We start from the raw sequence: 288,358 nt of genomic DNA on the forward strand, positions 1-288,358 counted from the left end.
CTCTGTGAGTTCGAGGCTGGGCTGGACTGACAGCCTCGAAAACAATACAGAGAAACCCTGTCTCGTAAAAACCAAAATAAATAACCCTATTTTAAACCAAGCTGTGGTGGCAAATGCCTTTAATCCCAGCATTTGAGAGGCATAGGCAGGTGGATCTCGGGTTTCAGAACAGTCAGTGCTACACAGTGAAACCCTGTCTTGGAAAAAAAAACATACAAAAAAATCCTATTTTTACTCTACCAGGGAACTCCTACAGCAGATAAATACGTTCAGCAAAGTGGCAGGATACAAGATCAACTCAAGAAAATCAGTAGACCTACTATATACAGACCACAAAAGGGCTGAGAAAGAAATCAGAGAAACATCACCCTTTACAATTGCCACAAACAACATAAAATACCTGAGGGCAATGCTAACCAAACAAGAGAAACACCGGTATTGCAAGAACTTTGAATCTTTAAAGAAAGAAATTAAAGAAGCCATCAGAAAACTGAAAGATCTCCCATACTCTTGGATAGGTAGGATCAATGTAGTAAAAATGGCAATCCTGCCAAAAGCAATCTACAGATTCAATGCAATCCCCATTAAAATACCAGCACAATTCTTCACAGATCTTGAAAGAATAATAATCAACTTTGTATGGAAAAACAAAAGACTCAGGATAGCCAAAACAACTTTATTCAACAAAGCAACATCTGGAGGCATCACCATCCCTGACTTCAAGCTCTATTATACAGGTGTAGTCCTGAAAACAGCTTGGTATTGGCACAAAAATAGACAGGTAGAACAATGGAGTCTAATTGAACACCCTGATATTAACCCATACACATATGAACATCTGATTTTCGACAAAGAAGCTAAAAATATATAATGGAAAATAGAAAGCATCTTTAACAAATGGTGCTGACATAACTGGATGCTAGCATGTAGAAGAATGCGCATACATCCATGTCTATCACCATGCACAAAACTTAAGTCCAAATGGATCAAAGGCCTCAACATAAATCCAGCCACACTGAACCTCTTAGAAGAGAAAGTGGGTGGTACCCTTGAACGAATTGGTACAGGAGACAGCTTCCTGAACATAACACCAGTAGTACAGACACTGAGGTCAACAAACCTCCTGAAACTGGGAAGCTTCTGTAAGGCAAAGGACACAGTTAACAAGACAAAAAGGCACCCTACAGAATGGGAAAAATATTCACTAACCCCATATCTGACAGAGGGCTTATCTCCAAAATTTACTCAAGAAGCAAGTCTCCAAAACATCAAAGGATCCAATTAAAAAGTGGGTTACAGAACTAAATAGAGAATTCTCAACAGAGAAGTCTAAAATGTCTGAAAGACACTTAAGAAAGTGCTCAATATCCCTAGCCATCAGGGAAATGCAAATCTAAACAAGTCTGAGATACCATCTTACTCCTGTCAGAATGGTTAAAATAAAAAACACCAATGACAGTTTATGCTGGACAGGATGTGGAGAAATGGGAACACTCTTCCACTGCTGGTGCCAACTCATACAGCTACTTTGGAAATCAGTATGGAGATTCCTCAGAAAAATGGGAATCAGCCTACCACAAGACCCAGAAATTCCACTCTTACGCATATACCCAAAAGATGTCCATTCATACAACAAGGCTATCTGTTCCACTATGTTCATAGCAGCATTATTTGTAATACCCAGAACTTGGAAGCAACCTAGATGTCCCTCAACGGAAGAGTGGATAGAGAAAACGTGGTGCATTTACATAATGAAATACTATTCAGCAGAAAAAAAACAATGGAATACTGAAATTTGCAGGCAAATGGATGGCACTAGAAGAAACCATCCTGAGTGAGGTAACCCAGTCACAAAAAGACAAACATGGTATATACTCTCTCATACATGGATTTTAGACATAGATATGGGTATTGCCAGCCAACACAATCCCACACCCAGAGAGTCTGGGAAATAGAACCTTTATCCAATGACTGATGGAAGCAGAGGCAGACACCCACAGCTAAACACTGAGCTGAACTCAAGGAACCCAGTGACAGAGAGGGAGGACTGATGAGGAAAGGGTTAAGACTGGGCTGGTTTAACCCCCAGAAACAGCTGACCTGAACAAGGGGTAGCTCTTGAATCCCAGACTGATGGATGGAAATCCAGCATGGGACTGATCAAGACCCCCTGAATGTGGGTGTCAGTGAGGAGGTCTAGGTAATCTAGGGGACTTGGGTAGTAGATCAGTATTTATCCCTGGCACACAAATGGACTTTGGACTCCCATCCAAAAATGAGAGATGCTCTCTCAGCCTGGACTCTTGGGGGAGGGCCTAGACCCTGCCCTGGATGAAATGACAGACTATGGACACCCCCATGGAGGGCCTCACCCTCCCTGGGAAAACGAGTGGGAATGATGGGGTTGGGGAGGGAAAGCAAGAGGGAGCTTGGATTGACATGTGAAGCAACCTTGTTTCTAATTTAAATTTAAATTTAAAAATTAAAATTAAAAAAAATATATTTTAAGTGAAAGAAGTCAGGAGAGGGACCGCAGACACCCAGACTTGGGTAGTAACGAAATTTCTGTGCTTCACAACCACACATTAAAAGGGGACTGGTATTTCATTGAACCTGTACAATCAAAAGAGTGACCTCTCGGGGTCACGTGTTCCCCAGTACTGTGAACCTCCAGAGAGGTTTCCAGGATTGTCAGATGGCATGACTCTGGATCAGTTCTTCTGATGGCGCGAAACAGAGAAGATGGATGAGAGATACTGCCCTTTCTCCTTCTGTCTTGCTGGCCACGTCCGTTCTTTGCTGGCCTCTGAGTTCTTTGCTGAGTTAGGTTGGGGAGCTGGTTCCTGATACACAAGGCTGAGGCGGGGATGATAAACAGTAGGGAAGGAGTTGGATATAGCTGTCTCCAGGAGCACGGGGTAAGTCATGGGGGGTGATTTGTCATGAGGGTGGAACACAGACCTCCACAGTGTCCTACAGTGGCTGAGTTAGCCTGAGGAGATGGGCCTCACAGAAGGCACTTCAGTGCAGGCTGGCATCCTCGGGTGTCATGGCAACGGTATGCTTCTCTAAGCATCATCCCCCATTACCGCCCAGGCCAGAGCCCTCTGTAATACACAGAGAACACATAGCTTCTGTGATCTCTTCATTTCTCAAATCCAATGAGGCTTCATACGCTACTATATTTCCCTTATAAATCAACTCCTACAATTATTTGCAGATTTGAATAAATCACATCCAGAATTTTTGCCATTGAACCAGAAGAACTGTGCACACCCTCCTCCACAGCTCTTGTGCTAATTTGGTGGATTTCTCCCTGGAATGCCACAACCATGTGAATACCAGACTTCCTTTGCACTTAGGCCACCTCCTTCCACAGCCCTCAGGAAACATCTTGGCTGAAGCAAAGGAATGTGAAACCCAAGACAGTCTTGCTCCACCCTGAAAGAAAAAGAATTCATTACCTGTGGTAGAAGTGCAATTTGACCAGACAATTTGTCTGACAAGCTATGGGTGAGCTGTGAGACACAGAACGGTCAAGTCAGAAGCCCTGAACTGTACTGGAAACTGTATGAGCTCCTAGCCACACAGTCTGATTACAGAGTAATATGCAATTCACCAAGTGTTTCTACAACATCTCAATGGGGAATGGAGACTAATACAATGAACCGACCCCTTCCACACAGACCTTAAGATGGACACATCCTCCTAATGCTTTAATTCATCTCATCTTTTAAAGGCTGTACATTGGCGTTAACTCTATCTTCAAATGAAAACAAACAAACAAACAAAAGATACAGCTGTGTTAAGTAATATAGCTCAAAAGAGGGAGCAAAGATAGAACCCTGGATTTTACAGGAGGACTATTTGGTCTTCCTCTGTTATGCTGTCCCATTTAAACTTAACTCCAGCAATCACCAGGGGTGACTATTAGAGATCCCACTAAAACAATAATTTACAGGCCAGGCATGTAATTGTACTACTCAACAAACTGGGACTAGAGAGTTATAAGTTCAATGCCAGCCTGGGCTACAAAGAAAATTCAAGGATAGCATGGATTAAGAAGTGAGACTGTCTGAAAAACAAAAACAAGCAAAATAATAGTGGTTTTCAGATAGTGTGTGCTGCCATGTGGAGGGGATACCTCGACCAGAATCTTAGAGTTTGCAAGCAAGGTCCCCATCCTTGATCATGTAGGGAAAACTACTATGTCAGCCAGAATTGTCTAGAAGGTCTTTTATCTGCAGGCAGGGGTGTCAGAGAGGGCCCAGTCAAGGCATGCTACACTGGGTTAGTGTGGGTCAAATATATAACTATCCGTCTATAGATAACTAGAAGAGCAATACAAATTATCCATCAGAGTCATTTTCATTCAAACTGCCAAATATTATCAAGCACACCTTCTGAGAAAGCCAGTTTGACCAACACCTTACCATCTAGCCAGACCCAAGGCTAGACCCTTCATCTCTGGCTGGAGCCCATACCTGGAAATGCAAAAGTGACATACATCTGCAGATGACTGGCCACCTGTGTCTGTTAATATATCTGACTTGAGTGGCTGCCTTGGCATCCTTATTTGGTAAAAACCACAGTTTGGGCTTAAAGGGTTTTTGTTTTGTTTTGTTTTGTTTTTGCAAATGCAGAGGAAATGGGAGGGTGTCTTATGAAATGGTATGGAAAAATTGCTTAGACTTGGCCTTGGCATTCAGATGACCTAGGAGTACAGCGTAAAAGACTTTGAACAGTTTTCTGCTTTGATCATACTGTGATGTTTAACTTTGGCTGATTTTTCCATTTTTAACATTCCTCTTTATCCTGCACTTTTTCAACTACAATTTTTTTTCTTAACTTTAAAAGCACTGACTCTTTTCAGAAAAAAAAAAGCCTGAACTCAAGTCTTTCTGAGAATTACTTAAGAAGCAACAATTGTGCTCTGGGAACTTGCCAGATCCAGTGCTGCAGACTTTGGAGAGTAATCCTAATTCCCTGTATAGACTTCTCTTTGGTTATTTGAAGTCTACACTTGCATTCTGCTCTAATGGCTTGAAATCTGAGACTTTAGGAACTGCAAAGCTGTTGTTCCCACACTCAAAGATTTCAAATTCAGAACATCTGGACCCAAATTGCCTCCTCACAGTCTTACTGTTGCATTATCTTCATTTCTTTCTGTAACCAACTGACTAGATGCTTTTCTTTTCTACAACTGAATACAAGTCAACAAAAACTAATAATAATTAGTGGTGCCAATAGGGACTAAAATTTAACAGGACACTTCTATCTAATTGTGGCTCATTGCATTTCACAAAAGGAAAGCCAAGCATTCAAAGCCGGATGCATTGATTTTTTGGTCTACTTTTCCTGAGTTATTTCAGAGACCCTGTAACATCCTAGGAAGCATGTGAATAAAAAAATATATACACAATTAGCTAATAGAATTAGCTTTCCATGATGTTATGTGGCCTGACCAAGAAAAGACAAGACCCAATTACCCATATTGGGACTTCACTTAGAGATCTGATGTGTCCTGTTGAGTGGCTCAGTGAACACTAGGACTGTTTCAGTCTCCAGTTCCTCTTAAGCCACATTCAGTTTGTAAGCTCAGAAGAGTTATCTTCTTGTGGTCACCATATCTCAGGCTCCAGTACTGAGTGTGGCCTTTCACCAGTGTGTCAAAATGAGATGAACTTGAGATGTGGCTGTAGTAACTGTAAGGACCCTGGTATTTGATCAAAGTCCTGCCAAGTGGATGAAGCCTTAGGGATTGCAGCTGCAACATGTAACAGTTCTTTCACAATGTTTCTGAGTTTCCCAGTGTTACTTTTGACAACATCTGCATACACTACACCCCTGGGTTCCTTGGCCTGTACTGGGCCCTTCACCATCTCATCTGCATGAGACAGGACACCTCTTTGGTTGTAGCCTCAAGCTTCCTTCAGCTGTATCTAATCATCTCAGAGGATTTAGTGCCCGCCTTGTCTCCCTGGAAACTCCTAAAGCAACTTACACCATTTGACATCTGGTGGCATTTTCATCTCTAACGGCAGCTGTGCCAGCTGTCCCGGCTTTTATTATCCCCTTTGAAAAGCAGCCTGCTTCAGTTTCCCCAACCTGAAAGGCTCATGTTTCCTTCTCTCATTAAGCTCAATCCCCATGATGCCCCTGGTGATTCTGAATCATATCTGGAGTCTCGGTTTGCAGGATGCTTCTTCTCATGATGCCTCTACAATTACATACACCACCCAAAGAACTTGATCCAATGAAAGTAACCCAATTCAAGGTCTTTTTGAACATCAACCCCTGTCCTATGACAGTGAGAAAATGATGTGTCCCTTGTCGTATCTCACCAGAACCCGGCAACCACTTCCTCAACAGAAAAGAGTAGAACATAGGACACTGTCTCAGTTAGGGTTTCTATTGCTGTGAAGAGATGCCATGACCCTGGCAACTCTCATAAACGAAAGACACTAAATTGGGGTGGCTTGCATTTTCAGAGGTTTAGTCCGTTATCATCATGGTGGGATATGGTGGCATGCAGAGAGACATGGTGTTGGAGAAGAAGCTGAGAGTCCTACATCTTGACCCATAGGCAGCAGGAAGTGATCTGTGACACTGGATGTAGACTGAGCATAGGACGCCTCAAAGACCCCTCCCCACAATGACACACTTCCTCCAATAAGGTCATGGCCACTCCAGCAAAGCCACAACTCCTAATAGAGTACCGTGTCCTGTGAGCTTATGGGGGTCAATTACATTTGAACTACCACAGATACACAACAAAAATAGTGTATGTGGTTGTGGGGGGAAGAGAGGGGCTGATACAGAAGAGAGCCTGCCATACCGAAAGTTTCATCTGTATGTGGAGTTAAGACACAGTTCCAACTAAGGTGTCTGAACCTGAGTCTCAAGTTCCCAATTTGTACCAGAAAAAAATGCTTTGACAAAAGCATATTTTGAAATGGATATTGCTTTCCAGAATCAGGAACAATGAAGAAAGGAGGCCAAAGATCCTACACCAGCTTGTCAGAAATCCTTGATGGATTGGATGTTCCAGCCATTCAATAGGAACACAAGAAAGTAATATTTATGTCACAAAAGAATAGTGAAAATATTTAGCATTAAAAGGTCACAAACTACTGTTGAAAAGGGCATTCTTTAGACTTAAAAACTCCTCCAGCATCAGCAGGGTTAAAGAATACAAAATAAGAGGTCAGACAGATGCGCTTCACACTTCAGAAAGGTACATGAAATGAAATCATGATACATAGCTAGATAAATATCTTTCAGACAAATATGGGCATTTTTTAAAGTCATGGAGGATGAAGCCAAAGTATTTCTTTGAGGAAAATTGTTAGCATCCAAAATATATTAGAAAAACCTGAACATCTCATAGACACTTCATGAAAGTAGCAGCAGACCAACATCCAAGGCAAGCAGCAGAAAGAACATGATGAATATTAGACCAGAAGTCATTGAAGATAAAAACACAAAAGGAAGATATTTAATTGAATCAAAAGTTTATTTTCAAGCCAAAGTTGATTGTCAAGAAAAATATGTACCTTTCCTGAGATCCCAAACTGACCTTGAAACTAGTAAGGACTTCTCTTTTCACACCAGTGGGCTACCTAAGACCCCACCAGCCTCTATCATGACCCCACACTGACAATGTTGCTAGATAGGGTTCTATCCTTCCCTCACTCTATGCTGCTCAAAGCCCTGACCACATACTTCAGGACAGTGCCCAGAACCCTTCAAACAATGCCCAGCTCACGCAGCCAGTCCTTGGTGAGAGAACTGACCCACCTTCACCTTGATCTCTGTACCTTCTGACCAAGGATCCTCTCCAGGCATGCAGACCACCTGCCTGACTTCACAATAATAACAATAATGATAATAATAATATATTAACCGATTATTATTAATATTTTAAAATCCTGCTCATGCCACCCAACATACTGTGCACTTAGAGACTCCCTCTAGCTGCCACACCATACTCCCAGATAAGAGACCTACTGTCCTAGGCTCCATAATCAATCCCAGAACTCTATCAAGCTTCCTTGCCAACTCTCCTGCCTTGAGACTCAAATCTTAGGAACCAAATGCTTTTATCAAAAGATACAACTGAAAACTCTAACTCCAGATGCCCAGGTCTCATAGCAAAGACACAACTAACATGGAAAGCCAATAAACTTCCCAAGACAATACGCCCTCCCCAGTGATCACTAGTCTCTTGTGATGATTGTCCCAAAGTTAGGAGATCTTAAGAACTGTTGGTCAGAGAAACTCCAGACACCCCAAATACAATAATATCCCTTCCATTGCTCTTGGTTGCACACTAGAACTAGGTGATAAGACCAAATTCCTGAAGATGCTCACACACATGGGTTGTACAACAGAGAGAAGTCAAGTGGAACTGAACTAAAACCTTCTAACCCAAGAGTTATTTTTCATCATTCCAGAAGGTGGTGCACAGAATGCTGGGTTAGGACAAGGCAGCAATAATCACACCCGGCTGTGAGCTTTATGTGCTAGTAGATCAACCTCCAGAAGAAGGTGCACTCTCTTAAGCAGTGATGGCATTGTTGTTACAGGGGTAGTCAACCGTTCTCTGATTGGATTTGAGGCCTGATCCATAGAAGAAAATCCATACGTGATACCACAAGGCTGGTAAAAAAATCCATGGAAGGGGAAGCCATGTACCTTGGGAGAGCTGAATACTGATTTTCATCTCAATTGACATAGTATAGACCTTCTAAATATTTATGTTTATATCTGTAGCCTTAATCAAAGAAGCCTCCCTTTCCAGCGAAAAACGCTAAGGGTAGAGACTTGGCTACACGAGATGCTGAGTATAAGTGGTGAGTGCTTAGCCCTAAGCAAGACATTTATAGCGTCTTGTCTGAGTATCAGGTAACATCAAGGAAGAGGAAAAAATGTAAGAGAAGAGATGCAAAATGTCATCCTCTGGGCAAGAGACAAACTCACAGCAGCTGCAGGTGCCTGATGTGCTCACACAGGAATGGGCCTGCCAATAGTCAGGCAAGAGTGAAGGCCTTATCCATTGCTGCTGAGACATTTGCTACTGAAATATTTAGAGAATAGAGAGAACCATTGCCTTCAGCTGTATATTCAATGGTGACACCACCAGCTCCAATCCAAGGGTCACACAGATGGTCCTTGTTAAAGGAAATGGATCAAAAATGTTATGAATTTAGAATGGGGATAGTGAAGAGAAGAAGGAATTGTACTGGCCAACATATAAGTTTTCTCCAAGGATCATTTCCCAACTCTTTTGAGAGACAAAACACATTCCAAGAGAACTATGGAGAAATAGGAAAGAAAGGACCTTCAGTAAACACACAGATGTGGCATTATATAGAAATAATCTTACTAGGATGCAACAAATCACTGAATAGAACAAGCAGAGAGTGAGCCAGGTTTCTCATTGTCAGAGAAAGGAGAAGGCTAGACGAAATGCTGTGGTTTGGATTGTATCAAAAGAAACTGGTATGAACTTCTGCTTGCTTTAATATAAAACAGACAAAATCCAAAGTGAATATAGCTGTATGTGAGTATGGGTGAGTGTGTATACAGATATTTTCTAGCCCTGTGTACTGAGAGGGCCTGCAATTAGAAACTCTCTGTGTCAATAAAGACCTAGACTCCTGATGTAAAACTGTTCTCTAACCAGAGGAACCAGAGACCCCGTGTTAGATGGGAAAGAGGCTTTCACTACAATGAAGGGTAAAGAACAGGAGAGGAATTTGGAAAGCTTGCTGTGACCATGATTAAATAACTACAGGGCAGGCAGGAGTATGGTGGGGAGAATGAGTCAAAGGAGTATCGAAGCCAATCTGAAAGTCCTTTCAATAGCTGCCCTTTAGCAATTTGAGTGGCGAACTCAGCACAGTTGCCTTATATAAGGCCCCACATCAAAACTCCCTAACTATTTCTTCACATAAAGAAGCAGGAGTGGAAGGACTCATCTCGCAGTAGAGGGACCATGGTTAAGAAAGAAATGCAGAAGGGCTGAAGACAGGCATGACCATCCTTAGAACCTCATGGTAATGATCCTTACAGCAAGGGCCTATTGACCCTGGTCACCGTCAGTAGGGAACCTTTAAGCAAAAGCAGACTGTATTTCCGACTTCAAGTTTCTACCTTCAAAGACGTGCCAGGCACGGAGTAGCTTTAATTGTGCCCACAAATTCTTTGAAGTACCCTCTCCTGAAAGCAAATAAGATTGATTCCCTTTCCCTGGCATCCAGACATGGAAGCTGAGCACAGTGGCTCCAATGAATGGAGAACAGAAGGAAACAGAAGTCACGTGGTAACACAGAAATCAGCCCTGTGGTCCAGCTTAACCAGCCTCATGAGTGGTGATGGATGCTGCTGTGAGGGGATGAGAAAGCCCTCCGGGAAGATCCAGCCATAGCCTAATCATGAAGAGGCACCACTAGAGCAATATGACAACAAAAGGAGATCAAGGGGATACAAATTGGAAAGGAAGAGGTCAAACTTTAACTATTTGCAGATGATATGATAGTTTACATAATTGACCCAGAAAACTCTACCAGGGAACTCCTACAGCTGATAAATACTTTCAGCAAAGTGGCAGGATACAAGATCAACTCAAGAAAATCAATAGCCCTCCTATACACAGAGGATAAAAGGGCTGAGAAAGAAATCAGAGAAACATCAGCCTTTACAATTGCCACAGACAACATAAAATACCTTGGGGTAATGCTAACCTGACAAGTGAAAGACATGCACAGTAAGAATTTTGAGTCTTTAAAGAAAGAAATTAAAGAAGACACCAGAAAATGGAAAGATCTCCCATGCTCTTGGATAGGTAGAATCAACGTAGTAAAAATGGCAACCTTGCGAAAAACAATCTACAGATTCAATGCAATCCCCATTACAATCCCAGCACAATTCTTCACAGACCTTGAAAGAACAATAACAAGATTTATATGGAAAAACAAAAGGCCCAGAATAGCCAAAGCAACCCTGTTCCACAAAGCAATGTCTGGAGGCATCACCATCCCGGATTTCAAACTCTATTATAGAACTATAGTCCTGAAAACAACTTGGTATTGGCACAAAAATTGACATGTAGACCAATGGAATAGAATTGAACACCTCAACATTAACCCATACACATATGAACATCTGATCTTTGGCAAAGAAGCTGAAAGTATACAATGGAAAAAAGAAAGCATCTTCAACAAATGGTGCTGGCATAACTGGATGCTGGCATGTAGAAGACTGCAGATAAATCCATGTCTATCGCAATGCACAAAACTTAAGTCCAAATGGATCAAAGACCTCAACATAAATCCAGCCACAGTGAACCTCTTGGAAGAGAAAGTGGGAGGTACCCTTGAACGAATTGGTACAGGAGACTACTTCCTGAACATAACACCAGTAGCACAGACACTGAGGTCAACAATTAATTCATGGGACCTCCTGAAACTGGGAAGCCTCTCTAAGGCAAAGGACACAGTCAACAAGACAAAAAGGCACCCCACAGAATGGGAAAAGATATTCACTAACCTCATATCTGACAGAGAGCTGATCTTCAAAATTTACAAAGAACTCAAGAAGTAAGTCTCCAAAACACCAAAGGATCCAATTAAAAAGTGGGCTACAGAAATAAATAGATAATTCTCAACAGAGAAGTCTAAAATGTCTGAAAGACACAAGAAAGTGCTCAATATCCCTAGCTACCAGGGAAATGCAAATCTAAACAACTCTGAGATACTATCTTACTCCTGTCAGAATGGCTAAAATCAAAAACACCAATGATAGTTTATGCTGGAGAGGTTGTGGAGAGAGGGGAACACTCCTCCACTGCTGGTGGGAGTGCCAACTCACACAGCCACTTTAGAAATCAGTATGGAGAATTATATTAGAATCAGTGACTAGCCAGGACTAATGGAGTTGAAAATAAAGCTCAACTTTTACGTTATGCATGGGTGTTTTGTCTGCATGTATGTCTGGGCACCAGGTATATGCCTGGAGTCTTTGGGGCCAGAAAAGGTTGTCAGATCCCCTGGAACTGGAGTTACTGTTGATGATGAGTCACCCTGTGAGTTCTGGGACCCTGCTCTAGTTCTTCTGCTAGAGCATCAATGCTATGAACCGCTCAGCCCTCCATCACAGGACATTCATTTTAAAAAACGAAGTAACAAGGATGAGCTCGCCACTCTGCTAAAGAGGCTTGACAGCAAAATACACTGTGGAATCATGGGTGGAATTCCTTGGAGTCACAGGTTGTATGGAGGACGCCTGTGATGTCTCTAATACTGTTGAACCATTCTTAACTTCTGTCTTTTCTCTTAAGAAAGGAAAAATGTGACAGGCCCTGCTATGTGGTCCAGCCATATGGTCTCAAACTTAGGAGCTTTTTGCCTCTGTCTTTCAGGTGTTAAAATGTCTGTGAGGCAGGTAAGATACAAATGGGAAGAGGTGTGATAATAGGGATCCGTATCTATGTTTACCTCTGTCTGTCTGTCTTCCTGTCTCCCAGTCTGTCTGAAATTGTGTAATAAAGTCTGGGAAACATCAAATTGTTGTATCAGTGAATATTAAATGAGTGGCAGGAAATGAGTGTCTTTTTTTCCTTTTGTTAATTATTAATCTTACATGTCTTGAAACACATTAATTTTAAAGAACCAAACATATGTATCTATTTTATTCAACTATGATGTTAAAAATTACATATAGCAATAAAACATAAATATGTGGCTTGGAAAATAATTACAAACAAATAAATGAGAAACTGCCAAGCAGCTAAAATAATAGAAAAGAATTTCCAGGACCAAGAAATCCCCATGGGCCCTCTTACTTTTTGAGAGAAACAAAGACTGAATGTGATCAAGCACCACCACACACTCACAGTATCTATGATTTCATTTGTATTTTTTATTTAAATTAGAAACAAGCATGCTTCACATGTCAATCCCAGCTAACTCTCCCTTCCCTCCTCCCCTGCCCCTGACCAACTCCCACAACATCTAACCCAATCCTCACTCCACTCCCCAGGGAGAGTGAGACCCTTCATGGAGAATCTCCAAAGTCTGTCATATCATTCAGGGAAGGGTCTAGGGCTTCTCCCCATGTACCCAGGCTGAGAGAGCACCCCTCCATGTGGAATGGCTCCCAAAGTCCGTTCCTATGCCAGGGATAAATACTGATCTACTACCCAAGGTCCCATAGATTGCCAAGGCCACCTTACTGACACCAAATTTAGGGGGTCTGGATCAATCCCATGCTGACCTCTCAGGCATCAGTCTGGGGTCCATGTGCTCTGCCTTGTTCAGGTCAGCTGTTTCTCTCGGTTTCTCCAGCCTGGTCTTGACCCATTGCTTATCACTCCTCCCTCTCTGCAATTGGGTTCCAGAAGTTCAGTTCAGTGTTTAGTTGTGTGTGTCTGCGTCTGCTACTATTAGCTACTGGATGAAGGCTTTAGGATGGCATATAAAGTAGACATCAATCGCATTATAGGGAAGGGCATTTAAGGTAGCCTGTCCACTATTGCTTAGTTTGCCAGTTGGTGTCATCCTTGTAGATCTCTGGAATTCTCACTAGTGCCACATCTCTCCTTAAACCCATAATGACTCCCTCTATTATGGTATCTCTCATTCTGCTGTCCACTGTTCTTCACCAAAAGAAAAAAAACTTCCTACTCCCCCATGTCCTGCTCTCCCCTCCACTTCTCCCCTTCTCTTTCTCCCAGCTCCCTCTCCTCTATCCCATGCTCTCAATCCACTCAGGAGATCCTGTCCCATCCCACATCTCCAGGGTAACATGCATATATCTTTGAGGACCTTCCCTGTTTGCCAGATTCTCTGACGGTGGGATTGTAGGTTGGAATTCCCCTGATCCATGTCTAAAATTCATATATATGTTTGTCTTTTTGTGACTGGGTTACCTCACTCAGGATGATTTCTTCTAGTGCCTGCAAATTTCAAGATTCCATTGTTTTTTTTCCGCTGAATAAGTACTTCATTGTGTAAATGAACCACATTTTCTCTACTCACTCTTCAGTTGAGGGGCATCTAGGTTGCTTCCAGGTTCTGGCTATTACAAATAACGCTGCTATGAACATAGACATCCTTATTGTATGAATATGCATCTTTTGGGTATATGCCTAAGAGTGGAATTGCTCGGTCTTGTGGTAGACTTATTCCCATTTTCCTAAGGAATCTCTATACTGATTTTCAAAGTGGCTGTATGAGTTAGCACTCCCACCAGCAATGGAGGAGTGTTCCCCTTTCTCCACATCCTCTCCAGCATAAATTGTCATTTTTGATTTGGTTTTGATTTTAGCCATTCTGACAGGAGTAAGATGGTATCTCAGAGTTGTTTAGATTTGCATTTCCCTGATGGCTAGGGATATTGAGCATTTTCTTAAGTGTCTTTCAGACATTTTAGACTCCTCTGTTGAGAATTCTCCATTTAGTTCTGGAGCCCACTTTTTAATTGGATCCTTTGGTGATTTGGAGACTTGCTTCTTGAGCTCTTTGTAAATTTTGAAGATCAGCCCTCTGTCAGATGTGGAGTTAGTGAGTATCTTTTCCCATTCTGTAGGCTGCCTTTTTGTCTTGTTGACTGTGTTCTTTGCCTTACAGAAGCTTCCCAGTTTCATGAGGTCCCATTTATTAATTGTCGATCTCAGTGACTGTGCTATTGGTGCTATGTTCAGGAAGCTATCTCCTGTACCAACTCGTTCAGGGTACCTCCCACTTTCTCTTCTATGACGTTCATTGTGGCTGGATTTACATTGAAGTCTTTGATACACTTGAACTTAAGTTTTGTGCATGGTGATAGACATGGATCTATCTGCAGTCTTCTGCATGCCAGTATCCAGTTAATGCCAGCACTGTTTGTTGAAGATGTTTTCTTTTTTCCATTGTATAATTTTAGCTTCTTTGTCAAAAATCAAGTATTCATAAGTGTGTGGGTTAATATCAGGGTTTTCAATTGGATTCCATTGGTCTACATGTCTACTTTTGTGTCAATACAAAGCTGTTTTCACAACTATAGCGCTATAAAAGAGATTGAAGTCAGGGACAGTGATGCCTCCTGAAGATCCTTTATTGGACAGGGTTGCTTTGGCTATCCTGGGTCTTTTGTTTTTCCATATAAAGTTTATTATTGTTCTTTCAAGGTCTGTGAAGAATTGTGCCAGTATGTTCATGAGGATTGAATTGAATCTGTAGATTGCTTTTGGCAAATTGCCATTTTTACTATGTTGATCCTACCTATCCAAGAGCATGGGAGATCTTTCCATTTTCTGGTATCTTCTTTAACTTCTTTCTTTAAAGACTCTAAGTTCTTGCTATACAGGTCTTTCACTTATTTGGTTAGTGTTACCCCAAGATATTTTATGCTGTTTGTGGCTACTGTAAAGGGTGATGTTTCTCTAATTTTTTTTTCTCAGCCCATGTATTGTCTTTATATATTAGAGCTACTGATTTTTTTAGCTAATCTTGTATCCTGCCACTGTGTTGAAGGTGTTTGTCGGCTGTAGGAGTTTTCTGGTAGTGTTCTTCAGGTCACTTATGTAAACTATCATATCATCTGCAAATTGTGAAGATTTGACTTCTTCCTTTCCAATTTGTATCCCCTTGATATCTTTTTTTTGTCTTATTGCTCTAGCTAGAATTTCAAGTACAATATTGAAGAGGTATGGAGAGAGTGGACAGCCTTTTTTTGTTCCTGATTTTAGAGGAATTGCATTGAGTTTCTGTCCATTTAGTTTGATGTTGGCTGTTGGTTTACTGTATATTGCTTTTATTATGTTCAGGTATGTTCCTATTATTCCTGATCTCTCCAAGAGATCTCATGAAGGTGTGTTGGATTTTGTCAAAGGCTTTTTCAGCATCAAGTGAGATGATCATGTGGATTTCTTTTTCAGTTTTATGATGGATTACATTGATATATTTTCATATGTTGAACCATCCCTGCATCCCTAGGATGAAGCTTACTAGATCATAGTGGATGATTTTTCTGATGTATTCTTGGATTCGATTTGCCAGTGCTTTATTGAGCATTTTTGTATCAATGTTCATGAGCAATACTGGTCTGTATTTCTCTATCGTAGTTGTGCCTTTGTGTGGCTTGGGTACCAAGGTAATTGTAGCCTTGTAAAAAGAGTTTGGCAATGAACCTTTTGTTTCGATTGTGTGGAACACTTTGAGGAGTATTGGAAGTAGCTGTTCTTTGAATTTCTGGTAGAATTCTGCACTGAAGCCATCTGGGCCTGGGCTTTTATTGGTTGGGAGACTTTAGGGGTTATAGGACTGTTTAAATTGCTTATCTGTTCTTGATTTAATTTTGGTAAGTGATATCTATCCAGAAATTTGTCCATTTCCTTTAAATTTTCAAATTTTGTGGAGTACAGGTTTTCAAAGTTTGACCTAAGATTTTCTGAATTTCCTCATTGTCCATTGGTATGTACCCCTTTGATTTTGTTAATTTGCATGTTCTCTCTCTGCCTTGTGGTTAGTTTGGATAAAGGTTTATCTACTTTGTTGATTTTCTGGAAGAACCAAGTCTCTCTTACATTGATTCTTTGTATTGTTTTATTTGGGTCGACTTTTTCGACTTTATTGACTTCAGCCCTCAATTTGATTATTTTCTGGCATCTACTCCACCAGAGTGAATTTCCTTCTTTTTGCTCTAGCACTTTCAGTTGTATTGTTAATTCTCTAGTGTGACTATTCTCCAGTTTCTTCATGTGTGCAGTTAGTGCTATGAACTTCCCTCATAGCACTACTTTCAAAGTGTCCCATAAGTTTGGGAATGTTGTGTCTTCATTTTCATTCAATTCTAGGAAGTCTTTAATTTCTTTCTTTATTTCTTCCTTGACCCAGGAGTGGTGCAATTGCGTGTAGTTCAGTTTCCATGAGTTTGTAGGCTTTCTGCAATTTTTGTTGTTGTTGAATTCTAACTTTAAAACATGGTTGTATAATAAGATAAAGGGGGCTATTCCAATATTTCTTTTGTATGTGTGGAGATTTGCTATGCTTCCACCTATGTGGTTGATTTTAGAGAAAGCTATATGTGGTGGTGAGAAGAAGAATGGAATGTTTTATAGATGTCTGTTAAACCCAACTGGTTCATAACCTCTTTTAGTTCCTTTGTTTCTTTGCTAATTTTCTGTCTAGTGATCCTGTCGAGTGGTGAGAGTAGGGAGTTGAAGTCTCCCACTATAACTGTGTGAGGTCTTATGTGTTATTTGAGTTTTAGTAATGTTTCTTTTATGAACGTGGGTACCTTTGTATTTGAGGCATACATGTTCAGGATTGAGACTTCTTCCTGATAGACTTTTCCTGTGATTAATATGAAATGACCTTCATCATCTCTTTAGATTGATTTTAGTTTGAAGTCTAATTTGCTCAATACTGGAGCATCAATACCAGCTCGTTTCTTGAGTCCATTTGATTGGAAAATCTTATCCCAACCCTTTATCCTGAGATAATGTCTGTCTTTGAAGTGGAGGTGTGTTTCTTGTATGCAGCAGAAGGATGGATTATGTCTTCATATCCATTCTGTTAGCCTGTGTCATTTTATAGGCAAATTAAGACCATTTATATTGATGGAAATTAAGGACCATTGAGTGTTAATTCTTGTTTGTTTTTGATTTCTTGTTGGTGGTGTTATTGTTTGTGAATTTACCCTAATTTTTCTTTTGGCTTTTGGTAAAATGGGATTATCTATTGCCTGTTTTTGTAGTTAACTTCCTTAAGTTGAAGTTTTCCTTTCAGTACTTTCTGTAGGAATGGATTAGTGGATATGTATTGTTTAAATCTGGTTTTGTCATTGAATATCTTGTTTTCTCCATTTACAGTGATTGAAAACTTTGTTGGGTATAGTAGAATAATATCTATCCAGGACCTTCTGGCTTTCAGAGTTTCCATTGAGAAATCAGGTTAGGTTCTGATAGGTTTGCCTTTGTATGTTATTTGGCCCTTTTCCTTTGCTGCTCTTAATATTTTTTCTTTATTCTGTAAGTCTGGTGTTGCAATTTTTATGTGCTGAGGGGACTTTTTGTGATCCACTCTATTTGGTGTTCTGTAGGCTTCTTATACTTTCATTGGCATGTCTTTCTTTAGCTTTGGAAAGTTTTCTTCTATGATCTTGTTAAATTTGTTTTCTGCACCTTTGAGTTGGGTTTCTTTACCTTCTTCTATACCTATTATTCTTAGGTTTGGCCTTTTCACAGTGTCCCATATTTCCTGGATATTTTGTGTTAGGGATTTGTTGGACTTAAGATTTTCTTTGGTAGATGAATCTATTTCTCCTAGTGTATCTTCAATGCCTGAGATTCTGTCTTCCAACTCTTGTATTCTGTTGGTTATGTTTACATCTGTAGTTCCTGATTGTTTACCCTTTCTAATTCCAGCATTCCCTCAGGCTGTGTTTTTCTTTATTGTCTCTATTTCAGTTTTCAAACCTTGCATTGTTTGAATTGTTTCTTGCAATTTTTGGTTTATCTTTTCTTCCATTCCTTTAAAGGGTTTTCTCACTTCCTCTTTTAGGGTCTCTATCATCTTCATGAAGTTGTTCTTAAAGTCATTCTCTTCTGCTTCATCTGTGTTCAAGTCTTGCTGGTGTAGAGTCCCTAGATTCGGGTGGCATCATATTGGTTTTTCTGCTGTTGAATTTGTTCTTATATTGTCGTCTTCCCATCCCTTCTTCCAGTGGGTACAGATGGGGTCTCTTCTTTTCCTGGTGGGTACAGGTCCAAGATTCTCTTCAGGTGGGTGTAATCAGGTCCAATACTCTGGTGGATCTTATGGTGGGTGCAGGTGGGTCTGAGGCACTCCCTCTCCTGGTGGGTGGGAGCTGGATTAGCTCAGTCCCCTTAGCAGACTCACAGTTGCTTGGTGAGTAAGAGGGTGAGCCGATCTACCTGCAGTCCCCAAGACAGGAGATCCCCTTCATTTGCATTTTCAATAATGAACATTGGACCATACTTATAAAACTGTCCCTACCAACTACCAATAGGATGAAAGGGTACCCATGCTGTCTGAGAAAGTACACAAAAATGAAACTGGGGAACCTTTAGCACTCTTCAGACACAGACCCAGTTTGGCTCCAACAAAGCATTTAAGTGAACATGGCATTATCACACAGAGCATCTCCACAGCAGTGATGCTCAAGGCCGCAGATTTGCCACTGGGAACATCAGACCACTGATCTCTGCCCTTCCATCTGGCTGATATAGAATAAATACCCTTTACAGACTACTCAGTCAGGGGTAATAAGACATAGGAAGGAAATGGGTTGCTAGTCACTATAGGAGCTGAAGAGATGGCTCAGGTGTTAAGAGCACTGGCTGCTCTTCCAGAAGACCCAGCTTTGATTCCCAGAACACCCATGGCAGCTGACAACCATCTGTAACTCCAGTCCCAGATGACCCAAAACAACACTCTCTTCTGGCCTCTGTGGCAGTTTACACACGTGTTGCATAGACGTACTTGCAGGTAAAGCACCATACACATTTTTAAAAATAATAGTAACACATACACCTTAAGAAAGTGCAATGTTCTGTGTTACTTGTTCCTGGAAACCTGACTGGGGTGATGCAGAAATAAAGAAATGACAAACACAGAAGAAATCACAGGCACACATACAGAAAAGTGGGATCAGGTGAGTTACGCTCGCTCTGATAGAGGGCACCTACTTTGAAACACAGAAATTGGGCATGTTTATTATGTACAGTATGGGGAGGAATTAGCCTGTCACCATATGGACTAGGGAAGTGGTCCCTGGTTGCAGTCATCAAGAAGAAGGATGCTGTGGTTGATAGTTTTGCACACACTGGTCAATCATTCACAAACTGGGACTGAAGGGAGGTTTACCATGTCTCTGAGCCTCACCCAGGGAAGGCTTTGCCATGTCCATGGGTCTGTGACATTGGGGTTCTTGACATGGCTGTGCCTGATATCAACAAAACACATTCAATCGGGACTTCATCTACTCCCCACAAGAAAGAAAACTCCAGAGCATTCCAAAAAGTGGATATTTGTTTTATCAAGACTAGCTCTAGTTACTGAAGAGAGCACATTTTAAAGATGGAAGAGGGATATTAAGGTCTCTAGAGGGAAACGCATACACACACACAAACAAAAAACCAAAGCAAAATTTTAGACAGCAGATCTGCACACTGCATGAAGGAGTAATTTGCTGGGGTTCTGCCCTCTACCAATTATGCTAAGGTGAGAGAGGGAGCTGATCTTGAAAAAAATCTCCATATACTTCTATTAGAGAGAGTAGAAAATTTACATCTTCAAGCCCAAAAGTCCTCCCCCTCCACTGACGAAGGAAGAAAATACCCCACAAACCATGAGAATACCCCATGAGAGCTGACTGGACACAAATACAAATAGATACTTGCAAAGACTGCAGGAAGCTGGCAGGAAAGCAGCCCGAGTCCTACAAGATAAGGACACTCAGCTGGAGACATGACTCAGTGAATGAGAGCATTGGCTGCTCTTCCAGAGGACCTGGCTACAATTCCCAGCACCCACATGGCAGCTCACCACTGTCTGTAACTACAGTTCCAGGGGATCCAACACCCTCATGCTGTCATGGATGCAGACAAAACACCAAAGCACATAAAAACATTAATTAAATCTCCAAATAAAATAAAAAAGAGCACTCAGCCATAAAGGTAAATACAGGCATGGGGCAGCCTCTCAGAGTCTCAGACAATGAAATTCCATGTGAAACACCCCCCAGTGTGCAGCATGCAAGAAAGACAGAGGGAGGCAAACTCCTAAGGATGAGCTGATTCGGACACAGAAACTCAGCAGCCAAGAAAACAGACAGAAAGTGCCCACATGCAGACCACCCTAGTCTGACTTGCTTGACAACCAGAGAGACACTTCATAGAGCTCATTCTGGTCTAAGTGGTTGGAACTCCAGGGACAGAAGAAGCTGATCTCCCACTAGCAGAAATAGTTCCAAAAGACAATTTAGATAGTGAAATGACACATGCCTACCCCAGTGAGGAAGAAATATGGACTACTGTTAAGGGTTTCTATTTTGATTGCACTTTTTAATTTTTATTTTTCATATATATATGTATATATATAGTCTTTCCTGATTATATTTCATGATTGTGCTATCTTTTTCTATTCAGTTATTTATCTCTTTCAACCTATATACTTTCCCAATCATTGCCACTTTATTTCCTATCTCCTCCATTTCATCCTGGAGGGTGAAATGCCTGCATGAATGTCTGTGCACTACTGTGCACCACCCACCACATGGGATGTCAGATCCCCCCGAACTGGAGTTACAAACAGTTGTGAGCATCCTTGTGTGTGCTTGGAATTGAACTGGATCCTCTGGAAGAGCAGCCAGTGTTCTCAATGACTGAGCCTCAGCCCACCCATCCTCCTTTAACTTATGAATTACAATTCACTTACGCTTTAATGAGAATTCCTAAACTTGAAAGGAAAAAAGACAGCAGCACAGAGCAGCATGTGTAGTGGAGAGAAATGGAACTATAGACAAGACAGTGACAGTCATGGGGAGAAGCATGTCATTGCTGAACAGAGCTGCTCCTCAGGTCTCCAGGAGGCTCAGGCCACCACTGACCTGGAGCACAGAATGGGGCTGCCCATGCTGCTGCTCCCATTGGTGGTCCCAGGGAGGGGAGGACTGCAACCAAGTTGGTAGTGCCCAGGTACTGGCTGGCACCAAGGACAGGTTGGTGTAGTAGCCTTGACTTGTCCCAGGTCCTGTCCCCAGCCATGCTGCCCAACCACACAATCACCCTGACTCTGAGCAATAAGATATCGGAGATGAAGAATGGATCATTTTCTGGATTAAGTCTCCTCCAAATACTTCCATAATCCATGCTGCTGCTGGAAGCCATGTCAGTGTTCATGATCTGTGCTACCACTGGCTGCTATGGGCAGGGAGGCATCCATTGTAGTGGTATGGATGACTACTGACTCATAGCTGAGAATGAGAGACAGAAGGATTCTGTGGCAATCACCTGCTACAAAAGAAAGTAAGGGAGGGAGGGAGGGAGGGAGGGAGGGGAGGGAGGGAGGGAGGGGAGGAAGGGAAGGGAGGGAAGGGAGGGAAGGGAGGGAGGGGAGGGAAGGGAGGGAAGGGAGGGAAGGGAGGGAAGGGAGGGAGGGGAGGGAGGGGAGGGAAGGGAGGGGAGGGAGGGAAGGGAGGGAGGGAAGGGAGGGAGGGAAGGGAGGGGAGGGAGGGAAGGGAGGGAGGGAGGGAGGGAGGGAAGGGAGGGAGGGGAGGGAGGGAGGGAAGGGAGGGGAGGGAGGGAAGGGAGGGAGGGAGGGAAGGGAGGGAGGGAGGGAGGGAGGGAAGGGAGGGAGGGGAGGGAGGGAAGGGAGGGGAGGGAGGGAAGGGAGGGGAGGGAGGGAAGGGAGGGAAGGGAGGGAAGGGAGGGAAGGGAGGGAAGGGAGGGGAGGGAGGGAAGGGAGGGGAGGGAGGGAGGGAGGGAGGCAGGGAGTCCAGACATGAAGCTATTGAAAAGAGTACTTAAACACTGTGATAAAGATGCTGAAGTGTATAGCTCTTCACAGTTGATGGCCTCTGGCAGGGTGTGGGTGCGCAGTTTTCTTTAAGGGCTGGCCACTGGGAAATTGGCCAAGCTCCAGTGAGTATATGGACAAATTAACTGGACTTGGTGTTGTTTGTTTGTTTGTTTTTTATGGGTGGAGGGTGCAAGGGTTGGAGGGTGAATCTGGAAGGAACTGGAAGCAAGTGTGATCATGGGCATTGTATGAAATTTCCTAATAATTAACATTTTGTTGCGGGGGAAGAATTTCTAAACTCCATTTACCCTATTCTCTGTTGTTTTTAACCTTATTAAGGATACAATAGACCTCGTGTATTTTTACTACATTTTAGTACTGTGTTACCCTTGTAGCTGCTGCCTGTTTCTCCCCTCTAAACCCTATAGTCACTTTTTGAGTGAATATTCCCTAGGCTACAGTATTTTGTGAGCCCCACTAAACTTTATTCTTTTGACAATAATTTTAGCTATCCAAATGATAGACAGTGAATATTGTTAGTCATGTGTTTAAAATAACAATAATTTTGAAATTTCTGATAATTCCTGGGAATTATCATACTGTCCCTGTATCTCAAAGACAAACACAACAGGAACCTGAGAACACCCAGAGACTTGCTTGTTTCCACATTGTGTTATAACTCTCAAATGTACCATTGTTGCTGAATAAATATGCTTTTAAAAATTAAAAAAAATTAGGGCTGGAAAGATGGCTCAGTGATTAAGAGCACAGGCTGCTCTTCCAGAGGATCCAGGTTCAATTCCCAGCATCCACATGGCAACTCACAACTGTCTATAACTCCTGTTATAGGGGATCCAATGCCCTCACACATACAGACATGCAGACAAAACACCAATGTACATAAAATGCAAATAAACTATTTTTAAAAATTAAAGAAACCAGTAAATATTGCTCACTAATAACTACATTTTAGTGATCTCCAATCTCCAAAATGAAAAGCTGCAGACTAATTGGATCAAAATACAAGATCCAATCATTTGTCTTTGCAAGAGCCATGGCCTCCTGGAAAAGATTCACACAGATGGAAAGCCAAATGAGGAAGTATAGTACACCAAGCAAATGGGAGCAGCGTAACCAGTCTTGTTTTCAGCACACCAAAGTTCAAGACAAAAGCATCAAAGATCTGAAGACAGTCACTATATTAATAAAAGGAACACTTCACCAAGAATATATAAAAATATAACTACATGTATGAAATAGTTGTTCACCAAATGTCAACTAAAAAACACTACTGGATATAAAGGAAGGCCCAGATAAAATACCCCACTCTTAATATTGTTTAGACACCCCCATAGAAAACAGCACAAAAGAAACACCGACTTAAACTAAATCATGGGACAAACAAACTGACTTGACAGATGTCGGGAGAATATTCTACCCCACCTCTCCAGAACATTCACTCTCCTTGGCAACCCACAGAACCTTCTCTAAAGTGGGCTCAGTTCTGCACCACAAGTCAGTTCCTCGCAACACAAAAGAATTGGAATAATTTCTTGTATCTTATCAGGTCATAATGGAATAAAACTGATGCCAAAACAAGAGTAATTATAGAAACTATACAAATGTATGTAGTTTGAACAATACTCTTGAAAGAGGAAGAGTACATCATTAGAGAAATCAGGAAATTAATTTAAAAACTCTTAGAAGCAGATGAAAATTAAAACACAACTTACTGCAACCTTTGAGTTACTGAACAGACAGATCTAGGACAAAGTTTCATAGCCAGAATGCCCACACCAAAAAAAATCAGAGAAACCCCAAATAAGCAGCTCAAGATCTTAGAAACACAAGAAAATTGAAAGTCAAAAATAACAGATGAAAAGAAATAATAAAATCAATGAAGACATTAATAAAAATGAGACTAAAGAAATAATACAATTAACTAATATGATAAAGAGTTGATTCTTTGAAAGGGTAAATAAAATTGATAGCCCCTTTGCTGAATCAGTTAAAAGGACAGAAAAACCTCAAATTAGAAAATCAGATGAGAAAGGAGAAAGACTACAAAAAGATATCATAATGGATATGTTGAAAAAAAACTATATTTTAATGTTGTGGAAAATTCAGAATACATGTATAAATTTCTAGACACATATGAACTTAAAAATCAAATCAAGAAGATAGAAACAGACTTATCACATGAAATGACATGGGAGAAGTTATGAAGAGTCCTTCCGATTAGAAATGTCTAAGGGCCAGATGTGCCCACTGTTGAACCGGATCCCAAATAAAATAATTGTGAAAATAATTCAGCAGCGTATTCAAGAAGTAAAACAATACGGCCAAATTGTGTTGGCCCAAGGATGCCTTAGCAACTTCCCATCAGCAAATGCAGCATGATGCCAATGGAGTATAAGAGAGGAATCAAAAGTAAATGCTCACAGCTAATTTTAGCAAATGTTAAAAAACAAGACACTGAAGAAAATGCAACCTCTTCCAAAACTGACACAGAAAAACTATACCCACATGTAGAAGGATGAAGCTAGATCTAAAGCTCTCACTCTATACAAAAATTACATCAAAAGGAATCAAAGACATTAACGTAAGTCATGAAACTTTGAAATTCTGAAAAACATGGACAAAACACTTCACCATAGGAACACAGACAAGGACTATCTGAAAATGATTCTACTAGCACAGGAAGTAATATCAAGAAGTAACAAATGAGATTACATAAGCAATCAACTGAATGAAGAAATAAACTACAAGTAGGAGAAAACGTTTTATAATTATACATCTGGCAAAGGATTTACATTCAGACTACTTAATTCAAAAATACTGAGCATCAACCTCACCAAATAATCTAGCCATTAAATGTACAAACAAAATGATTTAGCACCTCTCAAAAGTGAAGTAAAATAGCCAATACACATATAAAAACTGTTGAATATACTTAGCCATCAGGGTCTTGAAAACCAAAACTACATTAGGTTTCCACATTAGTCCTATTAGAACAGCCATTATTAAGAAGCAAAATAACCTACAATCCTATGGCCAGAGAGCCTGGGAAACAGAAACTTCATTTAGTGGCTGATGGAAGAAGAGGCAGACTCCCTTGGTTAAGTACTGAGCTGAACTCAAGAAAGCCAGTAACAAAGAGGGAGGACTGATGATCAAAGGGATTAAGACTGGGCTGGTTTAACCCCCAGAAACAGCTGACCAGACAAAGGTTAACTCTTGAATCCCAGGCATCAGCCTGGGAATCCAGCATGGGACTGATCAAGACCCCCTGAATCTGGGTGTCAGTGAGGAGGCCTAGGTAATCTATTGAGCCTTGGGCAGCAGATCAGTACCCATCCCAAGTATACACACGGACTTTGGACTCCCATAGAACAATGTGAGGTGCACTCTCATCCTGAACTCTTGGGGAAGGGTCTAGGCCCTGCCCTATATGAAATGACAGACTATGGACACCCCCATGGAGGGCCTCACCCTCCCTGGGGGAATGAGGGGATAACGGGGGGGGGGGTTTGGGGGAGGGCACGGAAGGAGGGGAGGGAAAGGGAGAGGGACCTGGAACTGACTTGTGAAGCAACCTTGTTTCTTATCTAAATTTAAACTGGAAAATAAAATTAAAAAAGCTATTAGATGGAGCTTGTTAAACAAATTTCATGGAAACCCGAAAAAAAAAAGAAGCAAAATAACAAACAAAATAAACGATGGCAAGGGTGTGGGGAAAGACCCTTTTTCTACTGTTGGTAGAAATATAAACTGTACAAACACAGTTCACGAGTCATTACTGAGGTTTCTCAAAAAACTACAACCAGAACTATCCTATGATTTAGCTGAACAATTACAAATATATCAAAGGAATTTGTCGCCACACTTCCAAGGCACCTGCTCATCCATATTTATCATGGTACTATACACAGCATGTGTTCACCAGTATAGAATATAGACAATGGAGTTTTACGCAGCCATAAAAAGTAAAATTGTGTCATTTATAGAAAAATACAGAATTTGTAGTTTTCTTATACTAATTGAAATAAACCAGACCCGAAATGTTTTTATTTTCTCTCAGAGAGATAATGTAGAATGTGGGGGTTAGTATGTCCCCCATAGGCTCATATGTTTGAATGTTTGGCTACCAGTTAGCAGAACTGTTTGGGAAGGATTAGAAGGTCTTGCTGCAGAAACTGTATCAGATCATATGTAAGGTCTCATCTACTGCTCCAGCACCATGCCTGACTGCGTGATGACGTGCTTCCCACCATGATGATCTTGGACTAACCCTCTGAAACTGTAAACAAGCCCCCAATGAAACACTTTCTTTTATACAATAGATAGGTAGATGATAGATAGATAGATAGATAGATAGATAGATATCTTATAGATATATAGCCTTATATATAGCTTATATATACATAAAACATTGTGTATATACAGTCTCATTCACTTGGACAGGATAAAAGCCTGTGGAAGATCACCATCTCACTCCTGAGAGTAAAGAAGAACCATGCAGAGGCACGTGTAGGTGGATCTATAGTCAGAACACTGTTATACCCAGCCCTGAATTTCCAGGAGTGTAACAGAAAGGGTCTACTTCTCACCAAAGAGGATTCAGAAGCGGGGCAGGCAATCTTCCAGCATGGCCATCCTTCGCATGGCTGCTAGGTGGTGCAGACAGTTTTGTCCTGTGTCACCTTCCCACATGCATTTGCAGCTCTTCTTGGAAAGGGAAGCAAGGCATGAGGTCACGCCCCAGTTCTGAAGTGTTTTGGAGCTGAAAAGAAATATACTGCTTCTGCTACAGCCCACTGTCCACAGTGATGTGAGAATCCTGCTTAACTCCAAGGGGACTGAGACTCACAGAAGGGAACTAGTGATCCAGTCAGCAAGAAATGTCTTGACCGGGGGACTGATGGGAAGATTTTCTCACACAAACTACAGTAGCCAGCTTAATCATGGCTGAATCAAAAGGAGAGAAAAGCAAGCTTCCAGGATGGAAAGGAGGACAAGGACATGGGCCACATGTAGAGAATTAGACTTCATTTCATAGACAGTTGGTGCAGGAGGCAGGTCTGCACAGGGGTTCGAACTGAAAATGCAAACCAGACTTGGTATGATTCTGGACCAAAGATCTCCTTACATGTTGGATACTCAGTGGGTGTTTCAAGACAGGAAATGGGCAGATGGCTAGAGGAATTTCCTCTTCTGTTCCCATCCCTTCCTTTCTAGGATAAACCCACATGCCTATGATGCATTCTGAATATTCCTGGCTTCAGTTTGCTAATGCTTATTTGGGTGGGACTCTCACATCTAGATTCACAAATGCTTCTGTAGTCAAAGTCAGTGACTCCACATCACCAATCCCAAGATCAAGTTTCTTTCTTCGTCACAACTATGAGATCAAACTGGCAAGCAAAATGCATTTATAGACATAGCAATGGCATGATTGTTATAGGTGTACACCAAATACTCTCCTTTGGATCTGAAGCCTACTGTATAAGAAGAAAGTCATGTCTGGTGATGCAAACATGAGATCAGAGAGACTTCTCTTTGCAGGGAAGGGTGGTGTATGTGGAGACTTGATCAGTGCTCAAGTGCTTAGAATTAATGATGATTGAATGTTCATACCTAAAGAGCACATTTATACCACTCCCTTCTAAGGCTCCAGGCACATAACCGAAGAGAGGAATGCAAAGCATGTAAGGGTCAAAAGATGAAGAGAAGGGTTGAAATGCTATCTTCAGGGTGTACACACAACAATTATAAACACATCTTACAGCAACTGTGATTGCCTGCACTGGTGTGAACATGACCAGGCCTGTCAATAGCGAACCATGCATACAAGGAAAGGGTGAGGCAAAACCAAATGCAAGGGTCTGGAGAAGCTGGAGGGCAGTGGCTGTGGTGTAAAATGCACAGGATGAGAAAGTACTCACTACTACCCAGGAAATGGCAGTGACTCACCCCACACCATCCTAGATTGCCTTGTAACCAGATCCGCAGCCACCATCGCCACAGAAGGATGGGGTGTGACCTGCATTCGTCTCTCCAGAACGAAATGTGTGACTAGAAACAAGGATGCTATTCCCAGGGTGTAAAAGACCAGATGAGCCCCATTTGTCTGAGCTTGTTTAAGGACCCTCCTAATGAAACAAGAAGCAGGAGACAAGGAGAACATGACAAGCCTGTGACATACAGCTAGCAAGAAGCTGATCTGAAGAGTCTAGGCATTAGCAAAGGGCAGCTGCAGGCTCACCTACAGCCTTCGCCATGTTTGTAGGGTCTGTGTGTAACCACACACCGGCTACAGCTGCCCTTCTCGCTAACATGGCAGAACTCAGAAAGAGGACCCAGCTGGATCTTGTCAGGAGTTTGCTGACCCTTAGCCCAGGACATTTTTTTCACTGCTCGTAGTTTTAAAGCCCAAAAATAATAATTCCACTTGCCTTATACTTATTGGTATTTTATACCAGAATTGTCGGGGATAAATTTCTTTGCCTTAATTAAAAGACAGTAGAATAATAAAGTAAAGGGATTAAAAAATAAAATTTATCCACTCAACCTGTGAATCCATTTCCACACAAAAAAAAATTCCAGAAAAACAGATGCAGAATGTCCACAAGCACTGAGCATATGGTGACTCTAAAAATCAAAAATGTAAAATGAGAATGCTTTTCAGGCAGCCTTGTTTTAAAGTCTATTTAGAAAATATCTTGTGTATATATATATGTATATATATATGTATATATATATCATATATAATAACAGTTGCCATAGAGTGAGTGCACATGATGAGCCAAGAGCAGCAATTTTGCACATACTTTGGCATTTCGCAGAGGAAGAAACTGAGTCTGATGAAGGTGTAATGCTATAGTTCTACACACCCAGCTGGAGCTTGATCCCTGTTGTGAAGCATTAAACAGTGGAAACACCCTGTGCTGTGAAGAGGTGGGCCTTTGGCGAGTTGGTTAAGATTTAACACGGTTTTTCGAGTTTAACTCCTATGATTGAATCCTTGTGGCTTTATGAAAACTGGAAGAAAGAGAGAGATGTGATGGCTTAAATGAGAGTAGCCCGCAGAGGCTCCTGCATTTGAACGCTGGGACCTCAGTTAGTGGAACTGTTTGGTAAGTATTAAGTGATGGGAAACTGTTAGAGGAAATGGATCAGTGGTCATGGACTTTGAGGTTTCTAAAGCCTACAGGATCCCCAGTCTCCCCTTTCCCCACCCCTACCCTTCTTTATTCTTGTGGATCAAATATAAGCTCTCAGCTATAGCTCCAATGCCACGGCTGCCATGATCCCCACCATCATAATCATGGAACCTAACCCTCTGGAACTGTAAGTTCCCAAGAAACTTTCTTCTTCTACAAGTTGTCCTGGTAAGAGTGTCTTATCACAGCAATAGAAAAGCAACAGGCCAGAACAGAATGCATGTGCATGCACACACACACACACACACACACACACACACATACACATGCACACACACACACACACACACACACACACACACACACACACATACACTCCCTGCCTCTGGCTACCTGGTGCCAAGCACTACCTGGGACTCCGTCAACAAGAAGGTAGTTACCAGATGAAGTCCCTTAACTGTGACCTGCAGAATTCAGTAACTGGCTTGTAACATGTCCTCTTTCTCACTAGCTGACTGAGACCCCAAATAACACATAAGACACTATATTAATTATAAAGCTGCGGGTCATTTGCTATGGCTTCTTATTGGCTAGCTCTGATTTAATTATTTACCCATAACTGCTAATCTGAGTATTTCCAAGTGGTCTTCTCTTACCGGAGAAAGGGACCAGGCCTCTTACTCCTCTCAAGTTCTACATGGTGACTGACTGTGCCTCCGTTTCGTAGAATCCTCCACCTCTCCTAGTCCCACCTATCTTGCTTCCCTATTTGCCAGCAGTGCATTATTCATCAGCCAATAAGAAAAACATATACACAGAAGACCATCCTCCATCACTTGCTCTTCTTAACAATCTGCCTAGTCTGTGGAGCTATGTGATTAGTAAAAGAAAACAGACTAATACAGATTATTTTTGCACAGATAGTTAGGACAAGGAAGGATTCCCCCCTTTAACTTTAGGGCTGTGTGGTACTTGACAGTGGATACACCTCCCCCACCACAGTGTGGAATGAGGACTTGATACTGGAAGATGGAGAATCATGAAGGGTGAGAGAAGCTGATCCTTGATTGAGCATCAGTCCTCTGTAGGCACCAGAGATGAAGCCTCATGCAAGCCACCCCAGGAAATAGACCTTTCCCCCAAGACTCCTCTCATTCGTGGAAATTTTCTCCTTGTCCCAGTGTTTTTGATCCAGATAGTCCAGGTTAACATCACACAATTGTTGACTCACAAGGGTCCTAGATAATGAGGTGAAGTGTAAGATTGGAAACCTATCCTTACATCTTCTACAATAACACTGACAATCCTTGAGTTGCTTTGTTTGGAACATGTCTAACAATATCATTAATATCAGAGATGAACTGTGTCCACTTGAATAAGGACAGGATTAAAACTGATATACAGGGAGAGAGTGTTATGCCCTGAGGTCATCTGATAATGCAGCCAAGATGCTGAACAGGACCCCTTTGACCTCTATTTCCAAGCTTTGACCTTGAGGTGCCATGGTCAAATATGTTGGAATGTACAGAGCATGTCAAGAACTTTTTCACCCCATTTACTTGTCAGTATCCTGGGAAACAGACAGTAAACATGAAGTCAACAGACAAGAAAATAAACCCTAAGCAATTAATTATTATAAGAAGCTCTGTGTATGTCCAAAGAATGAGAAATAACAAGGGCAGGGCAGGGTGGATAAACATGGCTTTATGTGGATTATATTTTTCCAAATTTCCTCTCCATGCAATGTCCAAGTGCAAACTAATGCTTAAAAAGCAGAGCTGTTTCACAAAGTCAAAATGCTGAAGGTATATCACAGGGCTGCCAGGGAATTCTGCTGACCAAGCTGGTACCTGGAAAACTTCCTTCTTGATCCAGAGTGGGTGTGGGTGTGATGTGAGTTAGGGCAAAGGCTGCACCCATGAAGCATGGGTGACATTGGAAACGCCATTTCACAGTCTTCCTTTGGCACATGAAGCATGGGTGACATTGGAAACACCATTTCAGTCTTCCTTTGGCACATGAAGCATGGGTGACATTGGAAACACCATTTCAGTCTTCCTTTGGCACATGAAGCATGGGTGACATTGGAAACACCATTTCAGTCTTCCTTTGGCATTGCAGCGCCTCACGCCTGCATTCTTGCTCTGCTGTCTTCCTCGGTAATGACATGCAAACAAGGAAACTTTTTCCCCTCCCCCAATCTATAGTCTGCAGAGAAAGCTGTGTTCCTAGTAGGGAAATTTATCCCAAAGGTCAATGGAAATTGTGAATAAGTTCTGGCAGAAAGCTGTGTTACCCTTACTTTCTGAAAAGGAAAAGTCATTGTGGTACTTTGACGGGCATTAGAAGCGTGGGAACACGTATCTCCTTGCCTCAGTTCACAGAAGGCTTCCCTGGGGGATCTGTTTGTCTTTGAGTAACATTATAGTCCTATCAAGCATGTGAAGTGAAGTAGACCATCAAAGGGTTTATAAGTTGTATCAAACCGAAAGGCTAGAATACTACCAGTCTATGCCTGTATTTTGTAAAAACAGACCTTTACACTTTGGTAATAATTTGCCATTCAGATTCTCTCTTTGGTTTACCACTGAAATGCGTTGGGTTCTTTCTCTTGAACATGTTTGTTGAACATATCACAGATCCTGAATATTGCTCTGGATACTGAGAAGAAGAGAGGCAGATCTGCAGGAGTCTTTGAACCAAGTGTGTGGTGGGATGGGTTCTGCAGGTACAGTTCACCTCCTGGCTAGCCACACTCTTTGGGGAAAGCCCATCCTGGACACAGAGAGGACTTCTCAGGATTTCCCACAGTCCCAAAGTGAAATCCTGAATAGGATTGGGGTGCCCATGGGGCACCATGGGGAATGAAGGTGAAGGCTCAAGTGGAAGACAGACTGTGCCAATCATCCTGGCAGGGATGCCATGGCCACTAATCCAGAGGCTCGACAGCACACATGTATTGTTCACGGCTGTGAATGGGGAAGTTCAAATTCAAAGTGTAGGCTGACTGAGGCCCCAATGAGGGTTCATGTTCTCTTTCCCATTGCCACCTCTCTATGGCCAAAACTCTGACACCTGCATCTCTTCTTTCAGAGACACTGATCCCACCCTCAGGACCTTTATCCTCACAACCCCCCCCCCCGCATTTGGGTCCGAGAGTCAGTGCAGAGCTTTCGGGGCAGGGTATAATCGAGTGTGAAAGGCCAGGGAGGCCAGCTGACACCGAGAAGACTGAAACTCCTGCTGCCCAGAGATGAAGGGAGCAGATCCTGATTCTTACACAACAGCCACATCTGACTCCAACACCACCAGGCAACACTGAGTTCCTACCTCCTCTCCCAGCCCATCCTTGGAACCCTGGGACCAAGTAAGGCAGTCTTCCTGCACACCGCACAATGTAAGTCTGACTCTCCAAGGTTTCAGTTCTTCGGGCTGTGATTCACTTGGGATGGATGTACACCTGGATCCCCATATCTGCCTCTGATACTAAAGTCTTACCATAGTCATGCTAAATTCTGTGCTATGGATTCAGCATGGGAGAGGAGGAAGGAAGACAAAATGTGCTCTCGGGAACAGCTGGCTCCTCTCATTTCTTCCCTGCCCTTCTTGAAGATCAGAACAGCTGGACACATTTGCTCATGCAACTCCTGAGAAAGTGCTTTGAAATTTGGCATGTCATGGTCTTGGAGGGGAAGAAGGTATCTGAAATGAAAGTATTTGAAGTTGAGACAAAGTGAATAAATGGTCTTATTTTATAAAATCAGGAACAACTGGTCTTCTCAGTCCCAATCTTAAAGAACACTGCTCAAACAGGTCCTAGAATTGTCTTTCCGTCCTTATATAGTCCAGCCCTAGCCTTTATCCCCCCTACAACTAAACCAATTAATCTGAACTTTGTGTTGAAAGACCATGTATGAGTATGCACAACTGGTTTCGCTCTTTCAGACACAGAAAATAAAGGAAACACTGTGTGTGCACCTTGTGTGGATGCTACAGCTGTCTCCAGAAGAGCCAGAACATAGACTTGGGGGCTCAAAGGCATTGTCTATGCACCATGCAATGCAGAGGGTACTCCAAATCCAGTTCCAGATGGCAAGCCAAACAAGTAGCTGTGCTCAGTGTTCTACTTATTTTCCAGATAGGAGGGAAACATTCTTCTGTGCCTTTCTAATAAGACTGCAGGCTCTGAAGGACATCACACACCTGCCAAGATCCTCATCTGACTAAAAGGAAACCACAGATTGAGAGTAAAGTCAAAGGCAGCATATCTGTGGTTATCCAGAGAGATAGAGCAGTTCTGATTCTAGTCAAGTCTCCAGGTAAGTTCAGTAGAAGTACTCAAGCCATTGTTATGATCCATTCACTAACCCATGTGTTCATCCATGCACTTAGAGTGCTTTAGTCAGTTGACAACTTCTCTGTGTGACCAGAACTGGTCCTTGCCCATGCAGCCTCTGATGCCAGCTTTCATTCATTCCAACCCTTTGCAGCTTCTCAGAAAACACTGGCCTCTTCCTTTAGCCTCAAGTTGCTTTGGGGCTCCACACAGAGAACACATTTCCCTTCCCTGAGAGATTATCTCTCAGGCATCTGCTCCCACCACAACCATCACTGCTCTCAATTCACTGATCCTATAGGTGACCCATTACTGACATTTCTAGATCATCCTCCACCCTGACACCGTCTACCACAAGGTGTCTGTCGCCAAGATGACATTCTGTCACTTTCATTTTCATCAGTTGAGATGAACATGGTTCCTTCCATCTACATTTATTAGAATGATGCCTTCTAATAAATTCCTACACTGGAATTCACCATCCTGGAATTCATTGGATAAATCCTACTTGGCTGTGATCTATTATCCTTTTAATAGCCAGTTCCTTCATTCTGCTAATATTTCCTGGAGGTATATTTGGGGATATTCTTGCAGTGTCTTTGGCTTGTTTATCTGTATAATGCTGAGCTCATGAGTTATGAAATGGTCAATCCTCTTCAACTTTTGAAAGAGTTCAGAGGGATAACTCACAGGTATCATCAGATAATCTATATGGCTCTATTTTCTATTTTATGGTCCTAGTTGAGGTATTCATCTCATTTATAATTTTATTTGGTTGTTTCGTTTTCTTAATATATCCTGCTCTATTTAGCTCTACTTATCATTTTCTCAGCTTCTTGCTTTAGCTTTAGACTTCTGCTCATGGTTAGTTACCTAGGATATATAGTTAGACTGTTGGCTTGATCTCTCACTTGTGTATTAATCTAGATATTCTGTGTATTAATTTCCCTGAACTCATGACTCATGGCTGTTGTGATGTATTTTCATTCATCTAAAGCATTTCTAATTTCTCCTTTGATATAGAGCTTACTTACTGTTTGTTTAGTTTCTACATATGTGTGGATTTTTCAATTATCCTTTTGCTATTGATTTCTAGTGCCTGTCCTTTACAGACAGATGATATTTTGTATGATTTCAACTTAGTGGTTTATATGGGCTAATGTAGACAAGCTCTTCCTGTAAGGTGCCGTGTGTGCACTTCAGATGAATAAGTACTCTGTTTTTCATGCTTACTAGAGTGCTGTCCATAGCTGATAATTCTGGTTTTCTATAGTGTTGTCCATGCCTTCTGTTACTGCCCTAACATTGGGTCTATCTGTTCCATCCATTGCTGAAACTGGAATGCTAAAGCCTCCAACTGTTAGAGAACTCTGATTTCTCACTCAGTTATGTCACTTTGTGCCTTATATTTTATGGTTCAGTTCTGGGTTCCTATATGTTTACTAATATTGCATCTCCTTGATGAATTTATTCTTTTATGACTTTCATTCTCATGTTTTATGGACAATTTTGTTTTAAAGTCCACCAACTGATGCTAGTAGAATTTATATAGCATGGAATACATTAACCTTATGCTTCAACATTTTTTGTGTTATATTTAAAATGGGTCTTTTGCAAACATGGTATGTGCTCACTTATATATGGATTTTAGACATGGAGCAAAGGATTACTAGCCTACAATCCCCACCTCCAGAGAAGCTACGAAACAAGGAGGACCCTAAGAGAGATATGCAGGGTCCCTGGAGAAGGGGAAAGGAACAAAATCTCCTGAGCAAATTGGGAGTGTGGTGGGAGAGGAGAGGGAGTTAGGAGATAGAGAAGGGGAGAAGAGGAGGGAGGAGGAGAACATGAGGGAACAGGAAGATAGAGTTGGGGGAAGAATAGAGGAGAACAAGAAAAGAGATACTTTAATAGAGAGAGCCATTATAGGTTTAAAGAGAAATCAAGTACTAGGGAAATGTCCAGAGATCTACAAGGATGACCCCAACTAAGAATCTAAGCAATAGTGAAGAGACTACCCTAGACGACTTTCCCTTATAATGAGATTGATGACTACCTTATATGCCATCCTAGAGCCTTCATCCAGTAGCTGATGGAAACAGAAGCAGATACCTACAGGTAAACACTGAGCTGAACTCCTGGAATCCAGTTGTAGAGAGGGAGGAGTGATGAGCAAAGGGGTCAAGACCAGGCTGAGGAAACCCACAGAAACAGCTGACCTGAACAAGGGGGAACTCATGGACCTCAGTCTGATAGTTGGGAAACTAGCATAGGACTGAACCAGAGCCCCTGAATATGGGTGTCAGTTAGGAGGCCTGGGATGTCTGTGGGGCCTCTGGTAGTAGAACAGTATTTATCCCTGTGTACGAATAGACTTTGGAAGCCCATTCCCCATAGAGGGATACTCTCTCAGCCTAGACACACCGAGGAGGGCCTAGGCCCTTCCCCAAATGATGTGACAGACTTTGATGATCCCCCATGGAAGGCCTCACCCCCCCTAGAGAGCAGAAATGGGATGGGATGGAGGTTGGTGGGGGCATGGGAGGATGGGAGGGAGTGGGAACTGGAATTGATATGTAAAATAAGATTGTTTCTAATTTTTAAAAAATTAAAAATAAAATGGGTCTTTTGTACTTAGCATATAGTTATTAGTTTTAATACACACTGTGCATCTCTGCTTTTTAAATGAATAGCTTAGTTTGTCTAAATTTAAATTAATTACTGTCAGAAGGTATACTCAATACACCCTTTTGGTTGCTGTGTAAAACACCATGACCAAAATCAACTTGGAGAGAAGGGGGTTTACTTCATCTTATACTTTACAGTCCATCATGGAGGGAATCTCTCTGCAGGAACTGAAGCAGACGTCACAGAGGAACACTGCTGCCTGGCCACCTGTCCAGAGGTGGTGCCTCCTACACGGGGCTGGACCCTCTCACATCAATCACTAACCAAGACAGTGAACCCACAGATACACCCACAGGGCCAATCTGATGCAGACAATCTCTTAAGTGAGTTTCCTTCTTCTAAGAAGTTTCTAGTCTGTATCAAGCAGATAAAAAAATTGGTGAGCCAGCACAGAGGGCTCTCCCATTCATTGTCTAGTTTTTTGTACTTGTGTTTCTTTGCTGCTCCAATATCACCTTAGATTTTATTTCTAATTCAGCTTACTTAATCATTCTCAGTTGTTTTGTTCATTGATTCATGCTCTAGACTTCTAGAAGCTGTAATTACTCCTCAAAGTTACAACAATGTAGCTTGAATTGGAAGGAAGATTTAATTTCATCTGAAAGATTGCTTGCTTTAAACAGCCTGGCCCATCACTTTATGTGGTTTCTATCCCAAATCATATCTTTATACATTAATTTTTGTTTATGCATTGACATCAACCAGCATGCTGCTATACTTATTTAAATGTTAAAAGGCATAGAAAAAGAAAAACTCGATGTCAAAATCTACAAAATTATAATATTAGCTTCTATAATTACCTTGGTAGTTACCCTGAGTGATGTTTTTTATTGTTTCAAATGCCTTTTATTTCCATCTGAAGGAATCTCTCTGAAGCATTTTCTGGAGTATTTATCTGGAAGCCTAGTTCTCCTCTGCTGCTTTATATTAAGAGATGCCTTAGTTAGCAGTATCTTTTTCTGCCAGCAATTTGAGTATTTCACTTTAGTTGCTGATGAGAGTGTGACTATGAGGGTGACTAAGAATTTACGTAGACTGTGGGAGTCTGGGATGGGCAGTTTCTGGTGATCTATGTTGGGAAGCCACTTTCTGTAGTTTTGTGTGTTTCCCCCTTTTATTGAAAATAGATTTTTTTATATAATATACCCTTATTACAGTTTCCCCTCCTTCCAATTCCTCCCCACATCCCCTCCAATCAGGATCCTCTCCCTTTCTGGTTTTCATTAGAAAAGAACAGGCTTCTAAGAGATAAAAACCAAACATGACAAAATAAAATACGATATGATAAAACAAAAACCATTACATCAAAGTTGGACAAGACAAACCAACAGAAGGAAAATGGGCTAGGAGAAGGCATTAGAATCAGAAGCCCGCTCTTTCTCACACTCAGGAATCTCCGGAAAACTCTAGACACAGATGAGCTGGATGCAGGTACTGTCTTGCTGCTGCTACTCCTGCGCATACACCCAAGGCTTTAATCCTACCCCACGGACACTGGCTCAGCTCAGCCCGCTCATCGCTGCTCTAGTCATAGTAGCCAGAAATTGGAAACCACCTAGATGTCCCTCGACCAAAGAACAGGTCAGATGAAGAAAATCTGGCACATTTACACAATGGAGTAATTTATGTTACTTCACTGTTTTAAAAAGTGACATCCTGAAATTTGCAGGCAAATACGTGGAACTAGAAAAAAAATCATCCTGATTGAGGTAACCCAGGCCCAGAAAGATAAATATGGAATGTAGTCACTTATAAATGGATGTTAGATGCTAAATAAATGGTAACCAAGCTATGAAGTATAGACTCAGTGAGGTAAGCTATAGAGAAAGGGACTGGGGTAAAGGGGTGCAGCCATGCACCCCTTGAAGGAGGAAATAAAATAGACTTAATAGGTGGGCTGGGGACAGAGGAGACTGGAACGAACGAGAGGATCAGGTCAGGGTGGGGTGTAGATGGGGTTGAGGTAGGAAATGAGAACTAACTAGAATCGAGGGGCATTTGAGGGGTGGCATGGAAACCTTGTGAGTGGGAAATTCCTGAAGTATATGAAAGTGACCCTAATAAAGTCTATCTTAAAGTCTGGTTGTAATATCGTGGATTTTTTTACTTATTGGCATGTAGTCATTACACACAGTGATGATAAAGACATTTTCACTCAAATATGTCATACTAGACCATGGTGACTCAGTTTCCTGCCCCACCCCTGTAGCTCTCCTACTTTGCCCAAAGAGTAGTACTTTTATTGTCATGTCAGAAAATAAGATAGACAGACAAACATGAAGGAAATCTGGAAATATGGGATCTACATACAAGAGGAAACAATCAATGTTTGTCTTTTAGAGTCTGGCTTATTTCACTTAAATGGACAGTTTCCAGCTGCATCCATTTACCTGTAAACAACAGAATTTCTTTCCTCTTGATGTCTGAGTGAAACTCATTGTCCTGCACTCTTTATGGATATGCTTTTGACTTTTACCAAGATACAGCGATTTGCACTGCACCAAGTTTGGGGGAGTCTGGGGTGCCATCCCTTAAGCTTTTGCTGTGCCCCTTCCTCCTCCTTCCTAAGATCACGACAGAACCCACAGATCTCTGTGTTGTTTTGTTCCCTTCCCTTTCTGCTTCAAGGACTTGATTATGTAATGGAGCTCCTGCTGGGCACCTTCCGTTCCCCAGCTCAGGTCTGCTGCTGAGCCTTGACTGACCTTTCCACCTCAGCTGAGGTACTGTTTGAGAATCTCAGGCTCGTTCTTCCACGTCCTGCATGTCCATTAATGCTCTGACCACTGCTGCACGTCCATTAATGCTCTGACCACCGCTTCCGTGGCTGCCTTCTGTTCTCTGTCAATGGTCTTCAGCTGGCTCTTGGAGTATGTTTACGATGGTTAATTATGTAACCAGTGTCTGTGCCACCTTAGCTGAAAAATAAAGTTCCATGTTCAGGAGGAAACGTTGCTTCAAGGTGATAAGGGAAAGAATGATAGACGAGGATGCCCAACACCCTTCTCTGGCCTCCAAAGGCATGCACACACGGGCACATGCTCCAGCACACACATGTGAGTACATACCATAAACAACAAATTATCCTCAAGTCTCTTCACCCCTCTCTCTCCATCCTTCTCTCTCTCCTTCCTTCTCTCTGCCCCCTACTTCTGTCTGTCTCTCTCCAAACACACACACACACACACACACACACACACACACACACGTAGGCACGCACGCACGCACGCACACACTGGCATGAGATTATATGACCCTACTGCACCAGTGCTCTCACTCCAAATCCTCACAACAGCTCTAGATGATAAATAAATCTGCAACCTTCCTGCCCACATCTCCTAACTCACAGCTCAGTATCTCACAGTGTGGCCCCTGCCTTGGGGCTTTGGCACTCGTACGCCACAGTGTGCACACATCCCCCTTGCTTCCTCATCTGCTCAGCACACCACTGTATCAGGAACATGTTCCCTACCATCCTGTGGAAACAGTCCCATTCACCTACCCCAGCTGCTAGGGCAGTCTCTATTTTCTCCCTCTGCTGCATTTTCCCATGCGACGTGCCTACTGTGGTTTCTCTGTTGTCCCTTTGTTCAACCTGACCTACGGAACATTCACTCTGTGGTCATGAAACAATTGCTTTTCCCACATGTGTACCATGAGCACCTTAAACAAGACCTCGCACGACAGAAGCCGGTTAGCGTTTCCTGAACTCACAATATTAAGACGTGTGGTTTTGTGCACAACAAGATGAGACTGGTCAACACAGCCAGAGAGTGGGTAGAAACACGCAAGCGAGGGTTACATTCAGAGACTTGAGTGCTGTGCAACATGAAAACACAGACAGACATGTGGCCTAAAGAGCCTCAGGAATCACCAACCACAGCATCAGGGAAGCAGGTCCACTGTTCATCAAACCATTATTGTTCCATATGAGGCATCACTAAACCCAGAGTCAAGCCTTCTGTTAACAATGGAAGAACCCTATTCAGTGTCTGAAGGCTTAATCAACACTTCCTCCTTGTTTGAACTAACACAGTATGCTGCCTGTTGTTGGCTGCCTCCCCCACTGCCCACTGGAAGGTCGCTAAGTCCTGGACTCTCAAACAAAGGTGTTGGAAAGGGTCTACCCTGTGCCAGGCACAGCCTCCACCAGTGTGTAGTGTGAATCCAGAAACACAACGTAAAATGAGATAACATGCATGGTACGATGGTTAAACCAAGAATTCATCAATAGTCCTGCTTCCCCCAGGGACTCTCTGACTTCCCTGTGGGCTGATCGTTGCTCATTGGAATTAAGTTTAATGAGCAGATGTGAGTTGTGTTGTGAGTTTATAATAGTCTGACCTTTGATACTACATTTTTCATCATTGGCTTCCTTGCGGTTGACATATCTGCACTGGATGGGAAAGACGCTTTTCTGTTTTGTTTACAACAGATGCTAGAGAAATTCAGCCAAGAAACAGAAAGTAATGATCATCTATCTCCATAGACTCCTGCTGGTTTTTTCAAGTAGGTCTGAAAAATAACTAAAGACAGCTACGCAGAGGAATGTAAAGAGGTCATTCTGTCTTAAAGATACACAATCCTCTATCGGCATTTGTAAGCACTTTGATTTCAAACTACTGTTTGTTTATTTACTTAAGAGCTATTTTGATAAATATTATAAGCTAGTATTATAAAAACAAATAGCATGGGGTCTCTAGCTTTAAGAGCCTTGTAGACAATCTTAAAATAGGAGTAACTGATATTTTAAATAACCATTCTGGCAAACGGGGGTGTTTCCTAGTAAGTATACAGCATCTTTCAGTGAGTGACAAAAATGTTCAAAACTGAGCTAAGGAATAGCTGCACAACTCTGTGGACACACTGAAGCCCATGGAACCATCTAGCTCCCATGAATAAACTCTATGGTATATGAATGGCACTTCTCCAAAATCATTTAAAGTGGCGGTGCCAGGGCACAGCCTCTGGTAAGAACCCTGAAGATGCAGCAGAAAGCACTCGGCAGAAGGCAGGTGGGGGCAGGGTGATGAAGGCACCACACAGAGGTGAGATACAAGTTGCAAACCACAGTTCCCGATGCATGTGTCTAATGACATCTCAGACTCAAAGTCCCCAGGCCCAGGCACGAGCCTCTCCCTAACACAGGCTTCCCAAGCAGCTAAGGAAGACTCCCTCATTTCAGATGCTCAGTGGCATTAGCACCACTGCCTAATTCTGACCTTCTTCTGGGGGCCTTCAGCCTGCTATCAGAAGCCTTTGGCTCCCCAGCATGCATGCTGTGTCCACCCTCAGCCGACACTTGTACTCCTGCCACATCCTTCTCATAGGACTCACAACACCCGACGTGTACTCACACCGCAGAAGTACAAATGATAGCTTCCAAATGGCTCAGCATCCCTATTGCTGCTCTCGAGGGTCTAAAGCGTAAACACTGCGCAGATGAGTACTAAGGCTGGTCCCAGCTCCAAGCACTGCCCCTGTCCTTCCCATCCTACCCTCTACAGTGGGCAGAAATGGGAGAGGGCACAAACATCCTCTCTTCCTAAGAAGTCCCCTGACACCAGACAACTCTGGGGCCTAGTTACCCTACAGAGTCCTCCAAGACTGAAATAAACACTGTTATGAGTGTGTTAGTTTGCATTTCTGTTACAGAACAGCATGACTAAAAAAATGCTTTATTTCATCTTACAGGTTGTAGCCCATCGTCCAGAGACTTCAGAGCAGGAATCTGGAGGCAGGCACTGATCCAGAGGCCACAAAGGAGTGTTACTTACTGGCTTGCTCAGCCTGACTTACTCAGCCTACTTTCTTACAGTACCCAGGACCATCTGCCCAGGAATGTCACTACCCTCAGAGCTGAGCCCTCTTCCTTAACCACTCTGCATCTCAAGCTAAGACTGAGCTTCCTCGCACAGGCCCATCTCAGCAGCATTCCTGGTCCCCTTTTAACTCTTTTTTTCTTTTGTTTTTCATTAATTTATTTAATTTAGAACAATCTTATTTCACATATCAATCCCAGTACCCTCTTCCTCCCATGCCCCTCAATGATCCCTCTATCCATCCCACCCCCCACCCACTCCCAAGGGAGGGTGAGGCCTTCCATGGGGGATCATGTCACATCATTTGGGGAGGGCCTAGGCCCTCCTATGTGTATCTGGGCTGAAAGAATATTCCTCCATTGTTGGGGAAGTCCTGTTATTTGCCAATAAAGTACTGTTGAGCCAATAGGAATCTAGATGGGAGGGACTAGGAGTCCAGGAGGATTCTGGGAAGGAGAAACACAAGAGAGTCAAGATGTAACGCCATTGAGATAGGAAGCCCGGAAACCTCTCCGGTAAGAAACATACTTAGATTAACAATTATGGGGTAATTGCTTAAAGCAGAGCTAGCCAGGAAGAAACAAGCAAGGCCAACAGCTTCATAATTAATATAGCCTCCTGTGTGTTTATTTGGGAACTACAATGCGGCAGAGCCCAGGCGACTGGCGGGTGATAAACCAAAGCGGCTAGCAAAAGGAAAAGCTTCTCTTAACACTCCATAAGTAATGGGCTCCCCAAATCTATTTGTACACTAGGGATAAATACTGGTTCCACTGTCAGAGGCCCCATAGACTGCCCAGGCCTCCTAGCTGGCACCTACATTCAGAGGGCTGGGTTTGGTTCAATGCTGGTTCCCCAGCTTTATGACTAGGGTCTGTGTGCTCTCACTTGGCTAGGTCACCTGTTTCTGTGGGTTTCCCCAGCACAGTCTTGACCCCTTTGCTCATCACTTCTTCCTCCCTATAACTGGATTCCAGGCATGCAGCTCAGTGCTTAGCTGTGGTGTCTGCTTCTACTTCCATCAGCTACTGGATGAAGGCTCCAAGATGGCATTTAAGGTAGTCATCAATAGGGAAGGGCATTTAAGGTAGCCTCTCCACTATTGCTTAGATTCTTAATTGGGGGTCATCCTTGTGGATCTCTAGATGTTTCCCTAGTGCCAGATTTCTCTTTAAACCTGTAATGGGTCCCTCTATTAAGGTATCTCTCTTCTTGCTCTCCTCTGTTCTTCCCTGACTCAGTCTTCCTGAACCCTCATGTTCTCCTCCCCCTCCTCTTCTCCCTTTCTCTGTTTCCTACCTCCCTCCCTCCTCAAACCCCAGGCTCCTAATTTACTCAGGAGATCTTGTCCCTTTCCCTTTCTCCAGGGGACCCTGTATGTCTCTCTTAGGGTCCTCCTTGTTTCCTAGCTTCTCTGGAGGTGTGGATGTAGGCTGATAATCCTTTGCTCTATGTATAATATCCATATATGAGGAACTCTCAACCCTTTTAACAAGGCTGGTAATCCTGAGAGTCTCATGTCCTGGCCTAGCCTGAATGAGTAGTCCCAACCCAGGTCTCCTATGACTATACTGCTATTCCTGTCTGGAATATGTTTTCAAGACCAGCTAGCAGGACTAGTCAGAAACACCACTGACTTGTTCTCTGTGTGATAATCTTGTCTACCTGTTGGGCTAAGGGAAAATGCAAGGAGGTGATAGAGGGAAAACTACAAAAGTGTATGCAAGTACTGACAGTGACAGCATCATGGCTCATACCAACCACTGTAGGAATCCCTGAGCGATGCTGTTGACATGTCATGGGCCCTGCTCTCAGATCAATGGGAAAATGGCTAGGACTCCCCTGCCCAGGGTAAGACACAGGGTGGCGTCAAAGTCTTCCTCTGATCTGTGCATGATGTTGATGGGTGTGTACAGAAAATGTCCCCCATATCTTTCTCTCCCAGGATATTTACAGCCTGAAGACTGCTCCCCTACAAAGACTGCTCCTAGCAAGGTTAGCTAAACCTCCCTGCTTGCCAGCTATCTGCAACAACCCTGCCTCCTTGTTTATCTGTGTGTAATAACTCCGCACCTCTGTTCAACCATCTCATAAACACACGTAGCTTCTGGAGTGTTGTGGTTTCTCCACCAGAGAACCTGGTCCATCTGATCCCAGCTTTTCTGTATGTCTCTGTGTTTATCTTTTCCTCATTCCCTCACCACCCAGTCAGGTCTGTCCCTGGATCCGGAGTTGGCCTGGCAAACCACAACACAGTAAAGGATCTGGAAACCAGAGACACAGAGCCACATTCCTAGGAACCTTCATCAATAACCTTCCTCATAATCGCAAAGTCTTGCTGCATTAATCATCACCACTCTCTTAGTGAGACAGACCAAACCCAGGTTTTCAAACTCGGCTGGTTGAGCATGAAGTTAGACTGAGACCCAGAATCCTGATACACCATATGGTATTCCTGCTGTGAATGGAGTGGCCAAGCGTCCTAGATCATTTCTGAGGACTCCATCAGGTAGAAGAGAAATGCCATGGCCGGTGTTTTGCAGTTGAGGTGACTGTAGTAGGTTGTGGTGGAGTGTCTCATAGAAAAGCAGCATTATCTGCATCTTCGACACCCAAATCAAAGGAGGCTCCTCTCTACACGTGCCCTGCCTTTGTCCCCTGCTCTCAATCTCCTTGGAAAGATCTCAGCAGACAAGACAGCTTATTCTGTCTACCTCAGCTTGTGCTTCTGGCGCTACTGGAGTTGGGGTGGGCACCCCACTTTCACGGGTGACTCACTCTACTGATTCATCATGTGAAATGCATCTCTGGGACTCCAGGCAATTGAGCAAAGCAGGGACACTACAGAAAGGTGAGACTGAAGAATTACACATTGTAATGGTGCTGATAACATCTGAAGAAGGTACCTTGGACCAAGGAAAGATGTGAATCTTGGAGTGGGGGCCAGGGAGTTGTGATGTACAACAAGGCAGAGCTTGATGGATGGATTCAGCAGCTGTAGAATCTTTCCTCCTCCTGATGAGTTAGTTCACCCATACTCAGCAGAACCAAGATTGGTCCCAAAGGGACCAATTCCCAGATCCTTGTGCAGTGACAGAGGAGGAGGGTAGCCTTCCACACAGCATCCCCAGATGGGCCCTAAGAAAGAAGGTGGAAAGTCATACCCCATCAGAAATCAGGACAGAACTCAGCATCCCCACTACCAGAGAGACAACTGAGAAACTGCACCTGCCACAAGCAGCAATGACCAAGCCCATGATCTGGGAAGACCACAAGATATTCTGCAAAAAATTCAGTCTGGTCCCTGCCACACAACCTATACAGATTTTCACAAGGTTGCCAACATCCCATGGAGGAATCAGTCCCTTACCTACCTTAGGAATGGAAACACAATGGGTGGAGGTAAGTAGGTGGCGATAAATACCAAGACTGAAAGGTGAGAAGCCTGCTTCAAAAGCTAGGATTCCACAAAAGAGGAACTGGAGCCCTCCATTGACTCTGTAGAGATTTATTTGTTTACTTGTGGACAATGAATCATAAAGACTTGAATTTAAAATAATTACTTAGTATGCACGTACTTTATTATATTAAAAATTAAAACAAATTTGCATACAAATGAGTTTGATATTTGTTTACCGAAGGGCATAGAGTATCTTCAATGAATTTTATTTTTTATGTGTATGAGGATTTTTGCCTGCACATATGTCGATCATGGATAGTGCCCTCAGAGTCCAGAAGAGGACATCAGATACCCTGAAGAGAGCAACAGTTACAGATGGTTGTGAGCCACCATGTGAGTGCTGGGAACCAAGTCCGGATTCTCTGCCTCTGCAAAAACATAATGTGCTCTTAATTTTTGAGCAATCTCTCCAGTTCCACAGCCCCCCATGGCTATTAAGAAAAATAATCACCTAATATAGCTCATGCTGGCTAGATTTGACTTAGTTTTCTGAAAAACAGCAAGATTGCTAAGGAAAATGAATATTTGAGCCACCTCTTAAAACGGAGAGCTAATTTTTTTTGGTTGTTGTTAACTAAGACTAAACAAGAACAGATTTCATATTTGGCTCTGTCTAACATCCTGAATAATTTCCATTATTCAAGAAGCTAATAAAAACATTTTTGAAGATTTTTCTTACTGAGTTATGATTCTTCTCAGACACCACTGGACTTCCTGGTTCTTGAGAGTTTAATGTAGTTCATTTATGATATATGAGTTTTCAACAAGTATTCTGAAAAGAGAGAGCACTTCTTAGAGAAGAAAGGATTGGGAAGCTATTAGACTTTGGAAAGAGAGGCTACAATCTTTGGCAAGAGGGAAATGGTCAGTGTCGTTCAGTATTTGTTTGCTGTTGTGAAGAAGTTGTTTCAGAGGATGATGTGAGTCTTGGAAAGATCACTCCCCTCTTTTAGGGACTCCTATGAGATCTCTGCTCTTCAGCTAAGAGCATGAGCCCTGATGTAGCGAGCCTGTCAGGGGCATATGGCCACAGTGAGTGTGCTCAGCCCATCAGAGGCCTGGCCAACTGAGTCCACAGAACCAGCCAAGCACCCACTGTGAGGATCCCCAAGGGTGGGGGTAGCCAAGGTTGCTTCTAAATGAGATTCCACAAATCTGCCAAAGCATCAGGCTGGAGTGGCTGACATTCGTTTAGATGCAGCTCTCCTTTCCAGAGAAGGAAACTGAGGTTTAAAGCAGCAGATTACCCCAGCAGGTCCCAAAGGCTGGGGGTGGGGTGAATCTCTGCTGAGCATATGGCATTTAAACCATGGCTCCTGTGAGTCGGGGCTCTGCCTGGTCCTTGCCATTTTAGCCTCCCACACCTGGCTTCACTGTGCCCAGGAGTATGACAGAAAGCCACAGGCATGCAAAAGCTCCACAACCATGTCCTCTTTTCTGTTGTTTTGTTTTTTAAGAGATAACATGAAATTGCTTTGGGCTGCTCTTATCTAGACTGCTAGTGTCTCATTTGGGTTTGTTTGCAAATATCTTCTGATCCACTGGTGGACAGCTCAGCAAAATCCAATTCCTATCATGGCTATGAGGTCTGAAGGACTCAGGTAGGATTGACTGCACGTCCTTCACCCATGGACCTTCTAATTCAAGATCTTTTAACTAGTCAATAAGTACCAATGTAGGCCACACAAACATCTTGGGAAATAGTAGCAGAGATAGGGACAGACACCCAGGAAGAGACTACATCTGGGAAGTTTGGAACCAACATCTTCCTCATCAGCCACCTGTCATACAAATCACTATTAGTGATTTTCAATAAAATAATTTCACAAAATCATATACTGATACAGTGATTATGTGATTAGCAAGGAGATACTAAGTTTTTTTTAACTGCTAATGGCCCACCATGACATTTCAACCAACATACCTTCATTTTCCAGAAAATTCTGTTTGATGAAACCACAATCAAAGGGTCATAGATCATAGTCAGGGTGATACACTTTAAAACTATAAACTCTTTCATAGAAAAATGAACCCCGGGGTTTCCTGTGGGTTCTCTCATGATCCACTACAATAAATCACCCCCTATCTACAGTTTGGGTTTTATTTGCAGTCAATCATGCTGTAAGAACATGACACAGGACATTCCAGAAATAATCAGTTTGTAACTTTGAACTATGTAGTGTTCTGAGTAGCATTTATGTCATCTCAGACCTTCCCACTTCGAACCACCCATGATGGCAATCATCCCACTGTTAAACACATCCATGCTGTTTACACTGCAGCCTGTTAGACACACTTAGCCACAATGTTAGTTATCAGACTGGTGGTTGAGGTGTCACACAGCTTGTGTTCAAAGGACCCTTATTTAGTTCATTTAGTAACCATATAGAGTGGGAGATCATCAGTGCTAGCCATCTAGACAGAGAAGCCCAAGAATGGAAACAGAATATATTAGGATTCTTTAAAGAGACAGAACATATAAAATGAGTGTGTGTGTGTGTGTATGGATGTATGTACACATATACATAAACATATACATATAAATGTAAAGGGGATTTATTAGAATGGTTTGCAGGTTGTGGTCCAGCTAATCCAACAATGGCTGTCTACCAATGGATTTCAAGGATCCAGTAATTTTTCAGGTCATGAGGCTGAATGTCTCAGCTGATCTTCAGTATACACCGGAATCCCAAAGAAGAAGGCTCTAACACCAGGGAAGGAATGCACTTACTACCAAGGACAAAAGCAAGAAGGCAAAGGGCAATATTCCCTCTCCCATGTCCTTTATGTAAGCTTCCAACTGAAGGTGTGCCCTAGATTAAAGGTGGATCTTCTCACCTCAGAAGACCTGGACTAAAATTAGGTCTTCACACTTCAAATGACTTAAGAAAAAAAAACCCTCACAGGTGTACCCAGCCACTTGGATTTTAGTTAATTCCAGATGGTTAATTCCAGATGTAATCAAGTTAACAACAAAGAATAACATCACATGTCATGACATATTTTGACAGAAAGAGACCAAATTCACATAATTTCATCATAGCTTGTTGTCACTGATATTTTTTTGTGAATTTTTACTCTACCTGATTTATGAATTAAACTTTATGTAGGTATGTGTGTGGGGGGTGTCATCCTGATTTTTAGTCATCCATTGAGACTCTGGAACATACTTCCTGTGGACCAGACAGGAGAGGGATACAGCTACACATAAATCCATTGCATGACTTTGTGAGTTCCATCCCTCTATTGTGTGTGTGCCCTTGCTTCTTGCAGTATTAACTGTAGAGCCTAACCACCACCATTAGTGGAACCTAGCCTAGAGATGCTAACTAACTGATTCTAGAAGGCACCTCGGGTCCAGCAGCCCTCCGAGGCCTACCCCTCTTCCCTGGATAAACTCCCTCTCAAGCACATGGGTCTCATTTCTGTAGAATCACGAAGTTCGCCACCTGCCTCAGGGTCTTTGCATCTGCCCCCTTCTCTTCCATCGTCTCCCGCTTTGCCTTTTTTTTTTTGTGGTTAACGCTACATTATTCAAGTCTTAACTCTATCTGCTTCCCTGATGTTTTCTGCATTTACCTATTTACTTCTCCCACAGCAGAGGCCATGGCCCAGAATCATCAGCTTGTTTCCATTTCATTCAAATACCTTTGCAACTACATCAAGACTTTGAGAGGCAAGGCATAGTTAGGGCAGTTCTTTGGGATGGTGAAATGCTCCAGAATTAACCAACAATGGCTTCTCTAACATCCACCCAGCTATACTTTCCATGGTGGCCCAAATGATTACTTTGATTCTGTGTGAATTTTAACTCAATTACAAATACTTCTCCCAATTCCCCTACCCAAGTATGTTTCAAATTCTTTTGGACAAACCTTTTAGAGTTTTTTGTTATTTGCTGCTTTGTTTTGTTTTGTTTGCCTTTATTAAATTCAATACTGAATTTATTCCTCAAGAAAAATCTTTAATGTTATTGTATTGCTACCTTATGAATTAGACTGCAAGACTCCCTGAGAGAAAAAAAATAGACAGCTTATCCTAAAAGCTTCTGTTGCCTGGTTTTCTTATTCACAAACAAAAACACCACAGTTAAAATTAGGATGGAGTGTTAATAAAATACTTGTTTGCACAAAATTTTATACACTGGATTAACAGATAAAGCTCTGCTTGAAAAAGAATATTTCTCTACTGAGAATGTTTAAAAGGCTTCAGAGAGATTACCTTTGAAGTCATCCTGTCTGCAAACCTGGCACATACCCGTCCAATCTGGTCCTCCCACATGGCAGCCCCTGGGGACTCTGGGGAGAAGCACAGAGTTGGATGGCATAGTATCAGGCACCTGGTTTTGTTCACACCTGAGGAGTGATTTGCGTCGACTCAACCACTGAGTCAGAGTTCATACCTTTAGCTGGCTAAGATAGCATAGGCAGGCTATAGCTTACAATATAGCCGCAGTAGATGCAATAGAAACGCTAGTGCACTGCCAGGCTGGCCGAGGTGCGTGCTGCAGACCACGCATGTTTGCCGGAGGCGGGTGAAATTATGGGGGAGTGTGTTCAGACATGGGTGTAGATAGGAAGAGATGCCTACCAGTGGGAAGACCCAAGCACAGGAAAAGGCTCACACACACACACACACACACACACACACACACACACACACACACACACCATGAAGGGGACAAAAAGCAACCACCAGGGTTACCTGCAGACTTCCTCAGTGTTAGGCCAGAAAGGGACTTTAGAGACCACATCACCAACCTCCGGCTTACAAATGGACAGAGTAGGCTCAGGAAAGGGAAGTGTTCACTCTGAGTATCACAGTCCCCTCAGTGTAGGGTCATGTGTGAAAATGCAGACTCTCTCAGCTTCCAGGATGGGACGAACAAAGGGCCACAGGAGCCAGGGACTCTGAAACACACAGGGGAGGGCCCCTGACCCAGGACACCTTTCGGCAGGAGGGGGGGGGGGAGCTGCTAGTCCACTTCAGGGACCCAGCAGGGAGGCATGCATCTGTGTGACCTGTTTATTCACTCACTTCCCGTGTGGCTTGTCACAGTGCAGGCACTTGCACTGAAATGCAATTTCCCAGAAGTATTGCCCCCTTCTGGGGCCCCATTCCTGTTGCCAAGACTAAAATCATCACAAAAGTCCTCACCTGAACTGTTGGAAGAGTGTTGAGGGCAAATCAGGGGCACCACAGAACTGCTCACTTACTGCCTTGCAGACAACAGCAGGAAGAGGACTTGGATGCTCTGGGTCTTAAGGAACTTTGATGCCAGGCTGGGGATGGGCTAGTCTCCGACCCCACTGAGCCTGAGATTGCTCTGAACTTCCCCACAAGGGAGTGGCTTCAGGAGGCTGACCACGCCCACATGTGCTCTCCCCCTTGCACTCCTGTTGACCTGCTCACATTCCCAGTCAAAGCCTCCCCATTTGGGTGAGTATCATTTTACCTTCCAGATGTTTATGTGGGTGGCCACTGCTATTGCCAAGACAACCACACTGTCACAGGCCATTCAGACATAGACGAGGCAGACGTGTTCTGCTGCATGGTGAATCAACATTCCCTGTCTCTGAAACGAAGTGAGGAAACAATATCAGAAACTGCTGAAGAGCAGGAGGACTGAGGAGAGATGCCTGAGAGGTGACTCATGCTGCCTCTGTTCACTGTGGCACAGACCTACATTAACCCCGTGAAGCCAAGCCAGGACTAAGCACTTCAGCTGCAGGTCCTGATAGGGATTTGGGAGCCAGAAGGCAGCATTACCAAGAAGCGAGAGTTGCAAACTAACAGCGACTCCAAAGACACTCCAGTTCTTGTCTACAGTGATCCCAGCAGGCCCGATTAAGGTGGGCCCTGCAATGTCTGATGAAATCATTCTTGTAGACAAGTCTTCCATCACCACTGTGACGACCTCTACAGATCTTAAAGATTTCTTTCCAATGGTATTAAACAGGGATCCCCCACGGACCACATTTCATGGAGAGAAAGAAAGAAGCGCCTTTTCCCAAGGTCAGAGACAGATCTAAACGTCCTAAACATTAGTTTACATTGGATTAAAACTCAGGATTCTCTGCACAATAAAGGCACCTCTCCAATGAAAGGAGCGAGGGTATCTGTGCACTTCTCCCGTGCGCGATTGTTGGGGGTGGATCCACAGCCTCTATCGCCATTCCAACATGGAGTCTCGCAAATTCTTTACATGTGCTTTGGCCGCTGGCAGGTGCATGCTGGGCAGTCAAGCATGGCAGCTCTCAGAGTCCGACAGCAAAGGAGAGAGGAGCTGAGCCCCCTCACCGTTGCCAGACAATATTCAAAGACCAAGACACTACTGTGCAGCTGCCTGGTCCCCATCTCCCGCTGCTCAGAGAAGCCACCATGACTGGAGGTGGAAGGTAAGTGGCCCGGGGAACTGGCAAATCTGAAGTGCCTGTTCTTCTAGAGGCAAGGAAGGGCACCAAGGATTTCATTTGGGACTGGTTGTCTCCTCACACAGCATATCCAGGGGCAGCAGAGGTGAGCCCTGCGGGCCCAATAAAAGTTCTGATCCACACTGGCAGTCAAGTCTCACTCCACGAATCCCGGAGGGCACCACTTCTATGGTCCCCATTACCTCCAAGAGTTCCCTCCTCCCTGCTCTAACCCAAACCCCAGCCCTGAAAGAGTACTGGAGAGGAGTGCTCCAACAATGAGAGAGGAAGACTCACAGAACCTGGGAAGGCTGCAGGTCACAGGCTCCCCAACCACACACATGGCCCCAGTGAACTCTTTTTGAGTTGTCCTCAGAGTCTCAGGGCCCATACAGGAAGCAGAAATGACAGTGGCACCCGTCAACCTCACTACAAGCCAGAAACTGGGGTTTGTGCATCCAACTGGTCCTAGGAAGCTAACCACCAGGAGCTCCATCCCTCAGAACAAAGGCTATTTCTCTATTTTTCTTCACAGCTGTTTCCTTGGGTCTGGGCTCTCCGCACCTCCCAGTAAGCCACTGAGAATGAAGCTGCCTTCAAGCACAGGTGAACCATTCATGGGAGTCCCTACCAGCTCTGAAGTCCAGTGAATAGGGAGCTTTTGACACAATGCCCGGCCAGGTGAGGGTCCAGCAAAGAGCACTGCTGCCTTTCTTCAAGGAGGGACTGCAGCCCAGCAACTTTCCGTGCCACGGGCTTCTGCCAACTCACAGCTCACGTTCTGGGGGTCACCTGACCAGTTTGGGGCCTTTTCCACCTTCCCCCACTGTTTCTAAGACCAGACCTTGATAAATTCAGTGGTGGTGAGCACCAGTGGAAATCTCCCCATCTCACCGGGATAGATGGCAGGATGGACCCAGAGGCTCTAAGCTCTGAATATCAGCTCCCAGCTATTTGTTTGGGAAGCTTTGCAGATACTTCCCGGGACCAGAAGGGATGCTGGTGAGCATGCTTCAGCTGAGGCGGCACTAAGGCAGAGAAGGCAGACTGCCGTTGCTACAGTGTCATCTGTAACAGAAATCAGGAAACCTAGTGAGTTTGGAACAACTGAAGGCTCTGCTGACACCCTTATCTCAACAGGCACAGCGACCTTCAGTGGTCACCTCTGAACCTTACACAACAGGATGGTTGTGTATGCCTTTCCACCCCAGCTGGGGCAGCAGGATGGGAGCAGGAAGGGACCAAGCCAGGGCTGCCCTGTTGATGCTGCGATTCTAAGACACTATCTAAACAAATAAGCAATTCTTCAGAAGGAATGGGGCTGTATATATTGTTCCTTGACTTTGGGAAAGGAAACTGTAATTAGCAAATAATTAGCAAATGGCCAGAGAGAGGACATGAGGGACAAGGGAGTCAAGACCTAAGGTCCAGCTTAATGACAGAAAAGTGACCGATCTTGAAAACCCAGCTAAGAAGAGACAGCTACAGTATGTCTGTCTCCAAGGCAAGAGTCCAGAAGGATCCCTTAATCTGCCCTCTGTAGCTCTGTAGAGCTCAGGACAGCCAAGGTCCTTGCCAGACATCATTAAAAACAACTCAGGATCACAGCCATGCTCAACTGCTAGAAGGTTAAGCCCTCATTACCTCGGCTCTGTGTTATTCTTACCTGGAGTTTTCTTTGAAAACAGAAAGTCCAAGTCTGATTGTCTCTGTTCATTTTAATTGTCAGACACACAGGTCCCATGGTAGTGCTAATGACAGATGCTACTCTAAGGTGCTGTGGTGTGCCTTAAGTGACATAACAGAGCATTAAATTTGATTAGCAGCATATAATCTAAGACTTGCATGCATATTGTATAAAGAAACATCTGATTGGATATAAATCAGAGTATGCATTCATTCTTACAGGAATTCTGAGAACTCTGGCCATGTCTACTTCCCAACTCCCAGGGGGCAGGGGCTTTCCAGAAGACAGTATACACAGCAAGCAACTTTGCATGGCTGGGTAGCTGCTCAGTGACAAGGTCCTGGAAGTCACGTTGTGTGTTTCTTAAAGACCCTTGGGACTCTCCGCAGCAATCTTTCCTGGATGGGGGAAAGGGCCGGCGGCATGAAGGAGCAAGAAACCAGGCAGCCATTTTAGAGCATAAGCCACACTGCTTCCTTGGCTCAGGGTGTGTGTTCATGCTGAGCTTCTCACACGGCAAATGGCTCTCCATCACCACAGGCTCATGTGGAGACTAGCAGTGGCTTGCCCTGCCCAGGCCCTCTCAAGGCCCCCACTTAAATGTGATAACTTCACCTGCAATAAGATGATCCCCTTACCTACTCCTGTGTTCCTCTGCCACATAAGCCAGTCACAAACCAGCTCAGTAGTTCTTGACACCACCATACCCAGTCACACAGTCTGTCCAAATGACCTCCTCAGTATGCAGGTCACTCCATCTCACCCCATCTCTGAGCTGTCACTATCAGCCCTGGCAGCATCTCTGCCTGGCCGAAGGTGACAATCTTGCACCCAGTGTCATGGAGTCCAGCCACATAGGAGAGACAGACAATAATTACAAAACTAACAAACAGGCCAAGCACATAGATTGAAGGGGCTTCGGGGATAACATGAATGGGGTTCGAGAAGGGCCTCTCCTCAAACCTGCATTGGGTGGAAACATAGCTCTTAGGTCACAGAACCTACACAACTCTGGCCATCTGCATGCAAGCTCCATTGCCCTCCAGAATCTATCCCCAAGACATCATTATTATCACTGTTCTCACCCATGGCAGCAGTGAAATTGACGAGGAAGGAGCAAAGAAAAACTGACCAGATGCCACTGGAATATCCAAGAGCAATACCGAATGAGTTGGTGACAGGAGCCGTTAACTGGGTAGCATTTCCTCCAACTTGACAGATGCCTTCCTGGGGTGAGCAGATATGCAGCTGACAAGGCTCAGGAAAGACAGAAAGTTAAAATACTCATGAGCATTAAGAATCTGCCCAGCTGCCTCCAGAGGCACAGCGTTGCTGAGTGTCACTCAAGCTGGGGCGGGCTCCACAGTGAGGCTGCTGCCCCTGAGTCACCTCTGCTCCTAGGAGTAACCCTCTACCCATGCTTGCGGAAGCAACTCGCTTGTCCTCCAGGCCAAAGTCAGATGGGCCGTTTCCTTGATCTGTCATCAATGCCCTATCTGAAGTAAATAGACATTATTTCCATCACCCCCAGAGTCATGCAATAGGTCCTCTGCATAATGGCCTCCTTGCAGGGCAGACAAGCTTTTTGTTACTGTGAAAAACACCATGACCAAAAGCAACTTTGAGGAGAAGGGGTTTAATTCCTCTTACAGGTTACAGTCACTGAAGGAAGTGGAGACAGTAACTCAGGGGAGGAGCTTAAAACGGAAACCAAAGTGGAGATCAGGGAGGAATGCTGCTTGCTGGCTTGCTCAGCTACCTTTATTATACCCTAGAAATGGCTCTGCCTACAGTAGGATGGGCCCTCCTGCCATCAATTGGAAACTAAGAAAATGCTGCAAACATGGTCACAAGCCAATCTGACCTGGAAATTCTTCAGGTGAGGCCCCCTCTTTCCTGGTGATGGCTGAAGCTAACTATGACACCCACTAAAGAGAACATGGCAGAGGACCAACACTTCCGAAAGAATGCTGAGGGGAGCTTCAGAGGCAGGGATGACAGTGGGATGATGAAGGCAGGAGCCTGGGCTGTCAAAGGGATGAGCTCTGCCTCTTGTATCTGCTTCTCCTTGTTGGGGCTAGGAGGCATTCTCAGGCAGACAGTTCTGCATGCCCATTGCCAGAAACCTCGAGTTGACAACTTTGGGTCCTTAAGGCCCTGCCAATTCCTCCTCCAGGTTTTCCTTGGAGCCTGTTGACCAGGAACCAGGATTGTTCATCCTCCAGGACGTGCGTGCTTCCAGCAAGGAGAGAAGCAGTGACTCAAAACACAGAAGTCATCTTTCCGTATCACAGTGTGAAGTCACCCACATGCTGGGGAAACTGAGCCCTAGGGAGAATGAGAAGGGCGATTGCCAAGGAGCAGAGAGTCCACTGAAACAGGGAGGCTATTAGCCAATAGCCTCTGCAGGGTTCACATGAGGTGAGACACAGTGGATCCTCCCGGAAACAGAGAAGCCCACAGGGTAGAGAAGTGAAATGCAGACAGAACTGGGGTGAGGGGGAGCTGGGGGGAGGTGAGCAGAGGTTGTCCGGTGCTCCCATCTTAAGTCAGATTTATAATCAGCACCGAGATCTCAATGGCTCTCTCACAGAGCTGAGGTCATGGGGTCAGAACGGGACGCAAAAGCCACACTTCCGCCCGAATCCCAACTGCTATGGCACGGTTACCGATACCAAGCTTGGACTTGGAGCAGGAAATTTTATGCCAGCAGAGAAACAGAGGAATATTAACTGGGCCAGGGGTGGTTAGCTCTCTATAAATTGTTGCACAGGGATGCTCCTTAGGCCCCCAAACAATACAGGATATTACCACCACCAGATGGAGAGTAAGGTTCTATTGCTGAGGAGACGCTCGGTTTCAGGACGCAGAGAAATCAATCTGGACGCTTGCCCTCAGCTAGCTAATATCCACAGCGCTGGGAAGTGCTGTCCAGGCTGCTGGGAGAGAAACAGCATCAACAGTCTCAACTAGCTGTGGAGGTTGCGTGCCATGCTACCAACCTTCCAAGCAACCCACGCCCACTGGTACAATAGTGGCATGACTGTTAAAAGGGAAGCCAGCCACATTCTGACGAGACCTGGGGCCCAATCCATAGGCAAGAACCAATGTCTGTTACTATAAACATGATTAGAAGCCTACCACTAAGGAAGGCATGGTGCCTAATGGAGAAACTACATTTTTTTGGCTTAGTAGACATGCTGTGCTACCAAACTGACTAAGTATTTGTTTGTATCCATAAATTAGTGTTCTCAGCTTTGCAGTAAGCTGTGGTTATTACAGAGACCAGTAACTGGTCAAAATGCTAAAAAATTAGTGGCTGTTGGGTGCTCAGCCCTAAAGGCAACATCTACATCATTCCTTATAAGACTTGGAGGGCATGGCAGAAGGGAAGGTAGAAAGAATGTAAATGCTGGGAGCAGAGGAGGAGTGCTGTAGAATGTTGTTTTGTGGGCATCATATGGCCATGGGTAGCCTCTGGGAGTCACATTCCTAAAGTGATTCCCCTTCCGCTGCAGCCATCAGTTGCCAATCGTTCCTCAGCTAGGGGCGGGACTTCATGAGGGCTTCCCCACCTATGCTGGGGTTTTGGTTGGCTGATATGGTCTTGTACATCCAGTCCCAGCTGCTGTGAGTTCACGTGTGCCATGGTTCTGTCACGCCCACGAACACTACTTCCGACAGTCACATTCTCCCCTGTGCTCTTACAGTCTCTCTGCCATCTCTTCCAAAATGTTCCTTGAGCTTTAGGGGGAGGGGTGTAATACAGACATCCTTTGTAGTGGCACCTTGTTCTGCCAGTGGACTTAGGGCGGTGTCCACACCTTAGGGTATGGCTTCAGGTGTGCAGAAGTGACCCCTTACAAGGAAGAGGAGAGGCTGGTTCCCTCTCTTGGGTCGTGGTCAGAGCATCCTGAAGAGCGAGACAGCATCTCCAGGAGCAGGAAGACTGAGGTGACTATTTACCATCATTGTATGAGTGCTCCCCTAATAAATACCTGTTATTTCTTTATCTGGGTATTTGTGGACTTCCTTAAACCCACCTTCACTTGGCACCACTGGCAGAACAAGATGCCAGTACAGTCCCTTTAAGAACTGAGAAGTTCATAGTTTTATTCACTGCATATTGACCAGTTGTAGGTTCCTGTATTAATTTCCATCTGCCTCAGAAAGAGGTGTCTCTGATGGGGAAAGATACACTAATCAAGAGGAAATACTATGAAGGCAGAAAGGGAATAATGGAATATGGAGGGTTAAGGGGAGGGATAGGAACCCAGCATAAAGAGAATACGGGAAGGGACAATTACCACCAAATGCCTTTGAAAGGTCTGTATGAAAACCTTCTACAGTAAAACCTTCCTATGACATAATGATACACATACTTAAAAGGAGTTTTAATTGAGTCGCCCTATAAAGAATGAAACAATGCCCCTCCCAGCCATCATAGGCTATCGAATTAAAAAAAAAAAAAGACCCTGTGTCAACTGTAGATGACTTCTTTTTAAGTTGTTAGTACATGGGGCCCCACACCCCACCAACATCACAGGCTACTGCCATCGCTCTTGGCCGTCCTTTCTAGCTTCATGGGGAGACGCTGCTGATAAAGACACCATACGCTTGAATCACAGGACGTGGAGAAATCGACCTGGAAGCTGCATCCTTACTGGCCAGCTTTCCTAGTGCTGGGAGGTCCCATGCCTACCACTGGGGGGGAAAAGCAGTCATCAGTCTTAGCGGTGAGCCCTGTTGACTACAACGATACGCCCACCAGTACAACGGTGGCTAGTGGCAGGAATATTATGGCAATAACCAACCACTTTATGTTTGCATACAAATCTCTCTCCACAAGACAGAACTCAAACCTGCTTCCATTAACTGGACAAAATGACAGTGAGTGACTAAGCCATAGCCCCCAGGGGAGAATCTAATGCTATTATCCCGTTAAATGGGCATGGCATTAAAGGGCCCTCTAAGCTCTTATGTTTATTTTTAATTCTGTGAGAATTTCATATTTTCACAAAATAAAACATGGCTATATTTACTCCTGCCTCCCAACTCTTACCAAATATCCCCTGGCATGTCAAACTCTCAACTTTATGTTGTTCTCATGTTCTCTCTCTCTCTCTCTCTCTCTCTCTCTCTCTCTCTCTCTCTCTCTCTCTCCTCCACAAAGCCCATTAAGTATGTCCTTAATTGCATGAATGTGGGGCTACCCATGAGAGCATGGACAACCTACCAGTGTCCACATGCCAAGATACTGATTCTCCCTCCCCCAGCAGCTGTCAACTCCTAAGAGCTCCTAAGTTAGGAATGGGAACTCTCAAATGCCACTTCAATCTGTGCTATAATTTTGGCTGGCTTACCTTGTGGAGGTCTTATACAGGTAACCATGGCTGTTGAGATCTATGAGCATAATGATATCTATGGCATGCCCAAAAGACAGTATTTCACAACACTCCTCTGTGTCCTCCAGCACTTCCGTTCTTTCTGCCTCCTCATCCACAATGTCCCCTGAGCCTGGGCAGCGAGATTAGTAAGTTGTAACGTTTAGAATTGAGCACTCATTTGAAGTCACTTATTCTCAGCGTTTTGATCAGTTATAAGTCTCTGTAGTTATAACTGCTGCCCACTGCAAAAAAAAATCTGACAAAGGTTGAGAACAGCCCAGGTCTATTGGCATAAACATAAATATTTATATTTAGAAGGTAGCTTGACAACATGACTATTTAACAAAATGATAATAGTAGATTTCACCTCAGGGCCTATGACTTCCCCAGCCACAGACTTTTGGCCAGGGTTCCAGCACATTGCCTCTTGTGGAGCATGCTCAAGTCCAATCAGAAAGTAGTTGGTTAGCCTGCAACACCTGTTGCACCAGTGAGTCCATCTGGCTGAGAAGTTCAGTGTGTAGCATGTGGGGTCGGCAGCTGGGAAGACCACTGACGTCTTTTCTCCCCCACAGCCTGCGCAGCACTTTCCAGAACATGAGAGCTAGCCCCTCCCTGGCTAACCCATCCAACACCCAGTGATAAGTTACTTTGCTGTTTTAATTTTGGTTTTCTTTTTAATTCACTACTTAATTATAAATCACTTGCAATTAAAAGAACATCGTGGAGCAAAGTTAACCAGACCAAAAGTCTATGCATCTCGGTGAACTTCTCTACAGTTAGAATAGCTGTTCTGAAGCTGTGGAGCTTCATGTTGGATTTCACACATTCAATACCAGAATTATTTGCATGCATTTGCCCACCACCAACAATAAATGAAAATCTGTGATAGAGATGAATCTAGAAAAACAAGTAGCTGTAGATCCTCTTTCATGACTCATGTGTCCATTACCTGCACTCAATCCTTCCTCATTCCCTAATATTTATCCTTTCTCGGTCTCCTCCCTACATGTCATGCTGGGCCCACAGGCACATTTGTCTACATATGTACACATACACATTATGGGCTAGGATTTGCATACAAGGGAGAGCATGTTTTTTTTTCAGAAGTTATGTGGTCTCACATAAGATTATACATACTAAATTCATTCATCATTTTTCCTGAAAATTCTGTGATTTCATTTGTTAGAGCTGAATAGTATTCCATTTTATATATGTACCAGATTTTCATTATCTATCCATCTATCGATGGACATCTAGGTTGGTTCTATGTCTCTGACATCATGAATAAATCAGCAATAAATACAGGAGTACAAATATCTCTGTGGCAGGGTATGGAGTTCTCTGGGTATATTCCCAGGAATGAAATAAGTTAGGTGATATGGTAGCTCCATTTTTATTTGGGGCAGGGATTTCCAAAATGATTTCCATAATGGCTATGCTAATTTGAACCCCATGGATAGAAAATAAACCCCATTTTTCTCTTCATATCCTCCGCAACATTTGCTGTCACATTTCCTGAGGACAGTCACTCTGACTGAAGTGAGGTGGTATCCCTAAGTAGTTTTAATTTTCATTTCCCTGGTAGAGAAGACCAGGTTCATTCAGCCACAAGAGGAAGCCTAGTCTCTGGGGGAAGGCAGTCACTGGGAGGCTGCTGTAGAGAAAGGTGAAACCAGTCAGAGAATAACCCCAGGTGTGTGCAGACAAAAGCACACTTTCCTGCCCGCTGCATGAAGGGTCATGCTGCACTCTGAAGGAGGTACCTGACTCAACTGAGTGCCCAGGGCTCACCCAGGAGGTTTAGGGAGCATCCCACTGACATCTGAGCCATTTCATCCCAGACAACCAACCCTACCTGAACACACACAACAGCCCCTGTCTCTACATGCAAGGCTTTCCCGTCTCCCCGCCATGGGAAGCCCTTTAGCATTATGTAGGCCTGGCAAACACAACTGATCAACTAACGTGTTTAAAATCGTGCACATAGAGTTATGGCACTCCGAGCAGCACAGGCATGAAGTGGAGGAGAGGTTGACTGGCCCCCGCAGCATCTCCAGGCTGAGCTCTGTTGAGGGCGGCATGTGCACCCCGGCTCTTTTACTGGTTCGGTTTTTGTAGTGGTGGAGATTAAGCCCAGGGCTTCACCAGTGCTAGGTAAGCACTCTGCCCTCGGGACACCCTCGGCCCTCACATTTTGCTGTTTGTTCTGAGGCCCTCGCGTATCTGTTGTTTATTCCAGGATCCCTAAGCTAGCCTGCAACTTCCAGTTCTCCCTGGGGGGTTAGGGCAACTAGGATCACAGGCCTGCATCGCCAGGCAAGACTCCCTGTTTTCTCATACTCTGTAATTTGGGCTTTGGAGTCTGAGCTCAGCAAGTCTGGAGTATAACAATCTCTGGGTGGTAGAGTTGCACACACATCTGACAGAAAAATGATTTCAACATACTTCCACCAATGTCTAAAGAACAAAAGCCACACTGCTGGTCCTGCGCTGGGACAGGAGGTCTGTCACCAGGCTCTGACCACGCAACCTGGAGCATCTGCTCTTGTGCCCAACTCTCACAGGTCAGAAAAGGATGTCCTAACCCATGCTACATACTTGGAAACCGGAGTGGAAACAGCCCAAATGCTGCGGCAATGCAGGCCTAGACAGCGCCTCGGAATCCAAGCAATGGGTGCAAACCCTTCTGTAAGCAGACTGAGTCACTGGACAAACCCTTTCTCTTAGCGCAAGTTTAACGGCTCTCATACAATAAAAAGCTCTATGCCAGCTAGTTTGTGGTTTGGTTTTGGTTTTCACTAGAAACCAGCAGAAGGCTAAAGGGAGGCCCACAGTTGGGGCTGCTTTGCTCATAGGTGCTGCATCTCCAGTAAGCTGAGACTTATCTTCTATTAGACATTGCAGCTCTAACCAGACATCAGGTAGGGTAGACACCTATTGAAGGTCTCCCCACTCACCTTTGCCATAACTAAGACCCACCAACATGTCCCAATATTCTTGGTGAGGTGTCTTGGCAAGGGATTGGCTATTTATGAAGGCAAATTATCTCTGCTTTATTCTCTTTGTCTCCGGATGATTTCCACAGCAAGTCTCCACTGGAAGGGAGTGTGCACTCTGTGCCCCCTGTTTAGGTCCCAAAACTATATGTTGTTAACTCATTCTGGGCTGGATAATAGCATCAGCCCAACACTCAGCAGTGGGGCAGACCCAGGAGCTTGGCTCTGAGAATAGGTGGGGTCCACACTTCATTTCCCTACTCTTGCCAGAGCCCAGTGAGGGGAGGGCATTGGAATCTGCCTAATATCTTTCCTCCCTCATCAAACTAAGTAGCGTCTGAAAATATCACCAAATTAGGCAAGACTGGGAGGGCTTTCAACCCTGTGAGTTTCTTCTGGCAGATCAACACATTATAAATCTCACCCAGCAGGGACGACAGGAGAGGGGGTCTCCTGCATTTGGCTGCCCCAGGGAGACTGGGAATCATGCTGCTTGTTTGCAGCTTGTTAGAAAAGTCACTTGTTCTTACTATTAAGTAATTTTACGTATTATAGTGTGTTTCTTTGCCTCCTCAGAAGCCTCTGGAGTGATGCAGCTAACAACAACCACACCATAAACAGCTCTTATTCGTCCAGTGCCTTTCAAAACGGGGAATTAACTAGAGGTTTTTGCCAAAGCTTTTTTCTGCATTTCAGCAAAATACAATCTCTCTTTGACCATTGAGTTTTTTTCAAGTTGAACTGGCATCTATGCCAGTCTTGACAATTATCATTTGCTTAATTATTGGCAATTATCACTTCAGCTAATACTTTGCTCAAAATTTTAAAAAAAGATGAAAATGATAAAATTGTGGATTTTCATCTCCTTCATACCCATTCATACAAATTCATACTGAGGTAAAGGACAAACTCATGCTCCTACTGTGTGTCTGCGGGTATACATGGTTTCTATCTGTCTGTCTGTCCCCCTGAAAGAGGTTGTTTAAATGTCAAAGGAATTAAGTCTCAGATCAGAATTCTTTCCCTTTGTCTCACAAGGAAATGGAGTTTCATTCAATAATAAAATTCCACCCAGCTCTTCAGAAGGAGCGGGTGGTGTGCCCACACAATGCCAGAAGCCTCACTTCTTTTAACCCTCTGGGTTAGCATATTTGCCTGGGTCACCCCCTCCCCTCCCCCTATCTTCCCAGGTTTTCTGTCAGTCCCTGACCTTGAATACAGGACTAGGCTCTAACAGCCTCCCTTTTTTCTTATCCAAGGTCACAAATCCAGAAAGCAAGAGCACAATGTATATATCTACATAGTTAGAAACAATTAATTCTTGACCTAAAAAGGAAATACCTGGATGGTACCCAATGAGGACATGGTCATGACAGAGAAGGACCTGTACTTCAGGGGCAGGGAATCACAGGCTTATACCTGGATGGTACCCAGTGAGGACATGGTCATGACAGAGAAGGACTTGTACTCCAGGGCAGGGAATCACAGGCTTATACCTGGATGGTACCCAGTGAGGACATGGTCATGACAGAGAAGGACCTGTACTCCAGGGCAGGGAATCACAGGCTTGGTGGTGCTGGTGCTGCCCATTCTTGTCAACTGGAATCAAGCTGGAGTTATCTGAGAAGAAGACTCAGTTGAAGAATTGTCTCCATCAGATTGGCCTATGGGCAAGTCTATGGGGCATTTTATTGGTTAGTGAGGGATGTGAAAGGGATCAGCCAGCTGGGCAGTGCCACCCTCATGCAGGTGATTCTGGGGTGTATAAGAAAGCAAACTGAGAAAGCCATAGGAAGCAAGCCAGTAAACAGCGTTCCTCCCTTGGCTTTGGCTCCTGCCTCTGGATTCCTGACTTGAGTTCCTGCCCTTACCTACCCACATTGGTTGACCTTAAGCTTTATGATGAAATAAACCCTTTCCTCCCCAGATTGATTTGGCCCTAGTGTTTAATTCACAGCAACAGAAAGAAAATGAGGACAGAAATTGATGTAAGGAATTTGGGGTATTATTGGCATATACCTGCTGTTTGGCAAAAAAAAAAATGTAGCAGCATTTGGAATTTGAGGCTGGGAAAGCCAGAGTACTATAGATTAATGGGATGTTTTGTGGGGTCTTGGAATATAAGCATGCTGAGAAAACTGTAGAAGTCCTGGCCTGTGACATTTCAGAGGAAAGGCTGAGAGCCTCTTCAAGACTGTACTTGGAAAGTTCATGGAATTTATCTCAATTAGGAATCTGTGGTTCTAGGAGAGGGGGACAAGAACCACTGAGCAAATTAGAAGCATGAGGGGTATAGAGAGGAGGGAGATGGAAAGGGGAGAAGGGGAGAGGGGGGAGGAAAACAGGAGAACAGAGACAGGGGAGGAATAGAGGAGGGCAAGAAAGGAGAAGCCTTGATAAAGGGAGCCAGTACAGGTGTGGAGAGAGGTCTGGCACAGAGGAGATGGTAGGGGATTCACAGGGATAACCCCAACTAAGAATCTAGGCAGTGCTGGAGAGGCTGCCTTTGATGCCCTTCCCCTATAATGAGACTGATGACTATCTTGGTTACCATTCCTAGAGTCTTGACCTAGTAGCTGATCAAAGCAGAAACAGACACCCACAGCTGAGCACTGAGCCATTCTCCCAGAATCCAGTTGCAGAGAGGGAGGAGAGATGATCAAATGAACCAAGATGGAACTGGAGATACCTGCAGAAACAGTTAACATAATGAGAGCACACAGACCCTAGTCTTCAAGCAGAGAAACCAGCAATGGATCAAACCAAGCCCTCTGAACGTGGATGCTAGCTAGGAGGCCAAGGCAGTCTGTGGAACCTCTAACAGTGGAGCCAGGGTTTATTCCTAGGTCACAGATGGACTTTGGGATCCCATTCCCTATGGAGGATACTATTGCAACCCAGATATGGAAAGGAGGGCCTGGGCCCTCCCCCAAATGATGTGATGGACTTTAATGATCCCCCATGGAGGGTCTCACTATCCCTGGGGAGTGGGTGGTAGGTGGGTTGGGGGGTCAGTGGGAAGCATGGGAGGGTAGGAGGGCAAGAGAATGGAGGGATGGATATGTAAATAAGAGTGTTTCTACCCCCCCCAAAAAGAATCTGTGGTTCTGATCAGCTGAAGAATTGGCAGTTATTGACAAGAGATCAGCACCACTACAGTAAAACCTTTGGTTCCTGGTTGGCCAGGGATGAAAACTAAAGTGTGATTCAGACAACACCAGCACCATTGAGATGAAATCTTGTAGACCGTATTTCCTCTTTCCTCCAGGCTATGATCCAAAGTGGGACAAGGCTGCAGTGCATGCTGGCCAATGAACTTGGCAATGAGGAAGTCTCGTGTGGTTCTGTCTGAAAGCATGGAGGGGTAACAGGGAGAAGCTAAAACCTACATTGTCAGAGGCCAAGGGCAGCAATTGGTTAAGGACTAGCTTCAATTGTAGTAGAGGCCCTAGGATTTGAAGTTGTCATGGAAGGAAACTGAAGGTTGGCACCGTAAGTCCCTGCAGAAATCCCAGGAGTGGCTCCTGGTTGAAGACACAGCCTGAATTGCAGTAGGAGCCCAGAATATTGGAGATGACAAGACCAGGGGACAGACACCAAGGATAGTGGCAGATGGAGAGTGAAGCCCGTGAGAGCACACCAGACGACAAGCTGTGCACATTGCAGGTGGCAGAGTCAAAGGAGTGACTGTCCAAGCCCTTTGCCACTCGGGAGCTCATGAGTGAGTCCAGCACGACAGACCCTGGGATCTTTACACTGCTAGATTTGGGTTTCAGTTTGATTTTATTGTAACTGTGCCTTTTTTTCCCTCTTGGAATACAATGTATGTAGCTTATTTTTCATTTTATAGGAGCCCATAGCTGAGAGACACTGGAGTTTTAAAGAGACTTTGAACTTTCAAAACAATGGGTTTTTTATGTACCCCCAACCAAGTATTGAAACTTGTAAAGATTGTGGAACCTTTCAAGTTATAAAATGTTTTATGTGTTGATAGTAAGGGGGATCTAAGGATAAAGAAAGTAAAAATGTGGTTTAACAGTATTGTGTTTATGTGTCAAGATGTTACAGCATCCACTATACTAGTTTTTTGCTTATTTATTTGTTTTGGTTTTTTTCAACTTGACATAAGCCATATGTATCTGGAAAGAGGGAGATTCAGTTGAGAAATTTCCTCTAGGAGACTGGCCTGTAGGCAAGCCTGCGGGACATTTTCTTAACTGGTGATTGATGAGGGAGGGCACAGCCCACTCGGGGCAATGCCACCCCTAAGTTGATGATTCTGTGTATAAGAAAGAGGGATGAGCAAGCAATTAGAGCAAGCCATTAAGCCTAGTTCTTCCACGGTCACGGCTACAATTTCTGCCTCTGGGTTCTTGCCTTGAGTTCCTGCCCTGACTTCCCTCCACGATAGACTGTTAGCTATAAGATGAAATAAATCCTTTCCTCACTAAGTTGCTGACATTTATCACAGCAACAGGAAGTAAACTGTGACACTATCTGAACAACACCTTCCTAGTCCTCATCTATAAGTGTCTATAATGTACTGTTAGTAGATATTAAATATTTTATACCACAGGCATACCTTTGAGATACTGCAGGCCCAGCTCCAGACCACTGCAGTAAAGTATTACAATAAAGAGGGCCATATGAATCTTTGCTTCCCCAAAGCATATGAAAGTTACATTGAACTTACAGTGTTATCTATTACAAAGTTGCATTATATCTAAAAACAATGTACACAGCTTAAGTTAAAATACTTCAATATCTAAAAGCAATGCAGACAGTCATCTGAGCCTTCTGTGAATGATAAACTCTCTGTAGAGTGTGTCCCCTTCCTGCTGAGGTGGCTGCTAAAGATTGGGCAGGCTTGGCGATCTCTTAGAATAAGACAACAGGCTACTGAGGAAAGTTGGGAGTTGGAGAGGTGTTCTTCCCCGGGGGAGGGAACATCAATTGTCCCAAGCGGTCACCCTGAAAACATAGATACAAGTAACATTGTATGGACTGAAGAGGTTAGATTTAGGATTATAAGTGTATAAACATAGATGCAGCAGTAACAATTAGTGAAAAAAGAGGCCATGACTTAGGAGAAGAGGAGGAAGGATATATTGGAGGGTTTGGAGGAAGGAAGGGGAAGAGAAAAACATTGTGGTTGTATTATAATCTCAATTATAAAAGTAAAACACAAGACAACAGTGAATTTTGCCGCATTGAGTCCCTATCATGGAAGGTTTCTCAGTGGCAGCTGGTCCATCTGAGAGTGCCTTACCCACAGTGGAACTGTCTCGGAGGTGGAGTCCATCCTCTCCAGCCCACCCATCACATTCTCAAGTAAGCTGGTGGGACATGCTGAGCCTGGGGTGTCATCCCAGCCGTGTCCACGGCGCCTCCACCAGGAGCATGTCTGTCACAAGCATCCTTTCATAGGCCTTTGATCTTTTCCACCTCTGCTGCGGCTACCTCTTCCGATGACGCCTTGAATCCCTTATTCATCCATAAGACTTGGAACCGCCCTCTAAATCCCTGCGCACGGTGAAACTCTCACCTCCTCCGGGAATCCCAAGTTTTCTTAGTGGCATCTAGAATGGTGAATCCTTCTCAGAGACACTCGCATGACTTCCCCAGAGCCATCAGAAGAAGCCGTGTCTAGAGAAGCTATAACTCCACGAGCCGTGCTTCTCTACAGTGAGACCTGGAATCTCCCTTTGCTCCCGGGGCTGCAGAATGGGTGGGTGTGCCAGTAGCTAAGCAACCATTCATCTCATTGCACATCTCCATCAGAGCTTTGGGTGGTAGGCACATGAATGAGGAGTGATGCTCGGGAGGGTTCCTTTATTATTATTATTTTTCTGAGCTTTGGGTCTCAACAGTAAGATTACCATGTTCGACAGAACACATCCTCTACACATGTGCTCCCAGCGGGCTTCCTTGTTGTGTCTTCTAAGCAGAGACTGGGTGGGTTTAATTTAATCCTTGAAGGCCCCTGGCTTTCTAAGGGATGAATGAGCAATGGCTTCTCCTGAGCTACCAACTGCACTAACCCCTGGAAGAGAGCCCGCACCGTGAAGCCCTGAATCTGTGCATCGGCTCTTTCTCCATAGCTGTGAAGTCCTAGATAGCATTTAGTAGTAGAGGCCTTTCTGAAGAGCCTTTTGAAGATGTCTACAGTGCGTCCCCCTTCACCAGTCTGCTCAGCCAGATCCTCCAGATACCGCAATGCAGCTTCCACCTCAGCACTAGGATGCTATAGAAACGGTGGCCCTCCTTCATCCTCACGGGCCAGACTCTGCTATGTATAATATTTCCTTCTGTGGTCTTCACCTCTCTCCACTGGCGTAAGTAAAGAGTGTTGGGGTCCTGCTCTGTGTTAAACTTAACCTAAGGAAATGCTATGGCTGGTTTGTTCTTCTGTCTACTGCTATAATTTTAAAAAGTGGTGTGAGAGAGAAAGACACCATGTGACAGAGCTCACATGGAAGGGTTTTCATTAGGAGAAAGGGAATGGGGAAAGGGGGAAGAGGGGAGAGACCGGCCTCTGGAGACAGGAGCAACAGAAGAGAGACAGAGACAGAGAGACAGGCAGAGAAGACGAGGGCGGGTAGGAACAGACAGACAGAGGGAGAGAAAAAAGAGAGTGATGGGAGGTGGGGGCATAGTGAATGCCCACGGTGGTGCCTGCAGCTGAGGGTGGGCGCATCCTGTCAGATCTCCAAGGGCAGGCTAGTACAAACGCCTGAATACTGACTTCTACACCACTGAAACTCTCCAAGGAGATCACTTCCTATCATCCCATATTCATATTCATAGGCGTTCTAGAACTTTCTACTCCCTATAAGAACTTCGCCTTTCCATGCCAATCTAACTGGCCTGTGCTGCCCTGGGGGCTGTAATTACATCCCAGCCCAGGCTGCTACTGGGGACTATGTTGGGTCTGTAGTCCTATCACAGTTGGGGTCTGTGATGTCTGTGGCCCATGGCAGCACCACAGGCCACACAGATGCCCTGGGGTTTAGGCCACACCTATGCCCATGTTGGTGTCTGAGGGCTGTGCTGCCACTGAGGCCATGGTAGCCTCTGGGCCAAGGCTGCTGCTGAGGGCCATATCTGGGTCTGAAGCCCTACTGCAGTCAAGGTTTATGTTGATGTCTGTGGCTCCTGATACCATTGAAGACAATGCTGATGTCAGGGGCTCTGGGCCACCACCTGGGGCCATTTTGGTGCGCCAGGGCCTTGCTGCCACTTGAGCAAATCTAAGTGGCCTGTGTAGCCACACAAAACCAGACCCAAGCTGCTACCATGGGCTATGTCTGGGTCCGTGGCCCAACCGCAGACAGTGTCTAGGCTAATAATCTATGGCTCATATTAGCACTGGGGACCATAGGATCCATGCATGTTGAAATCTGAGGGCAGTGCTGAGCTAGTCCTATCTCACTGGCCTCGGGATAGCCTGTTCCTCACTGGATACTGCAGGAGTAGAGCTGGCACCACGTCCCCCAATGGAGAACTGACATACTGCACTCAGGAGAGATACCCCACCACGACATGTATCAGAGAGCTGACCTCAATGGCATTGGCCTAGAAGAGCTGCCTCGGCCCCTCACCTGATGGGTGGTACCAGTGGCCCAGACCAAACAACTCAGCTACCACCTAGACCCACATCCTGGGCCTTGGGTTGACCCACCCCAACATCTGCCCCATCTATGACCTGATGGAGTTCTGGAAGGGACTGGTTACATGGAATGATAACCACAGGATCTCCGTGACTCGGGGCAACAGCAAGAGAAGTTTCATGAGGGTCCTGTGATGATGGTGTTCCAGAGGCCTTGAACCAGACCAGCGACTTACGGCCGTGATTGCGGGTGGGAGTGATTGGACAAGAGGGGTATACCACGTGACACACCGCAGCTCCTGATGCCACTAGGATGAATGAAGAGGTTCTAGAAAGATGGAGGAGAGGGGTGGGGGTTTGCTTGTTTGTTTTGTTCTTACTTAATATTCTTCTTGGGGGGCATACTACAGGGGTGAGGGGTAAATATGGAAGAACTGGGAGATGAGTGGGATTGGGGTGCATGATGCGAAAGTTCCAAAGAACGAATAAAGAATTACATTTTGCCTTTGCTTTCATGGCATGACTGTTTAGCTTAAGACCAGATGTGTCTTCCTGACTAAGCTTGGTCATTTGTAGTATTTAAAATGAGATGCTCCTCCTTCATTTGAATGCTTAGAAAGCATCAGGAGGTTCTCACCAGAACTTATTTCAGTGTTTCTGTACATAGCGGAGGGGGAGGACCAAGAGGGGCCGCCCTGCTCAAGCTCATAATCGTAAACAGTACAGCACTGAACTCCAGAACAATTACAATCCCCCACATTGCAGACCACCATCACAAATAGAATAACAGTAATAAAACTTGTAAACACTTGAAAATCACCAAAATGTAACAGACAGGAAGTGAACACGTAGAGTTGGAAATGGTGACAACTTTCTCCAAGCATGGTTTACTAACCCTCTACAGAAATTGCACATCAAAATGTGAAATGCAGTTTGCCTTCACTTCCATTACAGGAGAAGTTTCAAGCAACCAAAACAATGGCAACAAAATCGTATAGGAAGGACGATCTCAACTGCAAAGAGGGAAAGTCCATAAAGACCAGGATAAAGTGTCTCAAAAGAGACAGGGTCTGAGGGGTGACAGTCCCCAATGCAGTTCCGACCCTGCACAGCTGGAGTTCAGTCCGACTTCATAAGACTGCTTTCAAGTTCAGGTGTCAGCAGCAAGCTCAAACTCCCCCAAAGTATTTACTTCTGACTGAATAAAAAATTCAGAGTTCTCACAGCACTCTGACATTTAAAATATATTATAATCATTCAGAGTCCAAGTCTGCCTCCCATAAACCAAAACCATAAATGAGGCAGAATCTATGTTACACAACACATTCTAAGACAGTTCCCTACTTATTCTTTCTCTGACTTTCTTCAGTGTTTCACATAAGCATGAATTATCTGTAATAAGAAAAACTAAATGAAGTTTTTAAAAGTCAAATACATCTACAGACTTCAGAGGGAACATGGCTGTAAATGACAAGGAACTTACACTAAGGTAAAAGGACCTGGGGAGATGGTTCAGCAGGAGACACACTTCCTGCACAAGCACCAGAGGCTGTGTTCGGTTTCCAGCACTCCCTAAACAAGAATAACTAAGAAGCCGGGCTCAGAAGCACACACCTTTAATCCTAGCAGCTCTGGGGACAGCAGGAACAAGAGGTCACTAGGCCTGCTGGTGAGAGGGTCCAGCCAAACCGGTGAACTTCAGTTCCAGCGAGAGACACTGCCTCAAAATAAAAAGTGGATCACAACTTAGGAAGACATCTGATGTCAAGCTCACGGCTGCCAAAGGAGCTGAGAGTAAGTGACAGTTGAGTGCTTAGCCCTTAATAGGACAATTGCACGTCTCTACAACCCAAGGAACATAGCAGAAGAGGGGATGGAAAAATCCAAGGAGTGGCCAGGCAGTGGTGACACACGCCTTTGATCCCAGCACTCGGGAGGCAGAGGCAGGTGGATCTCTATGAGAGGGCCAGCCTGATCTACAGAGTGAGTTCCAGGACAGCCAGGGCTACACAGAGAGACAACAACAAAAGCCTAAGAGCTGGAAGGTAGGGAAAAGGTTGTTAAATACCATCTTTTGTAATGGCACAGCCACGGCATCACACAGGAAATCACAGTAGCCATGGCTACTCGGACAAGGCTGCATGGAGACTGGGTCTATTAACAGCCCATCACAGATGGAGGAGGGGCTCACAGTGCCCAACTCCTCCAGATAAATTGTTGACTACAGATGGATTCTTGAGAGGGACAATCATTGTCTCAGGTCACACATCCACTGGTGAGCCCACTAGGATTCAACGGATGCTTCCAAATCTCTGGTCAGACAAAGGGCCCTGATTTAACTCTGTGAGTCACAAAACAAAAAGTCACTAATGTGGTAAAGGTGCTTGTAGTGAGGAGGAGATGATAGGGGGAGGAATGAAGGAGGTGTGGACGGCAGTAAGCAGAACGTGATACATACATGTATGTCAAAGAACGAATTCAATCAGTAAAAAAGAAGCAGGGAAGCATTAAGGGGAATTAAATAGAATAAAGCCAAATAAAACCCAAGTTTTCTTAATAAAGCTGTAGAAAACAAAGGAAAAATAAACTAAAGAGCCGGGTGGGTGGGTGCATGGGAATAACACATTACATAAAATGGAGCACAGCTGTGAATGGCTGAGAATTTCTGGAGACACAGGGAGACAGAAGCAGACTAGAAAGACAACCACAGATGAGAAATGCTTCAAAGTGGTCAGATACCTGTCCCAGTGTCTGCAATCATCAGTTGAGACCTTTTGACCCTTAGCTTGTCACTAATGGAGAAATTGGAACTTCCAGGTTATTCTGCCTTAAGTACTAGAAAATAGACTTCCAGGTGCTCCCTCGGGAATTGGAAGCCCAGGGCTCCAAACACTCAGACTATGTGAATATCTAGGCACAACAGAGGTAGGAGGTGAAGACTTGTATCAGGACCATTTCCAGGCTAACACCAAGTGTACTTCAGCAGGCTCTGGTCTCAGACAAGGTGTCCACACAATCAAGTCCCACAACACTGTTGCTCTGAGACTTTGAAGCATCAGTAGTCTTTCTACTGGATGTCAGGAAAATCGCTGTTGAGTCCCAGTGGAGCCTATAGCCAATATCAAATTAAATGAATAAAAACTCAAAGCAATTCCACTAAAATCAGGAACAAGACAAGGTTGCCTACTCTCTCCATATCTGTTCAATGTAGTACTTGAGGTTCGACTTAGAGAAGTAAGACAGTTGAAGGAAATCAAGGGGACACAAATTGGAAAGGGAGAAGTCAAAGTACCATTATTTGTAAATGGTAGGATAGTATACATAAGTGATCCCAAAAATTCTACCAAGGAACTCCTACAGTTGAAAAATACCATCATCAAAGTGACTGGATATAAGATTAACTAAAAAAAATCTTGAAAACAAATGACAAACAGGCTGAGAAAGAAATCAGAGAAACAACATCCTTCACAGTAGCCTTAAATAATTCCAACCAAGCAAGTAAAAGACTTGTATGACAAAAACTTCAAGTCTTTGAAAAAAGAAATTGGAGAATATATCAGAAGATGGAAAGATGTCCCATGACATTGAATTGGTAGGATTAACATAGAAAAAATGGTCAACTTACTGAAAGCAATCTACAGATTCAAAGCAATTCCCATCAAAATTGTCTACAGACAATGAAAGAACAATACTCAACTTCACATGGAAAAACAACAAACCCAGGATAGCTAAGAAAAATCCTGAGCAATAAAAGAACTTCTGGAGGAAAAAATAATGGGATCTTGAAATTTGCAGGCGAATGGATGGCACTAGAAGAAACCATCCTGAGTGAGGTAACCTAGTCACAAAAAGATAAACATGGTATGTACTCACTCATATAAGGATTTTAGACATGGATCAGGGAATTGCCAGTCTACAATCCCACTGCCAGAGAGTCTGGGAAACAGAACCTTCATCCAGTGTCTAATGGAAACAGAGGCAGACCGCCACAGCTAAATACTGAACTGTACTCCTGGAATCCAGTGACAGAGAGGGAGGACTGATGAGCAAATGGGTCAAGACTGGGTTGGTTTAACCTACAGAAACAGCTGACCTGAACAAGGAGGAGCTGTGGACCCCATACTGATGGCTAGGAGGCCAACATGGGACTGATCCAGACCCTCTGAATATGGGTATCAGTAAGGGGACCTAGGCAATATATTCTTTGAAGTAGATCAGTATTTATCCCTGGCATATAAATGGACTTTGGGTGCCCATCCCACAATGAGGGATACTCTCTCAGCCTGAACTCTTGGGGGAGGGCCAAGGCCCTGTCCTGAACGAAATGACAGACTCTGGAGATCCCCTATGGAGGGCCTCACCCTCCCTCGGGAATGGAGTGGGGATTGAGTGGAGGGCTGGGTGGCCTGGTGGGGGATGGGGGAGGAAGGGAGGGAGAGGGAGCTGGGATTGACATGTGAAGCAAGCTTGTTTCTAATTTAAATTTTAAAAAAGTAAAAAGTAAAAAAAAAAGAAGTGCTGGAAATATCACTATTCTCCATTTCAAGTTGTATTACAAAGCTATACTAATAAAAAAACTTTAAAATAACTAAATCCAAAGCTTAATATTAACATAAAAACAGATCTGCTGAACAATGGAATTGAATTGAAGAACAAGACATTAGTCCACATACCAAAGGACACCTGATTTTTTTATAAAGACGCCAGAAATACACCCTGGGGGAAAAAAAAGAAACCATCTTCGACACATGATGCTGGTCTTACTGAATATCTGCAAGTAGAAGAAAGGAAATGGATCCATCTCTACCACCCTTCACAAAACTCAAGTCCAAGTAGACCAGAGACCTCAACATGAAACCAGACACACTGAACCGGATAGAAGAGAAAGTGGGGAATAGCCTTGGATGCATTGGCACAGGAGACAACTTCCTGAATAGAACACCAATAGCACAGACGTGAGGATAAGCAATTAACAAATGGGACCTCATGAAACTGAGAAGCTTCTGTAAGTCAATGTATACAGTCAATAGGACAAAACAGCAGCCTACACCAACTCCACATCTGACAAAGGGCTAATTTCCAAAATATACAAAGAACTCAAGAAGCTAGACATCAACAAACCAAATAATCCAAATTAAAAAATGGGGTACCTATCTAAACCTAATTCTCAACAGAAGTTCAAATAGTTGAGAAACACTTAAAGAAATGCTCAACAACCTTAACCTCAGGAAAATGTCTTACATCTGCCAGAATGGCTAAGATCAAAGACACAAGTGACAGTTCATGCTGGCAAGAATGTGGAGCACGGGGAACACGCCTCCATTGCTGGTGGGAGTGCAAACTTGTATAGCCACTATGAAAATTAACGTGATGTTCCTCAGAAAACTGGAAGTCAATCTACCTCAAGACTCAGCTGTTTCACTCTTTGGCATACACCCAAAGGGTGTTCCATCCTAGTACAAAGACACTTGCTCAACCACGTTCATCACAGCTTTATTCGTAACAGTCAGAAACTGGAATCAACCTAGATGTCCCTCAACCAAAGAACAGACAAGTGTGTGGTACATTTACACAATGAAGTATTGCTCAGCTGTTTTAAAAAAAAATGACATCATGGAATTTGTAGGCAAATGGATGGAACTAGGAAAAAAAAATCATCCTGAGTGAGGTAATACAGAGCATAGGGTAAAGGGCTAGCAGGGAAGGGGTGACTCTCCCTGGGAGGGAAATAAAATAGTTATGGGTATATCAGGGAGGACTGAAACAGGGAAGGCAGAAGGAGCTGAAGGGGTAATGTGTGAAGCGAAAGCTAAAACTACGGACCATTTGAAGAGATGTATGAAAGCCTAATTCAATAGAAGCTACCTGAATTATATACATACATACATGAAAGCAATCTAAATGAGAACACCAATTAATGAGGGAGACAGAGCCCCAACTGGACACCTCTAGTCACCAAATAAAGCTTCTAGTACCAGTTGCATCTAATAGAGTTCTTGGCCAAGAGGATCCTGTAATAACTTCCAAACAAGCCAGGCTAGTGCCAAGCTTATTGGTCACTCTTCACAAACTGACAATAGGGCCATATTGCCGAACACAACACTTAAACACATAGAAGTTGATCTGGTGCCTAGATAGAGCCTTCACTGCCCCCACCCCCTGCTAGTGTTCATGTTACTGGAAGGTACTCTGCCCCCTACTGAATGAGAGAAGTAAACATCAACCCAGCTACAAACACGGCACTCTACAATGGTGATTCACTTGTAAGGCACACCAGTTCAATTGCAGTACCAAGCAGTGGGAGTAACCAGCCGATATCTGATTTGACTTCAGGCCCACTCCATGAAATGAAACACATGCCGCTTTGGTCGTCAAGAACCTAAGACTAAACAGGTCAAGGACCTACAGGCATTACTGTTCTGCTAAAGGAACATAACAATAAGATGACTCCTAATGACATTCTGCTGTACTTGTAGATCTGTGTCTTTCTCATCCATCAGCAGAAAAGCTTCCTCCTGCAGAAGATGGGAACAAACACAGAGACCCACAGCCAAACAATATACAGAGAGTGAGAGACCTCAGACACGCAGCCCAAAAGGGATATTTCCATCAAATCCTACCCCTCAGGGCTAAGAGAACTCTGAGGACGAGGAGGCAAGTAAGAGTGTGAGAACCAGGAAGGCCTTAGCTGGGCAGTGGAGGTACATGCCTTTAATAGCAGCACTCAGGAGGGAGAGGCAGGCAGATCTCTATAACATAAGTTCCAGGACAGCAAGGGCTGTTATAGATAGAAAAAAGGCACTCTAGATACAACAGGGCTAGCATCCATATGAACTCACGGGGCCTACCTGGATCTTCACCAGATGGGGCTCTAGAGCTGAAAGAAGACACACACCACCTATAAACCAGAAGATATAGCCAATTAGTACCCACATGAAAATGAAAAAATAGGTTTTCTTCAAGGGAATCTCACCAAAAAACAAAAACAAAAAAAACACTCCAGGGTTGGCCCCATACCCAGCAATAGATGGACACAGTGTTGACAGAACATTTTTGCTTTGTTTTGTTTTTCCTACCTTAAAGGTCCTTGGTGTGTGTGTGTGTGTGTGTGTGTGTGTGTGTGTGTGTGTGTGTGTGTGTTTGTATAAATAGAAAGAAAGAAAGAATGAATTCTGGCTTCTTGAGTATACAAACCTGTTTTTTGTTTGTTTGCTTGCTTGCTTGTTTTGTTTGGTTTTTCGAGACAGGGTTTCTTTGTGGCTTTGGAGGCTGTCCTGGAACTAGCTCTTGTAGACCCAGAGTATACAAACTTGTGTGTCTCTACATCTATATGCATTTCTTGAGGTTTTCCTTTGTCTCTTTTTGTTTTATTGTTTGCAACTATTTTAATTTGTTATTTAATTTATCTTATTTTATCTACTATTCCTTAGATGTCTGTTTGTTTTCTAAGGAGAGACAGAAAGGGTGTTAATCTGGATGGGAAAGGATATGGGAAGGTACTAGAAGGGGTAGAGGGTGACGGAAAACCATACATAATATATAGGACATATTACGATTATATATTTATATCGTATACATATATGTATGTATTATATTATATAATATATGATATTGTATAAAATCTATTTTATTTTCAATAAAAGAAAAATGACAAAAAGAAAACTACTACTACTGAAACTTCCTAAAATGTGTGAATGTTTGTGTTGATAGGTAGGCAGGCAGGTAGATGATAGATAGATAATGGAGTTACCGTTCAAAAAGGAGACAATACTCTAACTAAATAGACACTGCTTAATAACAAATAAAACACTCATTGCACAAAAATGTTGTAGGTCATTGAGATCTCACAGGCTCCCAAGAATTACAAGATATCTCCATTATACCTTGTTGTCTTCCAGAGCTTGACAATAAGTCCTATTGCTAAAGACAACACATATTTGAGTCACAGAACATGAAAAAATTCAAGATGGTGCTTACCTAGAATCTGCCCACCTATTGGTTAGCTTTCATGGTGCTGGTAAGTATTATGCACACTATAGGAAGTAAAAAGTAATCATTATTCTCACCTATCTGTGAACCATGAAGTCTACAATGACTGGTCTAACAATATATGCCCACTGGTATAGCAGGGGCATGAATGTTATAGAAGCAACCAACTACTTTCTGTTTGGATCTAAAGCCCACTCCATGAGATAGAACACATACCAGATACTGTTAAAGGAACTAAGAACATATGACTATAATAGTCACAGACTATACAGGAGAACCTAATACTACTATTCTCTTAAGTGGGCATAGTACTAAAATAACACCTGATGATTTAGTTACACCTATAGATCAGAGCACCTCTCAACCCTCATCAGAGAACTTCTCCTTGCAGTAAATAGCAATTGACACAGAGACCCTCAAATGGTCAAGTGCAGAGAATAAGAGACTGTGTTCTCAGCCCTAAATGGAACATAAATGCCACGCCCACCTCAGATCTTCAAGGACCTTCACGGAGGATGGAGCAGGAAGAAAGTAAAAGCCAGAGGTGGTAGACAACACCAAAGAAATCATTTTCAGGACATAACACTAGCACATGTGAATTCACAGCAATTGTAACAACATGCACAAGACCTGCACAAGCTTATGCCAGACAAGATCCCAACATAGAGTGGGGAAGAGGAGCAAGAAATCCCACCTTTAGATGAGGGTCTATCAGAAATTAAAAGCTGCTGGGAGAGGGAGAGTCTGCTTTCTTCAATGATATGACCCCTGCAGATCAAGTTGTTCCCAAGACTAGCTGGGCAACACAAACAGGATTCACTGTGGTGAAGGAGAATAAATCTCAAAGTTGTGTGGGAAGGGAGAAGAAGGAAGAAAGGGAGGGTATGTGAGGATTTGGGGATTGGATATGTCCAAAATACAGTCTATGAAATACTGCAAGAATTAACAAAGATATTGTTGTAGTGGTTTGAATAAGAATGCCCCTATAGGCTTATCAGAAAATGCTTAGTCATCAGAGTGCCACTATTTGAAGGGATTAGAAGGATCATGTCATATGATCCTTGTTGGAGGAAGTGTGTAACTGGGGGTGAGCTTTGAGATGTCAAAAGCCAATACCAGACCCAGAGTTGTTTGCTCTCTCGCTCTCTCTCTCACCCCTGTCTCTCTCTGTGCTCTTTCTCTGTCTGTCTCTTTCTCTCCCTCACCCTCTCTCTCTCTTTCCTTCTCTCCCTTCCTTCCCCCTCCCTCCCTCCCTCTCTGTGAAAATCAGGATGTAACTCTCAATTACTTCTCCAGCACCATGCCTGCAATACCACACCTTCAATGCCTGCTATTATGCTCCCTGCCATGGTGATAATGAGCTAAATCTCTGAAAATACAAGCAAGCCCCAAGTTAAATTACTTCTTTTATAAGAGTTTCCTTGATCATGATGTCTCTTCACGGTGACTAAAATGATTATTTAAGAGAATTTCACAATGTTCTACACAAAAGAAACATTAAGTGTGTGAGTGTACACACTGAAATAATGAACTATGCATATATAACATACAACTAACCAAAAGAAGTCAACGTAGTTTGATTTCCTGTCATAGAGAATAGATATTACAGCCAAAGAAGAAAGAGAGACAAATATTGCTGCTTTAGAAAGCCCAACAATTTGATGAGACAGGAAGACACTAAATCATTATGTATTGAATCAATTACAGGACCTGACTATAATCAAACAAAGACCCATCAGAGGCATGAGAAGAAATATGACAACTCCAAATCAAAAGTAGCCTACTTTTTGATGTTTGTTTGCATGGAGCTGAAAACCAAGGTGATGTTCTACCACTGAGCTACCAGTTCAGTCAAGCATTTTTAACACTAAGATACAAAAACCATAGCCATATCATTGTGTATTGCAATTTTTTAAAAAAGTAAAACAAACACTACACTCCTGAAAATAAAAATTCCAGCTGATATCTAATCACTGGGACTATCAACTGAGGCACAGTAGGACCATCCTGAGCACATCTTCTGATCACAATATGCTTATGCTAGAAATAAAAATGATACTTAGACATGCTTCATAGGCATGAGATTTTTAAATATGATCCTAAATACATTATGGGCCAAAGAAGAAAACCTAAGGGAAAATGTTTTAAACTATATTACAAAGAAAGTGCTATATATCAAAAGTTGACTACAACTAAAACAACTCTTAGAAGGAAATATGTCTCATTTTAAATATGATTATCAGAAAGAACAATTAAAATTAACATTTAGTTTCCCTTTATTCTTCTGTTTAAGTCTATAACAGATGATTTCATTATAGAATTATTTAATGTGTAAACTATACTGCTATATGAAAAAAATGAAGTATGTTTTCTTAAAATAAAAATAAAGATAAATAAAAATTAACATTCCAGTCATCTGTCTCCAAAGGCTTTAAAGAACAATGAAATACGTCTTCTAAAAGAAAAAGGAAATAATAAAAACGAGAGCAAAGACTAATGAAATAGCAAACAAGCTGCAGAACAATAGCCAATTCCACCCCCAAAAAGAAAATAGTTGGTCTTGGAAAAACTAATGACAGAACTTACAAACCACAAGCAAAACCATTCACAAGAGAAGAGGCAAGCAAAATAATGTCACAAAAGAAAATGAGGCCCCACTTACAAACCCTGTCTAAGGGAGATGATAAGAAAAATGCCATAGGCAAGTTGTATGTCAATGAACACAAAACTGGGTCCTAAGGCTTTTCAAAAGATCATCTGGTAACTTAAACTCTTGTAACAAATGATCATCTGAATCTCAAAGTTTTCCAGTGATTTAGGAAATGCTCACATGACTCTAGCCTTACACTAACCCTTGCAGAGCAAATAAGAAACAGAAACACGGGGCATTCTCTGGCACATTTGATGGAGCTGGGACAGCTGCAATACAGCCCAGCCAGTCAACCCTGCCCAGTGACATGGTAGTCAGCTACGTTGACATTGTGACATGATTTGTGATGAGATATCAATACTCAAATAAGATGCAACAAAAGGGACCCTTTACCTCACTCTAACATAAGAAACATCACACACACACACACACACACACACACACACACACACACACAGAGACAGAGAGACAGAAAGAGGGAGGCAGACAGGCAGACAGACAGACAGACACACACAGACAGAGAGCAATGCTCTTCAAAACACTCAACCACTAAACAAACAAGCCAGGTTGGTGACAAACACCTTTAGTCCCAGAACTTGGGAGGCAGAGACAGACAGATCTCTGTGAGTTCAAGGCTAGCCTTGTCTAAAGAGTGAGTTTCAGGCAAGCAAAAAGGAGAACAAAAAAAAAAGGCAAAAACAAACAAACAAAAAGAGTCTTAAGGAAAAAAAAAAAAAACTATGGCCCAATAGGGTCTTGGTGCTCTGGAAAATCTGGTCAAATCTGAATGAAGTCATTTCAACATTGAAAGTCTTCTTCACAAAATGGTAAGCCAGGTAGGTGTGATTGCACTTGTGAAGCAGAGGCAGGTGGATCTCTATGAATTCAAATTTGTATACATAGTTAGTTCCAGATTAGATGGGCACACTGAAACCTTGACTCAAAATGAAAATGAGTCAACCAAAAGGTAGTCCATGGTCATAAAATCTTAAATGCTAGCAAACTTAACTGAGCTGTACTCAAAGACAGAGGAGAAGGAAGGAGCATGAGCAGAAGGGGGTGGATGGAAGGAATTAGAAATGTGAGTGAGAAAGACAGACTGTGGGGCTAGGGAGACCGCTCAGCAGTTAAGAGAACTGACTGCTCTTCCAGAGGCCCTGGAATTTCCACAACCATGATGGCAGTTCACAGCCATCTCTAACTCTAGTTCCAGGAGTCAGACACCCTCTTTTGGCCTCTGTTGGCACCAGGCACACACATGGCCCACATACATTCATGCAAGCAAAACACTCTACATACAAAATTTTAAAATAATTGTGTGTTGGGGGGTATTTTGCCTGCATTTGTATCTGCACACCATATGTCTTCATGGTGCTGACAGAAGCCAGAAGAGGGTGTTGGAGCTCTTGGAACTGGATTTCATACGGTTATGAACCATTATGTGAATCCTGAGACTCAAACTCAGGTCTTCTGGAAGAGCAGCCAGTGCTCCTAACCACTGAACCATCCCTCCTGCACTTAATGTTTTAAAGGAGAACGTAATGAGGCCTGAATTGAATTACTCCCTGGAGGACAGGACATAGTCACATCACTAACAATCTGAAGTGAACTTAATAATGAAGAAGAAAGACGGGATTGGTGTCAACACTCGCAAAGCAGTAATCTGTAGGAATTTTCTTAACCTGATGAAGGGTGCGTATAGCTATACACACCAGAAAACTCTTGGTAATGAATATAACAAAAGATTGGTAAAGCCTCTGTAAAGGGAAGCCTTCCCGCCAGCCTGGTTCCAGAGCCGCATCAGTCACAAATAAACACACAGGAGGCTATATTAATTATGAAGCTGTTGGCCTTGCTTGTTTCTTACTGGCTAGCTCTAACTTAAGTAGTTATCCATAATTGTTAATCTAAGTATTTCTCTTACCGGAGAAATTTCCGGGCCTCCTACCCCATGGCGGTTACATCTCGACTTCCTGTGTTTCTCCTACCCAGAGTCCTCCTCGACTCCTAGTCCCACCTATCTTGCCACTATTGGCCAACAGTGCTTTATTGACATATACACAGAACTTCCCCAACAAGCCTCTAAAACTAAGGTTCTCTAATTTTACTAAGAAAATGAAAAGAGTTGCTTATGTAGGCAGATACTCCACCCCACGGTTGAGGGTTCAAGTGTTTGAGCTGTGTAAAGACTCCTGTTCAAACTGAACTTATTTATTGTTGAGGTCAACACAGTTTTCATCAAGGTAAGTGACTCTGAAATCAGGTAGAAATCCCAAGAATACATGTGAAGGAGCCGTTTGCCCTCTGAGTCCTGGGGAAATGCCCAGATTAGGGCAGGAGCCTGAGCTGATCAACAGAAGGACAGCACAGAAGCCGGCCAGCCCACAGGGACACCCACCTGCCTGGGCTCCCCCCCCCCCATCTTTTTCACAAAGATGACACAAGCACACTGCCGTCTTCCCCTTTGACTCTCCGAGCTGGACGCAATGCTCATTCGTCTGGTGTTGTTCTCTGTTCTCAGCTGGGTCCACTGTCATACTGAGAGTCCTCCTCATTTCCACACAGCCTTCCACGTGTAAGCAGAGTGGTCTACTCTGCACGGCATGCTGAACTGCACACCACGCTGGACTGCACACTCACAAGTGTCTCTCCACACGTGTGCACCGGAGCTTCTCCTGGAATATGCAATGTTCAGACCACCCAATGAAAAGAGCTTGTGAAGCTGAGGGTGACTGGCTTTGCACAGCTTGCTTTCTGGGGTGCTCTAGTCAGTCCACACTGCCACAGAGAGCATGAGTTTGCAAATCGCTCTTTTATGTCGTCATAGGCACCCTGGAACAGGGTAAACAGCAGAAAAGAAATCCACCGGGAAGCAGGAAATGCAGGCCTGTGATTCTACTGAGATGAGAAGAAGCTGTAAGGCATTGTTGCGCTGCCTAGTTTTGTATCGACTTGACACAGGTTAAAGTCAACTGAGAGAAGGAAACCTGAACTGAGGAAATGTCTCCATGTGACCAGGCTGTAGGCAAGCCTGCAGGGCATTTTTAACATTACTAATTGGTGGTGGGTGGGGCCATCTCTGGGCTGGTGGCCCTGGGTTCTATAAGAGAGCAGGTTAAGGAAGTCATGAGAAGCAAGCCCCTGCATCATCAGCTCCTGCCTCCGGGGTCCTGCTCTGCTTCTCCCACTGATGGACCACTATCTGAAAGTGTAAGAATAAACCCTTTCCTCCACAGGGTGCTTTTGGTCTGAGTGTTTTCATCAATAGATGCCTTCATTAGCACAACTTGCACCCCATATGTTTTACACTCCACACCATGTACAGGATATACCGATGTCTACAAGGAAATACAGACGAGGATTTTTGCAGCTATAAGCAACTGGCTCCATATACCTGTCTCTAATAGACCCATAGAAAATAAAACTCAAACCTACTGAATTATACACTATGGAATGGTGGACTTCATAGTATGTGAATGTCTTAGTTAATTTTCCATTTCTGTGATAAGACACCATGACCAAAGCAGCTTATCAAAGAGATTATCGGGGGCTTGCAGTTTGAGAGGACTAGAATCCATGAGCATGATAGCAGCGAATATGGCAGCAGGCAAACCGTCATGGCGCTGAAGTAGTGCCTGGAAGCTCGCCTCTTTATCCACCAGCACAAGGCAGAGAGAGCTAACTGGGAATGGCGGGGCTTTTGAAACCTCAAACCCTGACCCCAGCTGCCACAGCCCGTAATCTTTCCCAAACAGTTCCACCAACTAGACACCAAGTATTGAAAGTCTATGAGCCAATGGGGGCCATTCTCATTCAATCCAACACAGTTTTAAAGTGGCTAACATAAATTAACAGACAAGTAGACTTGTATGTGTGCCTTTGAATTTGTGGGTAAAAATTTCCCTACTGGTGTCCGGGGCATAAATGGTCCCTTTGTGCCAAAATGGTAACAAAAAAGAGACAGAAAGCTCTGTGTTTGTCTTAGAGAGGGCTCTGAAGAACCAGAACTGACAGAGTGAATGAATATATATTAAAAGGGATTTACCAGACTGGCTTACACGATGTAGTCCCAGTAGTCCAACAATGGCTGCCTCATGCTTGAAAGACAGACAGGGCTGCCACTGGGTCCATTCATGAGCCTGGATGTCCCGGAGTCCCAGTCTGGTGCTAGATTCTAGAGGACTCCTGGAAAGCTCCTTATCAACAGTCTACACTGGAATTTCAAAGAAGTAAGAAAACAGATGGGCTTGCCAGTGAGGAAAACAGGCACAAGGAAGGTTTCCTCTTCCCATGTCCTTTGATCGGGGCTCTCCCCAGAAGTCAAAAGCACAGATTAGATGGCATCTTCCTGCTTCAAATAAGCTCGCAAAAGTACCCAGCAACACGTGGTCAGGTTGAGAACCGGAATCAGCCAACACAATGGCTTCATAAACATCAGTGACCCACCTGGGTTTCCACATGGGTACCACTGCATTTCCACATGGGTACCACTGCATTTCTACATGGGTATCACTGTATTTCCACATGGGTACCACTGCATTTCCACACATACAAGGGGGTCTGTGGGTACAAGAGGAAGGAACAGCTCCAGGTAAAATGGAACAAACACACCACGCCTGCCTTTGGCACAGCCGACCTCTCTCTGTCTCTGTCTGTCTGTCTGTCTGTCTGTCTGTCTGTCTGTCTGTCTGTCTGTCTCTCTCTCTCTCTCTCTCTGTGTGTGTGTGTGTGTGTGTGTGTGTGTGTGTGTGACTGAGATCAAGTATTAGGAGATGAAAAAAGGGAAAGTGGGGATAATTCCCCAAGGTCTTAAAGATAATTTATCGGTACCTAAGTCTCTATCCCCCTAATCTTACTCTCTCTAGGACTTGTATCATGAAGGTGTGTTGGATTTACCAATGGCTTTCTATCCATCTACTGTAATGATCACATTTTTATCTTTAAGTCCCTTTCTATGATTTGTCACATTTATTGACTTAAGTGTGTTGAACCATCCCTGCATCTGCAGGACAAGGCCAATTTCATCTTTTTGATGCATGCTTGAGTTTGGCTTGCATAGGATTTTTAGACCTATGATCAACAGAGTAGTTTTGTTTTTTGCGCTGTGTTTTATAAACAGAGTTAGAGAGCTGAAGACCTGGTTTATTCCTTTGATTTGGGATTCTTCTTCTATGCCTATAATTGGAAGATTTGTCATTTTCCAATGGTTCCTGCATGCTCCTTTCAAGAGCTCCTGAGCAAACTGGGAGCACCAGAGGAGAGGGGAGGGAGATAGGGAAAAAGAGAAGGGGAGGAGGGAGGAGGAGAACAAAAGAGGGACCAGGAAGACTGAGTTGGGGGAAGAGTAGAGGGGAATAAGAAAAGAGATACCTATGTTTTTCATTTTAGAAACAGTCTTTGCTTGGGTTGTCTAATTCCTCTATTTTATCTTCAAGTTCTGATGTTCTATCTTTTATTTGATCCATCATATCTGCAAAGTTTTCCCCTGCGTTTTCTAAATGAGTTTTTTAGTTTTTCAATTCCATCTTTACATTAGCCTGGGCTCTCATCAATGTTTTTATCTCTTTACTAGATTTTGTTTTCAAACCCTGAATGGTTTTTTTAAGTCATTTCATTTAGCCTTATATTTGTCTTCTCTTGGACATCATCCAGGCACTTATGGCTATCCCCAGTAAGTTTGTTTGTGTCTTCTTTGGATTCTATTAATTCTTTAATGAAGTTTATGACTGTATAAATTTTGGGTTCATCTAGGTAATTCTCATCAGAAAACATTTACATGGATCCAATGGTTTTATGGGTGCATGCTGTTTGGTCTTGAATATTGCTTGTGTTTTTACAATGTGACTTGAGCATATAGACTTTGTTCTTTGTTTGTGTCTCTGATGTAAGATTCTATCCTGCCTCTTGCTTGGCTGATGCCAAAGATGCATACCAAAAGGTAGGCCTGGGAGCATTGAGATGCATAGACAGGATTTGTTATTGGGGCACTCACCAGGAAAAGCCAGTGTGTATGAACTTTGCATCAGGAACTAGGCCTAGGAGCATGAAGATGGCATGGGCAGGCTTGGTTCCAGGCAGGATCACTAGGGATGGGGGAGAAGGGCCTTCCTAGTAAGTTCTTTCTATTAATAACCTTAAATGTAACTAGGCTCATCTGATCACTAAAACGACCCAAACTAATCAGCAGAATTACAAAATAAGAAGTGTGCCGGGTAGATATCTCAGCAGGCAAAGATGCCTACCACCAAGACTTACAGCCTGAGCTCAAGCCCCACACTCCACACGGTGGCAGGAAAAGAGCAGACTTGTACAACCTGTCCTCTGATCTCCACACCTATATCACAACCTATATATCAAACCTCCAACCTATATATCACACCTATATCACAACGTCCATGCACAAACTAGATAAATAAATAGGAAACAGATTCTGATCTCCACACCTATATCACAACCTATATATCAAGCCTCCAACCTATATATCACACCTATATCACAACGTCCATGCACAAACTAGATAAATAAATAGGAAACAGATTCTGATCTCCACACCTATATCACAACGTCCATGCACAAACTAGATAAATAAATAGGAAACATATTTTTTAAAGAAACAGGATCCAACTCCCTGTTGTCTCCAAAAAACACACTTAGCCAGCAAAGTTACCCAAAAACTGAATGTCTAAAAGTAGAAATCAAATTGGCAAGTAAATGGAAGCCGGGAGCAAGCAGGCACAGCTCTTCTTGTGTCTGACGAAAGAGACTTCAAACTAAAGCTAATCGGAAGAGATAGAGAAGACCACTACATATTAATAAATGGAGCAATGGGATTAAAAAATACAATTGCAAATATTTACTCAAAGCATCAAAGCTCCCGATTTCATAAAATAAGCACTACAAGGCATAAAAGATCACATGGTTCCTGACACTATTAAAGGGGAAAATGTCAATGTCCTGCTGATATTTAGATACTTCTTCTAAATCTAAATTCAGCAGAGAAACTTCAGAGCTAATTTACAGCACAAATCAACTGGATTTAACAAGGTCTACAGGATATTTTATCTGACAAGTAGGGAATATGCATCCTTCTTAGCAGGGAATGAAACCTTCTCTAAAACTGAGCCCACCATAGGCCACAAGAGAAGCCTTAACAGTACAGAGTCAGACAGACAGACAGACACAGAGAGACAGAGACAGTGAGAGAGAGAGACAGAGAGAGAGAGAGAGAGGGAGGAAGGGAGGGAGGGAGATTGAGACAGAGAGACAGACAGAGAGACACAGAGAGACAGAGACAGAGAGGGGGGAGGGAAAGAAAAAGAGACAGAGGGAGCACAGACCCCTGAAGTTCTTGGGGAGGAACTGTTCTAGGAGCAAGCCACCTGGATGAAGGTGCTCTCCAGTCGTCTTTGCTTCTAGAGCCATTGCCAGGGAAAGAACCCGTGACAGTCACGTCAGTGTGAAGACCGCGTGCGTCGTGCAGCAAGCTGGGAGCATCAAACATGAGCAGGTTGCCATCTGGAGCAAGGAGACAAGGCATCTGAGCTGTGAGCTGGCACCCACTGGAGGACAAAACTTCACACTCAAGATTTGTTCAGGTGACTAGGCAAACACACAAATAAATCCTGACTTCCCATCCTCCAGGAAGCACATATCTAAGAGTCGTTCTTTCTACCCGCACGATGAATCTACTTAATCCTATGCACAAGGTTTTCAACCCAATTTATATCAGAATTCTAGGAAAGAACTGAGGCAGCAGTACCTTCATGTACTTCTGAGCCCGGCCTTCCTTACTGCTCCAGACACTGTGACCTTTGGTTAGCAGTGAGACGTGAAGCAGGTAGGAACTGTCTTTGATGGAGGGAAACAGGCAGCTGTCCCCTGAATAGGTTACATGGGCACTGTGTGGATGTCTGAGTAGAAAGCTTCTGAGAGAGAAAGCCTCACGTCCAGGACATTACTACACTAAGCAGAAGCACCTTCCAGAGAGGGAGTTCTCCAGGAGCACTGTCTTTTCTACAGAACACATCTTGGCCTTCTCTGCAGAAGCCTGCCATTCACCTCTGTTGTCAAACCACAAAGCAGTGCCTCTGAGCATTCCCAAACTTGGGGGTCTGGATTTCCAATGCTATCTTCTCCATTCCACTCTACCCAGCCACCTCTCGTCCACACTTCAGAATTCCACCAAACCAAAGTACGCTTGCCAAGGCCAACACTGTCCCTTCTCGGCTCACCCCATCTGGACAAAGCAACTCTCTAAGGCAATGGTTCTCAACCTTCCTAATGCTACGACCCTTTGATACACTCCTTCATGTTGTGGTCATCCCCCAACCATAAAGTGATTTTTTTCTCAATATATGTTTTTATTTAAATTAGAAACATGAATGCTTCACGTGTCAATCCCAGCTCCCTCTCCCACTCCTCCTCCCTTGTCACTCCACCAGCCCCCAGCCCCCCCCACCCAATCCCCACATCATTCCCCAGGGAGGGTGAGGCCCTCCTTGGGGGGATCTCCAAAGTCTGTCATTTCATCCAGGGCAGGACCTAGGCCCTTCCCTATGTGTTCAGGCTGAGAGAGCATCCCTATATTTAGAATGGGCTCCCAAAGTTCATTCATACACCATGGTAAACACTGATCTACTACTCAAGGCCCCAGTGATTTCTGTGGCCTCCTCCCTGGCACTACATTCATGGAGTCTGTTTCAGTCCCCTGTTGGCCTCTCAGCCATCGGTCTTGGATTCAAGAGCTCCCCCTTGTCTGGTCATCTGTCTTTGTGGGTTTCACCATCAATGTCTTGACCCCTTTGCTCATCACTCCTCCATCTCTGTCACTAGGTTCCAGGAGTTCAGTTCAATGTTTAGCTGTGGGTATCTGTCTCTGCTTCTATCGGTCACTGGATGAAGGTTCTAGGATGACATATAGGATAGTCATCAACCTTATCATCAAGGAGGGGCTATTAATGTAGTCTCTCCACTATTGCTTAGTTTGCCAGGTGGTGTTATCCTTGGAGATCTCTGGAGATCTCACTAGAGTCAGCTCTCTCCTCAAGCCTATAATGACTCGATCTATAATGGTATCTCTCATCCTGCTCTCCTCTATTCTTACCTCAACCCAACCTTCCTGCTCCCACATGCCTTCTTCTCCCCTCCTCTTCTTCCCCTCTCTTTTTCCTGGTTCCTTCTCCCCTCCCCCGATGTTCCCAATCTGCTCAGGAGATCTTGCCTCATTCTACTTCTCTGGGGTACCATGCATCTCTCTTGGGAACCTCCCTGTTTCCCAGACTCACTGGCACTGGGATTGTAGGCTGAGACTCCCCTGATTCATATCTAAAATCCATATATGAGTGAGTACATACCATGTTTGTCTTTTTGTGTCTGGGTTACCTCACTCAGGATGGTTTCTTCTAGTGCTATCCATTTACCTGCAAATTTCAAGATTCCATTGTTTTTCCCCCCGCTGAGTAGTACTCCATTGTGTAAATGTACCACATTTTCTCTATCCACTCTTCGGTTGAGGGGCATCTAGGTTGCTTCCAGGTTTTGGCTATTACAAATAATGCTGCTATGAACATAGTGGAACAGACATCCTTATTGTGTGAATGGGCATCTTTTGGGTATATGCCTAAGAGTGGAATTGCTGGGTCTTATGGTAGACTGAGTCCCATTTTCCTGAGGAATCTCCATACTGATTTCCACAGTGGCTGTCCGAGTTGGCTCTCCCACCAGCACAAACTGTCATTGGTGTTTTTGATTTTAGCCATTCTGACAGGAGTAAGATGGTATCTCAGACTTGCTTTGATTTGCATTTCCCTAATGGCTAATGATGTTGAGCACTTTCTCAAGTGTCTCTCAGCCATTTTATACTCCTCTATTGAGAATTCTCTATTTAGTTCAGTCCCCCACTATTTAATTGGATCCTTTGGGTGTTTTGGAGACTTGCTTATTGAGTTCTTTATAAATTTTGAAGATCAGCTCTCTGTCAGATATGAGGTTAGTGGATATCTTTTCCCAATCTGTGGGTTGCCTTTTTGTCTTGCTGACAGTGTCCTTTGCCTTACAGAAGCTTCTCAGTTTCAGGAGGTCCCATTTATTAATTGTTAATCTCAGTGTTACTGGTGTTATGTTCATGAAGCTGTCTCCTGTACCAATTCATTCAAGGGTACCTCCCACTTTCTCTTCTAGCAGGTTCAGTGTGTCTGGATTTATATTGAGGTCTTTGATCCATTTAGACTTAAGTTTTGTGCATCGTGATAGACATGGATCTATCTGCAGTCTTCTACATGCCAGCATCCAGTTATGCCAGCACCATTTGTTGAAGATGCTATCTTTTTTCCATTGTATAATTCTAGCTTGATAATTAAGCCACACAAAGACACAACTAAGAAAGAGAACTTCAGACCAATATCCCTCATGAAGATTGATGAAAAAATACTCAATAGAATACTGGCAAATCGGATCCAAGAACACATCAGAAAACTCACCCGCCATGATCAAGTAGGCTTCATTCCAGGAATACAGGGATGGTTCAACATGTGAAAATCCATCAATGTAATCCACCATATAAACAAGCTGAGAAACAAAAGTCACATGATCATCTCACTAGATGCTGAAAAAGCCTTTGATAAAATCCAACACTCCTTCATGATAAAGGTCTTGGAGAGATCCGTGATAACAGGAACATACCTAAACATCATAAAAGCTATATACAGCAAACCAACAGCCAACATCAAACTGAACGGAGAGAAACTCAAGGCAATTTATCTAAGATCAGGAACAAGGCAAGGCTGTCCCCTCTCCCCATACCTCTTCAATATTGTACTGGAACTTCTAACCAAAGCAATAAGAAAACAAAAAGAGATCAAGGGGATACAAATTGGAAAGGAAGAGGTCAAACTTTCACTATTTGCAGATGATATGATAGTTTACATAAGTGAACCAAAAAACTGTACCAGGGAACTCTTTCAGCTGATAAACACCTTCAGCAAAGTGGAAGGATACAAGATCAACTCAAGAAAATCAGTAGCCCTACTATATACAGACGATAAAAGGGCCGAGAAAGAAATCAGAGAAACATCACCTTTACAATTGCCACAAACAACATAAAATACCCAGGTGTAATGCTAACCAAACAAGTAAAAGACCTGTATCAAAAGAATTTTCAGTCTTTAAAGAAAGAAATTAAAGAAGACACCAGGAAATTGAAAGATCTCCCATGGTCTTGGATAAGTAGTATCAATGTAGTAAAAATGGCAATCCTGACAAAAGCAATCTACAGACTCCATGCAATCCCCATCAAAATCCCAGCACAATTCTTCACAGACCTTGAAAGAACAATTCTCAACTTTATATGGAAAAACAAAAAACCCAGGACAGCCAAGACAACCCTGCTCAACAAAGCAACATCTGGAGGTATCACCATCCCTGACTTCAAGCTCTATTATATAGCTATAGTCCTGAAAACAGCTTGGTATTGGCCCAAAAATAGACAGGGAGACCAATGGAATCAAATTGAAAACCCTGAGATTAATCCACAAACCTATGAACACCTGGTTTTCGACAAAGAAGATAAAATGCTTTTTGTTGCAACTTCATAACTGTAATTTTGCTACTGTCACGAGCTGTAATGTAAACATCTGTATTTTGCAGTGGTCTTAAGAGACCCTGTGAAAGGGATGGAGACCCACAGGTTGCGAGCCACTCTCTAAGAAAACACATGTACAAAGTGTTCCTATTCTCCCTCTGCCCGCCTCTCTGTTCTGTGAGACTTAAATGCCACCATCCCTCTGAAGCCTGTCCTGACCACCTGAACACTTGGGATACCAACACTCTTGTGAGGCCCCTCTGCTTTCTCTGTGGCCATGCTACCCATGAGTCTCTGGTCTCTGATGATTTCCTCTGGAATGCCTGTGAATCTTCGTGGCTGGTATATGTTTCTTTGGGTATTGATAGCAATAACAGCAATTAATAGCATAGCAACCTGCAATGCTATTAATGGCAATGACTTCTGGTAGTTAATGGTCCCTAAAATGTCTGGAATTTGTAACTTTGGGAGGCTCACCCAGAAGGTGACCTGATGGAGGGAAAATTAGGCTTCCCATCCCTGCTCACTTACCCTGGGAAGGAATTCTCAAGCTGTAGACATTGAGTCCTAGAAACTAGATCTAAAACATCACCTGCCCTTAGGAGTCTGGCCCTTCCATCCAGACTACTAGTGATCAGTAAGAATAACAGCCACATTCCTAGAGACATCTGGAGCCAATGCCTGCTGTCTACAGTGCAAGCACTTGAGTGTCTCTGCTTGCTTGGTGTGGCAGCTTGAATATAATTGGCCCCACAATCTCATAAGGAGTGGCATTATAAGGAGGTGTGGCTTTGTTGGGGTGGGTGTGGCCTTGTTGGAGGAAGTGTGTCACTGTGGGGGTGGGCTTTGATGTTGTCTATGCTCATGATATGGCCCAGTGTCTCAGCTCTCTTCCAGTTGACTGCACAATGTAGGACTCTCACCTACCCCTCCCCCACCACATCCGCCTGCATGCTGCCATGCTCCCTACCGCGATGATAATGAACCAAACCTCTGAACTGTAAGCCACCCCCTCAATTAATTGTTTTCCTTTTAAGAGTTGCCATGGTCATGGTGTCTCTTCACAGCAATATAAACCCTAAGACACTCGGCCAGCCCTGAGCAGAAGAAGAAATACCTACATCACCCACAAAGTTGTCCAACTAAAGACAATGTGCTCCAAACAGTGAGGAGCTTGTGTCTATCAGTAAATTACGCAGCTGGCAGCAGGGATCTCTAATTATAACCAAGTCAGCGGACGGGGCTCTGTTGGGAGATGGTGAGACCCCTGGCCATTGTCATTATTCACAGCTGAATGTCAGGTACCTTCACAAGGAAAGAACACATCTTCCCCACTGCACACGTTACATTCACAGCCACAAACAGCAGTTTTAAAGTTTGACATAATTAACTAGCATGTCATAAAATCACATTTACTCCCATCTATATCCTTCCTGCAATAATTATTTTCAGGGGAGGGGTGCCCTGAAGTTTGGTCAAAAGAACACAGCTAAATATTAAAGCAAAATTCTCATCGTGTCAGTGCCACTAATGTGCTTGGCTGGTGCAAGTTTTCATGACAATGCTGATGACAGTCGACATAAAACACTTATAGGGACCCATCCTGTGAGAACGCTGCTCTGCCTGTAAATCCAAGTGGAGTCCTGGAGCTTTGGCGCCCCCTCGGAGTCACACTTGGAACAAGAGTCCATTTCTCAAACTGCAGAAGAATGGCAGGGCTCCTTCCCTGTGAAGAGAACCAAGCTAAACACTTTTTATCTTTTCCAAGAAGTCATTCCTTCTAGGCGCCCCCTGCCTCCTAGCCTGATGATAAAGCTGGTAAAGGTTCTACGCTGATCACGGACCAGACTGCTGCTGTGTGTAACATTGTACCGAACAGAGGGGAGGGAGGCCGGCCGCGTCTAGAATCAGTTTTGATAGGGAACCTTGTTCTAATTTTGGAGTCAAGGTCTCAACGGTTATTTAAAGAACAAATGTAACCCTGGGGGATTTATTATTTTTTCTTTCAATCTTCCAATGAAATCAGAGTCCCTGTTCTTGGGTGTGAATAGGAGGGAGGAAAGGAGGGACACAACAACCCGAGCACTATGAGGGAGATACAGTGTGAAAATTGGGGTGCTGTGCCTTGGCCGGCTACCACGGGGCCCAGGCCTTCACGTTTCTATCTTTGATTTTTTTTCCTTTGTAAAAGCTCAAATTTTTAGCATTAGCTTTAATAATAAAGGAGAACTAAAATTAAAACGAATCGTGTTGAAAAGAATATAAATAGATAAAAGAGATACAGGAGAGACATGAAGACACATGGTGGATGAATGTCGCATGTGGGGAAGCCGTCTTAGTTCGTTTCCTGCCTAAAACTGCGTAGGTCTCCCCGGCGAGAACCTCTCCAGCCGCCATTGTAAACACTCATTTCAAGGGCATCCAGGAAAGCGTCTTTCCAAGTCGATCTCACACGTTCCCACCGCTCATCCACAAACTATTAAAAAAGAAAAGGGGGAGAAAAGAGTCGTGGTTTGTCAATTCAATCCTGGACCGCCAGCGTCCTCTGTTGGTCGCCTACGGAAGGAGCGTGTATACTTGGGAGAGACCCTTGCGAGAGAAAGTAGATAAGCTGAGAACTCAGAGCACTGCTGCTCCGGGATTTCAGCTCTCAGCGGTGTTCAGAGACCGCAGGTTAGCGAGAACTCTAGTCTGCACTGGGGTATACCAGAAAGAATTTAATACAGGCGTGCAACGATGGCTTCCAAAAAATGATTGTGAAAATTATTCGTTTTAGGAGCTGCTTGGCTATCAATCGTGTTTCAGTGGCACCCGCTTCTGTGTCCCCGTAGATGTAACCGCTAACTAAAAAGAATCCCCAAATAAGAACTGATGGAGCTTCATTTAAAAAAAAAAAAAATATATATATATATATATATATATATATATATGCCTTCCCGTAAGGACGCACTGCCCATTCGGCTCACTGGAGAAGGCAGCTAAGTAAGAGTGCTTGAGTCACGACGGCTTTGAAAAGCAAATCTTTAGAACTCACGACTGTCACGTTCGATTGTTCACTGCGAGACTCTGGAGGCTCAAGTAGCCAACGGTGCAGATTTAAATATGATCCGCGTGTCGGTGGGAAGTGCAACAGGCTCTCCAGGAGGCATTCAATTGCAGAAACTTTGCAAAGTACACAGGAATTGAATGGGCCCGCGCCAGCTTCCCAGCCATAAATCAGCTCAGGAGGGCCACCTAACCCGGCATCCAGGGGGGAGGGGCTGCAGGGTCCGGAGCGCCAAGTTGGCTGGCCGTCATTCCATCGGGGGTAATCAAGGGTACTGAAGTGACAGGGACTCAAGAGACAGCAAGGTGGCCGGGAGAGCCCACGGTTCCCGGGGACGAAGGGGTGGCCCGCGTACAGGGCGTGCGCACATGGAGCAGGTGCCCGGTGAAGACGCGCGCAGCGCGCCCCCGTCCTTGGTCCCGCTTCCCGGGGAGGCGCGGGGCAGCCGAGCCTGCGCCGGCCCACCCCACCCCCACCCGCGCCGTTCCGGGGCGTGTCCTCCGCCACCCCGGCTTCTATATATTGGCCTGCTCGCCCAGGCTGCCCAGACGCGAGCTAGCGTGGCTACGGGACGCTGAGGACCTGCTGCTCGCTGCCCACATCCCGCAGCCTCGTCCCGCGCGCTCCACTCCGCTCCCCTCCGCCGAGCCGCAGGCCCTCCGCCCGTCGGGCGCCATGCATCCCGCGCGCCCTGCGCTCTGGGCGGCTGCGCTCACCGCACTCACTCTGCTCCGCGGGCCTCCGGGGGCGCGGGCCGGCGCGGGCGCGGTGGGCGCGGGCCCCGTGGTGCGCTGCGAACCATGCGACGCGCGTGCGCTGGCCCAGTGCGCGCCTCCGCCCCCCCGCGCCCGCGTGCACCGAGCTGGTGCGAGAACCGGGCTGCGGCTGCTGCTTGACTTGCGCGCTGAGCGAAGGCGATGCGTGCGGCGTCTACACGGAGCGCTGCGGCACCGGTCTCCGCTGCCAGCCGCGGCCCGCAGAGCAGTACCCGCTGAAGGCGCTGCTCAATGGCCGCGGGTTCTGCGCCAACGCCAGCGCCGCCGGCAGCCTGAGCGCCTACCTGCCCTCCCAACACGCTCCAGGTAAGCCGCTCGCACCACGTGCACGAGCGCACTCCCTTGGGACTCCTGACTGGTGGCGGGGAGGCAGGACCTGTGGCTTCAGAGGCTTGATGTGACTCATCCAGAAGGTGTTAGTGGCGAGACGGGCCCTGGGAGGCGGAAGGGACCCCCTCAACCATCGCTCCGCTTGCTTGGTTCTCAAAGTGCAACTTTCTTGTAAGATGCAAAATGCTTTCCGTGAAAATGGGTAGATTTCCGTGGCAGGACGGTGGATACCAAGGGAGACTGCCAATGGACAGATCCCGGTCTTTGGAGTCTCGATGAGCGTGGATGCCTGGGTTTGGGCTGTGTAGCCCAGCTGTAGACCTGAGTTTCCATTCCCCGCAATTAGGAAGGTGCCTGTCTACCCCAGGGAAGCTTGAGCGTGGGAATACGGGATCGGATCAGGGCCAGGAAGGTTCGCTGGCAGGCACCTGTCTTGAAAATTCCTAACATTAGCATAGGCTGATTGACAAAGCTGTGTTGTGTCCCCATTTATCCAAAAACTATGGAGATGGAATTACAATACTGGTGTATTTCAGGTGTGTAACCTAAAGTTCAAAACGCAAGAACTGCTCAAAGTCACCAGGGCTGCAATAGGGTGTGAGCCCCATTTACTCCTTAGGCACTAGTCCACGCCCTGTGGCGCCTGCGGGCCTCGGTGATCACGCCCCAGGTGCGTGGGGTACAGGTAGTGCAGATCCAGGTGGTTTCCCCTGCCGAAGCATGAACTATAGAAATGCTACCCAGGAATGTTCTCCCTTCCTAATACAATGCGGAAGGAGTGGGGTGCCACGAGGAAAATCACAAACGCTTGGCAGTTACCCCTCCTGGAGCTGGTCCTATCAAGCAGGCGGCCATTCTAAGGGCATCGAGTCGTTCCCTTGGAAAGAAAGAAAAAAAAATATGTAAATGGATTTGGCAGCTGTTGCTCACAATGTCCGGCATTCCTAGCCAGTTTCGGCTCTGTTGTGTGAGTCAATGTCTTGCGCTGCACAGAGGAAGGCTAGAATTCTCCGGCTTCCCCACAGCCGGAGCAGATGTTGCAGAGCAAGCCCCTGAGACCAGCCAGGTCTAGCTGAACCGACCGTCCCTTTGTGATTTCTGTGGCTGCCGGGCCTGGTTTCTTCATCCCTGAGAAGCACCGGGTTCCTGGCAAAGCAAGACTCCAGTTGTTTCGCTGACTCAGTCAAAAGCAAAATTAGGCTGCTTGCCTTGTGTGTCTTTGGCTTCTAATGCATTCTGTGGTATCTCTGAAGTGATCCTAAGAAATACCGACGCACCATTTTGAGTTAGACTCTAATGACCGTTATTAGTAGCCACCATTGAAGCTCTATAGTATAAACTGATGTGAGCTTCTACTGTCCACTGAGGGGAGGGAGGGAATGACAGTTCTATGACACAATTCACAATTACCTTTTCAAGTTGAACCATATCCCCCCCCCCATCAGTGGTCTAAGGATAACAAACACACTAAAACAAGCAAACAAAGGAAGTTTAAGAAATTAGTTCCGCCTCTTGGAGGGCAAATGCAAATATTTTCATTTACCTATTAGCATTTCCTCTGACCCTGTACTTCCAAAAAGAAAATCCACTAAGATTAAAGCAAATTGAAGCGAAGCCCATGAATTTCCTTATGAACCTCCTCTGTCGGGGGTGCTGGTCTAGAATGAGAATTTGTACTTGAAAAGGCACAGAATTCATAGAGGACTTTGCAGCTGGACTCGGGGAGCTAGTTGGTAGGTGGGAAACTGAGGCCAGAAGGCCTCCCTGGGGCCCTGAAGGTCAATTGCTCTAAAAGACCTCCGATTCTGCGGCCTGCAGGCAGCTGCCCACGCGTGGAGCACCTGCTTCTCTTGGCCTAGCACCAGGGACCCAAGCCTTCCCCATGGGCAGGGTGCCCCAGCCTGGCATTTCCTGGGGCAGGGGGCAGCTGGAGCCTTGCACCCAGACAGATGGATTGCCAACTGGACCTTCCTGTTAGGAGGGTTGTTCGTGTCCCTGTCGTGGGAGGGAAGGAGTTCTGTGGCGGCCGTGACCTGAAGGTTGATCCAGAAGCTTTGGAGTTCAGAACTGGGCACCGGGGCCTTTGGCTTCCTGTCTAGCCACAAGCATAAGGTCCCAATTAAGCTATAACCCTGCCAGCACCTTGGATTCTGAAAGAGGCCCCTGCCAAAAGGAGGCGTACTTCTCCCTCCCCTGGCCCTCCAAGGCAGTGGACACACTACAGGTCTAAGCTGTGGGCAGTCCCATCTCCACTCTGTCTGCTCACCGCTGAGGTGCCCCTCCCTCCCAATACACAAAGTCTGTGCGCACCCGCACCTCAGAAATAAGCCTCCCTAACATGTCTCCATGGTTCTGTGGGTCCCTGAAGTGAGATATTTCACGTAAAACACAGCAAACCTGAGGGAATCCTCAGGCCAGTGTGCTATGGCCACTGGGTGGGGAATTACTTTTTTCAAGTCGTCCCGCACCCAACAGCTGTGCCCAGGGCTGAGAGGACCACTTTTGGAATCTTGTGAGTTTTCTGGTCAGCTCCACGGCAGCATTCCCTGGTGCACGACCGCCCCCTGCTGGTGGCAGGTGGAACTGGCTGCTTTTTCATCTGTGGAAAGGCTCGGTTAGTGTCTGCTTGCCTTCACTTGCAGCTGTACTAAAAACACCTGACAGAGTGATTTTCAAACAGACGACTTCCTGAAGCAAAGCCGTAGGCGTGCAACAGGTAGTGTTCTAGAATGCTTTGGCTAATACCTTTTACTTAACATATTAAGAGCAGTTGAATGACGTTGCCTTTTAGGTCTGAGGTGGTTCTGCAAAGATTATTATTCCATTCCCTTATCCCCATGTTCTTTTCCAGGAAACATCAGTGAGTCTGAGGAGGACCACAGTGCTGGCAGTGTGGAAAGCCAGGCTGTCTCCAGCACACACCGTGTGACCGATTCCAAGTTCCATCCACTCCATGCAAAGATGGATGTCATCAAGAAAGGCCATGCCAGGGACAGCCAGCGTTACAAAGTTGACTACGAGTCACAGAGCACAGACACCCAAAACTTCTCCTCTGAGTCTAAGCGGGAGACAGAATACGTGAGAACTTTTCCTCCTGTTGGGGGTGGGGAAAAGGGAACTCCCCAGGACAGCCTTCATGCAGCAAATCCCAGGGGTCCTAGCTGTTGAATGGGTAGCTCCTCCCTTTTTATGTCAAGCCCCACCTCCTATGTCAGAGTCTCATGCGAGGTTCCAGCTGAATTGTACTAGGTGTGTGGTGGGCCCCGCAGATAAAGAAACGGACTTCTCACAGATGGCTTTATTTTATTCTTTCTGAAGCCTACTGGCCTATTCTTAGATCACGTGTTTTACCTTGAGAAAGCAGAAGAGACAGGAAGTGATGGTTAGCGTCCTCCTGGGACCCTCTCACTGACCCAAACAGAATGTCCTAGAGAGGCATGCCACAGGTTCCTTCTGGGATGGTCCTGTGGCCATTGGGAGATTCTCAAACAATAACTGTGTCCTCAGGGTCCCTGCCGCAGAGAAATGGAAGACACACTAAATCATCTGAAGTTCCTCAACGTTTTGAGTCCCAGAGGTGTCCACATCCCAAACTGTGACAAGAAGGGGTTCTATAAGAAGAAGCAGGTAAGAGGGGTCCCCAGGGTATTTTCTCCCTCCATTGGCTCAGCGGGGAATCAGCCTCACAGTTATCTCCAGGAACCTTAACCTCTGTGGCACTCCACCACCTTTGTTCCCCTCTTCTGATGCCCGTATGCATCCCCTAATGGCAGTGTTTTAGGTGCTTTCTAAGTGGGTAGCTCACGGCGTGAACCTAGGGACAGACGTAAACAGTGCTCGGCACAGCTTCCCACACCCCAGTGTCTGTAAGTCTTCATTAGGGAGCCTGAGTGCTGCACCATCCATTGACTAGCTCAGCCCACTTTCACTAAGGAGAGACCAGAGGTGAGGCTAGACCCGAGGTCTGAGAGATCCAGCCTGACAGCCACAAGGCAAAGAAAGCTCAGCAGCCCCTCCAACATCCCCAGAGCGGTGACAGGGCACACACACACACACACACACACACACACACACGCACGCACGCACACACGCACGCACGCACGCACGGGTGTGCATGGACATACACCACCCCCTACACACGGGTGGCTCTTCAGGAGTCGTGACCCTCATATTTTACCTTGGCCCAGATGAACAACGATGGGGAACCACTCTGGACCCTGGTTACCCATTCACACACGGTGTCTCGGTTAGGGTTTCTATGGTTATGAAAAGGATCTTGACTAAAAGCAGCTTATGGAGGCAAGGGTTTATGTCGCTTACATTTTCATATCACGGTCCATCCCTGGAGAAAGTCGCGGCAGGACTGCAGCAGAGGCCACAGAGGGGGCTGCTCACTGACTTGCTCCCCATGGCTTGCTCAGCCGGCTGTCTTACAGCACCCAGGACCACCTGCCAAGGGGTGGCCCTGTCCAGAGCTGCTGGGCTCTCCCACATCCATCATTAATCAAGAAAATGCAGGACACATCCACTGGACAGTCTGGTGGCGACATATTCTCAGCTGAGGTTTCCTCTTCCCAGATGACGTCAGCATGTGTCAAATCGACATAAAACTAGCCAATGCGCATGATACTCACGTCTTGGTCTTGTCTCTCCCTCCCTCAGTGCCGCCCATCCAAAGGCAGAAAGCGGGGCTTCTGCTGGTGTGTGGACAAGTATGGACAGCCCTTGCCTGGCTATGACACCAAGGGGAAAGATGACGTACACTGCCTCAGTGTGCAGAGCCAGTAGATGCCACTGCGCCACGTAAGCCAAGGGTTAGGCCCGGGGGGACAGTGCCTTCTGAAAATGGCCCAGGGTCAGGGAGATTGCTAGGAGCCACGCGGCCCCAGGTGTCCACCCCTCTCTCTGAGCCCCTTGGCCCAAGAGCTGCAGCCAGGCCCAAAGAGAGGAAGACAAAGGGGACACTTGAAGAAGGAGGAGGTCCCCAACCCAACCACAGGCTCAAGGCCAATGGCTTAGGATATGCATATTCTTTTTGTTTGTTTTTGGGGGTTTTTGTATTGTTTTGGGGGGTTGGTTTTTTTGGGTTTTTTTGTTTGTTTGTTTGTTGCTTTTTGGGTTTTTTGTTTTAGTTTTTGGTTTTTTGAGACAGTATTTCTCTGTAACCTTGGCTGCACTGGAACTCCCTCTGTGGATCAGGCTGTCCTCAGACTCACAGAGATCCGTCTTCCCTGCCTCCCCAGTGCTGGGATTAAAGGCGTGTGTCACCACTGCAGGCCCACTCTTTCATATGCAAGCACTGTGAGGACTTTTGTTTTAGTAAAACTCTGTCTGCAGAAGTTCTGTGGTTTGCCTTCAAGGGGGGCGTGAAGCAATTAATGGAAGGAATAAATATGTTATGTTTTCTCAAGACAGTATTAATAGGCAGAAAAAATTTTCATTTTTAGTTAAATGTTTTCTTATAAGTTGGAAAAATAAGGTGCTAACACCTTTCAGCAGTGAAAGTGTCTTCAGTGTCATTTGGTTGAGAAGAATAGGCAGGGCTGGCCCCTTGGTGGAATGCCACGCTAAGTGCTTGGGGCTGAGTAAGAAGCTGAGCCCTTTGGGTTTTAGAGGTAGTTATTTCAGTGTATGTCTTACTCTTTTTATTTTTCCTTTTAGTTGACGTGGAGCTCAAATACGCCTTATTTTGCACAAAAGACTGCCAACATCAGCAGCAGCTGGCTACAGCCTTGACTTATATTTCCTTTTTTTGTGGTGAACTGATTAAAAACAAAAGCAAAAAAAAGCCAAAGTTTAGACAGATTTTCAAAATGCTTCTGGTTGTTTAAGTAGTTAACTTGATCATCTTTCTACTCTCCAGTAGTCAACAAAAAGCAGTTTGAATTTCCCTGTTGCTTCCTATGAAAACACTCATGTACTCCAGGCCACGGATGCCCTCTCCCCCAACCCACCCACCCGAAGCGGTGCGGGACTCCAATGCTGCTGGTCCTCTGCCTTCTTGACTTCAGGTTCTGTTGCTGATATGGAAAAATCCTCTTTCCATTCCCTGTAAATGTGTGCAGGCACTGTGGAGAATGGGGAAGCCCTAACCAAGTCTGGGCATACTCCTGAGACTCATGGCCCTTACGGTGTCATCCCTGAATCAAGGGCCTGGCCCTGCAAGTGACCTGGTCTACTTGGGAGTCGTGGGGATAGGTCAAGTCTCTCTTATTTAACATGACCAAGAATGTTCTAAGGCACTCTGGGAGCCCATAAAAACAAGGACAAGGACCTTCCTTTGTCAGGAAGCTTCCTGATGGCTTGGCCCCCCAGATGGCCCCAGGTCAAGGGAGCAGTGAACATCAGCCTCCAGGTTCAGAGATGTCACAGATAATGGTACAGTTAGTTCTGCGGATGATTTAAAAAAAAAAAAACAGTGTTTTCTTGTCCAACAAGTTTATTGTGGGGTGGGGGCAAGCTTTTTTTTTTTAAGGAAAAAAAACCAAAGGGTATATTTTCATCTTCCCCTCCTTCCTGTCTAAGCAGGAAAGAGGAAGGACTTGTTGGGTAGCCTGGAAAGACCACCTAGAGATCACCCATTTGTTGATCTTGGGGTGCTTCTCGACTTTCTTTATAATTCACGCATATATGCAGACAAAATACATCCATAGTTGTTAACAGTGTAGATGACATAGCCCAAGTATAGTAGAATCTGTACTAGATAATCCTAGGTGAAATGTTAGAGACGTTAGGTGTTGTGACCACGGGCATGCCCGAGGGTAGGAGCCGTGTCTGGAGGCTGGGCTGCTCCCCCAAGGCCAAGGCCAAGGAGGTCTGGCAACAGAGGGTGCGAGGAGACTTCACTGCATCCCACGGGGTGGACATGCGCTGTACAGAGCTTGTCTCGAGAGCACAAAGGAGTCTCGAGACATTCTGCCTGCCTATCAGCTTTTCTTTATTTTTTTAATTAAGTTTTTGGGGGAAAGTGTATTTTTGAAAAGTTTGTCTTGCAATGTATTTATAAATAGTAAATAAAGTTTTTTATCATTTAAAAAATGCCCTTCTCCTTTTGTTTGCTTCTGGGTCTTGGGTCGCTGGAGAGATCACTCTGAGAGGGTAGAATCTTCCAGACAGAGTAGAAAATGTCATGGCCATGACAAGACGTCATGGCTGAGTCCGTCTCCAACAGAAGAATCTCGGTGGGACATGCCTTCTTTGGCATCCATGCAGCGTCAGGCCGAGTGCAGAGGGATATCTAGGTCCAGGAGGGTGTGTTGTGGTTATTATGGTCTAGACAGGTAAAGTAGGTTGTCTCCACAACAGTCTGGCCCATGCCTCGGTCTTCAGAGCAGCTTCCCCGGGCAGCTGATGTGAGTGGTAAGATGGGCACATCCCACGAGTCAGCAGCCTTTCTGCAGCTGGGTGCTTGGAGAAGGGAAGTGAACCGAATCCAGAAAAGGAGGAGAACCAACCTCAAAGGATGCTGGGAGGGCTTCTTGTACCTCAGTGCCTCTCTGTGACTTTGGCACAACTGCCCTTGCCAAAATAATTTCAATACATCCTGGGACCATCAAACCACATACAGTGATTGCCTGTTTAGGGTCGCGTTTAAAGCCAGTCAACAGACATCTGAAGTGATCGCAGAATCACAGAGTTGGCCACAGCCAACAGTGGATTGGTTCTATGGGTATTCCCAGATGGGGCGGGGGGGGGCATGCAGTATGACAACAGGGTGGGACCAAGGAAATCAGAGGGCAGCACCCTTGGAGCGCTTGGAAAGGGTACCGTGAACTCACTTGGGGTGGGGTGACAGCGTACACTGGCCCTGGAGCCAGACCCGGGGTGCAGCCATCATCCTCACGTCCTAGGAATCCAGGACAGAGACAGGGCAGGCCCTTTGGTGCCGTTGCAGAGGTGTGAGCCGCACGATGATGCTTATAAACCCACTGGGCTAACCTCCCTGGAGCTACCAATTCACCCACCTTTCCTTGGCCTCACCCTTTCACCTCTGACCTTTCGCCTGTCCTTGCTTGTGACGGTGGTCAGTTCCTCAAATCAGCTCAGCCAGGCCGGGATGCGCACAAAGTTAGCATCATTTCAGGCGTGTCTGTGAGCGCCCCCAGATGAGATGCGCCCACTGACTCCCCAACACCTCCCACCACCACCCCACACGTTCGCTGTATGTTGTGCAATCTGCTCAGAGTCTGAATAACACAAGTGGGGGGGGCGTTCAAACCGTCCTTCCTACCAGGGACATTTTATCTTCTCTGGCCCTTAAAGTGAATATTACATCATCAAGTCCCCTGTGTTCAGGTCCTCAGCCCCAGACTGCTCACACTTCCTGCTTTCCTGTGGTAGGTGTTGGGACTTCTCAGCCTCCCTTGCCCACGAACCAACTCTTCACAATGAGTCTCCACGGACAGGGAGGCGAGTGGGTTGATTGACAGACAGAATTCAAAGTCAGACAGAACAGGTCACTGATGAGCAAGTGTATACTTGGTGCTATACAGGGCCACGACTGGTAAGTGAAAACTTGGTAGAGCTGCGGAGACGGCTTGGCGGCAGAGCGCTTGCCTTATGAGCGTGCGGCCCTGAGCTTGCTGGCCGTGTAAAAGACACAAAGTTAGAGAAACAGGCGACAGACAGTGGGAGACAGGTCATAGACAGACGTGTAACCCACTGTCTCTGGCTCTGTGGGGAGTTAATAACACCTGTGAGCAGTCCTCTTTCAATGCTCCCCTGAGCCCTGTAAGGACTCGTGCCCGCCGGCTTTTCCTCTGGCCCTCTCTTCATCTGCCTCCTCCCAGCCTCCCGGCCAGCGCAAAGCTCCTGTGACTCTCTGCCTTCTCCTTGGCCACCCTCCACCCTCTCAGGGGTTAGCATCACCCGTCCTCAAGGTCACTGTCCCCTGGGGTGGAGGCAGTGGAGGGAGCTCAGCTTCCCTCAGCAGGCGTGGCTGGAGGCGGCCAGAGAAGAACAGTCTGGATGGGATGGGGAGTCAGGGGCCAGGAACGCTCAGCGGGTGGAGGGACAGTGTCTGACCAGCCTCCCAGGTCAGCTTTGAGAAGCGGGCAATGGAGGAGGCAGAGAAGACTGGCTACGGCTGGGGCTGGGCCTGGAAGCCAGAAGGAGAGGAGCCTGTTATGCTGACAGAGGCGAATGGAAACTCCGAGAGAGAGCTGGATGTGGTGGCCCTGGGCTTTTGGAAGTCTGAGGCAGGACAATTGCTGTGACTTCTAGACCAGCCTGGGTTACAGAGTAAAACCCTGTCTCAAAAGCACTGGAAGTCAGTGACTACTTGTCAGTGATGTATTTCAGCCAGAGGAAAGCGGGGCCTCGCTATAGTTGAAGAGTGTTGAGGAGGGGAGAGGCTCCGGGGAGGAGGGAGGTGCCCCAAGAGGGTAGGGGATCCCTAATGTGGCCCAGACAGAGGCCTGAGGCTGCCTGGAAAAGGGTCACAAGATCACAGCACCACCTATCACATTATCCAGCCCCAAAGCGCAGACTCGGAGTCGGGAGGATGAAAGATAAAGACATCACAGGAACGAAGACAAAGAGAGCACCTCACAGGGACAACAGCATTTCCAGGTAGAGTATTTATTCCAGATGCGCATTTAAAAATGCACCGGATGCAGGTTTCCACATTTAGCTTTGTTTACATAATCAACATCTTAACTTTCCCCGGCAAACGGGTATCAGACACAAATCTGTGGCTGCAAAGAGAAGATCATGGGCTAACGTCCCTCCTTAAACTGCAGGCTGGCGTGGGCACGCTCTGGCGATATCACGCTGCCCTTTCAGAACAGAAGAATGGAGTCTGGGACAGCCGAGACCTAGTCTTTACGTATATGGTGATGAGAAGTGCTTCATGATATATAAGTTAATATAGCACAAGTAACTGTGTAGAAAAACATAAACTTACAGTGAATAAATAAGAACCAACTTCATATATCAAGCAGTATAAAAAGTAGTTCCTGGATATATACATATACACACACACACATATATATATAAAAGGGTGTGCTCCAGAGTATAAATATACTATATACTTAAATATTCTGTGTGAGAGAGCAAGTGTGGAAGTCTTCAGTTGTGTACATTGAAATACTGGTGGCAGTTGGGGTCCCCTCTGATCTCCAAAGACCCAGGAATCTTCTTCCCACTCCATGGGTAGACGCACCAGCAGAGGCCCGCTTCTCCATCCAGGGATGTCTCGCACTGTGAAGACAGAGCCAAAGGTAAGAGCAGCAGGCCCTGGAGGCTCCGGGCACCCCGTCCCTGAGTGAGGCCGTGGGGGCTCCGGCCACCCCATCCCTGAGTGAGGCCCTGGAGGCTCCGGGCACCCCGTTCCTGAGTGAGGCCGTGGGGGCTCCGGCCACCCCATCCCTGAGTGAGGCCCTGGAGGCTCCGGGCACCCCGTCCCTGAGTGAGGCCGTGGGGGCTCCGGCCACCCCATCCCTGAGTGAGGCCCTGGGGGCTCTGGACACCCCGCCCCTGAGTGAGGCCGTGGGGGGCTCCGGCCACCCCGTCCCGTCCCTGAGTGAGGCCCTGGGGGCTCTGGCCACCCCGTCCGGTCCCTGAGTGAGGCTGAGTTCTGCACAGCCACCTACTAGCTAACACTCAGCAGTGTCAATGCCTTTCTGGTTGCCATGACAAAACGGATACACTGGCTAAGTGGCACACGTGATAACGACCAGGTACATTCACTCAATGGTACAGTGTTTTGGCAATTATCTCCTCGTGGCCCTGCTGACAAAGGAGCCCAGCAATGGGGCTCATTGATTAATCACCTCGGTCGCTCAGCTGGGCCTAGGCCTCAGGTTTTCTCAATGAAATCCCAGAAGTTTCACTTCTCTGAGTCCTAACTAAAATCTCCTCAGAATTGAGCCTTGACTTGCTGGATCTCAGGTATTATTGGGCGTAGCACAAAGCTCTACTGTACTTTACTACAGAGTTTTAATTTATGGGAAGAGAGAAGGCGGGACATTTGTCTCCTGAGTTGACTGTGTTCCTTTCCCCAAGTTGCAAGGAACTGAAACCTGAGTGTCAGCATTTAGAGCACCAATCGCTGTTGATCGGAGTGAAGGTAGCCCCTCATGAGTTTCCCTCATCCCTCACACGAACACTCAGTCCTCACTACTGGCTGAAGTGCTCCCTGCTCATCATACAATGCCCAGTCCTCCCAACGAGGTGAAGCGCCCCTCATCCCTCACACTAACACTCAGTCCTCCCTACGATTGAAGCTCCCCTCATCCCTCACACGAACACTCAGTCCTCACTACTGGCTGAAGTGCTCCCTGCTCATCATACAATGCCCAGTCCTCCCAACGAGGTGAAGCGCCCCTCATCCCTCACACTAACACTCAGTCCTCCCTACGATTGAAGCTCCCCTCATCCCTCACACGAACACTCAGTCCTCACTACTGGCTGAAGTGCTCCCTGCTCATCATACAATGCTCAGTCCTCCCAACGAGGTGAAGCGCCCCTCATCCCTCACACTAACACTCAGTCCTCACTACGAGGTGAAGCGCCCCTCATCCCTCACACGAACACTCAGTCCTCCCTACGAGGTGAAGCGCCCCTCATCCCTCACACGAACACTCAGTCCTCCCTACGAGGTGAAGCGCCCCTCATCCCTCACACTACCTCTTTCTCGGGACTAGGTTCTCCCAGCTGTGCAGGGATGGCTCTCACGTAAGAGAGTCATCCATGTTATGCATGGGTGCCTATAAATCACTGGACGTAAACTCCATGAGGCCTTACAGGGATGAGGAGGAGGAGAGCCTGGCGGGCGAGAGCACGCAGTAGCAGAGCCGCCTACCTGTTTGCTGTGGTAAAATCCATTCTTGTTGCAGTTTGGCAGATAAAATTTGTAGATTTCATCTCCTGCTTTCTGTTGGGCTGCAGCTAACCTCTCTAGCACTTTATAGAGTTCTCGCTGGCAGGGCTCCTAAAAGAGTAATTTTATATTAGCAAGAACACAAGAAAGAAGATTTACTTTAGACAATGGCTGAGACAGAGGAGTGGCCCCACCAGCCAGTCATGGTATTCTAGGGCTGGTCCCAGGCCTTGTTTCCCATCTGTGAGTGGGACAGCTTGGTCTCAGGGCTTGAGATGTGTGTGTAAGGGATGGGAATGACATCTGCATCCTCACTGGGTGGCATTTTCTAAAGACCCGCTTAGTGACATCCCGGCAAGGGTCTGGCCAATGGTATAACATGCTTCCTGACCCCTGCCCCATGCTGAGTAATTTAGACACCTGCACTCTAGTAGGAATGACAGTGGATTCGATCTCTGTGTGTGGGATTTAGCATCAGAAATACCTAGATTGTGGAACTGTCCTTGCAATTGACATATGTCACATTCATTGTGGAGCAATGCACTCATCTGGATAGCTTAGGACCAGAATGAGATTTCTTATACTTGCTATAATTTCTAAATGAAATTCTAAAGTGTCTCTAAAAAAAAATGTGCATGCTTTCTTTTAAAGCCTCTGGGACAATCTATCTCAAACTTTGGCCCTCTGTCGCCCCCAAGTGGTCACATTAAAACCAGCCACTGAACTAGAGTAGCTCTACCTGGGTTGAGAATTGGAGGGGGAAGAACAGAGCTGGAGGGTGGGGACAATTGCTGAATGCAGTGACAAAGGAACCCAGACTAGGGATGGCCTATTTTATGCTCTGTGCATTTTGCCATATTTTTAAGGAGGCAAAAACACAGGAGTGATGGAGGAGCAGAGCCTCTATGCTCAGTTTCAGTATGCTCAGGGCCTTCCAGACGTTGTCCAGACTAACATTTTCACTTGGGACAAACCCGAGGGTCCACTGCAGGGTCTCACCTTCCATTTCTTGAGGTCAGTGATCTGTCGGGCCCGGATGCTGTTGTAGGTGCTGATGGCATTCCACAGGATGGGCCTGTCCTCACTGGAGGGGGCCATCAAATGGAAGCTTTCCAGCAGCTGCTCCTCTGTCATCTCGGGGCTCTCGGGGAGCTCATCCTCGGGTGCTGCAGCAGCTTTTGCCTCTGCAAAGCAGGCATCACAGACCCATGAGCTCCTGGAAGCATCGCTCCTGTGCCCGGGGCACCTTCCCCTTAGAACCAACCAACCTAGAATGGCCCAGTGAAATTGGATTTTTCACCAGTGGCTTTTGGGAGCAATTAGGACTAAAGAGCAATTCCAATTCTTTTCTGAGAAACCAGTACATGTCAGGGTGAGGCAGGAGAGCCCCGGGGCAGAGTAAGCATATGGACAACTGGGGGGGGAGGCAGGACTATAACCCTGAAGACGCCGAGGACTAGGGTCAATGCCTAAACCCATTAGAAGTGAGACTCGATCCCTTGGCTGTCCTCTGCTCTACAAAAATGGTCTAGTAAGACCCCAGGCATAGATGTAGTTCAGTTAGAAGCAAGGTCTAGGAGGCAGCCTTCCTCACCCAGACCACCACCCTCCTCTCTACTGGAACCCTGTTTTCCCACACATCATCAGCTCTGCACCCCTCAGAGAAGGGCATCTTTAGACCCCTTCAGCAGCCTATAAAGGCTCATGGGGAGAAACAATTGAGGAGCCCCGCCCCGTTGAGGGGAAGTCCATTTCAGAGGACCCACCATTGGGATAGCCCTCATTTCATTTACATACAGCACCGCTTCCCATCAGAGCACGAGAGCACGAGAGCCCTCCACACCCACACAGGACGTGCATGCAGCCCAGATGGGGAGATAGGCGCTGGAGCGGAGGAAGAGGCATTTCCCAAGCTTCCTACTACAAACAAACCAGTGCTTAAATTCAGGAAAGCGCCCGATTGTCAGACTCTAGCAGGCAACATACACATCAAACACTGTTTGTCTATAGCAATGAGTGGAAGTGAAGGTTTGGGCCTAAATGTTCACATTATGTTCTGTAAACATCTGGTAAGCACATACTGTAGCAGGATATATGCTACAAAGGACATTGCGAGCCTCCTGGGGGCAGCGGGAGGGCTCCCATCCTAAACCTTCCAGGATCCTCCAGCCGCTGGAACTGCCAGGGGCAGAAGCCACGGGAGGAGGGGTTAGGTGTGTGGACCGTTCCCTCCACCCCACCGAGAGACCAAGTACTACTAGTCTGTGAACTTTCTTCCCAGCTCTCCACTAAGCACTGGGCACTCGGACACCTCCCCGCCCCCCCCCCCCCCCGGCCAAGACCAATCAACGATGGGCCTCAATGGGTGACAGCTGAAAGCTTTTAGTAAGCCGGGAATGTCTTTGTCCCACCCACTATAGGCTTGGGACAGACTTCTGCTGGCCTAGGCAGTGAGTGTGTCCCAGCCAAGAGATCTAGAGGTAGAGAGGGCCGTACCTTCACGCTCGGAGCTAGACAAGGTTCTTGTGGCAGGGGCAGCAGGCTCTGGTACACAGGCTCCCTGGCCGCGGGTGAGGGCATGCAGGGGACGAGGCTCTCCTGGCAGGGCACGGCAACTGAGTCCCTGGGCACAGCGGGCAGTGGCCACCCCGCAGGCGGCGCCCAGTGGCAAGGCACATGTCGGGCAGCAGCCACAGCCAGCAGGCCGGGAAATCTCAGGGCACGAAGCGGGCACGGGTGGGCAGAGTCCCAGTCTCTCGGCAGTGCAGGGAGCGCAGCGCCATGGCTGGGAGGCGCCAGTGGTCACGCCAACCTGAAAGGCTAGGAGGATCAGGAACCGCCAAGAAACCACAGCTAGGAACTCCGGCATCGCAACCCAGGGCAGCAGGCAGCAGATCAGACTCTCTGGGCAGGCAACAGTGGCGCGGTGCTCACAACTCTCTGGGCAGGCGGTAGTGACAACAACCGTGGTCACAGCTCTCTGGGCAGATGGCCGTGTGCGGTGTTCAATGCTCGCTGGATGTGTGGTTGCGGGCAGTGGACGATGCTGGCTGGTTGTACCCAGAGCCTTATAAAGGGCTGGCTCCAAGGCACAGGTTAATGATTGTAGGACAGCGTGCTAGGATCCCAGTGTTCAAAATAAGTTTGTTTTGCTTGTGAGCTCTGCGCAAACCGTGGGTGGAGGGGAAGGGGGAGGGGGCAAAAGCATCAGGTTTCCTACTATGTTTGCCCTGTTGTGATGATCTGGGACAGGAGCAAAAGTCCAATTCTAACAGCAGGCTGGTAACCATATGGGGGAGGGCACTTGTTTTTGTTCAAGGGGCATCAAAGACCTAGCCGACCAGGCTTTTCAAGTGAACTCAAGGAAAGCCCAAGAGACGAAGGAAGGACACGTTAGGCCAGGAAGGCTTCAGAAAAATGACCCTTCCTCTATAGAGGAGAAGGGCCCAGGGCCTCAGGAACCTGTTTCTGTGACTATGGAGTCAGTCTAGTTCTAGCTTAGGTGAGATGCTCATCTGTGATCACCTATGAGAGCTTTCTCTTTCTTTTATATTACAAGGCAAACTTAGGAACCTTGGAGGGCAACCAGGAATGGGACACACCCTGGAGGTTCCCCCAAGCTCCCCAGAGTAAACTGATGAGCTCCCGAATTGCCCAAGTGTCTTGTGTCTTCTGTGTCCCAGGTCCAGATTTCACCTCCCACCCAGCCTCACCTCTACCTCCTGACCCAACATCCTCAGAACATCCTAACTCAGAACATCCAGCCTCTAGCAAAGGTTTGGACCCTCCTGTTTGCCCTTCATGGTATTGCTTTGGAGTGGGGTGGAATCCTGCAAACTGCCCAAGTGTTCTACCCCGGTTCTTATACCAGCCTAGCCCCTGGAGATCTTTTAAGAGTGATATTTCAGACCTGAGGCCGTGGAGACCTCAACTTTAGCCCCTGTCTCAAGAGGGGACACTGAAGACAAAGGTTGCGGGAGATTTCAGGCCAGTGTCACAGAGACCGCCCTGGACATCCTGAACAAAAACGCACATCCCTGTTACCCAGCAGTTTATTACTGGTCCCTGCATTTGAGCCTCGGGAGATGGGTTTCTGAGTAACTTGACTAAAGCACTCTAAACTCATGCACACTGACCTACCGACGGTCATTCTTACACTCAAAGGAACCAGTGTAGCTGCCCCGCTACAGAGCAGGCATGAGGGGAGATATCATGGTGACTGGCGGGTTCCTGACTTCGAGCTACAGATAAGAAATACAATGCCAATGGCCAGGGAGATGGGCCAGCGGGCCCCCGGCGAGCAGCAGAGCACCTGTCAGGAGAGAGAACTCTCAGGTGGGAGATGGGAATGCACAAGATTACTCCAGGTAAAGGGCTGGGGAGCCTCAGGAGGTGTAGAGGACTTAGGCAAGTGAGTCCACCACACGGCAACAGGCAACGGGTGCAGCCTGACCGTTCCCATCCAACCACACCAGCACCCTTCTTGAGTCACCAGAGAGGGACGGGCATTTGCCAGCTTGCTTCCAATGCCGCTGTGGACCTCACCGAAGGAGCTGGCTGGGAAGAGAAAGGGGCTCTGAAGCCCAGACAGCAGGGGTCTGTGTACACCCCTGGCTGCAGATGATGAGACCCTAAAGCTGTCCCAGACACAGCCTCGATGTCCAGTCAGACAGCTGATTCTGTGTTTCCTACAAGAGAACCTTTACCATAGGCTTCTTCAGCTAAAGAAAACCTCCATACTAAGAAACATTGGGAGGTTCAGTGCACAGGAGCAGCTGTGATTCTGAATGTTATTGAATGCCTTGAGAAGAACGCAGAACAATGGGCAGGATGACTACCCGGGCAGGGCATGATTTAAGAGCCTGAGGACACACTGGTTTTTCCTATGCCCTTTCTTAGCCTTCTAGATCTCCACGATGTGCTTATGATATATAAAAATAATCACAGTGGGCTGCAGATCCAGGTGAGGGATGGAAGGCTTCCCTGGCATGCGCAAGGCCCCCGGTTCAAATCCCCAGGCCTGAAAAAAGAATATGGGATTACCCTGATACCCATCCCCCACCTCCCTGGCCTCATAAAAGTGACTGAACTTGGCAAAGCTGGCTTTTTTTCAACTTGGACAGTCTCAAAGAAATGCAGCTGGGTCAACATCTGCCATAGCAACTGGAGTAAGGTCAGGGGACAAGCCTGCTCCCAGACACTCACAGCCTCATTAGTGTATCTCTTGCCATTTTTGTCTGTTTGCTAATGCATTTATTTGAAGCAGGGTCTCACTATACAGTGTGGACTGGGCTGGAACACAAAGCAATCCTCCTGCCTTAGCTTCCTGGATACTAGGATCAAATAGCGTGCTACCACATCCGGCTATACCTTTTTTTTTTCCTCTGACAAAGGTGCCCCAAGTTCAATGACTTGTTAAGGAATTGATCAAATGGTTCCCATTTTGAGGCATTTTTATTTTAAACAAACACTCTCTTTTTAAAGACTTTATTTCTGATTGTGTATGTGCACGGCAGAAGAGTTTGTGTGCATGTGAGTGCAGGTGCTCTTGGAGACCAGAAGGGGGCGTCAGAGCCACATGGACTTCCAGGTCATTGTGAGCCACCAACACGGGGGCTAGGAACTGAATTCGGGTCCTCAACAAGAACAGTACACCATATTGTTCCAGCCCCTAGCATTTAATTATAAGTTATTTTAAATGAACACCTTGAATATAAGTCCCTAAATAAGTTTATTTCTGTAAGTGGAACTTATGCTCCTAAGTTTCCCTTTGACTTCCTCAACTTGCAATCACTGTCCACGCTTGAAATGTTTCCTTAATGAAACACAGGGAAGGCGTAACCCTGACAAATATTGGGACTCTGTGGCAGGAAGGCCCCGAGTAGTGAGTTTTCCTCTGCTGTGCTCTTGGCCAGCACACACAGTTGCCCCTCCCCTGCCCCTGCACACAGTACCTCTTCTTCCTCTCCGGTGATCGATCTCCCCAATGTTTCCACTGCTTACCTCACAGGCACACAAACCAAACAGCCACCAAACTCCATATTGATTCCCAACTCTGTCAACACAAATGAAATCAGCCCCCCATGCCACCCCCAGCCCTATGTAGACTGCAGTTTCATTGGCCGGGGCTGCGTGGGGTGGGGTGACTGGCCCATCTCCTGAGTCACAGCTTGACTCGGCCACTTCTCTTGCCTCCCTCTAACCCTGGACCTAGGAAACCCGCTCTTTTTCCAGTGAGGCGCCCCCCCCGTGCTTATTCCCTGAAAGCAACACAGTTTTGCTGCCGCACTGGGACCCTGCATTTTCCTACTGGGATTCCCAGTGTCCCTCTAACTTTATATCTTTGTCCATGGTGTCTGTCTCCCCCAGGAGCTGTCCTTCAAGACTGCTGTGACATCAAGTGACAGATGACACTCCCTCCCAGCTTCTTAGATGTTTGCCCCCTGAGCCTCTTTTCTGCACGCCCTTCCTCACCACGCCGTGGGGCAGAGAGAACAGACTTCAGTGTGAGACAGAGAGTCAGACACAGGGAAGAGGGGTGACCGATGTCCCAAACACAAGCTATCATGCTCACAGCCCAGCAAGATGACGGTCTATGGGGGAGCCCTAAGTTCACCCTGTGCTGCCCAAGGAGGAAGAGAGCATCCGGAAAGTCTGGGCACCTCAAGACAAGGACATGGCACAGCTGCTCTTGGAGGGAAAGTGAGGTCCTCCAAGCAGCAGAGGTAAGACACATGACAGACAGAGAGAACAGAAGGCAAAAGAAGCCACAGAGCTCAGTAGGTCCTGAGAATAGCCAGCAATTCTCTCTGCCTGGAAGCACAGAATACTCAGGGGTCTGAGCATGCTGACCTGGAAAAGCCTTTAGAAGAACTTGAATTTGGAGTAACCATCAGGGATGTGATGGGTGTCCTACAAGGCTTGTGCCTTTCAAGAGCTAAGATTCATGACTGCCAGGCTAGCAGCCACCAGGGCTATCAGAGCATTAGACCATTGTTTTTGTTTTGTTTTGATTTTTGGTATTGTTGCTGCTTTGTTTTATTGGGCCAAGGTCTCGCATTGTTTGGGCTGTCCTTGAACTTATTACGTACCTAATGCTGGTCTGAAACTCCTGATCCTCCTGCCACCACCTCCCAAGTACTGCCATTCTGGGCACGTACCACCCTGCCTGTCCAGTGTCTTGTGGGTGCTTATGACACACAGCTGGGGTGCCTAGCAACTCTCAGTATGAATAGCTAGGGGAAACTCCTGCTTTATCCAGATCAGAGCCTGTGCATTTCCTGCACACACAGGCATTCCCTCCTCCTCTGTTTTTGTAAATCCAGCGTACCGCAGAGGAAAGGTATTAGCAAGGGTCCACAGAGATATTTGCACGACAATCCCAGTCCATACTCCAGATGGAGCTGTGTGGACACTCAGGCATCTCCCTCATGATTCTTCACACCTCTGCCTTTTTGTTCTGACAGCCTCTACAACGCTGTTGAATAGCACCTGTGAAAACCTCAGCTCCCACAGTTGTATTAGCACCAGAAGAGGGGAGTCTTACGGGAGCAGAAGCTGGCGTTTTCACCTTGAATTTCCTCACCCTGGGGTATCACACAACCGCGGCTGTAAGGAGGAGCTGAAGGGGCCCTTGGCTGCTACAAAACTGTGAGCTGAGAGCTCCTTGAGTTGCCTGTGGATGGGCTCTTCGGCTGCGGCCACCGGAAGCTGTGATGATGACAGCATGGAAGGTCTTCCATCACACACTGTTCCCAGTCCTGCCTCCATGCAGGGCGTTGCTTACACACAGGCAGCTACGAAGTTAGGCAATCTGGGCTCTGGAAAAAATGATCCAAGAGTCAAGGGCAAAGGGGGACTTTCAAAGGGGAGAGTGCTGCAATCCAGGGGAAATCAAAAAAGGGCGATTGTTTTGAACCAGGGAGAAACACAAAAGGATGTTCTGCCACCATCCATGATCAACATGGGATGATGTAAACCCATGCAAGGGCCTGGCCTGCTGCCCTATCTCCTGGACAGATGAAAGGCACCACTGCGCAGTCTGGAAGAAAGGTTGGGGGTGGGGAATAGCTCACCTCTACACACCCTAGCTTGGGAAGAGCCCAGGTGCTAACACAGAGTGAGAGCGACGGGCCTAGGACCAGTGTTTAGGGACCCTCGACAAAAAACCTCAGCTCCATTCTGGGCATTGACACCCCCTTCCCAGTGTATTTGAGGGGTGTGTTGAAATTAGTCTGAGCGAGCAGATACTAAGTGCCCCCCAGGCACAAGGAAAGCATACAAACATAGTATTTCATTGTCCTTCTCTTCCTGGGGCCAGGCACTCTTGATTACTCACATCTGTAATGGATGGAGGTCTAGGCAGATGACATCCTGGATAGCAAAGCCAGACCGCCAAAGCCTGCTTTCCTGTCACTCTGTTTTAACCAGTGTCCAGGGTTCTGATACACGCTTATGTTCAGAGCCAGCAGCACTCCTCTGACCCCTGCCTCCCTTAAAGCCACCCCTTTAGGGCAGGGAGGAATGGAGTTTTCAGGGATAATGGTTGCATTTGGGTGTCAGAAGGGGATGGAAACAAATTACACGTGAATCCTAGCCTATAGTGTATTCATATCTATGTGTAAACCATGAAGAGTGGAAGAAAATTCTAAAGAGTATAACGGAGACACAGTGAGAAGGTCTGTAGTAACACCACTCATGGAAAAAGCATACAAAGCTACTTTTTTCTAGTTTCAAATCCATCATAGCCTTTTCTCTCTTTAAGGTAGATATGTGAATTCAACTTCCTGGCTATTGAAACAGCAAGAACCATTTGTGTTCTCCAAGAGAATTCAGTGCATGTTATCCCCTCCAGGCAGCTAGCGTGAAGGCCAGGCTTGCTTTGTAATCCCATTAGCCATTAGTGTGATATGAATTACAGGTAACTAGCCACCGAGTACATATTGACCACTTTTAAAAAGCGGTCTTTTATTTTTCAGTTCTCTGAAACCATATCAAACCATTCTATTATAATGTTATTTAATACATTAATTGCATTTTCAGAAAAGAAACCATAGAGCCAGAAGGTTGAGAGACTGTAGAAGTCCTTATGTGGCCTGGTGTGTTAAGTCTTGTGCTTGACTGAGGACTCTGAGGTGGGTTAGGCTAGGTCATGACATCCTTATGACCTTGAACAGATTATTTGACATGCCTTTTCTTCGATTTCTCCTTTGGCAAATTAACCAATGCCTGCTACATAAGAATATATATATATACATATGCATATTGTATATGTATAAGTGTGTATTCACACACACACACACACATACACACACACACTAAAAGGTCATGTCCACCTTGAAGAAAACATAGGTAACTATGGTAGGTAGCTGGGTCACTATTTTCTCCTCTCAGACTGGACTCTGCTTTGAATGGGTCTCAGGGAAGTCATTCATGCTTTCTCCTCCCCTGTGAGAGTAAAGACCCCACCCTGGAGACCTGTGCAGGTGCGACACCTGCCCCTTCTGCCTCCATCCTCTGTGTTCCACAGGCACCCAGGCTCTACCATGCCAAGACTTACTAATACGTCTCCATGAAAAGTCCCTCCGCATGCAGATTTTAGCTGGAAGGACCAAAACACAGCTATCTCTGAAGGCCAGTTCTGGGGCCACGAGTCATACTTGTGACAAACACTTGTCATATGGTCTGACCAGTCCTTGCCTTGGACTGCTAAGCCTGTGGTGACACAGTGACTTTGTCGGAAACTCGTGCGCTGTCAGGAGCTCAAGGACGTGTCCAGAAACACATCGCTCGTTCAGTCACATTACGCAGCAGAGCCTGGGGGACAGGGAAGCCCATAGCAGCTTCACTAGACAGAGAGCTTTACTATTTAAAATTAGCATGTGCTCATTACACTACCTTTTCGGGGAAATGTGACGTAGAACCAAGTGGTGTAGCTGTCACCCCTTCTTCCCTCCCTCTTTTCCTTCCTTCCTTTCTTCCTTCCATCCCTCCCTTCCTCCCTCTTTACCTCCCTCCCTCCCTCCCTTCTTCCTTTCTTCCTCTCAGAAGAATGGTTTTACTATGTTTCTCCTACTTACTGTTCCTAAAAATAGCAGCCAAAAAGTTAAAACCCCTGGATAGAAACAGCCCAGAACATCTTTAGGCAACTTCAAAACATTATTTACATAAAGACCAAATGTGACTGTGAAGACATAAGCTATTGACCATCCAGAGGACTTACCTGTGACAGGTTGTTCTTAGACATACTCTGTCTCCCAAAGCTCTCCAGTGCAAAGCAGCTCATCTGCCCCATAATGAAGGAGAGAGGGCCAGAGAATGGGGCACACTGCTGGAGACAGATTGGGGCACTTAGCACCAAGTGAACACCCTGGAGAGGTCTGAGGCTAGCATGTGCTTTTCATCCTTTCTACGAAGTCTGTGGGGTAGTCACGGCTTCTCTGAGCTTTGTCACTAAGATGTAGAGGGTTTCTGTTGATATCTCCTCTCTCAGGAAAACAAGGTGGCTTTTCCAGCCTTGAAACCCCTATAAATGCAGACAGCCATGGGACATCGAATGGACTCAGCACCCGGCAGGGACAGAGCTGAGACTGTAGTGTACACACCCACCCTCCAGGTTTCACTTTGGGGACTGCATCTATGACAGAGAGACCAAGATCCCTCAAGACAGGCCAGGGAGCAAGATGGGAGCAGATAGGAGACTCGGTGGGGCTCATTTGCCCTGGACACAGCAAGCACAGCTGGCTAATTCTCCACAGGTGTCAGCGCTGCAGGCTGCTGGCAAGCACTGTGTTGCTTTGCTGGTGGGGCTCTGGAGGTATAGCCCTCTGGGGGTGCAAGTTTGCCATTAATGTGCTGTAAGTTTCAAAATATGTACCTGATTTTGAACCAGCAATCCTACTCTCTTGAACATGCCACAGGGAAATCAGATTAAGTTGCCTCTTAATTGTATGGAATGTTATTTTTAAGTGCCCAGCAAGATGACATGCACAGCCAGAAAAGACACAGATGGAGAAAATTGGAATACATCTAAAGAAAGGGGTACTCTGAAGTAGTATGTGTGTGAGCATGTGCATGAGCACACGGTGTTTTCGTATGTGTACACATGCAGATAAATGTGTGCACTTTCGAGAGGATCCTTATTTGTCAAATGAGAAAGCCTATAGAATAGAAGGTATAACATGCTACCACTTAAAATTAGAAATATAGTCACATATTCAAAAAGAGATTCAAGCCCAATGTGGTGTCACACGTCTTTAATATCAACATCAGGGGTTTCCAGGCCAGTCAAGGCTGCATAGTGAGACCCGTTTCAAAAAACAAACAAAACCTAAAATTAAAAGATAGCTTAAATCAAAGTAGTAATATCTAGGGTACCTGGGAGGCAGGAGGTAAATTTAAAACAGTTGGTGGGACCCAGTGGTCCACACCTATAGTCTTAGCACCTCTGGAGACCAGAGGGCAAGGCAACCCCTTGAGTTTAAGAGTTCAAGGCGAGCCTGGGAAACATACTAAAACTACCGTCTGTCTTCCGTTCTCACAGGCACTTCAGGCTCCCCCATGCCAAGATTTACTAGCGTGCTTGCCCGCTCTGAAGACCCGCTTCTTCTGTGTAAAATCCCTCTCAAGGATGTCATAAACCCTTTGGGAGCTCAGTGCTGGTGCAGGCTGGGATTGACTCGGTTGCTATCCTGGCTCCACCTGGTGTCATCATCTGGGAATCCTTAGGAACCTGATTATAAGACCCATGCTAATTAGCTTAATCAGGAATTTGGCTGGCCCAGTCTTCTGGGCTCTAGCAACTCAAATCTGAGAGCCACGAAGGGGAGGGCGAGGAGTCCTCTGCCACAGACCTGCTTGAGAGTCCAGCACTCCCAGCTTGTCTGATGCATCTTTGTTCTCTGTTGGATTAGGTGGCCTAACAGTCCTCTGTGTGGCGAGAACACTGGGGCCTTCTAAGGTAATCCTCAGCACGTGCAGGAGAAACCAGCCAGGTGAACACGCTCAGGCTGATGAGCCCACCCCCAGCTGTGCACCGCCAACCACGTGCTTGCATGCACCTGTCCAGGCCTTGGCGGGAACAGTTGCCCCGCGTTATGTCTGAGCACTCTGGTTCCAAGAGCCCAGTGCTGTAACTGAGCAAGGATACCCATTTCAGAGGGAAAACGGCATGGAGTCCGACACACAGGTAGGCTACAGAGGGGTGTCCTTAGTCCTGCAGATTCATCTTAGGCTGCCTGCCTATTATGCCCAAAGGAGTCACTATCCTATGAGAAACTGCTGTAGACCCTGGATGTGCTCCGTTAGATGGGTCATGGCACCATGGCCTGGCCTGGAGCCCCCACACCACACAGCTTAGTCAGCCTTGGACTTCTGCTTGCTAGTTATTCCTAGCTAGGGCCAGACCAGCCTTCCCAGCCTGATGCTGAAGACTCAGGAACATCCTGGCCTCTACATAATAGAAGCCCCTCTGAGTTCCTACTGATGGCTGGCTTTGTCTACAACCCAGATTTGTGTTTTTATCTCTAGGTTCCTGAGTTGAGCTCCTATCTAGCGACAAGGAGGCCAGACTGGAAGAATCCTGCCATGCACAGCACTTCTCAGGAGATGGCTACGGGCTGGAGCCCAAGGGCCCCAGGAAGGAACTTCCAGCACTACGGGTCCTTGGTACCTGAAGACTCCTCCCAGGATCCCCAGCTGTTGGGGACCTTCAGGAAAAAGAGACTTTCAACTGTTGAGGACTTAGAGAGTTCCAGGGAGCAGGTGGAGCCCCATTCAGACCATTTAGCTGCAGAGGAAGAATCATGCACGTCAGCCTCATTGAATAAGAAACAGCGTCAGAAGATAGAGACCCTGCAGGAAATGACCTGGCCAAGGAACACAGGGATGCCTGGAATTTCAGACACCACCTGGCAGAGGAGACGAGACCCAAAGAAGCGGGCAGCTGCAGTAGGTGTCCTGCCTCCCAGCCCTGTCTGTAGGGAGCCCTAAGTCCCTCTGCGCTTCCCAGCAGTGGTTGTGGGGGTGAGGGGCATTTACCTTCCATCACTCAGGTGGCCCCAAGCATGAGGTGTCCACATCTGCATATGAGGCCGCAAGGCCTTCCAGCTTCCCTGACACCCGATGCTTAGCCCTCTCGAGACAGCTTTCTGCTCAGAAAGGGATGCTGTGGATGCTGTTGCCTGTGGATACCATGACTTCCCAGCCCTGGGCTCTGCAAGCCCAGTCCAGTGCAGGCTCTGGCTGTTCCTTGTCCCAGGTCTGTAGCTCACGGGCATCCAGGCATTAGAAGCGTCTTCAGTACTGAGGGTTCGGTAGAGAAGTCGCTGACCGGATTTTCCCATTGTCACCTCACCACATAGGTTCTTCTAGAGGGCCGTCGAGGCTCTTTACTGCACGTTGACCTGTGCCTACACACAGCAGGATGCTGTCACCATCTGAGAGGGTCCCGAGTTCTCAGGGCCTGGCTGGGCTGCCCCAGGCCCTTCCCTCGCCACAGCACTGGGACAGAGATGGCCCACTCTCACAGACTCACAGAGCAAGAGCACAAGCCACACTTAACCCCTGCCTGACCCTGGGGTGCTTCTGCCTCTCCTGATGCCAGGGCCACTCTGTACCGGAGCCCTGAAGATTGGGTGAGCACCAGAAGCATCCTGGCAGGAGCAGTGACCAAAGCAGAGCAGGTGTCAGGGACAGCTGGAAGGCAGAGGCCAGCCTAGGCGGCACGACCGAGACCATCTCAGACAACAAACTCATGCTGTCTGCCTGCTTCCACTTCCTGTGCACAGACCCCAGTTCCAAACCCCCACATCTATTAACTGACCGCTGGAAGCCTGCATAGGGAAGCTCAGGGGGATTTTTCTTCCTGCCCGTTTCTCCCCTGAATCCTTCCTGAGAGTGCTAACCTCTAGGGTAGCAGAGATCAGTACAGCCAGCCGCTTCCGTGGCAGGACCTCTGCCTTCTGCCTCACCCTCTGCAGGTTTTAGACCCTTACTCTGGTAAGCTTCAGGGGCTGACCTCTCCTGAGACTGTGAAAGCCTAGGTCTGGGATCCACCCATTCTCCACACTTAGGGTAACACAATGAAGACAGGGAGGGGGAACCCTGTGGGTTTGACTGGTGTCTCTGACCTGGACGAGTGTTCAGGCCGGCTGGGCACTCCCAGCCTCCCCCCGCCCCTGCATTGTGTACGTTGGTTACCAATAGCAACGGCAGTTCTGCAGATTGCTGTCTTTCTCTACACAGATGCAGCGCCTACAGCAATGGGAGGCCCAGATGCTTCAGGAGATCGAGGAGGCCGTCCATCATGAGCTTACCATCCAAGAGGGGGTCCTTAGCACTGAGCTCCCCAACCAAACCCAGGGCACAGTCAGTGTAGATGCCCAGGACCCTGCTGCCTTGGCATGACTTGATCTACACCAGGTACTCCAGTTGACCCAGGTGTGTAACGTGGGAGCAGACCTTGTTACCCACACTTTAAGGTGGGGGGAAGGATTGCCTAGGCCTGTAGGGAGGTTGGGGGCAAGGCATCAAGGGACAGAGTTGACAGTTTGAAAGAAAATGAGATTCTTCGTGTTCCTGAAGAGGTCACTGGGCTTGATTGAACCCTGTGCCCTCTGCTCCCTGGCTTTGACCTCAGGAGCAATTGCTCTGCTCCTCTGACCCTAGTTTTCCTTATCTGAAAACGGACAAAAACTTAAAAGGTACAATACAAAGTGTATGGACCCAGCAGGTGCTGGCCCGGCTCCCTCTGCCCTGGGAAAGCCACATGTACTGGGAACCTCCTGGTTCTCTGGGCTGAATTCACTCAGGCCTTCAGTGAGAGGGGACCAGAAGGGAAATGAGCCATGGAGTTCTGAAATACTAGCCAAGAGCAAGTTGTGGTTTGACTGAAGCTCTGAGCTTGCGCATGGTGGAGAGGACAGACAGACAGAGAACAAGGTCTTCTGGGTGGGGTTAGGGCTGGTACAGAAGGAGAGAAGGGGGTTGGTGTGTGTGCCCCAAGGGTGGGAGAAACTGGGAAAGAGTACAGTTTCGGGTTTGTGTTTTAGTCGCCTCAGCAATGGATTGGATTGATTTCCCCCACTCATCTCCAGGGCAGCATGGTTAGAAAACTCTGGTTTCTAGATACCTACACAATTAACTGCAGGTGCCGCTCAAGGCTGTGCTGTGGGGGTGGGCAAGGGAAGAGACCCCCTGTGGTAGCCTGGGTAGCTGCTAAGCTTGCCCATTTTCTCCCCATGCTCTGTCTCTGCTAAGTAACCCAGCCCTAGGTGGTGGTTGTACCTCCAGGTAATGTAAGGGAGGAGACACTAGATGCTCACCTATGGAGCCTTAGCTAACACAGGACTGACCTCTAGCACTCCCAGGCTGGCCTCCTTGTGCAAACATGAGGCCACTGAAATGCAGAGGTCAGTTTTATTCTTGGGTGTGTTTGCTGTTTTCTTGCTAAAAGCAGATGTATGTTTATGTTTCCAGTGCACTTTTCTCCACGCCCTGCCTGTCCTGTCCTCAGTGTGCAGGTGAAAGGTTAGCGCTATAGATAGCGAAGTCAAAAGAAGGAAGCCCTGATAAAAGAATAGAGTCTAGGAGTATGTGGGGTCCAAGGCTACCTGTTTGGAGCCACAGGTAACAGGTTTCATTGTCCGCTTTCAGGAGCAGGCCAGCAGCTGCAGCGGTGACAGGAACTTTTCAAATTCCACGTGATGCTCTCTATAAGTTACCATTTACTTTATATTTAAACATCTGCATGTTTTACAAGCCACTCCCTATTAAAGTAATTCCCTATTTTCATTTGTATAATTATCTGGTTATAAAGGCAGTCTTGAGATTGTCAGAGTTTTATTAACTTTTCAAATAAGACAGAATACTATTTTTAAAACCTGATTAGAACTGTGTAGCATGGAGATGAATGCATCAGAGAAAAGTCCTTCCAATCTTCATTATTAAAAATAAACTCTTTCCATGAGAACTATTTCTGAAGTTTGTACTTGAATGCAAATCAATTCAAATGGGTAGCCAAGAGAATTCTATATCAACCTTGCTTTTTAAAGAGGGAGAAATTCAAACACAGAATGAGTTCAGGGAAGCAGTTTGGGGCAATGTGTTGTTGAAAGAAAGAATTGCAGGCCTCAGAAGACCGGGTGACAGACACTTTCCTCGACATTTATTTATTGTATTTTCTGGATTACTGTTTATTTGCGCAATTAGAGTATTCTTTACTCATAGACACTCAGCTGAAGTGATTAAAATGTCATTCTTGGGGCTGGCAAGATGGCTCAGTGAGGTAAGGGTGCTTGCTGCTGACAACCTGAATTTGATCCCTGGAGTCCATTCGGTAGGAGAGAACTGACTTCTACACGTTGTCCTCTGACCTAAAATACCTGCTCATGTTCTCACATACAAACAAAACAAATGTTAGGAAGTTATTTAAAACATGCCATTTGGGAGGGTACTTCACCAATCAGTCAGTGTAGCTAGTTCACACTCTGTTTGAAGCAAGATACTCATGGGCAATCCAGGCAATGCAAGGTCCCCTTTGGGTTCTGACACTTTCTGGGTGGTAAGGAGGTCTTGGCTTGTGAGAAATGGAGACCAGGAGACAGAGGCACCACTCCAAGGCTGAGTCCTGTGAAGGTGTAGCTGGTAGGCTGTTCAAATAGCAGGATGCCTAAATTAGCAATTCTCTGATAATTGATGAGTAATGATCCTTGGTGATGATGCCAACAATGATTACTTAGAGACAAGCATGGATCATTTGAGTATGCAAGACCCGTGTTTTGCAAAACAGCAGTCCTGAAACCTACAAGAAATATAGAACATTATTCTGCTTCCTGGCAGTTCCAACTTGCAATGTCCTCAGTCTCTGAGAGGGTTTTGCCCCTGTCTGATCTTTTACTGTCACACCCATTTCTCATACACTATGGTCAGGGAACTAATTTCTAGTCCTGTGACATGCCTGCCTTGGGTTTGAGCTCTTTAACAGAGAAAAACTGTATATCATATATGGTGATAACTAATTCTGAGCCATTTTGACTAGGCCATGCTCCAGTCATCTGTCTGGACTCCATAGAGATGTTGCTATGAAGGGACTTTTTACATGGGACTGTTATTTATTAAAAAAACAAAACAAAAGGGCTTAGAGTAAAGCAGTGACCTGCCACAGCTAGGTGGGTGGCCTCATGCACTCAGATGCAAGCTGCAGACTATGTCCCTCCCCAGTCTCCCTGAGGCTCCAGACACGCCAGCCCAGTCATGTGAGGCAGTTCCTTAAGCTAAGTTTTGTTTTTGCACTCCTCCTTGATACCAGAGTACACACACACACACACACACACACACACACCTCCCTCCCTCTTGCCCTAGAGAACTTTAAAACAACATACAAAGGAAAAGAACTTGAAAGAAATTCCTCAGTGACAGCGTGACTGTGGACGTGATCCCTCACCATTCTGCTGACCCATGACGGGTTAATTTTTCACTTTTGAAAGAAACCTAACCTGTGCTCAGGTGATTTTTCTTTTTGTCTTTTATCTTTTGAGAGCAGGGATACAACACAGGGCAGAGTGCTAGCCTGGCGCATACAAAGGTGACACAGACCTCACAGAGAGTAAAATGGAAAAAAAAAATCCTTAGCTAGAGGAATGTCTGAAAGACCCAAGAAGTGATATTACTGACAGGCTACCCCAGACATCAAGAAGCCTGGAGAGCCCATGTTAATCTTTAAATGTTATCACAGAAATATCTGAATTGAGAGTCACAGAAGTCTATAACTAAAATCCAGGCAGGAAGAGCGAAGGATTGGCGGTGTAAAAATGAACACGCCTTTATGTAACATTTTGAATAATAATATCCCCATCCCCATGAATGTGCATGAAGAGAGTAAGGAACGGCTTCAAAACATTTGTCTTTCAATGAGAGTGGCCAGAGTTTAGTCAAGCAATTTTTCTCTTTTATTTTTGTTAAATAAGACTCCGGAGAGTATAGTGCAAACACTCAGTAGAAAAGTTGCAGTTAAGAAATGTACATTCACATTAACATCTCAGTCCATTCACTTTTTAAATAAAAATAGGACAAATTATTTAATTACTTGTCTCAGTTTAACAATCTTGAAAAAGACTGGAAGGTGCTCTACAGAGTTGACATAAAAATAGACCCGTATTGGTTATACAAATCTATTGTGAGAGGTTGCTCAGTGATATTGAGTTATTGTGAATATAATCATTGCGTTCTCCCAGCTACGGACACATCTGGTGAGTTTATTGTGTGGGAGAAAATGCCCCCTTGTTCATGCACCCTCCATCCCACTAAGGGACTCAAAGCTTTCTTGATAAACACAGGACACAGGTGCTTACATGCCTTTTTTTTTGTCTTTTTTTTTTTAAACAAGGAAATCCAGAAGTGGGCTTTGGGCTTATACTTTAAATCAAGATGGAATTACTGCTAGGACATGGTCATAATGACATTCCCATTTGTGCAAATTGGTGAGCAATCAGTTTAAGTGAGAGGATGGTGGGAAAGGGAGCATGGGCTGATGGGAGACGGTGGATGGGAGATGCTGGAGCCACACTGGTTCCACAAAACCTGGGATCGGCTGGCAGAGGGGAGCACCATGCTCCCAACAAGCAGTAGAGGTGACTTGAGGACAAGCCCAAGCCCACCCATTCTTTTGGGCATGCTACATAATGTCAAATCCAAACTACGGTGCACACAACTAGGAACTTCATGGCATGCAATCCCATAGTGCAAATGGCTTGCATATACTGGGTTTTAACAGGGATGAAGGCAACAGAGCAGGCCCCTCCTCCCCAGGCATGTGTGCTCCTGGTGGTCAGTTGTACCCACACTGCCAGTGGTGTATGCAAGAGATGCTGGGGGCTTCCTTGGGGTCCCCCCCCAGGATGGGCGTGGTCCCCTGAGACTTGTGCTTCAGGTGCCTGGGGTCGAGTGCAGGCTGCTGGTGGGAGGTGAGACACAAATTCTGGCTGCTATCAGGCCCACTTCCCATTGTGGTGCCGTGGGGGGTGGGGCGCCACCCACAGGCAGATGGAGTGCCTGCAACTCTTCCTGCAGGCAGTCCTACAAGTTTATTAAGCCTATGAGATTGCTGGAATTGATCAGTCTCAGATAGCATCTCCATTCCATTGAAATGCTAATTCTCGGTAAGTGGCCGGAAATGTTTGGAAAGCATGTATTTGAAGTGGATGTTGCCTGGTGTCAGCAGGTCATGCTTAGAAGGCATGTGGGACTCAGTACTTGAGGGGCTGACTACTTTTTGCCATCTATCTTAGTCCCTTCCTTGCTTTCTTTCCATGCAATCCTGGGGAACTCTTCCCTAGACTTCCCTTTAATTCCTGGGAAGGCATCTTCACCACTCTGCCTGCTGGAAGCATATGATAGAAATGGTTGTAGAGCATTGTAGGTGAGGGCTGTAACTGGAGCCAGGCTGGCTGTGTGGAGGGGAAGCAAAGCGTGTGTGGTTTGGGCTCTACGGGAATGCTTCAGCGCTGTCCCTGTCTGATAGCTGGCCTTTCAGGAAAGAGTGTTCTAGGAAGATCCCACCAAACACAATGGCAGTTGGTGTCCTGAAAGTTCTAGACTATCAAGGGCACTACAAAACAGGGCTTGCTGAAGCCAGGTGTCTAATTTCTTGCTTGGTGTCTGTAACTTTAGAGGAATGTGACTGATCTGAAAGGGATCAGATGGCTTTAAGTTAACAAGAAGCCAAGGACTATACAACCAAACAGCACTTGGTCACATACTCCAAATGCAGGCGTAAGCAAGCCCTGCCCACAAGGGACTAGCCTCCACGAGGTGCCCTGCACCAAGGTAAGCATTATTGTACAGTCAATAGCATCAACAGCAGCCCAGTTCTTAGAGACTGCAGTTTGCAATCCTAACTGGAAGAGAAAACTCAGGTTTGGATAGAATAGATGAGGGAGTGAGGCGTGCTCCCTCCCTCTCTGGGTTTCAGTCTCAGGACAACATGCGTTGAGTATTATCCTGCCACTTCCTCCATAGGCTGCTCATGGATGAGGAACCCACAGAAGGCACCCAGGAATTGCAAAGCTAGATGGGAACGCTAGCAACGAACGTTTGATCTATTTACCCTCATACCAAAGGCCCTCCAGAGATGCTAACTGATGGGTTACAATGACTGACCTCCCTGTGGTTGACTGTGGACTTAGCAGGTCTAGTAACATGCTGAAGAAAACTCAGTACATTCATTAGATTTTAAACAACTTAGCATTGGCCAGGACGGGGGATGTGGCATGACTGTGCTCAATTTTCTGAATTTTAAGACATTTTTTTCCAGCCACTTATGAACCACAACCCAGGAGAGTCTCCTGAGTCTTGTTCTTCCCATTATACAGCACAGGCAATCAACACCTGACACATTAGGTAGAAGGCGTGGCCTCCTTATCGGCTCCTGTAACTTGGGGGAGAGGGAAGAGCTCATGTACCTGAGGTTGGTACCACTTTGTCGTTCCTCAAAGTTCTGATGGACACTCATCCCAGCATCTCTGCAGAGTATTCCACACGTACTCAAACCCTCACACCAACAAGACAAAAGAAATAGGAACAACAGATTGCCTCAGTGTATCTGGGCCTGAATGCTGCTATTACAGCAGTCCCTTTGTAAAAGAGCCTTAGCTCAGGGACATGTGCCCATCCTCCACTCCCCCAAAGAGGGGCATTGGCAGGCTCATGGGATGCTAAGGATCCCAAAGGATGATTGTACTCAAAGATGATTGGACTCAAAGATGATTGGACTCAAAGTTAATGTCGGTCCTTAAGTCAATCATCTTCATCCTAGGAAGAATAATTTTATGTTGTATAAGACACACACACATGTTTACACATGTGCACAGGAACACACATTGAACTAAGTGTGGCCCCGAGAGTAATACTTTATTGTTGTTTTTCAAGCTACTGAATAGATTTGGTATGTGTGGAACAAAATGGATTAAAATAGTAAGAAAACTTAAAAATCCAAATGTCTTAGTCATTACATAATGACCTGTTGATTAGATAATCTGTTTAGTGACAGAGTGTAGCACTTGAAGTTGGATCTGAAGTATTTATGAAATGGACCAGAATGACAAATCTCACACCCTATTATTGGACCTGCCTTTACTAGGAGTGAACACACAAGGAAAACTGGAGACCAGACATATTCCAGAGTGCCCTCTGAGGGTGTGCTCACCTATCTATTTTGCCTGACCCAGTGTGAGGTTGTGCTCACTGTGTGCCTGACCCTGCAGGAAGAAACAGTTGCTAGAGCCTACTGAATCCTCCTTGCCTCCAGTCCACAGAGCATCGCAGATGGGCTCCGGGCAGGACGAGAACCCTGTGCAGCTGTCAGCAGCCAGCAGCAGGACTAGACTACCCCAGATCATCTAGATGGGGCCATCAAACTCTGCAGAATTCTCCTTCCAGTCCTGTCCCCTCTCTACCTCCAGGTGGAGACCCTCCGACCAGGCCTCACACCCTCTGCCAGCCCCTAGCAAGGCTCCCGGGCTCTAGGCCTCTGAGTCCACACTGGTCCCATGTGGAGTTGCTGAGGGCCAAAGAGCCTCTATTTCTACCATATTCGTCCTGTCAGCTGTGAACATCCCAACACATTTCCTCTCTGGTGCCCAAAAGCTCAGAATGACTTGTGTGCAAGATAGTTGTCTAGGTGTCTTAGTTCCTGGATGGAGGCCTCTTTCTGACCAAAACAGAGGTTAGCTTCCCATCCCCAGGCCAGCTGAGGGAGGCTCCAATTTTTGCTGTTGAATGCTGGGTCCCATCGCATCAGCAAGCAGATCCCTGAATCTAAGCCCTCCCTATGCAACTCCTCTAACCCTCAGCCTATGGCGCCAGGAATGCAAACCAACTCCAGCATTCCCTATGAAAACCACACGCATGCGCTCACGCACACACGCACACGCACACTTTTAACCATCAACCTACCTCCAACCAATGAGGAGCTATGGAAACACTCAAAGCCAATCATAGCTTGGCAAGGCAAAGGCCTTGAAGGAGAAGGGTTTGGTTTTGTTTGGTTTGTATGTGCATGTGTGTGCACATGCACCCATTTGCATATGAGAGACACTGTAAAAACTGAAGCCACTGAAGAGCATGAGCAAGTTAGTTTCTGGGGATTCCATATAGACAGTCATTTAAGAAAGTAATACGTGAGCATGATTTCTGCAGCCTGTCATGGTGCCGGGGCATGAGCAATATATGTAGGAATGTTCTTTCCCTGCCAGTTATGATCGCTGTGAAGGGTACACACTTGCTCTGTAACGCCCCCCCACACACACAAGCTGAAGCTCTGTCAGGCTGTGAACAAGACCCCTGGGACTCCAAGAGTCCTAGAACTTACCTTGTTAAGAGTGGTGATGGCTGGGGGAATCAAATGACACCTCCCTTGATTCCACAATCCAAACTGCTCCCCTCTTACCCAGGCATTAAAGCAAGTCATTAGCACAGCCTCTGCAGGTCGCTCTTAGGACGCGTGGTGTCACAGAGCCCTTTGGATTGCACCAACATAAATGTGGACACTCTGAATGCTAGCCACATCTAGCAGCTAGCCCACAGCCTGAATCCTGTTAGTCACAGCTCCATTCGTAGCTCTTTCCTGTTATACCCTCAGGGGTTGCCCTCTCCAACACAGAGCTCTGCTCCACCAGGATGGCACTGACAAAGAGATGGCGTCTTTTTCTTTAAATGGCATTCCACAAGTGCCTTGAAATGTTACCTTTTGATGCTCACGCCACTGAAACAAACCATTACTACCCGATGCTCGCATCACTGAAGCAAGCCATTACTATCCTTGGTCACATAAAGCATCATTATTCAAGGATAGCACGGATACAGGATTGCATGGCTGCCCTAAGCTTTATTCCTTGGTGAGCAATAGCGTGGGGCCCAGGACTGGTGGCTGGCTCAGTCTGCTTAGCTATCTGGGGGTATCAATCCTGGCTCTAGGAACCAAGAAGCTAGAGCTGAACCTTCTGGGAGAGGCGGGGACCTGGAATGTCAGTCCTTTGTAGCCAACTCACATGTGTGGGTAGTTTCCGAAGTATCGACCCGCTCAGCCCAGACTTGTCTCTACAGCATAGAGTTATGGTTATTGCTTCTATGACAGAAGGGTTCCGGAAGCCCTGGTGGCTTTGGAGTCTGAGAAACAATTGGGTTGCTGGGTGTGTGGGGACATATACCCATACACCTGCAGGTATAGACGCTCTAGGAGTGGCCCATCCCAGGTTGGCACAGCCCGTGGAAGCATTCTGGGGCTGTGTTCTACAACGTCAGGCACGGGAGGCATGCTAGGGTTGAGAAGGGAACACAAAGGGGTCATTTCCCAAGGGCCACAGCATCACAAGCAGGGGCTGACATGGGTGCCAGGCTTTGCCTCATTTTTGGTACAAGTGAACAGGAAGCACCTGTAACTGGTGCACTATTTACAGAGCATCTTAAAATAAATAATTTGGAGAGAATCCTACCCAAATGGCTCTAACATTTGTACATGAATATTGTACAAGATTAAAAATAAATAAGGCAATATAATACATTTTTATCACAAATAAAAAGAAAGTCGTTTATCACCAAACCCGGTGGAACATTATGGCTGCACGTGTGGTTCCTGACCTCACAAGAAGTAGGCAGGTTTGGAATTGCTGATGATGGAGATGTCGCCCCTGAAGAAGAGACCCAGCCACGGCTCCTCTGTGGTCTGCTTCAGAACAGTTCTGCACCCAGAGAAGGCAGCGCGATTCCGTCTGGTTGCTGACCACACGGTGGGTGGCCCTGCCCGTGTGCTCTCCATTTTGCACACTCCGGGCGAGTGCAGGGCTACAGGCCTCATCTGGCTCTGCTCAGAGTCTGATCCAGGTGTCACTGGGCTCCTCCCTGATGGTTCTCGGCTCAGAGTCTGATCCAGGTGTCGCTGGGCTCCTCCCTGATGGTTCTGGTGGACTGCCTGCTGCTTACTCAGGCTAGGGCCAATTTCAGTTCCCGTGGTTGTGGGAGTGGCATCCTGGCTTGCTTCTTTGTTGGCTGGAGCTGTGCTGTCCTCGTAGGTCTCTTCAGTGGGTGACTTCACACCCAGCCACCCTTCTGTGGACTCCTGAGAGTCCATGTGTCGGCACCAACCCCACCGGCACAGTCTAGGATCCTTTCTCACCCTTCAATGGCTACCCTAAGTCCCCTTGTGAAGCTCCTTAGCTGACAGAAAAGGACACACACACACACACACACACACACACACACACACACACACACAACACACACAGGGTCCAAGGCTATCCTGTGGACATCTTTGAGAACCCCTCCTGTGTCCCTAACCTGGATAACTCAGGGAGGCAGTAGCTCTGGAGGCCCAGAAGCCACTCTGAGGAAACCCAGGCTGTACTAGAGGTTTTCTGCCATCCTTAATGACCTAGAAGGCCAGGGACAGCACTACAGAGCCAGGGCCACAATATACTCACTTGTTCTGAGTGCTCCTGTCTGAGCTGACTGCTTCAAATCTGGTTAAGACAGACAGACAGACAGGTGAGGACATCCTAGTGAAAAAGGTCCATGAGGAAAAGCCATTTGCCCCAAGGATGGGAAAACATGGGAATAGGCAGGAGGCAGGAGCCACAAAGAGTGAGAATCTGCATGTCCTAGCCTGGTTCTGGCTCATGATTTTGCCTGTCCTTGGAGGCTCCCCTCCCCCAACAGCCTGAAGCTTTCCTATAAGTGCAATCTCTGATGGAATTCTGGACCATGGGAGAAACCCGAAAGCTCTCCCTGCCCTCAGATCTACCGGAATCGGCATTGCCCAGCACTGCTACCAAAATACCAAGCCACAGGAAGAAGACCCCTGAATAGGGTGAAGCTACCTCTCTCCAGCCCCGAAGGCTGCAGTGGAATGCTGAGGTCAGTCTGGCCCTGGCTCTGGGCTCAAGCCAGAGTAGGGTAACAGAAAGACAGCAGGGGGCCATACCACGCTGCCTGAAGGCCTCAGGAAGGCAGCAGAGCAGGGTGTACAGGTCAGAGGCTGCACGTTACCATGAGCCTCAGGCGCCAGCCCACACAGAACATGCAGTCTTCACAGCTGCCCTTCCGCCACCCTAGGGCGCCTGGGATGCAGTCTACAGTCTCAGGTACTTGGAGACTCTGCATGCGGCCTCCAGCTCTCCCTCACTTGATGCTTCCTTCCTACCAACATGCGACCTGAGTCTAGACTCGGCTGACTCTCCCAGGACAGGTGCTGGCCGAACTGTAAAACTACCCAGGCCCTGGCGTGGCCCCACACTTGAACCAGAGTTGAGCTGGAGACTAGGGACCCCACATATGTGCCCTGCCAGGGAAGGCTGGGCTTTGCTCTGCCCTAGTCTAAGACAGGACCTCAGGAGGGGGGAACGCCCTTGGGGAGAAGTGAGAAGATGGGACTCAGTCATGAGCAGGCGGGCTTATGCACACCTGCCCTGGTGCAAGCTGCCTGCCTCCTTCCTGTGAGTGCTGAGTATCTCCAGAAGCCGCTATTTCCAGCCTGCTGCTTCCTAGTAGCTCTTCCAGATGCTGTCCCCACACGTGTGGGTTTCATCTCAGCGGCAGTCAAGGGGAAACGCAGGTGGGAGACCCCCTGACGTCAACACGATCACTCTTTGCCTTCACTCTGGAGCAGGGACACCATACCTAAGACTCAGGAACACACACTGCCAATCTGAAACCCCCACGCGGAGGAAAGGCTACTCAAGAGAAAGATGTCTTCCAGCAAGGAAAGTGCTCATGGGTGTAGAAGGTAATCACTCTTAGCATAAAGGAAGGCTCGATTCTCGTTACAGTGTCCCAGACACCACCGAGAAGGCAAGTCAGCACACACCTCTTCTCAGAGGGCACAGGAAGAGGAGGGCCCACTGTCACGGGAGTCAGAAACCAACAGGCAGGTGGCGTTGGAAGAGAATGCACAGGTCAAAAGGCTACAAGTGGAGTTGTAGGGCCACCCGAGGGTCCCAGAAGACCCGCCTCTGGCTGTTAGCAGAAGCCTGTTCTTGGGGAAAGTTAGCAACGCCACTCTTCATGCAGCAAGAGGTGGCCTTTCAATTCTTTCTGTACTGTCCTGTCCAAGACCTGACCAGCTCTAAGCTGTGCCCATGGTATGAACAGCTCAACTGTCGTGGCCCTGCCCAGCGGGGCCAACTTCCCAGTCTGGCACGTGAAGCTGCTACCCCGGGCTGGAGTCACCCATAAGCCAGGGCCTACCAGGGCTGGAGTCACCCATAAGCCAGGGCCTACCAGGGCTGGAGTCACCCATAAGCCAGGTTGACTTGGGGCTCACTCATGGTGGGCTCCTCTGCCATCTGAACCTCCATAGCCTTTGCTATGACCGTGGAAGATATTCCCAAGGTCCAATGCCAACGTTAGTCAGGTATGACCGGGTCACTAGGAAGAGACAGGGCTCCGCATGCCCCAAGTGGGTGGCTTGGGCACATCTCCCATTGGCCTCAGGCCACGCCTAGACGATGCTTCTTTTCCAGCCCAGCCACTTGGCAACTGCTCCTCTGGCTGATCTTGGCCCGGAGCTGTGGTGGCCTGTGTCACCCAGGAGCGCTCGTCTTTGCATGCATCTCCAGTGGCCCATGGGGTCCACTAGGCCTCCTTCCCTGCTGCTGTGGATGGCAGGCACTGGCTAGTGGGGGCTGGGGGGAGCCCGGGTCTGATCGGGGGTCCAGCTGCAGGACATAGTGGGAACCGTCGGGCCTGGCCTCCACCTCTCCCATAAGGACACATTCTCCGCTCCAGGCGAAAGGACCTGCCATGGGAACTGTTTCCATCAGTCCTGCCTTCTAGAAAGTATGTTAGCATCTCTCCCTTGCCCTTGACGCTGACTTTGCCTCTGCACACAAACTGGTATGAGCACCTCTTCAGCAACCGATGCACCTCCTCCGTCACCTGCCGGTGGAAAGAAGTCTTAGTCATGCACAACGAGGGGTTCCCCTGGAGGGCAGGGGCTCCACAGGTATCCTCGACCCTCGAGCCCACTCCCCATCCCAGCTGCCCAGCTATGGAAATACTTGGACAAAGCTACTCTGTATCTGGGTGAGTGGGGGCAGCGGAGGCTGGGGACCCAGCAGGGCTTGGGTGAGCCACTGTGGTCACTTAGCTGCCAGCCAGGGGCTATGTGGGAGTAGGCCCAGTGCTAAGGATGGAGGGGCAGAGGCAGGCTGTCTGGCTAGGGGCTCCACATAACTCAGCAAAACAGAATCTAGACTTTTACCCCACGCCTTAGTTTTTGGGGTTGGGGTACAGCTACCAAGTGGGGCTTTTAGTAGGGGTCATAAGCACACAGAGGGCAAAGATATCTGGGAGAAAATAGTCATCTTTTAGTTCCTCTTTTTATCGGGCTTCAGACCAGTGTCCTGGCTCCAAGAATCCCTGCTTCCTAAGCCAGAGAAAAGATACAGGATGAAATGTACCTGATCCCTGGCATTGCCCTAAGCCAGCAGTGGAGGCCTCTCTACCTCCTTGTCTCCTGGCTTTACCTCGCCTCCTATTTTATATTCAAACAATGAAACTGTCTCAAACTACCTTTCCACACTCATCCCCACCAAATTGAGCACTAGTATAAGAGATATCAAATATGAGCCTTTTCTATCAAATACTAGAAAACATGTGTTTAGGACAAAGAATTCAGTTTTTTGTCTCCTCCTTGTTGTCAGAGTTTTATTCAAATGTTTTAATCTTTAAATCCTATAAAACATCTGTCTACACAAAGACTGACTTGCTGTATCCAGGAATTTGATGGCCTAGAGTAGTGAACACTCTCTCCTCTACCTTTATGTCCCATGAACCAATTTTTCTTTTTTTTTTTTTTTTTTTTTTGATTTTTCGAGACAGGGTTTCTCTGTATTGTTTTGGAGGCTGTCCTGGAACTCGCTCTTGTAGACCAGGCTGGCCTCGAACTCACAGAGATCTACCTGCCTCTGCCTCCCAAGTGCTGGGATTAAAGGCGTGCGCCACCAACGCCCTCCAATCAGACTGCAAACGGGGAAAAGCCACCATCACTACCTGAGAAGACTAAAACCCAAATGCACTTCCTGTCTCTGTGTGTTTGCTCTTCTGAGTGCATAGTGCATTCTTTTGATCAGGAGTAAAGCTGCCTTGTCCAGACACTTCAGTTGGAGTGGTGGTCTCTTTCTTTGCAACCCTGACCTTACTTCTGAGGATGTCTAGAAAATGGAAGGAAGACAGAGGCCCTGGGTGTAGCGGGGAGATCTGCGGAGAAGGCCATGTGGGAAGCCATGCCTGGGGCAGAGCATCTGGGCCTCAGTCCAGCTCAGAGCGGATTCTAGTAACAGATGCAATGCTGGCCTCAAGCAACAGCCCGGCCGGATACAGGGCGGGCTCCGCAATGGTTGGTATTGTGGTCAACTGGGACCAAGCAAGGATTTCGTTTCCTTGACCAAGTTATGAGGTGGGAAGACCCGCCGTCAATGTGGGTGGCATTGTCCCATGGCAGACAGACAGAAGATGGTCCGAGGGGAAGAGCTTTGCTTTTGCTGATTACTTTTGTGTTGCCCACGTCACCAAAAGTACCCTGACTGCATCTTGCTGTGAGTCCATCTGCCCCATTGCTGCTGCTGCTGCTAATCTTTGCTGACATTAGGATGCAGCTTCTTTGACCTTCCAATGTGGAATGAAGGGTAGTAGCTCTCCAGGAACCTTCCAGATCATCAGCAGCAGACTGGGACTACTGAGAAATCCAGCCTCGTGGACTGAGCAGCTACCAGGCTCTAAGCTTCTCCAGAGTGAAGGCAGACATTATTGGACTACCAAGACCCATGCAGTATTTAAAAAATTTAATAAAACCCAAATATATATATATTCATACTATTAGTTCTGTTCCTCTAGAGAACCCTGACTAATAAATTGCTTTTATCCGGATATTTTACCACAGCAACAGGAAAAGAAACTAAGACAGAAGTCTGCATTAAAAAGTAGGCTGCTGCTGTGATAACCTGACCTTGTGGGTCTTTAGCTGTTGGAATCTTACACACAGCTGGAGTGCGGGAGAGTTTGAAACTCTGGGCTAGAAAAGTCATTTTCTGTTCCTGCTTCTGTTGGAAGCAGAGCTTAATGGGCCATTTCATTGGAACTTGGAAAACATGAATGCTGAGAGAAATGTGGACCATGGAGGCCCAGTTCATGGGGTTTCAGGGGGTATCAGGCAGTGGGGCTAACAGCCATCTGGGTGGTATTTTGGCCAACAATCTGCCTGCATTCTGCTGTGTCCTGGGAACTTGAGTGAAAAGAATGTAAAGATAATGGACCGATTCCTTGGGCAGGGGAAATTTAAGGAGATGAAGGCAATCGGCCTGGTGTTGAGAAAGCAGCGTGGTTATTAAAGAGTAGTGAACCCTTCCCCTCACCTTTATGTCCCATGAAGCAATTTCAAGGACTGAAGAGAAACAGTGAACAAGGCACTGGAATGAGAGGGGTGGTCTGAAGGCAAAACCCAACCCATTGTCTTGTAAAAACCCCAACTTACTTAAAGGGAACAGAAGCTAATAGCATTCTCGGTTCCTTGAACACAACTGCCTAAAAGAATGCTTCTTTACGGTCAGGAGAAAACATGTAGCTGTGGTCCAAGGAGTCTGGGCTGCATCTTGAGAGAGTGGCAAAGAGGGCTTGGCAGTGTCATTGTGTGTGGCTTTGAAGGCATAGCGAACCCAAGACTGGCAGGGTTAGGAGGACAGCCAAAGTCAGTCGGTATGAGGCGGGGGGGGGTCCCTGCTTAGAGGTCCCAAGAAGCCACTGTGAACCCCGAGGAGCTGTTAAGGTACACCTCAATTGCAATGAGGACCCACTTATTACATACTAGACATTAGAGAAGCCAGGATGGGACATCCAGCAAGGAGGGCTGAGGGCAAGGAGGGCTTTGCCTAACCCTGTGAAGCTAGAGGGGGAGTCCTACCCAAGTATTTAGGGGTCCAGCTGATTACATTATGAGCCCTAAATTCTCAATACAGGATTTAGTGCTTGCCCTGCTGGATTTCAGATTTGCTTGGTACAACCATTTCTTGCTATGCCCTGGTTCTTCCATTTTAGAAGAGGCATGTTTACTCTGTGTTGTGTAAACTCATTTTACTTTGTATGCTGGAAGAATGTAAAAACTGTTTCAATTTTATATCTGGGCTGTACAGTGATGCTGCTACTAATGGCTAGGTAGGATTTTTATTTTGCCTGGAATAACTTTAAGATGGTCTTGAGCCTATGGGACTAAAGAGCAGAAGGTTGTGGCTTAAAAGGGATTTGTGTGTGAGCCTCAAGCTGACAAAGGATATAGGTAGTGTTGTCAACTGGACAGAGTCCAGAATCCCTTGGGTGGAGGGTCTCTGGGAATTGCCTTGTGGGGGATTGTTTGGATGATGTCAGCGGACACGGCAAGACCCATCTTAATTGCGGGTGGAGCCTGGGCCGTGTAGATGGAGAAGTCGAGCCTAGCACTAGAACAGAGACATCATTGTTCCTTCAACTGCAGCACATAATGCTATCGAGCTCCTGCTGGCTTGACTTCGGTCGCGATGGGCTGTACCAAGAACGACCGTTGAACAGAAACAAATCCTTCCTCCACTGAGCTGCTTTTGCCAGGACATTTTACTACAGCGGCAAAAGGGGGAAAGCCTCCCTTGGGAATGACTGGTCCAGGGAAGGCGGGAGGGGAGTGTACGCCTGCTCTCCAGGGTGACGACAGACAACTTGTCGCAGATAGGACAGCAGTGATAGCTGCACCACTATGAGGATGCTTGGCACACAAAGCTACGCAGTCAGTGGTGAAGACGGTGCGCTTTGTATGCATTTTGCCATAAGAAAAGAAATCTGAAAACATGAAATCCCGTCAGTGCAAAAACAGAGAGCTGCTAAGGGACACTGGAACTTGGCGCTGGGACTGGAAACTGGGAGCCATGCTTACACCTCTCAGTGCTGTGGGATGATGGAGACTTCCTGGTGAGTGGAGGGATCAATGCCCAGTAGACACAACTCCATAACAACTATAGAGTCAGAAAAGCCCACGGTAACAGCGGCCTAACCACAGCAGGGGACCTGCACTACCTCTCATGTGTCCGGTGTTCACTGCCCCCTTCCTACTGTCCTGAAAGCAGAGAAAATGCACCAGAATAATAAGGATGTCCCTCCAAAGCCCTGGGAGGCTGCAGTTCTCTAGTGAGTGGCAGAAGGCCAGTGCAGCCTTTATAGGTCCCGTGCAACCCACAGGGCTACATCTAAAGGGCAGGTCTTGTGTTATTCTGGGGGGAAATGCTAAAGCTGGACTATTCCCCAGCACTGATGAGGACCAGAAGCCCACTGTTCAGTGGTTCCTAGAAGACATCCTCGCCACTGAGTCTCATCCTGTCTGAGTGAAGCTCCTCAGAAGCAGTGGGTGTGTCCACCATCCTGCTCTTCAGACACATGAGAAGCAGTGGGTGTGTCCACCATCCTGCTCTTCAAACACATGAGAAACATCCCCCCCCATGCTGCTATGACAGCTGAATGGCAACCATGGTTTATTGTTTGTTTGTTTGCTTTTAAGACAGACAGCATCTCATTATATAGCTCTTGCTGTCCAGAAACACCCTCTGTAGACCAGGCTGGCCCCAAACACACAGAGATCCACCTGCCTCTGCCTCCCAAGTGCTGGGATTAAAGGTGTGAGCCACCAAGCCCAGCTGTGACCATGGTTTGGGAACAAGGGAGGGCAATGAGAAGCCAGGCTGTCAGGCTACTTAGTGATGCCTGATTCACTGTGATCCTCAGGTTTACATCTGCCCACTCAGGAGTGGCCCCAAGGATGCATGGAAAAACCAGACAGCTAAAGCCATCTGCCAGAGTTAACAGCGCTGTCCGGGTCTCCAGCAGACACCGGGACACTCGGCTCATCTGCCCTGCCACTTATCGGCCCAGACCCAAGGATCCTGCTTTAATTTCCTCCCCAACTGAATGGGCGCCTGTGTCTTTGGGATTTCTGGGTGATTTACCTGGATTCTGCCCTGGACCCCAGTGCTGTCCATTCGACTGGCCACATTGACTGTGTTTCCCCAGATGTCATACTGGGGCCTGCGAGCTCCGATCACTCCAGCCACCACAGGGCCCACGTTGATGCCTGGAAAACAGCCACAGAATGACCTGTGGGCAGCTGGGAAAACGTGATTGGGAAGCCTGTGTTCCGACACTGCACCTAGTGGAAAGGCATCCCCTTCAGTCTCCATTTGAGAGCCACACAGAGCCTAACACAGGTGGCAGCAATCCAAACCGGTCCAGGCCTCCCCAGGGGGGCCGACAGGCAGCCCACTCAGCATGCGACCACACCTGCAGCAGCACTGGCCTGCAGAGCAGCTCCTAACCCCAGGGAAAAGCCCCAGGTGCTGCTGATGCAGGAGAAACCTAGAGAGGTCAAATTACTCTACAGAGGCTCTACTGACAAACTTGCTTAGAGGATGAGTAGTGTGCAAACCGGCTTGTTAGAAACTTAGGAAGGAAATGTTTGTGCCCCAGTAGATGCTTAGGGTTGCTCACGTTCACCAAGGCTGACCTCTAATTAGGCTCCATCCCCGTAACAAAAGGAGACAAAGCCAATTAGGCTCATCCCATATCATAGAGCAAGCTTCTGAGGGCAGCTCAAGGATGCAGAACCTGGACTCACGGCCACCATTGAGCCCTGGTCTGCCACTAAATCCTCTGTGCTCTTATCAGGAAAAGCCTATTCTGCCCCAAGTGGACAAGGTAAACCAGGGTGACTATTTGAAAGACTAGAAGAAAGAATTCCAGCAGTCTCTTTGCTGTGTAAATCTCCGATCTGCCCAAGTGACCAGACTTGCTATCTCCTGTTTCAATTGTTCAGTGTAACCTGGGATCTGGAAGAGATTGAGGGATGACAGCACATACAGACTGCATAAGCCTAACGGCTATGTAAGTTAGGAAGAAAGCGTCCAGTCATCACTGGCTCCTCGATGGGCATTAGCCAGAGTTGGACACGTGTAATCATTAAAGGGCTTTCTCCTTATTTTCCCTGAGTGTGTGGGGTCGATTTCCACTAGAAGGGCATCTTTCTGCATCACTGTCACTTTGTCTCTTTGTAGAACCATGCTCTGGAGCTACCAAGAAATCCGTCTCTATAGCCTTTGTGACCACAGTGTACCTTACCTCCAGGTATACCTCCTCCGCCCCCCAAAGTAGCAGTAGCTTCCTAGGATACTGCTCAGAGTAGGGGTCCTAGCACCAAGTACAAATTCAGATTTCCAGGGAGGAGGGCATGAACCCCCTCTCCTCAAGGACCTGCAAAGCTCCACAGCATTCCCCCCTGGTCCAGGTACACTCAAGTCTGAGTTACCATTTGTGAGAACTTGGGCAAAGTGCTCACCTTCTCTGGGTGGGTTTCTTTCCCTGTAAATGCCCTGTGCCATCCTGTCCTAGCCTGGCCTTAATGGGATGTCTTCGGCACTCTCATGACAACCTACAGGTAGCTACCCCTGCAAATGGGGCTGCCTGGTCTACAAGATGCCACTTCCTGCCCGTTGATGCATCTGGGCATGGGAAGCAATGTTTCTGAACTTCCTCTGAAGTCACAGGCTTTAGAAACTATTCTGGAGGCTCATGGGTGGCCCAGGGGGACACTTGAGGGCCGCTTCTCAAATGGCTGATAGGATTCTAGGAGCTACCTTTGTGAACCCCTGCACCTGTATCCAGGCAGGGGAACCTGGGCAGGGGCTGGTCAGCTGGGAAGTGGAGCCATAAGGACTATCATGCAATCTCACTGCGGGACCAACATAGGGGCCAGGTGCAGGGGAAGAGGGATTTCCAACATACCCAGTCTACACCTTATCACATTAGCACCGATCAGAGCCTGCAGCCCAGGAGGACACTGGTCACAAGGAAAGAGGTCAGGGCTGCTTTGTCTGTCCTCAGGGAACACCATGTTGAAACAGCTTGCTTCTAAGGACACTGACACACCACCTGCTGTGATGCCATTCACCTCCAGTCACCCTTGCACCCAAGCACAAACAAGGGCCATTTTAAGGCTACTGAACACTTGCATTGCAAGGTGGCCACAGACCTCCAGTTATCTGTATTCCAAATAAGACAGGAAGATGGGAGGCATAGGGTAGGAAGAGATAGAGAGGGAAGAAGGGAAATTACCCAGCTCTAACTCAACTAGACCCTAGATGAGTAAGAATTTCTGGGACAGTCTACACCTCAGGTGAAAGTTAAATTTCTTTCTTTTTAAAAAGATTTATTTATGTTATGTATATGAGTGCTCTGTTTGTATGTATGACTTTATGCCAGAAGAGGGCATCAGATCTCATTATGATGGTTGTGAATTGCCATGTGGGTTCGGGAAGTGAACTCAGGACCTCCGGAAGAGCAGCCAGTGCTCTTAACCGCTGAGTCATATCTCCAACCCCAAAAGCTTATTTTATAATAGGGTTTTGTAAACACGAAAAAGGGTCCTGGGCATCAAGCAGCTTCTCCTCTCAAGTCACAGCCAAGGAAGGAGCTGCCTGGACCCTGCTGCTGGCCTCCTTCCAAAACTTCTTTTCAAAGGGACCAGCATGGCTTAGCTAGCAATCAGGGTGGTGATGGAAAAGACTGGCCCCAAGTGACCAAGGATGCAGAGTGAAGGGACCGTCCAGACCTTCACCCAGCCCCCTGTTTTGGCGGCCATGACAGACTGCAGAAAAGATCCAGCAAGGCATAGGCCACTGACTCAGCCACTCGTGCTGAGCCCCAGAGCTTGCCCTAATCACTAGGAAGCAACCTCCAGATACCCTCCATGTGGTAAGGAACCAATCAGAAGTTAGCTGGTGGGCTCTGGATGTGCTTTACTGATAATAGTGGAATGCAGAGCTAGCAACTGCCCTAGGATGGCCTCTAGGCATAGCAACCTTCCTGCAGCTGCAGCTGATCAATCAATTCAGGACAGGTTCCCCAGCCCAGAGGTGCACCAATTCCTTGCTCTACCCCAATATATGCCCTGTCCCATTGCTGTCTTGGACAGATGGAGGACACAAGTTAAGTCAAGTTAACTCATAAATTAAAAAGACTTTACTCGCCGGGCGTTGGTGGCGCACGCCTTTAATCCCAGCACTCGGGAGGCAGAGGCAGGCGGATCTCTGTGAGTTCGAGGCCAGGCTGGACCGACAGCCTCCAAAACAGAGAAGCCCTGTCTCGTAAAACCAAAAAAAAAAAAAAAAAAAGACTTTACTTTTGCATCAGATCTGGTCTCTTGGTGGTTGGGGGGTTCAGAGTCTGGGCACAACACAGTGGGGCCTCTGAATGACTGCGGCAGTGAGTGAAGAGGCTCACTGTGTCCCTTGAGCTGCATGACAAATCCTTACTCCTAAGCTCCTGTCTGCAGCAGTGCACGGCCACAAGCCACCTTCAGAGGCAATGCTGTCCCCATGTGCTGCTGACCAGCGAGACCCATCTGTTGTGACACAAGCCTACACTGACTCTGCTCCCAGCATCTTCTATCAGTGACAGGGGTGAGTCCAGAGTCACCTACCAACTCGGAGAACAAAGTCGTTGTAGGACTGGTAGTTGATTTCATCCAGGACTTCAAACATATCGATGGCAAAGTCTGCCAGTGTGCAAAGGTGGGAAGAGATTGACTTCTTAGCCTAGATGTGAAAAGAGAAAAGTAACGTATGGAGCGCCAGAACAGGAGGGGTCAGGGGCCACATCAGTCCTCTTATTCTACAGTTGGAAAACTTGGGATATTTCCCAAACTATGGCTTCTGAGGGACACAGGCAGAAGCCACCCAAAGTCATGCTAGTCCAGACCACGCCCCTGTGGAAATATAGGAAACAGCTCCTGGGACTGGGGTGTCAGGTACCCAGATGCCTACGTGGACAGAGCTATCAATACATGCTGCAGATAGGCCAAATAAAGGTCAGAGACATATGTCCCTTGTTAGAGACTGAAGCTGTGTCAGTGTGGATGTGACTGGGGACAAAGTCATTTCATTTCTAAAACAGTGATGGGCAGAAGGTTTCTAACTTGTATTTATCCAGACTTCCTCAACATCAGGGGACTAATGTTCTTAAAACAACACTGAACGGGCTTTATTTATTTTTTTTTGAAGAACTTTAGTTTGTGTGCAATACAGGAGAAGACAGACTCTCCGTGTAGTGACCTCCTCTGCGCACACTCACTGCTGCTACGTTCTTGCACCCCAGCAGCACGTTTGTTAGAGTCAGTGAGCCAACACTGGCCTATTATCAGCAGCCTACAGCTGCACTTAACGCTAGAGCTCACCCTTGATATTGTGTATTCTGCAGGTTTGATGAAAGAATAATGCCTCCCCCAGTGTCACACAATGGCTTTCCCGACCTAAACATCCTGTGTGCTCTGCTGAGCCAATCCTCCTTCCAACCCACACCCAGAAGCCACTAACTCTGTCTCTGTAGCTTTGTCTCTTTCAGGTAGTGCCACAAGCATCTTTGTCACCTGCACACTTCTATTTTATGACAGTGGTATTTAATTTTAGGGACATGTCAGAATTTCTTTTTCTATTATCCTAATGAAGGGAATTTTGTTTGCTTCCAGTTTTTTTTTAGAGGTTATAGGTAAAGCTGTCATGACTTTGTATGGGTGTCTGTGCAGATGTGAGCTTGCATATCATTTTATAAGCGCCAAGGACCATAAATGTGGGGGTGTATGGGCAACGGTAATGGTCTAATTGGTTTTGTAAGAAGCTGCCAGACTGCCTCAACAGTGGCTAGAACATTTTGCTGCATTTCCCTGGTAAGGAACAAGAGCTCCTGTTGCCCCTCATCCTTCCCAGCACTTGGCGGTGTCAGTGTTCTGGGTTTTGGCTGTTCTAATAGGCCAGTGCAGTTCCACGCCAATGCTTTGACCTCCTCCCTGGGACTTGGGACATGGGCCATCTTTTCATGTGCTTCCCTGCCTCTGTGGGTCTTCACTTATGAGACCCCTCTCCACTTTGCTGCTTTTTGTTTCTTATTTCTTAATCTTAGGGTTTTTTTTTTCATTTTAAATGTAAGTCCTTTATATTTAAATCTCCAAGCCTGCAAAGTGACTTCATTCTCAACAATACTGTTTACAGAGTAGGAGCTTTTCATTTAATGAAATCCAAATAACTGATCTTCTCTTCCAGGGGCCATGCTTTGGCTGTTATATCCAAAATGAACCATGCCAAATTCAAGCCCATCTAGATTTTCTCCCATGCTGTTGTGTCCAGACATCGTATAGATTTTAAAAGTTTTTATATTAGGTTGACGCACATTAACCTTATGAAAAGTAGACCATCTTTATCTTAGTTGTATTTTTACATGTGAATATGCAGTTATTACATTAAAAGTAGAGGTCAGCTGACCACAGTTGTATGTGTCTCCTTCTGGGCTCTCTATCCTGTTCCACAGTTTGAAATACCCTCAGGACACCACACTGTCATGGCTGCTGTAGCTTCCTCGTCAGTTCTCCAACACTAGCTTGGCTCTTCTGGGTCCTTTGTTTCTCAGTATGACGTTCAGTTTTTCAGTTTTATAAGCTATCCTGATACAATTTTGGTTGAGACTGGATTAATTTCATTAATCAAATTTATAAGCATTGATATCTTGGCAGCAGTCATCCTTCCTATGCAGGGAGGCAGAACAGTTTTCCTCATAAAGAACTTGTATATACCATCATCTATTTGTACCCAGTACTATATTTTAGTGCTCATATAAATGGTGTCACGTTTGTAATTTCAAATACCAAATGTCCACAGGACTGCATTTTACATATGATCTCCGTATCCCGCAACCTTCCTATGCCCATTTATCGGTTCCTTAGTTACAAAGTGTCATTCATCCATCCCCTAGCCCACCCATGATTGGTTCTTTCAGGTTATATATATATAAAGTCATGTCATTTGCAAACAAAGATAGTTTTCTTCCTTCAAAATCCATACGTGCTTTATCTCCCTTTCTTGTCTTATGATCTCAGCTAGAACTTCCAGAATGCTGTTAAATATTAGCGGTGGGAGAGTGGAGTATTGTGTACACTACAATCCCAGAAGTCGGGAGCTGAAGCAAGGAGGCCTGGGATTCTTTGCCAACTGGAGCTACATAGTGGTTCAAGTCATGACCAGACTAGTCAGCAAAATCCCAAATTTAACAGTTAATGATAGCACTAACATCAATGCTGGGAGAAGGGTTATCCCTTGCAATGCTCCTAATCTTGGGCTGGGGAGTTTTTCCCCATTCCATATAATGTTAAGCTTAGGGTTTTATGTATTTTCTTTGTCCAGTTAGAAGTTTCCTTTTTTTCTGAGTTTAATAATTATTCAGGAATGGGTGTTGAGGCAAATGAATTTTTTTTTGCATCAATTTCTAGGATCATAGGTTGATAGGGCAAATTTAAGACATTCATTTTGGAATGTAAAACCAGTCTTATATCCCTGTAATAAATCCATGGCCCTCATGTAGAATTCATTTTACTTACTATTTGATTCACCTTGCTAAAGTTTGATAAGGAATTTATGCATTTACATTTTTTTGTTTTTTGTTTTTGTTTTTTTCGAGACAGGGTTTCTCTGTGGCTTTGGAGGCTGTCCTGGAACTCACTTTGTACACCAGGCTGGCCTCGAACTCACAGAGATCCGCCTGCCTCTGCCTCCCGAGTGCTGGGATTAAAGGCGTGCGCCACCAACGCCCGGCATGCATTTACATTTATGAGGAATAAATACCGATCTGTGGTTTTCCTTTCTGGTGATGTCTTTGTGTAGCTTTGGCATGAGGATATGACCCGGGATGAGTCTTGGAAAGCCTTCCCTCTGCTTCTGTCTTCTGGAAGAGGCTAGAGGTGACTGGCATCCTTCATTTCTTAAATGCTGGGCCAAGTAACCTGCTGACTCCTTATCTGGGAGACTGTTTATTACTGGACCAACCTCCTTGGTAGCTGCAGACCCACTCCATTTTCACAATTCCACTTTGGGGGGAAAGTTTTCAGCATTCCAAGGCCGGGAGCAAAAGGGGGTAGCTGGAGAGGAGGGGGTAGCAAAAGGGGGTGGCTGGAGAGGAGGGGGTAGCAAAAGGGGGTGGCTGGAGAGGAGGGGGTAGCCAAAGGGGGTGGCTGGAGAGGAGGGGGTAGCCAAAGGGGGTGGCTGGAGAGGAGGGGGTAGCCAAAGGGGGTGGCTGGAGAGGAGGGGGTAGCCAAAGGGGGTGGCTGGAGAGGAGGGGGTAGCCAAAGGGGGTGGCTGGAGAGGAGGGGGTAGCCAAAGGGGGTGGCTGGAGAGGAGGGGGTAGCCAAAGGGGGTGGCTGGAGAGGAGGGGGTAGCCAAAGGGAGTGGCTGGAGAGGAGGGGGTAGCCAAAGGGGGTGGCTGGAGAGGAGGGGGTAGCCAAAGGGGGTGGCTGGAGAGGAGGGGGTAGCCAAAGGGGGTGGCTGGAGAGGAGGGCTAATGACTGAGGACTTTCCTAAGGCTGGGAATCTAAAGGGAACGAGCCAATAGCAAGACAGCCAAGGGTCTTCTCCCCTAATCCAACACAGAGAAACTAACCTAGTATGGGGACCTGCCCAGGGTCCCAGAAGCATCTGCACGAGAGCCAGGCCCAGGTCTGAGAAAGTGGCCCGCGAACTGCTTACCCTGGTTCCTGCTGTGGGCGCCAGTCCCACGGCGGCCATGTAGGTACTCCCAATGGTCTTAATCTTCTCCAGGTCTTTGTAAAAGTCCTTGTCCATGAGCTTTGTTTAAAAAAACAAACCGGTTAACCTCACAGAGCACTGGAGAGACATCATATAGCCACCATCCACTAGAGGGCAACAGAGCAGGAGGCCATTAAATTGTGCTCAGCAGCTCCTCTGGTCTGTTTTCTGTGCCTGGCCGTATGTATGAAAGAGGTACCAAGTAGGTACAGCACAGGACACATCCATGTCCCTGAAGCCAAGTTCACAGTCACTGTGGAGAAGAGCGTCCCCAGCGCTGGGGCAGCCACAGTGCCTGGTCAGGGAAGGGCCTAGAGGTTCCGACCCGCAACCCTGCACGGCCTCACCTCATCGAAGTCAGCAATGATCTCATTGAGGAGCCGCAGACACTCAACCCCCATGTTGTTGCCATCCAGCTCGATGTAGAAGTCATTGAAGTTGGGGATGGAGGCAAACATGACGCCCACTTGGGAGTAGGACTGGTAATAGAGGTCCTGCAGAGACAGAAGGCTCAGCCCCTCCATGCCATGCCAGGAGGGAACTGACGGGAACGGTGTTCCGGAGGGGGACGGGGCAGGCCGTGGGTTCTAGAGACAGGCCAGAAACGCTGGGGCTCCAGGCTGTGTGCTGTACTCACGGGCAAATCCTGAGTGCTCAGTTTCACCCTTGAGCCTAACGAGGCGAGGGAGTCGCAGGGAAGGGGGATCCCCTGGCTCTAAACCTCAGCCGAGTGCACAGTCACACCCGCAGCTGCTATAGGCCAGGCAGAATAAGGCTGAACCTCCAGGTTGCTCCTGCCCCTAGAGCCTTAAAAGCCTGCCTGGGTTTCTTTACTTTCGAGCTTGGCCCTTTGTAAGCATTTCCCTTGTGCTTTGCTGCAGCAGGCAAGGCTGTGGGGAGCTCTGACCAAACAAATCTCCACGTGTTTCAAGCAGGCGGAGCAGACAGCTACACACAGCGTGCTCTGCTTTTTCTGTCCTCGTTGTCCCCAAACGAGGGACGCTACTGGAGACGATCCAAACTTGAAAAAGAAGGCTTCCTCTCTAAATTTAGCCCGTTAAAGCCCACACTCCTCTTCTTCTGTGTTATGAACACTACACCCAGGCCACGATCAAAGGAAGTGAAAGAAAGGAACACTGGCAGCCTAGACTCCCCAGAGTGTCCTGGCAGCCCGGCAGGAAGACCAGGCAGGGGGCGGAGCGACTAAATCAGGGATTTCTGAAGGTGGCAGACAGGGAGAGGGACACAGAGTGGGCCCCGCTGAGCTGGCACACCCCCCCCCGCTGCAGACCAGGAAGTCCTGTCACCCAGGAGCCCCGTATGCTCGAGCGCTCGCTCACCATGTTCCGGGGATTGGACATGAGGAAGTGCTGTGCCACATGGGCTGGCAGGAGGTTGAAGAGGATCCTCTTGTTGTCCAGCTTCACTCTCTCCATGTCGTCCCGCTCCTCTTCCGCCTGGGGGTCACGCGTCACGCGTCACGCGTCATGCGTCATGCGTGCTGCCCTCACCCTCCCACCGTGACACCTGGATACAACTTTAGCTGAAGGAGCACCACCTCTAATTTACACAGGAGATAAGCTGCACGCTAAACAGGCTTGATAGGGACCCCAGGAGAGGTTGTGTACCTCTAACATAACTGAACTTGAGGCTTGTTGAGAATATGCTCTGCTAAGATCTGTTCACCATGATCGCCACCAATTAGGCCCTATTTCCATATCAAAGAACATGCCTCTACCTTGGTTCTCCCCAAGAAGGCATAGTTCTCTCAGGTAGGATGGTCCAGGTAACAACTACTGGAAGAGAACAATGTTGATCTACATTAAAAGTAACTGTGGCATTGTGTGAAAATCTCCAACTTTCCCTAACAGGCCAGACTTGAAGTTTTCTGTCTCGGTTTAGTTGCTCCAAGTGTAACTTTCTATGTGGAATGTTGAAGCCTATGGCCTATATAAGCCTTATGTCAAGTTTCTGTTCATGGCTGGTTTCTCTTTGTGTGTTAGTCAGAACAGGATACATGCTAATAAAAGGTTTTTCCCTTGTTTCCCGAGTGTCTAGAGTAAATTCTCTTGGTAGAGGGTAGACGCCAACCTCACTAATCACCCACGCAGGGTTCCAGATGCACGGATGGTCCACATGGGTACTCTTCATCTTCCATACCAGAAACAGGGCCACGCCCTTAATGCAGGGCTTGAAGGATTCTCCACCCCCATTGGAACTTTCAGCGGTTGATAGTGGCGCTCCCACTTTCAGGGTCTGTTCCCCAGATCCCGTTCCTGTCCCTGAAACACCTCTTCGGAGCCTAGGAGCCCACTGTAGCCTGCACCAGCCCAGGCAGGCCTCTGGTTTCCTCACCCAGGAGACGCAGGACCAGGAGGCTGGCACCTCCCCAGGACACCATGTCACCCCCAGAACTTCTGCTGCCTCCACAAGAGCCCTCTTACTCAGGCCCTGCGACAAGAAGGCTCTGAGAGCCAGGCTGGGGTTCTCATCCCAGTGAATGCACATTCTTTCAACCAGAAGCAGGGAAGGAAGCACTAAGGACTAGATAGCGGGCTGGCAGGAACAGTCTCTTGGTTAGGGTCTATTACTGCTGTGAAGAGACACCATGACCACCGCAACTCTTACGAAAGAAAACATCTAATGGAGAGTGGCTCCCTTAGAGTTTCAGAGGTTCCGTCCATTATGATCATGAAGGGGAGCGTGGCAGCGTGCAGGCAGACACCATATTGGATCTGAGGATGCTACATTTTGACTCACAGGCAAGAAGAAGTCACCTGACTGTCACACTGAGCGAAGCTTAAGAAAAAGGGACCTCAAAGCCCGCCCCCACATTGACACACTTCCTCTAACGCCTCCTAAGGCCACACCTCCTAATGGTGCCACTCCATGTGGGGGCCATTTCCTTTCAAACCACTGCAAGCAGCCAGTCATGGCCAACTTACCACCAACTGTGGCTCCACAGAGCTAAGAAGGAATGCCACCACAGTGCCTTTGATGCGGGAGGCCCACTATAGCCATCCACGGGCCGTGGTGGTGGTCACCGGTGCACAGGCAGGGCAAACGCGTCTCTGTGCTACAGCATGTTTCCATGCACTTTGAGAGCCACTGCTCCAACCCGGAGCTGCATTTGCTTTGGGGAAGGCTACTCTACTCTCCCTAGAGCTGACATCACCAGTTACACGCTGCTCGATTTTCTTGCATGATACCACGGTCAAAGCAAGAAGTAGTGATTCCAAGGAGCAACGTGGGGAAGGTTCGAGTCAAAGAGTCGTGGTGAGGACACGTGACCACGGTGTGAAAGTCCAAGGCAAGAGCAGCGGGCCCTAAGTGACGATTTTCTTTTCAGTTTTGTGTTTTGTTCTTAAATAAGATCAACGAATCAGCATGACTCGGTAGAGAGGGGCAGACGGCAGTGCACGGAAACACTAGAGAGATACCCGTGGGCCCCAGACTCCTGGTCGAACCAGAGCTGACCCTGACCACCACCAGCCAGCCAGGTTGCACTCTGCAGACAGAAGGACGTGGCCACTGGCAACCTGCGGGGGGGGGGGGGCTCAGAGTCCATGACCTCTGCTGGAAAGAGACACAGTAGGAGGGGGGTCGGGGGACGGGGCATGCTTTTGCCCCGAGCCACTGTCGTGGTGGCCCTCTGGCAGTGAGTGTCCCATGAGTGAGTCTGTGACTTGCTCTGGGTCTCTCTCAAAGGTCAGTGGCCTCTGACTTCCGGCCTCCGCCTTTTCATCCCCCGTTCCTGTCAACAGAACTCTGCAAACACCCTCTTCTCCATAGGAACTCTATTACTAATCATATTTAGCATGCTGCACACTAGTGAATCCCAAAGGAAAGCCTTTGCAGGGTAGAACTAAGATGGAAAAATATATTTTAAAAATAATAGCTTGCTTGTATGAATGGCACAACACTATCTATCCTCTCTAAAGTAATCAGTTACTATCAGTAATACTTTAATAAAAAATGATGTAACTGAATATTTTTGCTTAAAAATAAAATGCTTGAATAATCCCTGACTTCTGGAGTGGATGCCTTAAGGGAGGGAGGGGGTGGTAAAATACAGTAAAATGAAACAGAGGGACACTGGAGGTGAGAAGAGTCAGGCATGAGGTGAGAAGACTCAGGAATGGAGGTGAGAAGAGTCAGGAATGGAGGTAGGAAGAGTCAGGAATGGAGGTGGGAAGAGTCAGGAATGGAGGTGAGAAGAGTCAGGCATGAGGTGAGAAGAGTCAGGCATGAGGTGGGAAGAGTCAGGCATGAGGTGAGAAGAGTCAGGCATGATGTGGGAAGAGTCAGGCATGAGGTGAGAAGAGTCAGGCATGAGGTGGGAAGAGGTGAGAAGAGTCAAGCATGAGGTGGGAAGAGTCAGTCATGAGGTGAGAAGAGTCAGGCATGAGGTGAGAAGAGTCAGGCATGAGGTGAGAAGAGTCATTCATGAGGTGAGAAGAGTCAGGCATGAGGTGGGAAGAGTCAGGCATGAGGTGAGGAGAGTCAGGCATGAGGTGAGGAGAGTCAGGCATGAGGTGGGAATAGTCAGGCATGAGGTGGGAAGAGTCAGACATGAGGTGGGAAGAGTCAGGCATGAGGTGAGAAGAGTCAGGCATGAGGTGAGGAGAGTCAGACATGAGGTGGGAAGAGTCAGGCATGAGGTGGGAAGAGTAAAGCATGAGGTGAGGAGGGCCAGGCATGAGGTGAGGAGAGTCAGGCATGAGGTGGGAAGGGTCAGGCATGAGGTGGGAAGAGATGGGGGATGAAGTGTTGGCAGAAGGGTTAGCCAAAACAAATGGTGAGAGAATGAGCTATACAGAAACCTACGATCCTACAGCCCAAGGGAGAAGTTCAATTACAGATGATGGTAGAACATGAAAGGAGATGTGGAGACACCAAGGACAGGGATGGGAGAGAAGAGACATACTGGTTGTTTTGTCTTTGAGACAGTCTCTCTATGTAGTTCCGGCTGACCTAGAGCTCACAGTGTAGACCAGGCTGGCCTTGAACTAAGAGAGATTCTCCTGCGGCTGCCTCCCAAGAACTGGGATTAAATGTATACACCACTATACCCAGACCTACATGAAAGAGTAATATATAATCTTAAAAGGCAGACTAAACTTCCTTTTATAATTATGATTAAAACATTTTATGCATGTATATGAAACTTCCAAAGACTAAAAAAAGGATTTAAAAAATAACACTAAAATGAAAATTAGCCCTGATTAAGCATACAGCAGTGAAGAGTTTTATTCTGGGTTCTGCTTATAGCAGTATTTGGGTTTAGGTGCTGCTAGGGTCTCTGTCCTTCCTACATTCACATGTGTCTTATTCCACACACTGATAAAAAGGTTGCTGTTTCTGGGATTTGATGACAAACATCCAACCTGCCCTGAAGCAGTTATTTTTATAAAGCAAGCAGAATTGTTATATTTTTAATGAAATGAAAATCCACTGAAATTCTGCAAGATTTTCTAAACAATCAGAAAACTGAGATTTAAAAAAAAATAGCTTACTGAATGACACACATTATTCTTGTTGAAAGGTCACATGAGATACACACTGAACTGTTCCCAAAGTGTGCTCTCGGCATGCCATCAAAAGGTGTTCCCTTTCCCGTGTGTGTTACATTGTAGAATTTATTGACCAGGAGCATCTATCAACCATGATGAAGCATTTCCAAGGAGGTCAGAGCCAGCGTGCTTGTAATTTGGATAAAGAACAAAGCAAAACATCTGATATCCTAACCTGGCACCTCCCTGGGATGCTGATGTGTATAGGGTTGACTCTCGCCCATCACCCTGACAAAACATTCTCAGTCAGAGAACACCAGCAACCCCCAACACAGTGCCTGAAATAAACAGTGTGTTCCTCACAACGGACAGCCTACACAGTTGCCCCATCCTCCACTGTGATTCCTGCAAGGGTCACGGGGCACCTGCCAAGAGTATGGCCACCACTACACTCTTTAATATCAGAACAACACATTACTTGATTTTCACACAGTCACGGGAAAGGCACTTTTGGATGTCGTCTGCCTCTGAATTATCTAGTATGTTTCTTTGGAGACACCCCTAGCTCTAGGAGCCACCTCTTCTCGAGTCAGCCCAGAGAGGGAAAGGAGCTGTTCATGTACAGTGTCAATGTGATACAAGTTATAGTCATCTGGAAGGAGGCAACCTCAATTAGAAAATGCCTCCATAAGATCCAGCTGTAGGGCATTTTCTTAACTAGTGAGTGATGGGGGAGGGCCCAGCCTATGGTGGGTGGTGCCACCCCTAGGCTGGTGGTCCTGGCTTCTGTAGGAAAGCAGGCTGAGCAAGCAATGGAGAGCAAGGCAGTAGGCAGCACCCTCCGCGGCCTCTGCATCAGCTCCTGCCTTCAGCCCTGCTTGAGTTCCTGCATTGACTTTCTCCATTGATGGACTACAACATGGAAGTGTAAGCCACATAAACCCTTTCTTCCCCAAGTCGTTTTTGGTCATGGTGTTTCTAGGAAACAAAGGGAGCTAAGGTCAAGTATCATCAACTCCCAGGAGAGAGGGCACAAAAAGAGCTGAGGAGATAAGAGGAGTTACTGGGGAGAAGAGCAGGCAAAGGGTGGGCTAGCAAACTGGAAACACTGAAGCATTATGGAAAGTCACTCATTTGTAAGCTAATTAAAAAATTAAAAAGTACATAAACGCGCGCGCACGCGCACACGCACACACGCACACATGCGCACCGCAGCCTAGTTTCTGGCTCACATATGGAATAAGATCCCATGAAGCCTGGAGGTCTCCCCAAGTGGGCAGAGAATGGTGAGGCCAGGACAGGTTGCATTCACAACAGGTCTGGGGGGACCAGCACAAAGTCCCCTTCAAGGATGTCTTCAGGTGAGTCCTGGCCAGTATAGGGCATCTCAAAGATCGTAAGAACAACCCTAACCTTCCTTTTTTTTGATAACTGTCACATAAGCTAGGGCACACTGTAAGACACACACCTTCTGTCCATGTAAAGACCACAGTGTAAGAACAGAGATCAGATAGGGCCTCCAACTCTCCATGGTGTCACCAGCTCTTAGATCAGGGTGGCTCAGGCCAAGCAGACTGGGCTGGAAAAGCTGACCACATAAACCTCCCTTTTATGTAACGCCAGAGGGGCCTGGGAGCAATGTGAGTCCTCCAGCCCACAACAGACCCCAATATTCCCCATCCTCTCTGACCACTGACTTCCAGTCACCAGTGGAGGGCGGAAGTTCCTCCCTTAAAGACGAGGGGGGTTGTGGTGCACTCTCTGCTGGTGTGCCCAGGCTGCTGTCTGAGGACTGTGATGCTGTGGCCCATGGCTGACCTGCACAGACATGTAGTAGGAAGAAGAATGGATCTTAGCTAGCCAATGCTGCTGACATGCTATGCTAGGCATGTTAGTCACTGCAGTACAATCCAGCCTGACTATCCAAATACTGGGTCCAAAGAACTTGGCCAGTAATGGCGATTTGCTTTCTAGCTATTCTGTAAAATTGTTTTTTGTTGTTGTTGTTTTTGTTTTTCTTGTGGGAGTAGGGCTCTGAAATGTAGGATCAGAATCATGTTCTGATGCCCTTTCATTTCTTTTCTGGAGCTGTTTCCATGAAAAGCCTGACTCAGTCAAGATTTATAAAACACCATTGGACAGCTACAGGAAACACATGCTGTTTGGGAGCACACAGAACACAGACAGTGCAGTGAGTCTCGAGAAAGCTAGCAGGATCCAAGCCATATGTACGAAAATATATATGAATATATACTATATATATATATATATTCTCTGGCTACAGCAAAATTAATTTTGAAGGTACTAACTACGAGATCTCTGTAGAATCCTCCAGAGCAGAGAACACACTCCTCTTTGGGTGAAAAGGAAGATCAGAGGATACTTTGGAGCAAATGAACATGAGTTATACCACAAGCCAGCATTCCCAGAACCACTGCGGCCACTCTTGGGACACTTCTCTAACACCGAGCAGAGCCCCTATTTTAGTAAGGACGAGTCACTCTCAAGTCACCTTTAAAAGGAATTAAAACAACAATAAATGCAGCTGCAACAATCACAAGGAATTAAAGGATACAATCAGGTTCCATAAGTATTAAAGGAACGGCCAGGAACGCTATGGCCAATTTTAAGTCAACAAGGAGCAGCTGTCAGGGAAGGCTCAAACTCCCCAAGCCACTGCAGAAAGCAGTGGAAGGCCCAGAGGGCCTCGGGTTTATAGGAAACCTGAATTTTACTTCCGCCATCTCCTTATTACACAACAAAGAAAGCAACCAGTTCAGGGACTTCATTTCACTCCACCTAACATTTATGGAAGAAACAACTCTAACTCTACCAAAGTCTCCCAGAAAGCTATCACAAATGGAAGGCTTGCCTGCTTTCGGGTGATGTGTTTCCAGGGTTTGTATGTGGATGTGTGTGTGTGTGGGGGGGGGGTGGGTGTGTGTGTGTGGGTGTGGAGGGGGTGTTGCCCACGACTCAATCCTTGGTGTGGCGGTGGTGAGAGGTGCTTGCCACATGTGCCTGACTGACAGAGGAACCAACGCAAAGACGGATGAGAGAATCAGCTCCAGAGTTGTCCTCTCACATCCGTGTGTGCTGTGGCATGCTCACTAGCCCCACACATATATATCATCCACTGCACAGTAGTAAGAGTGATTAAGTCTTAAGAGGTGGGGCCTAGTGCAAGCTAATGGGACATCATCTGGTCCCGTGAGCCCACTTCATGGCCAAGACGTAAGTGTGTGCCAACCAGAAGGAAAGGGAGACACATGCTATAGCATTTCGGAGTCCCAGGGAAAGACCCTCAAGTTGCATGATGTGAAGTCCCTGCTAAGGCCATTCCTGTGCAGAAAAAGAAAGTGTGGTCATGAGCCTGTGGAGTGCAATAGGGTCTGATCTAATTCTACTGGTGGGAAGTCAGTCCACAGGCAACCCTCCTCATAGTTAGTGATGGCTTCAGCAAGACAGGGATTCACCTGAGATTTAGCATTTATTGGTAAACAAACAAATTAAAACCATCCATACAAATGAACATAGAATTAGAATTGTATTTGTCACAAGGGTTCTATCTACTAATTAAATGAAAATAATGTTGGTTGCTGGGTGTGATGGAGCACGCCTTTATTCCCAGCACTTGGGAGGTAGAAACAGGTCGGTCTCTGAGTTCAAGGTCAGCCTGATCTACAGAGTGAGTTCCAGAACAGCTAGGGCTACACACACACACACACACACACACACACACACACACACACACACACACACACACACACACAAACCCTGCCTCAAAAAAACTAAAAAAGGAAAATAATGTTGAGACAGAATGATGCCAATAGTTGAAGATGAAGAGACAGAGAATTTCACCAAGGGCAAAGTAGTAAAGCCTGTTTGTTTATGTAGGGTTATATGGCCAACGTGGTATCCAAAAATAATTAACCCAGCTAGTGTTTGTCCGGACAATGAGGCAATAGTTTGAGGTGCTCTCATGACTCTACAACCTGACTAAATATCCAGAGGGCAAACAGTCAAAGTCCTGAAAGTTCCATGTTTTGCTGGGGTTACGGGAAAGCAAGGTGGTGTTTCTTGTTACCTCTCCACGAAAAAAAAATGTGTCAGCGTGCTCCATTAGCAACCCTTCCATCACAACACTCATGGGGACCACATTTGAGGGAATGCATCTGTGTCCCACACTTCCTGAAAACTTAGACGTAATGGGTGGCAGTAGAAGGTGTGGCTGGATGGAGAATCACATGACTTAATAACATTTAAATACTGAGTTAATAACAAATATTGTAATTTAATAATCAAAGCCAAGAAAAGCCCATGTGAGTCCTAAGGAGAAAAGCGCCTACCCAAGGGATGACGTGACCACCCCCTCAAAGGAATTCATAGCCAGGCCTCATTCCCACTTGCTTAGGCTGTAGAACCAACTGGATACCCTCCCTATTAAACAACCTTACAGACACCCCACACACACCTCATTGTGCCAAGCCTGGCCTTCCAGCCTCATCCTGGGAGCATTTTTCTCTAGAAGATACTCACTATGAGATCAGAAACCCGGGGATCTTGCTGAAGGTAGGGTCAGTGGACCTGAGCGGGCCATAGCCGGCAGCCAGTTGGGTTACAAAGACCGCGATCGATGCCACAGCTGCCATAGAGGCTCTTCTCATTGCCTGGTGTGACTAGGGCAAAATATAACTGGCCAGGTCTCCTTTCCAGGAACTGGCGGATGCCGTCACCAGGGACACCCCCCCAACCTGGGTGCTATGAACCAATAGGCTCCTTGGTTGTTCCTGCTTCCGGAGAAGGGGGGATCAATGGTAAGTGCTGCAAGAACTAGCCACCCAAGAGGATTAATGACCTGTACCCCAGGGACAGGGCCATCTACACAACCAAGCCAGGAGAACACAGCATGATTCATCATGCCAGGCTTGGGGACAGGTTGCCAAGAAGGGGAAATGCACTCCATTTTATGTGTTCTCACTCTACTCTACTGCCGATCTGAGAATTTGGCCAGTACCAGCTGTTGGAATCTGTGACCAGGACTACTTTGTGTCCCACCCAGCCCTTGTCATTCCTGCTGCTAACGACTGGTCTCTGTCCTTCTACTGTACAACCTGCTGTTCAGCTCAGCCCCAGGAAAAGGGACAAATCAAGAGGATTTCCCATTCCACCAGGTATGTCAGAGCTGGTCTCAGAACCATGTCACCTGGCTTTCCTCAAGACTCCTGTGTCCATGGGGACCTCCGCATCACAGTGACGGGCTCCTCCCAATTGTCCCTACTTATCTGGCATCTGAACCCCAGCTCTGAGCTAGGAACCTTCAGCCCTGGCTGCACCGCCCAGGCCCTAGGCTCAAGATAGTCCTGCCTGGCCCTGCGCACAAGGGCTCCAAGCCTGACCAGATATCACACAGTCTGCAGCGACAGCCTGTCTCCGCTGCTCACCCCAGCCTGGCCACTGTCCGACACCCGCAGGCCCCTCTGTGAACCCTGCTTTCTCAAGTGAGATTTCATTTCCTGGGCGGTGCTGCTCTTAATAACTGAGGAAGCTCGAACGACTGCTCTGAAGGCACAGGGCTGTTCCGGGTGCATCCGGACCAGAAGACGAGCTATTGCCGAGGCTCAGGTTCACCAGCCGTCACCCCTCCCTTTCAGGTAAGGAAGGCTCACGAGACAATTTGCTGCTGGGGAGACCATTGTAAGTTCTGCAGATGGGAGCCAAGCCTGGGCAAGCTGCTTCAATGCTTGATTACCTAAGTTTTTCAGATGCACGTGTGTGTATGGGTGTGGGGGGTGACGTGCGGGGGTACATGCGCCCCAGCACCAGGCAGCCCCACTCTGCCTTGCCATGGACACTGGTAAACCTCACCACTCCCCAAAGTGGTTTTGTGAGCACGGCCTCAAATGAGCAGCCCTCACCTAGCACTCCGCACACTCGAAGGGACAGACAGTGTGACAGTCTGCCTGGTGCCCAGATAGTCGGGGCCCGAGAGCAGCTCGCATGGCTACTCTCTGAGGACTCCACAAAAGAGGCCCTCCCGCCTCTCCTGTCAGAAACACCCTGAAAATTACTAGGTCCAAGGTGAGCAGAGGGTCCATTTTTCTAGAGAACCCTGATGGGATCCTGGCCACACACAGTCTCCACAGATACCCTAAGGTACTGCCTCACAACAGAGCCACTCCAAAGGCAGTGCCCAGCCCATGCATTCTGCGGCCATCTGAGCGGCCATCCCACGGGTGACAGAGCTCAAGCCTCGACGACAGACCTTCTGAGTAAGTCCCCGAACAGTGCTCTTATGCACGACTAAGCAAGGGCTCTGGCAGGCCACATGGAGAGTTAGAGTCTCTGCTGCCTCCCCTAGGCCATCTCACGCCCCAGGGGACAGGACACTCAGCTTACCTGTGCTGCCCAGAGGTAGTCCAGCCGCAGTCTGACATCCACTTGCCTGGCATGTAGGGCCAGCGTGCATGAAAACAGCAGGATAGCCATGATTGGCTCATAGCTGCGCCCAGAGAGGGCACCGCCCCTGGGGAGGTGGAGAAGAAACCCCATCAGTGTCAGCTTCCAGGCAAGACATGGCCACCAAACCCTAGGCTTGGACAGAGAGCCGTCTCTCCGTAGTGAGGCCAAAACTCAGAGGCATTGCTAGAGTCTGGACTAAAGAACAGAAATGGAAAAACCACTAACTAAATAAAATTATATATATTTAGCTCACATTGGCTTGCTAATTGGTGCACGTGTGTGTGTGTGTGTGTGTGTGTGTGTGAGAGAGAGAGAAAGAGAGAGAGAGAGAGAGAGATAGGGAGGAAGGGAGAGAGTTCTGTGACTGTAGAGTTAATAACTGAGGTGATGATTAAGAATAATAGTGATTAATGCAAATTATTATCAGAGGAGAACAGTAATTAACATCACCCTGTCTAGAGTTTTTCCTTGGGGCACCACACTCACCCAACCTTGGTATATCCGCTGAGCTCCAGAACAAGGATGTAGGATGTGGTCAGTGCAGACAGCAGGACCATCTTTGGCAAGGAGGACACCCGCAGGAATATGGCTAGTGGGAGGGTGCCCACCAGGCAGCAGAGCAGGGCGTGGTGCGCAGACTCGCAAGGCAGGGCGGGCAGCACAGTGCGCCAGCCACCAGCCGCGAGGACCACCAGGGAGCTGTTGGACTGAGAGCTCCAGGCCCAGGGCAGGCAGCCCACCTGGGAACAAGGGCATGAAGGCTTAGGAAGGCCCAGGCAGAGCACAGCAGCCCCTCGGAAGGTCTGAGTGTCCCAGCCTCACTGAACGCCTAGCCCTCTGCAATAGTGCACTCCTGCCCCGTGCTGTCTCTGATAACACCAGCCAGGCCTCAAACCGCCTCTGCTGCTGCAGCCTACAAAGGCTCCTGGGTATCCACAGAAAAGGCTGGGGGCGAGCAGGGCGGACCAGGTAGTACCAGCCCCTGCCTGGTCTCCAGGCTGGGCAACTCCATCCTGTGTTGCAGCTCCCTCTACTCCAACCACCCCGGGCTACACCTCCTCGTTCCTGGCTCTGGTTCTTTGGCCTGTTGCTCCTGGCCCTGCATGTGACAAAAGTCAGTGATACTCACCACACATCCTTGAGCTACTGAGTAGATTAAGATCACTATGAATATACACAAAACAGTGCGGATCTGGATTGTCAGGCACCCTGGAAAACACTGAACAAGAAAACCTCACTTTAGGGAAGGGGCGCACCAGCTCAGCGGTAGTGTTGCCTAGCATGTGAAGGCGGGATGTAACTCCTCCAATGCCCCACGCAGGGGTTGGGGGAGAAGGAAAGGCAGAAAAGCTGTAAGAACTATGCTATGATTAGGAAGTAACTTGGTGTCCGCGGCAGGGTGTAAAGAGTCTCCTGCTTGCTCCTAGAGGCTTACTACCTCTGTCCTCTGTGCAGAGGTCTTGATTATTTTTATCTATTTATTGCCCATGTGCAGAACGTGCAAAAAATTCAAAACACACACACACACACACACACACACACACACACACACACACACCAGTGTTTAAATTTAAGGAGAAACACCTATCTCTCTCTCTCCCAGGTACCCTGACTTGTGCTGAAGTTAACTGAGCATTTTTGTTATAATGCATTCTCCAACCTCAGGCATTACATATCTATCTACCTACCTACCTACCTATCTATCTATCTATCTATCTATCTATCTATCTATCTATCTATCTCTATCCTGCCTTTGCTTCTCTCTCTCCCTTCCTTCCTACCTTTCTTTCTTTATTCCTTATGTTCTCAAAGTTTATCATCCCAGACAGGTTTAATATGATCCTTCAGTTACCAGAAATTTTATTTCTAATCCATTTACTTCAAATACAGTATAAAATATTTAACAGGTGCTTTTAAAGATAAAGCACGAAGTTCTTCATGCTCACAGTCCTAAAACAAGCGTATAGACGTACAATGTACATACGTAGTCCCTTACAGAAAGCAACATATGCTGACAGTCTAGGCCTGCAGGACTCCATGGGAATACACATAGTTGTTTTCACCATCCTTCCCACAAGGCTGGCAGTATTGCTGCTCTTGCTTAAAATCTGGGGGAGACTGCTACCAATAAAACAAGCCCAGGACCGTAGATTCTGGGGTCAGGACCGAGTTGTGTGAGGAGCATTGGTAGCTGGTAAGTCTCTGATCTAGGTTTCTGAGTCCAGACCCTACAGTGCTTCTCCAGAACCCTGGTCTCGGCTGACCTCCGACGGAAGAGGCACCATTTGGTATGAAGCCTAAGGGCTCTTCTGATCTCGCCTCCCTCTGTATTTCCCTCTTGGTCTGATCTCTGCCACTGGGGAAGGCACAGCTGCAAGTCCCTGATCATGAGAGGATGTTCCCCAGCTCCTGTCACAGCTAGGCTTGGTGTAGTTGGGAATTCCTCTAGAGGTACCCACAGATCCCAGTCTGTAGTTTACACATGGACCCAGGAGCAAGACCTCGAAGCAAGGTCCTGCCATGCTGTACAGATAATGACTCTTAAGGGCAGCTCTTTACCTGCTGCTATGGAGGCAGGCCAGCACCAGAGATTTTAGCATCCTGTATGTATAATAAAGCAAACCATGGCCACCGGCAACCTTTCAGGGGAAATCATCTATTTACCATTTATGCACAGGTTTAAATAAATGGGTATGCATATGATTAAAATCAGATGTATTGTGGGAAGGGACATACTCAGTAGAAAAAGCAAATATATGACCTAATCTATCAATGAGAACAGAGAACTGCTCACTTTACATCCTTAGCAACCAAACTCCTCCTCCTCTCAAAGCCCATGTAAGGAAGCATTGATAACTCTCCCTCATGTGGCCCACTCAAGAGTGCATCACTTTTTAATTGTTTAAATTAAGTTTATGTGGACTTGCTCCAATAAAATTATCTTGCTTCCTTTGCAAATCTGCATAAACTCTTATTTTCAATTCTTTGGATAAGCCTAGAGCCTGGAAACACCTGACCCAGACCCTGACAGTGATAACCCTGGGACTTGATAGAAATGGAATGTTAGACTATGGACAATCCCTGAGCTGCCTAGCATGAATTGGGTGTTATCTGGCAGAGGCGGCGGCACACAACAGCACCTCAGTACTGAATGGACACGGTCAGCACCTCAGCACTGAATGGACACGGTGTACTCAACAACACGGAACTCAAGACTCAGCACAGACTTCCATTCACCAAGGCCAAACTGGTTCCAGCCTCTGCACGGCCTAGGCGTAACAATGGGCACCACTCACAAGCCTCACAGGAGTTTCATGATACAGCAGGCTCCAAAAACAGTTTAACGATCTGGAAACTTGCTCACAGCGCCAGGGAGGTGACAGTATTGTGTAAGAATGGACTAGGTTCTCCAGGACTCTGTACATACTCAAAACTAGCAACCCATACAAGTAGTGCATTAGATTACGCTAGTCCAGGGCCAGAAGGATAACCACATAAGCAGAAACAATGCAAAGTAACTTCAACAGGCAAGGTTAGGATTCTCCTATAACCTTTAGAAATGCTTGTTAAACTACCAAAACCTCTATTCAGGTTACAAATTACAGCAAAATAAAAATCTACAAAATGAGCATTTACTTAGCACATTTGGTGCAGACGATAGTTCTTAATGGCCCTGGAGGTCTCTCACCCCAGTTCTAGCACCAAGACCCTTGAGTGCCATTGCCTGGAATCACATGACATTACACCACTACAGAAGGGACTCTATAACAAGTCATTCAGACGGGAGTAACTCAAGCATCTCATCTGGTCACATAACATCTCTAGATGCAGAAGGATTTATTTTCTGCACCAAGGCATTTTACCTGGAGGCAAACCCATTGCCCATTTCTCCCCACCCCTGTGCTTCTAGAGCTGCATCCAAAGAAACGTTGCTGGGCCAATGCCACAGAGCTTTGGCGTCTATGATGACTAATAAAGACATAACTCACATATTAGGAAACATTATTTGTAAAGCATATAGATGATGAGGGGCTAAATATCCAAAATGCATATGGAATGCAGACAATTCAATAGCAAGTAAAGGAATGATCCAACTTTTAAGCAAAGGATTTAATATATACTTCCCAAGTAAATATAGACCAAAGTCTGATACTGATACATGGACATCATCACAAATCGCCAGAGATGTACAAACTAAACCATAATGAGATGCCCCTGGCCTAGCTGGAGTGGCTTATCAAACAACTGACAATCACAGGGGCCAGAATGTTACGGGAAACAAGGGAGGCCTGTGGTCAGACTAAGAACAGAGCTTCCGTGTGATCCAGTGACGCTCCCATTGGCTCTGCATAAAAAAGAAAGACATCAATCCGAAGAAGAGGAGACAGGTGATGCAGTTAGTAGGGCGCTCGCTTGGGAGATACAAATTCTTAGGTTCCACCCCCACTACGGCATACAACAAGGTATGGGGCACACCTCTGTAATCCCAGCACTCAAGGGGGTAGAAGGAGGAGGCTCAGAATTTCCCTGACTACAGGGCAGGTTTGAGATCTCTGGGATACAGGAGATCCTCTCTCAGGAGACAAGTGAAGAGTAGGCAGCTGCGTCCCCATGCCCCACATTCACTCACGGTAGTCAAGACGGAGTCAACCTAATCTAAGGTATCCTGCTGACCGACTGACAAACGGACAACGAAGAGTGGAGTACTACTCAGCCTCACAGAAGGAGAAATCCTTCAATTTACACCAAGTATTGCTAAACCTGGAAGTTACGTTAAATAAAGTAGATCAGGTGCAGAAGTAGCTGCATGATCTCACTGAGGTATGGGATCTAAGACTCAAACTCAGAAGATCCAGTAAGGGGTTCATAGGAAAATGCGACAAAATTGATTCAGTGATCTGGGAAGAATGAGGTTGTGTGATGGATTGCACGGCATAGGGGCTACAGCGAATATATTGCATGTTTCAAAACTGCTAGGAGTTGACTTTAGATGATCTCACTACAAAACAAGCAAGCCACTGTGTGTGATTAACAAATATGTTCCCTTGCTTGATTTAATCATTCTGCAACATAATGTGTAACATCATATTGTATCTGACAAATATATTTAAATGATTACTACTTTTCAATTAAAAGTGAAAACACGATAAAAAATAAAAGCAGAGCTTTTTTATGGACAGACGGAGGAGGGAAATAGAGAGGTCTGCTTGCCACTGAGGGTTTGAGGAGGAGGACACAGCAGCAGCCAATAAAGAAAGGATGAGACTCACAATAGCCCAGAACTGAATTCTACCAACCATAACGGACCGGGAGTCAGTCATTCCCCACAGCCTTTTGAGAAGCCATGGTTTGATATCTTACATATCAAGAGACATGCATGGACTACCACTCTCTAGAGCTGAGACACCACAAACAGATGAGACTTTGGGTGTCTGTTGACTGCAGCTATGTCTGGAAGCAACAGGAAACCGAGATGGTTTTGACAAGCTGTCCACCGATCAGGAATCTTTAGGTAGAGTCTATCTTGGCTGCTGTCAGCAGTGTGGCAGTGAACACTGGGGCCCAGCTGCCTGTCTGTGCTGATCTGCTTTCTTTGGAAAGGACCTCAGCAGTAGGAACAAATGGGAAAGTGTCCAAGGAGCAGGCCAGAAAAGGTGTCCTTGCTTTCTGTCTCTCCTGGGTCTGCGAACCTTAGATGAGCCCCATCACAGTCAGGTCCCTACAGGGGGCCTCCCTGTGCAGACGGATATGCCCACTTTCCATGTTCCGCTCCTCTGAGCGAACCCAGGAGAGGCCAACATGACGGGCAGGAGGCCAGTGGATTTTTTGAATGGTGTGGAGGGCAGAGTCCCCTGTTCTAGATGCACGCTCCTATCTGGTAGACATAAAGCTGGGATGCTATCGTATTTGGCTATCAAGGGAGGCTGGCATTGGACTGATGTGAGCACTAAGGGGTAGACAGACCATCCAAAAGACAGTCATCTGGCTTGAAGCAACCCTGGGCTCTCTCTTCACTCCTCTCTGACCCGTGCTCAGCACTGATTCTGTGAGTGTGCTCGATGAAGTAAGTAGGAAGTGAGTTGTCTTTAGGGACTGGGGCCAATGCAACTGTCCCCATGGCCACTGTGGAGGAAAGCACAGCTACACTGTTAATGCCATAGCTCCTTGGACACAGCTGTCACACCTGCGTGGCTGGCTATGCTGGATTCTCTCCTGCTTAACCTGACTTCCTGCCTGCTCTACCACCCCGACAGCCTCTATCCCACCGTCTGTTCCCACAGCCTCTGCCACAGCCTGATCAGCCCCAGAATGAAGCACAGAGCCCAACACAGCCTGGTGGACACAGTCACTGTGTGAGCTTGAGTTTATCCACCTTGTCCTGGTACACCCTTCCGGGAGCTAAGTCCCACCGGCCTCTGCTCCAGCTGAGTGCAGGTTCCTCTCTGCTTCCTGTGTGTCAGCCAGCATGAAGTCAGGCACCAGAGAAGTCAACCTCTGAAGCTGTGGGAGCTGCCGCTTCCAAAGCACCAGTTTAGGAAACCCTCCATGCTGCTCTTTGGTGAGGCCAGGAGTGGGCAGCGGGGGACAGCTGCCCTGACTGTTAACATCAGGAGTTATGCCGGCCTGAGTCCCCTCCCAGGAGGGCAGCTGGGTTTTCACAGGGGGTGGTTTCGGGAAGGCCATCACCATTTGATCTCACAGGACATGCATTCACCGAGCCGGCTGGTGTTTGGGCTTCAATATTAGTTTTACGGGCAATGTGTAAGGTCGTGAAGAGAGTGGTGTGATTCTGCCCAGGGGAACTGGAATCCCGACCAGATGCTGGGTGGGGCTCCGGGGTCTCTGTGTTCCCTGGGCTGTGTATGGTCTACTCTCTCCACCCGCCCCTCCCCCCAACACACACACACACATCTTCACACTTTTTGCACACCATTAGGCAGACACACTGGCTCCCATCAATGCAGACCAAATGACAGTTTTAAAAATTACCATCCCCCATGTCATGCTTTCGTAGAAATTCTATGACAAAGGCAATATTATTTGAAGCTGGAAATTTCAAACTAAATGTCACTCAACCTCTGGAAGCCAACTAACTGTAAATGTATCTTTTAAATTAGAAAAATAAAAAAAGGCAAGATGTACCTGGAAATAGTGATGGAGTTAAGTGAGTGAAACTAAAGTAAGCTCGGGTCTAGCATCTCCAGTACGGATGTGCTGGAGATCGGGCACTGGGAAACAGGCTAAGCCTATGAGAAAAGGGGCGGGGCCACAAGAAACAGAGCTCTAATGCGGGGGCGGGGTGAGCAGGCAAGAACACGATGCTCTGCCTTTGCCCTAAAAGTGCAAATGTCACAAGCATCAGGGTCATGACAGTGCGGATAGCCCCCGGGACCATGCCCACCTTAGATCTGTTTATATGGATACATAAGAAACAAACTACCCTGGGCTCTCCAACCAAGTAGCAAAGTCAATACTTCAAGATCCTTTTACATCAGTATTTACCACCCACTGATCCAATATTTCTTCCAAGACACCGCTCTGCATCATGCACAGCACACTGGATAGATTATCTTCTACTTGCCACCGAGAATGAAGGATGGAACTGCTTTGCCATGAGACTGCACAGAAAATACTCAGGTACATGGTCTTGGACACAGGCTCACATACCTGGACACCTGTAGAAGACACACAAACATACCTGGACCCGCGTGATGTGCAGGTACAGGATACAGGCCACCAAGAAGCAGATAGAAAACACCAGCAGCAGCAGCACAGCCACACTCCTGGGGACAGAGGACACAGGTCACTGCTAGGTGGGAGCAAGGTACGATGTATCAGATAAGTACCTCAAAAGTGGACCTCTCTTCCCGGCCACCACGGCCTGAACCTCAGGAGGAAGTATTGCCATTATCCATTTGTCCCTGGGGACTTACTTCACCTGACTCTCTCCTAGTGAAGGCATTTGGAGCTCCCGGGTGAGGTTCCCAAGTCCATCCCCATCCATACTACCTCACCCCAAAGTTCAGCCTTGGCTTCAGGTCACACCACTTTCAGGGGACCTGTCCTCTTAGTGGAGGAAGTGCTCAACTTCATGGAGCTGTACTATTGATATTTGTCTGGGAAAGATGTTTCTAGAGAAAACATAAACCCTAGACAAAACCATCCAGTCAACAGCTCACAGCTGTCTGCGAAGTCCACAGCTGAGGCTTGCTGTCCTGAACAGGTGTAGAGATTTTCCACATGCTTTCTGAAAACTTGGAGGAGACATCATGCCCTCAAGGCCTGTCCTACTAGGAAACAAGTGCCCGAGGAAAAGGACAGCTGGAGACTTCCTGGTGTCTTCCTCCAAACAAAAGCTCCAAGCTTACACTGACTCGTATGGTGATTAAATGTCACTTAAATCACTATATTTTCTTCCTACCCAGGGTCTGCACCCTTCCCATTTTCACTTTTTTTGAAGTGGTAAGGACCCAGAAGACAGAAAGGCCATGTGTCCTCCTCAGAGAGACCTCTGAGGACAACGGTGCATGTCGTGTGAATGGAAAATCCGAAAATCACACCACGTCTCGGAATTCAGCAGATTCAAAACTAAAAACAGTGACGATGTTGTTTGCCAAGGGACTTGTCAAAGTTCTGCCTAGAGTGCATGAAGAAGCAAGGCAAGTGGCCAATGCCCTCCTCAAATGCCAGGCTCAACAGAAGAGTGCGGCTGGGAAGCAGATCTTGAGGACTTAAGGACACCGGGGTCCACCCCCAGTGTTCGGTGTCAGAGGGAAATGGGTTTGAACACTTGGTTCCGGGACAGTGGCACTATCTGGGTAGGATGTCAAATCTTTAGGATGTGGGGCATCATGGGAGGACGTGAGTCACAGAGTGTGAACCTCAAGTCACCAAGTCACCCGCACTCCACTTATACACCATGCGGATGTGAGCGAGCGGCCTCATGCTCCTGCCATGAAAGCCAGAAGCGTCTGCTGATGCCCCGTGCCCCTGCATGATGAACTGTACCTTCAAACTGGGAGCCCAAAAATCAGCCCTGCTTCCCTTCAATGGCTTCCTGTCAGCTGCTCAGTCTCAAAACAAGAAAAACAACCAGTTCCGCTAGAGTCCTGGCATTCTTGGTCACCTGCCCATGCCATGGAGTAGCCCAGGGACAGCACTTACTGTGGAATTATCAGAAGGTAGACAAGCCCAAATAAGGCAGCCAGGATGAGGGCGAGGAAAACGGCGCTGGTGAAGTACTCATCCTGAAGCTGGTGGTACTGTGGGGGAGGGGGAGGGAGCGTGGGGGGGGAGAAAGAGAATAGAGTGATCAGCCCATCTCCAAGACACACAGTCCTTGGGGACACGGGAAAGGATGAAGTCCCAAGCCACTTACTTTTTGCTCTCGTTCGACGTGTTTGTACTTCAGGGTGAAGAAGTTCAGGTCTGCCATCTCCAGCTCTGTCTGGCGGGCTTCAAGAAGACGGCTGATGTACCTGTTGACACGTGTGCCCGGAGTGGTATAGACCACATTGGTAGAGAAGGATGAGCGGTTTCTGAGCTTCTCCGAGGCTGTCCTCAATGCCCTCCGCTGCGGCCACGATGGAAATAGAGAAAAGAGCATCAAGTGTTCCACCCGTACGCACCTGATAGCGGTGCAGTCCCAGCTGGGTTCACAACTCTGAGACACTGTCATAGCGCTGCCCCCTGCTGGCCAGTCCCGGCTGGGTTCACAACTCTGAGACACTGTCATAGCGCTGCCCCCTGCTGGCCAGAGTTGGCAAAGGAGGTGGCCTAACACCCAGTATTCAGGTTCCCAGGTCTGTGTTGCAAATTACAGAATGTCTATTTGACATCAGCGTGGAGAGGGCTGTGTGATTCAGTGACAAATATGCCTGGGACAAGCAGCCACCTGCCCCCACTAGCCCCCACATGCAGAAAGGATACTTGGACAGGGTAACCACCTTCACTCACAAGCCCACATATGTAGGAAGGGGTGCCTAAGTCTGTTTGAGAGAGGAATGGTGTGAAGTAACAGGTAGCCTGGGCTGGAAGCACCAGGGTGTGATGCCCTCTTCCGTACATCACATGACAGGAACAGGAAGGTACCAGGTTGTAGAAAGGAAAACAGCGTAATCCGAAGGCACCTGCTGTGGTCTCACAGCCAAGGGTTCATAGCAAAGACTCTGGCGCTTCCCACATCTCAACAGAAGATAGACTGCTGAGACACCACAATGCAGCTGCAGAAAGGATGGAATGAGCCTCCTCCTCCTCCTCCGTGTTCCAACAAAACAGCAAAACACAGACAACGCAAGGCTGTTAAAGGTGGGAAGGGAGAGCGGGCTTTCAGAACTCTAGGACTCAAAGAGGAACTGTGTGTGACAAGGGGTCCCGTGGGGCATCTTTTGTCATATCTACCCCAGGCCAGAGGAGCCCGCACCAGGAAGTGTCAATGGGTGCAGTAAAACTGACAGGGGCCATGAGAAAAGCTATTGTCTCTCGACCAAATGAACAAGAACGGGAAACCAGAAAAGCAGAAATGACCACACAATGGCAGCCAAAGACCACGAGAAAGTCTATATGTTAAGAATCCCCAACTTCCCAGTTATACCAAACCACATAACAAAATGGCACCCCACTGCACTGGGTAAGATCAGAGGACCTGAGGCATCCGAGGATTGCAGAGGCAAAAGCCCATGGCAGATCACCTTGATCCACACTCTTGTATTTCCTAAAATACAGCATCCAGTCAGCACTTAAAAAAACGTAAACATTAACTTACAGGCACCACTTCCAAGGCTGGTATTCCCAGCTCAAAGCCCCACAAGGATCAGTAAAATCCTGTGCATCTCCATTGAGACTCAGAATGAGCAAGAATGCCCACCCTTATCACTATCATCAGCTTAATTATTAGAGGAGAAAGAGGAACAGCAGCCCTGTTTAAAGTACATATTATTACTGACCAAGAAAACCCAAGATAATTTAAAAAGTCACTGCAATTGGTTTCAATCGGTGTGGACCAAACAAGCTAAATGCTATCTCCAGTAAATTCATGCAGCTGATCATCATCCCCAATGTCCAGACAAAGTGCAGACAGACTGGCAGCGGGGAGCAAACACAATGTCCGGCAAAACACCAGTGATGGGGATCCTTCTGCATACATGGTCCTCTTACTGGTTGATGAATAAAACACTGTTGGCCAGTAAGGCAGAAGATAGGCAGGACTAGGAGACGAGGAGAATTCTGGGAAAGAGAAAGCCACCAGAAAGAGTCACCATGTGGCCACTAATGGAGAACAGGTCTGGGCATTCTCCAGTAAGCCAAGACCACGTGGAAATACATAGATAAGTCGTTACGGGTTCATTATAAAAGTGGTCAACAGTTTTATAATTGACACAGTGCCCGTGTGTTTATTTGGGGTTGAGGTGGCTGGGGGACCAGGGGGGGGGCGGGAAAAACCTCCATAACACTCCAAGCCTTGCTAGGTTCCCACACTGGAGTGGCTGGAGAAGTCAGGGTTTACACACGCCATAGACAGAGCAAAATGCTGGGGAGAGCCCAAGTTGGTGGCAGGGGATACAGATTAAAACAGTACTCCATTAAAACAACAGTACTCCGGATTAAAACAGTACTCCATTAGTCCAGCAGTCTCCCCAACCCCAGTCTATCCTGTACTATTCACTAAGTTGTCTGTGAAATTAGATGTGCCCAGCACCCATGAACGTGATACTTGGAAATGAAGTCCCTGTTTATCAACAAGCCACTAGGGAAGTCAGGCTGTGTCTACACCTGGAGGCCATTCAGCCACAAAGAAAAGGCTGGGACCTATGTGAGCCTCCAAATGCCCAAGGCATTTCCAGGGTAGGAAAAGGCTCAATTCCCATGGTTACCACCCACTTTACACTCAAGTTGGTTTCCAGAAGGAAACAGAAAACCAGGAGCAATGCAGAACACTTGATTTCCATATCATCCACACAAGTGACTTCCATGCTGCTTTAAATCGTTGCGTGTGTGTGTGTGTGTGTGTGTGTGTGTGTGTGTGTGTGTGTGTGTAAGAGAGAGGGGGGGGAATAAAATTCCTACTATCTGTGACAGAAGCCAAGCATTTAGTATACTGCAGCCCCCAGCTGCCTGGAACACATAAAGGCCAATCCTCCCTGATTCGATCCACCATGAATGAAGATCTTAGAACAGTTTCAGATAAAGTTCCAGCAAAGAGAAGTCACACACACAAACCCTTGTCACATGGAACCACTATAAACAAGAGGCAACAGAACCTTGCTTTGTCCTGAACTACATCAGGAAGCTTCTTTAAAAGGTATAAAGTCAGTAACAACAGAGAAAACAATGGCGGGAAAGGCAGTAACAGGTGGTTGAGCAAGCAAACCCAAGGTAAAGTCAGTGTGATTCCAGAGGCCTGGACAGAGTGGATACCAAAGGCTCTGGTCAAGAGCCATCCACAAGGGGGCATTAGAGTCCTAAGGGGCATCCCATGCTCTTTGGTATACTTCCTACCAAAAACAATGTGCGGTCTTCCCAAGAAGGGACATCAGGTCTCTGGCCCTGTGTGGTTGAAATGAGGCCTGAGACACCGCCATTACCAGCACCACACGCCCAGAAGATCTGAAAACCCACAAGCGACTGACTGTCTGGTCATCCAAGACACAAAACCCTGGTGCCCACGGGAAGGCCTGCATTGGAGAGCCGTCCCTGGCTTGGCACGTGCAGCCAGCTTTGCTATCCTCTCCATCAAGAACAAAGCAGTAAAGACTCTGGGTGTCTATGGGATTCCAGAAGATGACAGACAAGCTTAAAGGAAGAATAAAGACAAGCTGCTCAGAGAAAACAGATCTTTCTGGGACCAGATATTCTGAAAAACCTCCATGAGTGGGCTGAAGAGAAGGGCCAGTGGCTAAAGAGCCCACCAGGCAAGCAGCAAGAGTAAGGACTGACATGCAGCTCCCAAAACCCATGTCAGAGCCCACCTGTCATTCCAGAGCTAGGTATGCAGAGTCAGGGGGTTCTCTGAATCCGCTGACTAGTTAGACTAGCAGTCTGGGTGAGTGCCGGATTGCAGGGGGAGAGCCTGCCTCAAAGAATAAGGTGGAAAACCATTGAGGAAGATGCCCAACACCAACCTCAGTCTCCACAGGTGCACATCCCAATACACACACACACACACACAACACACAACACACAACACACACCAGGCCACATACCATTAAAAATAAAATAGAATAAAAATCTTGAGACAGCAAGGTGGCTCAGATGGAAAAGGCATCTTCCACCAGCTCTGATAGCTCTGATGGCTGAGTTAGGGTCTCAGAACCCCTATAGTAGCAGTAGAAAACCAGCTTCTGCAAGCATCCCCATGCATCCCATGGTACACAGGCATGTATGCATACCTACCCACAAATACTACAAAAATTAAAAACAAGCTCTGTGAGTGGTGGAAGCTAGGGCTGTAGTGCTTGCCTGTCATACCTGTGAAGTCCTGGGTTTGATACCTTGCAGGAGATAAAACCAGATGAGATGGCACACATCTTCAATCCCAGTGTTTGGGAGGTAGAGACAGGAGAATCAGAAGTTCAAGGGCATCCTTAGATATGTAGCAAGGAAGAGCTAGCCTGGGGTCTCTGGCATAGGAATACAATTTCACAGGGAATTATTCATAAAACAAACAGTACTTGGGACTTTTAAGAATTGAAAAGCTCAATAGAAGTGTTGGACGATGTACTGACTGGTTTTGTGTGTCAACTTGACACAAGCTAGATTCATCAGAGAGGAAGGTGCCTCAGCTGAGGAAAAGCCTCCATGAGATGCAGCTGTAAGGCATTTTCTCAACTAGGGATCAGTCCTATGGTGGGTGGGGCCATCCCTGGGCTGGTGGTCCTGGGTTCTATAAGAGAGCAGGCTGAGTAAGTCAGGAGGAGCAAGCCAGTAAGCAGCTCCCCTCCATGGCCCTCATCAGCTCCAGCCTCCAGGTTCCTGCCCTGCGTGAGCTCCTGTCCTGTCTTCCTTCAGTGATGAACAGCAATGTGGAAGTGTGAGCCACACAAACCCGTTCCTCCCCAAAGTGAGTTTCCATCACGGTGTCTTCTCTCAGCAATAGAAACCCTGACTAAGACAGATGAGAAAGGTGAAAAAACTTTCCAGAAGAAGGAAAGAGCTGGGCTGGGGGGAATTCAGTCAATTCAAGAGCTCCAACATCCAAATAATAGCCCTTCCGGAAAAAAACAAATAAAAGAAGGAAGTGGAGGAAAAGAAATGGCAGCATAATCTCCTTCCAAACAGGTCCTCTGGGGACGCGGGCCCCAAAGTGACCAAAGTGAAACACAAGATGGGGTGCCAAGGACGGACAAGGGCTTATGAGCGCCGTATCACAGCGAGCTGGGACGCCTTTACGTTCCTCAGTGGCCCTGGAAGGCAGGGCGCAGTGAAGCATGCTGGGAAAGGAAGAAAGTTCGGCCAGCTGTGATGGCCGAACCCTTACACAGCCCCCAGATCCATGAGTTGAAACTCTAACTCCCAGATGACAATGGAAGAACAGCTGGACACTCAGGAGGTGATTGCACCCTTAGGAAGAGAGGAGGTGACGCCAGAGCCCATAAGGACACAGTAAGAAGATAGTTCCTGCCAGAGAAGAAGAGTGTAGGCCTGTAGTTACCCTGACCGTGGACATCTGGCTTCCAGTGAGTGAGTGCCTGTAGTTTGCACCTCTCAGACTAGACTCTTTTGTTGTGGCAGCCTGGGCTGGCTAACACACCAAGCTAGAAATCAAGGCTGTGTCCTGCTAGCTGAACCTTTTACATATCCAAGTCCCACCCCTCCACTCACTTCCTGTACCCGTTTTCATGTGCCCCATGCAGTGTGAGAAGTAAGAAGCCAACCAAGTGAGGGGGTGGGACCGCAGAAGGCCACTGGGATAGGAAGGGGCAGGCTCGGAGGAGGATCAAGCTGAAGATTAGAAAGTTAAGACAACAGACCTAAAGGACTAACCAGAGATCCTCGGACTGCTTGTGGGATATGAGCTTAGACCTGGATAAACACAAGGTAACGCAGACTTGTGCTGCATCACAAGCTCATAAGGGTATCAGTGGGGAGGAGTGTTCTAGCCAAGCCGCACAGGGTAGGAGCTCAGGAACAGTGCCCATGGCCCTAGGCCACGCCTACCTTATCATCGTCCTCACACGTCATTACGTTGGAGAAAGGGATCTCGGCTTTGAACATTTTCCGGCAGTGCATGAGCTGCACCAGCAGGTAGCAGACAGTCTTGAACTTCATCCTCTTGGCTGGTTTTATATCTGAGAGAATCAAGCCTGGAAATATCTATCCAAACACAAGGGTAGGGGAAATAGCGTCAATGAAGCAGATCTTGACTCTCGGGCTGGAAACATGACCTTGACAGTGATAGGAACTACAGGGCACTGAAATTAGGTTGCTTGCTGTCGTCTGCATGCCGGAATCTACATTCTTGATCTCACAGGAGCCTGCACTCTCAACTAAACCCATATCTTCATGTGAACAGGCACACTCACCTAACCCATAACCTGAACCAGAATCCACGTCTTCAAAGCAACCGTCACCCACAATTGTCATGTGAGGACTTGCCTACACCTGAGCCCATGCCCTCACGTGAGCTCACACCATCACCTGAACACGCACTCTCACCTGAGCACACAAACTCACATGAACACACACCCCCACCTACATGTGAGCACACTTCATCACCTGATTCTGAAACTTCACACCAGGCAATAGCCTCACTAGAACCAGCACACTCACCTGAACTAGAATCCTTACCTGAGCCCAGATCCTCATGAGCTCACACCTTCACCCAAGTTCACACCCTCATCTAAACACACACCCTCACCTGAGCTCACACCCTCACCACACACCACCATCTTCACTGAGCTCACCGACATACCACCATCTTCACTGAGCTCAGCAACACACCACCATCTTCACTGAGCTCACCAACACACCACCATCTTCACTGAGCTCACCAACACATCACCATCTTCACTGAGCTCACCAACACACCACCATCTTCACTGAGCTCTAACCCTGGCCTCAACAAGTAAGTTACCTGAGTTCATAACCTCCTCTGAGCCCAGCTGTCATCTGAGTCGGTGCCCTCATCTCAGTACAAACCCTCCAATCAGCTGGAACCGTCGTCACCTGAGCCCTGGGGGCATCTCTGTCACCCTCAATCCTAACCACATCTACTTCCCCCTGGCAGTGTGACCTGAAGCATCCAACACAGGATGGTCAGCTCCCTCTTACACAGCATTCACAACACAGGATGGTCAGAGCTCCCTCTTACACAGCATTCACAACACAGGATGGTCAGAGCTCCCTCTTACACAGCATTCACAACACAGGATGGTCAGAGCTCCCTCTTACACAGCATTCACAACACAGGATGGTCAGAGCTCCCTCTTACACAGCATTCACAACACAGGATGGTCAGAGCTCCCTCTTACACAGCATTCACAACACAGGATGATCAGAGCTCCCTCTTACACAGCATTCACAACACAGGATGGTCAGAGCTCCCTCTTACACAGGATGGTCAGAGCTCCCTCTTACACAGCATTCACAACACAGGATGGTCAGCTCCCTCTTACACAGGATGGTCAGAGCTCCCTCTTACACAGCATTCACAACACAGGATGGTCAGCTCCCTCTTACACAGCATTCATACATTCACAAAGATTTGTACCCCAACCTCCTGCAGGAAGTTCCTGGCCACTATGCCAAGGAGTGAAGGGGCCACAGAAAGGACAAAGGACCCGAAGTGGCCCAGTCACCCCCACATTTCTGACTCCAGACTCCTACCAGCTCTTACTCTTCTCCCCTCCTACATACATGAGGCAAAGCCCTGCACCCTGCATCTCTGGGGTGACATCCGGAGGAGCGCTGGTGAGAGCTGGAGGTGACAGGTGAGAGCCATTGTTTCTGTAGAGCTCTGCTGGGCAGGCTGTTTAATGGCTGAGTAAGGGGGCCTGGCTGCCCACCTTTCTCCGATGGGAGGGCACAATAAAGAAGGTCTCGATGTTGTGAGTTCTCAGGAAGGTGTTCCTCTCGTGGCCGTGACCCGGCTCTACTTCGTAGTCCCCATTCAAGCACGCCAGGGTCGTCTTTGTGATGTGAACCTTCCTGTAAGAGAAGAATACGAAGCTGAGTGTGAACTCACAATTGTGGCTGTGCGGGGTCCTGGGTGAGGCGTCACAGCAGAGGTTGCTCTGCTCGGGACAAGACTCCTGAGGCATATGCACTCTTGTTCCAAAGCATGGGTAACCTGGGAAGAAAGGACAGGAAGGCCCAGACAAGCCAAGTGATGAGATACACACCCTGGAGCCAGAATAGAGCTGGAGAAGGCCACAAAGGATGAAGGATCGGGAGAGACCCAAGGCAGAGAGAGAAACAATCAGAAGATTGTAATAACGAAGATGAGAACAAAACAATCAGAGTGAAAAGGGGGAGGGGAAAACCTCACAGCCAGCCCAATGAAGAGCTGCAGATCATGGATGATGGTAGTCAGAGAGCCGAAGGCAGTAGGAAACGATGTGGGAACCTCAACCTGCCCCTGCTTCTCTGACCCACAGAATTCCAACCCGCTCTGCCAGGCCAGCTCTTCCCAGACTTTCTGAATTCCCTGTAGGAGAAAGCCTTGAGTTCATGTTCAAACTCTGCAGCTGGCGGTCACTAGGGAGGCTCTAAAGTCACGGCATCTTCCATGCACAGGTGTGGGAAAATAAAACAGAGAACTAATAATAGGATATGAGAATACCCCATGTACTGGACCCACACTCATCCAGATGTGCCTGGGCCTCAGCTGGGTTCCACGGAGGGAAAAAGCAGACCCTACCCAAGTACCCTCAGGATCAAAGCCCTAAATGAGGACTCTAGCCGAGGCACTCGGGTTCCGCCCACACGACAACTTACCCAGGTAAGCCAGCAGCCTCCATGACGTTGGCCAGGGTCACGTCATTGGACCATACATCGTACTGCCACTTTCGTAGGCCCAGGACACCACAGAGGACCCTGCCGGTGTGTAGTCCCACACGCATGTTCAGGTCTACTTCGGTAGCCTCAGCCACAGATCTGTAACACAGACGTAGGGTGCGGGACTGAAGGCTGCCCACAGCTACCTCAATGGGTTATCACGGGCTGCACCGCGAGGCCGTGCACAGACAGAAACAGTCTGCTTGGGTTTGTGACGTGACTGGGACATGGAGGTCTGAGGACAGCAGCACATTGCTTCCCACCTGCGAGCTAAAAGTCAGCCACAGCAACTCAATGAGCTCTAAGAGCTCCCAACACAGCGTCGTCCCCCCCCCCCCGCCCCTCCTCACCCGGGGAAGTCCCCGAAGGGAAACGAGCCCAGGACCTCCATGTAGGTCGCTCTCTGAGGAATCAGCTCTGGGGAAGTGGATGAAGACGCGCAGTGGGAGTTAAAGCAGTGTGGCCAGCTGAGGGTATGCCACTACTGGTCGACGAGACTCAGTGTCCTGGCGCGTGAGTCTGGCTCTGCCAACATTAGCGCTGACAACTCTGGTGGCACACCTCACTGCAGGAGATGTAAAGCTCCTCCTGCTAGCTTTTTCTACTCTCCTAAGGGACAACACCAAGGGATGCTCCAGGAAGAACACCAGGCCCTCCACTGAAGGTGTGTGATCACAGGGCAAGCAGTACAGCCTTCAGTGAGCATCTCCACCCCAGCTCTGCAGCGTCACCTAGGAGGATGCCGCAGGTCACATTTGCAGTAATGAAATGGCCTGTATGTGTTGGCCCTGCCCCGTGGCTGGCTAACCTTCACCCTGACTTGTGTTTGCAAACTATCCACCATGCTCCACACGAACACCTGCATATCCCCACGCCCTCCGGACTTCCCTGGGCTGTCTTCCAAACAGCTGCCTCCTACCTCTGCGCTTGGGTAAGCAAGAGGCTGGAACCAGCTGCAGCCCACGGGCAGGGCCCTGAATTCCTAGTGCACCCTCAGCCTCAGCGACCCCAGAGGTGCATGTGGAAGCCAGACTATTGCTCTGTTTTGCTTGTTATATTTTGAACGAAACTTTTGAAATTTTAACTTCATTCCAAGCTCTTCCAACCTCTGATAAAACACTGAAACAAAGCCCTACAGAGAAGGCTGGCATCTTCAAACCCACAGGAGCAAAGCTCGTGGAGACACCTGCCCTTCATGCTCTAGAGCACACTCAGCATTTCCGCTTCTGCAGCCACAAAAGGTAAGGCAGCCCTGGGGATGCTGGAGGACACACTTGCCGGTGTCTACAAATACCCACAAGCTCCCTTAAGCCTCCCAAACCAGCTGTTTTGGATCCCCATGAGCTGGGATCTGCAGAAGCCCACAAGGCCCCCATGTCTGGCACCCAACACCTGCCAACACTCAGCCTTCCCTGGCAGCTTCTGCCTCTGGTATGTCAAGGCTGGCATGATGGAATCCATAGCACCCTGGAGAGTGTCTTCTAAGAAACAGCCCAGCCAGCTGTTCCCCTGTGGTTCCTCTTGGCTCCCTTAGACCCAGGCATGTTTTGTCCAAATCCAACAAAACATTGTACTTCATTTCCAGGACACCAGGATTCCCACGCCCTGTCTGCATTATTCATCCCATATTTCTTATTTATGATCTCAGAGCAATTTACTTATGACAAGTATTTTCTACAAAGGAACAATGCTGTCCTGGCCCCGTTTGGTTCTGGATCCCAATAGAGAGCAGCCAACCCCGAGGTATGGGGGCCGCCCTCCCTCTCTGTGTACACAAACCCTGGCTGACAAAGAATTAGAGCAAAGTTGAAGAATCTGTGTTCTGTTCAACAAGAACCTTTCGCTCAGCCATTCTTGCAAGCACTATGTATGGATACAGCTATGCATACAACAGAAAAAATAAAGAGGGAAGATTGAGCACTCTAAACGATTTGCTGTCATGAGGCAGGACTTCCCAGAAGCAGTGATAACACGTTTGTCCCCCAGCCTCCATCCTAGCATGATAGAAGAATACAGCAACTCCTCCTACCCCATCTATTCCAACTTGTGCCCTCAACACGCAGGCTCTTAACTTCTCCAGACTCCTGGCTTCAGCATCTGTAAAATGCAATCGCTGGCTATAATATACAGGTGCAGAATGCCCAGGTCCCCTAAACATGATGAGAGTTTTTTTGGAGTGAGAGGAAATTCAGAAGTATATACAGCACCCTCTGCCTCAGAGAAAACTCCAATTAAGCATATGCACAGGGCTGACTCTAAAACCAGTAATTAGACAAAGCAGTCCTCAAGGTTAGCCTGTACTGAGATCTGGTGGCACATCCTGTAGCTCACACTCAGTCAGCTCGAGAAAGAAACGCCTGGATAGAAGAACCTCAGCCTGGAGACCGTGGGCATCCACCAGGGACTTACTGATGGCACAGGCTGTTCTCACCAGCTCAGAGCTAGGTCACCGGGGAAAACACACGCATTTCCCACCTCAGCCTAGCAGCCGAAAGACACTCCAGAGCAAGGCCATGCTAGATAGCATCTAGTTAGGAAAGAAGGCGCTCTGTGCGCTTGGAAGGCACGTGGAAGAATAATTAGGCCACTGTTCTCACTCGTGCCAGCGGGGGCTTCCCTGTGACGTGGACAGACTTGAGCAGGCCCACGGGCAGCGCAGCGGAGGGAATCCTGGGGAAACCCCGCAGCAGAGGCCTCCCTCTTCTTGGGATGGCTCCTTCCTCCGCCTGGAAGCTGGTGAGTCATCCCCTCCCGAGCTGAGGCTGCCGAAATCCTCCCACTCAGTCCTCACAAGCACCCTTTCCCCAGTCACAGGCAAAGGATGAAAGCACTCGAGGAATGCTTCATGCCCCAGGCTGGGGACCGGAACCCACAAGCTCCTCTATAGCCTCAGCAGCCAGAGGTCACTCAGGAAAAGTGGAGGTCTGCTCCACCGTGGGAGGGGAGGGGTATAAGCAGAAAAGGGAGGGGGCACAGACCGTGGCTGGGGGGAGGAGAGGCTCAACTACTTCACTACTAGGAGAAGACTTCCAGTGACCTGTGTCCCAGAAGCCTACCCTCAGGAACATCTGTGGAACAGCGCCTAGGAGGGGTTATCTTGGGGCTTGAGCAGCATGGAAATTCCTGAGATGCCCATCAAAATGAGGCCAGCAGGTCGGGGGAGGGGTGGCCTCAGCCTTTCTTCTTGGGTATTGCGTTGCAGGGATGTAAATGCAAATACAAATGGTCTACACTAAAGGGGCCACTGTCCCTTCCTAGATCCACGGCAGAGCTGTCTGCGATTGAAGCCTCAGACACTAAAGAGGCCCCACTGTCCCTTCCTAGATCCACGGCAGAGCTGTCTGTGATCGAAGGCCTCAGACACTAAAGGGCCCCCACTGTCCCTTCCTAGATCCACGGCAGAGCTGTCTGCGATTGAAGGCCTCAGACACTAAAGGGCCCCCACTGTCCCATCCTAGTCCACCGCAGAGCTGTCTGCGATCGAAGGCCTCAGACACTAAAGGGGCCCCACTGTCCCTTCCTAGATCCACCGCAGAGCCTCAGACACTAAAGAGGCCCCACTGTCCCTTCCTAGTCCACCGCAGAGCTTTCTGCGATCGAAGGCCTCAGACAAACAATGTCCTTGACCTCTGAACCAATCAATGACAAGAAAACAGACGTGGGTGGCCTGAGATTAAAAGTTAGGAAAGAAAAATAAAGTGAATGTGTGTCTATTTTCCCCACAGGGATGAACAGACCAGGAAGCAAAATAACCCGATTGTTATTGTTGACAAGTAAAGGGTCCTGACTCCTCCAGCCTGGGAAGAATCAGGACCAGTCTAGGAGAGTTCTGTCTGCACCCACACCTGCAGCAGGGCCTGGCCCGACGGTAGGCCTTCCTCCTCCAGTCCAGGACGCTTCCCCACACAGGCCCAGCCCGTTCGCATGTGTGGAAATGAATCGCCATGCTTTCCCCAGCTGCCAGCAAAGCCTCATTTGTCCTTAGCAGCAGATCATGGAGCCCAACCCAGCAGGGTCAGGGAGTCGTGGCCTCCCCAGCACCCTCTATCATTGTGCCACGCATCCAAGAGATGCGCAGGATATAGTTACAGAATCTTCCAATAACCACACTGGTCTTTGGGTCTCAGAAAGCTCTCTGTCCAGTCAGAATTCTCAAAACCACAGAAGACTTGGGCCCCTGAAAATGGGCATTTCTGGCCCACAGGCTTAGCTGTTTACTGGTCACTGGGACACACTGTCTGCCACTCAAGGACATTCTGAGAAGAGGTCTTTTCAAAATCAAAGAATCCAAACCCTTGAAGCCCGCTAGCTAGCTCCCTCTAGATACGGGAGGCACTCCTGGTCCAGATGGCTCCAGACAGAAGGAGGATGTAGCTAAGGCACTGTCCCCACATTGGGTATACAGCAACATGGCCCGGCATGGCACTCTGAAATGCATGAGCCCCAGCACTTCACGGGTCCTCCCGAGTTCTTCTCCAAGAATCCCAGTGTTTCCAAAGCTCCCAGACAAGGAACAAAGCCACATGAACACCCTGCTTTGCCTGGACATGCCCGCCCTCTTGATAAACACGTTCTGTCTTGTGGGTTTCTGTGCACCCCTCTAAAATAGGGACACACACAGACTGGCAGGGCCAGCAGGGAAGGGGCCAGTTGCCACATGGAATCTTCCTGGGAGATCGAGAGGCCAGCCAATTCCGAGCACACGTGGGCCATCCCTGGCTCTGTGCAGTTCCCACAGGAAGAAGGGCTGTTCGCAGTCTCTTGGATGAATTCAGCTGCTTGTTCCTTGCAGTGCAGAGTCAGAGGTTCAAGTCTCAGGGAGGCTCTGGGCCTGTGGGATCCTGAGGCTACAAGACTTCAAGATGGAATGCAGAGCAGTCCAGGAAGGCTAGGACGAGGCTGCCAAGCCTGGGGCTCTCCAGTCTCTCAGGACAGGGGCGCAGAGTCGGAGAGCTCCAGCGGAAATGCTCAGGGAGAAGGACATCCAGCCTGCAGGGCACAAAGCCACTGGGAGCCGCCTGGTCACCCCGTCAGCTGGAGCACCCACCCAGCTTTCCCTGGATCTGAGCAGCGCACCCTGTCTCAGAGCTCACACCTACGAAGCCTCATTGTACCCGAATCAGGCCGGTAAAACATGTGAGCTGTCCATCTATGACGAGTGACGTGTGATACGGTGGTGTGTTGCTGCCATGCTATGCATCCGAAGGCAGCAGCTGCACTGAGCATGTCTTCTACATTTACAGGGGCACACCCCTGCTGAGGACACAGCCACTAACTAGTGGCACGAGGTGGAGTCACCATGTGACTATACGTCAAATGCACAGCTCACCAGCTACCAGGTTTCATTAACCACGTCTCCCCTTTCCCCTTTTGTGATTAGTGTACATAAATGTAAAAGCAGCGGGTTCCATTATGACAGTTTCACACATGGACAGTCTACTTTAATTCATCAATTGTTTCCTAATTTAAACGCTAAACAGAAAAGAAGCCTAACGACAAGATGCTGCTGCCTCATCTTGGTTTTTCTGGGTTTAAGAATGCGTTTTGTCCTTGCCTCAACAACCTGTCCTGGACTCACCAAATTAACCATCCTTGGAGTCCATAAGAGGATGGGTCATTGGATATTATATCCGGTGACATATGTGACAGCTGATATAACATATGGCATAATACACTGATATACACATGATATATGATATGATAATATATGATATGCAATAGTGATTTTTTATATTTTTTTATATTTTTATTATATGTGTATGGGTGTTCTGCCTGCATGCGTCTGTGGGTCCTATGCATGCAGTGCCCATGAAAGCCAGGAGGGGGCAGGTGTCAGGGCCTTTCCTGAGCATCCTGAGCCACCATGTGGGTGCTGGAAATCAATCCCGAGTTCTCTGCAACAACAGCCAGCCTCTTACCCCACTGAGCGTCTCTCCAGACCCTAATAGTGATTTGATGTGACCTGTGATACCCCCTTCAGTAGAACACTTCTTCCAGCTGCCTTTTCCCGGGCTCTTGCATCCGGGGGTCCATTGATCTGGGGGTCCATTGATCTGGGGGGTCCATTGATCTGGGGGTCCATTGTAGGCGCCAGGGAGCCTTTCCACTCTCAGTCACAGGCGCTGTCCTGGAGAGCTATTCCCTGCAGAGCCGGGCGACCACAGCGCTGGCTCACTCCTGTTCCAAAGCCCCAACTGTGTGGTGATCTGTGTGCATGCTGGCACGTGGCAGTCACTTTACCCCGTCCTTGAATAACCTGCATGCCAGTACTTTCCTCTAAGCAGCCCCTGAAAACATCTCACGGGGATGACCCGACACTCCAGACGAGATGTCTGGATTTGATCTACCTTTGTCCATCCGTCCCACACTGGAATTCATCTCCATCTGTGACAAGGACAGCCCAGGCCTACCAAGAGAAGGCAGGCTGGGTCTCACAGGAGAACTCACTCCACGGGAACCCAGACTTCAGTCCGCCCTTCCCACAGAGCGCCTGAGGTAATCAGCTGCCCGGAAGAACAATGGCTGGCTTTGCATGGGCGTGTGCCCTCAGCCTTCCTCAGTGGCTCACGGAGCTCAGTCTCAAAGGTCCCTTGTGGGCACACTAGACACAGAAAGGATTTCTGTGGACAGAGAGATTCATCGTACAATGAGAGGAGGGCTCACCAGCACATCATCTCCCAATGCACGGGGGTCAATGTGACCAGCCCCCTCCCGCAGCCCTAGCCAGGCGCCGTGACAGGGCAACACTTACGTGATGGTGTCGATCATGTCAAGTCCCATCTCCACGCAGCAGTGGGCGTGGTCGGTCTTGGGCTGGGTGAGGCCCGACACACAGTAGTAGCAGTCCCCGAGGATCTTGATACGGCGGCAGTGGTTCTCCTTTGGGAAGAGCACAGCACGAGGTCATTGGCAGAGTTGCTGCTGGTGAGCATGTCTGCGTGTGGCCTTCGGTGGCCCGGGGCAGGCTCAGAAGGGTGCTGCCCTCACAGTGCCCAACGCCCTCACCTCTTTCTACTGGGATCAGGAATCTCTCCCACTTTCTCCACTGGGCCGACACTACCCGGACCTTCAAGGTCCAGGAGTAAGGCCACCTATTAGGAATGTGTCCCCATACACTTAACTTACACAGTGCTCCCAACCCAACCATGGTCCAGACCCTCTGGAAGGCGTGCAATCTAGAAGGATGCCACACCCACACAGATATGTCCCTGCAGCTCTGAATCGCCCACTCTGGAGCACATTTTCTCATTTATATTAAGATGTGAAGAATGCATGCTGAGTCCCCCACATCCGAAATGCTAAGGGCCAGCAGCACCTCAGATCTTTTTCTTTATTGTCGGATTTAGAAAGACTGTGCTGGCTGAGCATACCCAATCCAAAAGCTTCAAATTCCTAAAAATCTTTTTTGACTGTCACACGATGCTCCAAGTCTTGGCTTTGGAAGGACTTCACAGTCTGGATATTCAGGTTAAGACTGCTCATGCTATCACAGCACCTCGGAGGGGAATTGCTCACAGTGTCCCCTTGAACATCCATGCAGATGTCATGGACAGCCCCGGGGAAGATCTGAGATACCCCCTCCCAGGAAGGATGGGTGGATTTCAGCAAGGATCAAGAGTCAGTCAAACACTAGCTGAAACCTGACGCATGCTCACAGACCCACATATCATAGTGCCATTTTTATTTCAAGGAAACCGTTAGAATATGCAGCTTCGGAGCCAGGAAAGTGACGCAGCGGGTAAAGGCATTTGCCACCAAACCTGACCACTTGAGTTTGCACACCGGTGCTCACAAGGTGAAAGGAGAGAATCGAACCCTGGAAGTTAGCCTCTAACCCCCCACACACACACCATGGCACCCTTCCCACACACACGCAAAATAAAAACGTTAACCATAATTCAGTGGAAAGGGACAGTAGAACTCAGGTGGCATGAGGGGAAACACTTGGGATTAAAGGCTTAAGCAGAATAATATGGAGCTTCTGAAAAGGACAGGGTAGCCGGCAGGTTAGCAAAACTAAAGATCTATGAAAAAACATAAAATCCAATAGTTTCTAAACTAATTTCTTTTTTTATTATTATTTATTTATTTATTTATTTTGGTTTTGGAGGCTGTCGGACCCGCCCGGCCTCGAACTCATAGAGATCTGCCTGCTTCTGCCTCCCGAGTGCTGGGATTAAAGGCGTGCGCCACCACAAATTCTAAACTAATTTCTAAAAATAAACTATACATTTTTAAATGCTTTGAACAGAAGTACCCTGCACAGGTGGATAACCTGCTTCCAGAAGACATGGATTACCAAATGAAAATCTCAGTGCCAAGCACTGGGTACCTCCCTCTGAGTTACTAGAGGCCCAAGAGGCACCCAAAAACACGAATTTCTCTTGGCTGCTCACAACAACTGATGTTAAGACCGTACTGCTGAAGATACCACTCACTCTGGATGCAGGACACGGAAATCATCCTCACCCAGGAAACAGTCCCAGCTGGCTAGCTTACACAGTTGCAGAGGGAGTTATGTAGACTGCGGGGAGGGGGGGGACATCAATGGTCTACCCAGTGCTGGGTGCCCATGCTACAGTACTGACCTGCTGACATGCTGTGCCCACTGGTGAATAGCAGCACAGTGGTTATGCAGATTCCAGCCACTTCCTGATGAGATATGAAGCCCCCTCCACAGGGGAATTCATGCCTAGTGCTCTACACATGGTCAAAATCCCATGACTGGAGAGACCACAGGCCCTAGCAGGGAACTTACTGTTGCCGTTTTCTTAAATGGTCATACTATCAAACTGTACTATACTCTAAATATTTATGTTTATGCCATAGATTTTGGCTTCTCTCAACTTTGGCCGAAGATGCTTCCTTTCACAGTGGGTGGTGGCTGAAGGGTTGAGTACAATGGCACTCAGGGTTCGGCTATCAGCGAACTCGGTCATCGCGATCAGCCCCCACCGTCCAAGGCTCAGGGACTTCACAGAAGAGGAGGCAGAAAGAACGGGAGAGCCACAGGCTGGGGAGGAAATCTGTGTACAACAGCATGTCACATCCAGATCACCTAACAGCGGCCATGGTTACCTGTATACAATCAAGCAGGTCAAAATCCCAGCATGATGGGCCAGGGGTCACAGAGGATGTACCCCTATTGGAGGAGATGCGGTTGAGAGAGAAAGAGTCACTCTCCTCTGGGGACATGGCTGCTGAGAGGCTGCCCATACTGCAGCTGATGGCCTCAGACCCATACACATATGGGTAGCACTAATTAGATTCGGAGGTATTAATAGCAATGAAAAAGAGGACATGAAATTGGGATGGAGATGGCTTGGGGATCTAGGGGGCATTGGAGGGAAGTAGCGGTGAATGGATATAATCAATATCCATTATATAAATAAGACTTTCAAAAAATAATTTTAAAAACTTTAAAAAGCAGTTCTCAGACAGCTCCATTTCAGGTCCTTTTAACATCTGGAAATAATCAAAGCCATATCAAAAAGCCTTTGCACAGGTGGTTATAGCTGTTGACATTAGCCCGAAGCACCCACACTAAGAAGCTCTAAACAAATGTCTTTGAAGATAACAGTTGCAAAATAAATTATTTGCAATGCTAACTAAACTCAAGTGAGAATCCTGCCTCTGATGACCACTTCTGGAAGTCTTTGATATGTATTTTTCAGCAGACAGCCAGACGATTTGGTCCATGTCTGCGGCATGCTAGGACATCTAGGGAGTCAGTGGCCTTGCCTCCTGCAGGACACTTAGATGCAGACAGACTTCACAGACCCTAAGACATTCTCATAGCTCCACGGCATCCACTTTGAAAACACATCTACCATTCAGATAAAATTTTATGCTTGAATTTACCAACCAACTGTTCCCTGCAGCTTTCTCAAAGACTGCAAATTCACAAATGCCAGACATGCATGCGTCCACATGTGCACGAGAGCCTTGTGTTCTCTGGGGACACTGACCAGGACAGTCATTTTAGAACAGCTGATGCCACCTGGAACCTGACAGCGCGCACGGGTCAGTGCATGGTCCCAGTTCATCCGGCATCACTCTGGAGCGTTCCCCTGCCCCCAACCCCGTCCTTTCCCACCTGGTTCCTGCCCACCCGTGCTGGCAGACACAGCCTACAACAGATACTCACTGGGTACACTGCTTATTTTTAACATCAAAGGTCCTAGGCTTTGCCAGCAATCTTAAGGGCTCGAAAAGATGTTTTTAGTTGTTATTGACGATAGATCTTTAAGAGCTTCTCTATAAATGTGCCAAGTCTCTGTATGGAATCACTACAAGAAGCCTAGAGAGGGGTGGAGGGTGAGGGAAGGGGGTGGGGGCATCTATGATGCTTCTGTGGCTCTGAATTCTGGTTGGAAGGAAAGAAGGAGGAGGGAGATGTAGGAGGAGGAGAGAATGGGAGGGGCCTGAAGACACATTCAGTTCTTGGGACCAAGGACCAGGCATCAGAGACAGCTTTTCCTTCCCAGGCTTGGAAGGCACACGCCTTGCCAGAATAAGTAAGAAGCCTCCTGCTTGGCTTCCCAAGTGTGGCCTGGAGGGATCCAGACAGTCTTAACCAACTGTGGCCTTGCCTAGGTGGATAGCACAGGATAGAATCTAGGATGTCAGGCTCTCGGCACTCAATAGCCAGCAGTGGCTCTGACCGTGCCAGGCCCCAGCAACTAATCAAGTGTAGGGAAGTCTTCAGGTCATAGTAAAGCTATAGTAATTCCATGCAGAAATTATCAAATTAAGACCTACCAATTTGCAGGTATAGGAAGAAGCCATGAGCTGGGAGGCAGGCACTGCTGAGTATTGAGCCCTAAGAGGTCCAACCTCTGCTAGAGTAAGCCGTAAAAGAACCTACCAAAGAGGCCCAATGGTCAAGCCCAGTACCACCAACTCCCTGGTGTGGGGAAAGCAAGACTGGATTAATCTAGGTTTTGACCCTAAAGTCCAAAGTGGGGGCTGCAGTTAAGAGCACACACAGGCTGTTCTTCCAGAGAGCCAGAGTTTGGTTCTCAGTGCCCATCTGAACTCCAGTCCTAGGGGCTGGATGCCCTCTTCTGGCCTCCATGGGCACCATGCTCCCACCTGGCACACAATCATGCATGCAGGCAAAACAACTATACACATAGAAAAAATAAGCATTTAAAAAAACTTTACTAAAACCAGACTGGCTAAGACCTGCTGGCTGTGTTTGGAATAGGACATTTGAGACCACCATTTCTATACGACAGAGGACAAGTGCAAATACTCACCCACCACACCCACAGTTAGAGGGAAAAGTGCAGAACTGTCCCAGGGGATATATTAAAATGGGTAGAAAGTGAGCGGCTGAGGAGCTAAAAATCCAAGACCTCTACAGACATCTGTGCATCAACAGGGACTAGACCAGGCAAACACAGTCCCCAGTGATCGGTCTAGTGTTAGGAGGGACAGAAGGGAACGGGGTAGTGGAGTGGGGAACAGGCCCACACAGGAGGAGGGAGCAAGAGCAAACACAGCGGAGGGGGTTAACCAGTGCTGCAGGAGGAAAGGGGAAGTAGCCTCCTGCAGTGCATCTCAAGGGCTTTCATCGTGAAACTGGACTTTGATTGCAAAGTATATATACAAAAAAAATTGGACAGGAAAGAGTGATGTCCAAAAATCCACACCAAAATGAATAACCCACCTGGGAAAGGTGGTCACCCAGGGAAGAATTATTTCAAAGCACATGAAAACACTACTTCACCATCTAGCTGGTAACCTCGGCCAAAAACAAAAGTAAGCACTAGGAAACGTTACAGTGAACTCAGCAGCCTTGTTCTTGATAACTGACAATGTTATTTTGAACCTACTACATAGAGAAGAATGAAACAAATGGTATCATTGCCTCTCTTCATTCAATTTGTGCTGCTACAATAGAATAGTGAGGACTGAGTAATTTATAAAGAACTGAAATTTTCCCACAGTTCTCGAACTGGCTCAGACACCATTCCGCAAGGGTCTTCATGCTCCCAGGGTGGAAAGCAGGACGAGAGAGTGCAGGAGATACAGAGGACAAGAAGGGACCAAATCTGCTCTGTAACAACCCGCTCCAGAGATAACTAGCTCAATAGCATTAAGCCTTGTGGTCTAATCACATAATAGGCCCCCAGCATCCTCCTTTGTGAATGAGACATTAGGTCACCAGAACATGAACCTTGAGGTGTACTTTCAAACCAAGGAACTTCATTAGAATCTGCAACATCAAGGGAAAGATACAAATATGTAAATGAAGAGGGCAGGGCTAAATGAACTAGAAATATCAATATAACTCCTGGGTTTTGTTTCAAAGACGAAAACAGCACTGCCGAGAACACTGTCTCTCTCATCTTGGGGGCTGTGAGTAAGAAACTTCCTTCAGTGGCACTAGCTTCTATGTGTTTGCACTCGGTCAGTCTATAAATTAAGGTTCAGGGGACAATTGAGATCTGTGTCCATCTCATTTGCAAGCTGATTTGAACCAACCAGCTGTGAAACGGCCAAACGCAGATGAGGTGCTGGGAAGTGTGGCTGTCACCAGTTTGGCTGGGCTGGGTAATGGAATGGTGTTGGTCCTGGTTGAGCAGTCTCAGACGGCACCAATGTGCACCATCTACAAAGTCGGGTAATGCCCAGAGAGCAAACAAGATGGCCACAACTGGTAACTGCTGACCCTCCACCATGGGTGCATGGAACGCATTATATCGTTCCCTCTACCCTGATGCCCGTGTCAGTGTCCCACAATCAAATGTCAGGATTCCTAGGTCAGAGTCGGTGCCATGTCTCTCTACACGGCGCCCTGTAATCTGAAACCACTGTGCAGTCCTCAATTGGGATCCAGCAGCCACTTCCTGAATGCAGGCATGTGAGAAACCTCTGCCTCCCACTCCCCTCTGGTGGATCTCCACCTGTGCATGGCATCCTTCCCCACTGGCTCCTCTGCTTCTCACTCTATTCTTGCCTCCCATTTCCCAGTCAGCTCCCAAACTCAAATCACAGTTTAGCAAACTCTCCCTGGTGCCCACCCTCCTACCTAACTCCCACACTCTCCTTCCAGGTGGCATCAGGATGCGCTCTCTGTACACGGATCACACCCCACAGCCACCTCGTGGAGCAAACTGCCAGCCTTGCAAATCACTCACAGAAGACTAAGAGTTTCTTCCCTGAGCTGTAAGGACCAGCACTTGGTCCTCTTCGCTTTGTCTCTCGACCCCAGCCCTGTCTGTGCCTGACAATACACGGACCACACCAGTTTCCTCTAAGAACACAACTGGAGTGACTACCACTAGCGTCTCTGTCACTTCAGACCACACACACACACATACACACACACACACACACACACACACACACACTCACACACACACACACACTCAGGCTTTGGATGGCTTACAGAACCGGTGTGTTGGAGCCAGAAGGAATGAGAAGCTCCCTCTGGTGTCCTCCTCACATCTCATAATCAGGGAAACTGAGGCATGACAGGTGAAGGTGATATGACCAAATGCCTGTGGCTGCTATAGGGAGTCCTGCCTCTGAGTTGAAGTCTCTGAAAGGTTGCACGGGGTCAAAGGCCAGGAAGAGCACAGGACAGTGGAGGGCATTGAGCAGATTCCTGGTGCCCTAGACCCCAACAGAGAGCTCTGCTCAGTCTAGCCTGCATGGGTCCTTCTGGGAATACCCAGAGTTGACACAAAAATGGAGAACAATAACTTTACAACAGCACAGACCATGGTAACAGCAACTCTTAACAACTAAAAGTTAAATAAAGCAGCCACATTGTATCCCAGAGCCATGAGTCCTTGGCTCTGCCCTGCAAGAATATTCCTCAACTTGGTACCAGTGTCTTATTTTGCCATAAAGTCAAGTAAATCAATTCAAGTGACCCTAACTGTAACTCTCGTATCAACCAACATGCTCACCTCTGCAACGAAACTCCCAGAAGGACTGGAAGGGATGGAGTGTCCATTCTGACTCAGATTCACAGGTCTCAGTCCAGTGTCTACCAGCTCTGCTGCTTGTGGACCGGCGAAGCAGAGCATCATGGTCGAGAGGGCAGCCACTTGTCATCAAGGAAGAGAGACAGAAAGGGGCCCAAGACGCAATCCGGTCTGTAAGGGCAGGCCCACAGTGACCTGCTTCTCCCACATAACCTTCCAGCAAACTCCCAGACAGCACTGCCAGCTGGGAGCCAAGCCTTCAATGCACTACCTTTAGAACACTGGTTCTCAACCCCTGCACCACGAACCCTTGGGGGATCAAACAGTCCTTTCACAGGGTCACCTAAGGCCATCAGAAAACACAGATATTTACAATATGATTCATACCAGTAGCAAAATTACAGTTATGAAGTAGCAATGAAAATAATTGTATGGTTGGGGGCTCCCGCAACATGAGGAGCCGTATTAAAGGGTCACAGCATTAGGGAGGTTGAGAACCACTGCTTTAGAGGAACAGTTCATACCAGATTCATAAGAGCATTCATTAAAGTATTGTCTAAATATTTCTCTGGAATTCCTATGGTTTAGAAAGTCTCCACATCTGTCCATGTTTGGGGACAGCTTTGACTACAACAAGACATCAGCAGACCCATCATACACCAAGCTCGGCTCTGGGAGGTGGGGTCCTGGGAGGTGTATAGCCTTGCTGTGCTGTGCAGTGCACTGTTGAGGGAGTCTGTAACTGGAGTTTCTTGTCTCTCCATGTCCTGCTGCCACTTTAGCCCAAATAAGCACACGGACGCCATATTAATTCTTAAACTGTTGGTTGATGTCTAGGGCTTCTCATTGGCTACCTCTGTCTTAATTATTAGTCCGTAACTACTAATCTATGTATTTCCGCGTGGTCTTATTGGAGAAGGGTCAGGACCTGTTACTCCTTTTGCAGCTACATAACGTCTCCTCGTGGTCTCTTTCTCTGCCTACCTTTCCCAGAATTCTCTTTGTCTCCTAGTCCCACCATCTTCCTGCCTTTACTGGCTATTGTCCAAACAGTGTTTTATTCATCAACCAATAAGAGAAACATATATATAGGACATCCCCCATCATGAGTCAGTTGGTATCCATCGATGCAGCTACAACCTTAACTCTGAATCCATCTTCTAACCAGTACCAGGCAGCTAACAGCCTGCCCCACCTGGGGGTGGGGATGGGGGAGAAGGCTTCAGGAATGAGCAGCAGGTGGCCCAGGTGGTAAGAGGCCATGCTTAGATTGGCTCTCTCTGAAGATGGTACACTGTGATCTCACCACGCCTCAGCCTAGCCTACAGGATCCAGCCAAAGGCGTCGTGTGCCAATCCAACCAGCTCAAGTTCCCATTAAGGAAACTAACATCCAGAGAAGAGTTCCAGTCTTTCCACAGTAGATATGGAGTAGCAGCGGGCACCAGGATACATGTTTTCCATCATGCCAAAAAGATGAGGCCAGGTCCTTAAAGATAGAAAGGACCAGTGCACATCTAACAGTATTCAATAACTGGGGGAAAGGTAAAAAACAATTGCTCTCTTCTGGGAGCATCAACTGTGACTAAGGTGGCAAATAAACCATCAGCTAGCGTTGAGATGAAGGCAAACATGCCCTGTGTTTGCTTAGCTTCCAGCGGAGACCTACAGAAATAGAAGACATTCGGCCTGCAGGTGTGGGCGATTTTTCCAGGCCTGCACTTCACAGAGGCCACCCTGCATGGCAGCATCAGCGACTCAGATCCAAGAGAGCCGCCTGTGAGGAAGCCTACGGGCTTCTCCAAAAGGGCTCACAGAGATCACAGCGACTGTCCACTTAAGATCACAGGCACTTACGGGGAATGGAAGGGGAGGACCAATTTGAACAGCAGGAGGCCCATTTCACCTTAAGCCTTCTAGCAGCTACTTCAACTGGGAAATGATCAAAATTGAGCTTGTTAGCTAAAAACTACGACCAAGAGAGGAACTACACTGAGTGGGAAAAACATGCCAGGTGCTTCAGAGGAAAGCAAATACTGTGCGAAATGAAGTAGCGAGAGAAAAGGCACCCCGACTGTTTTAGAAAAGCCATCAGTGACTACAGAACCCCCTTCTGAGAACCTCTGCAGGTGGAAGCCACAGAGGAAGAGCATTTGAAAACGGCGACCGGACTATTTGATCGGTTCTGAATTCTGTGTAACTGTTAAAGCCACAAGTATAAGAGGTTCCGTAAACAGCAAGTAGAGGAAACAGGGAAACTGGCACTGAGACTTCAAAGTCAAACCTCTTAGAAAGGTGACAAAGAGAAAACCCCAAAAATAGATAGCGGAGGGGGACCTTCTTTATACAAAGGAACAAAAAACCGACTGCCAGTGTCTCATCAGAAATGTCTGAGAAGACGCACGGTGCCCTTAAAGTGTAGGGAGTCAGGCAGGCAGCCTAGGATTCTACACCCAGGAGAAATACATCGCCCAGAAGAAGAGCTCTTCAGAAACACAGGAGCTGAGGGAACACATCCCCAGCAGCCATGCACTGACACGCTAAAGGAGAGCCCATAGGAAGGAAAATACAACACGCAGAAATCCTGATCACATGAGGACACAGCCACAGAAATGATTAATGCTCGGTGGTATTTCAGTCTCTTTAAAAGAGAATTCAGTCTATGGACAATGTAAAATGAAGTTTATTCTATATAACAAATATATATATGAAACTGAAAGTCAAATTCACGGGGACAGTTTCTTGAGGACCACAGGGACACACCATAACTGTGCCATCCTCAGCCTTCTGTAAATCAGAAGTCACATGATGGTCGGCTGTTACCAAGTGGAAATTCTAATTAACCCCTAAAGCAATGATGAAAAGGGTAGCTAAAACAAACGCAGTAAAGCGGAACCGTCAAACATATGCAACAAAGTTGTAATAAGGGGGGCAAGGGGGGACAAAGCACAAATGGGGAGGGAAGCAAGCAGCAAGGGCCGGCCTTTGGCTCAGATCCAGTGAGAGAGCAGCTGCACAGCCAGTGGCAGGAGGGATGGCTGCCCAGATACAAACTCAAGCCAGTCCCCATAAAAAGGCAGAGCGGACCAAAGCTTAGGCTGCAGGGGAAGGCCTCATCTCGACAGGAGAGTGTCGGATGGCAAGGCTAGGAGGAGAGCGAGGCTACGAGCCCAGGGCTATTTCCAGGGTCAAGAGGCTCATTTCCTCACAACCGGAGTCACTTCATTAAGAGGGGCTAACAGTCCTACTGTGAATTAAGATTGGAGTTGCACACATTAAGAAGGGGAGGAGTGACACCTACAGAATGTGAAAGGGGAGAGGTTCTTGGAAGTCACTGCGGACACTTTATACACTGCTCCAGTGATGGAGAGAACCCGCGGCCAAGGTGGTCATCTAGATGGAGAAGAAAAGGCAGGATCCATCCCGCCAGTCCCGGGCCTGCCTGCTGCATCGCGAGGGCACACTGCCCAAGTGTGCACAAGTCCCTTGCCAAATAAACCACATCCTGGGCCATTTGTTTAAAATCCGAGTCATAAAAACGTGTTCTCCGACCTCAAGTGTATCTGAGGGGAGCTCAAGACCAGAAAGACTGGGCTGGAGGTTTAGTCAGTGTGTGTAGCATTGGGTTCAACGCCAGCCTGGTACTAAGAAAAATTGAAGAAAAAAAAAGACTCTAAGAAGAGTCAAAAGGGAAATTTAAAAGTATTTTGAACTGAATAAAATAAAAATAAACACACAACAGGCCAGTTGTATTAGTACACACTTTTAATCCCAGCACTCAGGAGGCAGAAGCTGGAGGATCTATGTGAGTTCAAGCTGGGACTACACAGAGAGACCCTGCCTCAATAAACAAAGAAACAAACAAAATGTCAGAATATTAGGAATGATGTTTAAATAGGGGCAATTTATAGCATGAAAGCTTACTATTATATTAAATTATTATCATATTAAAACCTCCTAATTTCCCAAATAATGATCTCAATTGCATCTTAAAAAGCTACAAAAACAAATACATTCAACCCAAAATAAGAAGAAACACAATAGTTACGTCTAGAAGACAATTAATGAAATTAAGAGATCAATAAAATTAAAAGTACATCTTTTTAAGAAAATCAACAAAACTGAACACCCAGAATGATTAGGAGGGAAGAGGACTGTGGGAAAGGTGGGAGGGGACAGAACAGGGAGATGGGAGGGGAAGGAGGAGGGAGAGATAGAGAAAGGATAAACAAATTACCCAAATCAGGAATACAAGTGATGGGGCGGCAGAGGAGGCCACAGGGAAGACTGTGGGAGTACTACAGAAACCTTACTCAGTGACTGTTAAAACCTGGAGCAGGCTGACAAATGCCTTAAACGAAGTACAAATCAGCAAAGTTACTTGAGAAAAGTAACCTAGTTGCCCTTTGTGAATTCCCAGACTTCCCATCCCACCACACATTCAGAAGGAGGAAGAGGCACCAGTTTTGCACAGGCTTCGGGAGAGCTGAACGAGAGGAAGCTTTGAGATCACGCTTGATGGCATGGAGAGATGGAATAAGAAACGCCACAGACTACGATCCTAACACAGATGGGGAAACTGCAGAGAAAATGTCGGCAAATCCAAGCCAAAAGCACGTAAGGAAGAGAACGCAGCAGGCGCTCCGCAGTCCCAGGGACCGGGGTTTTTACACGCTAACAGCATGCAATTCCTCATGTAGTGATGAACACAGGAACCAGGGCCGTCCCTGTAGAAGCAGTAGAGGAGAAAAAAAACAACAAAACACACTGGCATTTCAGATTAAAAATAAAAAGTCAGAGACAACTAGGAATAAAGGGAAACTTGTTCCGTACAACAAAAAGCCCCACAGAAAGCCCACTGCTACCAAGATCTTAAGGATGAAAGAATGCAGAACGCCTCCCCGGAAAGAGGACAAAGCAAGAATTGCACTTTCCGCCGACATTATACCAGAGGCTCTAGCCGGTAAAAACGAAAACAAGAGGCCTCCAGATGGAAAACAAACCAAGCTGCGTTCGGGTACAAACAGGATCATTTACGTGCAAAGTCCAGTGGAAATTTCAAAACTGTACTAGAAAGTACAGCTTATTCCATTTTCAGAACAATAAATCAATACAGAAACTTAATATTTGTTGTTGATAATAAAAACAATTATTGTTTAATATTTAAAAATCAACATGAATTATGCTATCAAAAGTAGCATCTATTTAGGGACATATCTGAAGAAATATATGAAGCACACAAAAACAGGGAAAAGATAGGTAACATGTGTACATTGGAAAGCCACACATCTCTGAAGGAAAATTTAACAAGATGCATCGATGGAGAGATGAACTACATTCACAAACCAGAGGTTTCTACATCTGGAGGTGCCTGTCCTTACCGGATTCAGAGTGTAGTTTTAACAAGCAACGTCTGTGGTAAAAACAGAGAATTCTAAAAATTTATATTAAAAAGTACTGGGCCTAAAGTAGCCAAAGTCACCATAAAAAAAAATCACAGTTTGTTGGATCACAATACTCAGTCACAGACTGCCATGGAAGCTACAGGACCACCACCTTATAGTTTGGGTGTCAAGGCAGACATGTGGAAAATGGAACAGACTAGAGATTCCCACCCAGCTATATATGGAAAAGTCAGTTCCCTAAAAATCTGGTAATTTAGTGGAGGAAAGGCTAGTCTTCTCAGCAAATGTCAGATCCTACAGGTAAAAGGAAAGGCTTTGATCTATACTTCACATCATACATAAGAGTTAACTCAAAACATATTGTAAATACTATCAGGGAGTCTGTAGGACCTAGGTAAAGCAGTTTCATTAGATTTTTTTAGGCCTGCTGGACAGCATAGGCTCCGTTTAGGGGTCAAAATCAGCTGCTCGTCTCTGCCACGCGTGTTTCTCCAAGAACAAAGCCTTTGTAAAGTTAGGGGAAACACATGCACACAGAGACTGTACAGGCACTGGATTGGATGGTGAATCTGCTTGGGCTTCTGAGGGTGCTTGTTTTCAAGTTGAGAAACAGACCTCACAAAACTGCATTCATATATTTTTCTATCCATGACATAGTCCAAGCCTTACGAAGCAAGGGTTTAAAGAACACTTGCTCATCTGTGTGTGTGTGTGTGTGTGTGTGTGTGTGTGTGTGTGTGTGTGTGTGTGTGTGTGTGTGTGGGGGGCGGGGTGACGAAATCACAGCTGGTGAGGAGCAGAGAGAGTGATTCTCTGCAGAGTTGGAACCTGATCTAATCACCGTGGTACTGAGATAGCAGTTAATTGACAGTTCTCTAAAACAGACCCAGCTAGCAAATGGGCATTTTCTGCAGTAAACGTTATCTATTTATGAATTAAGAACTTGATGGGATTAAAGAAAAATGAACTAATATCTTGGGGGAGAGTACCCTAATTTTTTTCACACTGAATTTCCAGATATCTGTGCTGTTCTAACAGATGGCCTCACTTGTGCACGGTTCCCTGGCAGGGTAGCAATTATCACTATTATTGTCTTCATTGCATGGCAACCCTGGGCTAGGCACCAGGCTAGATATTTCAGACTTTCCATTACGGGACCTCTGTTATTCAGGTTCTCACTACACTAAACCTTCAACAGTCAGAGCCAGTCTCATTTCTTTCAGCAAAGACCAAAACCCAGAGAGAAGAGTTCAGAGGGACACATGTGCATATACATATACACTTATACACATACACATACATATACATATACACATACATACACACATACATACACACATACATATACATATACACATACATATACATCTCAGTGATATCACCTTAGCTAGGCAATAAAAAGATGAATCTCCATAGATGTGATTTAGATAAAGATTTGAAATAGGAAAACCCTCCAGGATGGGGCTGGGGTGGGGGGCAGGGGGGCATGGAGGGAGGGAGGGAGAGAAGGAAAGAAACCACTTGAGGTAGAAAGAGAGTGGGGTGACCTGGCAGGAGCCAGCAGGTGTTCAAGGTGGAAGATTTCTCTATGGAGCACCTGGGGGGAGGACAGCTCTGCCAAGCAGTTCGGATTCAGATCACAGGCTCCAAATCTGCAAACACACCGTCCTGTGGTCTCAGCCTTCCAGAGCTACATGGGACTTTGTCACCACGGCCCCAAGAAACCAACATAATGACAGACATGGGACAAGGATGGTTTAGACACAACACAAAAAGGCAATTCATAAAGAAACAAGCTGGTAGACCAATTAAAAATCTGCTCTTAAAGCAACACTATTGGAAGAAACGAACCTCACCAGGAAAGGGATTGCAAGCCATGTGGCTGAAGGAGGGCTTGCTTGTAGACCATCACAGATTCTTAGGTGGCACGCAGTGGCACTCAGGGCTAAGATGGGGTGATGTGCGTGTCAGGCTAGCTCAGACAACACGGTGCAATCCTAACTAAAGCAATTACAAATACAAATATGCACATTCTCAAAACTCCACAGTGAGACAACAGTCAACCCAATTTAAAAAGCAGGATGGTTAAAAACAAAAAACCCTGAATGGATACTTCTCCAAAGATAACACACAGATGGCCAACGAGCAATTAAAAGACACTCCTGGTTTGTTACTAGGGAGACCACACACCCATTTAAAAGCCTAACCACAGCAGCAGACAAAGACGCAGAGAAACTAGCTCCCACACAGTGTTGTTGACTGCAATAGGCAACCTGGAAAGTGCTGCATTAATTTCTTAAAATGTTAAACACAAATTTAGTGTATTTTGTGGTCAACCCACCCCTATGTATTTACACAAGAAGACGGAAAGCACTCATGGGCACGAAGTTTTATTCACATACTCTCGGCAGCTTTATTTGGAATAACCTAGCCCAGAAATAACCCAGATGCCCATCGGGCTGTGAAGAGACGAGGAGCTTTGATTCAGCCAGACAATGGGATGCTTCCAGGCAGTGAGAAGGAATAAAAGTATTTTCTCTGAAGGGCCCTTCGCGACACTAGAGCAGCAGGACACGAGAAGCCAAAGACAGAAGAGAGCAAGGCGTGTTCCTGAGACACCGTGCTCCGAGAGAAAGCTGCTGCAGGAATGTGGGGGGTAGGCAGCACCCAGAAGCGAACACCGCCTGACACCTGGCACCCCTTACGGTGACATGGGTCGAGGTCAGGCACCTAGGAGCCCCGGCCACACTTTGTGTCTGTTTGATGAGTGAGTGACGCACACCAGGCTGAGGAAGGCACACATTGCTTAAACTTTTCCTTTGTTCACAGAGTCTCCCACAATGACAGACTTTTCTCAACAAATACCTTCCCCCAAAACACCGGGCTCAGCTCATGCCTCCCTTGGGTGGGGTGGAGGGAGCTCTCACATCTTCTTATCCAGGGAGGGCTTGACAGAACTACCCCATGAGCATGCAGGGAAGGCAGCAAGGCCAGAGACTGCAGGGTCGCTGGAGACTGTGACTAGCATGAGACCAGGAGGGTACACGAAACCAGAGTCTTGAGGCAGGGAAAGCGAGTCTCAGCTGGGTGGGAGGAAGATCCAGGGGGTCAGGGTGGGGGAAAATAGAGGTCCCACCCCCAGGCCCAGGGTTCTGCACATAAGTGAGGCCCCACCCTTCAAGCCCAGGGTTCTGCACATAAGCGAGGTCCCACCCCCAGGCTCAGGGTTCTGCACATAAGCGAGGTCCCACCCCCAGGCTCAGGGTTCTGCACATAAGCGAGGTCCCACCCCCAGGCCCAGGGTTCTGCACATAAGTGAGGCCCCACCCTTCAAGCCCAGGGTTCTACACATAAGTGAGGCCCCACCCTTCAGGCCCAGGGTTCTGCACATAAGTGAGGTCCCACCCCCAGGCCAAGGGTTCTGCACATAAGTGAGGCCCCACCCTTCAAGCCCAGGGTTCTACACATAAGTGAGGCCCCACCCTTCAGGCCCAGGGTTCTGCACATAAGTGAGGTCCCACCCCCAGGCCAAGGGTTCTGCACATAAGTGAGGTCCCACTCCTTAGGCCCAGGGTTCTGCACATAAGTGAGGTCCCACCCCTTAGGCCCAGGGTTCTGCACATAAGTGAGGTCCCACCCCCAGACTCAGGGTTCTGCACATAAGTGAGGTCCCACCCCCAGGCCCAGGGTTTTGCACATAAGTGAGGTCCCACCCCCAGGCCCAGGGTTCTGCACATAAGCATATGCTCCAGCAAGTAGCTCTCTCGGATGCCGACCACAAAATCCAGTTCATAAAACGAAGACTTCCAGGTATTTGGGACTCGGTGAGTGCTTCTGGATCAGGCCCTGGAAGCCATCCTTCATCTCCCCAGCAAACCAACAACAAAGGGCCTCCCATGGGAGGGGGACTGACAGGAACGACAGGAGCAGGGGACTCAGCAATGGCAGGGGAAAGGGGTAGAAGGCATTGTTCAGCTCAGACGAGTGGCAAGCCCAGAGCAAGGCCAGCCCCAGAAGAGACACAGTCAAGGCTGCTTCAGGTAGAGACAGGGCTGTGGTTGTCCTAGGTTCACAGTGCCAGGCCGGCCAGGGCCCAGCGCAGCCGCAGGACGTGGCTCCGTCTGAGCGCTTCTTGGGAGGAGCCAGTGCGGCTTGTGAAGCGTGGGTGCCAGGCTCGGGCCCGATGCAGAATCACTGACCAGCGAGGCTCCTATACTGCAGACACAGAGGCTGGCTCGGCAGAGCCCCGCTCCAGAAGCGGTCTGGCTTAACAGAACGAAAGCCAGCGCTGTACTTACCGTGGCTAACTCGTCAAACTTGCCGAAAAGTTCGTTGAGCAGTTTCACCAGCTCCTGGGCCGTGCACTGGGACGCCAGACCTGTGAAACCCACGATGTCTGCAAACAGGATGCTGTAAGAGGAAGGGGTCCAGGTCACAAGAGTCGCATAGCCTTCCGCACCCTCGCTTCCTGCTCGGAGCAGCGGACGGAGGCACGTCCCTTCACTCGCGGGCAGGAAGGCCAGGCGTAGAACACCTGCACGGCATGCCGCGTGGTCACAGGGGGACCGGCTAGCTGCTGGGCCCTTGAGCTTGCCGTCCCTCACGCTGCATCCTGCCAGCTTCCCAGCAGACCCACTCCCTTCCCAGGGGGCTCACATGGGCATCCACACTGCGGCCAGGAGCAGAAGCAGAGTGGCCAGCTTTTAAGAAAGGAATTCCCCCACCAGCCATCATCTTCCCCTTCTGCTTCCTGGACGCACGCGCCCAAGAGTGTCAGCACCAAAACCCTGAACCACTGTGTGGAGCGGTGGCTTTCAACCCGAGTCTCCACCCTTTGGGGGGTCGAAAGACCCTTTCACGGGGGTCACCTAAGGCCATCAGAAGACGCAGATTCTTACATTATGATTCATAACAGTTATGAAGTAGCAAAGAAAATGACTTTATGGTTGAGGTCACCACACACGAGGAACTGTGTTAAAGGGTCTCAGCATTGGAAGGGTTGAGACCCACTGGTGTAGAAGGTCCATAGTCCCACATGATGTCCTCCAAGTACTAGGTGTCTATTGCAGAACTGGGGTCAGCCTCTAGAACATGGTGCCTGCTCAATCTTCTACAGCAGACAAGACTCTAAAAAGCATCCCCTATTGTTCTCCCCTTCAAAACTAAAACATATTCTGCAAATATCTGAGAGGTGAAAAATCATATAGTGTTGATCTTTTAACATTTTTTTAGCTTTAAGGTCTCTCTTAAAATACACTGCTGAGGGCTGGAAAGATGGCTCAGAGGTTAAGAGCACTGGTTGCTCATCCTGAGGTCCTGAGTTCAATTCCCAGCACCCACTTCTGTAATGAGATCTGGTGCTCTCTTCTGGCCTGCAGACAGACATGCAGGTAGAACACTGTGTATATAGTAAAAAATAGATTACAAGGGACCTACAAATGCCAGATAAAAAGAAACGAGCCTTCTTGTGGACAACGGGGGGTGTCCCCAAAGCCAGGCTGGGCAGCCCAGAGGGAAGCAGGGGTTAGCGCTGATCTCTGGCAGAAATGCCCCACGCCATTAGCTGCAGTGAGGCGACTGTCAGCCCTTCCTTGTGCCCATTTCTCATCTGTGATGTGGAAACGAGAGTTCCCGTGTTAATAATCAGGCACAATCATTTTTATTTTTGTTTTTAAACTTTTTCATACAGTACATTTTAATCACATTCTTTCTCCTCTCCAAGCTCCTTCCCCACTCGTTCACCTAACATTCACGATCCTTCTCTCTCTTAAAAAATATTAAAAACCCCAAACTAAAACCAAACCTCAAAATTTTAAAGTGCAAGCACAACACACACAGACATTCACACATGTGTGCACACGCGTGCACGTGTGCAATTACTCCCGAGAATGAGGCTGGACTCTCCACCGAAGAAAACTGATTTTCCTCTCCCAGCACCGTTTGGACTTTCTGTCCATTCCCCCATCCCTGCTGGGATTCTGTCTGGCTTGAACCCCTGCAGGTCTTGCTGTGGTGTCACAGTCTCTGTGAGTTCAAAGGTGCATCAGTCCTGTTGTGCCTGGAACACTTGTTTCCTCGTGGCCATCATTCACAATCATTTGAAGTGCTAATTTATTTACTTGCAGGTTGCTCACTGAGGACTAGCTACGCCGGACAGGTGCTTGGGATGGGCCATAAGCAGGAGACTACAGCAAGCATCTCCGCCCTCGGGAGTCTTTCTGGCCAGGGGAAGGGGACCTTTGAAGTATGCCAAGGCATTTCACGTAACTGTGGTGAAAACAGATGGGACAGGAGCCTGTGCTGCCAGCTGTGGCTGGACTAGCTTCGCCCGGCAAGAAGGCAGGGTGCAAGGAGACACCGAGGGACCTGGGCTCCAGTGCTGCTGCTCCCGTGTCCTGAGGGACTCAGAGCGCTAACCTTCTTACTTCAGCCTTGATGAGCCTTCCTGCTGACTTGTGGCCCTCATCCTATCCATAAGCCAGGCATCGGCTCACTCAAGATGACTTCTAGACGGTCTTTCCTCTCCTGCTGCTTTCGGGCTCTGCCGCATCTCTGGCTGCCTTCACTTTGACTAGGATCTGCCTTGGTGTGGGTCTCTGAGACACACGGAGCTTCTGGGATTTACAGAGTAACGTGGTGGCATTTTGTTGTTGTTTTAAGAATATTTTTGGTCACTGTTTCTTCCTGTCTTCATCTCGTCGTGTGTGTGCGGATAAACCTGGTGTGCCTCACACAGTTCTAAATGCTTTCCATTTCTCCATTTCTCCCACCCTCTGCAGCCTGGGGACACTCATGGCATCGCCACTAAGCTCACTCAGTCTTATGCTGTCTGCTCAAGTCAGTCACTGAAGCCCCCTAACAAACGCTTCTCTTCACTTTTACGTCTTAAATTTAGAAGTTCTGTTTGATTCAGTTATTTTTAAAAAGTCTACTCTGCTGGTATTCTCTGTTTGGTGAGAAAACATCACCATGGTTTCCTTTAATTACACAGACACAGTTTGTTCTCTGAACACATTTAAAATCGCTGACTTAAAATGTTTGTCTAAGAATCCCAATGTCTAGGCTTCCTTGGGGACAGTTTCTGCTGACTGCTTGTTTTGCCCATGTATGGGCCATACATGCTTTTTGCAGCCTATTCAATATATTTCTGTTGAGAGCACACGACAGCAGCTCTAGAAATCAGAGTCACCCCGTCCCCATCTGAGGACTCTGGTTAGACTGTCTGGTTTTGACGCCATGTGCTGATTTGTGAGCTAATTCGTCTTCTGAAATTCCCACAGCTGTGCCTAGACCTCTGCAAAGCCCCCACGTTCCCTCAGTGCTGGGTTTTCCATTCCATTCTTTCCAGTCACCTTGCTGCGGGTCTCCATTGTTGTCACCACGGCCGGAAGCAGCTGCAGCGCTGAAGGACTGATCACCCCGGAGGGTTTTACCGGGGTGCTGAGCTGCTGCGCTGTGTCTGAGGCTCACACGGGTTTGGTCGCGGTGGCCGCAGGGGACCAATGAGAGGAGGGCTTCCTAGGGAATCCCCAGGCTGTCAAACCCTGCAGGTTGTGACAGCAGAGCTTTGAAGGGGACGCATTCTCAGCTTCCAGGGGCTGTGGAGATAGAGGAAGAGAGACGGGGGGGGGGCAGGTGCAGAAGCCAGGGAGCCCCAGTCTTGATACCTAGCTGTTCCTCTTGAGGACACACTCCTGGGAGATTGCAGGAGTTTGGTGAATCGCCAAGCTGGATCTGATTCCAGTTATCCCTGCTCTTGCTGCTATGAATCATTGCCGAAAACAATGTCGTAGAACTTAGCCCATTTTTCTTTCTAGGATTTTATACATTTCAGGTTACAGTCGATTTTAATTGATGTTGTACGTGGTATCAGATGAGGGTCCAATTTCACTGTTCCATGTGTGGATTTTCGGTTTTTCTAGCACTATCTATTGACTATAACCCTTTCCTGATTCCATTTTGTCACACTTGGGGATACATTGGGTGCATGTATGTAGGTTCAGTTCTGGGCTCCTTATTCTATTCCATCCCGTCTCAGTTTCTGCTTTCATGCCATACTGTGTCAATCATGACAGCAAGGTAATTTGTAGTCAAAAAGTATGTGGGAACACCAGACCTTGAGCAGAGACCCACTTTCCCTTCTGCCTGGGAGTAGGCAGTTGTAGACAATGTTTAGTAAAAACATGTTTACTAAAAACGATACAATAAGTTTCTGGAAAAGGCCTTTCCACGGAAACCGCCCTGACCTCGACCTTGTCTAAAGACTAACCGCACCTTTAAAAACTTACACACATCCACCTCTGGTGTCAGAGCAGAACCAGCCAGGGTAGAGGAGAGAGTAGAAGCATCTCGGTGGGACCTCCAATTGTCAAGAAACATTGTCTACAGCTGCCTACTCCCAGGCAGAAGGGAAAGTGGGTCTCTGCTCAAGGTCTGGTGTTCCCACAAAAGTATAGTGCCATTAGATCAGAAAATTATAGCATGATTTACTCTTCTCAAATTCATTAGGACTTTTTGATGACCTGTTGTGATCTGTACTTGGTAAAGAGCCACAGGCACTTGAGAAGAAGATATATTCTACTGTTGAGTGATACTGTTTTGTCTACAAGCATCAGATCTACATTGTTACCACAGTTCTTCCCCCCTCTTTGCTTTTCTGTCTGCCCACATCAGAGAAAGTGGCTTACTACTGATTAGATGGACATTTCCCCTTTCAGCTCTAGGGATGCTCGCTGTGCCTATTTCAGTGTTTTTGTGCTGGGTGTGTTTTCACGACTGCTATTGTAAACTGGCTTTCCAGCCATGATTAAATGCCATCTCTTCCGACCATTTTGACACAAGTGTACTTGGGCTGACGATGGCAAGGCCATCCTTGCTGTCCCCTGGCTCTCGCTCACACGGATGCTCATCTCCAACTGGAGGGGTGTCCTCAAATCTGAAGCGGGCTCCTGTACACAGACGCAGTTCGGCTGCTTGGTTAGTGTGGTTTGGTTTGTGTCTGTCTGACAGGTGTTCCCATTCAGTCGTCCTGTCCTTGATTGATGGGGATTTTACCCCATTTACATGTAGAGTATTGGTGGTAAAGGCTCACACAGCCTTTGTGTTACATGTTTCCTCTTTGTATTCTCATTCTCGTCCGTGTCCTGCTGCTGCTTGATGGTTTTCTGGATTGAAAGGCTATGGATTATTTTCTCTTTTTTCTTTTGGTTAACTTCTTGAATTGTTAGCTTATTTCTGTTCAGACACATGGCAAAAAAAATGTACCTTTTAACACCTCTTCCATAATTTACTCACCACAATTTACATGTACTTATATATTAAGTTATTTTCTTATACAATTATTTAAAAATCTTTGACTTTCAACTTTTTTATATTTGTTGCAGGCATGTTGCTGTAGGCCTGTGTGTGTGTGTGTGTGTGTGTGTGTGTGTGTGTATGCAATGTGTGTATGTGGCATGGTGTGGTGTGGTGTGTGTGTGGTGTGTGTGTGTGGTGTGGTGTGTGGTGTATGTGGTGTGGTGTGTGTAATGTGTGTTTGTGGCATGGTGTGGTGTGGGTGTGTGTGGTATATGTGTGGTTGTGTGTGTGGTATGTGTGCGGTGTGTGTGTTGATGCACATATATGCTACGGTGTATGTGTGTGTGTAATGTATGTGTGGTGTGGTGTGTCTGGTGTGGTGTATGGTGTGTTTATGTGGCATGGTGTGGTGTGAGTGTGTGTGGTGTGTGTGTGTTGTGTGTGTGGTATGTTGTTGATGCACATATATGCTACGGTGTGTGTGTGTGATGTATGTGTGGTGGGGTGTGTATGCAGTGTGTGCGTGTGGTGTGTGTGCTGTGGTGTGGTGTGCGTGTGGTGTGTTTATGTGGCATGGTGTGGTGTGTGCAGTGTGTGTTGGTGCACATACATGCTACAATGTACATGTGTGTGGAGGTCAGTGAGCAGCATGTAAGAGCGGGCTCTCCGCTTCCACCATGTGTGCTCTGGGATGAGACGCAGGCCAGCAAGCTTGGCAGCAAGCACCTGCACCCACTGACGTCTCTCCAGACAGGCTTCTAATAACTTTGTGCAACCACAATTAGGAAACTATTGCCTTTATACTCACATACAACATATCGATTATTAATAAGTTGATCTTTACCAGTAAGTTTCAGTTTCTCAGCCACTGTGTTGCCGTAAGGAGTCTTTGATTTCTCCCTGAGAATCCCTTTTAGCCCTTTTTCATAATGCAGGTCAGGTGGCCACAAACTCCCACAAGTTTCAACTATCTGTCAGGGTCTCTGTCTGGCCTTTATTTCTGAAGAAGAAATGTACCAGGCACAGCACTTTTTGACAGACTTTTTGTCGTTTGCTTTAAACATTTGGAACATGTGCCACAGGCCCTCTGGCCTGCATGGTTTCTGCCTGGCGACCCACTGACAACTTAACGGGGATTCTGCTGTTTGCCAAAAAGCACCTTCTGCTGCCACTTTCAAAATCCCCACCTTGTCTCTGCTTTTACAGAATTTATCATGTCAGTTTAAGTTCCTCTCATTTGGTGTCATACATGTTTCCTATCTCTGGATGCCCATTTCTGCCTCCATGTGTCAATCCTAAAAGCTCTTTAAAAGCTTTATGGCCTGGGCAATGGTAGCACTCACGTTTAATCCCAGCGCTCAGGAGGCAGAGGCAGGTGGATCTCTGTAGGTTCAAGGTCAGCCTGGTCTACATAATGAGTTCCAGGATAGCCAGGGCTATACAGACAAGCCTGTCTTGGAAAAGAAAGAGAAAGGAAGGAAGGAAGGAAGGAAGGAAGGAAGGAAGGAAGGAAGGAAGGAAGGAAGGAAGGAAGGACGGATGTGTGTTCTGGCCCAGCACTGACTTCTCATAGTCCCTTAAGCTTTCTTCGTTTCTTTCCGTTCTTTTCTCTTTCTGACCTCTGCCTGGGACCTTCCGGGGACCTGTCTTCCAGTTCACTGATCTTTTCTTCTGCTTGAGTCTCTATTCTCCTCTAGGGAATGTTATATTCAGTTGCTACAGTCATAAGCTTTCTGACTTGGTACTCCTATATGCTTTTATTTCCTTGTGGAAAGTCTCATTTTCCATGTGCATAACTCCTTTCTGTCTTCATGAGAGTTATTTTTATTCTCCTGTAAAGTAATCCATGTAATTGCATTTCCTCAGGTCTGTGTCTGCAGGTCTGGCTTCCTCCTTTTCCTGGCTCTTCATTCCCAACCTTCAGAGACCAGCCTCACATCAGAGTGACCACATCACTTATCCCAGCCATGATGCTCAGGCCCTTTATCAACTCTGTGTCCCCAGTAGGCAGCTATACATTCCATCTGTTCACTCCGTCCTGAGCAGGGGAGATACGTGTGACAGCTGTGGTAGCTTCCCAGGCAAGCCCCACCTCTATTTTCCCAGCAAACCAAGACTGAGTCAGACCTTTCAGAGACTGGGGACTGAACTACAGACGCGGGTTGTCTAGGCAGGTTTCAGGCAGCTGGAGAACTGGTCACCCTGATCAATTCTCTCCCTCCTGGGGTGTGTTGGATAGTTTTGTGTCAACCTGACACAAGATAATGTCATCTGAGAGGAGGGACCCTCAACTAGGGAAGCGTCCCCATAAGATGGGGCTATAGGCATACCTTAATTAGTGATTGATGGGGGAGGAGCCACCCCTGGGCTGATGGTCCTGGGTTCTATAAGAAAGCAGGCTGAGCAAGCCATGGGGATCAGGGCAGTAAGCAGCCCCCTCCATGGCCTCTGCGTCAGGTTCCTACCCTAACTTCCTTCAATGAGGGATTACAATGTGGAGGTGTAAGCCAAATAAACTTTCCTCCACAACTAGCTTTCAGGCATGGTGTTCATCGCAGTGAGAAAAATCCTAACTAAGACACAGGCAGACGCAGCAGAGCTGGCTCATGTATCTGTTTATCTTTTTTTTTTTCTTTGTTGAGCAAGCAGGAGACCAACGATGCCTATCCACTCTCGCTACCAGAAGGCCCTCAGCTGTGCCGCCCTCCAGGTTCTCGTTGAAACACTCTGGTGGCTGGTGCCCCTCCTCAGCAAGCAGCTGGGGTACCGAGTTATGTCTCTTCCAACTAACAAGGAGTGATGAGGGAAGTAAAGCCAACGGAGCGCCCGCTAAGCCTGCGCCCAGCCCTCACCCACTGCCCAGGGCATCCTGCACATTCGTTTCACATGGCTGAATCTCAATTTCCTGATTTCCACAATGCAGGCAGCAGTGCCAGCTGCTCCCGGGAGTGAGAGGCGAGCAAACAACCAGGAACTCAGCAAGGAGCTTCTGAGACCTAATTCCGGAGCCATCCAAGTTCAAATGCTGGCTCTGTGGCGACTTTCCGAACAGCTGGGCCCTCCTACACCGCTTCAGCACCGTCCTCTGTGGAGCCTATCAGACCGCATGGCAGCAGGGAGAGAAAGAATTCACAGACAGGCACAGAGCAAGATCTGCCAGCTGATCAGCCGCACGGGCTCCGGCTACAGGCTTGTGCCTTGACGGTTCACAGGCCTCAACCAATTTGGGGTGAGGCAGCCTATGCTACCCAGCATAAGAGAGGTTTTCACATGTTTTTGTGTCTTCAGGGGCCACAGGCTGGGAGTCCTGACACCAAAACCCAGAAGAGCCAGCAAACAACATCTGAACAGAAAGTGCTTTGTGTCACCCCATCTCCTGAGTGCCACTTACCCGGTGGCAGTCTCAAACAGGTGACAACTCAACTATTCTAAGTGCATTAAACTATAAGAAAAAGTAACTTTTTAAGACTACACGATGCATTAAGACAAACAGTTTCAACATGCAAGCAAACTTCAGCCAACGTATCCACACACTGGTTCACACGGAATACTCCGGTTCCTTGCCTGTAAAGCAGAAGCGATAGCTGCAGCCTCTTTAGGGGTGATGAGATGGAGAAAGTGAGGTGAAGAGCCCATCTCAAGTAACAACACCCTGCCGTTATTAAGGAAGGGAGAATCCCCACTCCACTACGAAACCTCACTGCCCAGCACCCGGAGCCCCAAGGACTGATGCTCAAACGCGGACTCAAAAACCCAGGCTTTGGAACAAAACTCTGTCTCCTTACCCATGTAAGAAGCGCAGGCACTGGCGTGTGCCACCTAAGAAGCTGCAGCCTCCTCCACATGGGACCAGCTTCCTCGCCAGGCCCCCATCCTCCTGAGCTTCTTGACCATAACTCCTCTCTCCCCCCTAAGCTACAGAGATAGTCTAGCTCCCCCTCCCCATCTCTCCCTCCCCACCCCTTCGTCCACTTCCCAGCTCCTCTACCACCCCCAACGCACCTCACCACCTCTGCCCTGCAACCCCCCCAATACACCATTGAGCTGGGTTGGTGCCCGCCCTACCTCACGTTGTCATGTCTCTGGATGTAAATCTTGTGGAAAATCCTCTCAGGGGGCTTCAGGAAGTCTTCCTTCATCTCCATGGCGACATTCCGGGGCAAGAGGCTCATGAGCAACCGTTCCTGAAGAGGAGATGCATCGTTTGTTAGACAGCAAGGACAAGCTGTCGTAGGTGGGCGGTCTATAGACCCTGCTCAGGCAAGCCAGCACGTGCCCAGGCTGCAGGCACTGCCCAACCTCCCAGAGCCCCAAATGTGGACTACCACTGAGCAAGCAATTGACTCCAGAGGCGTAACCCAACGTAGGTGGGCCCGATGTCACAGACATGCGTACAGCCTTCGGATGCTACTCTTCTGGCCCACCGTGCACCCTGAGCTTCAGCCTAGCAAATTCTACTGTCTCCAACCAAGGCCCCACTAGGCCCCTCTCCCTTCCCTCCTCTGTTCCAATGGAATCCAGAAATAGTCCTCAAGATTGGTCTGTTAAGTCTGACTCCCCATTACAGGAAGACACAGGCCCAGGGACAAGCTGACCCCTTCTCTTGGCCATTGTCTCCTTGTGTCTCGCTGATCTGTGTAGGGTGTTCACTTTCTCTCCCCAAGAGGAAAGAATAAGTGTATGTTTTTTCCCGAAGGGATGAAGCACCCTGGTGAATCCATCCCTGAACCCTCCCAGGCTTCAGTTTCCTGTCTGTGGCCCTCCCTCATCTCAGCTCTGCCTTGTTTTGACCTGCCTGCCTGTTGCTGTGTTCTGGATCTGAAGTGTGAGGGCCACCATTTTCCCTCAGGCCTCTCGTGCCCTATCCCATGTTGCCTTGCAAAGGAAGACCAAAAGCTGGTCTTTGAATCTCAAGAATGTGGAATAACAGCCTACAGACAGTGGAGGACAAGATTACGGAGGCAGCTCAATCCCTGCTCTGATGTCACTGGGTTCAAACCAAAAGAAAGACCAAGGAAAGACCCAGAACAGGGCAGTTCTCAAGAGAAAACCATTGGATGGTAAGTGTGCCACTGCGGGCCAAAGGCTCTGTCTGAAAAGCCTAAGCTCTGATCCACCCTCTGCAGCAAAAGTCAACCGCCAACACCTGTCCCTTAATACGAGGTGGTGTCAGAGAAGCCACAGAGGGATATCTTTACACACTTGACAGTATCCATACAATTCCCTTCCCCTTGCCAGTATGATGTCGCAGGAAACCAGCCTAACCCAAGACCGCAGATAAGACAGAGCTTCACACAGTCTAACCTAGGCGTCGCGATTCCAGCAGGACATTAATAACACCAAAAGCTAGGAGAGCTGAAGTTAGTGTTCAGCGAGCACAGACAAGCAAGGCATGCAGACACCAAGAGGACAGCTGCTGGAATAACTGCAGACACCTCAAAGCAGCCGTTGCCAGGGACCACAGAGAGGCTGGGAGGTGGTTAGGAGGCAAAGGCTTGCTACACAAGCGTGAAAATCAGGGTTCAGATCCCAGCACCCACAGGAAAGACAGGCGCGGTGACACGGGCGGGAGAGGAGACAGATGCATCCCACACGGGAATGTCCCCTCTGGCCACCCAGAGCTCCCGTTCAGTGAGAGACCTTGTCTCAAGAAGTGAGGGGAGCCTGATTTTAGAGAAAGTGCACATCAGAGGGGGAGCTGTAGAGAGTGGTCTTACGCATCCGTAAGCACTGGCCACTCCCGTGTGGGTGTGTTCACGGGTACGTAAAATCACTCCCCGTGGTTCCCCTTCTACCAGAGAGCATCTTCATCAAGCAGCGCCGATCAAACGGAATACCCACACGTACAGGAATGAAACTCGACCCTTATCTCTAGCCCTGTACAGCATTCAGCTCCACATGGGTCAAGGGCTGCAGCCAGACCTGACTGACACCCTGAATCTGACAGAGAAAAAAGCCAGACAGTACACCGCAACTTACAAGACAGGAAAGCCAGACAGTACACCGCAACTTACAAGACAGGAAAGGACTTTCTGAGCAGGGCTGCACTCGTTCGGGCATCAAAACCAACAACTGACAAATGCAACCTCACGAAACCAAAAGCCTCTGCACAGCAGAGGACACGATTAAAGCAAAGAGGCAGCTGCAGAATGGTGAAGGTTTTTACCAGCACAGCATCTAACAGAAGGCTATTATTTATAATATTCGAAGAATTCAAAAACCATGTACCGAGGGGGAAAAACAGTTTTAAGCAAGGACTGAAACACAGTTCTCAAAAGAAAAATACAGGCAGCTAAGAAATATTTTTTAAGTTGCTCAGCATAAGGGAAATGCAAATTAAAACTGCTTTGAGATATCGTCTTGCCTAGGTTAGACTAGCTAAGATTAAAAAACCAAATTATAACGGTGGAATAGAGACTGATGCAGCCTCTGTGGAGGTCAGTGTCGTTACTCCTCAAAACGATAGAAACTGGTCCGCCATAGGATCTGTCTACACAGCTGCTGGGCGTATCCCCAAAGACACCGATATCCTACTACAAAGACACCGATATCCCACTACAAAGACAGACACCTGCCCACCCTCGTCATTGCTGCCGTACTCACAATAGCCAGGAAATGGAAACAGCCCAGATTTCCATCAACCAGGGAGGGGATAACGAAAATGTGGCACTCATTCAGGAAGGAATGCTATTTAACTATAAAGAAAAATAGTATCATGAGACCCTCGGACAAATCGACGGAGCTGTGATCTGTCCCCTCTCCCTTGAAATATCCCACGATGGCCCCTTACCAGTTTCTTTTTTTCTTCTGCAAGTATCCCGATTTCAACAAACATTTCTAAAGAGTTAAAGCTAGCATCTACATATGAGAGAGAGTGTAAGGCATTTGTCTTGTGGATCTCTGTTACCTCCCTGAGATCAGTGGTGGCAAAAAGGAAACAGGAGAATAATGGAGCGGGAAGGATGAAATGGTGGGGGAGGACAAGAGGGAATAAGGGAGGTATAACTAACACTAAAACCCTTTGAAAAGGCCACAGAGAAACCTACTTCTGTAAAAGTTTCCTAAAATAGATACACATAGAAGGGTAGTTTAAAGGGAGTCACCCTATAATAGATAGAGAATACCTCTCCTAGACATCACAGGCTACCAGATAGATAAAAAGCCCAGTGCCAGCTCTTCTCAAGTTTGGAGGACAATGGGGTTCCATAGATGCCCCAAACGTTGTAGACTAATGCACTTGTCCTTGGTTACCCTTCAGAACCTAGTGGTAACACCCCATTGCTGAAGATAACACAACTTGAGTCATAGGGCATGGAGCAATTAATGAATTTCTGAATTGAAAGCTTCAGCCTCCGTGCTACCCGGGGAGAAAGGCAATCAACAGTCTTACCCAGCTTGGAATCCTGAAAGATACAATAATGACTGGCCTGGCAAGATATGCCCACTGCTATAATAGTGGCGTGAATGTTATGGGAGTAACCAACCATTTTCTGCTTGGATTTCAGTCCTGCTTCACAAGACAAAACTCATATTTGGTACCATTAACTAGGCCAAGAACCTGTGACTAGTAGTAGATCATAGTCCCTAGACAAGAACTTACTGTTGTTTGCTAAATGAACATAGAATTAAACTGCCCCCTAAGTACTTATCTTTATACTCTTAGATTAGTGCATCTCTTAACCTTCATCAAAGAATCCTATCTTTGCTGCACATGGTTATTATTACAGATATCCATGACTGGTCAGCACAAAAAACTAAGAGCCTGCAAAATTCTCAGCCGTAAATGAGACATCTATATCACACCCTTCCTCTCAAGATGGGGTGACTATCAAGAGGAAGCTGAGAGACAGTAGAATCAGAGGGAGTAGAAGACTGCAGAGAAATAGTGTTTTCTGAACATGAGAAGGTGTCACACATATGAAATCACAGGGGCTATGAATGCATTCACAAGCCCTACACAGATCCCAGCAACCCAAATCCCAGGGCAAACGACAGAGGGGCTTATGATGCCCCTCCCTTAGCTGAGGAACCATTGGCAACTGATGACTGTTCATGCTCCAGAAGATAGCCCTGCCCCATGCACATACCAGCCGCGCTGGACTCGGTGCACTTAAAACAAAGCAACACCCCCAAAGGAATAATGGTGAGGAAGAAAGGGGGGATGGAGATAAAGGAATGAGGTGGATAATTTCCTTTTTAAAACATAAAAATTAAAGGTGGAGAGCCATAGAGGAAAGACACATTGGTCTCTGGCCACCAAACACACAGACACAGGTGTGTGCGATGCACACATACACCACAAGCATCCAAAATATAAAAAGAAGCGGCAAGAAGCCTTAGGTAGCAATTTCCAACACATAAGTGAATTATATGTCCTACCGAATGAGATTGAATCCAAGGACACCATGCTAGCTCAGTCCTGAAATACCAATGTCATATTCCACAACAACAGGGTAAAGAATAAAATACCAGCAATGGGTCCTGATAAAGAAAACAGCAAAATGCAGGTTTTATCTATGGTGAAAATGATTATAAAGGAGAAACCAATAACTTCCTCATGTTACTAAAGGGCAGCCCCAGAAAGCCACACTTAACTGTAGAACTCCAAATGCTCCCACCGGAACAAGAGGTGGACAGTGACTCTCATTACTCGCATTCGCTACCACAGCTGGCAATCTAGTCAGTGAGGTGAGGTAAGAAGAGAGCTACAGAATAGAAAGGAGAAACACCAAGTACATGGTAGTCTCTATGCAAAACACAAAATATCTACGGAAACAAAACAGATACACCTGAGACAAATAACCACCTTCAAAGAGCCCCATAGACAAACCTACCGGGAACCTACCACATGCCCACACAGTAGTAATGGACACGTGTACACACACTAACGACTACAGTGTTCACAAGTGTTCAAAAGAAAAATCCTGAGATGTAAAGCTGGTATTCTGAAAATCAAGGCACTAAATAATCAAAGAAGAGCTAAGTAAATGGAGTCGCAATCTTCAGTCAGGAAGGGAAGAGTCAACTCTGTAAGGATGCAAATTCTCTCCACGGGGCATCACCATCCCTGACTTCAAGCTCTATTATAGAGCTGTAGTCCTGAAAACAGCTTGGTATTGGCACAAAAATAGACAGGTAGACCAATGGAATCGAATTGAAAACCCTGATATTAACCCACACACATATGAACATCTGATTTTTGACAAAGAAGCTAAAAATATACAGTGGAATAAAGAAAGCATCTTTAACAAATGGTGCTGGCATATCTGGAAGCTAGCATGTAGAAGAATGCGGATCGATCCATGTTTATCGCCATGCACAAAACTTAAGTCCAAATGGATCAAAGACCTCAACATAAATCCAGCCACACTGAACCTCTTAGAAGAGAAAGTGGGTGGTACCCTTGAACAAATTGATACAGGAGACAGCTTCCTGAACATAACACCAGTAGCACAGACAGTGAGATCAACAATTAATAAATGGGACCTTCTGAAACTGAGAAGCTTCTGTAAGGCAAAGGACACAGTCAACAAGACAGAAAGGCAACACACAGAATGGGAAAAAATATTCACTAACCCCACATCTGACAGAGGGTTGATCTCCAAAATTTGCAAAGAACTCAAGAAGCAAGTCTCCAAAACACCAAAGGATCCAATTAAAAAGTGGGCTGTAGAACTAAATAGAGAGTTTTCAATAGAGGAGTCTAAAATGGCTGAGAGGCACTTGAGAAAGTGCTCAACATCCTTAGCCATCAGGGAAATGCAAATCAAAACAACTCTGAGATACCATCTCACTCCTGTCAGAATGGCTAAAATCAAAAACACCAAAGACAATTTATGCTGGAGAGGATGTGGTGAAAGGGAAACACTCCTCCATTGCTGGTGAGAGTGCCAATTTGTTCAGCCACTTTGGAATTCAGTATAGAGATTCCTCAGAAAAATGGGAATAAACCTACCACAAGACCCAGCAACTCCACTCTTAGGCATATATCCAAAAGATACACATTCACATAACAAGGATGTCTGTTCCACTATGTTCATAGCAGCATTATTTGTAATAGCCAGAACTTGGAAGCAACCTAGATACCCCTCAACCGAAGAGTGGATAGAGAAAATGTGGTACATCTACACAATGGAGAAAAAAATGGAATCCTGAGATTTGCAGGCAAATGGATGACACTAGAAGAAACCATCCTGAGTGAGGTAACCCAGTCACAAAAAGAGAAACATGGCATGTACTCTCTCATATATGGATTTTAGACATAGATCTGGGGAGTGCCAGCCTACAATCCCATGGCCAGAGAGTCTGGGAAACAGAACCTTCATTCAGTGGCTGATCGAAGAAGAGGCAGACTCCCACAGCTAAGCACTGAGCTGAACTCAAGAAAGCCAGTAACAGAGAGGGAGGATTGATGATCAAAGGGATTAAGACTGGGCTGGTTTAACCCCCAGAAACAGCTGACCAGACAAAGGTTAACTCTTGAATCCCAGGCATCAGCCTGGGAATCCAGCATGGCACTGATCAAGACCCCCTGACTGAGGGTGTCAGTGAGGAGGCCTAGGGAATCTACTGAGCCTTGGGCAGTAGATCAGTATTCATCCGGAGTATACACATGGACTTTGGACTCCCATCCAACAATGTGAGATGCGCTCTCACCCTGAACTCTTGGGGGAGGGCCTGGGCCCTGCCCTGGATGAAATGAGGCCTCACCCTCCCTGGGGAAATGAGGGGATATTGGGGGGCTGGGGGGGCTCAGGAGGAGGGGAGGGAAACGGAGAGGGACCTGGAACTGACTTGTGAAGCAACCTTGTTTCTAATCTAAATTTAAACTTAAAAATAAATAATAAAAAATTCTCTCCAGGGGACACTGCAAAGGCTACCAAAGGCCAAGCAACAGTTTACAGTAGACAAAGGCAAGATCATTCCAAAACTGATGCAGATAACAAAAGGAAAACTACCAGCTAACATCTGAAAAGGAACCAAGAGGTGGAAGCAGTTAGTCTACCCAATCCCAAGACTTACTACAAAGTAACAATGCTCAAGATAGTGTCCAGGGAGGGTGAATACTGAGACTGACTTAATAAGGTCTAAAACCCAGAAGTGGACCTATATACCTAGATTTTTTTCCTTTACAAAAATCCAATAAAGATGATGTTTTCAATAAACCAAAAAGCATCCATCCCACAACCAAGAAAGAAAGCTCAATATCACCTTCACACCTTATTTAAATATCACTTTGAAATACATGTCACAGATTTATCTAGTAACTGCAATTGCAAATCTGTTGGAAAAACAAAGACGACCTTTGGGAATGAGGGTTTAAGCTCAGCATTCTTAGACTGGACTTAGAGCAATAAAAGAAACATTGAGCCAGGCAGAGTGGCACTTGCCTTTAATCCCAGCACTGAGGAGGCAAAGACAGGCAGATCTTTGTGAGTTTGAGGCTGGCCTGGTCTACAGAGTGAATTCCAGAACAACCAAAGATACACAGAGAAAGCCTGAGGAGGAGGAGGAGGAGGAGGAGGAGGAGGAGGAGGAGGAGGAGGAGGAGGAGGAGGAGGAGAAAGGAGGGGAGAGAGAGAGAGAGAATCTCATCAAAATGTAAAGTGTTTGCTCATTAGCAAAACAAAACAAAAATCTCTTAAGACAATGAGATGACAAGCTGAAAGTATTTGCAAGTCGCTCATAGTGGAGGACCAGCATCTAGTGGAGGGCCAGCATCTAGTGGAGGGCCAGCATCTAGTGGAGGGCCAGCATCTAGTGGAGGGCCAGCATCTAGTGGAGGGCCAGCATCTAGCACGTTTAGAGTCACCCCAGAGTCCATCCGTTTAAAAACCTTCCAGTTCTATGGTCCAACCACTTTGCTACATCTCAATATCTTTGCTTATAGCCCATGCCTCAGCACTATTTCCAGTCATTCAGGCCAGAGAAATTCATGCTCATATGAAAACTTGCACATCTTTATTCATGATCATCATAAATTGGAAGCTACCAGAATGTCCTTCACAGACAGAAGAATGACTAAACGCACTGTGATAACAGCCACACTGTGGAATACCACTTAGCAATAAACAGGAATAAACAACTGATATAATCAACAACTCGTACGAATCACCAGAGAATTATGGTCAGTATAAGAAATGCATAAACCAGATGCTTCCGTTTTTATGCTATTCAAATTTATAGAAACAGAGACCAGTTTAAGAACGGAGGTGCTATGGCTCTGGGGGGGACAAAGAGAGGGGTCCCTGTGCCTGTGGCTGCATGTTCTCATTGTAACCCAGTTCAGTAAGACAGCACCATTGGGAAACAAAGAAAACCCACATAAGACCTCTGTCTCCTGTCTTGACTACACATGTATCTACAAGTAGCTTTAAAATGACCAAAAAAAAGTAATAAACCCAAACAGGGCTGGAGAGATGGCTCAGTGGCAAAGAGCTCTGGCAGTTCTTGCAGAGCTGAGTCCTGCACCCACGTGGTGATCACAATCATCCGTAACTACAAGTCCAGGGGATCCAATGTGCTCTTCTGACCTCTCCAGGCACTGGGCACACATTAGGGCCACACACGTGTGCAGGCAAAACACTCATAGTACTAAGATAAACCAGATTCTAGTTTGGAGGAAGTGGTGCATTTACACATTCCTGGTGGGAAAAGGAAATGTCCAGGCACTCTAGAAAACAGTTCGGCAGTCCCTCATAGCACCAGTCACCCCATGGCCAGAAATTCCACTCCTAGAAGAGAAATAACAAGGTATGTCTACACAAAGGTCTGATCAGTTTTCACAGCACTATTACTTACAATAGGACCAAAGTGTGAAAACAACCCAACATGTGAGTAGATAAACAAAATGGCCAGGCCTAGTGGCACACACCTACAGTCCAAGCATTCAGGTTGAGGCAGGAGGATCAGGAGTTCAAGGTCAGTCTCAGTTACATAATGAGTCCAAGGCCAGCCAGGGCTATGTGAGACCTTATCTCAATGTTTTAAGTTAAATTAAATAAAAAACTGGTCCTCCCATTCCCTCTCCACTAAAACAAGGTTCATGGATGCAACGGAACAGAACTTGGCCCATGAAAAAGAATGTAGTACTAGTAAGATTTAACCAACTATTGGAACCAACCTTGAAAACCTCATAACGGGGGAAGCAGTCATTTGGAAAGGATCATACACTACATGTCTCCATTTGTATGAAATGTCCAGGGTAGTTAAATCCACAGAGACAGAAAGTAGATTCACGTGTATCTATGTCTGGTGGAGCGACAGGTAGACCGTAACAGGCATGGATGCTAATGGACAGAAAGTTACTAAGAGAAGTAAGAAAAAGTTACAAAATTAAATTGCATAATAATTCTACACTACTACTATTGAGGATAATTTAATTCATATTTAATGCATGTTTCAAATAAAGTAAATATATAAAATTAAGGCCATACATAAACATATTAAATACAATTAACATTAAGACATAATTCTATATAACAAAAATAATTGTATAAATACTAAAGAAACCATTTAATTGCTTTAAACTTTCAGTTAATCTTCATAGCTCATCAAATAACAACTGTAGGGGGTTTGAGACGTGCACTGATAATAAACCAGCCTGTTTAGAACTCTGCCCGAGGACTGGCGATGCAGCTGGGTTGAAAAAGTGCTTGCCTGGTAGCCCCAAAGAGCCCTGGGTTCCATCCTCAGGACCACGTGAGACTGGATGTGTGCCCACACACCACACACATCGTACAAATGGGATTGACTTTTCTCCTCCCTGGTCCAGTCAGAGTCTTCCTGAGCTCTACAACTGGTCATTTACGGAAGCTTCTTCATATCTACAGCACCAGGCGGTGCCTTCCATACTGCCCAGGTCTGGAGAGCACCTTCAGCAGCTAGGCTCTGCCCACCTCAGTAGCTGAAACCACACCCATCCTTTCTCTTTGCATTAACCCCAAGTTAGACTCCCATGTTTGCACATCAAAGTCTGTCTCCCACTATCCTCACCCTGATATCCCAGGTCCACTGCTAAGGTTGTCAGCTTGCACATGGAACCTGAAAGCAGAGAGGCCACGGGAGACAAAGGAGACCAGATGAAGACTCCTCCTCCTCATCATGTCTGTTCACAGCCTACTTCTTAGGGAGGACCAGAGAAACTTCCCCTGTCAGTCACTGTGTGGGGTAGCAGAATCCATACTAAGGAAATCCAGAGGAAACTGGAAACATCATAGACTCGTTTATCTGAAGCCATGGGAGTTCTGAGAAAGACTGGTGTCCCTGGTGGGGATGGCTCACCGTTAGAAGAACCACCTGGCTAAGAGGAGGACCCCCTACACCTGACCCACAATTATCCTGAAGGGAAACCCACCCCAAGCGTGGAGCATCCCAAGCCAGAGAGAGCTATGAACTGTCCACAGCCACTACAATGGGCTCTGCTCCTAGGCTGCCGCAGCACTGGTCAGGACCAGAAGGATAGGCAAGAACCAAAGGAGGAACGAGACCAATCTCCAGCCCAGGCTGCCTCTCCACCAGTTCCACGGGAGCCTGGGCTTGTTCTTCTCTTTGTGCCTGGCCTTCTGGATGAGAGAAATGGGTATCGTCCACTCAGCACACACCCACCCGGGCTCACAGCCAGCCTTTCCCCATCCTTGGATCATGCACTTGTTCTTGGTGCAGAGTATGGATGGAGCCGTGTCCCCCACAACATTCTTAGGTAAAATCCTGACCCCTAATGGGACGGTACACGAGAAGGCTGTACAAAGCTGAGAGGCTCTTGCCTCTATATGGGACCAGGCAGCTGCACCTATGAAATGTCACCATTATGGCAGCCCAAGCAAGACCTGAACAAAACACCAGTTAGTATGCCAACATGGATGGGGGTGGATCTCACAAGGCCCAACTCCTAGACAAAGAGTCACTGGCAATTAATGACTGCTGAGAAAGGAGAATCAATATTTCCCAGGGATGAGCTCCCTAAGTGATCAGCCATATATATGATAAGTGGACTCAGAAGGTTGTATTTGTATATTTATACACATGCATATATGTAACAATAATGACTAAAGAAAAAGAAATGGTGGTACATGAAAGTACAGAGGAAGAGAAACACTAGGGCATTGGGGAGGGACATTGATAACAGGAACTAAAGATGACCAAAATATGTATTATGAGATGCCAAAATGCAATCCATTATTTTGTACAATTAATAAATGCTAATAAAAATGGAAAACCAAAAAGCTCTATTTTTTTAAAGAGTAATTAAGCTAAAACAAAGTTGCTGGAATGGGTTCCACTCTACTCTGACTGGTGTCCTTGAAAACGAACATAAGACGCAGATTTGTATACACAGATGGACAGGACACAGCTAGCAGGCAGCTATCCTCAGGCCTGGAGGGAACCCCCAGAGCCTCGGTCTTGGATTTTCTAGCCTCCAAAACTAAAAGAATGGAGTTCCCATCCATGGCAGTCTAGCACTAGGTCAGGACCCACCTTCATCCAGTCTTTCCTAATTCCTATTCCCGTTTCTCCAACTCTTTCCTGATCCTGATGAAACTGCAGACATTCCCAGAAGTTGTATTACCTCATCCTTACCCACCAGCAATCTCTAGATCCCACGTCCCTGCTACAAGTCACTTCACATAACCGTAAGAACACAGTCAGGGCTGGTTGTCCAATCTCTGCAAGTCGTGCAGCAGACACTAGGCTTGTAGCCGCAGACCTCACCACTCCCTCTAGATCACTGGCTACCTGCAGAACAACAAATCCACTCTCTTGCCTGGAGGAGGCCCCAGTGGGATCCCTTCCTCAGCAGACACACTAGGGTCCTACAACATGGTGTCAATGGTTCCCATGCATGGTACTATCGTCAGGAGAGCTAAGGGGACAGCCTACCCAGGGACAGCACATTGACCAACATCACCAACTGTCATGCAGACATCAGGCAAATGAGGAACCGAAGAGCTGAGTCAGGAGTCTAAGGACCACATAAACCTCCTGCAGGCCCTGGGCTATGCTGTGGGGCTTCTGCCTAGAAGAGGCTCTGCCTAGCCCTGGGCCCTTCCTGCCAGTGCTGAGACCCACCACAGAAAAACAAACAGGTGACACTGGGCACTGTGACTTCTGCTACCCGACTGCTAGAGCACTGGGGGACAAGCAGCGTGGGTAGACTTGATCACAGAGTTAGTAGTGCTTGATGTCCGACAGAGCCCTGTATAACATGCCTGCCACAATGCACACACACAGACAGCATGCAGGCTGGAGCAGGTACCCACCACACCCCTGCTGACTACCCCAGTCAGGGGCTGAAGAAAAGAAAAAACGAGAGAGAGGGGGAGAAGGAGGGAGGGAGAGGGAGGGAAGTGGTCACCTCTCCTGCCCAGCATCTGACCATAAGCCAGGAGGAACTGAAGCTGACCCAAGCCAGGGCGACCAATGCGGGTGTCTCTGTACAATTTACAGGGTGGCCTGGCTACTATTAAACAAACGACACTTAAGAGTCAGGTCACTCCAACCATAAGCATTCTGGCCTCTTACCTAGAACTCAATGTATTAGCAGCGACACCACAAGGGGACAAGCAGCCAAGAAAACACCTTCCCAGTGGGAGGTACCAGAATCCATAGTGGTAAGGTACCAGAATCACAAAGGCCCCCAAAGAGTCGCTAATGAAATCTAGACAGGGAAAAATGGGCTTCCACAGTCACCCTGACCCACCTGTCCCAGCTGAGCCTCCCAGCTTGGCCCACTGTAATCACCAAGAAGGCCATGCTAACCCCAAAGAACTCGCTCTCCACAGTGCCGGGTCTAGCTGTACAGCGTCCAGGCTGATGCACAGAACGCATCTGCAAACCTCTGCACTTGCCGCTACTCTGGGGTAGGCTTGTAAATGACAGGCTTGGGGATGTGGGCACAGCTCAGTGGGAGAGCACTTAACTGACATGTGTAGTCCTGGGTTCAATCCCCAGGCTTGCCAGGTAAGAAAAACCACAATGTGACAATATAACAACAAATACATAAATTTCCGATCAGTATTCTTAATAGCTGTAGGGGTCTTGGCTTTCTTTCTAGGATCTCCTTTGGTTACTGATACCCTTCTAGGAATTGACTGGCTCTATTGAAGTTTTCGAGTTCCCACAGGCATCACATGATCCCTGCATGCCCTGAGTCTCTGCTTTGGTTGTAACTACCCTTTCCAGGCCTCACACCCCTCACGGGTGTCTTTCTTCTTGCCCCATCTCTCCAGCTTTTCTACTTCAAAGAACGAACTTTGGCGCCTCTGTTCCAGCCTTGGAGCAACTCAGCTCGGTGAACGTGAGAACAAGCCAAAAGTGACACAAAGAAGGGAGGGGCCACAGCTCCCGAGGAAGAGGCATAAGAAAGAGGCATAAGAGGCAGAAGAGGCACTTCCTGTTTGGCCCTCACTGTGGCACCCTTCTTTCTCTATCATCCCCGAGCTGTTTAAAATCTCCCAGCCCCCCCCCCCCCCCCCCGCTAATCAAACAGAGCCATCGCCACAGGCTGATGCGGGAGAGGCCATTCTACAGCTGACTCTGAATTTTCAAGGGATTTAACTACCTGTCTTAACTATGGGATGAACAACCGTGGAGCAGACTTTCTGCAGATCCTACAGGACAAGACATCCCTTTTTCTGGTCCCTGGTTGTGTAGTTGGAAGTTAGGTCATTTACTACATCCAAAACCCTCCCCAAAGAGTAACCCTCAGGCATACTACACACACACACACACACACACACACACGCACACACATGCACACACACACACACGCACACACACACGCACGCACACACACACGCACACACACACACGCACACACACACGCACGCACACACTCATATATACACACTCACACACACATATGCTCCCCCCCTCACACACACACATGAATGCATGCACATGCCCCAAAGAGGATTCAAAGAAGACAGGAATAGCTCCTAGCAATTCTTCCACGTGGGGCTGAAGCTTTCCAAAGACGCTGCTTCTCTGTGAAAGACCTAAAGAGCATTGTGTCTGGGGAGTTGGAATGTTGCAGAATGACAGCCAAAATTATTCTTGACTATCAGGTTCTTTAGAAAAACAGCAGATCACCTTTAACCTCTGTATGTGGCCTAACGTGCTCATGACTGTTAGGTAAATCTCTTAGAAGGTACCACTTTAACCCTAAAGCGAAGACTGCTCTAGGAACATCTGAAACCCACAGAAAGACTTCCCTATTTGGCTGTTGTGTATCTACCTGATAGTCCACAGCTGCATTTGCTGAATTCATTGATCCAGGACTCTGTTGTCCTATGGCTATACAAGTGCATGTAAGCTCTCCTATGATGGAGTATGTCACTCCATATGGAATGCCATCTTGACCCTGGTTACTTGTATTTGCTCAGAATAAACTATGTTCTTACTTCCTTGAAAGCAGATGGGAATACATTCTGCTGATCCAGGTGATGGAGGCCTCACCCCTAAACTAACGTGAGGAGTCAAGCTGGGCGGGGCCAGCAGAAGCATAACTGGAGCCCAGCACAGCCCTGCCACAACAAGGGCACAGTCTCCGGTGACTGCATTTAACAGTCCTACTTCACGAGGCTGGCACCAAAACACATTGTAAGTAAGTGCGGAATATCTCAGTGGTCTCAAATGGCAAATTCTCACATGGTGCCGTCACCCAGGACACAGAGAGGTTTCAAATGACGCAGCACACGCTGCCGGCAGAGTAGGACATAACTGAAGTTGGACAGGAACAGCACTGACAACAGGGTCAAGGCAACCAAACTGCAGACAGTGGAAGAGGAAAGAGGCATCGCAGCCCTGAGCAGCCGCTGGGGTAACGTCTCTGTCATTTCTGTCTGTGCCTCTGCAGCCCTGAGCAACTGTGCTGGGCATGGTCTAACGTCTCTGTCATTTCTGTCTGTGCCTCTGCAGCCCTGAGCAGCTGCTGGGGCATGGTCTAACGTCTCTGTGATTTCTGTCTAGACACTGCCCCCTTACCCAATGTCTCCCACTTGTATCAGGGTCCTTGACTGTCTGGTCGTCATGCTTGCCGTGGCTCAAGACCCTCCCCGAGCAGTCACGCAGGAAGAGCTCAGCCTCCTGATCTCCTCGGGAAGTCTTGAAATTCCGTACATGCTGCGGTCCCCGCTGGCTGCTGTCTTTCCTGTGCTCCTCCCCTGAGGCTCCGCCAGTCGGACCTTCTGAACGATCTTCCCACAGGTGACGCAGAACCCCACCACCACCAAGGCTCCCTACCAGAGCCAAGGTGCAAGCCTGGATCCCTCTCACAGTCAAGGTGAGCCGCAGGTCCCAAGGGTTGGTGGGGGCTACAAATCCGGTCCCCAGGGGGGCTGATGCTGTGGCCCTGGAACACCCAGGGTACGAGTGCGTCGGGAGTGGACTATAATTGGGCACTACTTAAAGAAACAAAAGTGTGCTCCACCGAGGAAAACACTCCAGGAAATGTCAAGTTCACACCCCTGAAAACGCAAGGAAATACTTTAAGTCTAGATGAATACTTGAAGAAAAAGCTTCCTAAAACACAGCATCTAGCTGTAAGTGGGAGAGACTGCTGGAGCAATACACAAAGAGCTATTCACTCAGGGCACAACATGTGTGGTTACACCCGTGCAAAATGTCAAGCCACAGCCCAGAAAATGAGGGGATCCAAGAGAAACTACAACTGTGCCGTTAAATAATGCACACAAAGATAAACCCTTAAAAGTGAATGGCATTCAGCCGGGCTAATGAGGTTGATGATGTTACTAGATAGAAACCTCCTTTTTAAGAACACAAACTATAGGGACTAGACTTCCCCTCATCTGCCTACCCTATCCATAGGGCAGCAAATGGCCTTGATCCTGGTGACACACTCAAGCAGCACCAGCCATAAGAGCTAGGAAGGAAAGTAGCCGCGGTGACTCCAGAGGCCAGAGGGACAAGGACCATGAATATTATTCAGCCACGGAGTAGGACACAATCATGCCATCCACAAAGTGAGTGGCGGCAGAGTGCATCAGGTCCTGTTGAATAGACCAGCACCAAACACCGGAAGGCTATATACTGCATGTTCTCTCTCATGAGAAGAAGCTAAAACACGACAACATAAATACACGATGGAGATGGCCAGAGGCGGGGAGGTGGGTTGCAGACGAGGGCTGAGTAACAGGCCGCGGTAGGGCGAAAGGTGTACGTTCTGGTGTTCCCAGCACAGTGGAGTGACTACATCGCAACCTACGGCATCTTCTATGAAAACCTCGCAGAAACGAGTGCAAGGGCTGTGAGGTAAGAATCATGGCCAGGAAGGAAGTGCTAATTGTCCCGACTTGACCATCCTGCATGAGCATACCGAAATGTCACACTGCACCACTTAAATCAGCATATCTGGTTAATACATATTAGTCAAAATAAAACTGAATTATAGACAAATAAAAACAAAATTACCTCCATAGCCACGAGGAAAAACAGGAAAGGAAAAAGGCTGCAGGCAAGGTGATCAATGAAAAGGCAGCAAAGGGAAGAGAGAAATGAAACGGGACAGGAGCAGAGGAAGCAGGGAAAGACGGAGCGAAGATGCAGGTGAGCCTCCACCACGGGCTCCTTTAGAAACGCACGCAAGTGTGGCCCACAGAGGGGCCCGCTGCTCCAGCCCTGCAGGGCACCTTTGGCTCTGAGACAGAGGATTTCCTGAAGATTCACTTCTCGACCTTGCGAAGGCAACAAAGTCAAGGGCAAGCCAGGTGCAGTGGTGCACGACTTCCAGCGTTTGGGTGGGGGGCTGAGGCTGGAGGGTCAAGAGTTCAAGGCTAGCTCGGGCTCCATAGCAAGGTCCTGTACCCCCCCCACACACACACAAAAGAAAAGAAGAAGCACATTCCAGAATTTCTTAGAAAGTACCATGGAAATATCAACACCAGTATGATGACTCTAGAGGCCAAGGCAAAAGCCTCTGAATGTCTCTGACTGACATTCATACATATGGTATATGACACATATAATGTGTACATGAGCATGCACACATGCATGCACACATGCCTATACATGGATATACATACAAACACACCTACACATACAGACACTCCCACAGCGCCATGTGTACCCATGGGTACAAATGCAGATGTATACAAATCCACACATGAATTACCACAGGTCCACACACTCATTAGCACACACACACACAGTCTAAAAATACGTATGTGATTTATTCTTCAATTAGATCCAAACTTTGCTATCAATACTGCATTGCATTACAGTGTCTAGACATTGGAAGAAGTGTTTTAAAATTAACAGTGGGTATAATAATATCTCTTATTGATAAGGAAGGTAAAAAAGGTTAAGAAATGGATACTATAGCTCAAATAACCAATATGAGACTTCAGCAAGAGGTACACAGAGGGCCTGTGAGCCCCAAGCTGAAAGAAGATTCTGGACTCTTCTAACAAAGACACCCATGAGTACCAAGTCTCACTCTTAGGCTGCCTTGAGTCACGCTCAGCTCACCCAATAGGCTCAGTTTCCTGTCTACACCAGAGAAGGACACATAGGTGACAAGCCACATGGGGTGCCCTTCTGGCCTATTTCATCTGCAGAACTGGAGCTCAAAGGAGGGTTCACAGGACAGGGAAGACAAAGGCCTAATACCAGAGGGTCAGGGTGAGCTGCACGTTTACCTCAGCTGAGGTGAGCCCATACCCACCTCACTCAGCCTCCCAAGCCTGGGTCAACCCACTACAAGTGCATCAGAAAGATGAGAGACACCCACGTGCCGTCCCACAGCCATCCACGACCTAAAAGCAGCTCAGCAGCTTCAGAGAAGCAAGCCCAGGCTGTGTGCCCATCAGATTCCTCTCTTCCCCAGATACCACCACAAAATCCTGAGCATCGCAGCCTTGTCACTGAACGTTGGTGGATGGAGGCTCAAGATGAGAGAGGCAGGCGCACCACAGCCACAACTGCTCTTGATTAAATAATACACAAACCGAAATCCAGCACAGCTGGGAGAGAGGCGGAGCTGGCCAGAGGGCCACCTCATACTGAGCACACTGACCTGCTTCTCGTTCTCATCCTCCAGCCGCAGACGGTCCTCAATGCAGCTTCGAGCCTGCAGGAAGGCCTTTCTCTGTGAGCGCTCCGTCAAGATCCGCACAAAGACGCCATACATGTTCACACCCACGAAGAGCAGGGCGTTGGCACCCAGCTGTAGGGAGAGAACAAGTGCAGAGTGTAGGGTTCCGGCTAGTCGGGTGCAGGAAGGAGGGCCTGGGCCACCAGGGAAGCCACCTGGAGGCTCTCCATCAACCCCTCAGCCAGATTCAAACCCGTAGCCACCCAGGGATATTCAAGCACTTCCCAGACCTACAGGAACACAGCAGGAGCCACACGTGGCAGGCAGAAACACACCTTGGTCCACCCAACAGAGAGCAATGCCACAGCATGTCATGGGATTGAGGGGTAGCAACATCTAGTGTCCTGGGCTAAATTTTACTCCCTCCCTATTTTATATGTTAAAACCTTGAGCCTAGAAGACCTCAGAATGTAATTGCATTTAGAGACAGGTTCTTAAAAGTGGTGATTAAAGTACAAGGAGATCATTAGGGTGAGCTCCAATCCAACCTGACAGATAATAAGAGACCAGGACACAGGTCTGCGATAGGTCCCTGAGGAGCCAGCCCTGTCCCCATCTGTATTGCAGACCCAGCCTCCAGCACTTCGAGAAAATACATTTCTGCTTTATAAACAACTACCCCCACTCTGTGGCACTCTGTTACGACACTCCCACGAAAAACAACACACCTACAACATAAGAATGAAATGGCTGGCCGGGCGATGGTGGCGCACACCTTTAAGGCCAGCACTCGGGAGGCAGAGGCAGGCGGATCTCTGTGAGTTTGATGCCTCCAAAACAATACAGAAAAACCCTGTCTCGTAAAACCAAAAAAAAAAAAAAAACAGAAAGAAGGAAATGGCTGGTTTCAACACTACATGGGACACCCTAGAAAGACTCAGAGGAGGTAAGTTGACAAAAATAAAACCCGAGTAATTGATTCAGGCACAAAGTAACCTGTAGCACAGGAAGAATAGGCCCTGTTCTGTAAATATCCCCTTCTGCCATTACTGCCAGGCCGAGGAGAGTCTGTGGGGAGAGCAGACACTTACACCTACTTTGAAGGTCAGAGGGAAGCTACCTGTTTGGTTACATAGGATCGCAGGAACATAGGTCATGGCCCTGAACCAGCTCTAGTAAAGACCCCACAGAACCAGAAGACCTCTCAGAGACTGACAATGGACAAGGAACTCAGCTCGGACCCCACAAGTCAGCCCTGACTACTGCCCCCTGAAAGTCTCTTCCCCTGGCCTGTCGCAGTGCCTAGCAGACCACAGGACCAAGGTGGGACAGAGACATCTGTCATGACTCACAGAGCATGGCATCCCCCAGAGCAGGGGACACCTATCCGACCCAGGGAAATGTGGGTCTGTCAGGTGCCGAGGTGTGGCATTTCTGTCTGGTTCAATGAGGCGTTTCCATTTCTACACAGGGATGAAGAGTAAGCAGACTTCGAATGCTACCATTCGTCACAGACTCCCCAAGGAGTCCAGACACACCTGTGCCACACTCTACACACAGAGTACAAGGCCAGTAAGCGCAGCAAAGGATGGGTCAGGTGTCCCCTGGAAGCTGCTGGGAGAGGCTGTGGAGATGTCCTAACCAGAAGTGGGCCTGAGACAGGCCTGGGACAAGCACAGCCCCTGGCACTCCTGAATGCAGCCTGGGGACAGGAGGGAGGCCCAGCCTGGGACACCACAGAGGACAGATCTGGGCATCAAGCAAGGGTCTGGGCATGTGCTGTATGAGATGACCTCTTTCGAAATAAATTAAAAACAGGGCTAGACCTGGGGACTCTCTTAACAAAGCATGCAGGTCTCAGGAGTGACCTTAACCTGTGCAAACTCGGACAAGACTACCTTGACTTGATGCACAAGCAGAGCCAACCCCGAAGGTGAGTTGTTTCTTGCAAAGGCCTTTACTGGTGGAAATTAGGGCATGCACTCAAGCAATGGAAGCAGCTGTAAGTTTACAGCTACATTGCAGGGACCTTCCAGTGGGTTGCATCAAATAAGGCCCAAGTGGGATTGTAACCAGACACGTTCTTTAATTTGCTTTTACAAGCATCCTGTAACTACTTATATCCCATGCTGTCACTGAACACTAAAGTCCTTTGGTTACCTACCTATAACTTCATGAACTCTACCTGTCATAAATAAAAATTTGCATCTCAAAGCCGTAAACCAGTAGTGGTCACCTGTACTCTAGAAACACATCAGAGAGAGCATCTCACTGTGACCCTGACATCATGGCACTCACTAAGCATAAGGACAAGTATGTCCCTCTGTGCCCTCAGTCTCTAAACTCAACCCCACCCCACTGCGCGCTCTTCCTCCTGGCACCCACGCATCCACCGATGTGACGCGCTCTACAGGATATTCCAATAGCGCCACGGTGACTCTTCAACTCACAAGAAGTCAGCTGAGTAACCCAACCAGAGGAAGACACATTAAGTACCCTGGGAGATTGTTTAGGGCGGCAGGGCTCTAGGCGGTGTGGCAGGGTTAGGCCACAGCCAAAGAACAAAGTATGTCCAGAGCATGTGAAGTCACATGACACAAACAGCAGAGACCACCAGCACCACCACCTCCCCGACAGGGCAGTAGAGCTCTCTGGAAAACACATAATGTGGGAACACATAATGTGGGACTCACAGTTACTTCAGCCACCGGACACTGAGTCCCAAATGCAAAACTGGGACCCCAGGGTCAAGGTTACAGCCTCATGGGCCACCCCTTCCCCCCCTAAACGTAAACAGTCCTTGAACGTGGAGTGGAAAGGCTGAAAGGCCGGCTGCCCATCTCCACACAGCACAGGGGTAGCCCCGGGAATCCCCTGGACTCTCAGCATCCCTGATCAGAAGTGACAATGCCCCCTCTCCACGTCCACTAGCTAAAAATCTGCCCGCTCTAGAAGAGAAGCTTATCCAACAACCCTTAGAACATCTGAAGGGCTGCATCTGTGAGGTCAGAATTCTACATGATGCTGTCCTCCAGTGAGCCATCCCAAGGGGAAGAGATCAGCAGATCAGTCTGTCCCCCACAGAGAGCATTGTGGGGAAGGTTTGCGGGGGCAGGGGAAGTGAACCCTTAGGAAGACTAAGGGACTTCTGCTTAATACCTCTCACCTGCCCAGGCCTGGCCCACCTAGCCAGCCCTGGAAGCCCCACCTCTTACTGACCAGTGCTACAAATGCAGACACAAAACTCAACACCCGTGTTATCCATGGCGATAGCGATTCTCAATTCTCCCCATGAAGCTTTTTCACCTTCTGGCCAAAGGGCCACTTGGAGCCAACACATTCCCCAGTGAGTGAAACTGGCAATATGGCTGAGAACCTGCTCATAATGGTAAGAGGGAGATGGTTTAGGGTCATCATGAGCTTACCAGAGGCCAAAGAGTCCCAGGCTACACAGGGAAGAGGCCAGACTGCCATCCTGCCGCTACACTCCCTGACAGCACCCCGGCCTACCACTCACTGCCCATGGGCCTTGCGGCAGCCTGTGGCCAAGGCTCCTGTTCGCCTTCTACCCAGTCACATGATACCCTCTTGTTTCTATTTATTTACTTGTTTGTTTATTTATTGTTTTTTTTTGAGACAGGGTTTCTGTGTGGCTTTGGAAGCTGTCTACTAGCTCTTGTAGACCAGGCTGGCCTTGAACTCACAGAGATCCACCTGCCTCTGACTCCCGAGTGCTGGGACTATAAAGGTGTGCGCCACCACCACACATGCTACCCTTTTAAATGATCCCTTTTCTCCTCTTCAGCTGTAAGTTTTTTCCCTTCTGATCCTTCTCAAGATTCTGAGTCTTTGACGGCGGGCTCCACGTCTCCCTGAGGAGTGGGTGTGGCGAGGATGGCTGCTGCGCTCAAGACCTCTCAGCTGTTCTCATGGTTCCAAAGCACCAACCTCACCCCATACGCATGCACACTGCACCCCAAAGGCAATGGTAACACTACTCTCACAGAACGTGGTGGACACTTCCCGTGAACCCCACCCTGTCAGGCAGACGTCAGAGCAAGGAACGCGGAGCTAACAGGGTCTGTGGGAACAGGGCCAGCACCAATAACTACTCCACACTGTCCTCGCATCCCCAGCTCACGCTGTGCCACCGACCCCATTCCTCAGACAGACACAATAAGGGCAAGGAAGAAAACAGGGTTTCCCGGGGACTACAACACGTGCACAATCCCTTGCAGTGGGCCCTAGCTGAATGACGCCCCACAGAAATCAGAAGCAGATTAGCAGCATCAGACCCAGAAGACCAGCTACCAACAAGTCCAGAAGCCTTCACAGCGCCTGCTTGCCAGGCAGAGCCAGAGAAGAAGGGTCTCCCAGGGACGCAGAGTTCCTCAAAGCCACACGCAGCAGGTTCCAGGCAAGAAAGGGACCAGGAGCAGCACCTCACCAGAGCCAGGTCCTCCGTACAGGAGGGTTCTGTCTTAGCAAAAGAGCTGGGGTTGTCCACGCTCGAGTCAGAGGTATCAGGACAAACTTGAGCAGATGGGCTCAAATACAATATTTACAGGAATGTGCAGACTTGTGAATCTGTTAGTACTGCTGACAAAAGCAACGTTGTCCCAGGAACAACAAGGGTGCCCAGAGCCTAGACGGCGGTTTCTAATGAGAGCCTCTGAGAAGAGCCAGGCTCGGCCAGGTGTGGTGGCATACACCTGTAATCCCAGCAATCAGGGCACTGGGCAGGAGGTTAGCAATTCAAGGCCAGCCCAGGCTATCGTGAGAAACCATGTCAATTACAAGGAAGGAACCCTGGACGGAAGGGCTGATTCTCAGCCCGGGCCAGACATACATGAATGAGTCTGGAGCATGTATGTCTCAGAGTAAGAAAGAGATATGTTAAAGGTCAGAGACAGACAGACAGACAGACAGACAGACAGACAGACAGACAGACAGACAGAGCACACAAGAGCACATGGAAAGGCTCCAAGTAGCCACACCAGGACCACACGAGCATCAAAACCAAGTGGTACCGAGTTACAAGCCAAGCGTAAAGAGTCACATTGACAGACAGACATCAATAGCTAAGGAACCAGGGTGGGAGCAGGCAAATGCTGGCCACATTCCCAGCCATTCCCAGCTCCCCTGGGCTCTGGGCAGTGAATTCCCCACTCTCCAGATAGGGGAGGAAGCACCTCCCGCTGAAGAGCACAACAAGGACAAAGACAGAAAAGAGTAACTCAGTAAGGATAATTGGGAGGGCACTCAGCAGCACCCCTCAGCCAATGACAGCAGCTGGGTAGTGACAGGCCACACCCCCAGAGGTTAAGTGCTCGCTGTTGAAAACCCAGTGCCCCAAAGGGATGAGAAAAATCATCAGACCGGGAGGGGCACAGAATAGACACCAGGATGTCACTATAGTCACAGCTGGGAAAGCCCTGGCCTTGGGCGCCCCTCATCCCACCATCCTGCAGAAGGAGCCATCCTAGCCTGACCTCATTATCGCATATCCCTGGGCACCTACGTCTCCTCTGTGCCACACACAGGGACGGGTGGCCCTGCCAAGGCCAGCAGCTGTCAATCTGCTCTCTTGCCCCTGCCTCATCAATCCCGGTCGCCTGGGTCTCCCACCCCTTTCCATCCTCACCGCTGAGGATGCTGACTGGAACCGATCTCTCTACAAAAGACCCTCCTGCCCGCTTCTTCTGTGGAAAGAGCCATTCAGCATGTTGGAGGCTGACCCCGCCCAGGCCCACCTCCCGGTGCCCTGCCCTCTGAACAGCATGCACCTAATGCGGGACACATGTGCAGCATACCGCTCCAGGCGGCTCGTTGTCAGGACCGCTCCCCTAGCTGCAGCCATGACTTGGAGGCTTCTCTGACCCCCAGATGGAGCTGAGTGGCCTCTATCATCCTGTGGTTCCCACATTTAGCCTCATCCCTATTTAGTATGCAAACCTGTCCGTTGAATTTGCCCCAGCTGTCAACCTGTGCTGTTCTGGGCTGCCCCTGCAGCGAGTACCAAGCCTGCGCATCACTCAAACTGTCTGTGAGGGCACAAGAGTACCACAGGCTGTCCTCAGGCAGCCCAGGCTACAAGGACTTGTGAGGCGTGAGCACAAGGCCTGCTCTGAGCTTTCTGTCTCATCAGTTTCTGGCATTTCTGACATTCCAGAGGAGACACTGAACCCCACGCTGCTTCCCACACAGCCCAAGGCACAGTTAGAGGCAAATCCACAGGCAGCCGTCCCCTTGTAAGTCCCCCCATAGGTCAGGCTGTGGTGGTGGGGTCAACCTCTAGCCCCCTCTGGGGCTCCTTAGCTAGACACCATTCTGTCCCTGCCTGTGGGCGTCCAGCGGGGCCTGGGTGAGGCTGCATGCCGCTTTCTCTCCAGCACACACAAGTGTGTTTTTAAATTAATGTAATTGCTCGTCCGCTCTCCGGTCCTGAATTAGTAAGCGCTTTAGAATTAGAATCATTTGAAAGGGAACCAGCAGAATGCTGATCTTTGCTGGAGGCGGTGATGGCAATCTAGGAACCAGGGTGCTGGGCTCTTTACTTCTGGGCCCGTCTGAATTTTCCATGATTAAAATAAAAACAAGTTTAAAAACAAGGACATGGTGACTTCCCACAAGCTCCATTCACCTAGTTTCCAGCTAATGAAGCTGTAGTTACCAGGCCAGGAAATGACTCTCACTGGGACCTCAGAAAGCATGGTCCTTGGTGTTTCCTGTTTGACTCTTGGCCCCTCAGAGCCAAAAGGCTCCCAGGTCTTAGGGCCTCACTCATCCCCCGCACTCCCCCCCCCCCCCATCTCCTCCCAGATCAGGTGGTGACAAGGGCTGGTACAGGGACACCAGACATGATACACCAGGTGCTTGGCACCCCAGGGACAGCAGCTCCCCCACACAGCTCCACACACGCTGCCCAGAGGGTCCGCGAGCAACAGCACAGTGGCCATGTAAGCCTCCCGGAGGGGAGGTTCAAGCTCACCCACCGGAGCCTCAGACGGCCCCACTTCAGGCTCGCTCACTGCCCACCCCCCTTGGACCTGTGATGCCTCTGCACCTCCGACCTCTTCAGACACCTGGACATCAGCAGAAGCCATGCAGAGATAAGAGGGCTGGCTAAGTGTCCAGCCCTGACCCCGGATGAGACCCTGCCTGGCACTCACTCTGCAGTTCTCAGCAAAGATTTTGAAGTGTATACAAGTGGTTTTTTTTTTTTTTAGGCTCAACCAACGATTCATAACACGTAATCTCTCAATTATCCCTCACACCTCAGGGAATGTAGTGCTGGAGAAGACAGCTGCCATGGTTCAAGGGGTGAGTTTTCCAGCCATCTTCCCAGGGAGACAAACCCCCCTCCTGTGAGGAGGGCATGGGTTAAGACAGGATGCAAAGCATACTAAGAATTCCTGGGATGACATATCATATGTGACCTCAATGCACCATACTCAGACTGGCAGGTGCCCAGTGCACCTCCCCCGTGACCAATCGGAATGCTCATGGCATATTCTTTCCCTGCAGGAAAAGAATGTTCAAGAGTGGGATACCCTGCTTCTGGTTCTCTCCTACCTGCCTCTCTCCAGAGTCTCTCGAACTTGCACCTACCCTCTTGAGGGGGCTTGGCCAGATGCACAGCTAGCATGACAAAGCTTCTCCTAGGACTGCAGGTCATTCGGGGAGTCCCACAGATGCCCCCACCCCAGGCTACGACCCTCTGCTGCACAGGCAGGCAGACAGGGCAGTGTCTTGCAGTAACAATTCTCACGGAAGAGCTGGCTGGCAGCCATAGGCTAAGAGCTCTAGATCTAGCTCTATATCATGCACGTGGGCAGGGAAGGGAAGACACCCTCCAAAGAATAAAAAATTCTATAGGGTTATGAAGAGACACAGGTCCTGTTGCTGGGGAGCAGCTCTAAAAGGACTCTGTGCCAGGTCAAGAGGTCAAGTGGCCCTTGGGGATCGATAGTCTAGTGCTAGCCTAGGACCATGATAAGGTTCAGACAGCAGGAGGCGACCAGGTGCTATGAACTGGCCATGTTCCATGTTCGAGATGTACATGCCACACACCTCCTCACTTGGAGACTCCTGTGTGAGCAAACTGTCCCTCCTATCTATCAGAAGCAAGACAGCAGGTGAGCGAGGACCACACCCAGCATGTGCCATGAGTGCAGTCAGACGAGCCACAATGCTGGGAAAAGGGCAGCCCGGTGGTGAGCACCAGGGAGCCAGGCCAGCTCCGCACGGTGCGTGTGCACTGCCCCAGGCTGAGGCCGCTTCTGCAGGCTGGAGCACGTCTTTCAGAAACACTACCCTGTGTTTGTGAGCTGTTCTGTGTTCTTAGAGTAAATGTAAGCTTTGTATTCAGATCCACACACGCTGCTAAAGCAGAATTCCTCTGTGGGGCTCAGAGGCTGAAGCAGGGACACTAAGGGGCTCTGTCACACTGTCACACTACGTACACGTGGCTTCCTGTTCACCCGACTCATCTTCCAGATGCTGCCAATGCTTCTGCACACACATGCACTCCCAAGCATAGACACATGAACAGACACACGTGTGCATGCCTGTGCATAACCTCTACGCATACATACACGAATACACACGTGAGTGTGCATATACATGAAGATGGCCTCACGGGATTGACGTGTGCATCCAGGAATTCAAGCAGCATGATCCCAAGCTTTCTTCCTATTCCCAACTAAAGGCAGAGCAAACACCCAGCTTGGACATCAAAGCAGGTGCTGCCATTCTCCAGTCCAAGGGGACGTCATTCAGGGTCCATGCTGTCTTCAGTCCTGGGCTGGAGTCCCACCCATAAGAACTCAGTAGGTCCCAGCACAACTGAGAGGAGGACAAGGGAAAGTGGGTGCTTAGAAAGGACAGAGGAAGAGTCCCAGGGAGGGAAGACAACAGGAGGGACACGCTGAGGGGTCCACTCATACTGGCCTGGGTTAAGTGGTGGGAGGTGTCACTCACTTCCTCACGGAGTGCTCAGAAATCCTGGACCTAGGCATTGTCCTTGTGGCACGCTGGCCCCATACGGACATACACAATCTCACTGATCCCGCTGAGGTGTGAGCTCAGGACTCCTCATTCTACAGTCCAGACCCTGAAGCAACCCAAGGTCGTGGAAGTAGGGGTGCAGGACTCCGCCCTGGCTACCCTCCTCGGGGCTACATCTTCTCCCTGCTGACACATCTACCCCAAAGATAATAGACTGGAATATTCCAGTAGCCTGAGTGTTCATGCGCGTGCACAAGTGTGCAGATGGACATGTTTGAGTGTTCATGCGCGTGCACAAGTGTGCAGATGGACATGTTTGAGTGTTCGTGTGTATGTGCTAGAGTATATCCATTCCTAAATGTGTGCCCATATGCACTGTGTGTGCACAAGTGGACATGAGGCTCTAAGCGCAGGTGAGCATGTCTGTGCTGGTGTGTGAGCGTAGGTGCGCAAGTATGAAAATGCGTGTAAGAATATATATTTGTGAGTGTGTTTGTGCATCAAATGTCTTGAGTGAGTGTGCACCGACTTGTGTTTCCATGTGCATATGCATGGGTGTGAGATAACAGTGAGCTTGAGTGTGCATGAAGATGTATCTGTGAGGGTGTGTGAGTGGGCAGAGAAGACTGTGGGCGTGTCCACCGCAAACACAAGCGTGTGAGTGGGAGAATACGGCAGGGCGCACAGGCAGCGCTTGTGTAGGTGCCTGCATGGGAGTGTCTGAGTACGCACCTGAAAGGGCGTGTGTGCTTGCATGTGAGGGGTTGCAGAGCAGGGGCAGATATGACTCATGTCCCCAGACACAGTGGAACAGTGTCCTAGAGAGTCCAGGTCCCTTCCTTGTCTCATCCAGCCCCTGAGATGAAGACAGGAGCCCGCAGCTGTGAGAACAGCCTCCCTGTCCCACACCCTGCTCTCCCTGTCCATGCTGAGGTCCCACTCCTGCAACCTCCGAGGCTGCAATTCCTGGCTTCATGGGGGTCTGCAGGCAAGGCGAAGGCGCAAAGCCCCAGGCCACAGGGACACCACCCGACCACAGCCACAGGGCCCTTCTGGCCACACTCAGTGCAGGGTGTCCTGTCATCCACACCCTAGGAGTGCCTTTCCATGTGTGATCTCAACACGTCTAAAGCACCTCACTCCAAACAGTTCTGGTTCACAGAGCTAGCAGACCACTGGCTTCAAGCAGCTGACTACAGCGGCAACATCCATGCCACTGATCCCAGATGGCTGGCAGGATAGGGAACGCCTGCCAGACACAGTCCACACATGGTACCCAGAAAACACAGCTGTCCTGTGACACCACAGAAAGAACTGCTGTTCCCGCTGACCGCGGGAGAAACTGAGGCACAGAGCTCGTTCTGCATCCCCACTCACAGTGCTTGGAGACCACTCTCTCTCAAGCCCACCTGCACCCATCCAAGTCAGCACCTGAGCCACCCCGATCCATGTCACCTGCGCACCCACGGAGCACAGCCCCGATCCATGCCACCTGCGCACCCACGGAGCGCAGCCCCGATCCATGTCACCTGCGCACCCACGGAGCGCAGCCCCGATCCATGTCACCTGCGCACCCACGGAGCGCAGCCCCGATCCATGCCACCTGCGCACCCACGGAGCGCAGCCCCGATCCATGCCACCTGCGCACCTACGGAGCGCAGCCCTTACCCCTGAGGCGCCAGACATGGTACAGCAAAGAGTGTGCATCTGAAGCCATCAGAGCCCCAGAGGGTGGTGCCCACAGCTTCGTAATATACAGAAAAAAGGCAACCTAGGGTTAAGAACCAACAGAAACTGAAGTACATTTCCTCTACCCCAACAGGCAGCCAGGCTGAAAACACATGATGTACACAAGTCCAATAGACCTGGGCTACTTCAAAGAGAAAAATAATAATAACAGTAATACAGACTCATCTGGGGCAAAAAGCAAACACACAGGGGCTATGAAGAAGCCCAGGTGAAGCTCAGAGCCAGTGGATGCAGGCCTGTCTGCCTCCTCTACCCCAGCCTCAGGAAAGGCAGGGCAGGAGACCGCTGTGGGTGGAGGCCTTGAGACAGAGGCTAGACCACTTTTCCCAAGAACGCCCTCCCTGTCAATAGCATGCCAAGCCGGTGACCTGCTCTCAGCTTTACTTCCCCCAGGCTTCAGGAACCTCCCTGAAGATGGGCAGTGGTTCTGGGAGGGACTTGCTCCCCTGCATAGGATAGGGCCTGCAGCCCAAACCTCCGTGCAAAGTGTAGGTCTGCTTTGGGCCTCTACCCTTGACAGGAAGCTAATCCTGTAGGTCTGAGATGGGGGTGCACACTTGACTCTGGAGCTTTCACAGGACTCAGCCCCCAGACTCCCGTGGCGACCAAACACCCTAAATCAGCATCCCCTGTGTGCCAGCAAGGGCTACCCTGCAGGGCTTCCTCAGTGACTCATTCTCTCAGATTCTTCTGCTTATCCACCCCATGCCTTCGTCTCCCTTACTGCCTTAGGAGGCAAGGGGGCAGCGCCGTCAGCAGAAGCTGTGCAGCAGCGGTGACAGGGTCTGAAGGGAGCTGGCAGTAAGGCAAGGAGGTACACCAGCACTCCCCGCAGCAAGTGGCAGCTTCTCGGGCATCTGGAACTCTAAGTGGCAGAGCTCACCGACAGACTGCAGGGGGCCTGGGATGTTCAGCTTTCCCTCAGTGCTTCCCTACCTTGGCCTCCATTTAGGTGTCAATAGGGGACTTGAATACAAATACTGTTGAGGATAGAAGGCTTTAGAAATGGCAAAATATGTTCAGCACATGCTTTCCTTACGGGCTTTCTAACCTTCACTGTCTCTGTGGGAAGTATCATCTTCCCCTGAGGGTGGGAGCGCGGCTCAGTTTCAGTGAGGGAGAGATTTACTTCAAATTGGAGACCAGTCACTGGGAAACCTGGGTAGTGGCCTCCTAAGAATCCTTGCTTCTACAGTGAACCTCCTTCCCCCACTGGAGTAACACGGGGTCCTCTATCCCAGAGGGAGGGGCACTGGCACCTTTGCAGACTCCTCCCTCTCTCCTTTTAAACCTTTTCTCTAAAAGGAATGCCTAGAGGCTGTGCAGGGGGGAAGATAACCAGTTTAAAAAGATAACAACACAACCTTTTAAGGCACCTAGAGAACCCACCATGGACCCGAGCCCTTGTCTCTCACTAGGCCAACAATGCGTGCTCAGCATTAGACCTGTCATCACGCCCCCGTGACAGGCACTGCTGCTCCCTGAAATCAGATTCTGGGTGTGACTGTTGATCCTATAGTCAGCAGGTACACCTCTCTCTCTCTCTCTCTCTCTCTCTCTCTCTCTCTCTCTCTCTCTCTCTCTCTCTCTCTCTCTCTCTCTCTCTCTCTCTCACACACACACATTATCCTCCCTCAATTTGGATTCTAGGCCCAGCCCAGCCCCCCACAACTTCCCATGTGCTCCCAAGGCTACCTTCTTTCCTTATATGGGTTCCCCCACCTATCTGTCCCTCATCCTCCTCCTGCTGTTCTGTAGCTAGACCTAGAAACAAAACCCGTCCCTCAGTCCCTCAGCTGCCAAGCCTGGGCAGGACCAGTGCGGGGGTGAGGGGTGGGGGTTGGGGGGGAAGCTTCCAAACTCCTGGGAACAGTCGCCTGGTCCACCCCACACCTGCTTGGGTTGGTGGTCTGGGAGAACAGTACCTCCAGAGTCCAGGAGGAGTCTCAAGAGCAGTTAAGTCCTCTGCCCTTGTCCCAGCAGCCACCTCAGGAGCCCAAGTTGAAAGAGACAGAGTCCCACCCAGGCTTTGTGGGGTCAGGGTCGGGGCTTCGGGGAGCAGAGGCCGCTGTGAAGCCCAGATCGCGAGTGACCTTGGCAAACTCCTCTCCTTTAGAGCAGGAGCCGGGTTCACAGCAGGGTAGTTAGCGATATTACAAGAATTCGAAGTCCATTTCTCTCCCGCTAACTGCTCCCTCGGGTCCGTGGAATTGAGAAGCAAGCCCCAGATGCGCTCCAGACGAGCTGGAGAGGAGCCCAGGGGCTGCGCGCTCCGCCAGGCTAGAAGCCTGGCCTCAAGACCGAGCACCCTCCCACTTTTCATCCCTCCACCGAGATGGGTGCGACCCAAAGCCAAGCCGCGGATCCGGCTTGGGGCCCCGCTTGGCCACACAACTACTGCCTGACCTTGGGCCTGTCGCTACCATCACCACACACACACACACACACACACACACACACACACACACACACACACACACACACACACTCACACCGGTCTCGCGTCTCCACCCTAAAGACGCTGTGGATTCTTACCGCTAAAGAAACCCCGGGTGGTGGGTGCTAACACTGACTGCATTCCCAGCTTGCTGAGTGACCTTGAACACCTGTACCTCTCTTCAGAACCTCAGTTTCCCCACCCTCCCCATAGGAAGAAGAACGTTAAACTCCAGTCCCTCTGGCAGGTGTGTCTCCAACCCAATGGGGGGGCGCGTGATGGCACTTACCGTCCTCCAGAGACGTGGGCGCTTGGCAGGGACCAAGGCGGCTGTGACCAGTAAGTGAGAGGCAGCCACCACCAGCCCGAAGCCGATGGCCAGTAAGCTGCGCACGGGCAGCAAGGCATAGGACACGAAGGTGACCAAAAGGAGTTGCCAAACCCCCTGCTCAGCAACCGCGGATCCCACTGCGCCTCCAGCAGAGCCCCTCGCCGGGCCACCCAGCGCGAAGGGGCAGCAGAGTAGCGCGAAGGTGAGGCTGAAGAACAGCGCCAGCTGACCGACCTGCTGCAGCTGGGGCACCTGCAGGGATCGGACATTGGTGACCACGAACAGCGCCAGGAAGACGATGCAGTGCACCGGGTGAGACCCCTTGGCGATGCCAGGCGCGGGTCCCGGCGCGCCCAGCAGTTCGGCCAGCGCCAGGGCACCCGCCAACAGGCTAAGCACCGCCAGCGCCTTCAGCGTGGCCGCCTGCTCCAGCCGCAGCGTGTAGCCGCGGAACAGCGCCTCCAGCTCGGGGCACGCGAACTCCTCGCCACACGCCCGGAGCCCGCGCCGACCGCCCGGCCCGGCCGCCCGCTCTGCGCCCCCGGGCTCGCCCGCGCCTCCGCCGCCGCCTTGGCCGCGCGGCGCCCCCGCCATCTCAGCGCCATGCAGCGGCCGCGGCCACGGGCGCGCCCCTCGCCGGCCCGGGGCGCCGGGGCGCGGGCGGCGGCGCCGGGGCGGGCGGGCGGCGGGCGGCGAGGCGCCGGGGCGCGGGGCGGGCGGAGTTGGGGCGCCGGCTGCCCAGCGCGCGCGCCCCGAGCGCGTCCCCCCTCCCGCCCGCCGCGCCTGCGCACTGGCTCCCGCCCGCGCCCCGGCAGTGGTCCTTCGCGGCGACCGCGCTGCGACAGGCGAGCCCCACGAACCCCTGTCCCGGGCGGGCGGAGTCCGCGCCCAACTCTGCGCCCCACGCCTCACACGCTCCAGGGGCCACGTGACCTTGGGTACGGTTCTTGCCTCTCCGAGCCTCGATTTCCCCACCTATGCTCAGGGGGAGCCCACCCTCCCAACCCCAGGAGTCTGTTTTGGCGTTAAGAAAGCCGAAATTCCCAGCAGAGGGAGGAACAGCTCTGCCAGATGTGTGTCCCCTCCCCAAACAGAACCAGGTCACCCTAGAGGAGCCCTCACTCAGCTTTAGACTCAGTCAGTGCCCACCGAGAAGCCCCAAGGATCCCTGGTCACACATGCAGGATGCTCTAAGTGGCTGGTTTGCCCACCGCCTGGGTGGGTGGTGGAAGCTTCTGCCTGTTGACCTGAACAAAAATAGAGGCCTGCAATGTCCAGGGAAGCTGTGAGGTGCAGGAATGGGTGAGAGCTGGAAGGGAGATAAAACGGCAAGGCAGTCTCCCTAAATAGGAGCTGGCCGTGCGAATAATGGCAAGACGTTTTCTTCCAGCGGGACAAGTGGCAGGGACAGATCCGCTGCCGACGCCTGATGTTTGCACCCAGTGAAGTCCATTCACTAATGAAGGGACCATACAAAATTTCATTTGGTGCTCAGGATGGCCCCTTGAGGTCTCTGCCTCCCTTCCCCTTTAGAGAGGGTCCCAGGCCACCCAGAGAGTAGAAAGGATGCAGAGCCCTTGCTCCTCTGGTGCAGCTCATGGGTGCATCAGGAGCCGTGTCTCTCACAAAAATTGTGCAGCCCAGACGCTCTTGCGTCTACAGGAGGCCCTACGTCCAAATGTGCAATTTCAATCTATCCTGCTCAAACTCTGCTCCGGTTCATAAGACACCGGGGATTCTGAGGGCAAGAACCACTGTCCTATTGTATAGGTGCAAGGATTAGAATTTGAGCTGTTCCTGTTTTTCTTTGGAATTAGTATTAGTTTGAGCACCATGAACTTGTCATTTTTACATGTCCCCCCAGCCAACACCTCCAATAGCTCTAAATCAAGGGCTTCTAGAACCGCTTACTAACTAGCTAATCCCTCTTCTTGGAGCAGACTGGCCCGCAGGACACCCTCAGTGCACAGCCTGCCTGGCACCAGCCTGCACCCAGGCTGATTGTTTCCACCCCAGTCCTTGCTGCTCCCATGAAGGTTCACACCTACTGTTCTGCAGCCTCATTTTCTGGTCATTTTTCTCTCTGTGTTCTTTTGGCTGAAACCCATGGAGAGCATCAGCTGATGCTGAGAAGATGGTCTGGCTCCATCCTTAGGTCACTGTCTTGAAAAGCACCACTGCTACCACCTGACTCCCAATTGCCTCTAAATACTAGCAGAGCCTGCATGATTTCTCAAGTGTCTGCATCAGGGAGAATCTCTTGTTACTTAGTGTTGTGTGGTTTTATATCCTAATGATTTTATTAAGGCAAACCTGAGCAGCATCCAAAAGTGTTCCTACTACATGAAGGTGAAAGACATAGGGTGAAGTCATTTTAAATGCAAAGTTCATAAGTAAACTGCACCTACTTGGTTCTGTGTTGACTGGCAATTCTTCCTGCAGTCAAAAAAAAATTTTGGTAGAGCTTTTAAGAGAACCTGGAGGACCTATATTTGGGTTTGGAAAGAAGATGGGTCATGGCATGACCCTTTTGCTCTCTGCTGGATGTGAGGGTAATCTGGCTGCGACATCTGGCTGGCTAGGCGGGTGTCCCCTTCCTCCCTCACCGCTCCATGTGCGTCCCTCCCGAAGCTGTGCACTCGGTCGAAGAGGATGACCTTCCCCGAATAGAGGAGGACTGGTCCCCAGTCCAAGTTATACGAGTATCTGCGCTGCCCTGCTAGAACCTCCAAACAAGCTCTCAAGGTCCTTTTGCTCTCTGCCACAGAGGCCCATCTTCTTACATCTGTCTGTCAGACCGTACTTAACATCTTGGAAAACAGCCCTTGTCACCTTTGTTTTGTTGGAGAACCAGACTCAGAAATGCTCAGGTGTTGGCTGAGTCTCACAGTCTAGAGGGAGTACGGGGTTCCTCACTTCAAGCGCTTCTAAGGTTGGAAAACTTTACAAGCATCCGTAATTGCTATTGTCAGTACGAGCTTGTACCCGGATGTGCTAAATGCTCTCACACTGTGTGCCAGACTGGAAGAAGGGCTTCAATGAACAGTGTTCAGCCACAGCAAACAGGAGAGTCACATGCAAAACAGTGGGAGCAGGGGCGGTGGATGCCACCCATGTGACCGCTGTCCTTATCATCAAAGGAGGAAATCTGGGCTGCTTCATACACAGAGAAAGCACCATGAATGACACTGTCACAAAGCCAGGATCTACTAGAGTGTACAGAGAAAGACCTAGAACAAACCTTCCCTGACAGGGTCACACAGTGAAATTCCAATTTCCTGTGGAGTATCTGCCACTCCTAAAGATGCCAATACCTGGAGGGACCGTGTGGCTAGCCAAGGGTTTGTATATACGCCTGAGAGGCCAGAATCTTGGTCACTTCCCAGTCACTACAGTGTCTCTCTTCCCCGTCACCCACCCTATTCTCTCTCTAATAAGAACTAAATTTAATTTAAAAACTCACAGTGCACTTTGAGCACTTCTGTCCAATGGGTGTGTTTCAGCCCCAAAGTCTTCTCTTCCATCCATATGGCCACCCTCCGCTGGTCATTCTTACAAACTTCCTACGTGTTTTTGTACCGACGCATTGAGACCGGGTAGGATAGGATCATCCAGTGAGGCAGAGTGGGCCTGGCCTGAAGCCTCCGCCCATCTGACCCAGCCCCAGCTCCTGTCGTGTCCACCCTAGCAGGTTATGGGACATCATGGCTGAAAGAAACTGAATGCCTGAACCACAGGACTGAGGTAACATCTCAAGGCTACCTGTGCCAGCTGTGGGACTTAAAGCAAGCTGCTCCCCCTGTCTGGATTCTGACTGTGAATTGTGGATTTAATTCTAGCAAAATGTGGGAAGAGAGAGCCACAGACACAACGGTCACCCTGCCTATGCATAAAACAAAGGTGATTTTGTTCTACCAATTCAGTAGTGGGGGAGGGTCACTCAAGCTCTTGATTCAGACATCGAGACAGTGGCCCTAGTAGCTAGAGAACTGTTTTAGCTCACTGATTTCCACTGATTGCAGCCAGAGATCCGAATTTAGAAAAATGTGTACCATAGTTTATTCCCACTCCATATTTGGAGACTAAGTTTCCCTGTGAACCTGTAGGGAGATTAGTGTCTACTCTAATTGCCTTTGATCCACTGCCAACATGAGAGACGTTGCCAGCTCTGTGACTATAGGATGCTCAGTAAAGTTAATGTCGCCACGCTAATTTTTAAGTGATCAAATACACACGCGAAGGTCTCAGAATAGTGGAGCAATCTAAGCGTTTGACATGCTAGGCTCAGCCTTGAGCAGGCTGATCCCTGCTGTGGGGCCAGTATGGTTTGTCTTCACGTAAATTCACGTTGGGACTTAATTAGCTCATGTAGCAGCATTCAGAGGTGGGCTGCAGTAGGAGAGTATGGGTCATGGGTGAAGCGTCAGAGGTGGGCTGCAGAGACAGTTAGCATTTCTGTGCCCGCCCTTTCCCAGCCCTCTGAGCCCCTACTCACTCCTCTTCCACTTTATGCCATGTGTGAAACAACATGAAACCTCCAGAAGCTTAACAAGGTCTGGCATTGTGTTCTTAGATTCCCAGCTTTCAGAACTGAGGGCCAAACAAACCGTTTTTCCTTATAATGTCACCATCCCTGGACATTCTGTTATAGCAACAGAAAATGGACTAGGACAGGTCCTGGCTTGCTGCCTCCATCCCATTTCTCCCAGCTTCATCTGATGCACTCGTCCTATGTCTACCCTTCTGGGCCTTTCCTGTGTGCTTTCTTGGAGCATCGGGGCACAGAAAGGGGATTTCCACTTCCCTTGACAACCATCAGAAACCATCTCATGCATCTGCTTATGACTCTTCCTTTCAAAAGGACAAAACAGAAAAGAGCTGACTCTTACTACTAAAGGTCTGGGGTGGTCACAGCTGTGCCCATTCCAGAGCTCTGGAGCCCAGAAATGCTACAGATGGGGCTCCCACTGCCACCTGCCAGGCTTGGACGTGATGACCACATGAGCAGGTGGGAGGTGTGGGCTCTTAATTCTTTGCTCCGGAGGCTGGGGATAGTACCAGATAGCTGGAACCGACAACGAAGTGTTCCAGCCCTCCAGGCAGGGCAGCAGCTGCACAAGGAGCCATGGGTAACAAGCAGCAGACACCACGGAGCACAGCAGGCAGGGTCTGGGCTCATCGACTCGGCCACTTCGAGCACCAGTGTCTTCTGGGGTTCCCTGCGGCACAGAAAAAGGGGAAAGCAGCTGTTAGACAGCCAGGTTCATGCTGTTTCTTTAGCACATCCCTAGAACGTGGCATCCATTTCATAAACCTTCCATGGGAGACACAAACACCTACCCACTGTGATAGGGTGCCGATTTCAGACCAAAGAAACAGCAGTCCCATGCAAACTCCGGCTGGCGAGCCAGTGAGTGTGTGATGATTTCCCCATGGCTGCAGCGGATGGAGTCCCCACTTCAGCTAACTCCACCCTCTCTGTACTCCAGCTCCAGACAGCTGCAGCCTGGACAGACCTTCACGCGGCTGGGAGGGAAGCGTAGGAGGGACGGTAAAAGCTCAGTCGAGGGCCTAATGATCCTCCCTATCCCTTCCTTCCAGACGGAATGGGACAGACCCTTATCTTAGGGTCCTTTGCAGGTGACCGGAAGGCTGTTGCGCTCAGAGCACCGAGCTCCATACTAGCCTAGGATCCACTGGTCACGCCATCCCTTCACAGACTTGTCATTCTTTGCCTAAGAAGTTTAAAATCGTCATATCTCGATCACTTCCTTAGATTTTAGTTTGCTGGTCGTCCCTGTGTACGTAAAGACTTCACAAGTGTACATGGTTTTTCATTGTTCTTAAATACAACCCAGGAGTCCAGGAGAGTTAAAGGGCATGAAGGGAGTCTCCATCATCAAGACGTCACTCGCCATGGCTCCCTAGGCCCCACTGTGAAATCTCCCACACACTCTTCCGTGAACCTCCTTCTCAGAGCGACTGGTGTCCCCGAGTCTCGCCACGCAGCAAGAGCCTCCACCTCCATCACTCTCTGTAGTCTGTGGCCTGCCCACCCATTCTTCTCATGCTCTCAGATAGAGACGGTGAGTCATTCCAGACACCCACACACCACACACTAACTCAGAGTTTCCTACACAAGAGCCATCTTTCTGAATGTGCATCCCACAAGGCCCAAAGCTAGCATCTGAGTCCTGCATCTTTATTGCAATGTGTTTTCACTGGATTCAAAGGCAATTCGAAGTCTTCGAAGTGTCCTGGGAACCTTAGACTGTCGCTCCCTCTATTTTGGTAGCAAAGGCCAGCTCCTGCGAGGTAGGCATGGTGTACAGCACATGCTCCAACTTTGTCAAACTCTCTGGAGCTCTTTGGCATATCCTAGGGGGTGATGGGTTTGGCTCTCTCAGAGGTTTTGCTGGCAATTGTTGTCCAGGTCTGTCCTGTGCATGATCCCTCAGGGATCATGGCTTTCTGTATTTGATCCAGATTGCCTTGGTGGTGACTGCCAACTTCACAAGAGGTGCCTGTCCTCATGGGATATGTTTTCAGAGGTCAACCGTGCAAGAAAGTACTAGACTATAGAATTTGAGGAACAGAAGCAACTGTTCCAGGATCCTCCCCTGCTGAATGCAGCCCGGAACATTTGCATCCAAACTGAGCCTGCCCTGGTCCATCACTGCCTGCCCTCCACATTGTTCTCTTAAGAAAGCGAGCATGTGGCAGTCTGATGGTTACTGCAAGGAGGAGTGTATGAGTCAGGACTTTCCAGGAAAACCTAAGCAACAGGATATGTGTATTGCCTGTACACACACACACACACACACACACACACACACACACACACCTGAAGAAAGGTATGTTTTGCTCATGTAATGAAGGAGGCTGTTAAGTTTAGGATCTTCAGAGCTGGTGAGCAGCTAGAAACCCAGAGAAGAGCTCATGTTGTAGTACAAGTCCAATGGCCATCGGCTAGAGAGGTCTTTAAGCCTGGATGGAGGCCAGTCTTTTTTGCCTTTTCTATCCAGGCTTAACTAATTGAAGAGGCTTAACTAATTGAAGAGGCCTAGCCACATTATAGAGAATGATATGTGTGACTCAGAATCCACTTGTGTGAATGTAAATTTCACTCCCAAATCACCTTTGCAGATGTAGATTCAAATAATATCAGGCTATCTTTCTAGGCACTGTGACTCAGTCAAGATGACACATGATATTGACCTCACAGAGAAGTTGGTCCAAGTCACTAGTAAGGAAAGATAGACTGTTTATTTGTGGGAATCAGTGTCAGGTCACATGTTCTGCAAATGGGCAAGCTAGAACCCAGGACCCAAAGCATGGAAGGCACATTTGATGCTGGCCAGGTTTCTTCCTTTTAGGTGTTCTGCCAGTGCAAGAAGAAAAGCAGAACCTTCTAGAATCGAATCTCATTGTGGGAAAGGTACATACTGCCTTACAAAGATGGACAAAGAACCTGGACAGGAGACATCAAACCCCAGGACACCCCATGCTGTCCTCTGTCAACATCCTTGCTTTGAAGGAATTGGCATTGGCTAGTCACAGATTGCCACGTGATTACAAAGAGCAGGGAGATTCCAGAAGCAAGAGGGCCATAGCACACTGGCTCTACCTGTGGGCAGTAACTTCCTTGTCCCTTTCCCCAGATGAAACGGGATGTGTATTCCTCAAACAATGGTAGGGTCAAGATCTTCCCAGCATCATATGTGCTTTCTGGGGTTACAGAAGTAGAGAGCCCCCACCCTGCTCCCAGGAGATCACCGTCTCTGAAGTTACTAGGCCCTTGTGGATCCCAAAACAGAAAGAAAGGGTCTCTCCCACCAGGAGGCATCTAGGAGAGTGGAGGACAGGGCAGGAACATCCTAAGACCAGCAAGGTCCCCTGGCTGAATGAGGACAGCAGGAAAGGGTTCTTTAAATCCCCACAGTGACTTTTGGGGTCAACATGAGCCCCCGCCTGCCTGTCCTCGGGTGATTCATCTTCACCAGAGCCCAGGAACTTCCCCAAAGCCGCCAGGACCCCATTATTTATAGTGACACTGGAGACCTAAGCTGATGAGTACTAAATGGATTTGTATAAACCATCCTGGAGCTGCACACGGGAGGAGGCCAGAGGGCTGGGTGGGCAGGCTTGCCCTGAAGTGAGTGAGTAGGGAAAATATCGAAAATCAGGCCTGGCTCTGGAGAGCAGAGTGTGGTGAGAGGCAGCGCTGACAGCTGCGCTCCAAAGGCCCAAGGAGCTTCAGCCTGAGGATTTGTGCTAAAAATAGCATCACTGGCTTGTGGGTAGAGAATTTGACCCAATTAGAGATTACCAGTTTCAGGAATTACTGGAAAAGAAATCTCATTAAATAGGTTAAATATAGGAGCCAGAAGCTTAAAAGGCCATTTGGGACTAAAAGGAAACCCAAAACTCCAGAAAGATTTAAAAATAAATTTTGTTTCTCTTTTAAGAGCAGGGGTCTCAGTGGGCTACTATACACAGCCTCTGTCTGGAAGGTCCTGAGATGAGCTCTCAGGACTTGGATTCACAGACAGGGTCAGAGGCTTCTTCAGAGTCACCCTACAGCCCTGGACCTGAGCCCAGAGCCATCCCCACGACCCCTGTTGGAGTGCTAGCTGTTAAATGGCCACACTCAAGAGCCAGGCGTAGAGCGGGGGGCTCAGGTCACACTTGCCGCACACGCATGATCACACTGTCAGTATACGGTGGGCGTGTGCCAGAGCCCATCCACCCTGGAGTCTCCCTATCTCCACAAACAACCTAACCCCAGCCAGGAAGCCAGCAGCATGCTCCTCACCTCCCTCTCCTCTCCACGGCCAATCTGTCACCACGTCCTATGGATCCTGTCCCCAAAATAGCTTCCTCCTGTGCATCTCCACAGCAGACCTGTCATTGACTGCTGCCAGGACCCTTAGAGCTACCACCCTCTGTTCTCTTCCTACAGCCCCCACACGCACCTGCTCAGGCCCCAGCACAGTGTTTTCTCTGAAGCGGGAAGAGGATCTTGTCATTTTCTGGCTCTGAAAAACCCAGCAGCTTCACAGTGCCTCAAAGCATGCCGTACAGTGAGCTTTCACAGTGCTGGGTCCCAAGGGAAACCATAAACAAACAAACAAAGTAAATAAATAACATTTTAAAATTAAAAAAACAAACTGCCATCTTTGAACACACTCAGAGATGACGAGCCAGAGTAGGCACACCTCCCTGAAGACAGAATCCCCGTTCCTCACCAGAGAACGCTCACAGCAGCCCAAGCACACGCCAGGCCAGGCCTCACCAGAGAACGCTCACAGCAGCCCAAGCACACGCCAGGCCAGCCCTTGTAAGACCCCGAATTTATAGAAATATAATATAAGCTTAAACAGGGAGGGCACCCCACTAGGGAACTTGGGAAATAAACAAAGGACCCCATCCCAGGAACCGGCCATACCACAGAATGGAATGTATGGTTTAGAGACCTTAATTGCAGAAGGGCTGTAAATCCACAAAAAGCCAATTATGGGCTGCCACCTGTGAAGAACTGACCAGGGCAAACAAGACTAGTGGGAAACAAGGAGATAACACTATTTACTTAGGGAGAGATAAATTAACTCATGCCAAGGTTTGATGTGAAGGACATCTACTTCCCCGGGACAGGAGTCACATACTCCCTTCCCCCATCACGAGATAGGGACCCCTCCCAAAAGCTTGTGGTTTTTGTCTTTAAAAGCTGATTGTAACTGAACCTCGGGGCCAATCGGTCTAAAAGCTGACCGAGAGGCCCATCTGCAGATGCCTAATTAAAGCCTCTTACGTGTTGCATCAATTGGTGCGTGGACTCTTGATTCTTGGGGTGATGAATCCGGCTTGGGGACCCCTCCTCAATTTGGGGTACCCCAACACCCTCACCAGAGAACAGTCATAGCAGCCCAAGCACACGCCAGGCCAGGCCTCACCAGAGAACGCTCACAGCAGCCCAAGCACACGCCAGGCCAGCACACTAGCCTTGCTCTTCTTGCTGTGGTTTCCCTCCTCTAAACGCACCTTGCTCCCAGCCCCCTTCACTGCTCCCGGAAGTCTTGACCTATTCCTGTGTTCTGCTTCCATAGCTTGCCACCATCCTTTCAGACCCAATCCCAATCTTGGTTCCTCCTTGTGGAGAACATGGGGAAGGCCAACTCTCCACACAGTACGTGTCCAGTCACCCAAAGGTGAAGGGTTCCCACACTGACCGAGCTGATAGCCGCTGGACATCCTACAGTGTCACTCAGTTCTGACACTCCTACCAAAGGTTTAGTGTCAGACCCTACCGCTTTGGGCTCAGACCCCCAGCTGCCTCTGCTTCAGATGCCAGCTGCAGGCAGGAGGTCCCCAGGTCATCCTATAACTTCTGCTAGACACAGCTACAAATCAGAAGTTCTTGTAACCCTGGTCTAAGGTTCCACCATTGTTAAGAACACCTCAGAAACCTCCAGAAAGTTGCCTTGCTGGGTTAGAAGTTCATTACAAAGACCATCAAAGGGCACAGTTGAACAGCCACAGAAAGACACGTACAGAGATTTAGAAGGACCCAAAAGCACAGGCACTTCCAACCTTATGAGGTTGTGGGGTTTACTACCATTCCAGCAGCTGGATTTTTTGCTGTTTACTAACATATAAGCCTAAGTTCCACCTTCTGAGGTATTTAAATCATTGATTACTACTGGTGATCAAATAAAGCATAATCGTATTTTTCCTTTCCACACGTCCACAGGTAAGGCTGAAAGTTTCCACCTTAGCCATCTCAAAATTGGTTCCTTCATCCTGAAGCTGGGCCCTCACAATAGCAATCAGTCAGCTCACTGATGTACAAAAATGCTTCACTTTGGAGACTCTGAGGTTTCTAGGGACCTTGAGCTATGGAATGCGGGCAGTGATCACGTATCCGTATCATCCTGACCTCTTTTTTCCATGAGGCAGGGAACAACCTGGAAGTCCACAGCTTCATCTTCACCCCCAGGGCTGAAAAGGAGAAAGCCCCTTCCAGCATGTGGTTCCAGTCTGCAAGGGTAACCCTGCCCTGCTCTGGTCACACGCCTTCCGTGAGAGCGCTACATGGGAATCAGTGCCCTCCCTCAGGTAAGGGGGTGTTGAAAGACACATGGGAACTCTAGTCCCTGACAGCCTATTGGCTGGGGAAGACCAGGATGTTGCTACAGTTAACTAGGGCCGGTACTCACCAACTGAGAAGCAACCAAACTCCCTCTACACTGAAGGATAGTCCCTCGCTGCTCAGACAGACGCTCTGCCTTTACCCTCCCTTCAGCCTTATTCCTTGTGCTGGTTACTTCTACTTCAAAAGCAGGCTGAACAAGCTAGTAGTGTTCCTCCATGGCCTCTTCTTCAGTCCCTGCCCTGACTTCCCTCAGCGATGAACTGTCACCTGGAAGTGTAAGCCAAAATAAACCCTTTCTCCCTAATTCCTGTCAAGTTGCTTTTAGTCATGGCATTTAACCTCAGCAACAGAAACCTAAGACAGAATTTGGTGCTGGTTTAATGGGGTTGGCTATGACAGACCTGACCATGTTGTTTGGAGGAAGTTTATGGACATGATTGGAACTCTGGTTGGAAGAAGCCATTGATGCTCAAGAGGCTGCCTGCCACTGAAACTTACTTAAGACAAGGTTGAGAGCAATGCAGAATATGAAGTCCTGGCTTATAAAGCTTCAGAGGGAAGTTTAAGAGTCTCTTAAAGATTACATCAGGACCATGTGTATGATATTTTTAATTAAATTCCACTACAGTGAAACATTTGCTTTTCTGAAACAGCCAATACTGGCCAGTGAGGGCTGAAGAGTAAAAGCTGTGATTAAAAGAGTCCAGCATTGGTGAGGCAAAATCCTCTGTGAAGTGTTTCCTCAGGGTCAGCACAGAAAGCTGTGGTGGAGGGGGCACGTGTGTAACTTGTTCTGGAAGCTGAGCTTGGTGGCGTGTAAGAGTTTCCCAGTACTTGTTTTGAAAGCATGAAGTGGTCATGGAGAGCAGCTAAAGCTTGGAACTGTGAAAAGAGAGCAGAAACCGTGAGTGAAGGGACAGCTGTAGGAACTCCAGGATTGAAGGGGTCATAGAGAGAAGCTGAGGGTTAGCACCATGTGGCAGAGCTAGAGTCCCCAAAGAGATGCTGGGAAGGATATTGAGAAGACACAGCCCAGGCACAGGGGAGATCCCAGTGGCTTGCAGGTGCCTTTCCTGTTTAAACTCGGAGCTTTGAAAGAGACTTTGGATGTTTTAAGAAGCTGAACCTTCAAAGTATTTGAGTTTTTAAAGTTTTGAAGACTGGGACTTTTAAAGACTAGAATGTTTTATACTGTGATGTTAATATTAACATGCTATCTGTGGGGAGGGCTGGAGAGATGGCTCAGCAGTTAAGAGCACCGACTCTTCCAGAGGCCTCAGGTTCAATTCCCAGCACCCACACGGCAGCTCACAACTGTCTGTAACTCCTATTCTAGGGGATCTGACACCCTCACATGGACATATATGGCAAACACCAACATATATAAAATGCAAATAAATAAATTATTTAGAAAAACATGCTGTATTGGGGACAAACAAGAAGAAAGGTTATGCATTAATATTGTGTATCAAATAGACAAGAGGTCAGTTATTCTGGTTAGCTTTATTTCAACTTGATGTCTAGAGTTAATTAGGAAGAGGTACTCTCAATAGATAAAATGTCTTTATAACACTTACCTGTAGACAAGTCTGTAATGCCTTTTCTTGATTAATGATTAATGTGGAAAGACCAGCTCACTGAGGGTAGTGCCACCCCTGGGCAAGTGGTCCTCACTGGTATGAGAAAAAAATAAAAAGGTTGAGCAATCCAGAGAAAACAAACCAGTAAATGCCGGGGCCCATAGAATTGGCTCCATTCCACCTTGACTCAAGGCCAGAGGTTTCAAGCCTGCTTTTGCTCCTTCAAGGTTAAATCCACAGCATGTTTGACCTAAGGTGTGGCTGTTGTGTGTCTTGCCTTGACAAGAGGATATTTGGCTTAGACTGTAGCCAATGGATGTCTTACCTTGACAACAGGATATTCACTTCAGGGTGTGGTTACCAGATGTTTTTGGTATTGCTTATTCTTTGTATCATGGTAAGGAAGGCTTTTGTCTCCGCCCCCCACTTTTGGTTGGGGTGTATAAGAACTTTGAGTAATAAACTTGGGGCTGATCCTGGTATTCACTGGCTGTCCTCCTGACTCTCTCTCTGTCTCTTGTCTAGTTCTTTCCTCAATCCACATTCCTCCTTCCAAGCACAAACCAGAAGAATCTGCTGAACCAGATAAGTAAACAGTATACATCATGGTTTCTGCTTCAGTTCTAATCTCCAGGATCCTGCCTTGAGTTCTTGTCCTGATTTCCTTCCGAAACGGACTGTGACTTGAGGGTTGTAATCTGAAGTAGCCCTTCCCTCTCTAAGCTGTTTTTGGTTGTGGTGCTTGTTTTATCACAGCAATAGAAACCTAACTAAGACACTACTCTTCAGTGTCATTATTCTGACTTGAATGAACCCGCCAAAGTTCACATTTATCTGAAATGTCAGAAAGTAGTCTTAGGAGATAGAGTGTTTGCCAATGTAATTTGTCACGAGTAAATGATGCCGACAGCACAGACAAACACATCTGTGTCTTTCCACAATCCCCAGAACTTATTGTGTGTCAAGAGACTACAGATGACACTTGTGCCATTGGCCTTTTGTTTCATGGGTATTCCTCACTGCACTGAGTCATGACCATGACAATCGAATCTTACAACTAGTAGTGGCAGAAGCACCTGTAACAGTCACATCACACACTGTACTGCCCACAATAATGTACAGATTAAAGGAAGCTGGAAGGGGGTAAAGAAACTGTGATGGTTAAAAAGGCATGGGAAAGAGTCAGTGCAGCTGGTCAGATTTGGATACAATAAAAGAGATCACAGAGACGCTAAGGTGAGATACGTGTATTGCATAAAATTGATATGTCGATATGAGGTTTGATCATGTAAAGCTGTGTTTGAGGATAGCTCGGAGCTCATCACCTGACAATTTATTGATCAGAGACTGGTCAGAGCATTAAAAACTGGTCCATTGGGGCTGGAGGACACCTCATCATTTAAGAGCACTTACTGTTGCTTTAGAGGATTGCATTGAGTGGCCAGCACCAGTGCGGAATGGACTGTTTATCATTCTAGCTCCAGGAGATCTGACACCCTCTTATGACCTCCATACTCATCAGTCACACACATGGTGCACAGGCATGTATGCCTGCAAAACACTCATATGCATGAAGTAAAAATAAATAAACCTTTAAAACAATAATCACTAATGAAGTCAATATTAAAGGGCCTAGTTGATGCCTATGCTTTGCTGCAGGCTAATGAGTCTCTGCTTGTATGTGTCTGTGTCTCTGATCTAATCTGATACGCCTGATATGTTTGATGCATTAAATATTTGGTGGTTGTTTTCTCACTGTTTGCTGAAGTGCTGTGAGTCTCAAAGAACCAGAAATATTCACATGTGTCTGTTTCCTCCAAATATCTGGTGGCTATTAAAGTTATAGATCATCCCACCTTAACTGTGGTTCCCCAGTGGAGTAACTGGCAAGGCACAACTACTACAATTGGTTAGTGTTCTTGTGATGCTATCAACTGAGATTTAGTGTGGACACAGGGAGGAAGTCATGGGAAAGACCAAGGCAGAGCTTAGTGTGATTAGCACAAGCCAAGGAACCTCAAGGATTGCTTGCCACCAAATGTAATGGAGAAAGCCTCCCATACACACATTCCCTTAGAGCACTTTGAGGTGATCAATGAGCCAAATTAACATGAAATCAGTTAACAAGAGGAAAGGGGGCATGTTTTATTGATTTTTCACTACATGGGGATCTCCACAGGAGTATGAAGTCCAAAGAAATAATTGAAATGTCACCTTTGACATTTATTCTACAAATGATGACAATGTTTTTAAGGAATAGCAGAGCAAGTATCTCTAGACTAAGGCAATAAATTCTAGAACATGAATGGGAGATACATGCCTGCATGAAAATGGTAGAAGATGAAGGTCACGCCAGTGAGTTTATTCATTTACTTGTGTTGCAACCCCAATGTCCAGTCCTGCTATCAAAGCTATTCCCTTGCCTTTTGGGGAGGAGGTCACCCCTAAAGCAATCTTCATGACTTGATGCACATGGGAAAAGATAGCCTAAATGATCCTTTATGAAGATAATAGCCAGTGACTTCAGTTTGAAATAGTCAGCATACCAGTGAGAGTTAATGATGACATGTCCTTTAAAGCTTGTGGCATGTTGCTCAATTTTTCTAAATGTGCCAGACATACCTGGAGAAATACGTATTTTCCATTTATAGACAACTTAGCTCCCCCCACACACAACAAGCTTGTTAAGGACATTCGAAGGTTCTCTTTAGTAGTGTCTTGTTGCTTTAACTGAAAGAGGTTGATTGAAGTTGAATGAAATCATCCAACCTAATAAGAAGCTCTCAGAGTCTCTTTATAATTCTACCAGCTTTTAATTCGTGTCTTTGCATTGATTCATTAGCAACAGTGTCTTCCGGGTGAACAGGAGCACTGCTCTTTATGGTAGAAGAGTCTGTTTCCTAACACTGTGTTTGGTGTTTAAGCTGTCTTGCCTCGCTCTGATATTACCAGCCATCCCTCTGTCCAACCCTGACCTGGTTGAGCTGTTCTTGACTAGCTCCGGTGAGTGATACATTAATTAGTGATGGTGGTGGGTGCTGTATTTTTCAAGTCAACCCTTCCAGTTCATATCATCTCTCTGGGTCCATGTCATTCCCCCCAGAACACTCCAGAAGCTTCTCTGAGTAGTTTTTTGAGAGCTGTCATACCTTTGGTGTTGGGTTTTCTTCAGATATCTTCATTTTGTCCTCTTTCACAGCATATATTCTAGGTTGTGCAATGCTAGGATAAAAGTCAGTCTTGTCTCAGTCCTTTGAAATTAGAGTTCACATTTGCTTTTCTTTCTGGCTGTCTGCTCTCAGAGTCCCATCCTCCAGCTGCTCTGTCCTCTTCCCTGACTGTAGTCTGGTGCTCACTCTCTTTTTAGCTACCCCATTAGTTCCTCTAAGGCACTACCATGTCTTTAGGCCTCATCTGTTGTTTTTTCTATTGAGCGTGGTTCTCTGCCTCTTGTGCATCTTTGATCATCTGTGTGAGTCCCAGGCTTACTTTTTCCTAATCTGTGAAGAGGTAGAGGCTTAAACTTCAAATGTTCTCCTCTAGACAGTTCTTAGGTTCTTTATGACACTTGAGGATGCTTGTGCTTAGAATCCCAGGTGTGTCTCTCCTTTCTCCCTCCCTCTTATTTCCCTAACTTTGATATTAGAACTTTCGAGTATAAAGAGGAAATGCAAATTATCTCTGATTCAGCTGAAGGACAGTTACAGACACTGTAGAACTTCATCAGTTTCCTAAGAATGAAGGCTGTAGCTTTTTGTTGTAGCTCTTAAGAAAATCAAGCCGGCTGGCCAATTAGTTATTTTCCTTATATAGTGACAGCCCCAACCACTTTACATTTCCTTCACTGTCCCCAAACACCCTCTTGGGTATTCATTCTGTAAAGTAAAATCCAACCAAGATTCACATATTGCAACCAATCAGTATTTTTTATTCAGAACAGCCCTCTTACCTCTAGTATATAAATCGTTATTTTCTTTTTTTATGCATACACTCACCCAAGGGGTCTGCATGCTCTAGAACCAGCTCTTCCACCAGATTGTCCAGATTCCATTTCTGGTACTCTCTCTAGCTACTGCTTCTCTGGACCTGCAAGAGGAAGACTGCCTTTACCCATAAGTATGCTGTTCCCTCTTCTCCCCCAGCCCCTCCCTCTCTTTTGGGTGGGGCAGACCTTCTCCTTCTCTTCAACCTGGCTCCTTCTTCTGCAGAGAAATCTCTCCATAAAGGCAATCATTTCAATTTTTAGCATCATCTGTTCCACACAGGTGAGCATGTGGAGGCCTGGAGGCTGGCACCCCTGCAGGAGACCCCACCTACACAGCTGGAGCCAAGATAGGTCAAGGGCAAACAAAAACCCTAAAGAGTGTGTCCAGCAAGATACTGAGCTTGGCAGAATTTTGCGAAGAGGACACTGACACCATATCATATGACTTATTCTACAGAGGCATGAGCCAAGCCTGTTATCCAGATATGGGACCTGGGCAAGCAGCTCTGACAGTTGGAAAGCCTCTTCTCAGAAGTTGTTACTGGCTGCATCACCTGGGGGAGGAGCCTTGTGAGTCCTGCTAGCTTCAGGAACTTGTAGAGACTTGTGAGGTTTCTTTACTTCCCAGATATTGGCAAACCTCTTCCCATTATGGGGCATTTCAGTTTGGAGGAATAGCTACATAAAACTCCATCCATTTCTCAGCTCTTTCTGACACTTCTGTAATGCTTCTCGAGCCTTGGGGATGGAGGCTGCTGTGGATGCCTGACCCAAGGCAAGTCACTTAGTCTCAGGAGCTGGACCAGTTAAGAGTCTTTGCAGTCTACCTCTCACTGCAAAAAAAAGAAGTTTCCTTCCATAACCAGTTGAGGCTGATAGCAGCAGTGATCTATGGGCTCAAACAGAAATGGCCAGAAGGCTTCATGACAGCCACATCAACTCCATTTAACAAAGCGATAGCAGTAGCCTGCATATTGAAGGCTATAGGCTTTTGACTTACAGTACCAAATGTAAGGTCCTTCCTGCTGCACAAGCTTGTGTCTGTAACAGCCATGCCACTATTGTAGCCATAGTACATCTCACCTGGCAAGTAGGTACTCCAGCATTCTGGTTCTACTCCTGAACAGGGCTGTTAGTGACAATTCCCCCTGCTCCAGAAGCTCACATAATGCCTTCTAGCATTCCGAAAACCAGCCAGTGTGGAAGGAATTTTCGGTTCAATCCCAGCATGGATTCCCCATGTCCTGTAGCCAATGCATTCAATGTCTTCAAAAACTAGGGACTGACCATCTCGTTCTGATATTCAGCTGCAGCAGTGGCAATGGCTTCAATGATCTGAGGGGCTTGGGGGCCTTCCTTGTCAGTAACTCACAAGGAACTAATATGCCCTGGTCCTGGGATTTTTCACAGTGCCATAGGCTCCTGGTGGACTTCTTCAGACAGCTTACCTGCTCACCTCATTGGTTTCAAAGGCTCTTCCATGTTTGTAAGATACTCAAGGGTTAGCATTCTATAACAACACCTTTTAACAGATGGTGGGTAGAATCTCTCGGTGTTCACTGCCAACTCAGTCCAAGTGGCAATTTGGTCTTGGACAGTCAAAACAAAACAAAAAACAACCTGTTATCAAGGTCCAATACACTGTAGAAAGATCTCATAACTGTTAGCAATTCCTTCACCAGAAGATCAGCATTTGTATCAGCAGCATCTATGAGGAGTACCATCTTATTTGTTGGACGTGATCCACAGACGTTGTCCATAGTCTCTAGCCTCCTCATGCTGGGGGAGTGTTGCTGCCACGAGACCCCTGTGTATCGCCTATCCCGATGATCTCCATGGGGCTGACTTGTGCCCAGCTCAGAGCCAAGGGCTGCACTCTGGCTTTCCGAGCCTGCCGCTACAGACAGCTCTTCGTTTCCGTCTGGCTCCAGGCTGGGTGGCTGGCACTAGAGGACATTTGACAGGGCCCATCAGTCAGCAATAACTAAGTGTCCCTTGTTGATATCCTGGCTTCTCCCTCTCCTCGGTACTGGTCAACCTGCCCTGCCCCTGCTCCCGACTCCTCTCCTTCTCCTGGCCCAGTGGTTTCTCCTCAGCAACCGCCTGTCACTCTGCGCCAGCCCTCTCCTGGGCCTGAGCCTTCTCCTTAGGGAACCTTTCCTGGTCTCAGGGCCTCTCTAGTCCTTGGGTTCTCTCCCTGCCCCAGGATCACTCTTCTCCGGGCTACCTGCCCTAGCCCCAGGATCCATCTTTGATCGCTCCTCACCGGCAGCTGTCACAGGTTCCATGGCTGTGTCGTGCGTGCGTTTGGTGGCTGCAAAAGAACTGCAGGCAGAAACCATGTGTAATCGGGGCCACACGGCAGCTCCGTGACTCCAGCTTCAACAGCCCCAACTGCTGAGGCTCATTCTAAACCTCCCCGGTTCCCTATATGAGCAAGCGCCTCCTGCCTGGTCTCTCCCTTCCCATCTCTGCTCCTGGTCAGTTAACACCCACCCCTCCCTTTGCTCCCTTTCCCAATAAACTCCACGTGGGATTTTTGAGTTGGTGGATCCTGTTTCATTGCCCAAAGCCACAGCAAAGAACAACAGCCCTAATTGCTTTTATAAGCCAGTCCATAAGGGACTGACTTCCTCATATTGCCCCAGGTCCTTCCGACTTTGCCTCCAGAAGAGAGGGTGGTTTTACTCATCAGCTTCTCCGCTTTCATAGCACTCAGATGGTTCCCACCCATCTGCCATGCCCCCAGCCCCATGAGCCAGGCTGTGAGGAGCTCTTTCCCATCTCGCTTTAAAGCTCTTCTCAACTCAAGCAGTTGAGAGACAGTACTTCCTGACTACCATAGTCTCCTATGCTGGGCCATTATTTTTATTTTAAACTTTCTTTTAATTTAGTCTTTGTGTCTCTCACATCATTCATCTCAATCCCATCCATTTCCCAGTCCCTTCATATCCACCCTCTGCCCTTAAACAACCCCCCATAAATAAATAAATACATACATACATAAAATTTAATATAAAAAATAAAGAAAAAAGGAAAAATCTCGCCATGGAAGCTGCAGTGTCACGCAGTGAGTCACGCAGTAAACCTTTTTGTCCGTATGTCTTTACTTGCGAGTGTTCATTATAAAGTGTTATTGGCCTGGTTCGAGGCCTCTGCTTTCTGCTACACTATCAATGCTGGGCCCTCACTGGGACTCCTCTTGGCTATCCTGTTGTTGTCCTGTACTGTGGAGATCTTGAATTTTTGTGTCTGCAGGACCAGTCCCTTCCTGTGCTCCCACAGGTCATGGATGGAGTGGATGGTGGGGTGGGGCAACTCATAACCCTGCTTCTGGGCCTGGGTAGTTGCAAGGTTGGTCGGCCCGCAAGCTCTCCCTGTCCTCACCACCAGGGGAGCTCTTCAGCATTGCCCTGGTGAGTTCACCCTTTGCAGCTATGGGCAAGGAGTGGGGCGTTTCTCCTGGTTTCATGTCCTCAGGGGTGGTTCTCCCACACCTATGCCATTAGGGCCCACTCTGATGTGTTGCCCAGATGAGGTACGGGGACCACTCTCTGGAGGGCTGCAGCTGATGAGGGGCAGGAACAGTTTGCTTATGACCTCAGGGCCAGCTCTCCCACATGACACAGACAGCAAGGGGCAGACATGGGGTAGTGGAGGGCCTCGCTACCCTGCAGGCCAGGACATTATTAAGCCCTCTAGCTGAATGCTGGATTTTCCCTTCTTCTCTATTAATGTTCTGCCGTGTTCTCTTCCTCTTTGCTGTCTAATTCTTCCCATGGCTCCAAGCTTCTGGATCGCAGGAAGGGTCTTGAGCACAGCGCTAAATTTTCACTCTTTCTCTCACATTTTGTCTCTTGTAAATAATTGCAAGCAAACATCGCCATCCTCTCGTCGCCTTTGTCCCCTTTCTTTCTCACCTTTCTTTCCAAACCAGAGGCTAGTGGAGAATATAGCATCCATATGTCTTTTTTCCCACTGTACGTACTCCTTTGCACAAGCACATTCTTTGGAGACAAACAGCTCCAAACAGTCTCCATCTCATGCCTTATTAGCAACAACCAAAGTCATGAAGAAGCTGCCATAGACTGCTTACAATCCCAACCAGTATGTTCTACTTTCAGGGACTACAGTACATCCTCTAGTCCATCAGTAGTTCATGGCATCCCCATGCTCATGGAACCAATGCTATTCATCAAGAAGACACACAACACACCATGCCAAATAGAAGAACATGGCCACCCTAGGATTCTCCCCGAAGGATGCTCCATGCTTAGCTCATCCTTGGATACAGATCCTATAACCTATGTCAGGAAGCATGCGGCCATCACTACAGAAAGAAGCCATGACTTCCCATGCCACATAGGGAAATGGAGCTATATTAGAACTTGGCTACCCAGGCATTCTATCCTCATACAGATCAGCTTCAGTCACATAACTCAAACCCATTGCAGGAGCCATGCAACAGCTCTTCCCAACTCATCTTTGATCCTATGGGTCCTTGTTCAGATGTCAAATGGGTTGTGTGATCTTTTTTCTATGGAGACATGAACAAATGTCTATTCATCCCAGTTAGAGCACCAGGAACAGACCACAGAAACCATCCTACTCACTTAGGGAACTAGTAAGTTTATCAGGGTTACTTGTAGTAACTTGAGAGGCTACTTACAAAAGCATGGATGACTCAAAGGCAACTGTATCACCAAGAGGCCCATTCCAGTATGAATGATGATGAGTCACCAAAACTGTTTCCCTAGAACACCTCCAACAAGGTGACTCACCTGGCTGGAGAGTCTTCTCCCCCAGCAATTGCTACCTGCATATGATGTTGCGGGAGTGGCCTTGTGGATCTTGTTAGTTTCAAGGACTTCCGGAGACTTGTAAATTTCTGAGCCTAGTTCAGTTTCAGCTGCTTCCTTCATCTCTTACCAGTCTTTCCCCCTCAAGAATGGAATGTTTCAATTGAGAGGAGATAGATGAGCCAATGTCCATCATGACTGAGTATCTCTTTCCAAAATGTAGCTACAGTATCCTGAAGCATTCCAAGACCTGCAGAGTCTGGAGCAAAGGTCAGCCAGGTGTGAGTTGATTTGAGGCGCTCTCTTAGATTCACAGCCGCATCTCCTTGGAGTTTTAATCCTCTCTTCCATGATGACTTCAGGAGCATTTTAACTCTGTTTCTCCCTGTGACTGATAATTAGTGAGTAATAACTAAGCATTTACTCCCCACCTGTGTAAAGCTCCAGGTGCTAGCTGGGGGTGGGGGGTAAAAGACAAAGGTTTCTTGGAGAAAGATCTTTCCTGAAACATTCCCATTTTCTCTTCTTAAAGGAGCATCTAGAAAAAATGAATTGTGCATGGCCAGACCCACTAGGGAGGGAGCTGAAGGTCCTGGTTTACAGAAATATCTGGCTAGCCCTCAAGGGCTGGGTCCCAGCCGATTAATAATTGCATCTTCCTCCAGCGGGTTAGCAGCAGGGACTTGGTGATTGTGCGCTGAGTAAATTACCTGGCTGGCTTTTCCCTGTGGGTTTATAATTCATCCCACCCTGTAAAGGAAATAGCTCATAGTTCTATTATAGATGCCTCACCCTGCACATCCACCACAGCTCCTTCTTACACAGTCTCCTTTTATTCACCCAAGTGCAGAGTAACCTGTCATGTGTCAGATTTCAAACCTTACCATATTAGGTTTCTTTTCTCTGATTATAAAATTAGTCATGGAAGCATGTGCTGAACAGGATGAGTGTCTGTATTCTCACACCCAAAGCTTCCATGGTCAAATGGCTGGGTGCTTTACCGTTCCTGTCCCTGGTGTCCTTGGCACCTGGGTACGGGTGACGCTCTGGTGCCTCCTGACTCACAGACAAGACGAGCTTGAGGAAGTGGTTCTCTTGTGTGCAGGATCTGTCTCTGCTTGGAAACACTGGTGCATCCCTTGTTGGACACACCCACCCTCTCTAATCCAATCAGCTTGCCCGAGTTCCTGAACCATAGGCTGAATCTGGTGTAGTGTAGAGTCAAGGCAGAAGTAGCTGGGTTCTCTTGGAGCCACAAGGGTGGAAAGCCGATGGTCACCACGTATGGTGCTTAGGTTTCTCTTTGTTTTTGTTTGTTTCTTTGTTTGCTTGCTTGCTTGGTTTTTATCGACGCAAACCAGTGTCATTTGAGATGAGAGCACCTCATCTGAGGGATTGCCTCCATTAGATTGTCTGTTGGCAAGTCTGTGGGGCGAGAGGACCCAGCCACAGTAGGGGGCGCCATTCTTGGGCAGGTAGTCCTGAGTGGCTGAGAAAGGTAGCTAGCTAACGAGACCCAGGGGAACAAGCCACTGCTCTGGCTCCTGCCTCCAGGTCCCTGGCCCGCTTGAGCCCCTGCTTTGAATGCCCTCAATGATGGGCTGTGATTGGGACCATTAAAGCCACGTAAACCTCTTCATTCCCATGTCGCTTTGGGTCACAGTCTTAATCTCAGCAATAGAAAGCAAACCAGGACACGACTCAAAACCAGAGACATTTCCTGGAGCTCCTGGTGGCTGTTTTACAGCAGAAACACATTCTCTCATAGTTTAGAAGCCAGAGCTTCAAGCTCAAGTTTCAGCAAGACCAGGTTCTCCCTGGAGCATGTGGAGGGGATGTTCCCTGCCTCTCTCTAGAACCTGTGGAAGGGCAACTCCACCCCCACCTCTCTGTAGAACCTGTGGAAGGGCAACTCCCCCCACCTATCTGTAGAACCTGTGGAAGGGCAACTCCCCCCCACCTCTCCGTAGAACCTGTGGAAGGGCAACCTTCTTGCCTCTTGCAGCTGTGGGTATGAGATTGGTATATATTGTCTCAAAATAGGCCCATTCAGGGCCTGGGGGGATGGTTCAATTGATAAAAATGTCTGCTGAGCAAGGAAGCCAACTTGAATTTACATCCTCAACCCCCATGCAAAAGCCTGGCGCAGCAATACCTGTCTTAGTTAGGGTTCCTATTGCTGTGAAGAGACACCATGACCACGGCAACTCTTATGAAAGAAAACATTTAATTGGGGCTGGCTTACAGTTCAGAGGTTCAGTCCATCATCATCACAGAGGGACATGGCGGCATGCAGGCAGATGTGGAGCTGGAGGGGTAGCTGAGAGCCCTACATCTTGCAGACAACAGGAAACGACCTGAAACACTGGGCAGTACCTTGAACAAAGGAGACCTCAAAGCCCGCCTCCACAGTGACTCACGTCCTCCAATCCCTCCAATCTCCATATCCACCCCTCCCCACTGCAGTCTCCTTCCTCCTAAAAGAACCCCCACAAAAATTAATTAAAAACAAAACAAAGCAAGCAAAACACCACCTTTCTCCCCCGTCTTTTCTGTCTTCTCCAACACTTCTTCATTTTATCTAGTGGTATTAGGAGCTGCGGTGTGTCCCGAATACCAGTGTGATTGGTAGAGCAGCTGGGCAGCCCAGTGATTTATGCCATCCCAGATCCCATCCCTTCTACAGATACATGGTCTCCTCTCCCAACTTCACTGAAAAGCCAATAACAAAAAGCTGTATGTGTTCAAAGTGTGCTGGAGTTGTCTTGAGATTCAGACACAGCAGGAAACTGTGGCCACCAGCTCAGACAGCGTCCACTGTGTGTACCAGGAACACTTGACCTCTGCTTGCTTAGCTGATGGCAGGTGTGTAAGACGTCATGATTGCCAGACGAGGTGGTTCACACCCGTAACCCCAGTACTTGAGAATCTGAGGAAGGAGGATGGCCGCAAGTCTGAGGTCAGTCCAGGCTACATGGTGAGACCCTATCTCAAGAGAGTGCCACTGCTAACAGCAGTTACCCAGCTTACATCAGGACACTATTATTCATCTAAAGATGCACAAATTCTCTCTTAGACTGGAAACAGACGGAATTCTCCACAGCTTTTCTTATGAGCTGGTTTGCTTTGTAAGCATTAGAAAAACCTGTAAATATCTTTCTGCAAATTAACAGAATAATGAGGGGAAAACCACATACACATTTCAAATGATGTAATAAAATTGTTTGATGACACATTCATGAGAAGTCTTCTAATTAAATGTAAATGGAAGAACACTTGGTAAACTGATAACATTTCTCTGTCAGGCCTTTGGGACACCAGTGGTGGTGGCACATGCCTCTAATCCCAGAAGTGGAGAGGCTCCAGACAGGAAAAATCGTGAGTTAAAAGGCCAATCTGGGCTACAGTAATACTGAGGGAAGCTCTGCGGGGGAATGGGGCAACAGAGCTCACCGACAGCCAGCTCCTTCCAGGGCTTCTATATGTGAGCCTCCTGCGGTTCAAATGGCGTGATCTATGGCCAGCATCTTTTCTGAGGTAAACAGCAGTCTCCTCTTTATTGGTGTCCCCCTTGGGTCATATGAAGAGAGTGTTCTGATATCCCTAGCTGCAAACAGGGAGGTCAGAGGTCAGCAGCACTATTTAGGAAGTTTGGTAGTAGCCCTAATTGCTGTGAACAGCAGGTGCTTCCCTGCCTGAGCCAAGGCCTAAGATCTCCTGCTGTAAGCAGACAGTCCTGTCTGGACACCTAAAGACCAGCCTGAAGCCAGAGGCGACAAGACAAATGATACAAGAAAATGGGAAGAGGGTCTGTGCCCTTAAGAACACCACAGACCTCCAAAGCCCCTCCCTCCAGGCAGAGGCTTACAGACTCACTGCCTAGCCTGTCTGCTTCCTGAGTTCTAAACTTTTCTCTTTGCCCCTCTTTCCTCAACTCTGTCTGGACCCCAGCCAAACTCCCAAGCTGCTTGTCCTGACAGCCACTCTGCAGACACCTCACCCCAGCGGCTGACAGACTCCCACCGCTCAGCCGGCTTCTTGCTTCAGGCACAGTGTAACTGTCAGTTTCTCCTTTTCCGGCTCCTTCTGCAGCTGCTGAGATTTCCTGCTAGTCTACTCTGCTGTTTCCCTTCAAATTCCACTACAGTTGTCCTGGAGTTCCCCTCTGTTCCAAAAGTTTTTGCCAATGAGATCAAGAACATGAAAAAAATGGACTTTGTGATATTGTCAAACACTATAGATGTCAAAAACTACAGATCGCTGGATCGATGGATGGATAAAGTTCATAGTTCTTTAAAAAATCAGGAATATGGCAAGGAGGTCTACTTTTACAGAATCACTGAAGGTCCTCATATAGTGTAAAACATGACTTACAATATTAAAAATTGAGTACTATATTGCTTTCTTTGTGGAAAATAAAACAAAATCGCCAGACATCAGGATACTGCACTTTTAACAATATAAGTAGATAAGGTCAACATCACAACCTCATGCTCCTGAAAATTATGATATAGAAATTTCTAAGAGGTTCCACTTACAATAAAAGTATATATTAGAAAATATCTAAGAATAAACCTAACCAAAGATTACAGGTTCATGTCCTGTAGAGATAAAAAATTATGAAGTTTTCTACATGTAGCTGAAGAAAATCCAAATAAATAAAAAGATTTTCTATGAGTAAAAGAAAAATCTAACAGATAAATAGAAAAATAGATGATAGATAGATACAGATTATAGATAAGAGATAGATAGATAGATATTAGCTAGATAGATGATAGATTGATAGAAGATAGATGACAGAAAGATAGATAGATAGATGATGGACTGACGGACTGATGGATGGATGTTCCTCTCTCCAATATGACTTATAATTCCATTGAAACTGCTGCAGATGTCCCAGGGAACTTTCTAAAAAGAAGTCTGCAAAAATGATTCTAAAACTTCTACATGAAAACAGAGATCTGAGGAGGGATAAGAGATCCCAGGAACTCAAGCCAGGGAGGCAGATGTGCCTTGTTCAGCCATCATGAGAGAAGCATCTCCTGCAGCAGATGGAAACAAACGCAGAGACCACAGACAGATAGTATGAAGAGTGAGAGACCTTGGAACAAACAGCCCTAAATGAGATGTGGCCATCAAATCCCACCCCTCAAGGCTCAGGGAAAACAAGCAGAAAAAAAAAGTAAGAGCCAGAGGGGATGGAGGACACCAAGAAAACAAGGCCCTCTAAGTAAACAGGATCAGAGCTCCTATGAACTCACAGAGACCGAGGGAGGCAGCGTGCACAGGGCCTCCACAGGCCTGCACCACTGTGGTTCTAGAGCTCAAAGGAGAAGGGGACACCTGCCCCCACCCAGACGCCACCTCCAATTGATAGCCACCACCTGCAAATGAAAATTTACTTTCCTCTAAAGGATTCACCCTGGGGGGAACAAACTACTCTTAAGGCTAGCCTGCAAGCCCAGCAGAAGATGGTCAACAGAAAATGGATTTAAGAGCATCTTTGAAAGATTTCTCATCTCATAAGATCATGTAAGAGCTCTTCCTTCTTTTAAAAAATTATCTTTCTTATGTATAGTTTTTCCTTTTGGCTATGTATATATTATAGAATCAGGGTTAGTGATTTTGTGGGATTCCTCTATGTGTGAACAAGTGGGTCCCCATTTCTGGTGGCCTCCTCTTGGTGTCTTTTCCTCCTCTTTGTTTTGTGCAATTTTGGTGTGTTAGTTGTATTTTATTTATTATGTTTTGTTTTCTAATGAGATGCAGAAATGGGGTAAATCTGGATGGGAGGGGAGGGTCTGGAGAGACCCACACCACAGCTGACCTGAACAATGGGGAGCTCGTGGACCCCAGACTGATAGTGGGGAAACCAGCACAGGACTGGTCCAGACCCCCTGAACATGGGTGTCAGGTAGGAGGACTGGATAATTTATGGGGCCTCTGGTAATGGATCAGTATTTATCCCTAGTACACAAATGGACTTTGGGAGCCCACTCTACATAAAGGGATACACTCTCAGCCTAGACACATGGGGGGAGGATCTAGGCCCTGCTCCAAATGATATGACAGACTTTGAAGATCCCCCATGGAAGGCCTCACCTTCCCTGGGGAACAGAAAGGGGATGGAATAGGGGGTTAGTGGGGGGCAAGGGAGGAGGGGAGGGAGAGGGAACTGGGGTTGACATGTAAAACAAGCTTGTTTCTAATTTTAAAAAATCAACAGTGGAAAAAATTAAAAAATAAAAAGAAAAGATGCTGAAGTCTAATTGGAAAGTTAGGGAAAGAAGTTCAAATCATTGAGCTTTGCATTTCCTGCTAGGTCAACAGGAAGAAGTTAACAGTGCTGTTTGAGCAGGGCAGTGGTGGCACACACCTTTAATCCCAGCACTGGGGAGGCAGAGGTAGGTGGATCTCTATGAGTTCAAGGCCAGCCTGGTCTGCAGAATGAGTTTCAAAACAGCCAGGGATACAGAGAAACTCTGGTTCAAAACAAACAAACAAACAAAAAACCTGTTGTTTAACAGACATGATCTGTTCTCTGCAAGCTATAAAGTTACAGAAGCAGACTCTCTCCTCTGATTAACACCGCCAGCTAACCGCCAGCTAACCGCCAGCTAACCTGTGTGTTTACTCCCTTCCTGAGAAGGCCAATTGACTGCAGCCATAAGGTCATCACCATTCTGGTCACATCCTCACACAGCCACCAGTAAATAGACAGCTCGGAGTTTATGACAAAACCAACTTGAAAGCTAGAGCAAGGGCTTTCCAGTTTATCTAAGAGCTCAGGGAACTTTAACAAGCCCGTTGATGGCTCAAGCATTTCCTCCAAAGAGCTACAGGATGAGCATAGTCCCCAGAGCAAAGAACCAGTCACTGCAGGTTTCACCTCAGCATTCAGTCACTGCAGGTTTCACCTCAGCATTCAGTCACTGCAGGTTTCACCTCAGCATTCAGTCACTGCAGGTTTCACCTCAGCATTCAGTCACTGCAGGTTTCACCTCAGCATTCAGTCACTGCAGGTTTCACCTCAGCATTCAGTCACTGCAGGTTTCACCTCAGCATTCAGTCACTGCAGGTTTCACCTCAGCATTCAGTCACTGCAGGTTTCACCTCAGCATTCAGTCACTGCAGGTTTCACCTCAGCATTCAGTCACTGCAGGTTTCACCTCAGCATTCAGTCACTGCAGGTTTCACCTCAGCATTCAGTCACTGCAGGTTTCACCTCAGCATTCAGTCACTGCAGGTTTCACCTCAGCATTCAGTCACTGCAGGTTTCACCTCAGCATTCAGTCACTGCAGGTTTCACCTCAGCATTCAGTCACTGCAGGTTTCACCTCAGCATTCAGTCACTGCAGGTTTCACCTCAGCATTCAGTCACTGCAGGTTTCACCTCAGCATTCAGTCACTGCAGGTTTCACCTCAGCATTCAGTGTCAGGAGCCTTGAAACCAGGGATGGCTCCGGCAGGTTTTACAAACTGATGCTAAGTGGAAAAATCGGGCATCAAAGTTGCAGTCAGCTAGGCTTCAAGCCTTTAAGAGATACAACACAGAGGGGGCCCCCTTTCCTCTACGTGGGTCCACAGTTCCCATGGCACACACATCAACAGTGGTCCCTGGTGGCGGCCATGCCCCACCCAGTGCACTGTGTGTATTTTTGTTCATGAAGTCTGCTGGGGACATTGAGACACAGCACGACAACTGACTTGCCAAGCTCGAAACAGAGCCTCTTCCTAACAGATTTTTATTTTATGCCTCAGGCTGGAAAAGACCTCTATGTGAGGCAGATTTCAGAGTCAAGAAAGGCCCCTCAGCTCTTCGGTTCAGTGACAGGGGATCTTTCACAGGGAGAGGTCTGCTGAAAGTCTCCACTCGTATATGGGCTCCAAATGGTATACCAGCCCGCCTTCATCAGAACCCCATAGGAGCTCATGAACACACAGCAAGTACGTGCATGTTCTCACACACACACACACACACACACACACACACACACAGAGCCCCAGGTTGCAACCATATACTTTGCTGTGGTGTCTCCCCTTTCAAATTGAGACTCCACCCTTTCCCGCCCTCCCTGCACCCAGGCAGGCCGAGCCCCACATGTTACGCCTTTGCTTGGAACACTCACTGTTGCCATGTTTTTCTGCTCCCAGCTGAGATTTGTGGGCCTGCCTACCCTGTGGTGCCTGCCCTATGCTTGACTCTGCTGCCCATGCAGGGCACATGTGAGGGAATGTGTCAGCACAGATCTGGACAGAGGCTGCTTTCCACCACGTGGCTGTCTGGGTCTTCACCCTCCCTGAAGCCACCTTTGGGCTTCACCTGAGCCTTCTAGCAGCCTCTGTGTCTGCCTGGCCTTGGCTCAAGGGCTTCTGCGATGGCTGGATTCAGGGCACGGCTGTGGGCAGCAGGAATTCTGTCTGGAGCAAGGGGTGCTTCCTGAGACAGGAGTTTGCACATGCTTTCATGTGATTTCCCAGGTGTTGACCACGTGGCTCTTGGTGAGTTACATCAAGAACTGGGCCTCAGCTTCTTCTCCTCTGTGGTAAGATCGTAGGAAGCTTTCGCCTAAGTGGCCTGATGGTATGTGTGCAGTCAGGGGCATCAGAAATTCAAAGTTTCCAGACTGTTCTCCAAGAGCTTAGTTATTAAGTACATATTAGTTACTACACATGTATATATAATCTATTATGTACTTTGTTTGTTGGCTTATAATTCATTTTTCAGATTTCATACATATATGTATTTTCATCAAATCTACCCAAGACTTCTCCTATTCAACCCATCCCATATCCCAGCTTCCAACCTCAGATTCTGCTTGAAACCACTGAGTCTACTTTGTGCTGCTGGTGTCTACACGGGTGTGTGACCATCCACAGGAGAATGGGCAGCACATCAGGGGTAGCATCTTGTTGGCATAAAGTTTTATTCTAAAAATAGAAGATGAGTACATGATAAAATATTAAAAACCACTAGCGTCCTTTGAGTTTGAGTTCGTTTAGTAGTCAGACAGATGAAAGTCTGTTTCCTTGCCCTGTATGCTTCCTTCCATCTTACTTAGGACATTCCATGTGGCCACGTCACTTGGTGATATTTCCATGGGTATTTTAAAGATGGATTTCAGCAGTTCTGAATATACTTAAAAACGCTAGTTTTTTTGTTTTTTTGGTTTGTTGTGGTGTTGCAAATAACTTTCTGTTTATTTGCCTGTTAAGTTTACTTTGCCCTCGTTTCCTTAAAATACACAATTCACATATAAAGTTTGCTATTTTAAGGAACACGATTCAGGGTGTTGGTGCATTCATAAGATTGATTGTACAGACACCATTCACATCATATTTATGTGTCCCCAGCCAGTGCAAACCAGTCTTCTCTGTTCTCTCCTCCCTGATCCCCTAAAGACCACTGATGCACTGTTTGTCTCTTTGGACATTTCCTAGAATTTAAACAATCATTTGAAGTCAGGCTTCTTTCATTAAGATCTTTGAACTTCATCCAGACTGCCTCATGTATCGTTGTATGATTTGTTTGCACATCAGGATAATGACCTATCATGAGGATATAGCATTTTATTTACCTACCCATTGGTGCAGGAGTGTTTGAGTTGTGTATATATTTTGATCATTGTAAAGAATCCCGCTATGAACATGTGCATGCAGTTTTCTGTGTGAACTTGTTCTGGGAATTGCTGACTCCTCTTGTAGCTCTGTGTTTAGTATGTCCATGTACTCCAGGGTGATTTTGAACTACCCTCATCATTTCCCACTCCACCAGCGGTAAATATGGCGATTTCACTGTCCACATCCTGGTCCGCACAAGTTGTTATCCTTTCTGCTGGTGGCAGGCACCCTGGAGGGTGTGAGCCTGTGGCATCACACGGTGCTCCCTCAGTGGCTAATGGTGGTGAGCGTGCTCTCATGCACTTATTCGACAGTTCTATAGGCTATGTCTAGAAATGTCCACTGAAACCCAGTTTAGCTGTTTTTTTTTTTACAGGTCCACTTGTTTCTTTTTTGTCTTGTTGTTGTCTTTTAAGCTGGTGTGTTATATGAGCTCTTTATATATTCTGATGCTAGACACACATTAAATGCATGATTGAAAACTATGCCCTTCCATTCTGTGGATTTTCTTTTCAGTATTTTTTAGTTGAAAATGATGTTCTATGTGTATGGGTCTTTTGCCTGCTTATGTGTGTGTACTGCAAGTGTGTCTGGTGTCCTGGGGCTCAGAAGTTCAGATCCTCTGGAACCAGCATGAGGAATGGGTGTGAGGTACTATTGCTTGCTGAGACTGGGACCCCGATCCTCTGGAAGAGCAGCCAGCGCTCTTAAGTATTAAACCGTCTCCCTAGGCCCTCCTTTCAATCTCTTAACAATGAGCCTTGATTTCACACACACACACACACACACACACACACACACACACACACACACACACACGGTTTTAATTTGAATTTCACTTAAATAATGTACTTTTTCCTTTGGTTGCATGTACTTTTAGGTGTCAAAAGTGGAAAACTATTACCTAATTCAAGGTCACAAGCCTTCAGTCAGTGTTTTCTTCTAAAAAGATTTGTTTTAAGCTCTTACTGAGGTAATTAATTCTTTAATTCTTTGGCATTTAATTTTTGTAGATGGTGTGAGGTAGAGCTTCAGATTAACCACGGGTCCCTAATTATCCCAGCAGCATTCTTTGAAAAGAGTGTTACCCTAAATGAACTGGCCTGATACACTGTTGAAATTGGTTAGTCACAGAGGCACGGACCTGGTTTTAGACTTTCAATTCCATCCCCATTGATCTCTGTATCTTGGCTGGTGTCAGGATGTGCCGAGAGCCATAGGCTTTAGTGAGCCTTTGAAGTGTGAAAATGTGTGTCAACCTTGTTCTTTTCACAGACTTCTTTGGAGCTATTTTAAGTCCTTGCATTTCCATATGAAATTTCAGATGGGACTACATCAAGTCTGTAGAACATTTGGAAAGAATTACCATCTTAACACCATTAAGACTTCTTAATCCCTGAACATGAGAGAGCTTCCCACTTACTTAAACTGGTTTTTGTATATTGTATTCTACAGACTTGCATAATTATTTTTAGCTGTTAATGTTTTTTTCTTTCTTTGCTTTGTTGTGTCTATAGTTCTTCCTTGGGAATTTCTACATACAAGATCATATTGTCTATAACTAAAGATAGTTTAAATTTTTTTTCCCCCAAAGTACATTTTACTTGCTTTCTTTTTCCAATTATCCTGACTAGATCCTTTGGTAGTTATGATGTTGTCAGGGCCAGCTGACGTGTTGGGATGTTCCTGAAAAGGGGAGTGAGGATTGAGAAAGAAAAGAGACAGAAGATAGAGTTGGGAGGGCTCTCAGTGAATACTGCAGATGCCCCAAGTTCATTACTCATAGCCATTGTATACCCCAAGCTAAAGGAAAGGGCAAAAGACTTCCTTACCAAGATACAAGGAACAAACAAACATAATTATATCCTTAATACTCAAAACGTCTAGTAAGTACACTTCAAGTCAAACAGCCTATTATTTGGTCTTGAGCAGCAAGACACCCGGTAGCCACACCTTTGCTCAAACTTTGAGGAGCAAGAATAAGCTTGAACTTTCTGACCTTAAGTCAAGATGGAGCGGAGTCTATAACAATAAACCCTTACAGATATTGAACAATAGTAAGAGCACACATTCTGGTTTTGTTCCTGTGCTTAGAGGAAAACAGTTGGCTTACAATGTCATGTGCACTGTTAGCTCTGAGTTTCTCATGGACAGTCTCCATTCTGTTGAGGAAGCGCTCCCCAGTCCTGACCTGTGTAGTGTGTTTCCTGTGAAAGGGTGCTGAATTTGGTCAAATGCTTTCTCAATGTCTTTGATATGAGTTGTGTATTCCTCCTTTATCCTGTCAATATATACCTTACCGCTTCGCCCCATGTGGCTTCAGTCCAGAAACCTGACGGGGGCAATGAGGGAATGAAGAAAGAACAGATACATGTACGGACAAGCTGGGGTCAAGTGGGCTGTGTGCACTCGGATGGAGCGGCAGCAGCTGTGCAGCAACCTGGAACTTGAGTGTGTTCATCCAACATGAGAGTAGGTGGATGCAGAGGGGATGCAGCTAGTCTCAGTAGGAGGTGCTTGTGGGCGGCATGAGTTTCAGGCAGTAAATATCCAGGAGAAGAAATCTGCGGTTGCTAGCTTTTGCATACCATGATCAATCATTTGTAAACATTTTATTTGCATATTCAAACTCAGAGCACAGGAAGGCTTCTTAATAATTCTGAGCCTCATTCACATGGGGAATGCTTGCATGCCCATGGATCTGAGGCCTTGGGTCCTCAACATGGCTGTGCCTGTCAACAATGTACATTCACTCAGGATTTCATATGCTCTCTATATGTTCACTCAGGGCTTCCTCAGCTCCCTACAAATATGGCATATTAATTATGTTGTTTGTTTTTTTCAATATGTTGAACCATCTGTGCATTCCTAAACTAAGTAAACCCCACTTGATCATCGTGTATAGTCTTTATTATATGTTCTTGGGTTCCATTTCTTGGTATTAGACTGAGGATTTCAAATCTTATTCACAAGAGTTGTTGGTTTCAGTTTTTATTTCCTTGATTTGGGTATCAGGCTAACACTGGCCTCATAGAATAAGTTGGAAATTATTCTCACTTGTGTGTTTGGAAGTTTGTGACACACTGTTAATTTTTCTTTAAGCATTTAATAGAATCCACCAACGAAGCCATCTGGCTTCAGGATTTTCTTCATTAAAGGATTTTTTAAAATGACTAACCCAATGACTTTACTTACTATGGATTTATTATGATTTTCCTTTTTCCTTGAGTCCATCTGTGAATTTCTAGGAACTTTGTCACCACAGTTATCAAATGCAGTGACCTAGAATTAACCACAATATTTTGTTAATTGTTTTATATTTGTGTGAGATCTGATGTGTGCATAGATGCATGTGTGTGTTTGTGCATGTATGTGGAAGCTGAAGACCAGTCTCACAGGTTGTTCATCAGGTGCTATCCCTTCACTCTCTGAGACAGGGTCTCTCACTGGGATCTTGTCAATCAGGCTGGGTTGGTCAGTAAGGTCCTGGGGATCCACCCATCTCCACCTCCCCTTCTCTGAGGTTACAAGCACAGGAAATCTATGCCTGGCTTTCCACAGAGTACTGAGGGTCAAACTTAAATTCTCAGGCTGATGCAGCAAGCATTTTACACACTGAGCTATCTCCGTGTGTGTGTGTGTGTGTGTGTGTGTGTGTGTGTGTGTGTGTGTGTGTGTGTGTGGTCTTTGTTTTGACGGTTTTGGGGGACGTTGTTTTGTTCTGTTTTTTGACATAGAGTCTCACTGTATGATCTTGGATTCCTGAAACTCATTATGCAAACCATACTGGTCTTGAACTTGTGCAATCCTCTTTCCTCTGCCTCCCCAGTATCTGGACTGTAGGAATGTGCTACCATGAGCACTTTTTTGTTCTTGATCTTGTTTTTTTCTTTTGTTCTTGATCTCCAGAAATGGAAAGTTTCTTTTCCTTAGTCTAAATAAGTTTGCCATGTTGTTTATATCTTCAAAAGACCAATTTAAGAGTTAAGTGTCTCCCTCTCTTGCTTGTAATCTTTGTTTCATTCCAATAGTCATTGTTTTCATCCTTCTTCTTGCTGTGGACTTAATTTGCTCTATTCTTTCTTAAGGTCGAAGGATAGAGGGATGATTGATTTTCCATGTCAGCTTGACAAGACATGGTGCCCAGATATTTGGTCAAACCTGTGACACTGTGAAGATATTTAATAAGTGAAGTAAGCGTCAAATTCTATGGATTTTAAATAAACCATACTGCCTTCCATGGTGTGGGGAGGATTTATCTATCCAATTTGAAGTCTTAGGAGAAGGCAGGCATCTGCCTCTAGCCTGCTTCTGGCCTCAAGCTGGAAATAAGTCCTTCCCTTTAGCCTGCTAATTACACAGACTAATTCCATTTTCTCACTGTGTCTGATGGCACAGGCCTGTGTTCTGAAGGCTAGAAAAAGATGATGGCAAGTTCCAGAGCAGCCTGAACTACCCAGTGAGTTTAAGGACAACCTAGACAACTTGGTGAAAACATTTCTCAAAAGAAAAAGGAAAGGAGAGCTGGGGAGACAGCTCAGTGATGGAACACATGCCTGGAATGTGCAAGGCCCTGGGTTTAGTCCTAGTGACAGAATTAAAAAGTCAATCTGTCCCTCCCTGAATAAGCTTGAGCACACACACACACACACACACACACACACACACGCACGCACGCACGCACGCGCACACACACGCACCTGCTCTAGTTTGCTTTCTGTCGCTGTGATAAACACCACCACCACAATGGAAAGGGTCCATTTGGCTTACGCTTCCATATCACAGTCCATCACTGAGAAGTAAGGCAGGAACTCTGGAAGGAACTGGAACAAGAGACCCTAAGGAATGTTGCCTCCTGGCTCACCTTTATGGGTTTCTTAGCCTGCTGCTGTGCACATCCCAGAGGGGCATCCAGAAGTGGTGCCACTCATAGTGAGCACGGCCCGCCTACACTAGTCATCCACTTAAAAACTGCCCCACGGACTTGTTTATTGATCAATATGGTGAAGGTAGTTTCTCAGTTGAGGTTCTCTCTTCCCAGGTGACTCGAGTTTGTGTCAAGTTGACAAAAAACTGACCAGGACAAACTCTCTTTCTCTCTCTTTCTCTCTCTTTCTCTCTCTTTCTCTCTCTCCATAGTGTGTGTGTGTGAGAGAGAGAGAGAGAGAGAGAGAGAGAGAGAGAGAGAGAGATGTATATGGTGTATATACATATATATGTATATATGATCATTTCTCTTTCTCCAATAAACCCTACTTAAACAGTTCAGTTCTTTCTAAAACTGTGTGTGCACATGCACGTGTGTGCTTGAGTGCACTCGTGTGTGTGTGTGTGTGTGTGTGTGTGCACTACATGTGTGCAGGGGCCCACAGAGGACAGAAGAGGGCTCAGGCCAGTTTCAGCAGAGAGAATTATAGATATAAATTTTCATGCAAGCATTGTTTTCACTACATCCCATTAGTTTGGTCCTATCCCATAAGTTAGATTTTGTTTTTCATTTATCTTAATGTGCTTTCTAATTTCTTATGGTTTTTCCCCCCTTTTTGACCTATGAGTCTATGAGGGCTCATCTATTTTTAGTTCCTTTAAAGATGTATACACATTTGTGAATTCCCCAAATTTCCTTCTCTGATTGATTTCTGACTTTATTTCATGGGCAGCGACTATACTTGGTTACAATTCTTTGACATTTCTTGAGTATTGTTAAATGACCTCATAGATGGCCTGGCATGGAGAAAAGTTCCTATATGTTTGAGAAGAATGCATATATTGCTCTTTTGGAGAAAGCACTTATCTCCACATTTTAAGTACAAACATGTGTAGTGATACATTATTTATAATTTATTAAAGCTTGCCTGAGGATTCAGAAAGCAAAGCCAGCCTCAAGCTACAGAGATCAGTCAGTGGAGGTACACACCTTTAATCCCAGGACTCAGAAGACAAAGACAGATGGATCTCTCTGAGTTCAGGGCCACCCAGGGCTACATGAGACTGAATCACTCTAAAATAGTAACAGAGCTCACACCTTTAATCTCAGCACTAGAGATATATAACAGATAGGAGCAGGGTCTTCGGGATTCAGTCTCAGGATTCTCCAGCCACATTGAAGAGAGCATAGCAGTCTGGGATTACAGTCTGAAGTCTGGTGGAGCCAGGTAACCTTTCATTCTGAGGTAGAGGTAAGAGCTAGTGGTTTGCTGCTTTGCTTTTCTGATCTTCAGTTTGGACCATGATATCTGTCCCTGGGCCTTTCATTTATCGTGTTACAAAGATGCATCTTCCTCTCCAATTTTTATGTCATTAGAAATACCTATGCTGAGATTACATAAATGTTAACCTCAATCTGCTACAGCTTTTTAACAAGGACTGATTTTGATTTGAAATGCAGTCATATTTCATCAATAAACTTATGAACTCCTCCAAAGAAAAGAAGTTCACTCTGAGTATCCAGCAAGCACCAGCCGAGGCCTGGAAAGGAAGAACTTGAAAGTGGCTGTCCACCAACGTACAGTCACCTATGGTTGGATTAATAGCTTCTTGCTTAACTGTGACAAACTGAGGAACTATTTTAGCTTCCAGACTAGGTGAATCTTGGGTATTTCTTTGCTATGGATATATTAGTTCACTTTGACAGAACAGAACACTGAGGTCTGGGTGAGTTAAACAACAGACATTCCCAGTTCTGGAGACCAGAAGCACAAGGTGACAGTATCAGCTCCTTCCAAGGCTGTTCCAACATCCTCCAGCCTCTGGTGGCTCCTTAGCTTGTGGCAATGTCACCCGAAACATTGCATGGAATTCCCATTATGCTGCATGTGTCCAAATTTCCCTTTTAACATAGGCCTCCCATTATACTGAATTAGAAGTCCATGCTGTTAAGTAGAACTACTGAAGTCTAACTCCACTAATTACAACTGCAGCAACTCTACTCACAAATAACAGCACATGACGAGGTGCTGAGAATTAGAACTTCAACATGGAAATTTATGGGGGAACAATTCAGCCTATAACAACTTAAATACAGTAAAACATACTGAGAGTATGGGTTACAATCTATTTACACATAAGCTCTATAAACAGCAAGTCAGGTACCCCTCAAGTTAATTCTTTGCACCAAAGTAACATTATTTTACATACTTTCTGTTTTGAATCAAAGACTGCAATTCTTTTCTCAATGCTGCTTCAGAGCTGCCCATCTTGGTGGGGTCTGCTATCCCACAGCCTGGTCTTTTTAGAGTATGAAACTCACTCCCAGATAATCCTATTCTTCCTGCTTCTTCTGTACAGAGACATCTGTGAACCACTTCGAGCCAGTTCAACAGGTAACTGTGGTGCTGATCCCTTCTCCTTAAGATTGTCTCCTCTTGGTTGAATAAGCTGCTCCTCTACCTACACAGTCACACACCTAACTAAACACCAACCTATGGGACCTCCCGGTCCATCCCTGCCCTAGCCAGGGTCAGCTGTGGACTGTCCCTTCTTGCATGCCACAATGTCATCAACTGATATTTTCTAGAATGGGAAAAAATGGCTCTATCATTCTTGTGTGTCACACTGCCTGGGGCCTTCACACATCTGTGGGATGTCATTAGGCAAATACCTTCTTGAACCTGAAGAAAAAAAAAATCCTTGCTATCCGACTTTCTGTTTCAGACAAGATTTCCAGCTAACCAGTCAAAGGGACATCGGGCCTTTGTCAGCTGTATCCTTTGCAGTCACAAAGGAGGCCTTGTTGAACAACTCTCCATCCCCAGACTCATTATCACCATCTGAGTCATATTTCTCTAGCTAAATTCCTTCAGTAGTGCCATCTTGGTCCAGCTTGCTCTTGACCCAGGCTGGAACTAGACCACATGTGGGCTAAGGGAAGTTCGTTCCCTCAAGATCCCCCTGCTCCTCTCCCCTAACCACTGGGGAATCCATGAAGACTTCCACTCATTGTCTGAAGTCCCCTTCTCCCCTTACCCTGTTAGGGATGCTCAGTCTTTGCTGGGGTTGAAACACAGACTTTCAAGCTTTCCCTGGCCAAGAATAGCCTATTTCTCACTGCTTGTCTTGTCTATTCATTCTGTGACTGCAGGATAGAACAGGACCTGTTCAGATTTTGAAAAGTGAAAGCAATGAGCCATATCCTTGAGTCTACCTGACTTTTTCATTCAAACCCCCTCCTTCCCACTCCTTGATAATATCTCAGCTCATTCACTTCCACCTCAAGCATCCTTCCTGGATTATCCTCTCCTGGAAAAGTGGTACCCAGGTCTCCTCCCAGAGTAGCTGGGCCTCATTGGTCAAGTGTGTGGACTATGGGTTGCCACGGAAACTCTATGTCCTCTCTAACACCCTTGACTGTTTATCTGTAAGGTGGAGAGTGATCTTAGACTGCAATGGAAAACAGGACATGAAAGATGGCAGGCATTGCTCCAAACACTTGGAAAAACAGCTCAAAATACAGAGAAATATATGTGGCACTGAATCCAAACTACAAGCAAAACCTCTGGCATCCAGTGAAAGTGTTGCTGGGGTTCCCAGGGCACACATAGCTGAAGGAGACAGCCACGTTGGTAGTCTGAGTCCCACAGCACAGGGAGGAAGAGTAAGTGAGCCCAGCAAGAGCAGAGAAAAGGAGCTAATCAAGACATCAGGAGAGTGAAATCAATGAAACAAACAAACAAACAAACAAACAAATAAACAAAAAGCTAGAGCCAGCACGATCAGGTAATGGCAAACCTGAATTTGATCCCTGAGACCCACGTGATGGAAAGACAGAACAAATTCTGCCAAGTTGTCCTCTGGCCTTCACATGCACGATATGACAGGGGTACACACCACACCACACACACACACACACACACACACACACACACACACACACACACATTGCTTTTTCTTTCTGTTTAAAAAAACAAAGAAAAAGCAATGACACAGAAAGCAGCTTTTAGAAACCAGCAGAATTGAAGGGCCTCTTCTAAGGAGACAAAACTTCTCAAAATTAGACAGGGTATGGCCGCAGAGTCTGCAGACCTCAGTATTAACATAAATGCATATGAAAACTGTCTCTATATGTGCAAGTTTGCAAATGAGATGAAGTGAACCAATTCTTTAGAAAACTCACAAACTATGGCAACTCACCCAGCTACAAAACAGGTCATTTACCAGCCTGTTACTGCTGAGGGAATTGTCATTAAAATTGCTCCCAGAGGGTATCCTCAGACCCTCATGGTTTTGAGGGAGAATTCCGGAAAATATTTGAAAAAGAATTAGCATCAGTTTACATAAACTCTTCAAGAAAATAGGAGCAGACTTTCCATGGTTCATGATCTGAGAACACTCTCAGCACTTCCCAGCACACAAACAAACCTCAAACCATACTGCAATATCCCCCTTTCATACAAATACCAAAGCCCTTAACAGAGCAGTATCTAACAGAGTTTACAGATCTGTTTTTTTAAATGAATTCTCTGTAACCAGCTGGTATTTAATCCAAGTTTTCCAGAATGATTCAATATTTAAAAGTCAATCAATGCAACTGTCATAGTAACAGGATAATGAGGGAGAACCAGAGTGTCATGTCAATTGATGCAGCCCAAATACGTGCTGTAGTCGAGCTGAGGACACACATATGTGCATGTGAATACAAGGGGAGGTTTGCAAAACCCCGCACCTAACGTTATACTTTCCGGTGAGACAACAAATTATTTTCCTTCTCACCAGACAATGTCTGCTCTCACCACTCACATCCAACAAACAGTTAGCATTTCTACCAAGGCAACTCGATGCAAAATGGGGCATAGGGCAAGTAAACTGAAGGGAATAGATAAGAGTATCCTCATTCTGGATGACACCATTGTCCCCATAGAATCCCAAGGAATGTCAAAAATTAAAAAGCAAACTGGGCCTGGGGAGACAACTCGGTTGATGAAGTGTCCACCATAAAAGCACAAGGACCCAAGTCTGATCTTCAGAACCCATGTCATAAAAAAGAGAGAGAAAGGGGGAAGGGATGGTGGCATGCACTTGTAATCCCAGAGACATGGGGATCCCAGGAGCTCCTTCACCAGCCAGCCTGGCACAGTCAGCAGCAGACCCCAGTCTCAGAAGACAAGCTGGTCAGCATCTGTAGAGGGACGCCTAACTTTGACCTCTGGCCTCACATGTGGTGCACGCACACACATGCATCTTTACACACATATATGCCTGCACACAAGAAAGTGTCTTTTAAATGAGTAAACTAGAAACTGAATGGCTTTGATAAGCTGTCAGCACACAAGGTCAGCATGCCAAATGGACTGTGTTTCTTCTTCCGGGGCTGATCCTACTTCTGCTTCATTTGTGCCGAGAAAGCCCTATCCCAAATGAATGGCTTATTACATAGATCTACTAATTGAGAAAGCCCTACCTCAAATGTATTGCTTATGATATAGATCTACTAATGGAGAAAGCCCTACCCCAAATGTATGGCTTATTACATAGATCTACTAATTGAGAAAGCCCTACCTCAAATGTATTACTTATGATATAGATCTACTAATGGAAAAAGCCCTACCCCAAATGTATGGCTTATGATATAGATCTACTAATGGAAAAAGCCCTACCCCAAATGTATGGCGTATGACATAGATCTACTAATGGAGAAAGCCCTACCCCAAATGTATGGCTTATGATATAGATCTACTAACGGAGAAAGCCCTACCCCAAATGTATGGCGTATGACATAGATCTACTAATGGAGAAAGCCCTACCCCAAATGTATGGCTTATGACATATATCTACTAATCGGATGTGCACTGAAATCATGAAGGGTTTGTTTTAAAACAATTTTTGGCGTATGCATAATTTAACCATTTACTAAAGAAGAGAGCAAATGTGAAAACCAATGAGACCTATGTGTTAGGTTATGTTTATGCAAAGAGTTAAATATCAGCCAAATATTTCTTAAGACCTCCTAACAGCTTTATTCATAACAGGCCCAAAGTTGGAGCAGGGAGGGAAACAACAAATACTTTCCAAAGAGATAAACAGGAGAGGATGTGGTGAAAGGGGGACACTCCTCCATTGCTGGTGGGAGTGCCAACTGGTTCAGCCACTTTGGAAATCAGTGTGGAGATTCCTCAGAAAAATGGGAATAAACCTACCACAAGACCCAGCAACTCCACTCTTAGGCATATATCCAAAAGATGCCCATTCATACAACAAAGAGGTCTGTTCCACTATGTTCATAGCAGCTTTATTTGTAATTGCCAGAACGTGGAAGCAACCTAGATGTCCCTCACCTGAAGAGTGGATAGAGAAATTGTGGTACATCTACACAATGGAGTACTATTCAGCAGAAAAAAATAATGGAATCATGAGATTCGCAGGCAAATGGATGACACTAGAAGGAACCATCCTGAGTGAGGTTACCCAGTCACAAAAAGAGAAACATGGCATGTACTCTCTCATATATGGATTTTAGACATAGATCTGGGGAGTGCCAGCCTACAATCCTATGGCCAGAGAGTCTGGGAAACAGAAACTTTATTTAGTGGCTGATCGAAGAAGAGGCAGACTCCCTTGGTTAAGTACTGAGCTGAACTCAAGAAAGCCAGTAACAGAGAGGGAGGACTGATGATCAAAGGGATTAAGACTGGGCTGGTTTAACCCCAGAAACAGCTGACCAGACAAAGGTTAACTCTTGAATCCCAGGCATTAGCCTGGGAAGCCAGCATGGGACTGATCAAGACCCCCTGAATCTGGGTGTCAGTGAAGAGGCCTAGGGAATCTATTGAGCCTTGGGCAGCAGATCAGTACCCATCCCAAGTATACACACGGACTTTGGACTCCAATAGAACAATGTGAGGTGCACTCTCACCCAGAACTCTTGGGGAAGGGTCTAGGCCCTGCCCTATATGAAATGACACACTATGGACACCCCCATGGAGGGCCTCACCCTCCCTGGAGAAATGAGAGGATAACGGGGGGGGGGAGGGGAGGGGAGGGCACGGGAAGAAGGGAGGGAATGGGAGAGGGACCTGGAACTGACTTGTGAAGCAACCTTGATTCTTATCTAAATTTAAACTGGAAAATAAAATAAAAATAAAAATAAAAAAAAATAAATTACTAAAAAAATAAATAAATAAAATAAAATAAAATTTGCTCCCTACATCTGGATGTTGCTTCTTAGATATTAGATGTTTCTAAATAATAGTAAAAAAAAAAGAGATAAACAAACAAAATGTGATACATCCATCCAGTGGAATAAACAGGGACGGGCCTCTGAGAGGTTGCCCAATCCCAAGAAGTCAGCCCTAAACACGTGTGCATATGAGCAACATTAAATGGACCCAACAGGATATATAAAGAACAGGCTATAAATTTGAGAGAGTGTGGGGCCATAGGAGGAGTTGGAGCGAGGAGAAGCGTGGGAATAATACAGCTCTTGTGTATCAAATTCTCAAAAACTTTAAAGTAAAAAGGAACAAATGTTTGACACGCACAACCAAGTGGAATAATACCAGAGCTATGCTTAGTAAAAGAACCTCAAGGAACAGTGTATATGATGCAATTATACCTACATGCAGGGCTAGCCTAAAAGAACAGTATGTATGATGCAATTATACCCAAATGCAGTACTAGTAATGAGAAATTCGTCTAGGGTGGAAATGAGTCAAAGTCGTTTGCCCCTGAGGAGGTGAAATTGGGAATAAGCCATAAAGAGATGACAAACCCAAGCTGTGTGTCACAAATGCTTGTATTTTTCAAAACCTACTGGATGGTACACCTAATACCAGGGTATTTTATTGAATAAAAAATTATCTCAAATAAGAGTCTTAGGCAAACAGGCAGTGGCACGCGTGCTAAAGTGTTCAGTACTGGAATGTTCTGATGCACCATTTATGTCAAAATTCCCCCAAACACACAGCAGGTGGACAGACAGCTAGATAGAGAGACGGTTGTGGTGGCATGCAAAGTGATTAAACAGATGTTTTGGGTTGTCGGTGGCGGTGAGACGTACATTGTTTTCTATTAGAAAGGAGATGGCTCCTCTAGCTGAGGAGGGTTGGTGTAATTCTACTAAACTCTCAGAAATGCTATTTGTAGATGTGGGCAAGATTATCCTAAAATGTAGGATAAGAAAACAGAATCAATAACACAGTTGTAATAAGAATAAAGCATCAGGAGCTGCTGCCTGAACGATTTCAGACCCAAGTAGTTACAGAAATGAAAACGTGGTCTGGCAAGAAGACACATAGATCGATGAGCAGAACAGCACACTCCTGAGTACAGCCAACTAAAAAGAGTTCAGAGGAGGAAGGGCAGTGCTTCCAGGGGGCACTGTCTGGGCAGCGCTATACCCACAGGCCAGACAAGCAAACCCAAGTCTCATTCTACTCCTGCAGTCAGCAGAGGCCACAGCTACATCAGACATAGCCCATTTTAGCTAGGGTATACTCCATGGGAAGGTACTTCCGTAGAGTGCATGAAGCCTTGGTTTAATATCCACCAACATACACACACACACACACACATATGAATACACACATGTAAATATATACACCACACACACATTCGCATGCACATATATGCACATACATGTACCACACACACATACACACAACATACCACATACACACACCACACACATACAAATATGCACACATATGCATACACACACCATACATGCACACACATATGTGCACATACACATACCACACACACATACAATGATATGCACCTACATATACCACACACACACACAACACTACACACACACAGAACACTACACACACACAGAACACTACACACACACACACATGAACACACACCTTAACCCCATTGGTAGTATCAAAAACAAAAAAGTGAACAAAGAGTACTTCAGCCGGTGAACTGTAACACAAAACATGATTCCTCCATCCTGTGGAATCCTACTGAGTAAAGAAGAACGGAGTACTGATACACATGGCCACTAGGGAAAATCTCAGGGGTATTCCACTGAGTAAGAAATGCAACCGTATAGGTCACATTTTGTGTTGTAGCGTTTTCATAACATGTAATGATAGTTTGTAATATGTACAAGCCATTTGTTTGCATTTATACGTGACATCCACATACTTCTCGATGTGAACCAGCTGATGGTTCTCAAGGCTTAGGGTAGGTGGGGGAGAAGACAGGCAAGTGTAGATAGAATGGGCCTGCAGGGGGAGGCGTTGGCACAGACCTCCAGTTGTATAACTTACTGTAGGGATGTCTACATAGGCATGCACACTTCATAGCATGGCACAGAACTAAATGACACTCTACTCACCATTCAGTGTCAGCCTGATATTGACGCCCATCTGAAGACAAGTAAAAGGCAGCCAGGGAAACCATCACAAGAGTACAGGACAGATCTCTGCAGTGTCCACCCCTAACAGTCACATGAACAACACAGGACAGATCTCTGCAGTGTCCACCCCTAACAGTCACATGAACAACACAGGACAGATCTCTGCTGTGTCCACACTGAGCAGTCACATGAACAACACAGGACAGATCTCTGCACTGTCCACACTAAGCAGTCACATGAACAACACAGGACAGATCTCTGCACTGTCCACCCCTAACAGTCACATGAACAACACAGGACAGATCTCTGCACTGTCCACCCCTAACAGTCACATGAACAACACAGGACAGATCTCTGCACTGTCCACCCCTAACAGTCACATGAACAACACAGGACAGATCTCTGCACTGTCCACACCTAACAGTCACATGAACAACACAGGACAGATCTCTGCACTGTCCACACCTAAGTCTCAGTGAACTGGTGACGCATGGATGACTCATGGGAGATGACATGGGACAAAAGCAGGTGGGCATAAGGAACCCCTGGTTGAGTCACCACTCCGTGGTAGGCACGTAGACCATCCTGTTTGCTTCCGTAGTTCGGGAGACATGAAGCAGGAAGAAGCAGGGACCAGTCATGATAAATGCAAAGAGCTTTGGCTTTCCTGTGGAGTTCACTATAGAGCTGTATGTAGGCAGAGACAAACAACTTTAGGAAAACATTCTGTTAGTTCACTTGGGAGAAAAACCTTGTCTGACTTTGTGGG

General features: G+C 47.3%; 5 protein-coding genes and 1 long non-coding RNA gene across 6 annotated transcripts; 2 read left to right on the top strand and 4 right to left on the bottom strand.

Annotated features, from left to right (window-relative positions):
- Nucleotides 1-32,839: 32,839 nt before the first annotated feature.
- LOC110343346 lies at nucleotides 32,840-46,884 on the bottom strand. Its single transcript, XR_002385603.2, has 4 exons — nucleotides 46,678-46,884; nucleotides 45,445-45,676; nucleotides 39,422-39,634; nucleotides 32,840-33,394 (listed from the first exon to the last, which is right to left on the bottom strand). It is a non-coding gene; the product is annotated as an uncharacterized LOC110343346 (long non-coding RNA).
- Nucleotides 46,885-94,507: 47,623 nt separating this feature from the next.
- On the bottom strand, nucleotides 94,508-96,033 carry LOC121140734. The gene is made up of 3 exons (XM_040746628.1): nucleotides 95,953-96,033; nucleotides 95,345-95,896; nucleotides 94,508-94,786 (listed from the first exon to the last, which is right to left on the bottom strand). Exons 1-3 carry the CDS (start codon nucleotides 96,031-96,033, stop codon nucleotides 94,646-94,648), a joined length of 774 nt encoding a protein of 257 aa, XP_040602562.1. The 3' UTR covers nucleotides 94,508-94,645.
- On the top strand, nucleotides 95,900-103,500 carry Igfbp3 (insulin like growth factor binding protein 3). The gene is given in 6 exon segments (XM_005082945.4): nucleotides 95,900-96,193; nucleotides 96,195-96,438; nucleotides 99,314-99,540; nucleotides 99,970-100,089; nucleotides 101,125-101,265; nucleotides 102,124-103,500. Coding segments are annotated over 5 exon segments (879 nt in total). The 5' UTR covers nucleotides 95,900-96,031; the 3' UTR covers nucleotides 101,251-101,265; nucleotides 102,124-103,500.
- A 2,573-nt stretch (nucleotides 103,501-106,073) lies between these two features.
- Igfbp1 (insulin like growth factor binding protein 1) lies at nucleotides 106,074-111,272 on the bottom strand. The gene is made up of 4 exons (XM_005082944.4): nucleotides 110,780-111,272; nucleotides 109,283-109,467; nucleotides 108,266-108,394; nucleotides 106,074-106,662 (listed from the first exon to the last, which is right to left on the bottom strand). Exons 1-4 carry the CDS (start codon nucleotides 111,150-111,152, stop codon nucleotides 106,531-106,533), a joined length of 819 nt encoding a protein of 272 aa, XP_005083001.1. The 5' UTR covers nucleotides 111,153-111,272; the 3' UTR covers nucleotides 106,074-106,530.
- A 9,062-nt stretch (nucleotides 111,273-120,334) lies between these two features.
- On the top strand, nucleotides 120,335-124,256 carry LOC121140750 (coiled-coil domain-containing protein 201-like). The gene is made up of 4 exons (XM_040746683.1): nucleotides 120,335-120,470; nucleotides 120,812-121,231; nucleotides 122,528-122,722; nucleotides 123,938-124,256. Exons 1-3 carry the CDS (start codon nucleotides 120,453-120,455, stop codon nucleotides 122,687-122,689), a joined length of 600 nt encoding a protein of 199 aa, XP_040602617.1. The 5' UTR covers nucleotides 120,335-120,452; the 3' UTR covers nucleotides 122,690-122,722; nucleotides 123,938-124,256.
- A 1,952-nt stretch (nucleotides 124,257-126,208) lies between these two features.
- Adcy1 (adenylate cyclase 1) lies at nucleotides 126,209-242,744 on the bottom strand. Its single transcript, XM_013122702.3, has 20 exons — nucleotides 242,109-242,744; nucleotides 228,607-228,756; nucleotides 210,639-210,757; nucleotides 201,575-201,686; nucleotides 184,681-184,808; nucleotides 177,870-178,028; nucleotides 176,939-177,080; nucleotides 175,092-175,247; nucleotides 169,315-169,509; nucleotides 169,101-169,198; nucleotides 167,635-167,719; nucleotides 161,065-161,154; nucleotides 160,422-160,675; nucleotides 159,873-159,999; nucleotides 149,301-149,417; nucleotides 148,308-148,454; nucleotides 147,901-147,999; nucleotides 143,817-143,931; nucleotides 140,293-140,417; nucleotides 126,209-135,208 (listed from the first exon to the last, which is right to left on the bottom strand). Exons 1-20 carry the CDS (start codon nucleotides 242,742-242,744, stop codon nucleotides 134,906-134,908), a joined length of 3,357 nt encoding a protein of 1,118 aa, XP_012978156.2. The 3' UTR covers nucleotides 126,209-134,905.
- Between the last annotated feature and the right edge of the window lie 45,614 nt (nucleotides 242,745-288,358).

This window comes from Mesocricetus auratus, unplaced genomic scaffold (genome assembly GCF_017639785.1).
Source record: "Mesocricetus auratus isolate SY011 unplaced genomic scaffold, BCM_Maur_2.0 Super-Scaffold_100006, whole genome shotgun sequence".
Taxonomy (NCBI): Eukaryota; Metazoa; Chordata; class Mammalia; order Rodentia; family Cricetidae; genus Mesocricetus; species Mesocricetus auratus.

Coding starts and splice junctions, on each gene's coding strand:
- LOC121140734 (XM_040746628.1), bottom strand. CDS start 96,033: ATGGCGCCCGACGGGCGGAGGGCCTGCGGCTCGGCGGAGGGGAGCGGA. Junction 95,897..95,952: donor GACGAGGCTGCGGGATGTGG/GCAGCGAGCAGC, acceptor GCGTCTGGGCAG/CCTGGGCGAGCAGGCCAATA. Junction 94,787..95,344: donor AACAATCGAACGTGACAGTC/GTGAGTTCTAAA, acceptor CTTTTTTAATAG/TTTGTGGATGAGCGGTGGGA.
- Igfbp1 (XM_005082944.4), bottom strand. CDS start 111,152: ATGCCGGAGTTCCTAGCTGTGGTTTCTTGGCGGTTCCTGATCCTCCTA. Junction 109,468..110,779: donor GTCTAGCTCCGAGCGTGAAG/GTACGGCCCTCT, acceptor CCTGCTTTGCAG/AGGCAAAAGCTGCTGCAGCA. Junction 108,395..109,282: donor CTGACCTCAAGAAATGGAAG/GTGAGACCCTGC, acceptor TTACTCTTTTAG/GAGCCCTGCCAGCGAGAACT.
- LOC121140750 (XM_040746683.1), top strand. Junction 121,232..122,527: donor CAAAGAAGCGGGCAGCTGCA/GTAGGTGTCCTG, acceptor TTCTCTACACAG/ATGCAGCGCCTACAGCAATG.
- Adcy1 (XM_013122702.3), bottom strand. CDS start 242,744: ATGGCGGGGGCGCCGCGCGGCCAAGGCGGCGGCGGAGGCGCGGGCGAG. Junction 169,510..175,091: donor CGTGTGAGGACGATGATAAG/GTAGGCGTGGCC, acceptor TCGTGGCCGCAG/CGGAGGGCATTGAGGACAGC. Junction 148,000..148,307: donor TCATTGCTGACTTCGATGAG/GTGAGGCCGTGC, acceptor TTTTAAACAAAG/CTCATGGACAAGGACTTTTA.